At 38.5% G+C, this 278691-nt stretch overlaps 35 protein-coding genes, 1 long non-coding RNA gene and 2 pseudogenes across 58 annotated transcripts in view; 26 read left to right on the top strand and 12 right to left on the bottom strand.

The window, feature by feature from the left end:
* The window catches only part of LOC103997326 (probable calcium-binding protein CML14), an 853-nt gene extending 749 nt beyond the window's left edge, over positions 1 to 104 (top strand). Inside the window, exon 1 of the mRNA XM_009418505.3 lies at positions 1 to 104. This exon is cut by the window's left edge and continues 749 nt beyond it. The gene's annotated coding sequence lies outside the window, so the exon portion shown is untranslated.
* Positions 105 to 518: 414 nt separating this feature from the next.
* On the bottom strand, positions 519 to 6741 carry LOC135674755 (uncharacterized). The gene is made up of 9 exons (XM_065184895.1): positions 6447 to 6741; positions 4556 to 4709; positions 4315 to 4415; positions 2970 to 3095; positions 2723 to 2843; positions 2519 to 2603; positions 1476 to 1589; positions 1351 to 1390; positions 519 to 892 (listed from the first exon to the last, which is right to left on the bottom strand). Exons 1-9 carry the CDS (start codon positions 6621 to 6623, stop codon positions 740 to 742), a joined length of 1071 nt encoding a protein of 356 aa, XP_065040967.1. The 5' UTR covers positions 6624 to 6741; the 3' UTR covers positions 519 to 739.
* Positions 6742 to 7268: 527 nt separating this feature from the next.
* LOC103997345 (proline-rich receptor-like protein kinase PERK8) lies at positions 7269 to 13094 on the bottom strand. 3 transcript variants are annotated; one of them, XM_065184841.1, is made up of 10 exons: positions 12794 to 13094; positions 12213 to 12680; positions 10970 to 12135; positions 10378 to 10788; positions 10163 to 10249; positions 9995 to 10065; positions 9823 to 9899; positions 9581 to 9728; positions 7987 to 8148; positions 7269 to 7736 (listed from the first exon to the last, which is right to left on the bottom strand). In XM_065184841.1, exons 3-10 carry the CDS (start codon positions 11766 to 11768, stop codon positions 7569 to 7571), a joined length of 1923 nt encoding a protein of 640 aa, XP_065040913.1. In that variant the 5' UTR covers positions 11769 to 12135; positions 12213 to 12680; positions 12794 to 13094; the 3' UTR covers positions 7269 to 7568. The 3 variants fall into 3 exon arrangements, with proteins under 3 accessions (XP_065040913.1, XP_065040923.1, XP_065040933.1); XM_065184851.1 differs by having other exon boundaries at positions 12218 to 12680; XM_065184861.1 differs by having other exon boundaries at positions 10970 to 11095; positions 11668 to 12680; positions 12794 to 13071.
* A 1005-nt stretch (positions 13095 to 14099) lies between these two features.
* LOC135674741 (LRR receptor kinase BAK1-like) lies at positions 14100 to 17193 on the top strand. 3 transcript variants are annotated; one of them, XM_065184882.1, is made up of 7 exons: positions 14102 to 14440; positions 14642 to 14774; positions 14861 to 14932; positions 15319 to 15462; positions 16565 to 16618; positions 16715 to 16786; positions 16881 to 17191. In XM_065184882.1, exons 1-7 carry the CDS (start codon positions 14233 to 14235, stop codon positions 16993 to 16995), a joined length of 798 nt encoding a protein of 265 aa, XP_065040954.1. In that variant the 5' UTR covers positions 14102 to 14232; the 3' UTR covers positions 16996 to 17191. The 3 variants fall into 3 exon arrangements, with proteins under 3 accessions (XP_065040958.1, XP_065040954.1, XP_065040946.1); XM_065184874.1 differs by having other exon boundaries at positions 14110 to 14440; positions 16547 to 16618; positions 16881 to 17187; XM_065184886.1 differs by lacking the exon at positions 15319 to 15462 and having other exon boundaries at positions 14100 to 14440; positions 16547 to 16618; positions 16881 to 17193.
* Positions 17194 to 29810: 12617 nt separating this feature from the next.
* LOC135674725 (uncharacterized) lies at positions 29811 to 34526 on the bottom strand. Its single transcript, XM_065184829.1, has 3 exons — positions 34114 to 34526; positions 31672 to 32973; positions 29811 to 30695 (listed from the first exon to the last, which is right to left on the bottom strand). Exons 1-3 carry the CDS (start codon positions 34294 to 34296, stop codon positions 30468 to 30470), a joined length of 1713 nt encoding a protein of 570 aa, XP_065040901.1. The 5' UTR covers positions 34297 to 34526; the 3' UTR covers positions 29811 to 30467.
* A 2571-nt stretch (positions 34527 to 37097) lies between these two features.
* LOC135674716 (uncharacterized) lies at positions 37098 to 40466 on the bottom strand. Its single transcript, XM_065184817.1, has 5 exons — positions 40260 to 40466; positions 39199 to 39341; positions 38898 to 39027; positions 38093 to 38284; positions 37098 to 37571 (listed from the first exon to the last, which is right to left on the bottom strand). The coding sequence occupies exons 1-5, from the start codon at positions 40440 to 40442 to the stop codon at positions 37359 to 37361; spliced, it is 861 nt and encodes a 286-aa protein (XP_065040889.1). The 5' UTR covers positions 40443 to 40466; the 3' UTR covers positions 37098 to 37358.
* A 3790-nt stretch (positions 40467 to 44256) lies between these two features.
* Positions 44257 to 48416, top strand: LOC135674706 (bidirectional sugar transporter SWEET2a-like). The gene is made up of 7 exons (XM_065184805.1): positions 44257 to 44476; positions 45079 to 45115; positions 45208 to 45424; positions 45507 to 45665; positions 45768 to 45887; positions 46014 to 46138; positions 48031 to 48416. The coding sequence occupies exons 1-6, from the start codon at positions 44395 to 44397 to the stop codon at positions 46119 to 46121; spliced, it is 723 nt and encodes a 240-aa protein (XP_065040877.1). The 5' UTR covers positions 44257 to 44394; the 3' UTR covers positions 46122 to 46138; positions 48031 to 48416.
* Positions 48417 to 52164: 3748 nt separating this feature from the next.
* On the top strand, positions 52165 to 53999 carry LOC135585502 (S-type anion channel SLAH1-like). 2 transcript variants are annotated; one of them, XM_065184785.1, is made up of 2 exons: positions 52165 to 53188; positions 53611 to 53999. In XM_065184785.1, the coding sequence occupies exons 1-2, from the start codon at positions 52363 to 52365 to the stop codon at positions 53844 to 53846; spliced, it is 1062 nt and encodes a 353-aa protein (XP_065040857.1). In that variant the 5' UTR covers positions 52165 to 52362; the 3' UTR covers positions 53847 to 53999. The 2 variants fall into 2 exon arrangements, with proteins under 2 accessions (XP_065040857.1, XP_065040864.1); XM_065184792.1 differs by having other exon boundaries at positions 52181 to 53241.
* Positions 54000 to 58646: 4647 nt separating this feature from the next.
* On the top strand, positions 58647 to 62059 carry LOC135674674 (probable methyltransferase TCM_000336). Of its 3 annotated transcripts, XM_065184753.1 has the most exons (7): positions 58647 to 58733; positions 59475 to 59600; positions 59694 to 59853; positions 60145 to 60386; positions 60468 to 60881; positions 61016 to 61288; positions 61620 to 62059. In XM_065184753.1, the coding sequence occupies exons 4-7, from the start codon at positions 60267 to 60269 to the stop codon at positions 61953 to 61955; spliced, it is 1143 nt and encodes a 380-aa protein (XP_065040825.1). In that variant the 5' UTR covers positions 58647 to 58733; positions 59475 to 59600; positions 59694 to 59853; positions 60145 to 60266; the 3' UTR covers positions 61956 to 62059. The 3 variants fall into 3 exon arrangements, with proteins under 3 accessions (XP_065040825.1, XP_065040839.1, XP_065040831.1); XM_065184767.1 differs by lacking the exon at positions 59475 to 59600 and having other exon boundaries at positions 59694 to 60386; XM_065184759.1 differs by lacking the exon at positions 58647 to 58733 and having other exon boundaries at positions 58762 to 59600; positions 59694 to 60386.
* Positions 62060 to 62757: 698 nt separating this feature from the next.
* On the bottom strand, positions 62758 to 86510 carry LOC103997457 (phosphatidylinositol/phosphatidylcholine transfer protein SFH6). Of its 3 annotated transcripts, none has more exons than XM_018828983.2 (15): positions 86249 to 86508; positions 86079 to 86165; positions 84860 to 85133; positions 83937 to 84036; positions 82131 to 82397; positions 81941 to 82018; positions 81702 to 81803; positions 81536 to 81585; positions 81333 to 81432; positions 81028 to 81126; positions 80831 to 80941; positions 79703 to 79826; positions 72098 to 72483; positions 64525 to 64599; positions 62758 to 63071 (listed from the first exon to the last, which is right to left on the bottom strand). In XM_018828983.2, the coding sequence occupies exons 2-15, from the start codon at positions 86110 to 86112 to the stop codon at positions 63051 to 63053; spliced, it is 1821 nt and encodes a 606-aa protein (XP_018684528.2). In that variant the 5' UTR covers positions 86113 to 86165; positions 86249 to 86508; the 3' UTR covers positions 62758 to 63050. The 3 variants fall into 3 exon arrangements, with proteins under 3 accessions (XP_018684528.2, XP_009416977.2, XP_065040815.1); XM_009418702.3 differs by having other exon boundaries at positions 86079 to 86114; XM_065184743.1 differs by lacking the exon at positions 82131 to 82397 and having other exon boundaries at positions 86079 to 86510.
* On the bottom strand, positions 73700 to 79688 carry LOC135674689 (uncharacterized). Its single transcript, XR_010513674.1, has 2 exons — positions 76625 to 79688; positions 73700 to 74002 (listed from the first exon to the last, which is right to left on the bottom strand). It is a non-coding gene; the product is annotated as an uncharacterized LOC135674689 (long non-coding RNA).
* A 998-nt stretch (positions 86511 to 87508) lies between the features above and the next one.
* On the bottom strand, positions 87509 to 95241 carry LOC103997477 (bifunctional nuclease 2). Of its 3 annotated transcripts, XM_065184714.1 has the most exons (11): positions 95083 to 95238; positions 92916 to 93234; positions 91275 to 91445; positions 91139 to 91188; positions 91000 to 91056; positions 90605 to 90670; positions 90447 to 90521; positions 89150 to 89268; positions 88248 to 88339; positions 87749 to 87805; positions 87509 to 87660 (listed from the first exon to the last, which is right to left on the bottom strand). In XM_065184714.1, exons 2-10 carry the CDS (start codon positions 93220 to 93222, stop codon positions 87750 to 87752), a joined length of 993 nt encoding a protein of 330 aa, XP_065040786.1. In that variant the 5' UTR covers positions 93223 to 93234; positions 95083 to 95238; the 3' UTR covers positions 87509 to 87660; position 87749. The 3 variants fall into 3 exon arrangements, with proteins under 3 accessions (XP_065040786.1, XP_065040777.1, XP_009416989.2); XM_065184705.1 differs by having other exon boundaries at positions 87509 to 87805; positions 92916 to 93230; positions 95083 to 95241; XM_009418714.3 differs by having other exon boundaries at positions 87509 to 87805; positions 95083 to 95237.
* Positions 95242 to 102664: 7423 nt separating this feature from the next.
* LOC135674638 (bZIP transcription factor 11-like) lies at positions 102665 to 103946 on the top strand. The gene has a single exon (XM_065184685.1). It carries the CDS (start codon positions 103348 to 103350, stop codon positions 103789 to 103791), a length of 444 nt encoding a protein of 147 aa, XP_065040757.1. The 5' UTR covers positions 102665 to 103347; the 3' UTR covers positions 103792 to 103946.
* A 1997-nt stretch (positions 103947 to 105943) lies between these two features.
* LOC103997516 (nucleolar GTP-binding protein 1) lies at positions 105944 to 109737 on the top strand. 3 transcript variants are annotated; one of them, XM_009418764.3, is made up of 3 exons: positions 105944 to 106023; positions 107265 to 109357; positions 109493 to 109737. In XM_009418764.3, exon 2 carries the CDS (start codon positions 107325 to 107327, stop codon positions 109353 to 109355), a length of 2031 nt encoding a protein of 676 aa, XP_009417039.2. In that variant the 5' UTR covers positions 105944 to 106023; positions 107265 to 107324; the 3' UTR covers positions 109356 to 109357; positions 109493 to 109737. The 3 variants fall into 3 exon arrangements, with proteins under 3 accessions (XP_009417039.2, XP_065040727.1, XP_065040734.1); XM_065184662.1 differs by adding an exon at positions 106433 to 106573 and having other exon boundaries at positions 105965 to 106023; positions 107265 to 109737; XM_065184655.1 differs by having other exon boundaries at positions 107265 to 109737.
* An 898-nt stretch (positions 109738 to 110635) lies between these two features.
* On the bottom strand, positions 110636 to 130621 carry LOC135580747 (uncharacterized). Of its 2 annotated transcripts, XM_065184634.1 has the most exons (15): positions 129912 to 130621; positions 129437 to 129551; positions 129287 to 129324; positions 126947 to 127040; positions 119931 to 121618; positions 119703 to 119834; positions 117906 to 117978; positions 117723 to 117762; positions 117204 to 117276; positions 115709 to 115774; positions 114224 to 114301; positions 112607 to 112779; positions 111771 to 111817; positions 111414 to 111654; positions 110636 to 111325 (listed from the first exon to the last, which is right to left on the bottom strand). In XM_065184634.1, the coding sequence occupies exons 1-15, from the start codon at positions 130178 to 130180 to the stop codon at positions 111006 to 111008; spliced, it is 3447 nt and encodes a 1148-aa protein (XP_065040706.1). In that variant the 5' UTR covers positions 130181 to 130621; the 3' UTR covers positions 110636 to 111005. The 2 variants fall into 2 exon arrangements, with proteins under 2 accessions (XP_065040706.1, XP_018686674.2); XM_018831129.2 differs by lacking the exons at positions 129287 to 129324; positions 129437 to 129551; positions 129912 to 130621 and having other exon boundaries at positions 126952 to 127040.
* Positions 130622 to 134197: 3576 nt separating this feature from the next.
* On the top strand, positions 134198 to 135656 carry LOC135674608 (peroxidase 72-like). The gene is made up of 4 exons (XM_065184621.1): positions 134198 to 134494; positions 134573 to 134764; positions 134870 to 135035; positions 135118 to 135656. The coding sequence occupies exons 1-4, from the start codon at positions 134273 to 134275 to the stop codon at positions 135531 to 135533; spliced, it is 996 nt and encodes a 331-aa protein (XP_065040693.1). The 5' UTR covers positions 134198 to 134272; the 3' UTR covers positions 135534 to 135656.
* A 963-nt stretch (positions 135657 to 136619) lies between these two features.
* LOC103997545 (DNA replication licensing factor MCM4) lies at positions 136620 to 143779 on the top strand. Its single transcript, XM_009418803.3, has 18 exons — positions 136620 to 136732; positions 136887 to 137609; positions 137713 to 137841; positions 139567 to 139648; positions 139743 to 139875; positions 139986 to 140057; positions 140199 to 140327; positions 140433 to 140546; positions 140650 to 140862; positions 140934 to 141032; positions 141437 to 141597; positions 141682 to 141778; positions 142103 to 142264; positions 142343 to 142423; positions 142523 to 142601; positions 142711 to 142847; positions 142925 to 142975; positions 143224 to 143779. The coding sequence occupies exons 1-18, from the start codon at positions 136702 to 136704 to the stop codon at positions 143296 to 143298; spliced, it is 2568 nt and encodes an 855-aa protein (XP_009417078.2). The 5' UTR covers positions 136620 to 136701; the 3' UTR covers positions 143299 to 143779.
* Positions 143780 to 144301: 522 nt separating this feature from the next.
* Positions 144302 to 145899, bottom strand: LOC135587136 (myb-related protein Hv33-like). Its single transcript, XM_065078174.1, has 2 exons — positions 145242 to 145899; positions 144302 to 145169 (listed from the first exon to the last, which is right to left on the bottom strand). The coding sequence occupies exons 1-2, from the start codon at positions 145400 to 145402 to the stop codon at positions 144551 to 144553; spliced, it is 780 nt and encodes a 259-aa protein (XP_064934246.1). The 5' UTR covers positions 145403 to 145899; the 3' UTR covers positions 144302 to 144550.
* A 3252-nt stretch (positions 145900 to 149151) lies between these two features.
* LOC103997563 (AP-1 complex subunit mu-2) lies at positions 149152 to 154103 on the top strand. 2 transcript variants are annotated; one of them, XM_009418835.3, is made up of 12 exons: positions 149152 to 149306; positions 149390 to 149644; positions 149764 to 149910; positions 150115 to 150177; positions 150329 to 150505; positions 150604 to 150707; positions 152632 to 152739; positions 152854 to 152950; positions 153068 to 153165; positions 153274 to 153415; positions 153533 to 153655; positions 153734 to 154103. In XM_009418835.3, the coding sequence occupies exons 2-12, from the start codon at positions 149516 to 149518 to the stop codon at positions 153830 to 153832; spliced, it is 1287 nt and encodes a 428-aa protein (XP_009417110.2). In that variant the 5' UTR covers positions 149152 to 149306; positions 149390 to 149515; the 3' UTR covers positions 153833 to 154103. The 2 variants fall into 2 exon arrangements, with proteins under 2 accessions (XP_009417110.2, XP_065040662.1); XM_065184590.1 differs by having other exon boundaries at positions 149154 to 149644.
* A 5817-nt stretch (positions 154104 to 159920) lies between these two features.
* Positions 159921 to 161867, top strand: LOC103997934 (short-chain dehydrogenase TIC 32 B, chloroplastic). The gene is made up of 8 exons (XM_065192822.1): positions 159921 to 160072; positions 160385 to 160616; positions 160696 to 160775; positions 160989 to 161142; positions 161234 to 161312; positions 161391 to 161478; positions 161552 to 161598; positions 161676 to 161867. Exons 1-8 carry the CDS (start codon positions 159943 to 159945, stop codon positions 161865 to 161867), a joined length of 1002 nt encoding a protein of 333 aa, XP_065048894.1. The 5' UTR covers positions 159921 to 159942.
* Positions 161868 to 161957: 90 nt separating this feature from the next.
* Positions 161958 to 164169, bottom strand: LOC103997578 (high affinity nitrate transporter 2.5). Its single transcript, XM_009418848.3, has 2 exons — positions 162500 to 164169; positions 161958 to 162401 (listed from the first exon to the last, which is right to left on the bottom strand). Exons 1-2 carry the CDS (start codon positions 163648 to 163650, stop codon positions 162155 to 162157), a joined length of 1398 nt encoding a protein of 465 aa, XP_009417123.2. The 5' UTR covers positions 163651 to 164169; the 3' UTR covers positions 161958 to 162154.
* Positions 164170 to 165272: 1103 nt separating this feature from the next.
* On the top strand, positions 165273 to 171005 carry LOC135585918 (pentatricopeptide repeat-containing protein At2g13600-like). Of its 2 annotated transcripts, XM_065184556.1 has the most exons (2): positions 165273 to 167635; positions 170363 to 171005. In XM_065184556.1, exons 1-2 carry the CDS (start codon positions 165395 to 165397, stop codon positions 170438 to 170440), a joined length of 2319 nt encoding a protein of 772 aa, XP_065040628.1. In that variant the 5' UTR covers positions 165273 to 165394; the 3' UTR covers positions 170441 to 171005. The 2 variants fall into 2 exon arrangements, with proteins under 2 accessions (XP_065040628.1, XP_065040637.1); XM_065184565.1 differs by lacking the exon at positions 170363 to 171005 and having other exon boundaries at positions 165274 to 167819.
* Positions 171006 to 171823: 818 nt separating this feature from the next.
* Positions 171824 to 183634, top strand: LOC135580761 (uncharacterized). Of its 5 annotated transcripts, none has more exons than XM_065184518.1 (13): positions 171824 to 172524; positions 174457 to 174475; positions 175208 to 175341; positions 175764 to 175965; positions 176607 to 176845; positions 176932 to 177043; positions 178312 to 178453; positions 178572 to 178714; positions 179328 to 179497; positions 180945 to 181250; positions 181341 to 181396; positions 181591 to 181808; positions 182042 to 183634. In XM_065184518.1, the coding sequence occupies exons 1-13, from the start codon at positions 172297 to 172299 to the stop codon at positions 183229 to 183231; spliced, it is 3159 nt and encodes a 1052-aa protein (XP_065040590.1). In that variant the 5' UTR covers positions 171824 to 172296; the 3' UTR covers positions 183232 to 183634. The 5 variants fall into 5 exon arrangements, with proteins under 5 accessions (XP_065040590.1, XP_065040583.1, XP_065040600.1 ...); XM_065184511.1 differs by lacking the exon at positions 174457 to 174475 and adding an exon at positions 174041 to 174176 and having other exon boundaries at positions 171846 to 172524; XM_065184536.1 differs by lacking the exon at positions 174457 to 174475 and adding an exon at positions 174041 to 174121 and having other exon boundaries at positions 172466 to 172524.
* A 1251-nt stretch (positions 183635 to 184885) lies between these two features.
* LOC135674549 (M phase phosphoprotein 10-like) lies at positions 184886 to 194237 on the bottom strand. The gene is made up of 13 exons (XM_065184498.1): positions 193469 to 194237; positions 192804 to 192859; positions 192170 to 192314; positions 191951 to 192061; positions 191646 to 191783; positions 191180 to 191248; positions 191049 to 191090; positions 190885 to 190953; positions 187666 to 187737; positions 187530 to 187583; positions 187303 to 187444; positions 185428 to 185490; positions 184886 to 185334 (listed from the first exon to the last, which is right to left on the bottom strand). Exons 1-13 carry the CDS (start codon positions 194189 to 194191, stop codon positions 185315 to 185317), a joined length of 1704 nt encoding a protein of 567 aa, XP_065040570.1. The 5' UTR covers positions 194192 to 194237; the 3' UTR covers positions 184886 to 185314.
* A 1422-nt stretch (positions 194238 to 195659) lies between these two features.
* On the top strand, positions 195660 to 203289 carry LOC135674534 (uncharacterized). The gene is made up of 5 exons (XM_065184475.1): positions 195660 to 197227; positions 199281 to 200303; positions 200548 to 200773; positions 202184 to 202326; positions 202785 to 203289. The coding sequence occupies exons 1-5, from the start codon at positions 195830 to 195832 to the stop codon at positions 203070 to 203072; spliced, it is 3078 nt and encodes a 1025-aa protein (XP_065040547.1). The 5' UTR covers positions 195660 to 195829; the 3' UTR covers positions 203073 to 203289.
* Positions 203290 to 204685: 1396 nt separating this feature from the next.
* Positions 204686 to 211008, top strand: LOC135674541 (phosphoenolpyruvate/phosphate translocator 1, chloroplastic-like). Its single transcript, XM_065184486.1, has 9 exons — positions 204686 to 205201; positions 207097 to 207219; positions 207296 to 207448; positions 207787 to 207872; positions 208040 to 208124; positions 208279 to 208398; positions 208564 to 208632; positions 210450 to 210579; positions 210690 to 211008. Exons 1-9 carry the CDS (start codon positions 204821 to 204823, stop codon positions 210758 to 210760), a joined length of 1218 nt encoding a protein of 405 aa, XP_065040558.1. The 5' UTR covers positions 204686 to 204820; the 3' UTR covers positions 210761 to 211008.
* Positions 211009 to 211970: 962 nt separating this feature from the next.
* LOC103997631 (probable pyridoxal 5'-phosphate synthase subunit PDX1.1) lies at positions 211971 to 213244 on the top strand. Its single transcript, XM_009418921.3, has one exon. It carries the CDS (start codon positions 212069 to 212071, stop codon positions 213002 to 213004), a length of 936 nt encoding a protein of 311 aa, XP_009417196.1. The 5' UTR covers positions 211971 to 212068; the 3' UTR covers positions 213005 to 213244.
* A 4889-nt stretch (positions 213245 to 218133) lies between these two features.
* Positions 218134 to 222533, bottom strand: LOC135674516 (pentatricopeptide repeat-containing protein At1g77405-like). 3 transcript variants are annotated; one of them, XM_065184447.1, is made up of 3 exons: positions 220890 to 222533; positions 220391 to 220475; positions 218134 to 218363 (listed from the first exon to the last, which is right to left on the bottom strand). In XM_065184447.1, exon 1 carries the CDS (start codon positions 222345 to 222347, stop codon positions 220971 to 220973), a length of 1377 nt encoding a protein of 458 aa, XP_065040519.1. In that variant the 5' UTR covers positions 222348 to 222533; the 3' UTR covers positions 218134 to 218363; positions 220391 to 220475; positions 220890 to 220970. The 3 variants fall into 3 exon arrangements, with proteins under 3 accessions (XP_065040519.1, XP_065040526.1, XP_065040534.1); XM_065184454.1 differs by having other exon boundaries at positions 220903 to 222533; XM_065184462.1 differs by lacking the exon at positions 218134 to 218363 and adding an exon at positions 218372 to 220249.
* Positions 222534 to 223329: 796 nt separating this feature from the next.
* On the top strand, positions 223330 to 227548 carry LOC135674512 (uncharacterized). Its single transcript, XM_065184440.1, has 8 exons — positions 223330 to 223632; positions 224296 to 224376; positions 224461 to 224549; positions 224639 to 224713; positions 224837 to 224955; positions 225026 to 225205; positions 225287 to 225355; positions 227125 to 227548. The coding sequence occupies exons 1-8, from the start codon at positions 223510 to 223512 to the stop codon at positions 227226 to 227228; spliced, it is 840 nt and encodes a 279-aa protein (XP_065040512.1). The 5' UTR covers positions 223330 to 223509; the 3' UTR covers positions 227229 to 227548.
* An 827-nt stretch (positions 227549 to 228375) lies between these two features.
* LOC103997651 (glutathione S-transferase U17-like) lies at positions 228376 to 230552 on the top strand (annotated as a pseudogene).
* A 1928-nt stretch (positions 230553 to 232480) lies between these two features.
* LOC135587128 (glutathione S-transferase U17-like) lies at positions 232481 to 233528 on the top strand. The gene is made up of 2 exons (XM_065078164.1): positions 232481 to 232906; positions 232991 to 233528. Exons 1-2 carry the CDS (start codon positions 232577 to 232579, stop codon positions 233363 to 233365), a joined length of 705 nt encoding a protein of 234 aa, XP_064934236.1. The 5' UTR covers positions 232481 to 232576; the 3' UTR covers positions 233366 to 233528.
* Positions 233529 to 242027: 8499 nt separating this feature from the next.
* Positions 242028 to 243038, top strand: LOC135674501 (glutathione S-transferase U17-like). The gene is made up of 2 exons (XM_065184423.1): positions 242028 to 242394; positions 242495 to 243038. The coding sequence occupies exons 1-2, from the start codon at positions 242068 to 242070 to the stop codon at positions 242846 to 242848; spliced, it is 681 nt and encodes a 226-aa protein (XP_065040495.1). The 5' UTR covers positions 242028 to 242067; the 3' UTR covers positions 242849 to 243038.
* A 4641-nt stretch (positions 243039 to 247679) lies between these two features.
* On the top strand, positions 247680 to 251022 carry LOC135679278 (glutathione S-transferase U17-like; annotated as a pseudogene).
* Positions 251023 to 253595: 2573 nt separating this feature from the next.
* Positions 253596 to 254654, top strand: LOC135674493 (glutathione S-transferase U17-like). The gene is made up of 2 exons (XM_065184414.1): positions 253596 to 254051; positions 254152 to 254654. Exons 1-2 carry the CDS (start codon positions 253685 to 253687, stop codon positions 254463 to 254465), a joined length of 681 nt encoding a protein of 226 aa, XP_065040486.1. The 5' UTR covers positions 253596 to 253684; the 3' UTR covers positions 254466 to 254654.
* A 729-nt stretch (positions 254655 to 255383) lies between these two features.
* On the top strand, positions 255384 to 256298 carry LOC135587124 (glutathione S-transferase U18-like). Its single transcript, XM_065078154.1, has 2 exons — positions 255384 to 255809; positions 255894 to 256298. The coding sequence occupies exons 1-2, from the start codon at positions 255480 to 255482 to the stop codon at positions 256266 to 256268; spliced, it is 705 nt and encodes a 234-aa protein (XP_064934226.1). The 5' UTR covers positions 255384 to 255479; the 3' UTR covers positions 256269 to 256298.
* A 5220-nt stretch (positions 256299 to 261518) lies between these two features.
* On the top strand, positions 261519 to 262556 carry LOC135674469 (glutathione S-transferase U17-like). Its single transcript, XM_065184366.1, has 2 exons — positions 261519 to 261911; positions 262013 to 262556. Exons 1-2 carry the CDS (start codon positions 261534 to 261536, stop codon positions 262364 to 262366), a joined length of 732 nt encoding a protein of 243 aa, XP_065040438.1. The 5' UTR covers positions 261519 to 261533; the 3' UTR covers positions 262367 to 262556.
* Positions 262557 to 269600: 7044 nt separating this feature from the next.
* LOC135674489 (glutathione S-transferase U17-like) lies at positions 269601 to 270626 on the top strand. The gene is made up of 2 exons (XM_065184408.1): positions 269601 to 269979; positions 270080 to 270626. Exons 1-2 carry the CDS (start codon positions 269653 to 269655, stop codon positions 270431 to 270433), a joined length of 681 nt encoding a protein of 226 aa, XP_065040480.1. The 5' UTR covers positions 269601 to 269652; the 3' UTR covers positions 270434 to 270626.
* Positions 270627 to 272590: 1964 nt separating this feature from the next.
* Positions 272591 to 273498, top strand: LOC135674483 (glutathione S-transferase U17-like). Its single transcript, XM_065184398.1, has 2 exons — positions 272591 to 272959; positions 273061 to 273498. The coding sequence occupies exons 1-2, from the start codon at positions 272633 to 272635 to the stop codon at positions 273412 to 273414; spliced, it is 681 nt and encodes a 226-aa protein (XP_065040470.1). The 5' UTR covers positions 272591 to 272632; the 3' UTR covers positions 273415 to 273498.
* The last annotated feature ends 5193 nt before the right edge of the window (positions 273499 to 278691 follow it).

The following is a 278691-nucleotide window of genomic DNA, read 5'->3' as shown; positions in this document are numbered from 1 at the left end:
TGAATCCAATAAATGTACAGAAGATGATGTTGGAACGGAGTTCAGCATTCTTCAAGCTAAATTTGTGCCACTGCACCATCTGATCAAGAGAGTGTTTGCGTTCATGTCCCTGTCCTCTGTTCATCTTCTTCATGGTTCTCTTCCGATCTCCTTCAACCGTTGGCATTTCTTCATGTCCATCATCTGCTTGTCGGTGTGTTCATGCTTGGTTGGACGCGGTGGGGGAAGAGCTCAGGACGCATGTGCTCCTGTGACATGATAAGGTCAGAAGAAATTTCTTGGTGTGCTAATTTACGACTCGTGGTGGTGTAAAGACAGCTGCATGGCAACTGGCCACATGCCATGGCCACCTCTTATGACCTTCATGTCAGATTCCAACTAAAATAATACTGTTTCTTCCTTCTTCCTCTGGAACAGAAAGAGCAAGAGTCTTTAAAGTGAGATGAGCCCAATTTGATCTGGGAACAGAGCTCAGCATTCTACAATGGCATCACTGGGAACAGAAAAAGGAAAGAAAAGAAAAAACAAACAGCATTATATATAATAAATTCAAGTGGAAAGTTGAAAGGATCCATACTTTGATAAAAGTTGATTGATTATAACACAGAGATCAGATGGTAGAAGATCACAAAATGGGTTCTTGAAAGTTTTTACTATTTGTCCACTGAAAGCAACATTTTGAGATTGACTGACAACAAAATCCTTCCCGTTCATGGCCATTTCATGTTCCTCTTCCTTCTTACCTAAACCACCATCTCTGGACAGCGGAGATCGGGCTGTTTAGGAAAGGAGCATAGCGGTAGATATACGGATTCACAGTACGACCGATCCTGGCCCATGCGCTCTGGTGATAACCAGCAGTTACTGGAACATGGTACATCACCTTCAGCAGCTGCATCAACCATCAAGGAGGAGCAGAGAATTAGTCAACAACAATGACAATAATCTACAAAATTTAAATGACTTATACTCGGAAGACAGATGTCAAGGAGAACAGGGATGTAAAGTTTCTTATTTAATTCTCTGCAAGAGTTGGTTGAAGGTGAAAATGGATTAAGTAAATATCTATTTCCTTCCCTAGTATCAGTAGAGACTCCTCTTTTTCTGGATGCTTGAATACAACCCACATTGGAAAGATGTACCAATGAAACAAACAATCACAGCAATTGATACTAAGATATGGCAGTTGCTCACCTGTCCATAGCATTTTCCTTAGGAAAATTGATCACAGTTCTAAAAGAGGTCTCGCTTGTTTAACGTGTAAAGGTGTTAGCATTTGAGCTACCTCCAGGTAATGACTAAATATAAATGTGATATTGGTCGTGTGTGTTCATAGCCAACAGAACTAACCTGCCAGTATATGAATGTCTGTATTATGTTGCGCTGCCACCTGCATCAGCAAAATTAGAAATTCTAAAGATCAGAATTTGAGAAGATGAAAAACGGAAACAACAGAATGATGTAGATTGACTGACGAGAATAGAGATATGATTAGAAGAAAGCCCATTCCAATCTCGGCATTCGAACTGAGAATATTCAATGTCGTTCCTTTTGCCTCTACCCACAAACAAGGTTCCTCCATGTATTTCCTGTGCATCAAATGTGTAACCATTACTTTAGTTGATTACTCTTTATCATTCGTTCTCAAGAAGCAAGTAAAGCACCTCACAAATCTTAATCAAACAATAAAAGATGCACATTATTTTGTATCTGATATAAAGATCATAACGACGAATCAAATTACCAGACTTGTGATCAATAATGACGAATTTTGAAACAAATTTTAAGTAAATATGGCATGTCAGAATCAGAATGACGCACAAGAATAACAAAAATTTGCACCACCACATTATAAACTTTGATAAAACTACAAGCTCATTCAATAGACACCCACTACATACCAAGAAAATAGCTCCGGACAAAGCTTAAAAATAACCAAGCCACTGGAGATGTCACAGCCAAAACACCTTCGGTATTGCTCTACAACAGGAGAATCCCTTAAGATACTTATCCTTTGGACTGACATCATTAATAATGCCCAGACATACCAAAATATGCTTGGCATATATATTATCTAATTGAAAACTAAGTTTATACTAGAGCTTTGCATAGAGCAGATACTTAACCACACAATAAGGAAGATTGTCCCTAATACTATCTGATGGAAGTATACTGATGAGCTTGTGAGCCCCCTATATCAACTAATATACATCTCTTATGAACAGGATACAGACATGACATGAGCTTCCATCCAGTACAAATATAATCCATGTTCAGTGATGCCCTTAATACCCGGCATTGAATGTTCAGTCTCACACTAAATTATACAACTAAATGACAAAATAAAAAACCAATGGTGAACATGACAAAGTTACTCTCAGCAATCATGAAGTAGTGATGGATCATTTACAGAACATATAATTCTATATTGGATAGTTATATTAACTTTGTTTCTGTACAAAATTTGTTAAGATTGTCGCCTGTAAGTAATTGTTACATGAAAGTTAAGCTCAATTACCTGTATAAAGATGAGCGTGCAAAATTACACCTTAGGAATCTGGCCACATGGTCAAGAGCCCAACAAAACACAGGAATGAGAGCAACTGCAGCACAAATTGGCATCACAGGATACTAATCAACAACACAATATAACAAGGCCTCAAATATTAGTGGTTTGAGGTTAGGAAGTTCCAAAACAACAACATATTAAAAAATAACTCACACTTAAAACGTAGCTGCAGTGTAACAAGTATGATACAATATATCAAATGGATAAAATCCTTCCCTCCAACCACGGTCTGAACCCATGTTTGAATAGCAGGGAGGTTCCATGCCCTTGGTTTCTGTGAAGAGAAAAAAAATACAGGATAAATCTGCAATTATAAAGTATAAATTACCATGCTTAACCAATACAACTAACTTAAAACTCTGTAAGTCTTTATTTGCAATGACTATTATCTAGAACTCACCCCATAGAGACTGTACACCGAATAAACTGAGGAACATGCAGTACCCAGCAAGGACAAACGATATGCCTTGTTTGAAAGATTTCTTGAAGCAACTGGAAGCATCCCAAGCACAGCAACCACTAGTACCTAATATAAGATACATCAGTTTATAAAAGATGGGCAGAAAAATGCAGCAAGCAACTTCAAGGGAAAAAATATAAATACAAATAAGCACAAGCACTAAGTCATACACACTAAGACATTTGTGATACATGTGTGCACCCACCATGGTGGCAACAGCATTTCCACAGATAAGCACAAATTTGCGTTTATATAAACCAAGTGACTGCAAGGACAATTTGACAAACAAATGTACAGGACAAAGATTAAGATAGTTGTTTTAAGAGCCCCAAGAATTTCTACAGAATTAGATGGCTGTTACCAGCTTCTGTGATAAACATGAAATCTGTAAAAGAACTCAAGGTTTTCATCCTATATGGAAGATACCTTCAGTGTCCATGGCATAGTCTCAAAAGCATTTTTACAGACATGCAAGTCAATGTACATATTTTCTATATAATATCTCTCAAATTATACAGTTGAGCCCCACGGACTGAAATACACGCTGGGACATTGGTGCATCCCTAAGTGTCCAAACATCATAAAACATAGGAAAGTCAGACCAATACCGCCTAAAGAACATATGAGCAGCAAAAGCAGAAATATAATATTAAGGGAAAAAAAGGAACAAAATTTGCAGTAGTTGAAAGCAAGAAAATAGAAACCGGTCGGACCGGTAAACGTTGATCCAACCAAATATGCGACCTGAATAGGGCAAGTTTGCCAAATCCAGCCTGAATCAGGGTTACCACCTTGTAACACTACCAAATTGGCATACCATCCAGTTTTGATGATTGAAACTGGAGATCATAGGCAGTATGCCTATCATCTGGTACCCCTAATGTGCGTTTCTTTTTTTTTACATAGGACAAATTTTGCCATCCTAATATCAGAGAAACTCTGATCAACTGAATTTTAGATTCAATGATCAATTCCATAGTCTGGTTCTTTCAACTTGTTTTTTTTAATTTATTTGAGGTGATATCATCAATAACAAGCTTTGTTAGGTTATTAAACAGCAATGATATATTCGACTACAAAAATCAAAGATATAAATAACAAAGTAATAAATATCAGATTCCCTCAAGATATTTGCTCCAAGGGCCCAACCTATCAGTTCTAGACATACAGACATACAATCAAGCATAAAAAACTGGAAACAAACCTACCTATTCCTGGCAATTGAACAGTACTAGGACACTATATTTTATGTATAAAGAAACATGAGAGGAAATGTTTTACATACCCAAGCATTGACAGCAAAATGTATAGATCGTTGATCCAGCCTCAAAGGATTAGCATTCCCACCCACTGACGCAGCTGTTCCCGTACTACCACTACCAGACCCTGCAAAAAATGTCAAGTTCAAAGGTATAGTTCTTCTTTTCCAAAAGGAATCTTAAAGTACTTTTGTAAAAACTTTGAACTTCTATGGCAGCATATTAGTTATAATATAAGCAATGGAAAGGTTTTAAGTTTCAATCCACCTGAATTCTGTGGCCTCACATTTCGAGCAGTTGACTGTGATGGTCTCTCTGATGCTCTTGAAGACTGTGTTGGTTGCGATGAAGGTCTGTCTGATGCTCTTGATGACTGAGAAGAACTAGTTGAAGACATGGTCTCCACAACAAGATCAGGATCCTAGAAGTTAATTATAATATCAGAACATGTAAAAGCAAAATGTAGAAGGACCTTTTTGGCAACATCTAGAAACATCAGCCGCTTTTGGAAGAAACTACAAGCCGTCAAAACCAGGGTACTTGAAAAGTAGCTTTAGTTAAGCCAAGATTACCAAATATAGATTTGATATATCAGATTATAGAATACCATCAATTAATACAAGTAGTGTTCCATTGTGGAAAACTCAATCATTTGACTAAAATTAGTTTTTCTAATCCCCAATAACACCAGTATGCACTATCTCTGTAAATATACCAGATTCAGAATGGATGTGTCAATTCATATCCAATCTAACTTTAGAAAAAGTAAAAAAACTATGTTAATAACCAGCAGACAACCAAGATGCCAACCAGTTTTGGAATCCATTAAAAAGTGGTCATAAATCCGATCCAAACCACCGATTTCTTATAGTTAGAACTTGAAACATCACATTTCAGAATGAAGGATGAGGCATAGAACAGGTATAAGTGCAACAAGCAGTGAACACTGAAGGATCACCTGAATAGGCACACAACGAGACATATGCATGCTTCTAGCGTTAGTCCCAAGAGGGCAGGTTGCTTGGAAATGGAAGGGTAAGAGTTGTCAAGGCCGGATGCCAATTATGCAGGTTGGTACATTGGAAGCGGCATGAATGTGGAACATTATTCTTGGCATCTAGATCTGGCTGGCTCTCCCCAGTGCTGACTGTGCATGCATGAAGTGTTATGAGAGTGATCCATCGTTCTTGGTTTCTAGATCTCTATCTGGCTCTCCCCATTGTTGACTGTGCATGTATGCATGTGTAAGTGTGGTGTGAGTTTATGCTAGCTGTCAAGAAAGAAAAGGATAGGGCAGAGAAAGGGAAGAGTTTTAACTATCAAATGAATGAGGAAGAAAGGACGAGGCAGAGCATATATCCGCACCTCAATCAATCAAAGAAATGAATTGTAAACCACATCAACAAAATCACATCCTTCCTTCCATATGGAGACCAAAAGACTGAGCATAAACTGCCGAAATAGCTATCAGGAACTTGATCTCTATCAAAAACCCCACGAAGGCAGCATTGAAATCGAAAAGCCAACAGATCCATATGATCATGAGAATGAAATGATCCATTATTAATGACAATAGCCAAAATTGAGCAACATCAAATCTGAGTAAAATCAATAAATTCACAGAAAGCTCGAGGTAGAATAACAAGTACTGAACGTCTTAGAAGACGACAAAAAAAAAAAAAGAAGGTAAACCCTAAATAGGAACTTGCTGGGTTCGAGCAAGAAAAGAAGCTAATGATCGACTTTCAAAAGCACAAATTCCTAAGAAAATTAGCAGAGTACCAATTCAGTTCCCCAGGAAAAGAACCAGGAAGAAATAGCTGCACAAAGAACTAAGCTGCACTTCAGAAAAAGCGAATGCTAATGATCAAAAGAAAACTACTACAAGTTGTAAAACGAAATGTTTCATAAGATAACAAATAATTAACCAGAATCCGTCCATATTAAAAATAAAAATGCAACTCTTTGCATACATAGTTCAGGAGAAAAAAAAGAAGATGATCGAAACCCTAATTTGTCACACTAATATATTTCTGACACAACCGAGACCAAGAACGCGGATCGCGCGATCTTTGTCTCATCTTAGGCATTAATAGACCACACCAGAAGACAGAGGCGGGTCACCAAATCGAACGACTAGACTAGGAAAGAAACCTACGATGAAGCGCTGGTAGAACTTGCGCTTGAAGTGGTCAACGACGTCGGATCGGGCGGCCATGTGAGGCGGGATCAGGATGTTGGAGTAGTACTCCGCCCATCGGGGATCGTTGTCGTAGTCGTACGCCGCCGCCGCGATCCTCTTCAGCCGCTGTGGATCCCTCTCCTCCTCTCCCATAGTCGGCCAGCCACAGACCGAAATCCTCCCTCTCTCCCTCTCTCTCCCTTCTCGATAAGGTAGGAATGCGCGTGACGCGATCGACGGAAGGCGAGGACGGCTTCGATGAGGACAGAAGATGAATGATTCGATGCTTCTCTTTGGTCTTGTCGTCGCAGTCGCGGATCTTATTCGGGGGTACGGATCAGATCCGATTAGAACTGGTAATGGATCGAATTTGTGACTCAGTGGATCGGATCCAACCCGATTGGATCAAAATTTTGACCCAAAACATGGAAGTCGCAGCAATTAATCGGATCGGGCGTGAACGGATTCGATTCGAAAAAGAGGCACCCGAGTTGAGTTCATATTCAAATTCAAGTACCTAAACACTTGAAATCCTTTACATGTTTGCTGCAGCTTGCCAACAAGTTATATATGAGATTGAAAGATGAACATGGGGATAAGGTCCTACACAACCCTCCTCAGATCCAGCATCATTTTTCTTGAATGGAGATTTACAGATGATAACAGAAAACCATGCAACTTATGGAGTTCTTAATGCCATTTCAGTTAGACATGTCTGCAATACAACCACCAATGGAAGAAATGTTGCTACTACAGATTAATAGAGTATCCAGTGATCATTTCAGAAAAAGTCAAATGTAGAACAGGGCAGCTAACAAGTAGAGAATTTAATGGCTCAATGAAGCAAAAAATCTTTTAAACCATCTGACACCAAACATTGGTGTCAGTGTAGCATACAGCAAATTTGCTGCTAAGAAGACTTTACAAAGACAGTCTCAACAGATGCAAAGAACCACCTGCAGTTTAGGAGGACAAAGATGTAGGATTTATTCAATGAAACAAAAAAAATGGGTTGAGACTATATATACTTTTACAATTATGTTTTGGATCTAATTACAACAAAATTGATACAGAAAATGATTGAAAGGGAACAATCGTTTAGCTAGTTCGACTGCAATCACCACTGTAATCCTTGCTGGCGAATCCCATCCTCTGAAATATTCTGATTTCTTCAGACTGTGGAGATGAATTAAAGGTTTCACTATGGCCTGGCTGGATGCCATTGTTTATATCTAAATCGGATAGACCATCGAGAGCTCTGGCCACCTAAAATCATTCACAATTTACAGAAAATATCAGTATGCAGTTTTTCTTCTAGCGCAGAGATAAGTATTTTTCGTATTTCATATGTTCGCTGTACGACAATCTTCACTGACCGGAAAACCACATATAGTGGCACAACCTGTCAGTGGCAGGATGTCAAATTAGGTTGTCTGGAGAATAGGTGTATCAATTATTTATCTTGGCGACAATCTCTGCAATCTCAGTTTATTTGTCTATACTAATCAGACCTTACCTGACCCATTCGAGGCCTCATATCTGATGAATGACGAGTGCATGCAGCTGCGACTTCGATCATACGAAACATCTCATCTTTGTTATAGTTTCCATCGAGCCTAGGATCTGGCAGATCTCCAAGATCTTCGTTTTCAAGTGCTTGAATAAGCAATGGTCGAGCCTGAGATAAGATAGCAGTTGAATTGAGAATCTTGAAAATGTTTTAAAGATCATTTCAATGCAAAATCTCAGGCTGCACAACAGCAAAACATAGAATTCTAAAAGAAGATTGGAAAAGATTGGTTTAACACGGTAATAGTTTCTACAACGATGTGCAGCTGCCCTTGATGTAGGCAGAAAGATCACATGTTAGTAGCATAAGATCCATATGTTATAGATATGATAAACAGAATTCAGACTGTTGATATATAGATATGAACCACATGAATGCAAAATCTCTATATGAATAAAACATCACAAAACTTCACCTTATGGTTCCTTATAGCCCACATGAGCAGTTTAGGCCAATACTGCAATGATCATTACAAATAGAAAAAACATAGAAGGGAACTCTCACAAAATAACATCACAATCTCCTAAAATTCTTAGTGAAACATGTAGACAAGATTTGATATCTATCCTTCTAGTCTGAAACGTAGGCTCTCAACATGTTTTCAATGTGCTGATGAGGAAGCAAATTGAACAGAAGAAGCTCTCAACCACTTCATACCTGCTCATAGTCACTATCGAATCCTACTTTATTCCTACATCTCCTGAAATGTAGTGTGCCAAATGTAATTTGTATCTTTTTCCACTGTCATTACAACACCTGAGGTTGACAGTCTACCGTATTATACTCCTAAGTGTCATCCTCTCGTGGTCATCCACAACCAAACAGTACGTGGATCATGGCTCAGCCTGCAGACAAAAGTTCTTTCCATTTTCATTTTGACTTGGACCCACTAGGAAAACTCACATGTTCTTCCTCTTCATTCCATATAAATGTGAGAAACAGCTCCAACCACAACACCAAAAGCAGGTGACACTTCTCAAAAAATGAATGTGAACCACTTTAGTATGCAACATTTTTTATATCCCTGTAACTTAGGCAAGGATACATTAAGACAAAACATTAATAATTATGTCTCGCCTATGAATGAACGAAAGCTGAGAAAACTAATAACACTGCAAGAGCTGCATGTTCCAATATGCAAAGGAACATGATCAGCCGAAGTGGAACAGAGGTGGATAACAAGATGTGGAGATTCTGTAGAAGACTGCTAATAAGGAAATGCTATACTTCAGGATTAGAAGAAGATAAAAAACAAGACGACAAAGAGAAAACCATCGATTACAATTATCCTGCACTAGTATAACATGAGGAGAAATCTCGTCCTATTAAGCAGCAAAGATACCAAGACAACTTCTTGCAAATGTAAAAACAAATTTGTGCAAGAAATATATTAGGTAGTATTACATACAAAGAGAAAAGAGAGCCCTGGCTTTAGAAATAATGAATGTTTCTTTCCCAAACTGAATGCCGCAGTATTCTAACTGCTAATGTGCACTTGATACTACAAAAAATTGTGAAATGTTGCAGATATAGAGTTTACCCATTCAACAAGACTCTCATCTCCCAAAGGTTGAGATGTATCAACAGGCTTCCGTCCTGTAACAAGTTCTAAAAGAACCACACCAAAAGAATACACATCAGATTTAGCAGTTAACTTTCCACTTCTCACATACTCTGGAGCTAGGTATCTGCAAGAACAACACATCATCAATTCTGCAAGTGTTAGTGGAGCTTCTAGTCTATAGGTTAACAAGGTATCCAAGTTTCATAATGTTCACCTACCCAAATGTTCCCATTACACGTGTGGTCACGTGTGTGTTAGTATCCATAGCTGACTTTGCAAGACCAAAATCAGAAACCTAATACACCAGAACAAATCAGTTACAAGCTTGACAAAAACATTTAAGCAACATTAGCAACACTATATGTTCAGAGCAAGCAAGTCATGGATAACCTGAGCTTCAAAGTTGTAATCTAAAAGAATATTTGAGGACTTTATATCTCTGTGGATTATCCGAGGGTGACCTGACAGAAAAAATTAAATTGACCCAAATTGCTATGTTAGTGCATATTCTTCAAGGAGAAATTGTACTATGCAACAAGAAAGGGGATGAGAAATTACAATCTTCATGAAGGTATGCTATTCCACGAGCTGCACCAGCAGCAACCTTAACCCTTATTGTCCATTCCATTACTGGCCTTCCTTTCCCTGCAAAAGCAACTCCATCTAAGAATGCTCACTGCATATGCAATTTGATGGGGAGATTCTAGATGTTTGTGCAACTTATTGTAAGGCTGTAAAAATGAGTAGCTGATAGGAGAGAGATTATTTCTTACCATGAAGATGATGATAAAGAGTTCTATTGGGCACATAGTCATAGACAAGCAATCTCTGGTTCTCTGATATACAGTATCCTACAAGTGAAACCAGGTGGCGATGGTGTACACGACTAATAATTTCAACTTCTGCTTTGAATTCACGCTCTCCTTGTGCACCATCAACTTTGAGCTGCTTCACGGCCACTTCCCTTCCGTCCAGTAAGAGTCCTTTATATACACAACAAGATCCACCTCTACCTAACAGATTCTGAGTTGAAAAGTCGTTTGTAATGAGTGATAGCTCCTCCAATGTAAACCACAATTTTGCGTGACCTAACCCTGGTTCCAGTGCTGAGTAAGGGAAGCCATAACTCACTCCAGACCCATGTCTTACAAGAGGATTTAATGAAGATCTTGAACGGGATAACTCTAACAAGGAAAGACAAAACCTGATTAGTCTAACAGCTGATCCCAGGATGGAATTGGACATTTTCTTGTAGTTACATAAGATTTGTAACTTGTGATTATCTAATGTTGAAGTCGCAAATAACATGTTTTCCCTTACACATGCTCATATTTGAGTCAATAAAATGGAAACTTCAGGCCTTACCTGACATATGTGAAGATACTGTTGAAGCCATAGCAAGATTTCCACCATGTCGAAGAGGTTCAACTGGCTTCTTTCGCTTCTTCACAAGCCACACAGCTGCTCCAACAAAAGTAAGCATCACAAGACCTGCTACAACAGCAAATGTTGCAACAGATTCAGCAGTACTTATGGTGCCTCTCGGGAAGTGGCTGCTACGTTTTATGGAACCTGCATTTTTTGTGGGATTGGATGACTTTGTGGTGTTGGGCTTAACTGGAGTAGCTGAAGGTAGTGATGGCAGGTTTCCATGAGGCACAGGAGAAGATAAAGGTGGAGTATAATTGCTAATAGATGGAAAAGGAGAAGGTGGGAGCACTTTAGGTGGAGGTGCCAATGAAGTCAAAGGTGGTACATGCGATGGTGGTGGTGGTGGCGATTGATAGTAGATCGGTAATATTGGAGGCATAACAGCTGGTGAAGGTGACAATGGCAGCACTGGCGGTGGAGGTGATGACAACGGAGGAGGAGGAGGAGGATGGGATTCCGGTGGTGGCGGCGACAAGGCTTTTGGTGGTGGAGAAAAGGCATCAAGTGGAGCACTTGGTGGCTCGGAAGCTGGCGGTGGTGCAGTTGGAAGAGGTGGCGGCAGGGGAGGGGATGAAGGGGGATCGGCAATGGAAGAAGGCGACGGGGTCCAAGTCGGCGATGGGCTGCAATACCTACTGGGCTGAGTTTGTGGTGGTGGAATGACATCCGGTGGCGGCGGCGGCGGCGACGCATAGTGGAAAGACGCCATCTCTTTCTTCCAATGCACCATCATGACAACAAACCAACTCCGGTCTCTACCAAGAATGCTCAGAAGAGCATCAGCAACGCCATTTCCATCAGGAGTCTTTCTCGAAGGCTGGCGAACTCAACAGAGCTTCATATCTCCATGAATGCAACAGCATTTCTTCGCACACCCACAACCAGAATCAGCGAAGCTCTAAACCAATTCACCCCATCAGAGATCATCATCCCAAATCTTATGGTGCTGCAATGGAAATGCTCTGCTCCAACGTGAGACCAAGTGACTACACCAGTCTGAATGCTCAAGATCTATGTCCGCTTAAAGGTCACCACGTTCCAAAAAGATTTCAACACCTACTTGTAGCAGCAACAGCGAATCGCCCAAAACCTACAACTAACTTTAGCCAGAAAATAAAAACTCGTCAAAAATCGATCTCTTACGTAGAAAATCGTCACGAAAAGATCAAGTCCACACCGTACGGTTTGATTTCAGTTCCAGCAAGAAAATGAGGGAGATTCCCCCAAAATTTCTAGTTTCTGCCCCCCCGGAACTCATCAAGATCCAACCTTTCTAAAAGGTCCTCTCTCCAAAGACCAGTCGGTGCATATTCCGGATCTAAAAAAAGCCAAATCTCACAATGTAAAAACCACGCCGCCGCAAGAACAAGCCACTCCGAGGAAGAGGAGGAAGAAAAAGAAAGAACCCGCCTTTGCAGATCCTTCGGCTCCTCCTCGCCCTGGATTGGAAGGAGGGCTTCAACAGCGCCCCAGTGTACTAGTTTTGGAGAGCGCGAGATGCAGGTAGCAGTTCCGGAAGCCGCGTTTGGAGGTATTACCAGCTGGAAGCCAAGACGAGGAAGCTTTTTATATTACGGCGATAAAATTATTGTATCCTCTTTCTCCCCGCCAATGCCAGCTTTCTTTAACGAGCGTGAAGACGAACCTGATAAGATCATATAGTGGAAATTTTATCTCCGTTTTGGATACCAAAACACCAGTTTAAATTATATGTATTTGAAACAAATACAATTATATATGTGAACAATAGCATGATACCAAAACACCCTTTACTGTTGATTCATTGAGAAGGCAAAGACTGGATTTCTTGGCTACTTCAGTGGAAGAATACAAAGAATCCCCACAGGTTTCTGTTGTGTCTGATCTGTTCTGACATTGATGGATGGAGAGACCCCACTCTTCTTCATTATTTCCTGCAAAAGCTGCTGATAAGCAATTTGAAAGAGTCATATATCACATAGCAGAAGAAAAAAGAGGAGTTGATTGCAAATCAATCGAGCACAGCATTAGTTTTTTTTTTTTTTTTTGTGAATTAATCAGTCTATATACTAAAATTTAGGCATCAAATAGAATTAATTCCAAAGCTTGTTCCTGATCCGATGTGTTCTTAACTCTCAGAACTGATGATCCACTCCATGGCTTCCTTCCACAGAAACCTGCAAGCTAAAAGTATGTTCCTTTCTGTGTGCTTGGATTCTCTTATCATCTTTATTGCTTCAACTCATCATCTCCATGGTGATTGAATACACCGAATCTGTACTTTGTTTCACATGGCCATGTCATTCTTGTCTGGTCCCTTCACAGTCTTCTAAGATACGTATTCTCCCCTCATCCTCAACTAGTAATATTCTGAAACTCTATGAACTATCCATCTTGGATGCCTTGCAGAAGTCCATCTTGGAGCAGCAGGGAGAGCATCCGAAGGTGCTTGCTGGCTTCAACAAAGCCCACTGCCTCACTGTCTCGATTCACTGCCAGTTCATATGCAATCATTGCTGAACCTCACACATAAGCAATCATTGTTGTACAAGTCTTACATATCATCCGGAAAAGAAAGCTTAATACCTCTGAAGACATCTCGGGATCTCAATATCGTATTGGACTGATGTTGCCAATGAGATTACCGAAACCGATATGTAAAATCTTGATCTAAGGCAACACTATCAGAGGCTGAATGGCTGCTTAGACTGCCTCATGAAATTGGAGGATCGGATTGCCAAATGCTCGTTAATTTTCTTCTCATTTTCTATGATTAGGTTTGACCAGAGCTTTAGAATTGATTCAAATGCCTACTGGCTGGATCGACAATGATATGAACCACATGTCAAGAAGAACAAAGTAGTAATCTGCCTGCCAGGCCCTTACAGCCCTGGTCATCAAGGAAGACGAGAAGTCAACTCCGTGGCAAAATCTTCCTCCATTTCTTTAGATCTGACCAAGTATTCAGTTCTAAAATAACTTTTCTACGGAGAAAGTCTCAAAAAATCGGCGAATTCTTCTCCCATGTGCCATAGTTTATGCGTAATTTGGACAAGTCGAATAAGGATCAGGAATTCATTTAGTCAACCATGCAGATACAGAAATAGTTTGGATTGAGAGTTCGAGAAGGAAGAAGAAGAAAAGCAAACTGTTTGACTAACACGATTCCGTTGTCGTAGTCAAATACTTGTGATATCATCTTGTGGATTGAATTCACGATGTATTCCATTCAACTGTCATCAGCTACTCTGTTCCTATTTATTGGAAACGGCAAAGCCGAAGTAGAAGACCAAGCGAGAGAGAGAGAGAGAGAGAGTTGCGCAGTTGCAGCAATGGCGAAGGCGGAGCAGCAGGTGGTGCTCTCTCGGATTCTACTATTGCTGCTGGTGTTCCACTCCCAGGTCAACGTTCTCTCCAACACGGAAGGTATACGATCTCTCTCTCTCTCTCTCTCTCTCTCTCTCTCTCTCTCTCTCTCTCTCTCTCTCTCTCTCTCCCGTTCCATGTTCTTAATATCGCCACACTGTTGACTGTAGTCTTCAGCGTCTTATTGGGATTCTTTGACGCTTCTCTACTACAGTTTTTATGTTTTTGTTCGTAATGATTGTGGCGTTTCCCACTCAACAGTTGATGCATTGTATAGTCTGAAGACCAACCTCATTGATCCTGACAATGTTCTGCAAACTTGGGAGCCCGATAATGTCAATCCATGCAAATGGTTTCATGTTACATGTAACAATGAGAACAGTGTTATAAGAATGTAAGCACACAATTTGTTGGACCATTCCATTTCTTCTGTTCATCCTTTTTCTTCAGAAAACATAATGCAAGCACAACTCGTTTCAGCGATCTTGGACATGCCTCATTGTCTGGTCATCTTGTCCCACAGCTTGGTCAACTTAGTAATCTGCAATACCTGTAAGTCAATGCCTCTTGTTGATTTCTATGATATAAGTAACATTTAATGTAGTTGTTACATTGTTGTATTTAGTTTTATGTACTTGATATGTAGATTTTATTTTTATGAGAACTGTCTTTTATTGATTGAAATTTCAATATGAAGAACACATAATAAAAACATCCCACATGTATAGAAAAACCTATTGATCTTCACAGAGTTTCACACCTTGGATCTCTGAATCCTACAGAATGAGATGTTGTTTCACGGAATTACGGTTCTGAAACTTTGGTTCATGTAAATTGATTGCTTTCTCTGATTACTGAGTGAGAACATATCATTGACTAAATCTATTGCTTATTATATTCTTTGGAATGATTCAATTTCATCTACAGTTTCTTGACAGGGAACTCTTCGGCAATAACTTTAGTGGTGTAATACCTGGTGTGCTTGGAAATCTAACCAACCTTGTGAGCTTGGATCTTTACTCGAACAATTTCATTGGTGTAATACCTGACTCTCTGGGGAATCTCTCAAAGCTCCGATTTCTGTATTTTCTCATTCTCTGACTCGTTCATCTGATAAATTTTCTTCGTTCCTGCTTATTCATTCTCCATAAATTTTATTTCTTCACATGCTTGATTAAGGAAAAAATCATTTGAATTTTCTTTTCAGTTCCCAATAATTAATTAGGACAATCAAACAAGTATCTCCTGTATATATTTAAATTCTGCTTATATTATCAGTAGATGTGGTACTACTGCCAATATTATTGAAGTTCTTTACTTTGTCAGTGTAGACTAATTTATCTGAAAGTTAACTATCAATTAATGAAAGGCATAGTGTTAATGCAATGCTGCAGCATATTCTTTTCTTACAAAGGAATTTTGCAACTACTTTTACTTATTTCTAATAATCGGAGTGTTTTACTCCATGATTACCCTTTACCGTGGGAATTCAAATGTTCCCAATGCTAATGTTTCTGGTGATATGCTGGATTAGTGTAGTAAATTAACTTGGTATCGTCGATATGCCATGTATCAGTATTGTATCCTTAGTATCAACCATCAAGGTCAACAATTGTCAATATGAGAGAGATTAGCTGAATCTAGTCCTGATATGTACAGCGAAGGCCATGATCAATCAAGGTCAAATTACCGGGCTTATTTTACCTGCTAACATCTGTTTCAGCAAATTTTGAGATGTGTTTTAGCTATTTATTAAACATCAATAAACCATGTATCAGTATCAGAGTAGGTAAATACTGTTCGGATTTGGTTGGTCCAGTTCGATATTTGAATCATTGGTATCAGCAGTCAAGGTTAGAAATTGCCAAGATAAGATGGATTGGTTGAATCAAATTATGATCAGTACAGCCAAGGCCAAGATCGATCAGGATCAAATTAGTATGAATAGTTCACCTGGTATCATTCTGTTTCGGCACACTCTAAGGTGTTTTTCATGCATCCCATAAAGATCAATATATTCTGGTCATAATTAAAACTAATTATGATCTTTAGTTATTGGCATATTGAATGTGAAGAATGCATGCTTTTTATTATTTTTCTCGCTTTCCTCTGACATTATGAATGTATAATTCCTAATTTTCTTTTTTTTTTTGTGCGCAAGGATAGTCGGCTAAACAACAATAGCCTCTCTGGTTCTATTCCATACTCTTTAACCAATATCACCTCCCTCCAAGTCCTGTAAGTTCATCGATGCATTTTGCGTTTGGACTACACCATAATTCTTTTGTGAATTCTGTTATCTTCTGGACAATACAACCTATCATATATATGCAGAGATTTATCAAACAACAACCTATCAGGAGAAGTTCCATCAAGTGGCTCCTTTGCTCAATTCACCCCTAACAGGTTCTTTGCTGATAAACAATACAAAGATCCAAGACTTTCTTTAGAAATTTGTGAAGATAAAACAAGTACTTACCATCTATATATAATTTTGCAGCTTTGCTAACAATCCTCTACTATGTGGTACTCTTGCTGCAAAGCCTTGCCCGGGTGCTCCTGCATTTTCTCCACTTCCACCATATGCTGTTGCTCCTACACCAATGTCATCATAAGTATGCAATGAAGAGCTTGACCAGATTGTGCTCTTATAGAATCATTTAATAAAGCATGCATCTGGTTATATATGTAACTGCTTATTCTTGAATAAGCTGAAGGGTTCTACTATTAGAATGATTTAAATTTATGTGCCATGTAACTGGAAATTATCCTGAAATAAGAAAAGCACCGTTGCATTATGAACTCGAATATTATTTGAAGGAGATGCATGTATTGTTGGTTCAGCCCGGGCTTGGACAATAGAAATTAAAATGAGGAGAAAGAAGGTCAGGAAAAATAGATCAGATTGCAGCGAGCAGAAAAAAGAGGAGAGAGAAACAAAGAGAGAAAGTAAGGTTTCTTAGTTTTCTGCTTGACGATCGGTAGCCAAACGTTATCAGTTTCGGCCCAAATTTTATGTGGAGAATCGTTGTAGCAAACTCTACAATCCTAACGGTGTTGATCTACAGTTTACCCTCTCTAAGATACTTTCCTGCGATATCAATTTTGTGAGACCTAGAATTCTCTTTGGAGGAGATGCACATATGTGACGAAGATATGCTATTCTTGAGCCAAGATCTATGTTCTTGATGTTATTCTGATCCTCTAGTTATTCTAGAGAAGACCTACTGTAAACCTGTTATCAGTATTATTGATAGTGGAAGTTTGAGGTAGACTACGGTCCCGTGATTTTTTCACATTGGGTTTTCCACGTTAAAAGATTTGGTCTCACTGTGTGATTGATTTTTTGCTCTATTGTTTATGCTATGCTGGTTGATATTTTTATTTGGATATCAAGTTGGTATTTTGATGAGAAACCCATTTTGATACACAAAGAGGGAAAAGAATATTCCGCTTTAACAAGTTTCTTCCCAACAAGTGGTATCAGAGCGTCAGGTTGTTTGGTGCTAGTTTTTCTCGTGTGATTGAAATGGAGCAGTCAGATGGTATGATTAAATTGAACTCATCAAATTATTTCACTTGGAGGCGTTTGATTGAAGATTTGTTATATTGCAAAGATTTATATAAGCCTATCAAGGTTAAAGATAAACCTTCTACTATGGATGATGAAGAATGAGAAGTTCAACATAGAAAAGCTATTGCCTATATTAGAAGATGGATGGATATAAACTTGCATGAGCATATTTCAGATGAAACCAAAGCTGATGTTGTTTGGCAAAGGTTAGAAAATGTCTTTGCGAAAAAGACAGTAGGAAATAGAATTTCTCTCCTTATAAGACTTGTAAATTTGAAGTATAAAGATGGTGGTAACATTGTTGAGCACATAAGCCTATTTCAGAGTCTTGCAAACAAGTTGGTTGCTATGAAAATGAATATAGATGATGAGATGCAAGGATTATTACTTCTCAGCTCTTTACCAGAAAGTTGGGAAACGTATGTAGTGACTATTTGTAACTCCACGCCAGAGGGGACTCTAACCATAGATATGGTTAAAGACAGTTTGCTAAATGAAGATGCTAGAAAGAAAGAACATGGTGAATCTTCTTCTGGTGCATTTGTTACTGAAAAACAAGAAAGACGTGGAAGAAGTCATAGCAGAAACCCATATGGTTATAGAGGAAGATCCAAGTCTAGAAGAGATATCAAATGTTTTCACTGTAACAGGCCAGGTCACATGAAGAAAGAGTGTAGGTTTTGGAAGCGAGAACATGATGAAATGAAGAAAAATGAGAAAGAAACCAATACAATTACTATTGAAGGTAATATCACTATTGTCTGTGATGAAGGTTGTGTTAGCCTTGTAGCTCAGGACAGTAATTGGGTAATTGACTCTGGTGCTTCATTTCATGTCACTTCTCATGGTGATTTCTTTAGATCTTACACTACTGGTAATTTTGGTAATGTCAGAATGGGAAACAATGATACATCTAAGATTGTGGGTATTGGAGATATTTGCTTGGAGACCAGTATTGAGAGCAAATTGATACTCAAAGATGTAAGGCATGTTCCAGATATTCGTCTTAACTTGATATCTACAAGCAGACTTGATGATGAGGGTTTTGCACATTATTTTGGTGAAAGCAAATGGAAACTCACTAAAGGTTCTATGATTGTGGCAAAAAGAAAGAAGATTAACTCTTTTTATGTCATGGAAGCTAAGCTACACAAAGGAGAGATTAATGCAATTCGAAAAAGTGAAAGTATAGATCTTTGGCATAAGAGGCTTGGACATATCAACGAGAAGGGACTTCAAACTCTTGCTAGAAAGCAGTTCTTACCAGAGTTGCAAGGTACATCTCTTAAATCTTGTGATCATTGCTTAGCTGGAAAAACACATAGAGTTACATTTCAGACATATCCATCATCTAGAAGATCATATGTTATTGATTTAGTTCATACTGATGTCTGTACTATGCAAACTAGAACTCTTGGAGGTGCTCTTTATTTTGTTACTTTTATTGATGACCATTCTAGAAAAGTTTGGGCTTTTGCTTTGAAATCTAAAGACCAGGTACTCGATCCTTTCAAGGAGTTTCATGTCATTGTTGAAAGAGAAACTAGCAGAAAACTAAAGTGTATTCGATCAGATAATGGTGGCGAGTACAGGGGTCCTTTTGAGAATTATTGTAGGTTCCATAGTATCAGGCTTGAGAAAACAGTTCCTAAAACTCCTCAACAGAACGGTGTGGCAGAAAGGATGAACAGAACCATTGAAGAAAGGATTAGGTGTATGCTTTCCCACGCCAAGTTACCAAAGTCATTTTGGAGGGAGGCTATGAGAACTACAGTTGACCTGATAAATCTTTCTCCATCAGTTCCTCTGCAAGGTGATGTTCCAGAGAGAGTATGGAGAGGAAAAGATATATCTTATAATCATTTGAGAGTCTTTGGGTGTAAAGCATTTGTTCATATTCCTAAAGATGAGAGGTCCAAGCTTGATAATAAGGCAAAAGCATGTATCTTCTTGGGATATGGTCATGAAGAGTTTAGGTACAGATTATGGGATCTAGTGAACAAGAAGATTATTAGAAGTAGAGATGTTGTGTTTCTTGAAGACCAATTGTTTGATGATGGTGATAATGTTGAGAAGCCAGAAACCTTTGTTTATATTCCTTGGAGTTTGGGTCCAGTTCCTTCACTTGTAGTTTATGATGATCATGGGAGAGATGAACAAGAAGATTGTGATGAGAATACCAGTGATGATACACCTATAGTTGATGATGCTGAACCAACTAAACAGGCACCTCCACCACCAGTTGAGATTCCATTGAGAAGATCCACTAGAGAGCGACAACCCTCTACCAGATATCCTCCACATGAGTATGTTATGCTTACTGACGGGGAAGAGCCAGAAACTTACCAAGAAGCTATTCTACATGAGAATAAGAATGAGTGAGTTAAAGTCATGCAAGAAGAGATGAGATCTTTGCTTGAGAACCACACCTATGACTTGGTAAAAAGCCATGCAAGAAGAGATGAGATCTTTGCTTAAGAATCACACCTATGACTTGGTAAAGTTGCCTAAAGAGAAGAAAGCTCTCAAGAATAAGTGGATTTACAAATTGAAGACCGAAAGCAATAGCTCACAACAGAGATACAAGGCACGACTAGTTGTGAAAGGATTCAGTCAGAAGAAAGGTATTGACTTTGAAGAAATATTTTCTCCGGTTGTGAAAATGTCCTCTATCCGAGTTGTTCTTGGTTTGGCTGCCCGCTTGAATTTAGAAGTTGAACAACTTGATGTGAAAACAACATTTCTTCATGGTGACTTAGAAGAAGAAATTTACATGGAGCAACCAGAAGGATTCAAAGTCAAGGGAAAAGAAAATCTGGTATGTAAGCTTAGGAAAAGCTTATATGGACTCAAACAGGCACCTAGACAGTGATACAAGAAGTTTGATTCCTTTATGATGAGCCAAGGGTATGATAGAACCACATCTGATCATTGTGTGTTTATGAAGAAATTTTCAGATGATGATTTTATTATTTTACTGCTATATGTTGATGATATGTTGATTGTTGGCCATGATGTTGAAAAAATTGAAAAGCTTAAAAGAGAGCTAAGTAAGTCTTTTGCCATGAAAGACTTGGGATCGGTGAGACAAATACTTGGCATGAAGATTCTTCGTGATAGGAAGAAAAGGAAGATTTGGCTATCTCAAGAGACTTACATTGAAAAGGTTCTTGAAAGATTCAACATGAGTAAAGCCAAAGCAGTTTGTTCTCCACTTGCAGGTCATTTCAAGCTTAGTTCGAAACAATGTCCTACAAGTGAGAAAGAAAAAGAAGAAATATCCAGAGTGCCTTACTTATCTGCAGTAGGTAGTTTGATGTATGCTATGGTTTGTACTAGGCCAGATATAGCTCATGCAGTTGGAGTTGTCAGTCGATTTCTCTCTAATCCTGGAAAGCAGTGAAATGGATATTAAGATATCTAAGAGGTACTTCCAGGTTGTGTTTATGTTTTGGCAGTGATGAACCTGTGTTAGAAGGCTACACAGATGTAGACATGGCAGGTGATACTGATTCCAGGAAGTCCACTTCGGGATTCTTGATGACATTTGCAGGAGGAGCAGTCTCTTGGCAGTCTAAGTTACAGAAGTGTGTTGCTCTATCAACCACAAAAGCAGAATACATAGTAGTTACTGAAGCTTGCAAGGAAGCTTTATTGATGAAAAAGTTTCTACAGGAATTGGGCTTGAAACAGGAAGTATATACTGTTTACTGTGACAGTCAAAGCGCTATTCACCTTTCCAAGAATTCAACATATCATTCTAGATCCAAGCATATTGATGTGAGATATCACTGGATTCGTGATGTGCTTGAGTTGAAAGAATTACAGTTGGAAAAGGTACATACCAATGATAATGGTTCAGATATGTTGACAAAGTCTTTGCCTAAGGAGAAGCTTGAAGCATGTAGGCGAAGAGCGGGCTTGGTACAGCCCACCATATGAGCTGGAGGGGAAGAATTGTTGGGTCCAACCCATATGTAAGCTTGGACAATTGGGCCCATTGAGCCTAAATCAGCAAATAAAAGAAATTAAAAAGATGAGAGAGAAGATGAGAAAAAATAGATCAATTGCAGCGTGCAACGTGGCGGCGTACAGAGAAAAGAGGAGAGAGAAAGAGAGAGAGAAAGTAAGGTTTCTGAGTTTTCTGTTTGACGATCGGTGGCCAAACGTTATCAGTTTTGGCCCAAATTTTATGTGGAGAATCGTTGCAGCAAACTCTACAATCCTAACGGTGTTGATCTACAGTTTACCCTCTCTAAGATATTTTCCTGTGATATCAATTTTGTGAGGCCTAGAATTCTCTTTGGAGAAGATCCAGATATGCTATTCTTGAGCCAAGATCTATGTTCTTGATGTTATTCTGATCCTCTAGTTATTCTAAAGAAGACCTACTGTAAACCTGTTATCAGTATTATTGATAATGGAAGTTTGAGGTGGACTATGGTCCCGTGGTTTTTTCACATTGGGTTTTTCACGTTAAAAGATTTGGTCTCATTGTGTGATTGATTTTTTGCTCTGTTGTTTATGTTGTGCTGGTTGATATTTTCATTTAGATATCAAGTTGGTATTTTGACGAGGAACCCATTTTAATAGGAAAAGAATATTCCGCTTTAATTCTTCACTTGTAATGATTTTTTTTTTTTTTTGTATATTTCCTATTAATCTCTTTTCAATTGCTATTTTCCATGATGTCTCCTAACATTTGGTTTTTTTTTTCACCTCTTTGCTTTAAATTATTTCTAGGAGTGTAAGAACGGAACTTCTTGATTGCAGGAGTTGAAATTGGCAAATTTTAAGACCTTTCTACCTGTCAGACATTTTTGTTTTCTGAAAATAGAAAAAACTGCTCAAAGCAGGATGCTCAAACCAATGTAAGATCCGAGAAGGATTGGCCTATGCAGTTGTTTTCCGTGACTCAAACCTTGATGATCCAAGTAAAAATTGAACAACCTTATCATCACATGAAGACTTGTTCTTTTTTAAAAGGATAAGTACAAGAGCAGCTTTGATTAAGATGAAGAAAAATTCAAATCCACTTATTGCAATTTTTCTCTTTAAAAAGATGCACCTCAAATTACTCAAATCAAGGAACCAACTCATGTGCCGGGCAATCATTACCACTTGAGATCTTGCTTCATGTTTATGAATACTCTTTAAGCAGTTGAGATGCACCTATTTCCATTCTGTAAGCTGTAAAGCCCATCATCAAGCTTCCAACATTTCAGCCTCCACCTATCTGATCTTAGGTTTTAAGTCAAGATTCTCTCTCTTTTTTTTTTTTTGGTCTAAACAAGTTAATAGGATCCCATGCTTATTCATGTGAATCCTAGAAGAAATTGCTCATGCTTATTGATGATGACTAAAACCATATGAAATTATCTTTTGATAGCCCCACAATTGGGTCCCACTTGATCCAATTAGAAAATGATTTTTGTATCTACATCCTTGCAAAGCTAAAAAATCTACATATTTAATATCCATATTATTCCTACAATTTTAAAATCTTATTGTGGTAACAAAAAGGTAATTAAGGTATTTAAATTATCTTTGTTTCAGGTTAGCTAAGAGTTTTGCCAAGTGACTTCACTCACAAACAAACCCATCGTTCAGACTTTGCATCTGAAGATTAATATTAATCTTAGGGTGAAACAAAATCAAGAATAGTAATGATGGTTGGCATCACGAAGAGTAATATCAATCTTCCAAAAAATGGAATCATTTAGTATCTTGACGTCAAGATTATGCGTTAAGAGGATAACTGATCTGAGACAAAATAAATAAGTAAATAAATGAATAATAAAATAAAAAATAGTATTATCTACTTAAATGTACAAGAAATGACAATTTATCAGTTTAAGTCCCTGCACAATGTTCTCATCAAAATCTTTCTATGGACTTGCTTTAAAGTGCAAATTTGCATTTAGTAATAATCTACATTGCTTAATTTGTCATTTCTCAAGTAGGGACATGAGCTGAACTTTTCTAACAATAACAGTAGGCTTTTGTGGCTTCATTTGGTTCAAATAATGAAAATATCATATATTCCAAAGAAAAAAAACAGCCAATCATAATTTTTAGAGTTAACACAACAGGTCAGATAGCTAAAATCATAATCAAATCCCTTTAACTCTCTCAAAATTTACTACTAATCATTTGTGAAGCTGCTATTGCATCCCTCAAAACCTATGAAATCTGTAGCTATCCACTAGCACACAGCACTCGACATTTTCTTTCATGAAAAACACTTATTCTGAAATATCTTGATGCTCTTGAACTTAAAATCATACTAGGAGTTTCCTCCTTTTTCTTTCACTTTCTTATTTCTATATCAAAACTTGGAGTTTGGCCAACCCAGGGCCAGAATGACAACTTGACAAAAGCAAAGATGCTAAAGTTCCAACTCTGGAGTATTATATATATGACAAATAATGAAGCAAAACCTTGTTAAATTAACAGTGAGGGACATCAAGCAGACAACTCTTCCATGACATACTTATTTCTTGTAGACAAACCCTGACATTTTTCATGAAGGTTTAATTAGAGCTCCATACTGCCTAAATTGCTTACTCCAAAGGAAAAAAGCATACTTTTCTGCAACAAAATTGATATAAAGCAAGTGGAAGAACTGTGGGGTTTGACTGCATTTAAGATCCACTTCTCTGAGAGCTCAAATCTGTTTTGAAATGTACAAAAAAGAGCAATTTGGTGGAATCTTGTTGCTGCAGCTGAACAGGAATAATTGGAATTGAAGTTTGCCAGCTGTTCTCACTTCTCAGTATAAAATAGTTTCTGATCTGAACTTGAAGAATAACAACATTATACTTGTTGCTGTATGTACAGATCTTCATGCATTTGTTTCAAGAATGCTGTTAATAATTCCATCAATCATTAGTATGTACTTGATATGACGTACATGAATGTGCACATGGAATTTGAATTCAAGAATCTTATTTACATGCAGGAGATACTTTAGTAGGTTTTGGCCCAATAATTGTAGTAGATATGTTTATACAATTTCTGATATGAAATATAGGAATCCACTTTTCACTGTTTGTACTACATAAGTTTGTAACAACCAATTCGTGATCACCTAGTGCTTTTGTTACATGTTATCTTTGATTTGTTCAGAAGAAAGTTGTCTAATCCGTTGAAGAAGATTGATCGTCAATGAGCTCTGCTCATCGTTGTAGTTTGTACACTTTGGCAATGATTGATGAATCATGTGGACCCACTAACCATTGCAAAGTTTCCTAGTGAAATTTCCAAGGATCACTTTAGCCTACTTATAGAATAATTGTCTATCAATGTGCTAAGCAAAGGAGAAAAAGAAAAAAATGTCCTAAGAAAAGTGATCTATGGCAAAAGATGGTGGTAATGATTTTTTTACATGGGAGCTTGTTTTGATTTGTTGTATGTAAAAGAATGCTTTCGAACCCATCAAGTATCAAGAAATCAAGATTGCAATCACGCAAGAGCATACCTAAGCAACTCAAAATATACCTTCTACCTGTTTATAAGGTGTTATTTTTTTTGTTGTGGCCAAGACAAAATTTGCTATAATTTCCAGAAAACTATTGTGGGTTCAGAGAAACTAAGGTCAAATTCTGACGACACATCAATGAGATTGCTCCTGAAAATTGCAGACCAAAAGCATGCTCTGAAAGAAGTCAAATTGCTATAAGCAACATACACATTAGGCCTCGGTATCACTAGAGTTGAAGTAGAATAAAGCGCAAATGTTAAAGACTACAATTATCGATGTGGCTAAATTGAAGCAGAGAATAATGGCTTATCTCTTCATGTTAAACTAAATATTCGAAAGTATCAACAAGTTGATGAATTCTCTCCTAATCTGGCACTGATTAAGAAATCCACATTATCAAGAACAATTTAGTTTTGCCGTATACTTTGAGTGCCAGTAGCAACAAGAAATTTTATGCATCTCCCTAAAGATGCAATGAAGTGGTTCTTTGTGTCTTGTGTCATCTCTGGGTAGCCTGATAGAATAAGAATTCTTTGTTCCCAGTGTCTGCAGACTCTGCTTCATGTAGCCCTCTCTGATGCTTCATGCCGCAAACTGCTATCATATTTCCATAATTGTCTCATGTCAGACAAGTACTTGTTATAAATACTTTTGAGAGTATCAATGAACCAGCAAGTTGATGATTCAGCTCACCATGTCTCAAGTCTATGACAAATTGTATCATGTTCATGACAAGTAGCTTATTTCTCCTATAACCATGAACATCACTATTAACGAAAGTAGTTTCAATCTCTGTGCATTTAATTAGACTCAATGTGCAATCTTTTCTGACTTGGTTCCGACAGTGCATTGTGGGGATAGACAGACCTGATATCATATTAGAGGAACCAAGGTAAAAGTTAGCACTCTAAACTAGGTTGCTAACTTTTTCGCGACAACATATCGAAGAGGCAATTCGATTGATGAATTGGTTGACACATCCCTCAAAGAAAGTTGTGTTCTTTAATCCAAGAAGGAGGCACTGCTAGTTTAGTAACCATGGACGCGCAGACAAAAACCATACTAGTGTTCTCGAAAGACCTTAACAAGGTCCCTAAACAGCCTCTGGATAAGGGAGAACTCAAATACCATGTTTCACATGATGAATTTAGAATGATTAACATTGTCCTTACACGGTCGGAGAAGGTTATCAAGTTGATATTTGTAATAGTACTGATCAAGTTGTTTGATCCAAGTGCTAAGTGTTCTCCAGCTGTTGTTGCTGGGGGTTGTGAGCTCTCTCCTTTCTGGGAGTTAGTAAACAAAAGCTTGTTCTAAATGGAATCTCAATGGCTGTTCTTAACAGTGACCACTGGCTCTGGAGTTTGCTTGCTTTAGCTTATCAATCAAAACAGCTGATGGGATTTCTTCAAGGAACTATTAACATATTCTTAGCGTTGCTCAGATCTCAACATGAGCAGTCATCTGGTGGTGCAAGTTGTCAATAGTTTGGAGCTATATGCATGTTCTTAACTTGCAATATAATCTAAGCAAGAGAAACTGAGTGAAATGCAATTAAATAAAAAGCATGCACATCATCAGTAAGATCATCTCATTATTTCTTGAGTTCTTAGGTCACTATTTCTTTCTTTCTCTCTTTCCAGTTTCCAGTATCAATAGGTAATGAGATACTCTCAAATCAATATTGCAGATGAGGTACCAGGTGGGTGAATTAACAGCAGGAGTGATTGTGTTCATCGTATTATTGCAGTGGTTCCTCATATGCTTATCAAGATCAGACAGATGCTTGGTGTTACTGTTGAGATGTATTGTGTCTGGTTCCGACCCAACAAGATCAGATTATCCAAACAAAAGAATTCCTCCAACATAAATCAATCAAGCCATCCTTGGCCACCTGTTCCTACAAAGATTTGTGGCTCCTCTCTTTCCCAAATGGCCATGATTCAGCTTGTTGGCTGTTCATGGAATCATTGAGCAACTCTCTCATGGTCAAAGAGTTCAGAGACAGATTAAACTACACAAGAACTCAGAGCTCTGTCCCCTGGGAGCTCATCAAGCAGCGTGTAGTGGGGGGAGGAGTGCACATGCTTCATGGTGGCTCCTCGACAATGGCTTGGGATGTTGGACCAGCTCACTTCTCACCTTCCCCCTGCTATAAAGAAAGCCTCAAGCCTTCATCGCTGCACAGCAAACCAATTCAACAGCAATCTTTGAGCATTGCAGAAGGCAGTTCAAGTCTTGCATTAGCTTCTTATCGGAGTCATGGCCAGCATGAAGATGAGCAGCCAAGGAAGAGCATCTCAGAGAGGAGGAGGAGGAGGGCTCAGCAGGATGGTGAGGGAGCAGAAGGCGAGGATGTACATCATAAGGCGCTGCGTTGTCATGCTCCTTTGCTGGCATGACTAACCTTCTCCCTTTTCTTGACTGTTCTTCACTTTCCCCTGCCAAGAAGATGGTGGTGGAGTTTTGGTGAATCCCTCAATGTGTGCGTGTGTGTATATATATAGAGATCACAAGTCCATAGAGTAGGAGGATCTCGTTCTGGTAGGATCAAAAAATCCTGAGATTTTTGGGAGTGCAATTACCATTAACATGTCAAAGGATTTCAGGAAGGAACTAATGCAACTCTTGTTCAGTTCATCTCTCTCTCTCTCTCTCTCTCTCTCTCTCTCATCATGTTTTTTATCCTGCAACTGAGATGATGAGTGAAACAATCAACTCTTAGATAAATGTGGTGACAGGATTCACAAGGATTTGGGATGGTTATCTACACAATCCATATTCCATGGAGGTGAAGAAAATGGTGCCATTTGATCCTATCCAAAATCTTTGTAAGCATACAACTTCCATCTCATCTTGAACTGAAATCTACAATTGATGGAATTGGGATCTCAGGAGTGGCTTGGTTTCAACTGCCATCTGATGATAGTTTCTGGGGTGATTCAATCAACCTAAAAGAAATAGATATTTGTTTTAGTTTAATGACTGTCTTTGTTTTATTCTGCCATTGTGAAGCTTTCTAATTGGAGCATAACAAAACAGCTCAGATTACTTGTTTCTCTGACACATCGCATGGTTGGATTGAAGGCTCGAGTTGGATATCAGACCTCATTACTGAGGCCGTTCTTATCATTATATAAATCAGGAAGTAGAATATCTTCTTTAAACAAAGTTTTAATGGTCACAAAAAGGGAGTTCAGTCATTGGGGAAGATCAGTATATTATCATCCTAACATATGTGGTTTAAGAACATCTCCAGAATCATTGGAAACTCAAGAAGAACATGTACAGAATTTGTTCAGTACTTTTGGCAAAAATACAAGCTGAAAAAGATAACATAAGGATATCAAAGTCCTTTCCCAAGCTGAACCTGCACAAGTGGTCAAATATTAATACTTCTTCGTTTTAATCTGATGTTGAACTGTTGGGGTAAATTACACTTTTCAAAGCATCTTCAGAGTGTTCTTTTACTTTTTTTCTATTGCAATGGTTAGTCCCAATGACTTTTAAGTATTTCGATCTTTATATTTTTAAAAATTATATTGATATCCCAAAGTAAAATATATAGATCCATTAAGTTGGTTTTTCTAATACAAATACGAAAATGAAGGATAAAAATAATAATTTTAATATTCACCATGGTTGATAGCCGACGATATCGATGATAACATACAACAACATCATTCGAGATCGTGGGTGATTATTGTGAATGAAGAGAGCGACGATAAAAAGTGAGAGTCGCTCTACATCTACGTCGATGTTGATATAGTTGTTGAGTGGCTCTCATCTCTCATCATCACTCTTCTCATCCACAATAATTACTCGTGCCCCCCAATAATATCGTCATTCATCATCACCAACTGAAACATTATTTTTTTTTTTTTTTCATATTTTCGTTAGTAAAAATAACGCCATTAGAATGAATGGACTTAGATGTTTAAGTTTAGAAATATCAACCTAAATAAAATTTTTAAAATATAAGTATCAAAATACTAATTAATGACAGCTAATATGCAATTAGCCGTGAACGATCACACCGATGGGGACGCACAATATTGGCTGTAGGTGGTCAGAAGTTTTTATAGAAGCTGGAGACCAAATCTCGACAGCCTTCTTTCTTCATGTGGTGGAACTCAAAATAACTTGGCATCCAACAACATGCCATTTGGTTACTCAATTTCATGCAGTTCATTTAGAGTAAGCTTCCATGTGTTTGCATACAAAAGGAGAGATCTCGCAGCACTCCCTTATTCTACTTGCCTTGAATAGTAGAAAATTAATCTACTTGACTCGAATATGTTGTTAGTTGTTGAATAGTAGAAAAATAACATGAGCAGTTTAGGGCCAAACAAAACATGAAGTTGAAATGAGAATACAATGCACAGTATAGCTTTTGTGGAGAATCAATGTATCACAAAGAACAAAAAAATTTTATAATATGAGAACATGAACAATTAGTTACTAAGCATTTTGAGTTGATAAACAATTTTAAATATACACTCCCAAATTGAGGGATAAAATATTTTGATCCATCAAGGTTTTGCAACCCTCATGAGAAATGGCAACCAATGTATGTCCTGACAGTTCCATGCTGCCTAAACATTGGAGGGCAAGAGCTTGAATTAAATCTTTGTAGGAGACTACTTTGCTGAGAGTGCTGCTGAAATAATTGAGCTGAAACTTTGCTTCTCTGCAAATAAATGATCTGCACCTTCAGCCAACATGTTTGGAATTCATAGTTCATGAACTCTTTACATACCAACAACAACTGGACATCTCATTTGCACTAACAGCATGCATTCCTTTATACTTGATCAGGTTCTTATTAGTGATTACTGCAACAAATCAGGGATACCAAGTATTTTGCAGCACATATCAGGCAGAGAGAATATAATTCAAGCCTGTTGGACACAAATACATCAACATAGCTTAAAAGAAGCATCACAGGCACCCAGAATATTTTTCAAGAGGCAAATTCCTTGAGAGTGTCCAAGGTGAATCGAGCAGAAAAAGGAGAATTCAATGAGCAGTTAGCTCTTCTGATGCACAGCAATCACATGGATGTCCATTTCCTTCAGCATGATAGCACGGCCGCACGAATCACATGGTGCGGTTCTAGACCCACAAATACTCTCATGTTCAACAAGTCCTCTGAGACGATCCCGAGCATCTGCTGGTGTACTGCCAGCTTGCACCATATCCCCACAGAACCGGCACATAATCAAACAAAGTGGGCAGGTCGACGATTGGTGTTCGATCTGGAAAAAAGAACCTATTAGCACTCTTCTGAGCAATATGCACCTTAAGATCCTGGTGCAGATTATGCATCTAAGAACTGAACTTAAAGATCCAAGACTAGAAAACATTGCACAATATCAAATCATTCAGTCTTGTTGCTTTCATTGATATAGGGGAAAAGAGAAGCATTCGTGCCGCTGGCCTCATACACAAGTACCAATACCAAAAGTGGGATTGAAGAACCAAGGCAGCCAATCAACAACTGCCAAAATTCTAGATTCTTTTTTTAAGTATAAATCATGAAAGAACGTACATTGCGGAGGTAACAAGAAAGAAGCAATCAAGTTAGAGGAGGGAAAACTTGGTGCAAGGAACAAAACAATTCTAGATTTAGTTCCATATCAGTTATTGAACCATGATAAAAAGAGATGCACTGAAGAGATCAACAAATCAGATATGTTTACACTTGACGACATTCCAGATATCCATTAACGTGTGATACATTAGGCAAACAATAAAACTACAACTACTAGGAAAACAATATAACTACAACTACTGTGTTAGAGAAGAAATTAAAATTGCATGATTCAGAAATCTATTGGTCATAGATTGAGTTCACAGAAAAGGAAAGCAATAGAATTTCAGGGTGCTTTTATATTTCAAATTGGAACCTAACAGTTTCCCCACAAACACAATAAAAGAAAACCCGAAAAGATGCAAGGGTAGCATGACTGTGCATCTTGAGCCTTCACAAACTTTAATATCATGAATACTCACTAAAGGAATGTCTATATCATTAAAGAATGATATCATAAAAGGTAAATCATTTACTAGTTAAAAGAGAAGAAAATGTGAATAAACGAAGATATGTCCTGAAAGGAAATTATGCTGACTAAGATGCAGAAATACTATTGAAGTAGCTGTAGAAATAGTTTGACAAAATCTTATACAGAGGTTAACAGCAATCCAAAAAGAGTCACCAAATAATTCACCCACCATTTGTTCCTTCTCTAGTATCACTCCACATGGGCAATGAACTGGTTCATGAAACACCTTCATGTGCTTCTCAATCTGCCCCTGTTGGAAAGCTTGTCCACATTTGTTGCAATGCACATGACTTGCTGCTTCCTCCTTCCTAAGGACAACTCCACAGCCATTGTGTTGGCAAAGAACATTGTGCCGAAAGCAATATGCCTCATGGAGTAAAATGGTCCGGCTGGATATAAAATGTTTACAGTTTTCGCATTCCACAGATTCCATATCAATTGGTGACGAAGCAGTAGCATGTCCCCCAATCTGTTGCTTGACATTGTCTTTGAAAGCCACAGAGATACGATACTTTGTCACACCTTTGAAACCAAAGACACCAATGCTATATGTACCAGCAACCAGGTTTGGATCCTTCGGTCTGACAGTCAAAACCTTTGAACCCATCTCATGAGATGACCATTCGTGACGATGTTGAGTTGGGAATATCAATGGATGTCTAGATATATAAACATTGGTATCAGCATCACCTGCATCTGCCTCAATCTTTACTTCAATATTCATACGACCAGATGCAACCTCATCAATAATGGCCGCCTCAACAGAAAACTTGTAATAGTTGAATGTTCCTTCTTCAACAATTCCTTCTTCAACCTTTCCAATAACAAGTGGTGCAAGTACAGGCTGATTCCTACTACTCTCCTGAGCAGAATCATGTCCTTCTATATCAACTTCGATATCTGTTTCTAGGACAGAAACACATGAAGCAGGTTTTGTCTCAAGAACCCTCAACTTGTAGTTCAGTTCTCCATAACTGACAGTGATGATGTCACCTTGAGAAAGAGTTGCATGTCTGCGGAGAGTTGTCTCAAGGACAGCCTTGTGGTTAGGAATGTCAGAGAAGCCCATCCCCTCTGGTTGTAATTTTGCATATGTACCTTTGGGCAAGCTAACATAGTGCACCTCAACAAGAGGAACATCGAGACTGACACCAGAGAGTAAATTGCTCCATACATGTGAAGGTAATTCTACTGAACCCTCTCTAGCTGTAAATTCCAAAACTCCTGAATGAGTTGCTCGATGTTCCACTTCGTCAGTAGCATCTGAAACTGATGGAACCAATTCATCAATCACTGACAGCCTGAAATACATGGGGCCTTTATCGAGGGCCCCTTGATCAGACAATTCCTGGAAACAAGAAGACGGCAGTTTGATCTTGTCTCCGAACCCATTAAAAGGTATAGCTTCAAGAGTTCGACAAAATATGACCCCTTTTCCAAGCAGCATGCTTTCCTCCATTCGTTGCTCTGCCTGCAAGATAAATATTAGGTTTTCATCTTAAGAAAAATCAACAAAAGAAGTTCCCAAGGATCAACCAAAAAGCAAATATGTCGAAACAAGAAAAAGGTGCAGATTAGCATTCTTTGATAGAAAGCAGATGAATTTAGGCATTCTCAGCATAGTTCCTATATTACTCCTCAAAATTTATTAATAAACTTGATGAGTTCTACATGCACATAAAGACTGATACAACAGGCAGGCATCAATGCAAGCCACCACATGGTGACCTTGGGAAGCAATATTGTTAATCAGGTAAACAAACATCTCTAAAGAGTAATAATGATGCCAAGCAATAGAGTCACAGATTGAAAGTAGATGAATAATTTTTCAATGATAAGCATTTTACTGTTGAAGATGGCAAACGACCATGTCAAGGGAACAAAAATTAGTTATAAACATTGTATGAAGCTTCAAGTGAATATGGCCTTACAACACCCATCACTATCAAAACACACACAAAAATAGAAACTCTTCATCCTAAGCAGTTGATGACCCAGAATTTTGAACAGTATCATCTGATACAAAAGCATAAAGATTGTCCAATCCAAATAACCAAAGCCAGATTTACCTGGGGCCAAATCTCAAGGCCCAAAAGTCTATGCATGGCCCTTTGAATTTTAGAGCATCTTAAAAGTGAACAAATAACCTTATTATGATAAGACTCTGCAAATTGAACAAATTAAAGGAAAGATTATGACCAAACATGTTCAGGAACCCTAGAGACATTTATCGACTGAATCGATGATCAACGAACAAACCAGATTAACGACATTATTATCCATAAAGATTAGCATCTCTTATTTCTTTTACAAAAAAACTGCACTTTCGATTAATTGGGTCACCATATCATCCCTTGTTCGCTCAGGAAGAAGGACAACTCAGCCAATCTACCCCTAAAAGACCAATTTTTTCAAAAGCAGACCACAAGATTTGCTCCCAAAATGGAAAACAGATTCTTCTCCGGGAGACAATCATACCTAACTTACATTGAGCAAATGCTACGGACATTACATGAAAAGAAGTTAAACTTTTTGCCTAATTCACAGATTATAGACCCAACACAACCAAAAGAATTCAACAGTAAAAGAAACAGAAGGAGAGATATGAGACCTCGATTTGTGCGCGCGCGGCATCGAGGCGCTTGGAGCGCTGGGCGGCCTCGATGGCGTCGCGTTGGCGGGCAGCCTCGGCTTTGGCTCGCCTCTCCCGCTCGAGCTTGGCCTTGGCCCGCTCCTTGCGCGCCCTCTGCTCCCTCTCCAACTTCTCCCTCGCCACCCGAAGCTCGAAATCCATGTCGATCGGATCGAATCAAGCCACTCCCCTGTGCGATTCGCCCTTTCCCTCCCAATAAAGAATCGGATCGACGGAACGCGAAGAAATCGACGCAGATGTGGATGATGAGGAGGAGGAGTTGCTGCAGCTGCTATGAGACCGCAAAGGTGGGATTAAATCGGCGAACCACCGAAGTCCGACTCCTTGCAGGAGAAGGCAAGCCAAGCGGCGCGCTTACGTGTGCACGTGCGTGCGTTCGAATCGCGAACCATCGAGAGACTCGTGGACGTTAAATAGCACCTGAGTGGCCCGTGCGGACACGTCCGATTTCTCCACGCGTGTGGATGGATGGTCCATGATCGATCCTATGGACGGTCCCGATCGATCGTTGGTCTTCATCCTATCAATCATACGCACGAATCCTAACGATCCGAACTCCTATCTTGTTATCATTACATCTCAATCAAGGTAGATAAATGGTTTATTTACGTAATGAGAAATAAATTAAATGGACAATAAGGTATAACCAACAACTCAGGCTTCTTTTTCTCTATCATTTGTGACATATGATCAACATAGAACATCAAGAATGCATCAACCGTATGCACAATTTATCTCTATCGTACATAGAACACACACAAACATATATATATATATATATATATATATTACAAGGTGAAAGCCAAAGCTTGCACGGCCAACGAAGGGTGTGGCAGTTCAACGTCAGAAGGCTCTGATGTCATGAATCTTCCTCCACGACTGCTCCCTTTGCGTCCTCAGCTGCTTGTAGAAGTTGCCAATGAATGCCTCACACTTTGTGAACAGCTCCTGCGTGCTGAGCTCTCCAATGTCCTCCCACTTCTCCTCTTCTTCTTCTTCGTCTCCGTCCTCTCCATCGGAGTCCTTCAACGGATGCAGTGTCCCTTCATGGAAGGCACAATCAAGCATATCTGCTATGGTCAGAGGAGTAGCAATGGACGTCGTTATGTTCTTCTCGTCGTGAGGCTCAGAAATCATTTGAAGGAAGCCGGCCTCGACGCCCAGAGCAAGGATAAGGATGTTGAGGAGAAAGAAGAGGTAGCAAGGCCTTATGGATGCAGGCACAAGAGGAATGAAGAGGAGTACGAGGAGGAGGAGCACTATCTTTGCTATTTGAGACTTCAAGTGATTCTCCATACATATAATTATTTGAAGATGAAGAGTTGTGGTAAGTTGAAGCTCTCGGTGGTGTATTTATATATATATAGTCATTTGAAGGTGATTAGCTGTACTTACATGAAGGACAAGAAGAAGATCTGAGAATGGTGGCCACATCAAACAGCTGAAATCCTGTTCTTGCCTTCCTTATCTTCCACTTGGTTAGTGGACCGGTCCTTTCAAGACACAGAGTGCCACTACAAAGAAAAGGTCCAATAGCTAGGTCATGCTTAATTGAAGCCAGCCCCCACTTCTATCACTGGTTTTTGCTGCAAATGGATCATCGGAGGACTCTTCACCTTCACCATTTTCTCTGTTTGGTAGCCATGGAGTGCATGAAAGAATCACTCCTTTGATCATCTTGTGCCACGCTTTGGTCTTTGTCCAGAGAACCAGCGGAGCACCAATCACACAAACCATTTGCGCTCAATCTTGCGGACTCGAAACTTCTAATGCTGTCAGCTCTTGTTTGTCCGAGGAATTAGTTTGGTAGCAGCTACATGGTGCTCCAGCACAGCATGATTGACTTCCTTGAGAAGAAGCTGATGCTGAATGAAATGATAACTCAAAACACAACATTTGTATGAGTTTAATGCACTCATCACACTCGTCAAACCCTCTTTCGTTTTCGCTATGTTCCCCATGGTAGCGGCACTTTCTTGAAGCATGCATGAAGCTTGAATATTTTCCGCTTCACAGTAGCTGATGCAATCATATCATTCTCTTGAGACCGACTGTGGATGCATCATGTTGCCTCAATCTCTCTTTTCCTTTTCTTCCATGAACCGCATAGGGCATACCGGACCTTCTTGCATTCATGAAACTGGCTGTTGATGATTATATGGCATTTGTAGGTCATTGTTCTGAAGCTAGAAACGTATACACAGCCAAGGTTGGTGAAGCATGGATATTGAATATCTTTTTTCTCGTGATTAAATGAAACCATCATTCTCTCCGTACTGACTGTTGATGAACAGCAGAGTCCATCTCTCTCTTTATTTTTGTCTCCGGACTTCATAATTCGTAGGTCATTGTCCGTAAGAATTTTGTGAAGAATGGATAGACAGTTGGCCATCTAGCTTTGAACTTTAGCTTATGGAACAAAGCAGCAGAAGGGCATCTCCAAGTCACCGAGTGGAACTAAAGGACATGAAGATGGAGAGAGCAAAGAGAGCCATGTCATATGTGGTTCCTTCCATCGTTTTCCTATGTCTCGTGTCCAGGTAAGATGCCTCACCTTGTTCTCATTGTTACAAGTGTAAAAGTAATATTGAATCAGATTACTACAGTTAAAATTGAATATGATTTAGAGTTTAAGTTTGATTAATGTGTGTGTGTGTGTGTGTGTGTAAGTTTTGCAGGAAGATATACAGGTCTATGGATTGTGGAGCAGAAATCAGAAGACTTAGGGAAGAAATCTGGAAAGCCTTATCCATGCTTGCATCATACCAGGAAAGATGAAGCCTGAATCCAACAAAATGGTTCTACAAGAATGTTAATGTACATTATCATCATAAAAAAAATGTTACATGCAGTGCTTGATGAACAAAGCATGTGAAATGCCTATCAATCTATACCACGGAAGATGCAGCAAGAAACTGGTGACACAGTTACTGAGTCACATCTATGATAAGGTAGTCAAAGATATATTGAGATCATAATGAAGTAGCAACTCACAACTCAAACACATACTTGTTTGTAAGAATTATCCATTACTGTCAAACTGCACAAGAAATATGTCTCACACAACCCCACATACTGGATGTGGGGTCTCTTTCATAAAAAGGTCTCCCATATGGGTATTATGATCTCACACCAAGTACCACAAAACTAGCCCTCGTAATTAAACACCCCGATAGATCAGATGATGGAATAGCAGGAGAGACTTACGGAGACAGCAAGTACTGCCCCATCCAGGAACTGAAGCGAGACCAAGCCAATTCAACAGCTGCAGGGTCGTCATCAGTCATTCCCATTTCCTTCCTCCTTTTGATGCCATCTGGAGAAGCGTTCATGAACGCATGAGCACAGCCTGGATAAATATACACTTCATACGGAACTCCAGAGGATTTTAGCTTCTCTTCCAATGCTTTTGCTGCCTGGTGAAAGAATAAAAGAAAAGGGAAGTGGATTACCTTTTGTTTCATGAGCACTAGAAACACTATGGGTAGAGTACAACCACGTTATACTTGGGAAAGTAACTGGAATCAGGCAACATTAGATGCTTTAGACAATGAAACAAAGTTCTTGTATATATGGTTTTTTGTGACTGCATATTTGACAAAAGTGTTGCGTGACCAGAAGCTGAAAGAATGACATGCTTCAAATCCCTAAACTTTCGCTATGTATTTATCACATACTGTGAGTAAAAGATTCTAATCATATTCTAAGAACTCTAATAGAAAAATAGTCTCATGATTAAAACAAAGTGAATTAATGAGAAAAAAATGCAAAAGATGATCGATGATACATTCCACGATTATCAGAAAAATGCATGTGATAAGATTCTTCCAAAATAACAAGACTAAAGAAAACGTTAATGGTCATATGAAAAACTTTCTTATCAGTTTACAAAGGAGACAATAAGAAGAAAATTAAGACATGTGAAAGAGAATCATACACTGATATCAGAGAATCCAACAATGTTATCCATCTCCCCAAAATGAGCTTGAATAGGTGCCTTAGCCAATGATGGATCAGCAAGTTGAGGTGGAGGAACTCCATAAAAGGCTACTACAGCATCAGCTTCAGGAACCAGAACTCCGCTTGCAATAGACAGGGCACCTCCCATGCAATATCCAGTCACACCAACCTATGAACAGACAGCTTAGCTAATAAAATATAATGCTTAGGCTTAGGTGCAATTCAGAATGCTTGATGCTTTTCTCACATAAAAAGGGAAAAAACTAAGATGTCATTTTACCTGAAACTCAATAACAAGGAAGAGGGCCATTCGTATGTAACATGCACAATTCATAACTTAAATATGATATTCAGTAAAAGTCATAGCCACCTAACCTAACATATGAGATAAAAGAAGAGCAAATGGTACAGGATATTCATCAAAACTTGAGTGTTCCCTCATGGACAGAAAAGTACCATTACCAGATAGATAGCATGGTTGCCAGAAAAATTCTGGAAAGAGTGAAAGAAGTATTCAGAGCCTTCATTAATGGTGCATTCGACGAGGAATGCAACCCGAAGTGCAGACAGGTCAACATAAAATTACAAATATGTCAATCATAATTAAGATATATCGTGACTAGCTTTTATTTGTAAAGATCCATGCTTGTGGTAGGTGGAGTGGCAAGCAAGAAGTAAACAAACTCCTAGGTCCCAAATGCACTAATGATATTTAATTTGTAACTTTCATTAACCAGTTGTCAGCATCATCAATTCATTAAACACAAGTTGTCAACCAGCACCTTTGATGAACCAGTTGATTTAAGCCAATTAACTGAAGCACGTATGTCCTTAACAGCACCCTGCCAGTCCAAGCCTTCCATCAAGTGTTGTGCCTCAGCAGCATCCAGACCAAGCTTTCCGCGATACAAACTGAAAAATGGAAGCAAGATAAGTCAAAGCAGAAACAATGCCCAGAACTAAAATACAACAGAGATGGAAATTCAGCTACTGAAGATCATACTATGGTTATGAAACATGAAGGACTGGCCAAGGAATGAAAAATCCATCACCAGAAAAGGGAAAGGGCATCAGATTTCTTACTCTGGAATAAGAGTTCTATAACCTGGATTCATTTGTGCAATGTGTAAAGCATGGTTCTTGATCTCAAAATCAACTCCCCACCACTCTTGCAGCACTACTATCCCTGGAGCATTATCTTTGCCAGCTACATATGCATCAAATGTCTGGAGATGAAGAAACAAGAACCAAACTATCAACGTTATAGCCAACCACAAAAACTCTACACAAATGTGAATTATTTTCAGGAAGCATGTATCTCAACTACGTAAGGCATTCTGTTTACAGACAAGGTCTGGCTAGATTCAGGAGTTTCTCGCGCGAGGGTAGGTTTCATTAATCATAACATCATAACCCAAATCTGGTATTTAACTTCGATAAACACTTTCTGAAATAGCTCCGTTTTTGACATAAAATAGAGAAGCCACTACAAGCACAATAAAGCTAAAAAAAGATAGAATCAAGTTTCTATGCAATTCCTCAAGATATTTGTTTTCAATATCATATAATTTTTTTTCCAGTAGCATAATTAAGCAAATGAAGACCAAGGTTCGATTCATGGAGACGGCCTTTGGTAAGGTTGAGTACATTGACCTCCCCATACACCACATTGGTGGGAGCCGGGTACGCCCTTTAGTATAATTAAGCAAATAATATAGCATGCACTCTATGGTTTTAATTGTCTTTCAGCTAATTCTCACTCCAAAATTTCATCTGACCGTGGATAATTATCATATTTCAGATGAGAAGGGAACATCAACCGATCAACCGCATACTTAACCCTCTCCAAAGCGGTCAGGAATTTCATCAAACATGCACCGTGCTGAGAAATACCAAACTAAATGCATCAGACAACAACTAGATCCCCAAGTTCGTGCAATCTATCTAGACAAAATTACAGGAAGAATAACCTATCAAGATTCGATAACCTCGGAAAACCCTGCGTAAAAAAGAACAAAACAATTTTGGAAAAGACCTAGACGTTTCCCATTCTACACGCCTCGATCGCCCTCCATGGCGGGCTCCGGCGAACGCAATCAGCAAAGGGAAAGAAAAAGGTAACGAGAAAGAAGGAGAGCACTCACGGTGTCGTCTCTTTGGATCTGAACCTTCCGGAAGGGGCCGGAAGCAGTGGCGGAGTCGGCGGCCATGGATCGAGCGAAGAATCTGCAAGTAGCGGCCCCAAAGAGATGCGGTAGGAAGCGTCGGGTTCCGAAGGCGACGGAGCAAGAGGAAGTGAGCGACCTCAGCACCAAAGACGACGCCATTTTTGCTCCTCCAAGCTTCGCACTTTATAGTGTAAGGTCTCCACGGGGGTTAGTTGGAGTGGGTAGCTCGACAATGATAGGTTACTAACTCACACGCATCACAAAGCATATCGGACGGTATATCAGATGTCTCCTTTCCTCCATAATCCATTTGACACACACATATATATATATATATCTACCTTTCCTCCATAATCCATTTGACACACACACACACACATATATATATATATATATATATATATATATATATATATATATATATATATATATATATATATATATATATATATATATATATATATATATATATATCAAATGAAGAAGGAAAAGGAGAAGAGTAATTAGAAATTAGAAGTCTTTGTTAGATTAGAATCCTTTCATCCAAGACATTAGGCTTTGAACAATTCCAACAGAAGCAATTGAGAGTGATCACCAAAAGAGTGATTGAGACTAATCACCTTCACTGACAGACACCTTATGCTTTTCTAAGCTAGAAGACCATTTTCTTAGTGTGATGTGATGTCCTCATTGCAACTAATTTTGGTAATCAATCCATGTTGGCCTCATTCATTAAAGCATCAGAACAAAAGTCTTACCCACTGAAGAGAGCAGCTCACCTGCAGATCTGTGCATGTCTTCTCCTGAGTTGCTCACTTCTTCAATGTATGCACTCATTCATTGCAGGCAAAAATGGTTTTGATACTCCTTTCTGCACAATTACAGACTCCAAATATATATATATATATTAATTGATGATAGTATATTATATATATATGCATGGATATATTTTTATTCTAAATATTAAAATAGTAATTATTTCGAAAATCTAAATTAATCACCTTCAAAAATGATATAAAAAAATAATTTTGATATTTTTAATATCATAATGAGCTTTTAATGAGTTAATACAAACCAGAATTCTATTCTTTTTGGATCATAATCTCTTTTTGACCAACTATTCAAACACTGAAATTATTATTTATCCTTCTAAGTTTAATTTTAACATGTATACATGCACATATAAACACAAAAAGTCATAAATTCTGGCAATAATGTGCTTTGACTGTTATCCAACTTTTATCAATAATAACACCCATAAAGCCTCTCTATCTTATGATGATAAGAATTAATTAAGCATATTTTACATATTTTAATAAATATATACAATGTTAGTAGTAGTGTTTTCATGTGGAAAGATCATAGAACTGCACAACATTTACATACATAAAATTAGATTTACATTTTATGTAAGTAATCAATAGAATTGTTCTTCCAATTGTTGTTGTTTTCTTGAGTTTAAATTTTTAAATGACCTCTTAATGGGCTTTAATCAGTGTACAAATTGTTTATTCTAAGATTACAAGCCTCGAATTGACCCAACTTAGAGACCCTTCTAAGTTTATCAACCAACCATACTATCCTTCTTGAATGGAATTTTCTAAAATATATAACATATTCGAAGACATGAATGTAAATTTTTTTAGGGTATTCAACTAGAAAGGGAATTTTGCGTATAAAATATATTTTTTTTCTCTTTTAAATTAAAAGACCATAGCTAGAACTAATAATAATAATAATAAAGTAATCCACCAATATTTTTCTCAATGCTTGAAGAAGTCATATAATCCAATTGGAGGAAGTTTTGGGTTGTACTATGCTTTCTTTTATTACATGTTAATAATGCATACCATATTCTAATTCATTAAATTTTCTAAATGATTAATTTAGATTAATGTATCCTGCATTCCACCAATTCATAAAACATCTACACTGCATCAATTCAAAAGCCTCTCGATGTGCTGAGAACATTAGGAGATAAATGACACAAGGATTTCCAACCAAGGACAAATCATTGGCCACATACTGTTTGGGTAGAACACATCTCTTTCCAATGCCCATCCCTTTGTGTGGGGGTCACATCCATGAAACAAAAATGTTGCATGTGTTTCATTATGCACATTGGTTAGATAGGGTGGACCACTCACCATGCATTTACTCTAAGGGAATAATATGAGAAATTGAATCTTGTGGAGTATAACAAAGTTAGATTTGCTTGTACATCTCAATGACATGCTTTGATTATTCTTATCTTTGATGGTTGAAGTCAATTCAATAAGGATGAGTGCATGTGATAGGTGCCAAATAGGGCACACCCTCTTTTCTGCAAAAGTTTTTGTTCAGAGTTGAATTATATTAGTCAAACTATTATAATTCATAATAGTTTCAAACTATCCCTAAGTAATATTTTAATTATTGATTAAGAGTTAGAATTAGTTAAACTTATTGAATCTCAAATTTTGATGATACGATCAATTTATAATGTTATGACCTAATCTATATTTTGAATAATATAGGATTAGCTTCGATCAGCAGAGACAAATTGACCCATCGAAGATACTAATTCATCCTCTCCCTCCCAATGTCGACTTGATTCTAATAAAATTATTATAATTCATAGGTGATTTAACCATAAGAGTATATTTTTATAATGCTCGAATCTCATCTTCATCACTTATTTTTTAATTTAAAAAATATATTATTATTTTTAAATAATATATGATATTATCATCATAAATAAATATCATAATGTTATATACTTTTGGTAATGATATTTGTATGCATTTCACATGAATAAAATTAAAACCATTAAACAAAATATTTATAAAAATAAAACTTCTTACATGACTTTTTTTTTGTTTTTTTTCATCTTCAAAATCTTCCATGCCTATTTTCCAAGCATGCATGCATGTGAAATTGCATACTTGGAAATTGATTTCATGGTTTCTTGGTCAATCGTCCAACCACTGGAGTACACGATTTCCGTCATCGTTCCCATCTAAATCCAGCACATGATTCAAATGCATTTGTTGCGTGTTGCTGTATTCCTCCATCTCACCTTCACATATCATTGTCTTCCACGTCAGTATGCCACGCGATGACTCATCGTCAACCTCTCCAAACTTCTTCTGTTACACGTCACCAGCCACGTCGTCGGTGCCAACCAAAACCCACATATATAATTTTTATTTTTTATTAGTATTCTTTTTTTTATTTATTCTCATAAAAATTTTTAGGATGAGAACGACAACGAGGATAACTACAAAGATGAGCAATCAAAGAGACGTGATCGAAAGTCAAAAGTAATTTTAATTTAAAAAAAATAAAATATCAGCATTAATTATGAAAAAGGAGTAATAATTAAAAATAATAATTTTCATATTTATCCCTTTAAATTTAAGGTTAGCAGTTATATTTATTACAAAATTTGATGATTTAGTATCATTTACTGCCCCTTGAAACTTTAAGCGCTTATTATGATTATAATAGTATTCTTTTTTTTAAGGTATTTAATTATGATGAGTTCCTCTCGATATGATTTTATATATATATATATATATATATATATATATATATATGTTGATTAATGCGTTGGTATATCCATCAATCATCCTATTATTCGCCGTTGTTGATGACTATTATGATGTGGAAACAACATGCGGATTTGTGGTTGTGATGAAGCGGATCTGTTAGTGGATCGACGTTGGATATACTCGTGGTTGACCGACACAGACAAGTCCATCGACAGCCTCCACACGAACCAAACCGACCACGTGGAAAGAGTCGCGGACCCAAAGATCACGCACCCGAGGCTGCCCGCACCGTCACCTCTCTCTCTCTCTCTCTCTCTCTCTCTCTATTTCCACCAACGTGCGCTTATTATGGTGGCAAGCAACCTGTAGGGGACATTGACAGGTGGAGTTGTTCTGGAATCCATGCCGTTCCCCTTAAAATATGATCAAATTAGTCGTGTTTGGAAACACACTCCAAGATTTATGTATTTTTGTGCTCAACGGGAGAAGGGAGAAGAGAGACGAGGGATACTGTTCTTGGTTTGGTGATAAGAACAATACAGCTGTACAGGGAGAGGAGGGAGAAAAAGGAGGGCTTGATGATTTCTTCAGACTTCGCAGCGGCATCGTCTTCCACTTCCTCCTTCTATGGCTTCTGCACTTATGCGGCTGGAATTGCTGGTGAGGTTTTGGTAGCTCGTAGTGATGCTTCTTGAATCAATGAACCTGTTTCTGAATCTTAGCAGATGAGATTGAAGAGGACAAGCGTAGAATTGTTTGTTCCGATAAAGAAAATATGCAGAATTAATTGGGAAAAGAGGAACTATGGGTTCAGATTTCTGAAAGGGTTTCGTCTTTTAGCAGGCTAAAGATTACTCCGAAGAGTATATACTTGGAATGTTTCTTGGCACCTCTTTTTGCTCACCCTGTACCCTGCACCCTGCCCCCAGTAACTCTTAGCAGCTTTCCTTTTTTGGATTGTATACGAGATTAACAATTATCTGCTAACAAGCTAGAGTTGTTGATTTCATAAAAGAATACACGTAGTTAGTCGGTGCCAGCAGCTTTCAGAGAGGATTTTGATCTTTTCGCAGGCTAAAGAGCATGCGATTCTTGTGTGCTTAGAAGGTTTCTAAAAGTCCTGTTTTTTTCTTTACACTGCCTCATAAATAAACGGAAATAGTACATATAGAGGTATTTAAGACATTTTTGCCTATCTTGTATTGAAGAACAAATTTACCTCTGTATATAGTTATTTACTGGTATTTTTGTTCTGTTTGCAGGCAATGTTTTTGCCTTCGTATTGTTTGTCTCACCAATGTGAGTATACTTCAACAATTTTCCTGTTTTCATCTCCGAGAACAGTTGTATATGTGAGCTCACATGCATGAGAATATTCTTGATTTCTTCAGGCCAACATTCAAAAGAATTGTGCGAAACAAGTCCACCGAGCAGTTCTCAGGCTTGCCCTATATATACTCTCTCTTGAACTGCTTGATCTGTATGTGGTATGGGCTTCCTTGGGTGTCTTATGGGGTGATCTTGGTGGCTACCGTCAATTCTATCGGTGCTGCTTTTCAATTAGCCTATGTCAGTCTCTTCATCAGATTTGCAGATTCTGCAAAAAGGGTATGAATAGTTTCCTAGGGTTCTCTTGACCAGTTGTTCGTAGTCATTTCACTGATGTGCTTTGTTCTGGTTTTTCATGCAGTTGAGGATGTCCGGACTGCTGATAGGAGTTTTCTCTGTTTTTGCTCTGATCATATATGCGAGCCTTGAGTTGTGCGACCACCCGACACGACAAATATTTGTTGGGTATTTAAGTGTTGCTTCACTCATTTCCATGTTTGCATCTCCATTATTTATCATCGTAGGTTTCTTTCTCGTCATTCACAGAAGATCTCATTTGCTATATTTTTAATTGTTGTCCTGCTCTATGATTTAAATTGTTGCCTATGTTTTTACTTGCCAGAATTTGGTGATCAGGACTAGGAGTGTGGAGTTCATGCCCTTCTATCTATCCCTTGCAACCTTCTTGATGAGCATCTCTTTCTTTGCGTATGGGATGCTATTGCACGACTTCTTCATATATGTAAGAACGCTGAAAATTTTGGATGTACTGATTCGATTCTGGTACACTAGAAGTCTTGATTTCAGGTTCACAGAATGATATCATTTTCAGCAATTGATTATTATTCGTGTTGAATGTGCTTCTCAGATCCCAAATGGGATTGGAACAGTTCTGGGGGTAGTACAACTGTTGCTGTATGCCTATTACAGTAAATCTGTAGAAGAGTCTCGCTTGCCATTGGTGGCTTCACACTGATGTTCTGCCTTGACAAGGTTAAATATGTTAGTTATTTCCACACAGTTCTTTCATAATTTTGTTATGTGTGAATTGTGTAAAAACAGAAAGATATATTATATCATATTTTTGTCATTTTCTCATATTTTAAAGCCTCGTAGACTTTTAGTATGTGCTTGTAAGTTAGCATAACACATATCATGCATACCTAGATGGCTACAACATAACATTGATCTGGATACATAGGTCCAAATTATGACATATCATGTTGAATCACTCGAGTCAGATTATTAAAATAAATTTCAATATACATGCAAACTTATGTTGTTTCCTTTTTGTCAAACCTCATTAATGGTTTCATATACTCATTGATTTGTTTAATTATATGTATCTAGATTTGTAGATCTTTGGTAATTTTTCTATTCTAGGTTTGTTAAGGTGTCATAGTGGATATTGGTGTCTTTACCATTACTCTTCAAAGGAAATCTTAGGCCTGTTGGGTTTGACATCTTTCCCCATGATTATCTCTAATTCTCAACATCGATACCAACTAGGGTGCCTTTTTTGGGCTTCTTTATATAGTTCCAAAGACTGCTTTTTTTTTTATAATAATTAGAAAAGGAAAGGATTTCAAGCTAGGATTGAGGAGATTTCATTACACTGAGTTTTAAGACGCAATCAAGCAATCTTATTATTATTCATTTCCTTGTTTCTCTATTCTTTTTGTCTTTGATTGATTTAAAAAATATAGTTGGCTGTCTTGAGCATATAGTTAAATTAAGGCAATCTTCTAAGCTGGTTTCAATATGCAGAGCACCACGATTACATTGAGAAGAGGCACTTAAGTATATCTTACTTCCTCGTCTGCAGTATTCACTAGTTGCACAACTCGTACTTTTAACAAGTACAGCAGCACCTATTCTACCAACAACCCTGAGGCAAAAAAGTTCAATTTTCTCGCACTAAATCCACCTTGTCGACCTCAAATTGTGAACCTATTGCACAGTCTACATACCACATAATAGCTTTTGGATGAACAATGTGTTTGGTGACAAAAGAAAGGTCAGATTCTATAGAGATGCCTACCAGAATAACATTTACTACCATGGTAACAAAAAACTGAGCCCCCTTGGTTTGGCATCTAAGCACCCATCTTAATCTGACCCATGACCTGCTCATCTTGATCTAGATCTACAATCGAGTATACATTATCTTAAAATCAACGTTGCTAATTTGTCAATGTAGTCTTGTGAAGAAGTTGCATGTAAAGATGTGGGCAAGCCAAGTATCAGTAGGCCAAGAAGTTTACATAATTGGATATCTGCAAGCACTATATAGAAATCAAAATAATTGAAATTGTATTTGATCCCTCCAATGTCTAGATAAAGAACCGCAAAAATTATGTTGTGCTGAGATTGATGTGTAACAAAATAAAGACAATAACTGAATAAAGAAGAATCCAACATATAAAATTTGATATAGCATAGAAGAAAACTGCATGTTATTGAAAAGAATAAATTTTTTCAGCCATCTCAATATTTATGAAGTCCTGAAAGATTGTGGAATTAGAGTTATTTAATTATTATACTAAAATATTTAAAAATATCCTGATATTTGAGTCAATTAAAGGCATTTAATTTATTTTACTATTGTTGGAATTAGTGTCTGGAAGCAAAACTGCAGAGGCAAGGAAATAACCTGATCACATTGATCCATTGCATTTGACCTGCCTTATTTAGCACTTTGGATAAAGCCATAATGTGGTATAAATTGCACACTTGCGATGATAACCATACATACATCTTTTATGTAAATTTAACATATCTCAAAGCTGAACAAAAATAAGAACCAAATCAAAATAAACAATGTAACACTAGTAGCATAAATTTTAATGCTTTCTCAAATTGAACAATGAGCTATTGATTTGCAGCTACTTCTGGATAAAAAAGATAAATCAAGCCTTTTGTCGAGGGACAAGTTCTGCCGTCATGTGCAAAGTCTGAATGTGATTGTTGTTTATTTTGTGTTGTATTCCATAAGGGTTTTGATGTCTGGAAGTTTTGTGTGTGTATGGTGGGGATTTTTTTTTAAAAAAGAAGGAATGTACTTGATGTAATATTATTCTTTTAACTATACCAGCTTGGCTGGTCTTCTAATAAGGTGGAAGTGTCTCTTCATGGAGACCTCCTTGTGGTCAGTGCATTATCTACATAGATAAGTGGTCAAGGGTTTGAATCTCATTGTAAGATTCTAGTGCACAGCGGTTATGTAATGCTGGTATTTAGTAAAATAAAAAGAGGCAGATGTTCCTCCCAATTTTGTTCTTTGTTAATTAATTATCATTTATAAATTTGGTATCTGTTCAGATTTTCTCTATGCTTCGGTTTAGGTTGCTTTCAGTTGTCTGAGAATTTAATAGCTCAGATTGATTTTGGAGTTGTTTTTGGACCTGTGCACAGTAGTTGGATTTCTCTTCAATCTTGCAAATTAAGGTTTGTAAGGCACATTATTTTGATAACCTTCCAGGTGGGATCTGCATGTATTCTTCCACCTCTCTTTCACTTAATTTTGTCTTCTTTACCTGTTACTAGACATCAATGTCTGCTTTGTGCAAAACTTATATCCCATGCCAATGAACAATAAGATATCATATTTATAAGTGCCAGTTTATAATCGGATGATGCCATTATAATAATTAGAGTAAGTTCATTAATAACTGGCATATGGTGCATTACAGAGTTAAGTATTTATTACATCTAAAGACATGGAATCTGGATCCATAATTGCAGACCCAGTTCATCATGCATATCTGTTCTGCAATATTATCCAATTCTTGTTCTTCATTTTTCACTATTGGTTGCATCATATATTTTGAAAGTTTATTGTCCAGAATTTGGACAAGATAAAGCCCTAATTTCTAGACAAGATAATTATCTTTTGCTCTAGTGTGAATAGTACCATTGAATGAGAAATGCTTGCAATCTTTAGAGTTGGCCATATCATGTAGAAAGCAGTGTGCATAACATAAAGTAAATCCTATGTAGTGTATAGAATTTGGCTAATGCCCTATTGAACATCAGGCAACATGTACACACAAAAATGTCAAGCTGGTTCTTGACTGAGTCCGTTTACTTAGGGAGCAACAATTAGGTTGATTTGGTTATTCGTTAACTTATAATGTTTATTCATGTAAAATGTTATATTAATATATTAAATAAGTCTGACAAGTAGACATATTTGGGTGACAGATCCCTTTTTAGTCGCTTTTGTGTCATCAATAGATCATGAATCATGTTTCGTCTGGGGTGTGGATGAGACAAGAGATAGGAATTACCTTTAGAAGATGCTGTTAGAGCTAGCCCGAGGAAATTTACCACAAGGTAATTTTGGCAACACAACAAGACAATAAAGCGGAAGAATAAAAGAAGCGACAAGAACACCAGAACACCAGATATACGTGGTTCGGTCAATTGACCTACATCCACAAACGAAAGAGGAGTAAATTACTACTGCAAAAGAGGGACAATTACAAATGCCTTAGGAAGATGTTCCTAGGCCATAAAACACCCGAAACTACTAAACAAGAAAAACCAAACTATAAGTCCAAACTATTTACCGAGTATGGATTTAAACCAAAGCAAACACTTAGGTTTTTCTTGTGGTGCATCTGACTTCAAAGCCCAGGCCCTTATTTATAGTTCTAAGACGAGACAACAAGTCTGATTTTCCCAATGTGGGACTATGGGACTTGCCAAACTAACAGATGCTTTATTGTTGACTCACTAGATCATCTTTGCACTAAACTTTTCTACACATTTGGTTGGAGGCAGCACTTCTAAAGGCATTGCTTGGAAGGCACTATTGGAGAACTAGGTTGCAGGGGATTAGATAGCAAATCAACTTGGTGGACCATCTCATAGGTCAACTTAAACTATTGGAGAAGTTGGTAAGAATTAGGTCAAGGGGAGCATGCGCCATATTCAATGTTTGAAGGCGATTTTGATTACAGGAGCAGCAAATTACATTTTTGATAGCTAATCAGCTCAGTGAAAAATGAGTCATCATCCTAGCTTGATTCAAAGTGGTCTTTCTGTCCTGAACATTTGTTAGAAATATATGCTTCTTAGATCTAATGATTTCGGAAACATGCCTTGAATAGCTTCTGTTTTATTATGCAAAAGTTGGTGATTCTATAGCTGCTGATGAAGCACTATGCAACTTGCTCTTTTCTAAAATTCCTTTCTACCATGAGTTGTTGGTTGTTCTTTTCTTGATGTGAGTAGAGATATTTTGTTAACCAGGCTAAATGGATTTGAAGACTTTGGATCTTTGTGTATCTTCAATGGATTTCCTTTTTGTCTTGCACTTATGATTATAGCTAAAACTTTTCGTAGAAAAAGAAGAAAAGATTGGACTATGCATTTAAGAGACTAATATATGTTCAAGTATTCTTTTTAGTGATTAATGAACTTGGCACATATCAGGTATTACTTAGTTGTCAGAAAGGATTAGACGATATACACCACACTTGAGATTCTAATGTTTGTTCAAGTAATTTTCTTGCAAAAGACAAGTGTGATCAATGAATTTGGCACATATTAGATACAGTATTAGTATTGGATTACTTGGTAAGTGATAAAGATTTAGAAGAACAAAATAACCAGAATTCTTGTCAACTTACAAACTGCTGCATAGAAGTTTATTTGCCAGGCTTGAGTAGCAATTTGTTTTTGTCGCAAAAATAGATTAGGCCAAAGCCTACTATAACAGAAGAAATTTAGCTGAATCAAAGGATTTGTATTCTGTACTTTAAACATGTGTTGTTATTTCTAGTTGGATTTATAGGGCTAATCTTTTTCTCTCCAAGTATATACACTTGTGTGTAGCTGAAGTTGAATCTCATGAATGTTACCTATCAGAAACAAAAAAAAAAATCTTACATTACTTTTCTTCAGTTGTGGGGACAATGGATGTAGGTTTGTGTTCATAAAAAGAGATGTTGGTGCTGGTATTTTAAAGGTTGATGTGTGATCCTCAGCCAATACTAACCAGTCACAGTCCATGGCTGCTGCCATTGGATACTGACCTCAGGTTGTGCTGTCCACTTCACTTCATCCCTCCATGCCTCAATGGACAGAGCACTGACCCCCCATGGCTTCACTGCTGTTATTTTATATGGTTTTGTGCATCACATATACTTCACTTTTAGGTCATTTCTATTTTTCAAGGACAATCACCATCAACATATCCTAAATGACCTGTCCTAACCTAAGGTTACTTTCTGCTTTTTCTTTTTACCATAAAAGTAACATAAATAAATAAACAAATTTTTTTGTTGGACAGTGTGGATAGCTGAAAACACTATTGTTATGCTCATGTAGGTCTCTTTTTTTCTTTCTTTTTCTAAGGAAAAAAATGCAAAGTACTTAATGTTTAGTTGAACTAATATTGTTTGTGCATGAACAACTATTGCTTTGGTTCAGTATCTCCTGCTATATGAAAAGTAGAACCAAGATATGAAACAATATTATATACTTTCAAATGATGCATATAAATGTTATGTATTGCAGCATGATGTTAGACAGCAAACATCCTGTTAATAAAATCATAGAAAGATAAGATTTTGGTAGGTATCAATTAGGACAGATTGCTATCTTTTCCTTTAAAGGTCATTGATCCAGTTGATCTTCCAAGTTACAGTCTTATAGCTAAATATTTAAGTTTCATCTGAGTATAATATATATAATTTGGATGTATATTATCATCTGCTCTTGTTTTCCTAATCTTTCATTCAACTTTAAGAAATCCAACTGCAGAAGCTACACTTTTGGTTCCCAACCCTCAATATATATGCAAAATTTCACATTATATGTGAGCCCCACACTCTCCTCTCCAATCATCAAGCAGATTGGGGAGTTGGGTACTGTGGCAATGGGTAGCCAAACCAATGCTGATGATAACAGCATCACATCCAAAACTAGAATGCTACGTTGACCAATGATTTGACCGACCCAATATCCATATAATCTAACCAAAGTCCTCATTATATTGTTTCCATAAGCCTTTTCTTTCCTTTCTAGTCCAACTTGGAGGTGTAGTGCTTCATATCAACTCTCAAAAGTCCAACAAGGCAGAGACATGGATCACTTCAATCTGTATATATAGCTCCATTACCTACCTACCTTCTTCTAGTGAAACGCAAGCTCGAGCCACAAAGATCTTGAAACATCATCATCATCATCATCATCTTCTTCTTCTTCTTATGTTGTCTTCGTTGATGGAGGGAAGAGAGCACCAACTTCCTATTGCCACTACTACTACTACTGCTACGAGCGCTAAAGCTCAGACCAAAGTGCTCGACTCAGTAGTAGCCATGAAAGCTATGTCCAAGCTTGGGGGCTTCCATGCCGGCTACTTCCGCATCAGCCTGTCGCTCTGCGGCCAGGCACTACTGTGGAAGACCCTCAGCGAGCCAAGCACCGACTCCCGGGCCCTCCGCCTCGTCGTCCGCTTGCTACCCTCCGCCACGTACGTCCTCGTCTGGTCCGTGGCCCTCGCCGTCCTCGTCGCACTCTGCTTCCTCTACGCCCTCCGCTGCTTCCTCCGGTTCCGCTGCGTCAAGGCCGAGTTCTCCCACCATGTCGGCGTGAACTACCTCTTTGCGCCGTGGATCTCGTGGCTCCTCCTCCTCCAGTCCACCCCCGCCTTCCTCCACCCCGGCGCTGCTCTGTACCGCGTGCTTTGGTGGGTCTTCTCCGTTCCCATCCTCATGTTCGATGTCAAGATCTACGGCCAGTGGTTCACCGAGGGGAAGAAGTTCCTGTCGATGGTGGCGAACCCCACGAGCCAGATCACGGTGATCGGGAACCTGGTCTGCGCGAGGGCGGCGGCAAGGATGGGGTGGGAGGAGATCGCCACCTGTATGTTCTCCCTCGGCATGGCGCACTACCTCGTCCTCTTCGTGACGCTGTACCAGCGGTTCGTCGGGTGCAACAGCCTTCCCGCCATGCTCCGCCCCGTCTTCTTCCTCTTCATCGCCGCCCCCAGCATGGCCAGCTTGGCCTGGGATTCCATCTCCGGATCCTTCGGTACGGGGTCCAAGATGCTCTTCTTCCTCTCCCTCTTCCTATTTGCCTCCCTGGTAATTACCTTCTACTTCGCCAATTTCTTCCCACCACGCATCGCCATCATGTAGTCTGGATTGAGAAAGAATCTAGGGAGCTAAACACTGTCGCTGTCTCTCAATCTATCTTCCACCTATTCATCAAACATAGGATCTAAAGATCTTATTTGACGCATCGGACATCATCATCATCATCATCTTTAGCATTCGCGACTACTTTAGCCCGCGGCTAAATTTGACGTACGTAGAGTTGCGTCGCACACACGTTACAGTTCATAGAGTCCATGTAAGAAGGTCAAGAACGCAAGTTCTGCGATCCCTTTCCATGCTCATACGTCTTCACATCGGGTTGAATGCCTTGATGCAATCGATCGCCTGCCTGTGCAGGTCTCGCGGCCTGCTCTGTTCAAGAGGTCGATGAGGCGGTTCAACGTTGCATGGTGGGCGTACTCCTTCCCGCTGACGGTGCTGGCGCTGGCGGCCACCGAGTACGCACAGGAGGTGGAGGGAGGCGTCTCCAACGCCCTCATGCTCGTCCTCGCCGTCCTCTCCGTGCTGGTCACCGTCGCCCTCATCGTCTTCACCGCGATCAAGGCCGGCGACCTCCTTCCCCACGGCAATGACCCCTTCGCGCCGCCGTGTTCGCCCTGATGCTCATGCAACATGTTGGTTTTGTTTGGCATTTGCTATGTCGATCTAAAGCCAGAGAGGAATAGTTCTCTGTATTTCTTGGACATGTTCTTGTGTCCACTGTGGAATCCATCTCCATCCACGAACATGATGTGCAGAGTCACTGAAAACGTGCTTATTGGACTCTCTAATGGCTTCGTACAGAATGCAGTACTCCATGTGAAGGTGACTTTTCTAAGTGAAGCAAGAACCGCACTTGAATGCAGAACAAAGTCAAAAAGTTGTACAAGGATAAGATCTCCACCATAAACTATCCTGATTTTGTCAACATCCATGTGAGACTGTTGTCATCCAGATTTCAAGGATTCATGCATCATATGCAGGTCAATGAGAGGCGCAATATATCTAGAGTACCTAAATGCCAGCTGAAAGCCACAGAAGGACACAAAAAAGAAGAAGATGGACAATACCATAGATTAACAAGGATGCCCTGATTATAAATTTCTACTAGAAGTGATGAAATGCCAAATGGCTGGGAGGATTTATCCCAGCTTTGCAGCAGCTTCATTTTGGGAGTGAATGGTTACTGTTATACATCACAAGCCTTGTGGTATTTTGCAAGAACAGATGATGCCAAATAATATTACTCAAAGGAAATTTATTGTGGCTAAGAAAACCTCCACCACCAAACAAGAACAGATGATCTCCATGTGATGAGTTTTGCAAAATAGGCAGCTCAACCTCATCCTTCAGCTTGCAAATTTTATCCCCAGTTCATGAGGCAAGATAAAACCAGTAGTATGAGAGATACCTTTCCACAACAAAAGAGAAAAAGAAAGCTCTACCAACTTAGTCTCGTTTAGGTAACTATTTAGGTATCTTGTATGTGTTCAAGTGATGCATGAACATATATATTCTGCATGCAGAGTATATTTCCAAGTATACAGATGTTTATCTTTCAGTTTGAGAATGGTTTTTGTAAATGTAGCTTGTAAGTTGCATAAACTGCATGTGTGATAGAATTAACTGTGTTGATGGATCTAACTCTCAAGCTTCATTTATTAATGAGATGATTAAAGGATATAATTGTGTGTCAGGAGAGTCTGAAGTCTGCTCCATCATCTATGACCTTTGTCATCCTTAATGAAGAATGGGTCCTGCGGAATCCACTCTGTTAAATGACCTTCAAAATCTGAATATCTTGCAAAAGAAATAGTACAGAAAAAATGATTGAACAAATTTAGCAAAAATAATAAAGATGTGAAAATTGACAAACTTTTTCTTCATTTAAAATTAGCTTCTGAATTAAACTGTTTAGACATTAATCAGGGACCAAACCATGAACTTTGATACTCTTCTTTCAAGGATCTTTTCCAAGTAAGTCCAACTCGAAAACTTAATTTAATCGATCGGAATCTAACTCCTAAAAGATGTAGCCTAATATTTTTAGTCGAGTATAATGTCGGATGCATTGAATATAAAATCTAGATAGAAAAGGGCTTATTTAGTTTCTTTCTCAAGCTCATTTACAGGAATGAGAGTTATAAGAGATTAAGTATTGAGACAGCAAGTCAAGATCAAAAATCACTTGTTTAAGAGAATAAATCTGACTTTTTAATTTTGGTAATGTATTACTGTAAGGTAGCATAATTCAGATTTTAAAGAACAAAAACTAATGAAATAAAAATGATGAAGCAAATTACCCAAAAATAGTTGATGAATCACATATATCCTCTTATTTAAAAGATTGACTTGCTACATTAGTTGACTGGTTCTCTACATTTCTTTATTTTCTTCACATTCAACTGGCACAAATAGTAAATTTGAATGTATCATTCAGTACAGCATTATCAGCATTTTCATAGTATTTATTTGTGCTCCAAAAAGTAAAATCTAGTGTAGCTTCTCTACATTTCTTTGTGAGCACAACAAACAGAATCAACAGAAGTGCCACAGGCCCACAACTACATATCTGTATAAGTTCTTTAAGAAGAACAACTGGGAACCATTTTTGACTTGTTTCATGGACAAAGAATATCACATACATACCTTTGAAAACTTTTGCTTTTATTGGATATATAATTTTTCCAAGCTCCCCAAATCATACTATGACCAAGACAATTCATCATAGTCATCTTCCATCCAACCTGAATGAGTCATACTGTGTAGCCATTCTACTGGAGGAAGCACAACAAAGTACAACAAGAAAATTATTATATATATATGTATAAATAGGTTATAATAGGCTCATACCGTCCAATATGCCTTATACTGGGCTTGAACAGTCCGATTTATTCTGATCGGCTTACTGTTAGGTTGTCGAACCGGTAAATATCACCTATATCATATTATACCGATGGTTCTAAAAAGTATCATGTGCATGGTAAGTTGAAGATCAGAGGAACAGAAAAAGATTGCAGATTGCAGACATTGCATTTCTTGGTAGCTTAGGGTGACAAAAGAGGAGAGGAGAAACAAAAGCTTCCTAGCACTGAAAAGAATGCAGGAGGCATATTCTTCTCTGCAAGGCTTTTTCCCAGTTGACTTGGCCACTGGCTACAATGCTCACAAGAAGTCAAGACTCGCTGCTATGGGAGATGTATCAGTGAATTCTACAACAGTATTTGATGTCAATTTGCATTTAGTTTTTGACTTTGACTTTTTTGCTTGCGCACTGCTGATAAATTGTTGGTACCATTCACACAATGCATGCTTCCTATTAGATTAGTAATCCTATGGATACATATAGAGAGAGAAGAACAACAGTATTTATTCTGATGATATGGAAGTGTGTGGCTTGGCCTAAAAATGAGTTTGACCCAAAACATAAATAAATTGAGAACTATAATTAAGCCTAAAAATTAAATCTCATGTATATATATTATTAAATTTTTTAGTACTTATTTTCTTCCTGGAACCCATCCGAAACCAGATTAAGAGATACTTAAATCCAGTTTAAGCAGGTCAGATAAATGCCGATACTAAAAAATCCAACCCATACCATCAAACCTCATGCAAAGTATGTAGAAGGACTTGAAAATAAATAAATAAATATATATATATATATATATATATATATATAAAACTGAGAAATTCCAAATTTATCTATGGCACAATTGAAAAAAGATCAAGAATTCTATTTTTTTTTTAATATTATTAGCCCCTCGAAACCCAGCCGAAACATGATTAAGATACTAAATTCCAATTTAAGTGGTTTAGATAAAGCAAGTAACAAAAATACCCTGACATGCTATCATTAAATAAAGGAATGTTACTAAGCAGTGCCTGCAAACTTCATCATGAACCAATTATGTATGTACTCAAAATTGACTCTGAACTTAACTCAGTTACCAACTTTCTTATTCAAATCTATCCCAAATCTGATTAAAAGATATTGGACCCAAAATCTACCTATTTCATACATGCTTCTATCGCAAAAAATTGCCTGCCTTGAATTAGTCTTAGAATCAAATCACTAAAACTGATAATAATAATATCTACCAAGGCATTAATTTAGCCTTTTCATCTTCTTTTTCCTTTATGAAGAGAAGAACAAGTCAGCTCTACGTAGTAGTAGAATATGGCATACAGCAGTGGAGAAGGCTGGCCATCAGTTGTGGAGGGTGTGTATCGATGGGTACCAGACGCAGGCCACCACTACAAGATTCTCAACGCTGTCAGCCTCAACAACAAAAACAATGGCTTCCACTCTCTGATTTGTCTCCCGGAGTTAACTAAACCCACAATTAGATTCTTCAATCAATGATCTTAAAGCTAATTATATTATATATATATCATGTCTTGTCTGAACATTTTAATCTTCATATGTTGAACTTGGATCAACTGCATAATCCAGCACTCAAAGATGAGAATTAAGAATATAAATTGAAAGAAATTATTTTTATCTACAAATTTAAGATTTTAGATGAACATGCATGAACTCTTTATTTATGATAAATGATATATAATCATTGTGGTGGATATAAAGTTGCTGTAGAACATATGAAGTAACTATTTGCAAATTTTAAGAGAACAGAGGTGTAATCCATAATTTTTACCTTACTTTCAAAGAAAGAAAAAGATAAGTATGATTAAGATGAGAATATTGAGGTGACTGTATGAAGTTATAAAGAAAGATTAATTAAATACATCTGTGGATGATTAGGTTTAAACCTAATAAGGGATAACAAGAGAAGAAAACATGTAAAATAATCGAATAGTGTTAATGGTGTGTAGAAAAATAGAAAGAGATGAAAGAAGATTTTACTATAAAATATTTTTGATTAACTAGAATTTTATATATTACTTAATAATGAAAAAAGATTTATATAGTTGATCTTGTTGTTGGTTTGGTGGTTGTTGAAAGCATCTCCAAAACATTCACTTACACAAAAGAGATTGTCCAGTCAAGGAAATTAAAAAGTAGAAGCCTACTGGTCAGCTGACCTCAAAGCAGTAACACTATTGATGCATTGTCATGATGTTATTTTCCTCCTGTGGAAGTTGAGCAAGTGAAACTCCAGCCAACCAATGGTCAGCTTTGACTTCTGCCTTTTACATTCTTTGGTTTGACTAATTAGATTCTCATTGCAGATGAACAGTGAAGCACTAAATCTGCAGCATCATTGCTGCCATGAGGAGCACAGCAAACAAATCAAGAAAACTCACAGTAAGCACACAACAGAAGTATATTTTATTGCCATCTGCTCCCAAAATGAAATGATTCTGAACCCATTCAACTCTATATAAATGGCAGACATCCCTTCTGCTCTTCCTCCAAAGCTTGGTGCATCATTTCTTCCACTCCTTATGAATCTTGTGGAGCACTCAAGGGATGGGATGCTTATAAATCTCTGCCATTACCTCAAATCTAATCAAAGGTATATGTGTCCTGGATCATAAGTTTGGCTTCCATTGGTATCATTTCAGCTCTTAAGATTTTGTTTCTGCAAAGGAGGTGAATGGTAGAGACAATATCTTTCTGTTTGTTGTATTTTCTCTTGTGAGTTTCTGAAATAGAAATGTTTTTGCCTTTTTTTTTTTTTACATGCTTGAAGAAAAATTAAGATTGTTATGGCAGCAGATAATCTACATGGTGTGATGCTGATTTTACTGTAAATGATGTATAGACAGAGACATGAAACAAAAAATGTTGGGTGCTCCTTGATATGTATGAAGAGCATCAGCTGCTTCTAAGTGGGAAAATTAGAAGGAAAGAAAATGGTGGAATCAGGATCAAATCAAATCTGAAAAATGCATGTCATGATATTTCGAGGATCATTTTTACTGTACAGAAAAAGTTCTATCTCAATGATGTTCAACTCTTCCAAATACCAGGGTGTATCATCTACTGATCATGGTTTGAATCTAATTGCTATTATGATCCTTGCAATGATTTCCAGAACAATTAAGAAGGGTAACTAGTGATTAACTTTTTGACCATTAACACCTACTATAACCTGTTCAAGCTTGTTCTACCTTTGTCACTGTTCATAATTCCTTCAAGATTTGAATTGCTATAATATCTGAGTTGATTAATGGTCGATGTTTTGCTACTTGGATATTATTTTGGTCAATGGTTCTTGTTACTTACTATCATGCTCCATTGTAATCCATCATAGGATCCATTACAGGGATGAATGTTTTAAGCTAGGAAGTGCTCAAATAAAGGAAACAGGGCCCTGATAACAATAACTTGGCTTCAAAAGTGCACAATTGGTAAAGTTACATGGAAAGATCAAACCATGGTAGATGATGTCTTTGCTGCACAAATTGAGCTTTTGAATTCCATGTTAATGCATATTTCTGCAAACATCTAATCAAGTATATTGTGATTGCAGGGGTGCAGGTGATTATGAGATATCTTTTTCATTATGAAATATTGTGAGTACAATTGATATGACATCCCTACAACTGATGATATGAGTCATGATTCACATGATCAGATGCCGACTCCACTTGGGAGGTCTAATGTGATTCACATGGTTTCTTTTCTAGTAGGTGGACTCCCAGAATGCCCATCCCCTTGCATTTCAATCATACCCTCGATCTCATCTCATATTTCAACTGTTCCTTCATATAAGCCCCACATATTACACTGAAAAATAGTAGATGTGATAGATAGGACTGACAAGAATAACAGTTAAGAAAGTCTTAGGTAACTTGCAGATGAAAGATGGGAGATGTGAGCTGTAATTGTTAGGACTGACACAGATAGTATGGTCAAGCATGTCAATTTGACATGAGAGAAATGGCTCTCAGACCCTTCACAAGTTGCTTTTTCTTTGACAGATTAATTTTAAGAATGTTTCAGCATGTGATCCAACATCTAATCCTTCGGTAGTCAGATATAGGAGAAGTAGACGACAAAAGATGGAGGGAAATCTAAAGCTGAATTGACATCTAAAGAAGCAATGGTATCCTGTGAGCCTCCTCCAAGGACCTCCAAACTTGTCACCATGGATGTGGAGAGTGTTCTTCACATGAAAGAAGGGCTGGATGAGGCCAGTTATGCTCAAAATTGTTCCCTACAGGTAAAAATCTTACCTCAGAAAGCCACCAATGTCCCTAAATTTTCATGATTTCTTAATGCCAGTTGTTATCTCTTCCTTCAGAAGAAGAGTATGGATGCCATGAAGCATATCATAGTGGAGTCAGCGGTAGATGCTTACGCTTCAGAGATGCCAGAAAGCTTCACTTTTGTTGATCTTGGATGCTCGTCGGGGAGTAATGCCCTGCCTCTAATCGGAGATATCATCGAAGCCATTCATGTGATGGCACGACGGTCAGCGAAGCCAGCACCAGAATTCATGGTGTTCCTCAATGATCTTCCATCCAATGACTTCAATTCTATGTTTCTGAGCCTTCCATTGTTCATTAAGAAGCTCAAAGAAGGCATCGAGTTGCATGGAGGCATGGCTCCATCTGTATACTTTTCAGCAACTCCTGGTTCATTCTATGGCAGGCTGTTTCCAAGAGACAGTCTCAGTTTCATCTACTCATGCTATAGCTTGCACTGGCTTTCCCAGGTTAGCTCTCAGTGTGCATTCTCACAACTATATCTTTTCTGATATGTTGTAGAAATCCATAGTTAGTGAAGTAATTAAAGTGGAGTTTTCTCCTGCATTCCCTCTTAATTGTAGAACAAGAATGATTCTTGCAGGTTCCTCCAGGGCTTGTTGACATCAATGGCAGGCCAATTAACAAGGGGAAGATGTACATATCTAACACAAGCCCCCCTGTTGTTGCATTAGCTTACTTTGAGCAGTTTCAGAAAGAATTCAGCCTCTTTCTCAGATCAAGATCCGAAGAGTTACATCTCGGTGGGCGAATGGTTGTCGCGATGTTAGGAAGAACAACTGATGATCACAGTGATAAGAGCACAAGAGTCTTGTGGGAAGTGTTAGACCAGTCTTTTGCCATTATGATCTCACAAGTGAGTGCAATTCTTAGCCTTCTTTTCCTCTATGTTCATTCAATCCTTACCTATTTATCCTCTATTCACTCGATTGGTTTATTTGAAATGCATTGATACCAACTCATCATACTCCTCCGAATGAGGTTGTAAAGTTCTTTTTTTTCATTTTAGATTCTTTGAGATGAATTTTATGTCAATTTCAATGTTACTACATCATCTAAATACATTTTCATCAAGGATCATGGCAGGAGAATGTAGCAATGGAACTAAAGCAATATCTCTATTCCTAGAAGACTGCATCTTAGATCATTTCTATGATACCACCTCTCACAAATTATGTTGTTCTCAGGAAATGATTGATGAAGAGAAGGTTGATACATACAATGTGCCATTTTATGCTCCGTCGGCGAGGGAGATTGAAGATGAAGTGCACAGAGAAGGGTCTTTTACGATCGATTACATACAAACTCATGAGCTGAGCACAAGCACTGGAGATCCTCTAAAGGATGCCAGAATCACATCAATGGCCATTAGAGCCATACAAGAATCAATGATCAGCCACCACTTTGGCGAAGCAATTATCGATACCTTGTTCCATGTTTATGGAGGACTGCTCAGTCAACTAATGCTTAAAGAAGAAATAAAAAGTTCTCACCTACTAATTGTTCTAAGAAAGACACAATGAGTGAAGAAAAATCAATCATCAGCACATAAAGTTACTATAAAGTCAACTTTTTATCTACAGGTCTTCATTGTATTCAGATTGTAGATGTACGATTTACCAGTACATTTTATTTACTCAAAGATGCATTATCTTCTCTAAGACAATGCCAAATTTCTTTTCCAAAATGTTCTTTTTACAAGCTGATTCAGTTTCGACTAAACTTAGTATGGCAAATAGGCAAAAATGATGCATGATTCATCGCAAATAATACGCACATAATTTCTCATCACTAATTGTGGTTATCCTCCGATCCGAGAGTTTAACAAGCTTATGTCGGAATACCGCAAAGCTACCACACGACCTGGAATGGCATCACTTCTGTATTTGTTCCTGCAACAGAATCAGAATGCTGCCTATTTATATACATTTAACTCACTATGTAATAAATCATTAAATGTTCATATATACTTAGTGAAGATAAGCTATGGATATTTTCTTCCCATCTTAAACCTTGTTCTATTATTCACCAGCAACATGCAATGGAAAAGGCTTTAGGCACAAGGTTTCATTGTTAATTCTCCTGTTATGCTTTGTTTGTCAATGCATAATTAATTGATCTCTATATATAAATGTATTTGATATTCACATGCTCTCTTGCACCTTCAGAACACACCGGTGCATATATGAAGTGTAGCAATTGGCAGAGTTGCATACAGTTGGGATTTAGTCAACTCAAGTATAGAGGAACAATTCATGAAAACAATATCCAACCTCTGTATATATGTAAACAGCTATCAGAAGTACACACAGCAAAAAGAGAGCATGCAGGAATTTATAGTTGATCCATTTAGGAAAATTCGATAGACTACAAAAATTTTTGAGTTTAGTGCTGTCCAAACTTGATGCTTTATATATAGTCAACACAATGCTGATTTTAGAATAGACTAGAAATTGATAAGATTTGCATCTCTTCCAAATTTGTTCTGCACACAATAGAACCGAAACTCATAAAAAATGGTTCAGATCCAAACATATACACATGTTTACACGTATCATATATGCACTTTGCAAACTGCGGAATGGAAATACTGCATCGTTTTGCATTGTTGAGATGATTCAGAAGCAAAATTTCTTTTTCTGCAAAAAGATGGAAAAGAACAGAGAATTAGGGATCCATGACTCATTCATCAGAAAGAGCTCAATGCAACTACCCAACTACATCAGAATATTGCTAAGGTGTACTCTATTGTCAGTTTTTCTTAAAACAAAAAACTGCAAGTGATTGTACGTAATATGAAAGAAACATGACTCATCTTCAAAACAGTCCCCAGAAAGAGTTCTGGTTTATGAATTAAAGAAGTACTCGACAAAAACGAAAAAGAAAAAGATATGAGTTAATAAGCTTTGTGAGGAACAAAGACCACCAGCTATCTTTGCCTTTAATGTTGTTGACGTCCTCTTTAGCACTAGTGACATTAACAAATGCCAGAAAATTCTGCTTCTACTATTTTCTCTTTCTTTACTTAAGTTGTATATTTAATAGGCTAAAAATCATGTTTCCTCATTGTCTACCAAAACCGCGACTAATCATATTGCTGCTCTGATGCCATCCAAACGCAATGACATATTAATGAAAAGCTTATTTCTAAAAATGATTCTTGGTTTTTTCCCAATGCTTTTCTCCTTTTATGAGATGACACTCACTAGTAACGTACAAAACTTTTATATCATCTTTACCAATTAGTGCAAGTACAATACAATAACAACACAATCATAAGTCTCAATTATTTGGAGTTAACTATATGGATCTTTTGCCATCATTAAGATATATAAAAAAATTATATATTTAGTTAAGTTTAGAATACTTAAATCTTTATTTATAGTTTCTATTAAAGTCTTTTTAAGTCTTCCTTTGTCTTTCCTCGAATTACTAATATTAATCATTTCATCTCTTCTAACTACTACATCCGTAGGTCCCCTAAGCACTTGTTCTAGTGCATGAACAATCATCAGAGTGAAATATAATATGAGGTAGCCACATGTTCCCCCTCGTCTAATCTCTAGTCCACACATGGTGCTATATGTTAAAAATATTATCTTAACTTTTGTCAAATTTCGTTTAATTCAAGATGGTTTTTCTATGGTTTATCTATAAATAAATAATTTCTTCCAATTATAAATTTTTAAGTTTTTTCTTCATGAATCTCTTGGGGCACAAACCCTCTGAATTAGCTCTAGAAATCTATGCGCTAACGACCTGTCAAGTGTCCAATATATTTTTTAGTGTCATGAAGAAGCACACAGTGATAGCAAAACATGAGATCATTATGATTTGCCCCAGTAGAAAAGCACTTCATTATTCTATGATGTCTCAAAATTTTCCTTCATAAAAGTATGTTAGAGAAAATGTATCAATTGAAATTAAGAATTCATTTTATAACATACACAAATATAAATATTTAAAAATATGATCTTGCCCCATGCAATTGAGAATTCATGAAACATAGTGATTCATGCATTGTCTTCCAGTGACAAAAACTTGTATCTATATGAACATCTTTGCTAGTCACTACTGATAAATAACAGTTACCCGGAATTTAGCCTCCTTCTGCTGGTCAAGGAATGCAAGCAACTCCTCCTGTCGAATTAGAGCTTCATGTAAAGCCTGCATTAACAACTTATGATGATGAGTACTAACCATATATTTCCACCCTTTCCCAGAAGAAAATCAAAATTTTATTGATTTCAATAGAAACAATAGATTAACCCCCCAAAAAAATTGATTATAAAATTTAAACAGACATTTATGCAAGTATATGAGATGCATGCATTTTTTTTTTCATGTTGTCAGCAAGTTGGAAATTTATCAACTCTTTAGTTACAACTACCCCAATGTCAAACAGTATAACAATATAGGAAGTGAATTTTTTATAATTACCAAGCTCCATATGAACTTAGGTTCCTGTATTTCACATTTCATAATATTACAACACTAATATCAAATTATCTTTTTAATTATTATTCTTATGTGTGCCCCCAAGTCTCTATTTTTTATTCTTGCTGTGTTGGACATTTGAATGTGCATCCATATATTAATGTCTATGTAACACTAGATGCATGTGTCATGGCACTGGCACAGGTTACTTCCAACTTGAAGCCATGAAAACACTGCAATGCAGGTACCATACACCTTTTGGTTTGCATGTTCAATTAATAACTTGCAAGTTCCAACATGAAGACATGTAAATAGTGCCAGGTTGAAACACTACAAAGGTCTTAATGCGAGTTTAGCTATATGATGCGAGTTTAGCTATCAGGATTTCATGGGCAAGGTACATATTGCTTTGCTGTCTGCAAGATCTTTCTTTCAACCATGGTATGCAATTTCGAATGGTACCGCCCGGTACGGACGGTAGGTACCGGTTCAACGGCATACCGGTACGCTGTCACAGCCTTAGCTGGAAATGCCTAAGGCATGAGGCACCCTTGCGGCAAAGACGTAAACTTAGCTTGCGTTGCCTAAGTCACGAGGCACCCTTGCGGCAAAGACGCGAACTTAGCTTGTGTTGCCTAAGTCGCGCTTCGCCCTTGCGATTTGCGTCCGCAAAGATCAGCCCACTTGCAACCTCTCACAGGTCCCGAAAGACCTATAAAAAGAGAAAGTTGATTAGTTCAAAGAACGAGCGACGGATAAGTCCCAACGTCTCGCGAAAAGGGGAAGCTTTACAAGCAATTCAGCGAGCACCTTGCGTGCATAAGAGAAAAGAGGGAGAGGGGGAAAACAAGGATTAGAAGGTTGAACGAACAGTTGCAAGTCCACAAACAGCTGCTCACCGGATGCTGGGCGCGACAACAAGTTCCCGTCAAGGTAACGTGCGAACTTGCGAAAGATTGTTCAACACCCGACACTATATCGAAGCCTCATCCAGCCTTGTGCCACCCTGTCACGGACAAACTTCTAAACAGGATGTTGGATGTAATGCTTATGTATGTCCGTGTCTTTTGGTACGTTCATGCTTTGTACAGCATGTAGAGGGACGGTCGAAGGCTTAATAGTCTCATTTCAGTTAGGTTGGTGGCCGCTTTAGGCTTGTAAATAAAGGTTGTGTCATGTGGACACGTGCGAGTGATTTTCGGTCTATAATGGATCATTTTACCCTTTGTTGTGCAACTGTTCAGAGCTTATAAAGTATATTTGTAATTTGCATTGTTTATGAAATGTTTTCGGAGATGTTTGCTTGTGGATCCCGAATGAGACGTTTTCTCTAACCCGTTTCTCTCTTTTGTGGGTCCTAAGGGACATGGGAGGCTTCGGGGAGGTTGACCTTTACAGACGGACACGCAAGGGTGCCGCACGACTTAGGCAAAACCAGCTAAGTCCGTGACAGATGGTATCAGAGCGGGACAAGCACTCATAAAAACACTTAGCATGCAAGCGTGGGGGACCTAGCGGGGATGCGTTGAGGGCAGTCAGCACACGCGCGACCGTTGGGGGGAAAACGAGCATGGAGATGTAGGGAAAAGAGTCGCTCAGAGGAGCGGGCATCTGAGATTGGCATTCAGAGGAATGGCCAACCCTTCGCGCAAGAGGCACCACGAGAACAGGCAAGCTTGAAAGAATATAGAGCGCACAAAGGGTGGGATGGCTGAGTTCGAGCTACGGCTCGACGTTGACAACCATACTTGATGGTGCTCAAGACAAGCGAGGTGCTTGGTAAAGGATGAGACCATGCAAAGTGGAATGAGTTGCTCAGCGACCGAAAGAGTTGTGCAAAGCTCACAGAGATGAGGGGAATTGCTAACTCAAAGAACTCGGTACTCATGCATGGGCTTGTATGTGGACGATGGAATGTTCGTGGTCATCCCAAGGCGACCGAAACTCGGCGCCATAGAGCATTGAAACTTTCTCTTCGGCATGCGAAGGATACGTCCGTATGAGGCTGAAGTGTGTAGTGAGTTCAGCATGTTGCTAGGCCTTGAGTGGTGCAGCAGGAGCCGTATTAACGTGGAGTCACAATCTAGCAAGTGCGTTTGCAGGAGGCAGAACAATGCACAGTTTGTTCAGCAAATCGGAGTAGTCCAAGGGGATGGTGGTCTCCAAAACGAAGAGAGATATTGCTCCAACGGGACAGTTATCTTGGAGGGATAAGTCCCGGCTCTTCAGAGGGAGAATCATGTGCAACAAATCGCACATGTTGAGGAGGAGTACCTCAACAAACAACAACTCCACAAAGCTCAATGGACCGAGCAAGCGGCGAGGAGTCGTCGCTTGATCTCGCTTGAGTGAATGCATTGGTGAATGCATTGCGAGATCAAGTGGAGGAGCAACCCAAAGCAACACGAATGAAGGCACACTTGGAGTCGACATGGAGATCGGACTCAAGGGAGGGCTGACCCGTGGAATGGTGGGCATGAGGGCCATCATCAACTCAATGCAAAAACAAGGAGCGGAGCAACTTGGGTGTAACTTGGTGAAGTACCTAAGCCATATGAAGTGAGCCGGCATAGAAGATGGAACATGGAGCGAAGGCACAAAGCTTTCCTTGGACAGAGGTTAAGGACATGAACTCTTGCAGAGGCAAGAGCAGGATCATGTTGTTCCATGGGTCTTTCATTTTGATTGAGCGGACTCATCTTGCATGGTGCCAAAGACGAAGTGAGCTTCTGGGCACATGCACCTTTTCTCGGAGAAGCATTTTACGGAGGAACTAAGGCGACTCAACTTGCTGAGGCGAAGTTGGGTTCAGAAGGCCTTGGCATGGGGCAAGAGGATGCAGAGGCAGGTACTCTTGAAGAATATGTCACAGTGTTGTCATTCAAGTTGCTTGAAGGAAGCGGTGCGCAGCGGAAATTGTGTTGGTAGGGGCGGAGGCCCAGGATCCAGACAATGGTGCACTAATTGCAACGAAGTCGGTAGACTTTGGGAGCTACTAGGCGACGAACTGTCCTAGAGTGGTGCTTCATCTAGGTGTGACCCAAAAGTGGGTGGATGAAGGTCAATTGCTAAAGGAGCAAACAAAATCGAAGGTGGAAAAGACCTTGCGATGTATCGGCGGAGGCCACACATGGAGGGATCACAATTCGAGTTCATCCCACGAGGATCAGAATGCAATGAAGATGTCACCAGGAGGCGACATGTTGCAGCGGATCATGGTGGAATAGTTCATGGCAATGGGATACACACGACACAGTCCCGTGAGGGACTAGATCATATGGAGGTATGATCGGGAGCTACTGGAAGCTCCACTTCGGTGAACAACACGACAGTAAGAAGGGCTATGGATTCAAGGAGTGAAGGTCATGGTACCGCAGAGGCGGGTCTTCCGTGTGTGCATCGAATTTTGTATCGGATGAAAGCCTTGGTCATCAGCATATGGGGGCTGTGTTCCACCAAGGGAAAAGTTCGAATGCAAGTACCAGTGAGTCCCATGGGAGGGACTTGATCATACAGAGGTATGATTGAAGCAGCTGGAGAGTTGGACTGCTCCAGAGCGCATATTCGCTTAAGGGAGCTCGGCAAGTCAGAGGACAAGGTCGAGTAAGCGAACGTTGCTACCAAGGAAGCTAAGAAGAACAGAATCGGTGCAAACCCTACAACGTGATAGAAGAGGCCATGCATGGGAGTTGCAGTCTGTCTTTCCATCGACCAAACGGACTGCTTGGAGAACACAGAGGTGTTGAAGCAGGGGGTCGAAAGGGGCGAGGAAGCGACGACGAGTCCAGAGGGACTTAGCTACCCAAAATCAAGCATCAGTTAGAATGGAGGTGGACTCAGAGGAGTGCCACGGAGACATATCTACTGATCGTGAAGAAAAGGGATGCAGATGCGAGGCGACGGATAGTAGGGCCATGGGCATGGCAGCGCCATGGTACCGCAGAGGCGGGACTTCCGTGAAAGTCATTGATCCCTTGCTCTCATGGAGAGAGAGCGCTTGGTCATGAAAGGGGCCGAGGAGTTGGAGCATGCAGAGGAAATCTCCAAGTACCGAGACAAGGCTGAAGGGCAGAGGCCAAGGAACTTCGTAAGACCGGTGTCAATGAGTTTCTCATCAAGATAGCCGAAAGTGAAGGACTTCGGGTCAGGCAAGAGTGCACGACCAAGGAACGAAGCAGGCAGTACGCGGTGTTGTACCTTCGCTACTCAAGGGAGTAGGATGCAGGGTAGATGGAGAAGACGGTACAATCCCAGAGACGACCAAATCTATTAGAGAATTACTCCAAGTTGGGGTGAAAACTTCCTGCGTTCCAGAAGTTCGATGGCATTGAGAAGGTGAATCACAATAGCTAACTCAATGCAAGGAGTGCAAACACTTCAAGTGCTTCAGAAGTGTGAGCAAAGAGCAGGCGAAGGCCAGTAACCAGCTCAATGCATGGAGTACGACCTCGAGGAGGCGGGCGAAGTCAAGCAACCTTTGCCTTCTCAACTCTTAAGAGAATGGGCGAAACCGAGTACCCCAATTCTCTTATCTATCCAACAGAGGAGCTCTGCATATGTTCAAAGACCCTTCGAAGATAATGGAAGACAATAGTTGTCAAATCCTCACCAACGGTGATCAGTGTTACTGAGAGTAGATTGTCCGCTTCATTTCCCAACGAAATGCCAATCGAAAGCGAAAGTGATGCGAACCTACTTAGATGTGACAACTAAGTGAAAGAAGAGTCAATGAGCAAATTTTGTGGAGGAAGGACCCAAAACTTCAGAAGTTTGCGAGACGATGCTCGTTAAAAGCTCCAACAAGCATCCACCCAGTTCAAACAGCATGAGGCATTTGAGAGACTAGCGTAGTAAGGATGGTCTTTTCCTTCATTTGGAGGATCCGCAGGAATCAACAAGGATCAACACAACTCAGCCAACCCCACACTAGAGTCAGAGTCATTGGTGAGTTGAAGCAGCATGGCGGATCAAAGGTTCGACTACTCAAAAACAGTAGCGGAGAGCAGCTGGGAGCCAAGAGACGCATTGTCGCTGGAGCAGAAGATTGAAGACTCAGCAAAGGCGAGGAGTTGTAGTGTCGACAAAGGCTTCGACGAGGACGTCGAAGGAATAAGTGGGGGAGAATGTCACGGACAAACTTCTAAACAGGATGTTGGATGTAATGCTTATGTATGTCCATGTCTTTTGGTATGTTCATGCTTTGTACAACATGTAGAGGGACAACCGAAGGCTTAATAGTCTTATTTCAGTTAGGTTGGTGGCCGCTTTAGGCTTGTAAATAAAGGTTGTGTCATGTGGACATGTGCGAGTGATTTTCGGTTTGTAATGGACCATTTTACCCTTTGTTGTGCAATTGTTCAGAGCTTGTAAAGTATGTTTGTAATTTGCATTTTTTATGAAGTGTTTTCGGATATGTTTGCTTGTGGATCTCGAATGAGGCGTTTTTTCTAACCCGTTTCTCTCTTTTGTGGGTCCTAAGGGACATGGGAGGCTTCGGGGAGGCTGACCTTTGCGGACGGACACGCAAGGGTGCCGCACGACTTAGGAAAAACCAACTAAGTCCGTGACAACCCGGGGGGTTCCAAGGTGCTGAGATGGCTGAAGTTTCGCGTGCAACAGCGGGCTGCAGAAATCAGCCCGTGGCACTGTAGCGCTGTAACTTGTTCGAACTTACATTTTTACAAGCAAAATGACTTAAAACCAAGCCAAAACATGCTACCAAGTAGTTGTACATATAGACGAGAGCGACGAACGGTTCGTTGAACGGAGTTGTTGCGGGTGTGCGACGATCGTTCGTGACAACACGGACCGCCAGCTACCGGACGGACAGTGCTACAGTGCTATAGTAAGAGGAAGAAATATTTAAAATCGCTCGGTAAGCCCTGATGTACCGCTCGGTATGCTGATACCGTACCGTACCAAGCCAGCCTCGAAACATCGATACGGTACGGTATTGCATACCTTGCTTTCAACCAATTATCCTTCTGAAAGCTAGTTCTAAAATTTAGTAATTTGACCTGCACAAAGGTCTTATCAACAGAAATAAATACAAATCCATGGCCAATAATACACATTGGAGAATTAGTTGTGGTATTTTACATATTCACCTCAGATTTTCAGGAAAGAAAAGGAAAATTAAGGAAATGAGCGCCATAAGCTATATGGTGCATGCAGCAGCATTTGAATCAAGTAACAATTAGGCCAAAGTTCTTACAATTGTCACCATGAGGATAAAGTTAGTCCAAAAGTTCATTCTCAATTAGGAACTTGATACAAATTGAAAAAATGATTTGAAAGGTATTGGCAATCTTAAGAAGGGAAATCAACATATTTGTAGAGAGAACAATTAGGTAGGAGAAAGTTACAGAATAATTAAAATATTTGATATATAGTTTACAGTAATTAAATTCATATTTTACAGGAAGTAATTATTATGATAATGGATCTACATATGCATATTGAAGTAAAACAGACTTCCTCATTGATTTAAAATACAGCAGTATGTTATAAAATGAACAAAACATTTTTGTTTCATTCACGCAAAATAATTTTATATAAAGAAAACAGAAAAGATAACAATTAGTAGCATAAAGATGCTGTTTATAAGCCAGGGTAATAGAATGCAAGATTTATCTGATTTGATTTTCCATATTAATATTGTTTGCATGAATCTATCATTTCAAGTTCATATAATGTATTTAATATGAGGCATTCTCTCATAGAGGACAATCTAAAACAGCTATAAACAGACTTAGTGTAGAAACAGAAACTTTTATCTGCAGTCTGCATGAGTCATTTTGGTTTTTCTAGAATAGACCTAAGAGTCTAAGACTACAAAAATATAATATAAGCACAAAAATTTTATAGCAGATTATGAACATGTATGTGGTAACTTTTGAATTATTGCGGGATTACAGCAATAAACAGGGACCACAAAATTGGAAGTAATGTAGAAGAAAGTGACAGAAGTTTACTGGCGCATTAGCAATATATAGGTGGTCCTACCAAATAGAAGTTTAATTCAGATTGACACACAGGTCTTCAATATGTAGGACATATGGATATAGCACATAAAAATTGACATTGTAAATGCTTTTCCTTAATGAATTATTTCAAAAATGGTAACACTGTGAACTGACAAATGCTTACGATCTATGCATCTATACCAGTTAGGATATGTTGAAATTAGAATGATTATAGTCCATAAAAGATGATATAAAGAGCATACCTTTTTGGTGGCAATAAGCTCTGCTTCTAATGCATCAACACGGTTGATTGCAGCATTTAGCAACTCTTGTCTCTGATACTCAATTTCAGAAGGTTTTGCTTGAAGTATCACAACTTTTTCTTCCAGCTCATGTAACCTTTTCAACACAGAAGAAAGGTCATCTGCCTCTCTGAATTTAAGGGGCGATAGAGGATGAAATTCTTTAGGCATAGTATCTACTAGGAATTCAGCATTGCAAGCATTGAACTCCTTATTTCTTCTGAACCCATATCTGGTGACAGGTAAAAGTAATGTACAAAAAGCCATGACGAAGGCAGTAAGCCATGTGACAGTTTGGCCTTGTCTCATTTTTGGAGCATCACTTGTGTCAAACAATGACAAAGCACCTGAAGTGGAATAAAAATAATTTATTAAGCTAAGTCTACATACAAATCTAACAAGCATCTAGAGAAGAATGTTAGATTACCAAAAGTTGAAACAAGAAGCATTAAGAATATAGCTTGATAATACAATAAACAGCATCAGTTATTTGAGAAGCTGTGGTAAAACATAACCATGTAGATACATAGCACATAACTAAGCAGCGTATGCCTCTTGTCCTCAGCGTTCAGATAATTTTGGAAAAACTGGTTACTTAATACGGTATTTGCAACTCAGTTTACAGTTATTAACTTTCAGCAGTGGTTTTGGACACAACTTTGTGGAGGGCCCTCTTAGAGGACAGTAGGAAGGCATTTGTTGTCTTATTTAAATCTGGAAATCCAATTGAACAGTTTCACCTTCAAAGAATGTACTGTCTAGAATGCACCACATGTTCCAACCTATCACTATATTCAGGCAGCACCTGACCCTTTGGAGAGAACTAGGATAAGAGACCTGGGATTCAGGTGAAATCATAAAGCAAAAGTACCTAATTCCATTGTTAGGTTCAAGTTGTTCAAAAACAATTCCTGGAATTGATTGCCGACAATACAACCAGAGAATGATGTAATTTCTTTTCCTTATGTTCTTCACAGTGAGAATTCTACATTGGAATGCCATCAACAAAAACATAGTCATTTCAAAGGAGCAGCAGTCATACAGTCACTTGGCATAAGGTGAGTGCGTATGCACACCATCCAAAAGGTACTAGGATCTCATTGTAAACACCCCATTTGGAATCCATGTCAATTTCACCTCATCCACCCCTCTGGAGGATCAAGTAGTGGAGTCATCTTTGTGATTTCTATAGTTTATAACTGGAAAGCAGACCGGCAAATGAAATATTTTATGAGAGACTGTCACTGGAGTCCCAAATGTTTTTCGATGTTAGCATGCACATTAAAGAACTGGTATGAAGTGCCAAAATCAGGAAACGGTTACAAAAGTGTGCAGGCGCTGTTTATCCACATATCCACCAAAAGATACTCAGCTTTCTTTGTCACGCCCCTCAAAATATCCATGATTTTTAAAATTTTTCATCACAGACCAATCCAGGATCCAAACTAACGTTTGAGGACACTGAAAAACATTCTATTCATATTCACATCCATAAAACCTGTGCAGTTTATAATCATATATCACATCACTCAATAATTCACATTTATGGCAACCTAAGCCAACTTGACAAACATGAACAATATTTATAAATCCACAAGCTAAATAATTTATACAATCAGAACTCCAACTATTCACCACAAGTTCATATCATTATAAATTAGGCTTAACATTCAGAAATTCCAAATAAGAGAGATCTCCTAACACTTTGACACAGTATATCCATTTCGATTCATCGACAACATTTCATTACATACAAAACATACTTATACAACAATATCGTAATAACCAACCAGACTTGCCCATCATTCTGAATAGCTATCCACTACCTCAGCCCAAATCAAACATCTCGAAGAGTAACAAGCTGACCTGAAAGATTTATATAACAACGGAGTGAGCCAAAAACGGCTCAGCAAGTGACAAAGCATATTCAGAACAAAAGGAACGGATTCAAACGAGTAAGGTATCATAATGTAAGGCAGAATACAAGAATTCTCAAGGATACCATCTCAATAGATACCAAATCATACGTATCATGTCATTCATAACATATTTGATCCATAACGAATGGAGCATAGAGTAATTGAAGCATATCAATGGCAGATAGGACATTTCGGAACATATCAGTTCATAGCAAATGGAGCACAGAGTAATTGGAGCATATCAATGGCAAATATGACATATAAGAACATATCAGTTCATAGCAAATGGAGCACAGCGTAATTGGAGCATATCAGAAGCAAAGGAAACATATCAAGCTTATCAATGGCATATAAAATGTTCCGAAGCATATCAACGGCATATGGAACATTTCGAAACAAAATCATCAGGGAATGAAGCCTTTCAGAGCATATCGGTACACATATCGTACAAGAGCTCAAACGTCGTCCTTGACGTTGCAATCATATCAATCTTATCCAGAGTATGAACAGAAACAAACTCACCAAAACTCTGGATGTCATATCAAACACATAGAGGGTGTAGTGGGATCTCAGTCAGAATGTGATTCATCCATTTCTGAATGACCACCTGACAAAAGTCTCCCACGTTTGGGAGCTCCATCCACCCACGTCTAGGTGAAGTCAAAGGGGGCCGGCAGAGCATCGCAGGCTCTAAGCAATATCCCACAAAGCGGGACCCCACAAAGCGGGCAAATAAGCGTATACCAGAATATCCCACAAAGCGGGACCCCACAAAGCGGGCAAATCAGCGCATACCCTTTACCATTTCTGGCAAAGGTCCAGACAATCCCACACACCAGAGTACAAAAGGGCAGTTTCAACAACAAGTAGCATATGTCGGAAGCACACGCGGAACAACGAAGCGTACATGTGCCTTTACGAGTCAATCCGAAGTAAGCAATAATATTTCACAAGCATATTCAGATTTGAAAGGAATTGAAAGCAAGGGCACATATGGAATCCAAGCAATCACATATAACTCAATTCAATAAGAAGATTTGATGAATTCAATGTCCAAAGGAATGAAACTGGAATAGGCACATATCGAAAGCAAATGCGGAACAATAGGATATACATGTGCCTATATGAGTCAATACGATATAGCATAAACGTTACACAACAGTTTTCAAAAATGCAATAACTTTAAGGACAAGAACATACAAGAATTCAAAGCAGTAATATAAAGCTCAATTGAATAAGAAAGCTAAAGGATATCAATTTCCAAAGGAATGAAACCAGAATATGAGAAATCGACCAAAGCTCGATTTCTGGCAGAATACAGAAGGCACATTGAACAAATGATTCAAACTATCAAACGTGCTCCAATTTACTCAGAAATAATTATTGGATAATACTTTCAGATAAGACATGCTTCATATGAATCGAACTGTCCAACAGAGAGAGTTACAAATAATTTGGTAAGCAAGTGTCGTAGAACAAAATCTCTGTTGGCAGAATTCCTAATGTCAGATTCAACAGATAGCTGGACAGGTGTTTGGATTCCAAATCTTTCAATCCAAATATCAAAGAAAGGTCTACGAGTCTATTTTCCAATGAAATCAGTTTTGAACAAATCAGAGTTTCCAACAAAGACTTATAGGCAGCTCGGTATCAAAAGGTCAGAATATCAGAAGTTGCACAGATTCGAATCGTTACGTCTAAACAGGAGATATATCAAATGCAAGGCTAGAACAATTCAAAGTTCCTCATATTCAAAGCAAATGTAGAGATAAAATTGCAGTGAGGAACGATCAGGATACTTGCAATAGGAAAGATTAGAACAATTACAGGCGGAACGATCGGGAAACTTGCAATAAGAAAAGTTAGAGCAATTATAGGAGAAACGATCAGGGAACTTGCAATAAGACATATCAGAGCAATTATAGGAGAAACGATCAGGGAACTTGCAATAAGACATATCAGAGCAATTATAGGAGAAACGATCAGGGAACTTACGATAAGACATATCAGAGCAATTATAGGAGAAACGATCAGGGAACTTGCAATAAGACATATCAGAGCAATTATAGGAGAAACGATCAGGGAACTTGCAATAAGACATATCAGAGCAATTATAGGAGAAACGATCAGGGAACTTGCAATAAGACATATCAGAGCAATTATAGGAGAACGATCAGGGAACTTACGATAAGACATATCAGAGCAATTATAGGAGAAACGATCAGGGAACTTGCAATAAGACATATCAGAGCAATTATAGGAGAAACGATCAGGGAACTTGCAATAAGACATATCAGAGCAATTATAGGAGAAACGATCAGGGAACTTGCAATAAGACATATCAGAGCAATTATAGGAGAACGATCAGGGAACTTACGATAAGACATATCAGAGCAATTATAGGAGAAACGATCAGGGAACTTGCAATAAGACATATCAGAGCAATTATAGGAGAAACGATCAGGGAACTTGCAATAAGACATATCAGAGCAATTATAGGAGAAACGATCAGGGAACTTGCAATAAGACATATCAGAGCAATTATAGGAGAAACGATCAGGGAACTTGCCTTTCAAATATTTTGATCTGAATATCCAAGGAAGGTGCCAGTCCAATCTTTCTACTTTTCCTCCGTGTCCTCTCTCTGTTTCGTTTTGTGCTCCCGTTTTCTTCCTTTCTTCGTAACTACATCACGTGTCGAACATCGAGGCACAGTCACCTGCTCTCTCTTACTCTCATTCCTTCTTTTTCTTTCCCAAACGCAGCTGCCACAGCTGCCGCCGCTGCCGCTGCCACAATCGCAGCCCCTTCCACCGCACTACCTTCCTTCCTCCCTTCTCTCGCAGACATAATTGCTGCATACGCAGTCGCTGCCGCTGCGACCGCAATCCCGTCCGCAGCCCCTTTTTCCCCCTTTCCTTTCCTTTTTTTCCCAGCTGCAACTGCCGCAGTCGCAGTCGCAGCCATGGCCGCAGCGACCACAACCGCAGCCTCTTCTTCCTCTGCTACTCTATTTCCTCTCCTACTTCTCTTCCAACTGCAGCTGCCACTGCCGCAGCTGCCACCCCTTCTCCTCTTCCTCTCTTCTTCCTCTCCTTCCCTTTCTCTTCTTCTTCCTTTCCTTCTCTTCTTTCCCAGCCACAGCTGCAGCTGCCATCGCCGCAGCCGCAGCCCCTTCTCCTCTTCCTCTCTTCTTCCTCTCCTTCCCTTTCTCTTCTTCTTCCTTTCCTTTTTCTCTTCCTCTTTCCCTGCCATAGCTGCAGCTGCCACAACCGCAGCCGCAGCTACTTCTTTCCCTTCTCCTCTTCCTTCTCCTTCCTTTCTTCTTCTTCTCTCCCCGCTGCAACTGCTGCAGTCGCGGCCGCAGCCACGGCCGCAACCTCTCCCTCCTCCCCTGCTCATCTTCCTCTTCTTCTTCTCTTCCAGCTGCAGCTGCCATCGCCGCAGCTGCAGCCCCTTCTTCCCCGGCGTCACACACACCCTCTCCTCTGTTTACTCTGCAGGAAACAGAGGTATCACACCTCTTTCTCTTCCTCTTCTTCTTCTTCTCCTCTTCCCCTCTTCCCTTTTCCTCCCCAAGGCCACACATCTCCTCGCTGCAGCCTTGCCGCAGCTATCTTCTTCTTCTTCTTCTTCTTCTTCTTCTTCTTCTTCTTCCCTTTTCATCCTCAACGCCCCACACATCCTCTCCTCTGTTTCCACCTGCGGGAAACAGAGGTGCTGCAGCCCTGGCTGCTGCAGCTGCCTCTCTTTTCCCTCTTCTTCTCCTTCTCTTCTTCTCCTCTTCCCTTTTCCTCCCCAAAGCCACACACCTCCTCGCTGCAGCCTTGCCGCAGCTATCCTCCTCTCTTCTTCTTCTTCTTCTTCTTCTTCTTCTTCTCTTCTCCCTCTTCTTCCTCTCTTCTTCTCCCCACGCCTCACAGCTCCTCGCTGCAGCCCTCGCTGCAGCCACCTCCTCTTCTTCTTCTTCTTCTCTTCTCCCTCTTCTTCCTCTCTTCTTCTCCCCACGCCTCACAGCTCCTCGCTGCAGCCCTCGCTGCAGCCACCTCCTCTTCTTCTTCTTCTTCTCTTCTCCCTCTTCTTCCTCTCTTCTTCTCCCCACGCCTCACAGCTCCTCGCTGCAGCCCTCGCTGCAGCCACCTCCTCTTCTTCTTCTTCTTCTCTTCTCCCTCTTCTTCCTCTCTCCTTCCTCCTCTCTTCTTTTCCCTCTTCTTCTTCTTTTCTTCACTCCTCATGCCCCACCGCTCCTCTCTGTTTCTTTATTTACTTCTTTTTACAACTTAACAGTTTAGTCTTTGAAATTTCTATATTTACATATAGGTCCCCCAATTTACATATAAATCCTTATTAATACATTTTTAAAAGTGGGGGATATTACATTCTTCCCCATGCTTATAGAGGTCACCAGAGTGAAAGATTTTTTAGAGAGGAAATAAATTCTACCAGAATGAATAACACGGAAGGCAAAGCCAAATATGGGATTCATTCTTCTATATTGCAGATCCACAAATATGGGAGTCATCTACCTATGAAGGTTTGCGGCATCTGATCCATGCATCAGGCATTGGCCTGATTTTACATCCTAACTTCCCGTAGGAACATTTTTGAGGAAAACCCTCCATAAGAATGAATACCAAATAGATCATAATCCTAGCAGTGACCATTTTGCTTCTAGTACTAGACCCCATATCTGAAAAATCAAAAAAGAAAGAAGGTTTTGGTGCATTGTTAAAGTTTCTGTATTCCAAGCTCTCTCCATATGCAGGGGCGATATATAATAGTCCATGTGTGGGCCAATAAAAATAATTAAAAAAATCCCCATTTCTAGTGGTCCGATCCACTTCAGTAAAAATAATTTAAAAAAATAGCAGTGGGGCCCATCCAACTTGGTATTAAAAAAGAAAAAAATCCTAAAATAGTGATTAGGGCTCACAAATGCGAGCCCTCTTCTCACGTTCAATGCTTCCGTCGTCGCCACCGCATTCCTTCTTCTTCCCAAGTATACTCCCACCTCTTATCCTCCTCCTCCTCCTCTTCCTTCTTCCTTTCTTCTTCTTCTTTTTCCTCCACCATTTCCTCTTCTTCCTTCTTTCGTCCTCCTTCATCCTCTGTTCCTCCACTACTCCTTTCTCTTCTTCCTCTTTTCCTTTCTCCTAAAAATACTGTTACATACCGGTGTACCGACATATTATACACTAGTATTGACCGATAAGTACCGGTCCAACAAATCAGCAAAACAGGTGCAGTACCTAAAACAATGATCCTTGGCAGAAAGGCAAGTAAAAGATTATGAAATAAATTCTGACATCAGTCTTTAAAATGTAATTCAGATCACCACTTTAATGGACGAAAATAACATAATTATGTAGGTCTACCATGATCATTCCTCCGCTGCAGAAATGAGCTTCCAATCAATGATTGCAGACGTAAAGAAATGGAAGATACAATTACTCATACCACAAAGGATCATTTTAAATAATTAGAGAGAAGAAAACAACAGTACCCATGCACTAGGTTCTTGTCCAGCTTTTCACTAGATATTTCCATGTGGATGCAGTGAGATATACTATTTACTGATCAGATTGACTAAAACCAGCAAATCAAGCTTTACTTCCAAGAAAATTGTAAGGGATTTAAAATAATAGACCTTTTAAGGGAGAGCAGATTGGACCAGAAATTTGACCCTTCCAACCTGAATCTACATCCTTAACAACTGGTGCAGATTCTTCATGGTTTGGAGAACCAACAGAAGTACTGTACTGCATTCTGGTCTGCATAATTATTGAATCATTTAAGCAATCTACTATAATAAAGGCAATAATAAAATCATAATACTTATAATAACCTTGAAATTACACAATAATTTCCATTTACTTATGATCAGTGCAAGCGTATCATTTAACTTCAAATATGATGAAATGAACAATCATGTCTGCTTGAATATGTAATATTACTCCACAATCCAGTAAATGATCAAACATCACTAAATAGTAGATATAGTTAAATCTCTGATTACTAGGTATAGAAAAATAATTATGGCAACTAAAATGAATGGTGTCACATCCCAAAGCAATTTCACATATTCATCTTGAGGAATACCAGCAAAGGAGAATCAATTAATCAGCCAGACATTCTTTTTCATGCTAAAATCTCACGGGCACAGTTCCTTTGGAAATTTCACAATCACATCCAGGCAACACTACGTGGTGGTTAAGACCCTTGTTCCGAGCTGTGGAAGAGTCTGACAAAGCAGAGGATCCTTGGTGGCAAGGGCAAATTAGAAGTTGCAGATGGGTGGAGGTTCTAGGAGATAGTTGTTTGGGCATGGATGTGGAATGATGGGAAGCATGGTTAATGATTCAAGAGGATGGTCTAGACTCTAGAGTTAATGTGGTCAGGGTACACTGGTGAAATTGTTTGACGGTACACTAGACAATCTAGAGTTAATACAGGAACATAATTTCTAGAGTTAATGATTCAAGACAATCTAACCTACCATGTTTGATGGTTTTCATCTTTTGAAAGCTCAAGACACTCACACCCCAACTTCTTATCCACAAATGAAAAAACATGTGATTAAAGATGAAGAATGAAAAACAAACCAGAAAAGAAAAGCTTTGAAGAACATCTTCAGGTTTCCATGTTACAGCCATGGAAAGGTACAAAGCAGAATCTTTCAGGAACTAAGGTCATTTTTTAATGGTCTAGGAAACAAACCAGCATATGACTCTAAAAGAGAAGGTGCGGTCAATATATCTCCTTAAGAAATTCATACCTCTTTCCCAGATGTCCTCTGAGGAACAGGAACATGGTTGTTTTTGGCTTTAGAAGAAGAGCCATCAGCTACTAAGTTAGATTTGGCAATATATGCATCACTTTCTTTTACCTAAATCAAAAGAACTAAAAGATTTATATAAATGAAATAATTTCAGTAAATATGAATATATATATATACATTTACATATAACTTACAACTGGGTAATGCAGCTCATCAGATGCAACAATCTTCCCCTCATAGTTTGGAAGTGTAACAATTTGCCTAGCACATTGTGCTTCACCATCAAGCACCATCTGCTTAACAGTATAATTCCAGTAAACAGTGTATGAGATCTTAACATTTATCATAGTGAGAATGAACTCACTGGAAATGCATATTTGATCTCAATATGAACACAAGATATATATATATATATATATATATATATATATATATATATATATATATATATATATATAGAGAGAGAGAGAGAGAGAGAGAGAGAGAGAGAGAGAGGGACCTTCAATATTTTAGGGTCTTTCCATGGACCACGATCAGATCCAAGGCATCCACCAAACTCAGTACAGGTACAGCTACCACCAAGAAATTCTGGCAACTCACTGGAGAATCAAAAACAAACAATCAGGAAGAAAGTTGAAGTTAGGAGTAGAGCATACAAGAAAACAAGTAGATTCACATTAGAATACAAGCAGAAGACAAAACCTGGAGTCGATAAATTCCAGAAGCTGTCTTTGGTACTTGGTTCCAAGTACCTAACAAACAGTTGCAAGAATATATTAGAAGTTTCTCAGTTCAAAGGAAGAAGTCAACTACCTGTTTATTTAAAGAAAATAGGTATATTATCTGTATCAGTACTCGACATGCTTACATGGATCTTGGAAGTAGTTTTTGGATCAAGAAAAGTTTTCACAGTATTCCACAGAAGCCTAAAACCTGAACCAGCATTAATGATGAACATCCTGAACAATGTCTGCAAAAACATATATAGGAAATTATCATAGATTAATCAAAAGATGACATAAAATTATCACAAACATGAGTTAGCATAGAAACAAGAAGAGCATCATAGATGATGAATTTTCAGGATGCTAGAAAAAGAACAGCTACCTCTGGGTAGTTGTCATTATCAATCTTTTGCAACCTCATAATCAGTTCCCATGCAGCCTTGGTGAAGTTTTTTAGACCCTTCAGAATAACAGCATTGTTACACGTTACATAATTACACTTTTAATACTATAAGGAAACAACTTTCACAAGCAAATGGTCAGAATGATGTAATTGACAACTGAAAAAATACCACTCCTTCAACATCTAAGATTGTTGTGCTTGAATCAATATGTTTTTTTGCAGCAATTGAGCAAGCCGGAAACTTAGTCATGAAGCACCTTTCAAATTCCTTCACATGATATCTTACATATCGATCTATGGTAGTTACTTGCATTAGCTTGTTTGGGTTGACTTTTCCAAGCCTTTCAATGTAAACTGGTCTTCCATCCCTATCTACACCATGATAACCATGCGGATAATACTTAAGAACTTCATCTAACTCTGTGTAATCAAATTCCTGATGAAGAAAACAATATTAGTTCATTCAGTTCATTCCAAATAGAACAAAGTAAAAGGAATACATAATTGTACATATTTGATTATGGATCTTTCAAAAGACCATATTGGCAATCATATTTTCTTATAATGATCTTTCAAAAGACCATATTGGCAATCATATTTTCTTATAATTGCATATATATGCCATATTTCCCTAGTGACAGTAACCTTCATCAAAACCTGCATTGGCAGGAGAATGTGCACTAGCCAGATCTTCTCAGTATATGTGACATTAACATGTTCGTATTCAATCATACACACCATGCAACATACCTTTTTACAACTTTAAATTAAACAAAGCATTAGCAAAGGTCATAAAAGGGATGATCTTCATCTTCTAACATCTATACAAAGGGTAAACTTGTAAAGTGGACTCGACGGCATCTTTGACCAATATACACTTTCTACATAAATTGTTAGAATTTGATAAAAATATGGAATTATCGAAATTGTTATTGTAAAAGAAGTTTTATCATTTGATAAGGAGTAAACAGAAAGGAGATTGTATTCACCAAACAAAAGGAGAAGTTGAGATTCATGAGGCATCAATGCAGAAATGTGACCAGAGGAAGACCTAAATGCATTCTCATTCCTCTATATTGCACATCTTGTTATGTTTGAATGATGATATTAACAGAGCATAAATTCCTTCGTCGACCATCATTTCTTTACTTTTTTCTTTTGTCTCTGTGTTGTGATCTAGGGTCTGGTCAAATTTCAAGCTACATCAGTGTTCAGTTTTGCTCCTAACACTCTTGACATTGCCCTCCAAGCTTCCCTTCTATAGATGTATTAGCCGAATAAATTGTTGCAGTTTTACTTTTGATATAGGGTAGCAAAAGTAGGCTCTTTCAAACTTCTGCCTACTAGTGAAGAGAACTAATAAAATAAAGCAGAAAATCATGTTAAAGATACCAACATAAAAGGATTTTGGTGCTAAAGAACTGAGACCTGAATCCATCATTTGTTAGTTGGTCCCGGAGTCGAGTATGGTTTATGCAAGCATAAATGGTTAGTTGTATTCTTCATGAAAGCATATTAAGCTCTTAGTCCTTCCAACTATTCAAAATAAGATATCATGTCCGAATCAATATTGGTCTACATTATAATGGAAACAATAAATTCTAATAATATACATAAGTAGCCAAGGCAGTAAGTTGTTACTAAAGAAAGAAGACAAGGGATATGTTGTATGGTGAAATTTGGTGATGAAAATGAATTAACTTACATCCAAGTGAGAATGATGATATGCAACCCTAAATTGTTTCTAATCCTCATAAATGTTAGTGGGCTTCTAAATTTTTTTGTTCAAAATATATTGCCCATAATTTTATTGATAAAATAGAAGTGGTTATTCATAAATTATTGATGTTCCCATTAAACCCAAAACTTATATAGGTTATATGCAGATGTTAAATAATTAGCATACAATGAGAACAAGTAAGATATTTATTCACCTCTAGAGACTGGGTTGAAAAGAAGGAAAAATATTTATTACCTTAGTGATTGTATCAGTGCCAAATTCCTTCCTCCATTGAAGCATTTCAGTCCACATTTGTTTTGCTTTCTCAATATCAAATTTTCGTGCTTTTAGGAATCTAAACATAAACAAGTCATCAGTACAGCAAGCATCAAAAAGGCTAGAAAGTCATCATGGATATTACAACAGTTTACACAAAGCATAATAGCCTATATATTAGCATAAAGAAAAGCTTGATCATTTTTAGACTACTAACAGTCAAGGTAGTAAAACAGATGGAATAAATCTTCTAAAGCTTCTCTATCAGTATTATGAAAAAGATATGATTTATTTTATCCATGTCCACATAACAATCACAGAAGTGATATATATGGTGCAGATTGCAATCACATATTTTGCCAAAGTGATGCAAAAAAGACCACTTTGATTTCAGCTTTATGCGAGTAGGAGATGTATATAATTATATAAGCATGTAAGAAAATAGTAAAAAGAAAAAAAAAGGTATACATAGGGCGTACCAAGTGCACGAGGCTCCCACCAAAGGTATACATACAACAAAGAAAAAAAAAACAAATGTAGTTCTGCCGACTGGGATTTAGTGAAACTGAGTTTGGATTGCAGTTGCCTATTCTTTGTCTAAAAATAAAATATTGAATTTTAACACAAAAATAAATAAGATCAACAAACTCAGATCTCATAGATAATTATAATAACACTTAAAAGTTCTGAGGATATAATAGACATTAAAATTCTCGTATGTCATTGTTGACATGCAAGAAATTTAGTGATAGCTCATAATAGATTTAAATTGTTCTTCAGTTCAAATTATAAATGTGAGAGTTCATTGTGGTAGGAGAACATCTAGCATAAATTTCTGAAGGTTATATTTGAAAGCAAAAGCAGAGACATGTCTATATAAAAATAAAGAAACAATAAACTACCTCAACATCATATGAGGATCATCATAATTTGCTGGTAGCAGTTCCTCCAAAATTAATGACTGGCGAAAAGCATCAATAGCTTGTAGCTCCTCAATGTTACTAACAGTATCAAACTTCTTTCTACTTTTCCTCCTGAAAGATTGTCTCAATTTTATTGATGCACTTGATGCCATTTTCTTCAAAGATCCGATTCTCTTCCACTTTTCATGTTCTAAGTGCTCAAGATCTGATTTATGCACTTTTTTATCATCATGACTAGGAACCCCTTCGAAGCCTGAAACTCGTGAACAAAGTTAATCTCACTATTTGGTAACTTCAAGAAGCTTCTACTAATATTAAAATGAAAATGGTAAATATAAATGAATAATATTATATAGGTATATTTCTCATATGTCCTATCTTTCAAAATCCCAGTGCATCGAAAATTTTTATATCGTTGCCAGCTGGGTCCCATATGATGATCGCTGTGAATTCATTTCTATTAGAGAGGTATTCAAGGATAATATCAGTTAATCTAGGTCCAGAAACTGTCAAGTGAAATATTTTTGGGCCAACTATTACATAACTAGAATTAAACAAAATGTTCTAAAAGATGAAGGTCATCAATCAAACAGAGTTGTTTTCCTATGGGCACAAATTAATACTATTTCTTCTCCAGATAAGTAGTTTTCAGTAGCTTTGGTTTGTTCGATATATGCAAAGCACATCACACAGTGAAGAAATCATTTTACATGTCAGTGTCACTAACGTTACATCATTACATCTTACATTATTTTTGAATAGACAATTTTATTTTAATTGGTAAATGATACCTATTTATGCAGCAGAAACAGTAAGAACGTCTACAATGATTGTTTCTGTTGTTTTATCCAAATCAGACGGGAGTTTAAGGTTCAATAAAATCACATAAAGCCTATGCTGGAGACGTAGAGCACCGATGGATATAGACACCTTGAGTTTTGCTATTCTAGCTAGCCTAACAAGACTGAGAGTTTGATTTGACGAATAACAGATGGGCACCACGCAGAGCTCTCCTAAAAAGCCAATCTGATTCATAGGCACTTCGCAGAGCTTAACATCTAACAGCAGAGAAACCTCAAACCCTACCAAACTATTAGTCGCCAGATCTACCTGAAATTGAACAAGGCTCACACGCAGGATGTAAGACATGATCAGAAACGAGAAACCCTACAGATAGAAGATTGGAGAAACAACTTACGGGGTCTGGAAGGTCGGTCCATCAGTTCAGTCATATCTGCCAGAAAATCACACTTCAATCTTTAGAGAAAAGAAACGGCTTTTTCCCCTTTGTGCATCAGAAACAGCCAAAACTATCGTCAAGGGTGGATGAAAGAAAGAAAGAAACTGCAGAATAGTCGCCTAATTAACCTTGGGTGGAACCCACGAAGAGCCCTAGTAGAAACGTCAGAAGCTCTGCAAGCGAGTAATTCCGATACCCACGGAGAACAGCTCAACTCGCTCACAGCGAGCTGGACAGGAGAGGAAGAGGAGGAGGGCGAGCTGCTTTAAGGTTCGGGGCGGCGCTCATCGGGCGCAATCGGACGGTCGGCGAAGCGCATCACCGTGGCCTTCAGAAAGAGCGCGCTCAACTCTCTCTCTCTGTCTCTCTCTCTCTCTGGCGACTGCTTGAAGAAACTGATGTTAGAAAGAGTCGGTTGGCAGTTGTAACGCAAAGGACAGATCAACAAATGGTATCCTGCCACGTGGACTTTAATTTAATTCTCTCCTCCGTCAACATCCCTACATATAAAAATAGAATTATTCTTTTTTTACTTGCAAATCACTCTTTTTATTAAAAAAAATAGCAATTTACTTCTGATGAGCAAAATTAGTGATTAAAATTAAGTCAATTCATTCAAAAATAATAAAAAAGTTTTTTGCCAATTCATTCAAAATAATATACATTTTGAGATGAATGAACCAATTAATCAGTTTTATATTAAAATAATTTTAATTTTAATATTTTTCCTTCAAAAAAGATTTATCTAAATTTCTTTTAGAAACAAAATCAAGATGATGATACTTGATCAATTGTGTTCAATATTGAAATGGTCCTTTTCCATTAGTCAATTTCAAAGTTCCACCTGTAGCACAGTTGCATTTTGTTGACTTCAAGCCTCAAGTAGATAGATCATAACCTAATTAAATAAAGCTCAACTTGCATGATCTCAATCTTGACATTTGATTAGATATCATGATCACACATCAAATTTTCCAGGTTTATGGCTCAGTCAAGAAGAAGTATGTATGGAAATGTGTGATGACCAAGTCTATCTAGAACATGTATGCATTATTCAAAATGTTTGGACCAGATCAAAGAGAGAACATCACAATCTAAATGGTCAGACAAATTAAATACTGTCCACATAGCCATCATTATCAATGCAAGCTTGATATCCCATTGCATGTTGTGGACTTAACATGACTAGTTCAGCATCTGCTGTCACCTTTGAACGAGTGTTGATAAGATACAGTTGGCATTGGAGGTCACAAAGAATCGATCCATGATGACACCAAGTTGTCTTAATGCTATATCATGTTTACTGCAGTCTCAAACTCGAGATGCCTCAGTGATTACAATATTAATTGATTTAAAGGAAAAGAAAACCAAAACAAGATAGACAGAAATTCAAGTATCGACACCGAGATGTTTGATTGAGTAGCTTTAAGTAACTTTGCTGAAAAGTACATGTATTTACTGCTACAAAGCATTTGGCAACCGAAATTATCGACAAGTTCATGTATTTACAGTCGGCGAGGTTGGTCACGCACTTGAGTATCTGAACAAAGGAAGCAAATCTTCATTACAACACTGGAGGTGTTGGTATCAGCAGGACAATGTACAATAGGTGATTTTTGAGTACACACATCAAGTCCAGTTCTTCCTCTTTGCTCGGAACATGAATAGCTTGTCCCTCCACCGGGCTGTAACAAAAGTTAGTCTATTAGTTGCACAAATCAATTGAATATGATTATAAAAACAGGTGATAAAATACCAATGCAGTTCAGATTAGGATTCAAATATAGTTTAACAACTTCTTTCAGCATTTTGTGCTTTGGGAAAGGACAAAGGTGTCGATATGCTTATTAACGGTGTAAGGTAAATGACACATTTGCTTCTATCACAAAGGAGAGACATCGAGACAGTTAAGGAAATTCTTGGGACCCAAAGCATTTTCCTCACAAGGGTTTGCAATAGAAAACTCATAGATCATTTATAACTATAGTTACAAATTTATTTCACCAAAGTGCACAAACAAGTTTCAATATGTTGCTAGAAAAAAAATAGGTCGAAATTTCCCCAAAAAAATGATTGGGATCTGAATGCAAAACCATGGATAAAGAGATGAAGATCATTTGATCATACCAGCGTCTCTGTATCTTTCCTCAACCGAAGCAATCATCATATTACGGAGCATATCAAATTCTTCAGCTTCGTAGCACGGCTGATCGTCAGGCCTGTCAGAAACAAATGTTTTAATGTTGGATGGCATGAGATCAACATAGGCCTAAACCACAACCTTGGACAAGTAGGACAATTAGAAACAACTTGAATATCTCTGCTACTGTACCATGCCTGGATCCAAGTGAAAGCTTATACATATGTGCCTTCAGCCTATCTCATCCTAAAATAACATCCTGATGGTTGATATTGACAAATTGAATTAGAATATGAATCAAGTGCACTGAGCATGCCAATGTCCAGCTTCGATGATACAAACTACAGAGTCCATGTTATAGAAAACCACACTCAGAGAAGTAGTAGTGGAACTCCAGCGTACCGGTGTGGTCATGACAAACCAAACGACCTATCACATATGTTAGTGGTCCAACTCATGAGGAATAGGTGAAACAAGCAATGCTCTCTATGCTACAATGTGATATGATGGATGGATAATCTATACAAGCCACGCCACCCAAGCAGTCAGCATGTAACCCATTGGAGGAGTATCAGCAGTGGGCACAGGTGTGTGCCATACTGCACATGGTATTTTAATTGGGCACACACTGTGCCAGTCCACCAGTCCATAAACCTGAGGTTTGCCAATCCACAGGATCTCCTCCTGATAACTTTCTCATCTTGTGATGTGCACCCTATACGGAAGGTTTTATGAGAGACCAGGCAGAAGGTTTTTTTTGTTTTTCCGAGATGCAAAACACTGTTTCAAGAAAATGCATCATCGAAGCAGAAACAAGCAAGGACCTCTTCGAATTTATTTGTTAGACATATCTCCATAGTCTATTACAAAAACATTTAAAAGAAGTTACCTATCAAGTTCTGTGAATAGAACAATGTCTGATTGAACAGTTGATGCTGCTGACTTGGTCGGCTCAACTATTCTCATTCCGTTGCTGTATACAAGATGTCTGTTCACTTGTATGGGCACCTGAATGATTTTTAAAGTAAACAAATTCAATTCTAAGATGCATAATGAAAGATAAACTTTGACAGAGTAAATAACACAAATATGCTGCATTAGAAACCTGCATTTTGATTCAGATAATAACTACTTCATCATTCAGTTATAAATGCATATATATACTAGTGAGACAAATGCATATATGTCCTGTGTTCAAATTATATCATTTCATGAATACATGGAAAAACATGTAAACAACCATTGATGGATCTAATCAGATTTAATACACTGACAAGATAAATGTATGTGCAACTACATCAATAAGTAGGCCTGTTGTTGGCACAGGCCTGACCTTCAAAATCTAGAGCTAAGGTCAACATCAGCATGAGTATGAACTACTGCAACAAAAAAATAAGGATACCCAAGAACCATTTTTGATGCAGGAACTCTGATGTTAAGGATTTATCCTAAGCAGATTTTTCAACTGAAAAATGAAAAACCAAGAAGGAATTTTTCAGAGGAACGAAGACTCGAATACATTGTGAAGTGGGCATTCAGTGACTCTTATTTTGACTATCATGAATCCCATGACTGCAGTATATTCCTTAATTTCACCTATAAATCTATCACACAACCCTTAGGTCTCTGTCTTCCGTGAACTGTGCTTGTTTCCCAACCATCATCTCCAAGGCATGAATGAAAATATTCTAGACTTGTAGTTGCTCATATTTCCTAAATCTATTCTTGAAGTTCTATTATTTGAAATTACGTAGCAGATTTTTGCTTCCCTTCTATATCCTCCTCAGCAATTTGTAGCATGGAAATTGTTGTTATGTCTTCCATATTTCATCTTGACTATACTTGAATGATTATATGCAAATTTCTCAGGAAAAGTACCTAGGATGGATAAAATAGGAAGAATGCTAGCCAAGATCATGATAAATAGAACACCATTAGCCAATATTGCTAATCTACTTTTGGGATCATACCATCGTCTACCAATTACCTACAAAAGAAAATGATCTCCGAAAAATCCATGAAGTATGGAAGATTAAGCCTCTCTTAATGCTTTAACAGATCAAAATAAAAGGCGGGAAAACATGGTTGAAGAAAGAAAAATGGCAATTCAAAGTACATTCTGCACAATTAACCAAAGCATAAAAAGACCATATAGCTTCAAGTTGCAATGAAAAAAAAAATCTTACTTTGCATCGAGCAGCTATATTAATGGCATCTGAAGGCCGGAGATCAAAGCTAATAGTATCTTTTCCATTTCCAATCTGCACGCGAGCACATGTTTAGTTTCGAATTAATTTAATTTTACAGAGACATTAGTATGTAATATGGAGAAGACGATATTTGCCTTTGTCAGGTATAGTTGAGAGAAGTAAGCTTCATTCACTCGCTTAGTGACTCTAACAAGTTGTACCTGAAAGAAGATGCCTCTTCTCATAATTACATAATTCTACAAGAATAGAAGCCTGAAACTACAATACAAGAGTAGCCAAAGTGATACGACTAACAGCATACATTGACAGTAGATTATCTAATTGGTAAGAAAGAAAGGCTCCCTCGATTAGTTACATTCAATAATCGATAAAGTGTGAGCACATATTAAACCTTTGAACAGGCAAATAAGAGCAAGAAAGCATGACCAGTTAACTTTGGAGAACCCAGGAAACAATTATGGGGATGTCAAAATTGGATGCATATAGAAGAAAAAGATGATTCAAACAACTTTATTCTGCTCCAACTTACAGCATATCCCATCTTCTCAATCATCTCTTTGACTACTTCATAAACAGTTGGTCTAACCTGAGAAACACAATATCCCTTATTTTAGAAGGAAAAGGGTGTAAAGTTAGCTTCATAATTCACAAATGCTAACAGATCTTACAAGCTGAACATTGTTGATAGCAGCCATTAGCATAGTACATGGCATCTCCACTAGAAAAGGAAAAACATGTTACACATAACTTTTTGAAATTAGACATGTATATAGAAAATACTCAATTCAGAGGAAGAACACATACAGACAAGGATAGGAAGCAAAATATCACTTCCATCTTCCATTTTTAATACGATAACAGGGCGAGGAGCATAGTACAGTAAGTTTCCAGCTTGAGGGTCATTATGCACACATCTTAAATGTCGGCCATCACGCATCTTTATCATGAGACCATCTGATCTGCTTCTCACCTCCACTACATGAAACAGAAATATATCAACTGATAAGAAACTTCATATTCCCTCAAGAAAATCTTAATGCCACACATAACAATAATTAATTTGTTGTTGAACATCATATGATACTAAAAACCAAGGATCACTGTACCGCCCGAAATGGTATGATTTGGGTAGCATGCACCGGTCTAGGCATGGACCGATATGTGGGCCACCTTGTTTCGGCCGGTCTGAATTAAAATAAAAAAATCAAAAAGTGGTGAGCCCAGTCCATTTTAGCATTAGAAAAATTAAAGAAAAAAAGGAGATTAGGGCTCTTCTAGCGAAGTCATGGTGTTGCCTCTTTGCTACTACGATGCTGCAGTGGCACTACCTCTTCCTCTTCACCGCTGCAGTGGCACTCTTCGCCATTGTGATGCTGCTGCATCCCTCCAACGTTGTCGCTGTTTCTCAAGTATTGCTACACTTTTCCTCCTTTTCTTTCTTCTTCTTCCTTCTTCCTTTCTCCTTCTTCCTCCTCCATTCCTCCATTGGACCTTCCTCTTCAACCTCTTTTTCTTCCTCGTCAAAACACTGATATGCGACGTACCATGTGTTGGTGCATTGGTACGAGGCGGCATGTGTCGTGCCGCCAATCGGCCAACACACCGGCTTTGACTGATAAACATTACCAAAAACGAACCACATAAAACAATAAGTGCATTGTGGATGTGCATGTCTTGATTCCTGTATTTTGTTAGTGCCAAAATTACCTATACAGTATACTATGTCAAGGCACTAGTAACCCTATGTACACATATGATGGTGAGTATTGGACACTGAGAACTAGATGTTTGCAACGTAACTCAAACCCTCAACCACTTAATTGGTCAACCAATGCACTAACCATTAAGATGCCTCTGCAGAGACTACAGTATAATGTCCTTTTACTTCCCTCCTTAACCCTTTATTCTTTCCAGAGAGGTTAATTCTCCTCAAAACCTACAAAGTATCTACATTATCATGAGAACAGATGGATAACAAGAATATAGCAAAGCTGATATTGTGGTTTTGAGCCTCAACCTAAACTCACATACAATGCAAAGGACAAATTGATGTGACTAGTTTTGTGGATTAATTTATTGCAGAACTATATTCATCTGTAGCTTAATGAAAGAATTTTTTATTGTGATTGATCATCATAAAAATAATCTAGAAGATCATTTGATTGAAACTGTAAATCAATTTGCTCATTGTATGAATTATTTCATATGTTTCAACCAGTAGCAGAAGTTCATAACAAAAAGCTTGAAACAAGACAACGAAAAAGTAATTTCAACAAAAACTCCATTGCAAAGTTGACCTCAGACCAAACATTATTTTTCCATCAATTATTTTGCTAAAAAATAACTTAAACAATTAAAAATATTAATAACAAGAGTTAAAAAAACCAAAGCATCTATATACAACAACTGAATATGGAAACAGAAGGTGGTGGTTCAAGAGATTACCAGCTTCAATTACACTGGAGTTAATATATTCCTCATCGTTCTCGCTGAAGTTTCCAGCTATGCTGCCATTTCCGTCCGAAGAGGAGCTGAAACTACTTTGAATTGACCTCAATTTATTTTTGCATGGTTGGAGGAAACGACCATATGTTCTAGTTATGGTTCTGAGTCTACAAGAGGACCCCCAAAACCCACTTTGCAAATTTCTAGCCTTTGCAAAATGAATGTTAATAAGTGGAGCAGAACTTCCAACATAGTTTGCACAGACAGCATCAGTGTGGCAAACAACTGATCCCTTCAGAATTCCCATCTTGCTCTCTACCTTAGGAGACAATTATAAAAAAATAAGCAGTTTAAACAAGTCGATGGTATAAAAAGTCAGCTAGAAATTATAAAATATAGATTGGTATAAGGGTGCACTTCAACTAAAGAAAAAATTACAAACTAAACTACAATATACAACTCACTGATGGTTAAGTTTTGACTTCCCAGAGATGGACAAAATATGCTAGAGATAGGAGATGCAACTAGATAGTTCAACAGAACATCTGCATCATTCCAATTAATTACCTAAATCAAACTTTAGATTATATAAAAAAATTTCCATTTGTTATTAAGCCTAAGCTCAAGAGAACTCATGGACTTGATTTCAGTTGTTCATGGGTTCATGCTATTCCCTCAAGACAAAAACAAGATTGCTTTTTTAACAATCCTTGAAGAAATAAACAAAGAAAGGGTTGATCAGACTCATGTTAGAATAATTGCCCATATGTGATAGGTTAATCTTGCACATGATATGTGATGCATGACCCATGGTTCTATGTTTCACTTGGACCGATACATATTGGGTCCTATGTACTGATCCAATGGCTTGTCAGGCAGGAGGCATGGACCATAGCCCATGTAGCATGTGTATGGTATGTGTAAGCATACCATGTGTCAATACACTGTGTTGGTACGCCAACAAGTATTGGTTTGGCCAGGACCAGCGTGGATCCAGTACCCGAAACATAAAACCATGGCAAGAATCCTTGCATCACCAACTAAGAAGTGACACTAGGCAGCAGGAACCTCATTTGGAAAATCTTTTGATCTAATAATTTCCAACAATACCAAGGGAATGAGAATCATCTGCCAATTTCACCTTCGGTCAAGTAAAATTGATATAAAATTGTCATCTACATATTCGTTTAGACTAATAAAAGAAGTATATGCATCTCTCAGTAAAAGAATATGATGCCTACATGAGTTCAGAAATAAGAATAACTATTCATAAAAGTTATATGTGTCATTTGCAACTTGTCTAGGTTCATAAATTGATAATTTCATGTTCATGGATTCCCAAAGAGAAAGGGAAGAAATCAAATGAAAGGGGAGGCCATGACTTTTTGAAGCTAGGATTAGCATCACCATTTCTTGTCCTATCGTTTTGTTGATCTTTCTCGGATTATTTCATTTTCTCTCATTTTCTTTTGGCATGTACATAGGATCAATCGTCCCATATTCTCAAGTTAAACATTACCTATGAATGAATCAGGGGAGGGGTCCCTCCTACTTTCTTGCTCCAAAAAAGAGTCAACAGACATGTCTCACAATGAGAAGCAATTATGTCTCTCGATATATTGCAGATTTTCTCCAATAAAAAAGATTCTGAATCAAAGATTTTGCTTTACTAAATCACCTTCAGTCCCTCATGCCACTTTACCAAACGCCTTCTCAGGTGTTTTTCATCTTTGTTAAGATTAGAACTTCTTAACAATAAAGTTCTGATATTTCTGAAAAATCTATGATTACACAAACGTCAAATGAAAACCACAAAACTTGAAGGCATTAATGGGGTTAGTATGCAGCAAGTGCTCATCCTGTTTCTTTCCCTTTTCCTCATCATATCTTCCTCAGAAGCAAAGTTCACTCCTGTTCATATTCCTTTTGAATTCATCAAATCCATAAATCATCGAGTAAAAGCAATCATTCGAAACCACAGCAAGAAGGCCTGAGCCTTCCATGATCAACACAGGAACATAAGGAACTATACTACAAAGATCAAGCAGAACCGCAACCCTCAATGGAACATCTCATCCATCAAACTGCAGCAGATGATCAAAGAACCACAGAACAACAATAAAAGCATAATACACCAACTGGTGTCTCGGTAATCAAACCGCTTTACCTGCAGCCAAAATACACACGGTCCCAGACTGTGAAGCTCCAACTCCAAACGATCACGAACGACTCAAAGATCTGTAAACGATACTTGGGATCATCTATCAACGAAAAGACCAAGAGAACCCCACAAGAGGATGAATCCCAATCGCCAGTGTCTCGGATACTTTGTTTTATTGAGATCTCGTTCCTTATCTTCTTCCATGAAAAGTCGATACCATCCCCGGACAGTGAACGCTAAATTCTGAGATCCCAGGGAGGGTATTATAGTCATTTCGGATAGAGAAAACCGGGGGCGATCGTTAGATTCGCGCGAATATAGTGGCGAAAAGATTTCAACTACCAAATAAAAATAAAGAAATAGTAAGCCACTTGATATAATAAATTATTGGATAAGGATTCAATTAAAGCATTTATTCTGTTGAGACAATCGAATTAGGTATATTAATACAAATGATTTGGGTTTTTTCCCTATATTTTTCGAGAGTGAGTGAGAGAGAGAAAAAAAATCTCTTTTAATTCTATGGTTTAAATTTATTTGGTGGAGCAAATATCTTTGGTCCTTTTCATGTTTGTGCTTTAGTGTGACCTGTTATGTACCTTAAAGAATTAAGAATTCATATATATATCCCACCCATTGACTTCTACCCAAAAAAAAAAATCTAGATTAGACACTATCCACCATCGTTATCTGTCACTAATTTGAATCTCTAAAATTTTTAATCTGAAATATTTTAAAATATTTTATCATCGTATTAAAGCTTTTGAAGGGAATTAATATTTATTAGAACTAAAATACCTCTCCTTTATTAGTTAATCAATTGATATGAATACGTGGGAACATGGTATATAATTTCGAATGATACTGTCCGATACGAGCGGTACATATTGGTCCAACGGCATATCAGTACGTGGATCATCCGCTACCGGATGAACCATGCTACAGTGCTGCAATAAGAGGAAATCGCTCGGTAAACCCTGGTGTACCGTTCGATATGTCTTGATGTACCGCTCGATATGCTGGTACCGTACCGTATCGAGCCAACCTCGAAACATCGATACGGTACGGTATTACATACCTTGCATGGGAACCACCTTATCAATTATGTTGACCCCACCTATCTTTCAATATTTTTTTTCTTTTTCACACGAGCTAATTATAAATTATTCCTTACAATTAGTTATCTTTAGATCTAAATTCCTACGCTTTAAAAAGAGTTATATTGAAATTTCAATCCTTATAAAAGTAAAATATTGATATTCGATTAAAAATATAATTTTATAAGATTAAAATTCAAGAAAGAGAGAGATTTTGTTGAAGTAATAAAGTTAAATATTTTATTTTTGTAAGTATAGAAATCTCAATATAACTTTTAAAAATATAAGGATCGAGATGTTAAAGATAACTATATATAACTATATATATATATATATATATATATATATATATATATATATATATATATATATATATATAAAGGAAATACTATGAAATTAATTTTATAAATAGTAAATAAACAATATTGTATTGACAATAAGTTTAGAAATCACAGATCTGTTTCTAAGATTAAAATAAATAAGAAAAAAAAGAAGACTTTAAAGAGGAAGAAATCGAAGTTATATATTGAGGACAAATGGAGAAAAAAATAATATAAAATGACATGAACATATTCAAAGGAGAAGTATAGATATAAAATGAGACAATATGAAGAATAATTTACGAGAAGATTTTAGTGATCTTGTTTTTATGCATTACATAGATTCAGATGATGGGAAAATATACACATAGCCACCCTTAAATAGTTAGTATAGTCGATGACTTTAATTGTTCTCTCTCTAAATTGAACTAGAGCACCTTGTTGTCTGTGTTGACTTTAATTGTTCTTCCTCTCTCTCTCTCTCTCTCTCTCTCTCTCTCTCTCTCTCTCTCTCTCTTTCTTTCTGTGTTTTATATGTTAGAATAGTAATGTAATAAATGGACTAAGACCTCAATGATTTACTCAAGAAATGAACGTTGGATAAGGCTCAAAGACTTTAATTGTTCTTCCTCTCTCTCTCTCTCTCTCTCTGTGTGTTCTATATGTTAGAATAGTAATGTAATAAATGGACTAAGACCCCAATGATTTGCTCAAGAAATGAAAGTTGGATAAGGCTCAATCCAGAAGAGTTCCGTGGTCTTGGGCCTACTGTTTTGGTCTGAGATGGCCTAAGATGGTCTTGGATATAAACTCATATATACAGTTTCTCTACCTTTGGAGGCACAATATTTTGCTGCAACATCGATCACATGGTTTGTCAATTGGGTGTTGATCGGATTACACAAGTTCAAACTAATATATATTGATGGGTATTTATTGGTCTGATAAAATACCAATATCGAAATCTATAACTTGATTAATGATATATCATCATTTATTTTAATTTTTTTTGTGTTATTCAATGGTATTATGTTGGTATAAGATGGCATACCATCCGGTATTGGAGCAAAATTGGATATTATAAAAGGTCTGTTTCAGGGGGAAATCAAGAAAAGGGAAGGATCATGAAGAGAGGAGTAATAAAAATCAATACAATGTCAATGGAGGTTTTAAGCTCATCTTTCATACTTATATTATCTGATTCTTCCACAACTGGCCACTGCATATACTCAACCTGTTGGGGTTTGGAAAAGGTTTATGCAGCTCAAATGGTGAGTGTGTATATCATCAAACTGGTATGATTGTGATGTCTTTATGTATACCATTGCACTTTGTGGTTTAATATCAGATGTCACCTAAATGGAAGTGTATCCTCTATTTTGGATGGATTTTTGCTTGTAGATAATAGGACATTAATGATTCCTTCATAAAGGATTAAGGCATTGGATTTTCTTCTCAACTCAGTCATAGGCTTTCAGCTATAACTAAGCCAGTTTGTGCCTTTTACTAAGTAATTGGTCTAAATTTGGGTCCTATTGTTCTGATTTATTAGACTTAGGTTTGCTGTTGATGCACTTTTTCTATATTTGATTAGTTTAGTTTGTAGCTTCTTCAATTTTAGTTGTTTGTAGGAGTTCTGAGAAGTCCAACAACATCGAGTACAGTTGCCCATGTCTTCTATTTAGTAGTGTTAGGCCTCCCTCATTCTATTTCTTGAGAGAGAGAGAGAGGCTAATGGCAGAAACTTCATGCAATTGATAGTGTGGTCTTCCTTCTTTGTTGGTTATCATGAGTACATCTCTTGTTGTGTAACAGAGATTATATGTAGAGTATCAGTAGAACCACTCAGGTTTGGCTGATATGTTTCTTCCATTGCTGAATATTTTTTAGATACATCAGAAACATAGAGCATATATATGATCTTTGGTGGAAGGTCATAGCTGGCCATAGCTTTACTCCCATGAAACAGATGGTGAGATGTTGATCTACCATGGAAAAGATGGAAGAGGACCTCAGCTGCTTTTAGGAGATGCTCCATGTGGGGGTGTGCAGGAGGAACGAAGGTGTGGCTCTCATGGCACTGTGGCTTCTTCCACTGTGGAGCACATGCTCACCACTGCATGCTCGTGCAGACTGCAGATGAAAAGGAGATTGTGGATCTGATCTTGGCTGCTAAAGGTGGTGAAAGATACAAAGGCAATGCAGTAGTGCAGTAACTGTTTCGACCTTGGAGTACATCAAAACCTGAGACAAAGAATCAAACTTCACAGACAACCCTTGAAAGCTTGGCCACCCTTTTCTCCATGGATTTCTCTCTCATGGTGCGACTCCTGACCCCACAAACCGCCCAAACCTTGTCTTCTTTGGTTACCTTACATCATTTCACTGTGCCAAGGAATCACTACAACCCATGGCTTCTGTGTCGATCAGAGAATCCATGAAGAAAGCTTGAAGAAACTACAGGCAGCAGGAAGTGGTCGACATACAACACATTTCAAAGTGCAATTAGAGCTGGCATCTCCCGACAAGCATAGTCCTCGGAAGATGGAACTCATGAGCACTGCTCCTCTCCAAATCCCATCCATCAACACACACACACACACACACACTCCTTTTATTCAGTCTCATTCTTGTCATCTTCTTTTTAGCCTCACATGCTTGGAATTTTTCTTGGAGATTATTGATCTCAAGTATTGGATCTGGTGCAGTACCTACTGAATCCGTAGTACATTTGCTATTTGATGTTTCATTTGTCATCTTCTTTGGCTTACATTCATTTATTTTTTTCCTCAGTGACCCACATGATACCCTCCCACCTCCTACCATTCTTCCAATCATTCTCACAAATTTACTACATTACAATGGGTAATAATCATGTCATATGTCTGAGCTCAGTGCATTATGGTTTACTACATTACAGTGGGTAATAATCATATCATATGTCTGATCTCAGTGCCAGAAATGCTTGTCTCACTCAAGGATCTTAAAATGAGATTCCACTTAGGTGCACTTGCCTTTTCATGATATGTTCCTTAATAGATTTGTCCAAGATATTCCCCTTTATTTTTTTTTTTATCTTAGGCATTAAGTGCTTGGTTATGTCTTTTTCATTATTCTGTAGTATGTATTTGTAATCCATGGTTCTAACAATATTATTTTGCTCTGATATTTCATATGTGAGAGCATTTCTACTGTAACTTTGAACTATTTTTCTTATGACAAATAATAATACATTGTTCTACCTTTTGTGAATTTATATCATGTGGATTATGGTATTTGGACCATACTTCTCTTTGTTCTCATTTTATTATAGCTTTATAATCTTTATTATTCATCACTGAGTGTTTATTATATTTGGGTCACAATCAAGTATGAAAAAGCAAGAAAGAGAAAACCCACAGTCCAACTCTTAATTTGATCCCTTTGCTAAATAAAACAAATGAACAAAAGAAATCTCTTTCTTTGGAGGACCACCAGTGTGGAGTTCACAGCCCCATGATGAACACATAGACAAGTATTGTCAACAAACTCATATGCCACTCTTAACCAATGCTGTTCATACTTCACATCTTGGTTGGTGCTGTCAGCTTGATTGAGGATGGATAGATTAATTAATAATGAAAGGTGGAATCAGTAGTACAGTGCCTTAAATCAAAAGCTGGAAGCCTGAGTTCTTTGGCATGCAAATTTCCATGTTACTACAAGAAGCAGAAGCCACCATTACAGTGGTAATGGCCCATTTGCAGTGCATCATCTTTGGTGGAACCAATTGCAGTACATAATGTGCAGTTACAAGCTTTTGTGTTGTGCCTCCAGTTGGGATCCAACTAAGAGGATACTTCTCAGAATCCACTTGCAAGTTGCAAAGTTGCAACTCACTGACGATGTCCTTGTGTTTGTGCTCCCATGGACCTGTCAGCTAGATGAAATCTGCTTGGGTTTTGTTCTTCATTTCCACCTCCACCATTCTGCATGTTTTGAAAGCTGGGAAGAACCTACAGGAGCGTAATGTTGTGGTGGTTGGAGGAAGGAACCTTTACATCCTCCATCAGTGTGAGGGGTTATTAGTTTAGCTTCTGTGGTGGGAGTCAAGTGCTCCACCTCTTAATCATAAAATACTAGGAGCTAAATAATGAGCTATGCATGGCTGTTGTCTGCAACGACTGCTTCCTTCAAAGCTCAACAGCAGCAGCAGCAGCCCTTCTAGAAATGTCAGCAGCTGTCATGATATCATGTTTACTTCTTGCAACTTCTCAACACTCTGGTTGTCTTCATGCTTCACATCACTATCATCTGCTTCTTAAAGCCATCTTGAAGTTGACAAAGTCTTCATACAACAGCATCTCGGAATGCATGTGGCAGTGCTACACTATTCATTCCAATGCTGGAGAAGTACTCAGGATGAACTCCAATGATGCATGCAGTATGATGATGAGAAGAGTTGAGGAACGATGATCATTTCTTTCCCTTATCAAAACACAAAAGGCAGAACAAAGAGTGTGATCAAACAAGAATCCTTGACTGACAAAAGTCACCAGACATATCTGCCAGGTGATTGAAGGAAAAGCATGGCTTCTGCTATGTGCTCCCACCCAAACTGATGCTGGTGGCCATGGATGCCCATTGATATATGCCTTAAGGTCCAGAACCATGTTCTCAATTACTGGCACAGTTTTGTCTCACTAGGCTGACCTCAAAGTTTCAGTCTAGTATAACAATGAGCATAGCTCATGACTTCCATAAAATCCTTTACTTACCCTTGAAGTACTTGGCCTCAAAGAGTAGTAGTTCTGGTGGCATCTTGCTCCTTTCACCATCTTCTTTTCCACTCACTAAGATTGCTTTTAAAAAATAGCTTATAAAATGTCACCATCTCCTTTTCAAGTTTTGGACCCAATTGCAGTACAAGACAAAAGCACTGCTTCTCATTGGTTCCTCCTCTTCACAATTTTCCAAGATGGTGAGCTGAGATACAATCCATCATGCTATTTTTTGGCTGCTCATTGCAATACCTACCGAGATGTGATTCTCAAATGTGATCAAATTGAACTTGCCTGGATGTTTCCTGCTCAAGATTAGGGCAAGTGTCCAAGTGAGTTGTATGGTCATCACTGGGTGGTCAACAATGTAGGGTACCAAGAAAACCTTTTCATCTCCCTTATCAATCTTCCAGTGCCCTTCTTACCATCAAGTTGCATATCCAACTTGGAATTCTTCATGTTGGAACTGATCAATCTTGATAGTTGAGCACAAATCAATTAGGATCTATCCAATGTTCAAAAAGTGGAAACCTCTTAAAACTTATCAGAGTTGAGCTAACTCAAAGACTCAATCCAATTCAAGATTTGACAAAAAATTTAAATCTTAAAAGTTTCAAGTTTTCATAAATAGAAGAAGTGAAAAAAGAAAAAAAAAAATACATGAGAAATCTCTAGCTTGAAGCCTCATTGTGGTTCAAATCTTTAATGGAAGAAGGAACACAAATTTGGTGTCCAAACTTTTTCTGTCTTTGGCAATCTTAGCAATGAGACTATGCAAACCACAAAAATCTATGCTTCTAATAATTTGTGCTTAGAACCCACAGTATCCAACCATACTCAAAAGAGTGCCAGACTGCTGAGAAATGTAATAGGCACTGTTGCATTGAATAAGATCCTGAAAGCAAATTAAAATTCCTGAACAAATGTTGATGGCAAGAGAGAGCATTTTATCTAATGGTGTGAAGTGGGACACAACCTAAGCCATTATTACAAACCATCTCATTGCTTTTATGGGTGCTCTTACATTATGTGATTTGCTTTCATATCTCTACAAGGGAATCATGGACAAATCTATGGCAATCTTGCAGCATTTGTCTACCATCATCCTTAGCTTGTCTAGTTTCTTACCCAAGCGTAGCATTCATCTCAATCTTCTTTCATGCAAGAACAAGAAAAGTACTCGTTCTTTAATGCCTTGAGGTTGCCTGAATCATCCTTATTGATGTTGCTGAATAATTGGGCTGATATAATGGAATTAAGTGGCAGTGTCAAATGTCATCGATGACCTCTTGCAAGGAATCACTCACTCCAGACAGACACTCATAAAAGATACTAAAGTTCTTTCTTTCTCTCAATTTTATATTTATTTCTCTCTCCTCCTTTTCCTCGTTTTCATTCTATAAATTCCACCCCTCCCCAAGGCTCCAATTCCCTTTTCCCCCTTCTCCTCTTCTCCCTTGCTTAGCTCTATCGAGATTCTGCTGCTCTGTTCTGCAGCCTTCTTTCCCTGTTGCTCTGGTGCCTTTCTATTCTAAGGGTCCTCTGGCTTTGCCTGGATTTGTGCTCCAGCAATCCACAGGGGAAACGCTGTCCAATTTCCTCTCAGGAACTACTGTTTCTGTCGCAAAATCCAAGAAACCATCATCAAAATCTGACCTTCGCTTGATCCTTGGTGAAAAAATCCCTCCTTGCAGCTTGAACAAGGGAGGCGTAGTGTTTTCTCTTTGTTCGAAGATCCGAACTTCTCTGAGCTAAAAATTCTTCTTTTGTTTGTGCTCATGCATCGTCTTTTTCTTTTGACGTTTCTGATTGATGTCGCCTATCCTAAGTGAAATCCTTCTCTCTGGGTTTATGATCAATTCCACTCTCCGGCGCAGATCCCATCTCGTTCAATCCTTCTCCGTGGTCTTCCTTTACTGGTTCTATGTGTTCTCATGAACTTGTGAGATCTAAGAGCCTCAGAAACTACATATATATCAGCTAAAATTCCACCCAAGATATTGTCTTTCCTAAAGATCACTAGCTTCGGAACTTCTAACACCACTAAGAACACTTGGCTTGTTGTTCTTGTACTGCAAAAGACACAAATCTTCCATGGCCTCTCCCGATGGGACATCTTCTGGATCCAGTCATCCGCTAAATTCTGGTTCAGGAGAGGATCTACAGGCCATAATGCACCAGAAGAAGCTGAAGAGGATGATATCGAACCGCGAATCCGCGAGGCGGTCGCGGATGCGCAAGCAGCAGCATGTGGATGAGCTGATGGCGCAGGCGAACCAGCTGAGGAAGGAGAATAGGCAGCTGCTGACGAACTTGAGCCTCACCAAGCAGCATTATGCTGCGGTGGAGTATGAGAACTCGGTGTTGTGGGCTCAGGTGATGGAGCTCAGCAGCAGGCTGCAGTCTCTTGATGAGATCCTTGACTACCTCAACGTGAGCAACATGAGTGTCGCTGACACCTCCCCCAGTGGTGCATGGAACTGCAGCTACATGAACAAGCCCATCATGGCCTCAGCTGACAGCATGTTCTACTACTGACCGATGAGAAAAGAGATTGTTGCTTGTGGTGTTTGTTTATGGTCATGACTTTTGCCTTTGTGCCTGCTATTTGTTTTATGTTTGGGGTGGAAGACGATGAAGACATCATCTTTCAGTGCTCTGTATTATGTGAAATCTATTGTTATTTCTGCAAATCTCTCTCTCTCTCTCTCTCTCTCTCTCTCTCTCTCTCATAGACCATGCACTTATACACATTATACACATACAAGTGCAGTGCACAATAAAACAAATCTGAAATGAAGGAGATATATTCAGGAGATATGCTTGCCTTTAGAACTGCTGATTTGGTTTGATCAAACTGAAGGAAATTAACTTCAGCATTCATTTGGTTGCAATGGAAATTTGATGGAAAAGAGTCACTCTTTATAATTTTTTCAGTATTTTTTTTAATTTTATGTTCTTTAATTCTTTTACATTTTGTTGATGAAAAGAAGTACTCGTCCAGAATCTTCTTTCTGTATATGCCTTCTCAAGATATATCTTCCTAAAGAACAGAATTCTTCAGTCTGCAGATTAAATAGAAAGAATAGTTCATATAAACAGTGATATTGCTTCATTCTTTAACTTCATAATTAGATCCATGAAAGTAAACTATGAAGGCTGTTTCTGAGAGCATGAATATAAAATCTTATTAGCAAACATTGCCTTTTTGTTTTCCAATGGGCCATGAGATGTACCTAAAAAACAGAAACAAAAAAACAAAAACACATGAGTTGCTTCTTCATTACTTTTCTTTGTTTGCTTATGCAATGAATTATACTTCTTCTTCTTCCTTCTTGTTCTAAGAAAAAGGTTGCTCAAAGGGATAGCATTAAGAAGTAAAGGCAGAGAAGTGCAAGGATTTAGGTGATGGGTTTGCAATAGAATACTATATATCCCACCATCAGTACAAAAGGGTGGTGGGATGGCGAGATCTCCTGTCGTGCATGTTGAGAAAAGCTTAAGAAACCTAATCGGAGTTAGAAGGTGATGACAGCATGACGGAGGCCATTTGTGAGAAGGATTTGGACAAAGGTGAGGGAAGATCGTGTAAGCTTGTTTGATTGACACCAAGGAGTTGTGCATGTCTTTAATTCTGGTCGTCTTTGGTGTCAATTCCGGTACCAGATTGACTTTAGACCTCGGTGGCACTAAAAGTTTGATCACGAGCAAAGGTTGAAGATGACAGTCCAAGTAGTTATCCTCTCATTGGGCATTCGGTAGGTGGAGAACAACTTGATGAAACAAATGGCAGGAGCACTCTGCTTCATGTTTCTTCACCCACAGAAGTGCAGATGACAGGAATAAAAGATTCCAAAGAATGACCGGCTTCTGTGGTCGTCATTTGGGTTTTCGAGGAAGAACTGCACAGCTACAACAGTTTGCATGAACGAGCAGAAGCAGAATAGTGCATGCTAACAGTGCTACAGTATGGAGTTCCCGGAAACGTAGCACAGGTCATAATGCCCATTAGATCAGCATCATCATCATCATCATCTTAATTCTTGCATTATGAGTTAGCTCTACACTTGTTAGTGAATTGTTGAACCTCTTGATGTCGCAAAGCTTCAATCGATCATCCGAAATCTTCCTTGCCGCAAAGCTTTCCTCTATCCTCTGTTTTTGCCCCCATGTATTAATGCTCGCAGCAAATTGCCAGGGTTTGGACCGGAGGATTCGGCACTAGCGAATTGAACCGGGCCGAAGCCTTGCTTAAAGTCGAGCCGAACTTCTTCCGTTAACGACGTTAGCGATGGAGTCCGGATCCGCTGGAATTCCGGGTTCAATCCAACAGCGTCGTGAAATCCGAATCCGAATCGGGATTATTTACATGTGTTTGGGTATGGCAACGTGCTTCCCTCATATCAGTTCATTTAATTCATTTAATTAATTGATTTTTAATTCCTTTGCATATAATTAACATTCCTAATATAATTAACATCTATTTTCTCATCGTCATATCCATATCCTATTGGGGGCGAATCTTCGTGAGGATAATTAACGATTCCTTAATATGTTTCGTCATATCAGTTCCAAGAGCTTATTGGATTCTGATACGGTGTCCCTGTTTACAATGCAGGTCTGGACCCGATACCCGCTTATCTAATGGGTTCGGATCGTAGACACACGGTATAAAGCTCTTAGCCAACCCGCTTCTTGCTCACCCTCTTCGCGCGGAGTGGTGGTTTGCGGCAAAACCCTAACCGTCTCCCTACCGGCGGCCGTTGTGTGGTATTCTTCACTCCTTTCGATCTTTATTTACTAATTCTCCATCACCTGATTTCTGTTTCGTTTAATGCGATCTTGAGTTGGTACCCAAAAAAGACGGGATTTTTCAGCTTGGTACTGCCTAAAATTTACTCTCTTTATTAGTTCAATTAGGTCCACATGATTTCTGCTTAGGTTGATGCGATCTTGAAAGTTGATGTCGAAAAAAGATGGGATTTTTCAGCTTGGTATTGCATAAAATTTACTCTCATGATTAGTTCCCTTGGGTATACATGATTTTTCGCTTATATTGATGCGATCTTGTGAGATGATATCGAGAAAAAGACTGAATTTTGTTTCTTGGTACTGCTTAAAATTTGCTCTCATGATTATTTCTCTTCGATAATCTCTCTGAAACGAGCTCCTCATGTAGATTTTCAGAAGAGAATATAAATTGGTGTTTTTGGGTGCTGTTATTCATGAGATATAAACCATTTGATGCCACAAATTGGTCTCTTTGCGTCTCATATTTCGGATCAGCGCCAAAGTGAAGTTAAGAATTAATACAAAAGAGGTCTGTTTATAAAATGCATTACCAACTAAAATTTGCTCGTGGTTATTTTCTTTATTTATCCTTTTGAAGCGAACCCCTCAAGTAATTTGCTAGAATAGGTTTAAATTTGTGTTTTTCCGTGCTGTGTTCATGAGATATGAAACAATTGATCTCATTAAACTGATCTTGTCTTATTTTTTGGATTACTACACATTGGATGATGGTGACCCTTTTGTGCGTCCTGGATATGCCTTTGATACCAGCAGTACTGGAAAAGGTGTAAAATGCCTTCTTCTGTCATGTTTTCTGCCAATTCATTCCAGAAGACAATTGGGATGCAGAATTTCATTTGTTCTTGTATACTTATCATTCAGGTTTATGTTGTTTAGCAAGGTTAAAACATATCTGATGAAGTTCAGCTTCATGAATTAATTGTTTACTACCTAATCCAAATATACTTGTTATCAATGGAAAGAAATGCCAAAGCAGCTTCCTTTTTTTAAAAGGTTTTAAGAGGGGATGACCTCATTCTGATCTAAGTGTGGCTACTGGTTACGTTTTTGTTTGGATAATGTTTATTTCAGTTAGTATGGTTCATGTCTTTATAATTAGCAAGAAAAGTTAAGATATCGTTTGAATCTATCTTACCTGGTTATAGAGAATTATCACTTTCTATTTTTTATTGCCATTCTTACAAAATGCATGTCTTCAGGAAAGGCAACGGCTAAAACACTAAAACAAAATAGTTTGGTCTTGTTCACATACTGGAAAGATGGTGCAGTATAACTTTAAGAAGATCACAGTTGTCCCTTCTGGGAAGGACTTCATTGACATCATCCTCTCTCGCACCCAGCGCCAGACTCCAACTGTTGTCCACAAAGGGTATCCCATTTCCCGTCTCCGTGAATTCTACATGCGCAAGGTGAAGTTCACCCAGCAGAACTTTCATGAGAAACTGTCTGCCATCATTGATGAGTTTCCTCGGCTGGATGACATTCACCCCTTTTATGGGGATCTGCTCCATGTGCTGTATAACAAAGATCACTACAAGCTTGCTCTTGGTCAGGTTAACACAGCTAGGAACATTGTTGGGAAGATTGCGAAAGATTATGTGAGGTTGCTTAAGTATGGAGACTCATTGTACCGGTGCAAGAGCTTGAAGGTTGCTGCTCTTGGTCGTATGTGCACGGTTTTAAAGCGCATCAGCCCTAGCTTGGCGTATTTGGAGCAGATAAGGCAGCACATGGCTAGGCTTCCTTCAATTGACCCCAATACACGTACCATCTTAATCTGTGGGTATCCAAATGTCGGAAAGAGTTCTTTCATGAACAAAATCACTAGGGCTGATGTCGATGTGCAGCCTTATGCTTTCACTACAAAGTCTTTGTTTGTTGGCCACACAGATTACAAATATCTCCGTTACCAGGTGATTGATACTCCTGGGATCCTAGATCGACCTTTCGAGGACAGGAACATCATAGAAATGTGCAGTATCACAGCCCTGGCGCACTTAAAAGCTGCAGTCTTGTTCTTCCTGGACGTATCTGGATCCTGTGGCTACAGCATAGAACAGCAGACAGCTCTCTTCCACAGCATCAAGTCATTGTTCATGAACAAGCCTTTGATTGTCGTTTGTAACAAGATCGATCTGCAGCCATTGGAGGGGCTTTCTGAGGAGGACATGAAATTCGTAATGGAGATGAAGACCGAGGCCATCAAAACTGTTTTGGCCCAAGGTGGCGACTCTAATGATGAGGAAGTCTTGTTGACTATGAGTACCATGACGGATGAGGGAGTAATAGCTGTCAAGAATGCTGCTTGTGAGAGGCTTTTGAATCAGCGGGTGGAGATAAAGATGAAGTCTAAAAAGATCAATGATTGTCTGAACAGGTTTCATGTTGCGATTCCAAAGCCTCGTGATACAAAAGAGCGCCCTCCTTGTATTCCTCCGGCTGTTTTGGAAGCTAGAGCAAAGGCTAATGAGGAAAAGGGAAAGAGGAAACTTGAGAAGGATCTTGAAGAGGAGAATGGTGGAGCTGGTGTTTATTCTGCTAACTTAAGGAAGCATTATATATTGGCTGATGAAGAGTGGAAGGAGGACATTATGCCAGAGATTCTTGATGGGCACAATGTGTATGATTTTGTTGATCCCGACATCTTGCTGAGGTTGGAAGAGTTGGAACGAGAAGAGGGTCTTCATCTTGAAGCAAACGTGGATGAAGAAGATTTTGAGATGGATGGAAAAGAATTGACTGAGGAAGAGCGACAGCTTCTTGCTGAGATCAGACGGAAGAAGAACTTGCTCATCCAAGAGCATAGGATGAAGAAGAGCACCGCTGAGAGCCGTCCTATTGTGCCGAGGAAGTTTGATAAAGACAAGAAATACACATCTGAGAGGATGGGAAGGGAGCTCTCTGCTCTGGGAATAGACCCCAGTAAAGCAATCGATCGTGCACGGAGTAGGTCTGTCACTAGGAGAGGTCGTAAGCGTGAGCGATCACTGGGAAGAGAAGGTGAAGAAGGAGAAGCTATGGATATTGATGATGAACTGTCTAACAAGAAGCTGCGTACCAGGTCAAGATCGAGGTCTAGGTCAAAATCACGCCCACCTGGTGAAGTCACTCCTGGAGAAGGGTTCAAAGACTCAGCTCAAAAACTCAAGGCAATTAAGATAGCAAAGAAGTCCGTGAAGGTGAGGAACAAGGCTGCTCGCAAGGGAGAAGCCGATAGAGTAATTCCAAACCTGAAGCCAAAGCATTTGTTCTCTGGGAAGCGCTCGATTGGAAAGACTACCCGGCGTTAATGGTATGCAAACTTTTGATGGTATCTTTTGTTTTCCGATGCTTTTGTTTATCCAAGCAGTCGATCAGTGGTATCAGCAGAGTTCAGAGAAAAACAATACTAACATATTGTGTTATTTCCATTTTGTTCCTGTGATAGATGGCAGTATGAGGCTATGAGCACAGTTCGATTGAGAGTGAGGACTGTTAATGTTTAACTAAGCACATTATGGTGCCAGATCCAGATATTTTTGTTAACAATTTTCTTTAAATGTACTGGAGCAGTTTTGGGTTTCTTGTTATTATGAGCATGAGAATTCATGTTTGTAGGAAAAGATTTTTGTACCTTGGTAACAGAATATCTTAGTTATTTGCATTTTTGGAAGCCAGACTGTGCTTGATGTATCTTCCTGGTGGATTTGATAGAAGTGTATAATGTTTTGGAATTTTGCTGTTATAATTGACAAATGTTCATTGAATTTTCTGGAAACAAAATAGCACCTATTTTGCCCATAGTGGTGCTCTCTCTTTATGTATAAATCTTGATCTACTGCTTTGGATTCTGCTGCGAACAACAAGATCCTCAGAAAATAAACTGTCCTTGCTAACGTTGTCGCTATCTACAATGGGCATTAGAAAACGATGTGGATTATCTTTCGTCTGTTGTCGGTCTTATACTTAGTAGTTTTGTACGATATACATTAGGTTTGACAGATTCATTTTGTTTAGTTTTCAGCTTATTCGATCTTAGTTTTCAGGTGGAGTGAAAATTGGTCGAAATAGTCTCGTTTTTTCGATGCCATTGATATTATTTTGGTTGCCAACCTAACGGCGTGAAACATCAGCCCTAAGTCAACAACCCTTCTCGGCATCAGACAGATGAGATTTTGATTATATATTGGGGGTGGCACTTTGCTTTCCTTTCTGCACGACGAAAATGTTGGGAGGATATTTATTGCTTCAAGAAATCGGAAGGTACAATAATTTAGTGCGCACGTTCATATGGAAACTAAAACAGGCTCAATATGTTGCATCCAAGGCTATGATCTTAACATGACAAAGTTTGTGCATTCATTCACTTGACAGGCTCAGCTCACCCACATCTTAATATGGCAAACTCTGACATATAAAATGTAACACAAATCGTAAATTAGTTGTAACCAATAAGCTATGGGTGATAAACTCCTCGACAACAATGGCAACACTTGCCAAAACATACACAAAGAAATATTCCAAACATTACATTTTGTTTCACTGATACCAGATTGTGCTGGGCAGTATAGCACATACTTTTCGTTCTTGATGTCCTCACAATTCTCATCCATTAAACCGTGATTAGAAGATTTCTCAGGAATTCAGTCTACATGATCAGAAACCTGGCCAACTCATTCGGGCCGAGACACTTGGATCTTCAATATACAGACTACATGACTAGTGAATACTTGTTCAAGAAGCATCTAATAATATAAAGATCATATGCTACAGCTAAAGCAAAAAAAAAAAAAAGGGAAAAAGCTGCATTAGAAGCAGGTTAATTTTGCATGGCCTTTTAACACCATAAACAGACCTTTAAAACAGGACGCACGAAATTTGCATTTGCACAGCTAGACGCCATGGTTAGACTTTTGAATGAGAAAGTAGCTGACCTACTAGTTCTCATCGGTGAGCACTCATCAAAACATCTGCTGGCACCTGATGATTCCAGCAGCTCCTCCATAACACAACCATCTTTCGCTCCCTTTGTTCATGTTCCACCTCACTCTATGAATTGCCGAAACTTTCGGAGGAAATACTTCATATTCTTCTTTATCATCTTGAGTTTTGCATTTTTCTGATACCTTTTGCCCCTCTTTGCTGATCCCAAATGATTGGTCAGTCATTTGGCTGGGATCATGTCTCTTTGTGCCATTTCTCGATTTTGCTGTCGTCTTCGAAGGAACCTGAGAACCACCAGCTCCAGACAGCATGGCCCGATCACCTCCAGAAGATGATGCTGGTAGTGGAAGGAAAAAAAAAGGGGTAAATATAAATAGTAAACACTATGCGGCAAGAAGGGTCATCTTTTTTTTCTTTTTATTCACCTGGAAATGGAGAATCTTCTCCTTTCGTCTGCTCTGTATCCAAGAAGTTTGACTGTATGGTTCTATTTGCATTCCGGCACTCATTAGAAGGCTTCTTCTGTATGAAAGGAACATGTGCTAGTGGCGTATTTGGCAATGGCGTGTAGATCTTAAAAGTCCCACCTTCTGATGAAAGTGAACCACAAAGAAAATGTGGTGTGCGTCCTCGTCTTGGGTCTTTGTCCACAAATCTAGTTGTAAGCTAATGAAAATAACATGCAACAATGCAATTACTTTGCACATTTTTCATTGTATACAGCAAAGATAGTTGGAAGTAAATCAAGGCTGCGACTTATGTTCCTACAAAAAGAAAGTCACCTGGAAGCGAACTGTGGAGCCATCGGCACAACCATAAGCAGCGAAACCTAAAACAAATAAGCAACACAAGTCACCATCAACACAGAATTCAAGTAAGAAACCATGGAAGCTTTTGGAGGAGAGGTTTACTAGAGACTTATAAGATACTAACAACATAGAATCACAAGGTTTTACAGAGACTAATTGGTCATACATATGATAACAACATTCCAGATAAGTGTGCATGTATGTCCCTTCTTTGATAACCAGTCTGGAAGATAGATATAACAACAACAATCTGTAATGTACCAACAAGATAATTAAAGTAAATAGGTAGATGATTCGACTTTGGTACACCTCAGGGAAGATGATACTGTGTATATATAAACTCTGATATCTACCAAATAAAAAGAAGCCTTCTGCATAATTTGACAACGAGCACTGATTTATAACAATTTATGAAATTCAAAAATTATAAGTGAGATAAGATCAAGTCACAATCTGGGACAAGCCAATAAGAAACTATGCATGGAAAGTATGCCACTGAGAAATCAACAGTGTCCATATTGAAACTTCATAAATTCTTCCCATCAATACTTAATAAAGTTGACATGAATAGAATGCCATTTCAAAAATGTTCTGTTCATAAATGGACTAGATTCTCAGTCTTCACAAGACACAAATGCAGGCAAACATCATCTACCAATCTTGACAAAGTGAAGCATTAACCTAAAGGTATTTTATATGGGATTCATGTGAATCATCCAAACATTCAACAAATCAATTAGCTGTGCCCAAATAAAATGCTGCAAGCATTTGCCAGACCTTGATAAAACAAAATTAAATGGATGTGATACCAGTAGTTTGTGAGACATGAATGCTCCAAATTGCAAAGGATGTGCACGAGAAGCTATGCAGTCCCTGATACTTTGATCTAACAAATGGTGTCCCTGTAACAGGGACATCATATGCAGCATGGTACAAGCTGAGGAATCTCACGGTGCCATCATCAAGTGTTATGACTATACATCTGCAGAAACAGACATGAACATAAGAATGACATGTTGACAATAGTCACATTTATCTAATGAATTGTTTGTTCATTGTATCATGTGTTTCATGTGCCCCCACTATATGCATTTTTCAGTAGTAGATAGTTATGACTTGGTGTGGTCATGGTTAAGCACAGTCTTTGGGCATACCATCTAAAGGCCAATGAAGTCCTCGTAATGTAATTTGGCTACACAGTAAGCGCCTAGGAAACATGAGGCATCAACATGTCTGATTCTCCTTCTTTCGATGGTTATAATAACATATAAAGGCATAGTATTATATAACTTCATCTTAGCTCTTTAAAACAAACTCAAATGTGTATGTATCAACCCATACTAATGTATGTTATTGTCATAATAAACTTAATATTAGTATATATCACTATCTTATATTTAATGATTTTCCATTTATGTGTATTTTAAGAACTGTTCATGCACCAATTTATCTGGATACATGCAGTAAGTATCAGGGTGACTGACAACTTTTTAGAACCTTATATGCCTTGAGATGCAGAAATAGATATCTATGGTGCATGCACAACACAGATTTTAAATTACTAGACCACAACCCAGACCTGTTATTTTCCTAGAAATTACATTAGCTTCTAAAACTTTAATGCATTTATTATATTATACTGACATTTTAAATTACTAAAAAACCTACTTACACATCTCATTTTCCTGAAAATTACATTAGCTTTCAAAACTTCAAATCATCTAATGACTTGTATATGTGCACTAAAGTAACATTTTAGACTACTAGAAACGCAACCCAGATCTATATCGTTTTCCTAAAATTTACTTTAGCTTTCCGAACTGTAAAGCATCTAATATATATAATGCAAAAACTAATACATAGTATTAGGCTACAACATACCTCAAGTTTGGGACAATAAACATCATATCACTTGTACATTCCGTTGTTGGCAAAAATTATTTAGTTATCATAGCTTTTAATCAGAGAACCAAAATAAAAAATGAAACTAGGTGCATACTTTTACTTTGAAGAAAAGCTGATGCATTGACTTTCTCAGATGATTTGAGGGACACATAAAGATGACTATTAGCATAGGTTAACCCACTCTCCCCAAAGACCAACATGAATATATGTGTTATTTTCACGTGTTCACAATCAAGGTAAACGGACACTTGCATGGTTGCACAAATATAGTTTCTTAATCAGCAATCTAAATTAGCAGCATTCACAAGATGCGTGAAATTGCCACAGGTCTTGCAAGTTTATGATAGTTTATGTTCAGTTACTTGAAAAAATATTTACCACTAACAACAGGGAATTGAAATAATAAGCAAAAAGGAATGAAGAGAGAAATCACAGACATTAATATCATCTACAAAATGGACATAAAGCATTACAAATTCAGTGAAATTAATATCTGCCATAAAATGGAGACTTTACATCACCTAGGATCTTTCAGCCAATCAACACTCAGTACAGTTCTTTGTATAGAATTAATTTCCCATAGAGGACGGTATGGATCACTGCAGGAGAGAAAAGTGCTTACTTGTATCTGACAAACAGTGAAAGAATAAATAAATTTCAGCTAGAGATCCTATTATCTTGTAAAAAATAGACATAAAAAACATTAACATAATTATTAATTTCAATTACAGGATTGTGGCCAGATAATTAATATTCATTAGTAATCAAAATTTCTCACACGCACACATATATGTAATATGCATTTGTGTGTGAATATATATTAAAATATTATGACAATAATTGAGAATTTTGCAACTTAATACAAACCTGAGATAAAGATTACATTTTTGGGCACAAGGAACCAATGAAGCATCTAACATCTTCCATATCATATTCCGCTGGCATTCGTCACAATTTACACATTAATTTTAACCACAAAAGTAAAGAGTTCCTAAGGTCTCAATTTACCAAAGAAATATTTACTTTTTAATTATAAAAAACAGGTATTAAAATATCCAAAGTCCAAAATGATTTAATGCACCAAATCCATAATATATTATGGTTTGTAAAATGATAATCAGAATGGAAAATGGACCTGTTACATTCAATTACCAAAAAGTAAAATAGACCATACAACAGCAATCTAGTAATTAGCCTACATAGTAATTAGCATGTCTCGATCTTTCATGCAACTATATGACAACATTCAGAGAAGGAATTAAATCACTAGATTGCTAACCATAATCAGCTTACTACGCTTTTTCACTACAAACTTGGTTCATAATTCCAACATTCCTATACTGTAAAGATAAAGCATTCAACATTTTTGTTGACACCAGAAGTTTAATATGAAAAGAAAAAGATGTTTAATCAGATCTGACTCACCAGACAACTTGAAAATCAGCCAAACAAAGATGTTAAGATTTACTCCATGAACCATAATATATAAATAAAAATATTAATTTATTGGTGGCAGTAAAATTAAATAGGACAACTTTTGTCCTCAAAGTTCAATTTGTCTAATTATATGCTAATAAAGTTATTCGACTATTTGATCTTCAAACTTTTTGAGTATGTTTTTTGTTAAACAAGTCTAATCAACTAATCAAACTAATTTAGAATCAAAAGTAGCCAAAATATCAAAAGTATCAATTTTCAGTTTTAGTAATGTCCAAAAGATATATTAAGATAAAACATTTGTTGTGCTCACAACCAGACATTCTACTGGATATTCAGCAAAGAAAAGAAATTGTCATACATATTGAACAATATGCATCGTCTTAAGTGAAAGAAGAAACAATTTTATTGAAGATTACTCAGCAGCAAACATTCACAGGGCTTATGAAAGAACAAAAGTTTGCTTTCAGTAAGCATTAGAACCTGTGTCACTAACCATGGAATGGACACAGAAGAAACCATTTCTTCTCTTTACTGAGTCGTATGTAAAAATCAGAACACATACATACCGTAGATCCCAAAATTTTAAACCATCATGCCCAGCAGTCACAAATACATTGCTGCTCTCCACTTCGCTGCATAAAAGTAGACTGCATTAGTGACTTCCATCAGTTGAGAATTAAAAGAAGAAGAATGTTAAATTATTGTGCATACAGTGATCCAGTCAGCTAGTATGTGCAACTGCACAAAGTCAATGGCTACCTCAGTAGAAACATCATTACACAATTTGACATCACCAAACACGTCCCAAATATTCTTCTTATTTTTCTAGGATTTGGTGAAGTCCTATTATTACTACCTGTACACTATATGCTAGTTAAACAATTGAAACAATGTTTCTATTCCTTCATAAATTCTTTATGATGATTTAGTCCATAGTAAATGTAGATAATCGCCATTACTTTTATTTCCATAACCCTTAAATCCATTGAGTAAACATAGGTGCAATCAAAATATTTTCTTGCCAATTGTCTAAAATATGAGTATCAAGTTTTTCTGATTTAAGAACATCTAGGTCCAAGGCAGTCCACCCAAGAATCAGTCTGGCCAAAAATAAAAAATAAAAGCTTCTTAAATCACATTCTTGATTACAATACTAATAGGTAGTTCCAGATTGTAATCTCTATGGACAAATCTAGCTCCATGACTAAAAGGGCACAGCTTGAACACTAAAATCTGGTGCAACAAATACTAATCCGTAATTCACTTCCCCTGTCATCATGAAATGTAGACACTGAGGGAGTCCAAATACTTTAGGAATAGAAAACAGACTCATTACCTTTTTCATTTAAAATATTGAACTAACCATCTATAGTTATATCAGATGCCTCGATATTGGTCTCGGTTGGTTGAACTGTAAGACTCGGTTAAACTTGTCTGATTCTTAAGTTCATCGTGATTTGAACTGAAAGAACGCTGAAAAAATTAGAAAAGCTCTAACAAATTTGAAATGTTGACCAATATATTTACTAGACAAGCCACCAAGAACGAGAGCCCTATGTTTGAGATGAAGTAATCGTTCTAACATCCACCAAGATTTGTCCATTCATAGCAGCAAAATGTTTACTTCATAGCCTATGCATCATCTTAATTTAGACATTAGCCAGCAAATAAGAGGCAGCAAGAGAGTTTGATTATGTAACAAATCAATGAGCAATTGCAAACAAGTATTTGACCTCAATGATTGAGTCAATTGTATTAGTGACATGTCTACTTCCGTGTTCATTTTTTTCTACAAAAGTAGATATTTTCTCTACGACGACTCTGCAAATCTAAAATGTTCTCATAAAGAATATCCATTTTTGCAATACCTTCTAATAAATGCAGCTACCAACTTGCCACCTGACCTAACACTTGAAAACTTCTAAAATCATAATTTTATTACAAGTACACACTCTATTGTGAAAGACCCATAAGCAATCAACACTCATAAACTTTAAGAGGTCAAGGTTGTGCTTTCAGAAGATTTAAACTCTAAAAAGAACTTGCAAAAATATTAAGTACCTTGCATCTGGAGCCCAGGCAAGAGCTCTTAAAGGAGCAGAATCAGCAGTGAAACAAAGCAAGGGCCTGGTATCTGTCAATACAGATGCAAAATGAGAGTGGCATTTAAGCATTCTAGTTTCTTCTAGACAATCATCCTGTTTTAATCTTTTTGAAGCTTATTTTACCAAAAGATAACATAGGAATTATCAACCTTCCCTTTTTTTCTGTTTTCTTGACAGGGGAACATTCTTCATGTTCATCCTAAAATTTCCAAGATAATGTATCTTAGGGACTATTTTTCTTGTCAGCTACAGTGGATAAATAGGAAATCTAATCACCAAATTTTTTTCATAATCAAGGGAATGCAAATGCTCAAACAATTCATTTTTAAGTTTTATAGCTAGTTATTAGTTCTAGTAAAAATGAGTTACAGTATTAAGAGAATAGAAGTCTACACAATTTGTATCTTCCAAAGTTGTCCAAGTCTGTTTTAACAAATCCTTAAAGTAGCTTGAAATACATAATCATCTTCAGTACCTTGTGATGAACATTGAGTAGAGAACTTCCATAAGGCAACCTGGAAGTATAAGATATTCATTAAATCCCAATCTACCAGATAAGCATAGACATATTTATTGTAGAAACTAGAAAGGTCTAATGTCACAAGAATGGAAGTGTAAGGAAATGGGAAAATGCATGAGGTATCTGCTACTGTTTTACCGTCCCATCATGGCATCCAGCTAGAATTAGATCATGAGGCATTGACGGCGACCACTCAACTGTCAAAGGAATGCTGTAAAACAAAATAGAAGGCAACATTAGGAAATTTAAAGGCATTTTAAATGATTCAAAAAGTTAAAGTAGACTGTTCTATCCAGTTAAGTCACCGAGTGCCCAAGAGCTCGCCTAGGTGCCCAGGCAAGGTGAGGCCCGAGCACTTGATAGGTGGGCTAGGCAAGCGACTTCAACCAGGCAATGGGAGGGCCAAGTGCCCGCCTGATTTAACTCGAGCTAAGTTGAGCCTTAGTTGAGTCAATTTGGAGTAATTTGGATCTCTGGTTCGATTGAACCAGATGATCACCCTAACCAAACCCCAACCCAACCCCCACCCACCCCATGCGTCTGCCAGTGCCCTAGATATAGTGACGGCCCAGCGACTACAATGTTTCCTCAGTGATTGACAACAATTTTCTTCTCCATCTGCAAATGGTGGCACCAGTGACAATGGCATCTTCCTCTCCATCAGAGAACAGAGAAAACACTGGCAGTGTCATCAACCCCCCCCCCCCCCCCCCTATCTCTCTCTTCCTCGTCTCCCTCCTTCGCACACTCCCTTCTCCTCCCTCTTTCGCCCGTTCATTGCAGCCCCCCAGCCTCATCACAGTCCTCCCTTCCCCGATCCCTCCTCCCTCTTCCCTTCCATCTTCCCCCTTTCGTCGCAGCTCCCCCGTTTCCCGATACTATCCTCCCCCTCCCTCCTCCTCCCTCCTCCCTCTCCCCTGAGTTCATCGCAGCCCCCTTTCTCCGATCTCTCCTCCCTCCCCCCTCTTCCCCCTGCAACGTTTCCCTGACCTCATCGCAGCCCTCACCCCTCACCCCCCGCACCACCACCCCCACCCCCCCCCCCCCCCCCCAACCCCCCAAAAAACCAATCTCTCCTCCCTCTTTCCCCCTTCTTCACAGCTTCCCCCTTTCCCCAACACCATCCTCCCCCTCCCTTCCCCTCCCACCTCCCTCTTCCCCCCTTCATCGCAGCCTCCCGCTCACACCAACAGCCACCCTCCCCATCATTCAACTCCTACTCCAACCCCGATAGCCCTACTCTTCCTCTTCCCTAATAGCTACATCCCTCTTTGCCTTCTCTCTTCTCCTTCTGTTTGCTTCTTCATCCTCTCCTTCCGAACGTTTCTTTCTCTTCTCCTTCTGTTTGCTTCTTCCTCCTCTCCTTCCGAACTTTTGGCGTTTTTCTTCCTCTTTGACTTTCTTGAGGGAAATTGTTAGATTTTTGGCATTTATCTTCTTTTGTTTTGTCATTTTTATTACTAGATTTGCACAATATAGTGCTTTGGTACTTTGCACAATATAGTACTTTGGTACTTTAGATAAATATCACCATCGAACCAATGTTTCGATGGTGATATTTGAAATATAAAGTGACACAAAACTCATGTAATTCCTTAATTTTATTTTAGTGCTCATATTTCTCCTTAATTATATATTTTTTAAATCTTAATATTTGTTAGTGTCTTACTTTGCTCGGACGAACGCCTAATACCTTGGACATTTTGACACCTTTGTGCCTTTTAGCACCTAGCGCCCTTGACTATATTGGTTTTCTCAGATAAAAAAAGAGTTAACTAGATTGTACATATCAAATCAATCTCTCAAAAAGTGAAAGGAACATTTATTTTGGAAATACAGTGTCATTGAGAAAATTAAAATTCACAAACATAAAATTTTAAAAGCTAGCACAGAATTGAATTCAACAGATATATAATTTCTTGGATATCCAACTACCTTAGCCTGTCCCCATATTTCAACTTTGAGCATCTGAACACAGGTGTCAACTTGAGAAAACGAGGATCGCTAACTTCATCACGACTAGAAGTATATAAGGCTTTGACCAGGCCAGGAAGTGGAACTTCCCACCTGCATTTGCCAAAAAAATATTTGAAAAATATATACACATTAGATTATACAACCAAAATGTGAGATAAAAATGACTAGGATAAGATATTCACATACACTTCCAAAGAACCATTTCCCAGCAATACAGCAAGATATCCCATGCGATGTTTGCAAGCTGCATTCGTAGTTGGTGGCTTCCATTTCACATCCCATGCAACTTTTCCATTGTGTGCTAAGCAAAATACAACTCTGGGCAAAGCAAGGATATGTGGTATCAAAGGATGAACAGTTTCGACTTCAGGTGACCTTTTATCAACAGTTTCATGATTTAAGAGCACCGAATCTTCATAATGATGGTCATGAGTTGGCACACATTCAGCTGATAACTTACAATCTCTGCTTAACTCAGACAAAATGGTGCTCTCACAATTGTGATCTTCTTTGTTATTTCCTTTTTCTTCTCTTCTCACTGTGACATCAGATGGAACAGATTCCACCCTTGTCTGACCTTTACCGATGTTTTCATCCTTATCATTTGTATCCTTCCTTGGTAAGGCATTTGATACACGAACAGACAAAGGCAAATTCAGAACTTCCTTTCTTGGTCTTCCTCTACTTCTTGGTTGAATCAATTCTTCTTTGCACTTAACATCTGCTAAATTGTTTTGTAACTCAACAGACAAAGACAGAACATTGTCGCCTGTCTTCAAATTTTCATTGTTACTGCATAGTAATTTCTCCTTACCATCTGAAATCCCAAGTCTGCCTGAATTAGGCAATACATTGGTATCATTTCCCAATACATCAAGAGATGATGAAATAAAATTATTCAAACTTTGAACTTGTTTCTTTCTAGGTCTTCCTCTACGCTTTGGTTGAATTGGTTCCTCTTTACAATTTAAAGCAGGTAAAACAGGCAAAGACAGTGAATTGTTTTGTGACTCAGATAAAGATGGAACATTGTCCCGTGTCTTCAGAATTTCATTCTCAGCAAATAGATGCAATGTGTCCCCATTTGTCCCATGTTCACTTGGATTGGGCAATGTAGTGGCATCATTTCCTGATTCATTGGCTGATGAAACAGAATTGTTCAAACTCAAAATCGGTTTCTTCCTAGGTCTTCCTCTACGTTTTGGTTGAATCAGATCCTCCTTACACTCAGCTGATAGAACTGGCAAGTCCACTGAATTCTTACCCGAATCAACACATGACGGAACAACAAAGTTAACCGTGTTCTTGATCTCATTATTACCAAGAGGAGGTGCTGCCTCTTTCTCATTCACATTAATAATGCCTGGAATAGAATGTTTTCTAGGTCTCCCTCTGGACTTTCTAAGAGATGATATTCTATCATCATTTGAACATGTCCTTGTACTCTTTACTGGAGACCTTGTAAGATTTTGTAGAGATACATCATTCAGACCATTAAGATCAACTGCACTCTGCATCAACTTCTCAGATCTTCCTTGAGGCCTTGTTGGACTAAACTCTTCATCGCTTGAAGAAGCTGGTCTTTTCCTTGGTCTCCCTCTAGGTCTTGGAGTGGTTGATTTTTCAATTTCTGGTTTCTTTCGAGGTCTCCCCCTAGGCCTGCGTGTGGCTGAAACATTTATGCCATCTAAATCATGTTTTTGTATGATATTTTCCTTTCTAGGTCTTCCCCTGCCTCGGGAACTTGCTATGGGGATCTCAATTTCCTCATCCAAATTTAAGAGGCACCAAATTTGAATCATACCCCTTCCAATCACAGGGACACCTATCTTGTGATACGCAGAACTCGGAGGATGAGCAGAAACCGCAAGATACTGCTTAACAAATAAGTAAAAAAGGATCAGAAACAAATCACACATTTTTAGACATAATATCTTATAGAAATACCTGCACAGCTAACAATGTCAGACATACAATCTACCCACCATAATTTGGAGAGGCCAAGAAAAGTTTTAAGATGATGACAACAACTGCCGTAATTTCAATGTATGTTCTCTTTTATGTCCAGATGGTGATAAACAAGGAAACCATGCCTTTTTACCAAAAAACTATTTGGATAGAAATCAAAGACAATAAATGAAGAAAAAGATAAATGAACATGGATCATTAGAACAGTTATAGAGAAATAAATTGAGCAAAATGAGTAACCATAAGTGATAAAGGGTTTATGACAGTCAAACATGTACAGCAGTTTGATTTGTGCTACTATCTGTCAACCATGCACACAACTGTAAAAAGTTTTCGTTTTTGGAATAGTTAATCTATATGACTTCCTCTACACCACATTGTCACAAACGGTCGTCGCGCACCCGCAACAACTTCGTTCAACAAACCGTTTGTCGCTTTTGCATGCTTGTACAGATACATGGCAGCATGTTCTACTACTATATCTGTCAACTATGCACACAACTGTAAAAAGCTTTCGTTTTTGGAATAGTTAATCTATATGACTTCCTCTATACCACATTGTCACGAACGATCGTCGCACACCCACAACAACTTCGTTCAATGAACCGTTTGTCGCTTTTGCATGCTTGTACATATACATGGCCAGTGATTTAAAAAGCGCTAGGCGCCAAGGTCCAAAAACGCCCGAGGCGCTAGGTGCTCGCCCAGGCGCTCGCCCGAGCGAAACGAGACGCTAAAATATAAAAATATATAATATAATTAATAAATATAATTATTTAAAATTTTAAATAAAAATATGCTATTAAATTAAGAAAATCTAATATACAAAATCACAATGTCACATTAACAAAAAGTTTCAAAATTCAAAACAATAAAATTTTACATCAAAGTTATTCATCATAATCATAATCAACATTAAAATCAAAATAATATATTCTTAATCTATTAATAGTATTGAAAATTAATCATTTCAAAATTCAAATAAACTTAATATTAACAGTATAAGCCTGATGATGGAGAAATGAGGAAGCAGCGGCGAGCGGCGACAGCGGCAGCGGGAAAGGGAGCGGCAGCGGCGAGCAGCGGGAGGTGTGAGCGGCGACAGAGGCAACGTTTGCGAGCAGCGACAGCGGCAAGCGGCGACAACGACAGCGTTTGCGAGCAGCGAGATCGGGATCGGGATCGGGAGCGGCAGCGGGTTAGGGTTGGGTAAGGGTTATATCGATTTAATTGGTTCGATTGAACCAACTAACAACCGAACCAGGACCGAACCAGACCTAAAATCCTGGTTCGGTCGCCTTGGTTTACCCAGGCGCTCGCCCGAAGCGCCCAGCGCCTGGGCTCGGGCGAGCGCCCAGGCGGTGCCTGTTTGAAGCGCGCCGCCTGGGAGATTAGCGAGGTGCTCGGGCCTCGTCTCGCCTCGCCCGAGCGCCTTTTTCAATCACTGTACATGGCGGCATGTTTTGCCTTGGTTTTGTGTGTTTTTGCTTGAAAAATGTAAGCAACGACAGTTCGCAGCGTTGCAGTGCGATCTCTCGCTATGTCGGGCCAAACTACCCTAAAATGGCTCAGTTTTCGCTTGCCACGGCTTGTTTTCTGCATACCGCCTCACACAAAACGTCAGCCATCTCAGTACCCTGGAAACCCCCGGGTGGCACCAGGGGGGATGAGGCTTTGGGGTAGTGTCGAGACGCTCGGTTCCTGGGACGATTATGAACCGAACTATTCAAATTGTTTGGGTCTAAGTTATACTTCTCCACAAGCCTCCACCCCCAGACGGATGACCAAACTGAAAGGATAAACTCGCTCCTCGAGCAATATCTTCGGCCCTACGTGAGTGCCAACCAACGAGATTGGGTGAAGCTGTTGGACATAGCTCAACTCTCCAACAGAGCCCCTTCGAGATCATTACAGGACAACAACCGTCGACTCCTCACACCTCACCTTGGCTATCGGTTATACAGGGAGTAGTCCGTAAAAGAATGGCACCGCAATGTAGATATTGCGCGGGCTTATTAGGAGAAGGCGGCCAAAAAGATGAAGAAGTGAGCGGACTTGGGAAGGTGACCGTAGGAGTTCAAAGTCGGTGACTTGGTGTTGGTGTTGGTGAAACTCTAACCAACATCACTTTAGTTCTTTAGGCACAAAGTGCGTAAAGGATTGGTGTGCAAGTATGAAGGTCCCTTCCCAATTATCAGTAGAGTGGGCAATGTCTCCTACAAGTTATAACTGTCGGCGTGGCTCAAAATTCATAATGTTTTTCATGCCAACAACTTGAAAGCCTACAGCTCAGATCCACAAGATGCTTCTCGAAGTGTTCCAACCCGGCTACCTCCCACTAGAGCCTCCTTCGAGAAGCGAGTTGAAACCATTTTAGCGGATTGCAAGACGAAGCTACCCAACGGAGCTGAGCAGATCGAGTACTTGGTGAAGTGGCGAAAGCTTCCCTAGTCTGAAGCCAGTTGGGAGCCTGAAGATGCCCTACGACATGAAGAAGCAGCCATCAAAGCCCTCTAGCATGCGTCGACGAGGGCATCGACAGTTTACGTAAGGGAGAATGTCATAAACGGTCGTCGCGCACCCGTAACAACTTCGTTCAACGAACCGTTCGTCGCTTTTGCAAGCTTGTACAGATACATTGCAGCATGTTTTGCCTTGGTTTTGTGTGTTTTGGCTTGAAAAATGTAAGCAACGACACTTCGCAGCGCTGCAGTGCGACCGCTCGCTGCGTCAGGCCAAACTGCCCCAAAATGGCTCCATTTTCGCGTGTCATGGCCTGTTTTCTGCAGAGCGCAGCCTCACACAAAACTTCAGCCATCTCAACACCTTGGAACCCCCCGAGTGGCACCAGGGGGGATGGGACTTCGGGGTAGTTTCGGGCGTTGAACAATCTTCACAAGTTCGCACGTTAACTTGACGGGAACTTGCCTTCGTGCCCAACACCCGATGAGCAGTTTGCGAACTTGCAACTGTTCGTTCAACCTTCTAAAGTCCTTGTTTTCTCCTTCCTCTCTTTTCTATCTTGCACTCAAGGTGCTCGCTGAATTGTTTGTAAAGCTTCCCTCTTCGCGAGACATCGGGACTTGTTTGTCGTTCAAACTAATCAACTTTCTATTTTTCAGGTCCTTCGGGACCTGTACGATGTTGCGACTAAGCTAATCCTTTACAGACGCATATGTCGCAAGGGCACCTCATTACTTAAGCAATCCCAGCTAAGTCCGAGGAGTTGGCGCAAGGGTGCTTCACGACTTAGGCAACTCCAGCTAAGTCCGTGACTTTGCCGCAAGGATGCCTCACGATTTAGGTAATTCCAGCTAAGTCTGTGATAACATGGCATAACGTCATAAGGCACAGCAGCACAAGGTTGCAAAATTTGGCTAATTCAACTCAAAACTTGTCACTTATAGTAGTTACGCACAAAGGAACTAATAAAGAAACAAACAGACCCGTAGCAAATAAGAGACATAACCCTATGACTCAGTCCTAGTCTTCTAAGTTGCTTGTCTCTTAGACAACCGTCTAAGTCACTGAACAATAGGATACTTCATGCTTCTTTTCCAGAGCCATATCATTACCAAATATTACCAAGTGCTTTCAGATTTGAGCAGATTCACTAGTATTTACCTTTTATTGTGACCATGCAATTAACCTCAATTATTCTAGTCATCTTGTTTAGAAAATTAGTACCAGAATCAGTGGTAAATTAATATACTAGAGCATGTGAGTGTACATGTACGGATTTTTGGACGTACCAGTACAAACTAAGGTATGCAATTTCAAATAATACCGCCTGGTATAGGCGGTACGTACCGGTCCATCAGTTGACCGGTACACAGACCGCCCATTACCAAACGGAATTATATATATATATATATATATATATATATATATATATATAAACGAGGCGACGTCGCCCCACGTGGGAGAAGGAAAATGCGACGTCACTGAGGCGATGCAACGTCGCCTTTTATAAAAAATATATATATAAATATATATATAATCTTTTATATATAAATATATATTTATTAATTTATAGATATATATATATATATATATATATAAACAAGGCGACGTCGCCGAATTATATATATACATATATAGATACACACACACACACACACACACACACACACATATATATATATATACACCGAGGGCTATATCGCTCGGTATACAGTATCGTACCGTACCGAGAGAACGTCGAAACTCCGGTATGGTACAATATTTCAATCCTTAGTACAAACTGTTTCATACTTTATGAGTCTGTTCAAAAGAAATTCTGGACATTTCCAGCTTATTGAGGTGACAGCCAAGTAATGTTCAAAGCTACCAGCACAAATTTCAACGTGCTAGATCAGTGATCTATTTCGCACACTTTCCCTAGTAATTTTACTTTCTATGTTATGTTATACTTCTCCAGCTCATTAAAGACCTGGCATATACTATTTGATTGCCTGAAACATAAAATAATGAGATCTCAGGTATCAAATGTACAAAAATTAAGATCCTATTTTCCTACCACTGTGGCTAATTACCTTCTTTGTTCAGTGCTTCTCAACTATTTCTAACCATACAAAACAGAGGAAAGGAAAATTGGAAAAAAAGGATTCCTATACCAAAATACCAACCTATTAAACAACTAGAAAAACAGTCAACAGTCCATTTGCATGTGAAGCACAAGACAAAACCAAAGGGGATGAGTTCAGAAAATTTGCTGAAGTGATATGAAAATTATGCAAACAAACAGGGACATACTGACAAGTGAACCTGAGATTTCCACTCTTCAACAGTTCGTGCACTAGCTCCTATGTTATGTTACCCAAAAAATCAGCAAATTAGTAAACCTTTCAGGAACACATTTACAAATCAAGTTAAATTCTAAATAGTGTTAACTGCATCAATGTCATGGAGAGAAAAACATAAGGTCATACAATATGTGCAAGAAATCCATGCGATATTAGAACTTTTAGTGGCAACTGTTCTTTCTTCCAACTTCCTTCAGAAACGGATCTTCATTCCAATGTGAGGCAACAAAAGGAAAGCATGATACACAAAATGTTGCCTATCAGTACTTGTATCATTTAATACTAAATCCTACATGATGTTTTCATTTAAATGATTGTCAAGAATGTAGAATCAGAAAGATGGAGTAACTCATTAGATTAATTGTATAAGGTACTAAGAATAACATATTGCAAGTGATAACAAAAAGGAAAAGTGAGCATAAAAGGTACCTCACATTTTATTTTGGAGTCTCTTTTTTCATGACTGCCGGGACACCAGTCAAGTGCCCAAACAAGCCCGCCAGCATGCAAAATGAAATCATTGCTGCAAAGTTATATCAAGTGTTTTATCATATAATATAATAGGCTAATAAAAAGAACACATTAGAAAATAATAAAGTTGAAAATGGAATTCATGTTAACTAGCTAATGTCGGTATCCTGATACGAACCAATTGAAGGTTTATAGATAATGCATCATTGATTATTAAAACACCAGAAATTAACACGAAAACTGGCATTGCACAATACCATGGAAATTAGATCTATCAAGGACACTCGATTGGTTTCTCATTGTCATCCATTTTTCTTATCAAAAGAAGCAATTTAACAAGTTGATGACAAAGAAACAAAAATATGGTACAACCTACAAAAAATCAACATGTAAAACTAACATAAAAAGGCTAAACTGTTTAGGAATTGGTCAAATTAGCTGCAGAAAAGAACAACCACCACAGTTCAATATAGAAGTGATCCAAGGAAAAGCATGTTTCAGTCTCGATTGGACTTATCTTTACTGGTTCAAGCATTGGATAGATCAACCACTGACCAAGTTATATCAGTTTCAAAATGCAATAGAACTTGAACAATTTGAATATCAAGTTACAATTTGTTGTGGTCAATTGCAACAATCTCTTGGTCAAAGTGAATATTATCTAGCATTCATTTTTTCCCTCAGTTAAGATTTAATTATACTCTAAATTTAACTAAAAATATGACTTTTTACGGGACTCAATGGGGCAAAAGATTCATGTAGTCAACCCCAAATAATTGGAACATTACGCCTTTGTTGTTGTCATAGTTATTGTATTTTACCATGATGCGGTTTTTCATATACCTTTATGCAGCATTTCCTGGTCCTTCTAGCAACCAAGATGCAGAAAACACATCATTGGTCAGATCTAAGAGTTCCAACTATTACCTATATGAGCAAAACACGAATGGACATGCAAATTTTAAAGGTCTCTAACAAGCCCATTAGCGGTGAGAACAACCAATTTTTCAGAGAAAACATGAATAGATATGTATTTGTAAATTAAGAAAAAGGCTTCCAATGTATTCAATAAAAGTTTAAAATAACGACTAAAATAACAAAGTTTATAATTTTTAATTAAGTTATGTGAGAATTTTAAATCAATCAATTCAATCTACTAGTTGATTTTGCCTAAGTCACACAGCAAGCCAAGCTCAACCTGCTAAAGGAATCAGCCTACTAAGGCACGGGCAAACAACCATCATCGCCTCGCAATGGACTTTTGCAAGCATGAAGGAAAATGACAAAGCCTCAAAGGTAAGTGCAGGCACAATAAAAACCAAGCACTTGCAATAAACGAGCCAGAGGGCTCACTGAAAATGACACACCACCACTCAGGTATAATCCCAAAACTTCACCCAGCCTTGTGCCACTCTAGGGGTTCAAGAGCTCTGAGATGGCTAACCATTTTTATGTTTCATGTGTCATAAAGGAAAATTTTGCTATCAATTTAACTCAGAATTAAAAAATGCTTCATCCAGTGAGGGGCAGAAAAATGAACTTCAACCTAAGTTCTCAAAGCACCAACCAGATGCCAAGTACACTCTGAACTCCCACACCTTCCAACACGTACATTTAATGTCCTAGTCGTACTCTACTAAACTTCCGTACTTATGACATAGAAGAGAATCCTACTAGCTCAAACATTAGGGTATATAATTACTCACAGAAGTTCATTCTATGGTTGAACATGCATGAATACCAGCAAGTTTATGAATACAATAAAATTCAAAAAGGTGGATACAGCATGTGGGAAACCAAAAGGAGCAGAACAGAGAGTCTAATTCTTTACTAAAACGAAAATGACTACTAAATTAAGAAAATCATATAAATAAATAATAAACTGTGAAACAAAGTGAATCAGGGAGATATTCTCATATTAATAATCATTGCTGTAATATAATATTGAAAATAAAATTTGACAAGAATGTTTGTCAGGTCAGCTGAACAAATCTAATAGAAAACTAGACTAGAAAAATTCAGAAGTAACCCACATAGATTAAAGGAATCTCGTGGTAAAATGCAAAAAACTGCAGGGAAAATGAAGTAGCATCATAACTTTCTGTGATTATAGAAGAACTTTTCCACACCCTATTGGTCCAAATTACAACATTAATTACACTCAAATTAAATTAATAGACTTACAAATATACAGATAAAATGCTCAGTAAATAAATAAATAATCAGATGCCAACATAGATATACATGAAGATGTCGTATGATAATCAAATAACAAAAGAAAAAGGGCATAAAGGATACCTCTCAGATTGTTTTCTTTCATCTGGTAATTGAGAAATCTGCACAGCATATCAAGCAATGAGTCAAAATGAATTGTCTGAGGTCAAAAAGCTACATCTGCAACAAAACCATTTGGAAAAAGAATAGAAAAATAAGGCTGGTTTCACAAACCTTGGGAACAGCAGCAGACGAAAATTGAGGTAGGCTTATATCTTCTGCTGCATCTTTAACTTCTTCACATGTAAAGTTGATGACTTTTGGCTCATAGCAGAAGAACTTCCACTCTCTGCCACAAACTAATACAATGATATCGATTCTCCAAAAATCAATTTGAATATAATACTGAAGAAAATAAAATTGTCAAATTTATGCAATTGGATACAGATCATAACGACAAAGGTTTACGTCAATTCAAACAAGACCGAAGTTGTTAGTTATTCAAAAGAGCAAATAATAACATCATGAAAAACTCCATCTGTTATCCATCAAAACAATGATGTTAATGAAAAATCATACAACAGCAATACTTGGGTAACACAAATCAAGCCTTTCGTACTATTCTAGATCGACGAGGACCAAAGAAACCGACCATCTACAAGGTGCAAAAGAACAAAGACAAAAGCTCTATAATCCAGAGTGGGCTCACTTCAAGAAGGTGATCGTCGAGGAGAACCGCTGGATCTCACTCGTGTCAACGCTCTCCCCGCCGGACGTTCTACAGAGATCACCAATTGCATCCATCGCCGCGAAGAAGTTCTCGACCGAGTAATCAAACTCCGCAATCCTCACCTGACTCGTCGCATTGGCATCCCGGGACCGGCCGGCATCTGCCCTCCCCGATTCCTCACGATCCTCTTCGCTTTTGCCATCTTTCGACCCGGCACCTGCGTCCATCTTCTCGACGCTCTCCGGCATCGAATTGAACGAGCGAGACGCGCAAGATTCGAATCCAAAGAAGAACGGAAGGGTTATAGAGAGAGAGACACAGAGAGAGAAAGAAACCCTACAAGGAGGTGCGCATGAGAGCGAGAAAGGGGTCTTAAAGGATGGATTTTAGACAACGACTCGGAATTCGGTAGAAAAGAAATGTACTTTTTTTTCGTTTTTGTCTATTTGTTTCTCCTCTCTCTCTCTCTTTCTTATTTTATTACTCGGTCTACTTTTCTTCTTCCTCTCCTCTACTATTCCCCCCTTCCTCTTCTACTTCTCTTTCTCCTTCTTCTTCCTCCTCTTCCGTCTTCCCTTTCTCCTCTGCTCCTTCTCCTTTCCTACTCACCTCCCTCCTCTCCTCTTCCCCTCCTTGACGAACGGAGAGCAGCGGCCGTAGCGCGACGGGGGCGATGGCGGCGGTGGGCAACAAAGAGATCGCCTGGATAATTGGCTTTTCTTAACTTCTCTATATAGGATTTCGAAGTTACATAAATACCCTTCAAAATATCGTTTAAATTATTTTTAGAATTAGAATAATAATGTCTTTTGATTATACAGCAAAACCTCCCGGTTTGGCTTCGTAGGTCTTTCCATGAAACCGGACCAGACTAAGCCGTTTCCGGTTCGACCGATCGATCCGGTCTGATCAGGATGTTTGGTGGTTCGGCAACGATTCATACATTGCTAATTACCACAATTTTTTTCGATAATTTTCAGTACTTAACAAGAGTTATTTTATAATTTTAAAAAGTTGAGTTCGATCGATACAATGATCAAAACACTACTAAATAATTAAAAATAAAAATACTTTGCTCGTTCGAAATAGTTACATAATAAAAAGTCCGAGGTTGAATTATCCAATAGACTCTTATAATTCTAATATTATTCGTTTTACGATTTGATTAACATATTTATTATATAAGTGATATATCTCATGTTTAAGTTTATGTGTAAATGTCATGTATCCCATTTAATATAATAAAAATATTTTTTTAAAAAATATTATTCTATTTTTTAATTATCAATTATTCTGTGATAAAAAGGTATTAACCTTGATATTTTAGATATATTTTAAGCATATTGTCATGAATATAGTTGATTTTATCGCTCCGTAAAAGCCAACCTCCTTGAAACCTCCCGTGACCTATAAAAAAAAAAATGGGTTAGAGAAAATACCTCACGTGGATCCACGTGCAATCATTTCAAAAAATACTTCTGTAAATTATAAATAGACTTTACAACAAATGGTTCAAAATAATCCACTACAGATCAAACATTTCTCGTAAGTGTCCACGTGACATAATCTTTATTTACAAGTCTAAAGCGGTTATCAAACCAAACTAAAATGAAGTCATTAAGCCTTCGATCGTTCTTCTATATTCTGTATAAAACATGAATAAATCAAAAGACATAGAATTATATTAAACATCATGTTTACAATTTCATCGACAGAATGTCAGTACGTCACATATGGTATATTGTTATGCAATAATAATATAATAAGCACATCTAAATATACAGTAATAACAACTATTACTTTATCTTTATTTTATTGCGTCAATATGATGATCCAACATCGAAAGGTTGATGGTAATCATAGACAAGCACATGAAGATTCATGGCATCTAAAGTCCCTGATTAGTGTTGAAGCAATGAGGCCACATTTGCCTCTTTGCATCATGCAATTTAAACATATATTTTACATTTAATATCGACATTGGTTCTACGTGAGATGTGATTTAGAACATTGATAATAAAAGACGCTGAAAACATATAAATGATTTTATATTAACCGTATTATAGATTTTTGCCAATATGCAATCGATGCATGATTACTATACATAATTTTACCCCCCTAAACAAGTCGAACATTAATAACTTGCATTATAAAGTAGCAACTTAATCGAGTGGTTAAGTCTCGTGTTTTACATTGATTATGTTATATACGAGTGTAATTAATTGTTAAAACAAAAAAAGAAAGAAAAACCACAGTACATACTATGCTTGAGATAGATGGAATTTGTATATGTTTTAAAAAGCAGTTGTTCTTAAAAATATTACTCGAATAAAATATTATAAAATTTATATCATGTTAAATACATACATCATCACTCTATCAGTATATTTAATAACCCAATTAATTATCATATCATCTTCTTCCACAATTATATTATTACTAGACGCATGCTCCATATTTCTATGACTATTTTTATATTATATATATGAAATATATCTGATGAGAGAAAATATCATCGATGATGTCTTTGTCAATTTAATATGATTTAAACTCGTAGATTGTTCGAGGTGCCTATAGGTAGAAATGTCAAGCTCACATATGTCGCCACATAAAAACTAAGATTACGAGAAGTTTCTTGACTTGATTTCTCTGATACTCAAATTAGTAACCCATCAATCTCTCGTTACAAATGTTAATGGTAAAAAAAGGTAAGTCCTCTCCTCATTTATGTTAAAAAGGTATTCTTATACCTTATTACAAGAGATCAAATATTTTATGAAATATTCCATGAGGAAAGAATACTCTATGAAATATTTTTTCAACTCTTGTCCATGCAAACAATTGGATGGAAGGTGATATGGACTTAGATAATGATTGATCGATAATATATTTTTTACTATGTCTTTTGTGTAATATACCAATTATACCCATTTTTAATATAGTTAGTGTAGAATACTTGTTGCTTGAGTTGGCAATATAAAAGGAGAATTTGTATATGATTAACACTAATCAAGTGACTAATCTTTCTTTAGTTATTCCATTCTTTTCTTCACCAACATCCCATCATTTTTTAATAAAAAGAGGAAGAGCTTGAGAAAAAAGAATGAAAGGTAGATACCACTTGAAATAAACATAAATTAGGGAAATTTTTGGGGCAATTGCCTAATGCCAAGTTACAACTTGGGAGGCAAAGTTTGATATTGAAAAATACCAAGACATCTTAAAAGGTGTAGGCAAAATATTAAGGAAAGGAATCTTAAAAGTATGTACTTGTGGGCAATTATTGATGGTTGGAGGTGACCATGGACATCATCATCTTGCCTATGCTAAGGTAGCATTTAATAACCCCATTGCTTTCCTTTCCAAAAACAAAACAAAGTAAAAGAGTCACAAGATTGGAAAATGCACAAAGAAAAAGTACAAGGCATGGTTCAAGCAAGGTTGAAGCAAGCTTGGTCTCTAAGCAAAAAAGAAGCTCCACAACATTCCATTGGCCCCATTGAGACTTGTGCAAGCAGGTAGTCACACAAAGCAAAAAGCTAAGATGAGAAGGGAATACAATAGCAAAAAGTCATGCTAGATAATGCAATAGGATGGATCGCTTGCATCTTCCAATAAGCTTTTGTGGCTTTTAATGGAGCTCTCCTCCACCATTGTTGAGTTCAATCATCACCTAAAACAAATGCTTCTAATCAAATCTTTTATTCTTATCCTTCTCTTTCCTCGACCACAATGCTAACTCATTCCACCTGAGATGAACTCAGCCATGCAACCCACACTATTGCCTTGTAAAATGCATGCCAAGTTAAGAGTGAGCATTTCCACATGTACATTGATGCATTGCAAGTTGAGATTTTTGGTTTTGTCTTTGAGAGATACAAGGCTAGCAAATATAGTATAGTTGTTGTGTTTGGTGCATGCGTAGCTGCCAATCTGTAGGTTTTACTCACAGACAGCAAACTTAATTCATCTTCTCCCAAATGATGGTATTTGGATCACCATATTGCCCAAGTATTCTTTGTATAGTAAGCTGAAATGATGGTTGAACATCCAAGATGCTTCTGTCTATTCGAGATTTAGGGTTTAGGATGCAAGAAGAAGAAGTGCTTCAATTACACTTGCTCTTTCAATGGCCTATCATGGAGTACCAGCTGCTAAATTCGATCCCACCAAGTCTCTCTTTGCTTTGTTGATTCCCTCTCCAAATCTACCTACATCTTCCTCCAGCCATCATTCTCTCGGCTCTATAAATACCCCCCCAAAGCCGACATCCACTGTCACACCACCAAGAAATTAACCTCTTTGAGTACTGTAGCTCGAGGGAGAGAGAGAGAGAGAAGATGAAGTGCATGGATCTTCCTGTCAGCTTCCTCATCATATTCTCCTCTCTTCTGTCTGTCGCGCAGTGCAGCGGCAGCGGATACCTCTACCCGCAGTTCTACCAGCATTCATGCCCGAGTGCTCAAGCCATCGTGCGGTCGGTCGTCGCCAAGGCCGTCGCCAGAGAAGCCCGCATGGCTGCTTCCTTGCTTCGCCTCCACTTCCATGACTGCTTTGTGAAGGTTTGGTCATCCCCTGTTCGAACTAGCCGAGCGTTAAGAGTGTCTTAATGCTACTGCTGCTGCTGCTCGGTTTGTCAGGGCTGTGACGCGTCGCTTCTGCTGGACAGTAGCGGGACGATAACGAGCGAGAAGAGGTCGAACCCCAACCGGAACTCCGCGAGGGGGTTCGAGGTCGTCGACGAGATCAAGGCTGCACTGGAGAAGGAATGTCCGCGCACCGTGTCCTGCGCCGACATCCTTGCCCTCGCTGCAAGAGACTCCACTGTCCTGGTACGGTCTTCGTCTTCGAGAACTGTTGGAAAGCTTCCATGTCTTGGATTTTACGAGCATTTAGATTCTGTTTTGCTCTGTTCCTTCTGTTTTGGGAGAGAGTAGACTGGTGGGCCGAGCTGGGAGGTTCCGCTGGGGAGGAGGGACTCCATAGGAGCGAGCATTCAAGGCTCCAACAACAACATCCCTGCTCCCAACAACACCCTTCGGACCATCATCACTAAGTTCAACCTCAAAGGCCTCGACCCCGTCGACCTCGTCGCTCTCTCAGGTACGACACTGATCATGATCACGGCGACCGAGCTTTACGTGCCGAATCCGTGACGCGTCGCTGCATGAACCGATGGGTGCAGGCAGCCACACGATCGGGGACTCGCGGTGCACCAGCTTCCGGCAACGGTTGTACAACCAGACGGGCGACGGGCGACCGGACTCCACTCTGGATACGACGTACGCCGCGCAGCTGCGCCGCCGCTGCCCGCGCTCCGGCGGCGACCAGAACCTGTTCCCCCTCGACGCACTGAGCCCCGGCAGGTTCGACAACCAGTACTTCAAGAACCTGGTTGCCAGGAAGGGCCTCCTCGCCTCCGACGAGGTCCTCTTCTCCGGCGGCAGCGCGACCACCATGCGGCTGGTGAAGTGGTACGCGGAGAGCGAAGAGGCATTCTTCGCGCAGTTCGCCAAGTCCATGGTGAAGATGGGCAACATCACACCTTTGACAGGGAACAAGGGAGAGATCAGGAAGAATTGCAGGAGGATTAACCATTGAAATGGGTGTCGGTGTGGCCTTCTATTGTCCCAGTCTTCTTCTTCTTCTGCGTGCTCGATGGGTTGACTTCTTTGTGGCATTTCCTCTCCATATATATATAATCCAATAAATCTGGATTGAGAATGTTTGAGCGGACAAGTGGGGCTCACATGGGCCCCATTTGATCCAAATACATCATGCCTCCCTTCTTCGACAAACCACTAAGGGGTAAACCAAACAACACCCATAAGGCTCCTCTTTACCACCACACTTCTTCTTCGTCACTTACTATAAACATAATATAAATATATACAATTTATTTTATTTATAACATCTGACTGATTCGAAAGAAAAACTTCGACGCACCCCAAAAATATTTCCTTTATATGCGATGTGTTAAATCGGAATTGTATGCATTGAGGAGCAAAGAACATATAAAGCATCCGATTATGTATCCCAAAATATTTCTTTTATATGCAATACATTAAATCGTGACATGAAATCATTAGAAGTATTCAAATAAGTCTTCTTTACATATTTATTAAACATTTATGAGGCCTTAAAATATATATATATATATATATATATTATATTATATTTTTGAAATTGACAAGTCTTTATACTGAAGCATGATGAGGACAAATAATATGATTATTATTTTTTGGTACATTAAATTAGCAAAAAATAGGTATGTAAAAGCGCTAAATTGATGGTAAAATTTGATTTATATCTTGGTGGAATATATATAATATATTAAATTATGGCAACACAAAAATTATACTTCCAACTTTGAAACGACATGTAAAAGCCCTAAATTGATAATCATGGAATTACACAGTGAGACTTCTTCCAACATATATGACTGTTGGAATGATGTTAGATCCACTATGGTCAAAATCCGTATCCTCTATCGAATGTTGTACTCACTGTCGCGTATAATTCATGTATTTATACCTTTATACATAAACAAAACGGATTTAGTTTTAGGGTTTAGCGTCGGCATTATCACGTCCGATCCATATTGGATTAGCGGGCTATCGGATCCACCGAACCGGCATATTGCGCCTCGCCTCTTTTTGGCGGGAACGCATCCGGTCTTTCCCGCCATATTCCTTGTGCTTTCTACTTTCTCCCTCCCACCCTATCTATCCCTTTACTGCTGCTCTTCTCCCATTACGATCCACCACGAATGGCTTCCTCCGATCTCTCACCCTCCTATGGTTGGTCTCTCTTTCTCTTTCTCTTCCTCTTCCTCTCTGTTGTTTAATTTTCTTTCTCCACTCAAAGATCGAGCTTTTCGGCGAGTCGATGGCAATCTCGTCGTCCCGATCTGGTCTTTCCTCTAAAGATTCAATTTCATTTGCTTCTTGGCAGGTGCATCGTCCCCGGATGGACGATCGAGCCCGATCGCCAACAGCAACTCTTCCCCGGCCAATGGAACCGCCGGGCGTGGTACCAAGCGGCGCCGACGGGCCCCCTCCACCAGCCCATACCCCTCGCCCGGCCCCTATCTGGCCCCTCCTTTGCCTCGCACCGCCGCCGCAATGCCGTCCGCCGACGTCCCTCCCTCCTTTACCCCCTCTAGCTCCCGCCGCCGGTTGAGGCGCCATGAGACGGTGACCCCCTCCACTCCCATGTCCGCCGACGAGAGCTTCCCCCCGTCCTCCGAGGCTGGGGACGATTTTGACCCGGTGGACCCTGAGTACGCGGACTCCACTCCCGTGTTCGTCTGGGGGACCAATATCAGCGTGCAGGACGTGAACGCGGCCATCCTCCGTTTCCTCCGCCACTTCCGTGACCCGAGGGAGACCGGTCGGGGGAACGGCCTAATGGAGGAGGGGAAGTACATGCGGGCCGTGCACCGCATCATGGAGTTGGAGGGCGGGGAGTCTTTGGACGTCGATGCCCACGACGTGTTCGATTACGATCCCGACCTCTATGGCAAGATGGTTAGGTATCCGCTCGAGGTGCTCGCCATCTTCGACATCGTCCTCATGGACTTGGTCGCTCGGATCGATCCGTTGTTTGAGAAGCACATACAAACTCGGATTTTTAATCTCAAGTCCTCGGTGTGCATGAGAAATCTCAATCCCTCTGGTATTACCACATTCTTCATCTTGTTTTCCTTGTTGCTAAACTTCATGTCAACGCTCTTATAGTTCGGTGTTTGAATGAATGTGTTGTTTCTTGGTTTCGTTAGACATCGAGAAGATGGTGTCTGTGAAGGGGATGATAATTCGGTGCAGCTCCATAATACCTGAGGTTAAGGAGGCTATATTTCGTTGCCTAGTCTGTGGTCATCACTCAGAACCCATCCTTGTCGACAGAGGTATATGTTTGGCATGCTATTGGTGCACTTATATTCTTTGCAAGGTCTCTTTTTGATTGACCAAAATCATATCCCCTGTTACCGGTAAACTTTGATCATATTCGTGTGTGCATAATGGGAAGAACTAAATCCTGTGCCTTCAACGTGCTTTTTTTTTTTTTGATGCGACTAACACTAATTGAAATGCTAGTTCCTCGAATAAAAAGTTTACCTATCTTTACTTTCAAATGGAACTTCTCTTGTAGCTTTTCTGTGCAATACTTGGAACTCAAATTTGTGACATCTCATTCAAGGATGACTAGATTTGGCTGTTAAGATGTGATATGTGCTCTTTCAAGAGCTCAATTACGAGCTTCATTGAGAGCCTAGACAAGCTTGAGGAGCTCTTTGATTTTGCAAACTGCACGCTGATTTCCTTCTGCCAGTATTAGTGTTAATATATATTTTTGATGTGTTTGACTAACATTAATGATCTTTCGTCTTATTCACGTACGAGTAGATTTAATTGCTTCTGTCTACTTATGGGGTCCGCTAGAACCTAATGGAAAATGTGGGCCTGTACACTCGATTAGATATTGTATTTTCATATAAGAAAATGATTCATGACTCTCAATCATCTACAGTGTGGGCTTTTAGAGAGTCTAGAAGTCTTCCTCTGCATTTGATTGTTTGCCATAGTACTATTCACTATTCAGATTAACTTCTTTGACAATAGTTAATTGGACGAATACTATTTGGATTGCCTTTCTCTGACTATATCTTATTGCATGAAAGCTCTGTCAAGTTTTGACCGCTACCAATCATTTAAAAGCATAGAATGACAAATATGACAGGGTTTCATTATTTTGTCTACAACCCCCTAAACTGGAATTATTGAAATATATATACCAGCTTAAGCTTTTAGAAAATGTAGCATAGTTGAAGATTAATCAATTGTTTGAAATAATTATTGGTTTAAGCTTTTAGATAAGTTACCATTGGTTGAAATTTCAACAAGCAGCAGAGACAGAGGTCCTATGTTCCAGGCCTCCTCATACGTCTCTCTATCAGGTCGTTCAACCAGCAAAAGACATTAGTTTTGTGTCAAAAAGTTATTAAACCCATTACGTATACAGTTTGTGGCCATAACATAACTGACCAAAACTAATCCTTTTGGAAAGACCTTGTGATATATATATTTTAAAAACAGAAACCTGCAGTACAACCTACAGAAGCAGCAGTAGTCATAAACTGCTTGTTAAATTTATTTCTCAACTCTGAATACAGAAACCACAATAATTGTCTATACTTGATTAACTATACAAAGCTAGGGAACAAGGTGCTAGGATGGTGAACAAATTGTTGCACTCATGTCTGTGTTTTTGTAAAACTGAGTCATTCCAATAAATGCCACTTCATGGAACAAATATCTTGTTGCTGGCACAGGCAAGTTCTCAAGTTTTCCCTGGTTCACATTGGAGTTTTGATCCCTTATAATCAGTTTGAAATGGAACTAATGTGGTAAAGTTGCCTATCTATATGCGGATTATATGTTATCCAATGACCTATAAAGCTTCTTAGTTCCTAAAACTTGCTACCTCTCTAAGATCTCTAGATCAGGATTATGGTTTGTAAATACCATAACATAATAGATTTCCTTTGAATCTCCATTGTGTAGTTTTGTCAATATTGTAACTTCATTCTTTCATTTGTTCATGATTCTTCCTTTTTTAAAAAAAAAAATAGGACGAATAAATGAACCTACTAGGTGTGGAAGGCAGGAATGTCTGGCCATGAACTCAATGACTCTGGTTCACAATCGATGCAGGTGCTTCTTTAACAAGTGGTGTTTTTAGTTGAATTTGCTTATGGAATGAGACATTAAACATACGGCCTCTCATGGCTTCTATTGTGAAAACCAGATTTGCAGATAAACAGATTGTGAAGTTGCAGGAGACACCAGATGAGATACCAGAAGGAGGGACTCCACACACTGTCAGTATTTTGATGCATGACAAACTTGTGGACTCTGGAAAACCTGGAGACAGAGTTGAGGTCAGTAGGGAATTTATATCTTCAAGTTCTCTATATACACCTCATTTCATGTCATCTCTCCTCTTTCGTTGAAAATGTTAATTTTCCTAATTATTTTTTCATGATGGTAGATTACAGGTATATATAGAGCAATGAGTGTCAGAGTAGGGCCAACTCAGAGGATGGTAAAGTCTATATTTAAGGTAATTCTATAGGTCATCATACATATTTATCTTAGTACTCACTCTCTTTTTTCTGTTATCCATTTAACCTAGTCTTATGAACCTGAACCTAATACAGAATGTAATACTTGGAACATCATATTTTGAAATATTTGACTGCAGACGTACATTGATTGCCTTCATTTAAAGAAGACAGATAAGTCTAGGCTTCACATAGATGATCTGATGGATGTTGATAATAGTTCCAATAGCAGGACAATCGAAAACGATACTCCTGATTATCAAGATAAGGTGTTTATTTATGCAATTGTTCCTTTCTAAATCTCACATCTCCTTGATGCCTTTTGTGCCTTGAAATATTTAACAGAACTGATATATGCTTGTTGGAGCTTTCAGGTAGATAAACTAAAGGAGCTATCGAAATTGCCTGATATATATGACAGGCTAACCAGGTCCCTGGCGCCAAACATATGGGAATTGGATGATGTGAAAAGAGGTCTTCTCTGCCAGGTTTCTTTATTTTCAGATGGTATTTTAGTTTCATACTAAGAATGATTGAACAGAAATTTATATTACAATGTCTGCAGCTGACAATTACTTAATGCCATTCTAGCTTTTTGGGGGCAATGCTCTTAAGCTTGTATCTGGGGCTAGCTTCCGAGGTGACATCAATATCTTGTTAGTTGGAGATCCTGGGACCAGTAAATCTCAGCTGCTTCAGTACATCCACAAACTTTCTCCACGAGGCATTTACACAAGTGGGAGAGGGAGCTCTGCAGTCGGTTTGACTGCTTATGTTTCTAAGGACCCAGAGACTGGTGAAACTGTAAGCAAGTCTATCTACTCCTTGGTGCTCTTTTTGTGAACCTCAAATTTGACCTCTGGATTTTTCTGCAGGTTCTTGAAAGTGGTGCATTGGTTTTGAGTGACAGAGGTGTTTGCTGTATTGATGAGTTTGATAAAATGTCTGAAAATGCACGCAGCATGTTGCACGAGGTACTAAAATTTTTTAACCATGCACAGTTGAACTTGTCTTAAGCTCTCCAGGAAACTTTATTGATGACTTTGAGTTTATCCTAACATAGAAACTGTATGCACCTTCTTCAGTTTCCTGCATGTTGATTATTTTACCACAATTATGTTGATGACAACACCAAATTGGTTTTCTTGGTCTTGTTTCAAATCTGGTATCTTTATGAAAGTTTGGTTAATCAATCTTATTTAGTAATTATATGCTATTTATCTTTGGAATCTTGATTAGTCCAAAGCCTTTTTCTAACTAACTATATTCAATTAAATTTTAATGACACTGATACTTGAAGTTTATTCAAGTTATTGTGAAACTCATATATGTACTTTTCTTCTGGAAATTATTGCACTATATATCTGAATGCATGCAGGTAATGGAACAGCAAACTGTATCAATTGCAAAGGCTGGAATAATTGCTTCTTTAAATGCCAGGACTTCAGTCTTGGCTTGTGCAAATCCTAGTGAATCTCGTTATAATCCTCGGCTCTCAGTGATTGATAACATCCACCTTCCTCCGACATTGCTTTCCAGGTGAGAAGACTGTTGCAAAAAGATGAAGAACCAGACATCTTGCACTGTATCATTATTTTACTGATACTAAATTATGTTTGCTAGGTTTGATTTGATTTATCTGATTTTGGACAAAGCGGATGAACAAACAGACAGACGTCTGGCTAAGCATATTGTCTCTTTGCATTTTAAAAATCCTGAGGTTGGTTGATTTTCTTTTATATGTTAATTATCTGCTGCTTTAAAATTTGACTTTATTTGGTGCAACAAGAATTCAAAAAATATGTGGTGAATGGTTTTCTGACTGGTAAAAATCTGAATAGATTATACATTTACTGGAAAGTCTTTGGAAGATATTCACAAAAAGAGAGTGGACAAGAAAACTACTTTCAAAAATTGATAATCCAAAAAAATAAAGGAAAATAAGGGAGCCTATTTGCTAACTCTTAACAGCTTTCTAATTGCATTATTCCATTTATTATGTCATCTTTTGATGGGGTTTCTATTCTCCCTGTTGAATCTGCAGACAGTAGTGCAGGATGTTCTTGACCTTCCTACCTTAGTTGCATACATCAGCTATGCAAGGAAGCACATTCATCCACAGATATCTGATGAAGCTGCTGAAGAATTGACACGCCAGTATGTTGAAATGAGGAAAAGAGGAAATGCACCAGGAAGCAGGAAGAAGGTAACAACTTGCTACTTCTACACTGAGAATTATTCTGCTGCACTGACTTGCCTGACCATCTTTGACTTCCGTGGATAGGTTATTACTGCAACAGCTAGGCAAATTGAGAGCTTAATTCGCCTTAGTGAAGCATTAGCTCGCATGCGATTTTCAGAATGGGTATGCAGAATCTTTGGAATAGACCTTATTTTGTACTATTAGCAACGGATATAGTTGTGGGTTGTATGATGGAATGGTTGAATTTGACAATATTCATAGGTTGAAGTTCGAGACGTGGCAGAAGCATTTAGATTGTTGGAAGTTGCATTGCAGCAATCAGCAACAGATCATTCCACTGGTAGGGAAACACTTCCGATCATTTTATTTCTTTTCTGTTCTTTTTCTTTTTCAAGTGTCTAGTTGATTTTTCTGGGATGTCAACCTCTGACACTGACTTCTCGCTAAAGGGACTATTGATATGGATCTTATCATGACTGGAATCTCTGCAAGTGAAAGGACTAGACGTGAGAATCTAGTTGCCGCAACGCGCAACCTTGTAATGGAGAAGCTGCAACTTGGAGGACCCTCAACTCGATTAACAGAGGTATATAAGCTTATCCTTTTAGTTGGGATAATCACAGTAGTATTTTGTTCCTTAAGCTGAAAGTGTCAAATATGCAGTTGCTGGAAGAGCTCAGGAAGCAAAGTTCTATTGAAGTTCACCTCAATGATGTAAGTTGCAGCTCGATGTCCTCCTAATACATCTACAAAGAAAAGCTTGAGGATATAAAGATCACTTTTGAAGTTTTGTGGAATCAAGCATGAGAAAAGAATTAATGCATTTTCATTTGTAGTTCAACCTGATAACATGTTGAATTCCATCAAATAGTTTCAACTAGGAATAATGACACACAGACACCAACCACTTGGTATATTTGGCTGCCCCTGATGCTAACAGTTACTATTTTGTAATTTGGCAGTTGCGTAATGCACTTGCTACTCTCATGAGCGAGGGAGTGGTCGTTCTTCATGGAGACTGTGTCAAGAGGATATGATGAATCTGCTACAAATATAGCCTCCTATTGCCTCAACTGGTTTGAAGCTTTAATACATAACCCAGTAGCTTATCGGAAACTGGAGATGCTGCTACTGCATTTCTGGCTGTGAAGCTGGGAGATTTAACTGGCCTGTATGAAGAAAATTCCAGTTGTTTCTATTGATTTGTCAGCAGCATAGATAATTATAGCTATATCTTGATCATTGAAGTGTTACTAATGAGTAGTCAGTTGTAGGACCTGTAATGATCTTTTTTTTTTATTAGGGAGTCACGCTAGTTTCTTGGTCCATATTGTCTGGTTTGCAGTATTGATAGGTCCTTTCAACATGCTAACTGCCTCACCAGTTCATCTTTTGTTGTGTTAATTTTGTTGACTAAAAGTCTTAACTCCTGTAATAGTTTCATGTACCTGGAATTGAATGCTTATTGATGTCTAATCCCATGAATGTTTCAGGTGTAAAACCAAGCAATTCTATGTAGTACATGTATGGCAACCTAGTTTATGATGAATGCATTCAGATCTGCACTAGTATTCAAAGAAATGAATTCCGGGTTGGTTACTTGGTCCCTCTTGAATTATTTGACTTTCTTACACTCTCCAATTTTGGTCTAATTCAGATTGGATTCTCTTAGCTGTTGGTTTCAGCAAATGTCTTGCATCTACCTGGTTCAATCAAAATTGGTATTCTAACTATTTGACAGGGAGACAAACTGACAATTCCTTTTTGAGTTTTGATACTACAGCATGTGTAGGGCAGGTAAATATGACCACCAACCACCTTTACAGCCTCATGGGCCATATTCAGCATTTCTATCTGAAGAACATAAACTCTGTTCATCTGTTTGATGAATTAAACATTTGCTGAAACCAATTAAAGTTTCCAACAAAACTAAAACTAACCCAATTGTTTACCATGGAATAGAGGGTAGTTCTGCTCTGCTGTTGAATCTCTTATATCTCTGTTGGATCACTACATCAAAGGTGAAAACAGCTACTGCAGACAGAGGCAGATTGTGTTGCATTTGGGAGCAATAGAGCAAAAAGGAGTTCAGTAACACCTACTAACAATGATGATGACAAAGATAACCACAGCCTACAAAGACATCAGAAACTACAAAGCATCACATCTTATCCAGCATAACTAGTTTCTGTAGAAGGACAAAGATCCAACAAGTGGAAATTGCAACGCACTGTAGACCAACAGGGTGGCGTGAGCAACTCATGACGTCCCTGCAAACTCTTCGTCAGATCATTCCAAACTCCGAAAGAGATCCGCGTTGAGTATACTCTTCAAAGCCTCATGAGTGACACCGCAGTCATCGTTCGTGAAATCGCGGTCCAGCGATCTCATTGGAAGGCTGCCGCCATCATCTGTGCTTGCCACATGATGCTGCTTCTTCTCTTGCCATGCGCTCGACTCACCCTCACAAGTCTCCACTCCATTGATCTGCATGTGAGTCGCTGGTTCCCACCCACCTTCACAAGTCCAACTCAGGACTTCTTCTCGTAGCACATGGCAGTCGCAGTTGCTGCTGTTACTCGAGCTCTCTCCATGGCCATATGTCTCTGGCACATCCAACACCCTGCTGCATTCGGCTAGTCCAGCATTGGCTAGCAAGTCATTCTGATCGAGTGACCGGTCGAGGCATTCCTGGGTTTGAATCCATGGGAAGTGTTCAAAGGAGGTGGCAAGGACTGGATTGCTCGAGCAGATCTCCTGTTCTTGCACCGCTGCTGCCTCACTCAGTGGCCTATGGGTGATCGGATCGATCCCCATTTGCCGAAGCTTCTTCTTGATGCGCGAATGCCACAAGTTCTTGATCTCATTGTCTGTTCTTCCCGGCAATCGAGACGCAATTTGTGACCACCTGGAACCACAAGTTGGATTCAGATCGGTTCGATGCTCATGCTTCGAGTTCTGAACATGCAAGTGTGGCTACCTGTTGCCCAGAACTTGATGCAGTGCAATGATCAAACCTTCTTCTTCCTGGGAAAAGCTTCCCCTCTTGAGGTCTGGCCTCAAATAGTTGATCCACCTCAGTCTGCAACTCTTTCCACATCGTTGTAGTCCTACAAGAAGAAAGAAGAACACACTGAACATGGTGCCATTGAAGAGGAAGCAAATGGTAACCGGAAATTGCCTGCAAGCTTAGGCACACTGCTCCAACAGCCTACTCCACTTCTAGCGATGTGATTGCAGAGCTTCTCATCTTCCTCAGGAGACCAAAAGCCTTTCCTCAGCTTCTGCGTGACGCTGCATGATTGCAGTCCCATTCCCCCAAGTTGGGAGAATCAGCTTAATGGGTTTGATGTGCCTGAGAGGGAAGGTAAGGGAATTGGCACCTGAAATATATAAGGTAACAACTCTATGCCTTAAGATTCAAGTTAGATGGGCAGGGGAGAGGAGCAAGAAGTGAGTGGAAGACAGGAAAAGGAAAGCACCAAGAGAAAGAGAGAGAGAGAGAGAAGCTGTGGGAGTTGAATCAGTCCAGTGGTTTCCAAGCAAGGCTTTGATGTTGTTGTTGTTGCAGTGCAGTGGATTGAGGTTTAAGTTATCCTCAACCATGGGAAGAGGGCAAATGAATTACCACAAACAGGTTATCATTGTCAGACAGGATTTGAGTTAGGAGAATTGGAGAGAGAATGATGAGAACTTTTTGGTGTTAGTTGGGAAATGACAATGGATTGAAGCTCTTCTCAGTGACAAGGAAACATCACCCAACTGTATTCCTTTCTTCTACAAAGTACTTGAGGTATTACTGCATGCACCTAAAAAGAGCATCAAATCAATGCATAGCAAATAGCATTTGAACTTTGTTATCAATATCAAGCTGTTCTTAGTGACACTCTGATTGGTACATTACTGATCATCTACCAGAGACAACATCAACCATTTAGGTTAATTGATAATGCTTCTCGATGCTACAGAAGAAATCAACACTTGGGTTAGTTAAAAGGAACATAAAATGAGAGTTTAAATGAGACACAACTCAGCCTCAGCACCAATGCAACTCCATGCTACAGTGAGATTCTGACTTCAAGCTCATGCTTTTTTCCTACATGAATACTAAGCTTTTACAGCTATAAGATTTGATCCACTAAAATCCAACAGAAAGGGAGCTTAGGCATCTTATATTACTCATCAGATCTGCATGTAAATTGATTTAGTTCATCATCTGACCTCTCACCAGGCAGATTCAGGTTCTGAAGAAAAAGGAGAGTATTTTTGAAGGTGGAGTTCAGATCATCTCTTCATAATTTCAGTAACTTGATGTGCTTGTGGACTGTAGTCTCTAATTCAATGAGGATCATGATTGTTCCCATCTTGTTATTGTGATTGTGGTGGGAGACATGATTGCAAATCAACATTAGACTCTTTTGGCCTTCAGTGCAACTACTAGCCTTTTTTTTATGAAATGAGAAAACATTAGTAGTGAATTATATACTTTTGATGAAATGAAAAAAAAGAAGATACTTTTGAAGCTTAAAACTAAAAGATTAAAATTCCTTTACTTTCTACATCCTTGTTTACTGCCACCACACCTCCTTCACCATCTTTACTGGACTTCATCTCCAGTACATTAGAGAGTTCACTTCATGATCAAAGAATAGAAATATAGGAATGAGACATTATTTTGTTAAATTAGGTAATCATGTTAAAGAATTATGTCTTATTTAGTTCAACTGTCCCAAAAAAATTACATGTGAACTTTGTGAAGATAAATAATTAGCTGCAAAACATTGTTAAGTTATCATTTTCATATAGTGAAAAATAATAATACTATTTTATAAGAAGAATAAATCCAGAAGAGGAAATGTATATTTTATAACTCTTATAAGTAGAGAGACACATTAAGATGTCTTGAATCATACAAAAGTAGTGATAGATCTTAAAAGAAAGAACAAAATGATCTTTTACTTATATTTAACCAGTCAAGATTACATCATGTTATCCTAAAAAATAAGCTCATCAAATTAACAGCAGGATGCTTCTTTCACTTATTTGTCTTTAATTTAATTGCATGAATGTTTCTTGCTATGAATGGGTGACTATTTCATATCCAAATCAATTATTACCTGTGGAAACTTAAGCCATTCATTCACCCAAAAGTTGAAGTCATCTAATTAGTCCATAGTGGCACATAATTAACTTTGTTGGGCTAAAATCTAAGCATGCAATTAAAGAACAACAAAGTAGAGCTCACGCCACCTCTAAAGTCCAAACAAACTCCTTCACCTTGTTATTCTCATGCCATCTTACATTTCTTGGTTTTTAATTAGCACTAGATTTGGAATAACTTGAAAGAGGAGTCACCATGATGCTTCCTTATCAAACTGGTCATCTCAAAGTCAAGCTCTTCTTCTTCTTCATCTAACTAAAATCCTCTTCCACTGGTTTCCAATGATGTAGAGTGATGAATGAACATTGTGACTTGTGGCAACTAAACCACCAATAAAAGAAGGGAGAGATTATGAAATCTTGTGATATCACTCATCAAGGACTACTTACTCCATTAATTATTTTCGAAATTAAGCTTTTATCTTTCATCTTTATCGTCTAATTGGTGACCGATTAAGTTTATAGAAACCGATTCGATCTTACATTAGAGTGTTAGTTTTGGATTCAGTTGATTGTTTCTTCTAAGAAAAGAATGAAGATAAAAAATAGCAAAAAGACTATGTTATACATGTTCAAAGTGACACCAAGTTTTAAATGATGACATTGTTGTCACTTGTTGAAATCTTTTCCACAATGCATACTATGGATGAGTTGAAACTTATGACATAATTATAATGGCTGTCATATTGGTCATGACATTGTTGGCCTCATTAAAGGGTGAACTACCATGTTAGCTTAGAACAGATGTGGAGTTCTACTGTGTTAACAGCATCTTTTTGTCTTGCCTTTATGGATTTCATACATTGGAGAAGTATTTATGTGATCATGCAGTCTCTAGAAGCTTCAAGGTGTAGGAAAATTGGGCACATCAAATAGATCTATACATTACAATATGATAATATATTGTTCTCATTTCTTCATTGATACTAAGTGGTAGGTCTTTTTTTTTTAATCTGATTGGTTGGTTCGTGATGAAAAAAAAAAATCATTGACGTAGTCCGACATGGTTCGAAATCATATACGTAGGGTTATCCGAGATGCTTCCGAGGTTAAAACATTGAGTTCCCAATGTATCACCTGCATAAAGACTAAGGCCGAGAAAGGTTTTTCGATTCGACCTATTCGACGTCCAAGTTAGTAACCCGAGGTATTCAAGCGTGGATGTGAGTAGTTAAAAGAAGTAAGCCCATCTCTTATCGTAGCGAAGATAAGCTTTTATACATAGTCACAAAGAAATAATATATTTCATGAAATATTTTATGGGGACACAATCTCTAACTGCTCCCAATGATCCTCTCTTGACCTCTTATCCACGTGGGTGATAAGGAGAGAGCAACATTAAATTGTTTGGATCTGGACTATTGTCCACATGCGTAGACAGATAAATAGTGATCTAAATCTTTTTATTTTATCGTGGACTCTACACGACGATTATGTATCCGACCATGATTAACTGATAACCAATAATGTATTCCTTATGAGTTGGACTACTCATAATTTCATCTATTCGGGTCTAATTTAGGTTCAAAATCGCAATCAAATTGTGGTTGGGCGAGCCGGATCGGAGACGGCGGCCTCGACCGAACCGCCTCCACGCGCGCATTTGATTACGTTGCCAACCCGCCTTTGACATCACCCGAGAAATCCAATTCGGTCAACCAAAACACACGATTTCATCGAGTCCGGTCTAATTTGGGTTCAGAAGCACATTCAAATTAACGTTGGGCGAGTCGGCTCGGTGACCGCCGCCTCGCCCCAACGCCTTCTTCCTCCCGTGACTCGTCTGTTCCACGCGCACACACGCGAAGCAAATACTAATCAGCGAAAGAAGAATTGCTTCGTTTCGGACATCCTCCCGAGATCTCGAACACCACCGTCGGCCATCGTAATCGATATCCTTCACTCTCTCTCTCTCTCTCCTTATATCTCGATCTCTTCTTGTTTGATCGTTCTATCGTCGTGCGATAGGGCAATTTGAGTTATAGGGATCATGGAAATGGGACTTGAAGCCAGATCTCGGTCCCCGCCTCCGTCTCCGATCTGATTCTGATCCGGGAGTCCCTTGCCCCGCCGCCGCCTCCGTTGCCCCGATTCATGGCGGGCGCCGTCTCGGCGCTGTTCCTTCTCGATATCAAGGGCCGAATTCTCATCTGGCGGGACTACCGCGGCGACGTCTCCGCCGTCCAGGCAGAACGCTTCTTCACCAAGCTCATCGAGAAGGAGGTGGCTCCCTTCCCCCAGACCCTAGATTCTCTCTTCCCTTCCTGCTCGATGTGGTGGCTTGCCGCTTTCGTTTTTTTCGAGAAAAGATGGAATCTTGAGCATTGGTTTTGTGGTGGTAGGGGGATATTGAGTCTCGATCGCCCGTGGTGTTCGATGATGGGATCAGTTATATGTTCATTCAGCACAATAACGTCTTCTTGATGACGGCTGCGAGGCAGAATTGCAATGTCGCCAGCATCCTTCTCTTCCTACATCGCGTCGTTAACGTGAGTATTCTTTTTATTCTCAAACGACTGCTGCATTTTATGTTTCTGTAATTATATGCCTTGCTGGCCTTAAACATTATTTCCAAGAGCTACTGGTTGCTTCATTCTGTTTTTACTTGATTATATGCCTTGCAGGTCTTTAAGCATTATTTTGAAGAGCTAATGATCGCTTCCCCCTTTTTTTAAACTTAATCATGTTTGCAGGTCTTTAAACATTATTTTGAAGAGTTAGAGGAGGAATCATTAAGAGATAATTTTGTTGTTGTGGTAAGCGGAAAATGCTTTTTGTTTTCTGTTTCTTGGTGTTGGTGATGTGTTATAGACATTACGGTCCAGATGAAATCTTGAGTTTGCTTTTCTACTCTATGATTGTTTATTTTGTGGTCTTGAAATAGAATTCTCTATGTAATGTGGACAGTACGAGTTACTTGATGAAATAATGGACTTTGGGTACCCGCAATACACTGAAGCTAAGATTCTTAGCGAGTTTATTAAGACGGATGCATACAGGATGGAAGTCGTACAGAGGCCTCCAATGGCTGTCACAAATGCAGTGTCATGGCGCAGTGAAGGGATATGGTACAAGAAAAATGAAGTAGGTCACTTGTTCCTGCTTTGTAGATACATGTTGGTTACTGTTTACCATATCATGTCATGTGAAGAAATGGTCTCTCTTTCTTCTTTCTTTTATAGGTGTTCTTGGACGTGGTTGAAAGCGTTAATATTCTTGTCAACAGCAATGGACAAATTATCCGTTCAGAAGTTGTTGGGGCATTGAAAATGAGAACATACTTGAGGTGCACCATTCTTTCATATCTTTTTCTTCATCTCCTTTAAAGCAGTTTGTGTAGGTTTTTCAAACATTTTTGATGAGATCTATAAGTTTGTCCATTTTGAAGTTAGAAATATAATATTGTGAGGAAGGAAATGGAACATACACACTCCACAAACCTGGAAGGTTTTCTAAAGGAGCCACTCACATGCAAAATTGTGATTGGCCTGCATATAGAGAGAGTTTATGGTTCATTAATCTAGAAGGCTCTTTTAGATGTCTATTTTCCTTTTTTTCTCCCTTTCTTGACCAGTGAAATGTTACCTCTCCACTTTCTCTTGCTCTATTACCTAAGTAGTCTTCTTATGTTTCTAGTTCTGTCTTCTTTTATTTTGTCTTCTTTTTATAGTTAGCATCACAGCATTTCCTACCAGCTATTGTGTCATTGATAGCAGACTTGCCCTTGTTGAATTAAGTGCCACGGCATTTGGCTCTTAATTATCACATGAGCTATTCCTCATTACATAACAGTATTAACAAGCAGCTTGTTTTGTGAAATGGCATAGCTTATTATATAAAACATATTCCTAGTTCTTTTTTTTAAATATATTTGCTTTAGGTCTTTGTCAGATGTTCATGATGCACATTTCAGTTTAATTTTTCTGTATCTGCTTAGACGCCAACTTCCTAAGCTCTATGCGATTAAATAGCTTCACTAGAAATTTTTTTATAAAATTGACTAGTTATATTATTGTGATACAAATTGTTCATAGATTTATGGATGGTTGGCCATTCTGGCAATTGAAGTTTTTCAAGATCCATGTCAACTAGTCTTTCTAGTCAGTTGAATTTATATATTCTGTTTTCGTGTTATTCACCTTAGTCTATCTTCTTATAAGTTATCGCTTGCTCTTTCTGTAAAATTGTGATTCCCATGTCAACGACTGAAAGGAGGAGAATATAGTACAGTTGATAATTCTGCATTGACTACACATTTGATATTGCAGAACCTTTATTAGATAAACAAAGGTCTACTTTATTTGAGATGCTTTTTTCTTAATATTGAGAAACACTTTGTTTCTTGGTTCTTAATCTGTTTTACTTTTGATGTTTGTATTACATGCTACAGAAATCATTAAGAATTAGGGACGGATTTGAAAAAGGATTTCATGGATCTATACACAGGGGAGTTATAGCTTGTTGTCATTGTTGTTGTAGTTGTTGAATTATGAGTGTTTAGAAGCATTAGGTTCTACTATAGCTTTATTTATTATCCTCATAACATATACTTTAGCATGGGAATTGCTCACTAGGAAAGCTATTCATGCAAATTATGCTACTTGTTGGAGATGAAACTTTATCAAATATAGGGAAAACCATTAGTATCCGCTTTTGGTTGAAGGATACAAATAAGAATAGAGATACTTTTAAATTATGAAGCAATAACACTTCATAATGCTTGTGGCATCTATGTCAGACACTAGAACTTGTCAGTTACCAAGATGTTTTAGATGCTTCAAAACCTTATGGGGGACATGTATTACTTGCACTTCCTTATCTTATGTTATATGTAATCTTTTTAATGTCTTGTACATGGCTTCGAAGCTTATGGGTGGTTGTTGTGAATTATGTATATGACGAAAACAAACATCTATATTGCACTTCCTTATCCTATGATATATGGGCAATACATTTGCACTAGGAGTGTTCAATGTAAAATAATTTGTATTGCTCTCTCTTCTTAAACTCAAGCATGAGACATGATTGTGCTCTCAATGTTCTCTAAAAGACCATACATGAGAGTATAAATGCATCTGATATCTTCTTTCTTTTCTAATCTATCTAAATACTATAGAAGTAGTTTCCATGGTGATTGGTAATGTAGATCATGTAATTAACCTCATATATATTGGAAACTGGACTTACGATATTATGCACAATTTATGCAGTGGAATGCCTGAATGTAAACTTGGATTGAATGACCGGTTACTTTTGGAAACTCAAGGTCGGACAACAAAGGGGAAAGCCATAGATTTAGATGATATTAAGTTTCACCAGTAAGTGTTCATCACCTTTTCTGCAGAGGTTTTCTTTTTCTCTTAACACTTCTCAGCTGTATATGATCACAGTTTTACATTGAATATTGACTATTTACTCTTTATCTGTTTTAGGTGTGTGCGTTTGTCACGGTTTGAGAATGACAGGACAATATCCTTCATACCACCTGATGGGTCTTTTGACCTAATGACATACAGACTCAGCACTCAGGTTAATCTGGGTTTACAACTTCGTCCAAAACAGAGTTTTGAAAGTTTAGAACTTGTATTAGATTTGTAGTTTCGAGGCATTTATTTTACTGGCACACCTGTTATTTCATCCATCCAGGTGAAGCCTCCAGTCTGGGTGGAGGCTCAAGTTGAGAAGCATTCGAGAAGTCGCATAGAGATCTTGGTGAAAGCACGAAGTCAGTTTAAGGAAAGGAGGTGCTAGCTTACATTCATTTTGTTATAGATGATCCTGTATTTTGTATTTGTTACAGCCCATGCCATCCATTTGTAATAACCTTCTGTAATTATTTCAATTACGTACAGCACTGCAACAAATGTGGAAATTGAGCTGCCTGTACCTTCAGATGCTATCAATCCCAACGTCCGGACGTCCATGGGTTCTGCTAAATATGCACCTGAAAATGACGCGTTGGTCTGGAAAATAAAATCATTTCCTGGTGGCAAGGTATGAAATCATAACTCCTTTTTCCCGATAACCAGATGGATGCATACAATTTTTCTAATCAAATTTACATGCAAGAATCTTCTTCATGATGTTAGCATGGTCTTTTGCTGCATTTAGGAGTACATGTGTAGGGCAGAATTTAGTCTTCCCAGTATAACTGCAGAAGAAGCAACTCCAGAGAAGAAGGCTCCTATACGTGTGAAGTTTGAGATCCCATATTTCACTGTGTCTGGAATACAGGTATGTTGATTCTTCATGACTCAGTGTCCTGGACTATATGAATCAGTGGTTTATGGATCCATTGCATGGGTTGCTTAGGTTCGATACCTGAAAATAATTGAAAAGAGTGGATACCAAGCCCTTCCATGGGTGAGATACATCACAATGGCTGGCGAATATGAACTGAGACTCATCTAGTCACTTTGATCTGCTGTTTGAACTTTGGAGAACTCTTCTGTATTCAAGACTCGAGGATGTCAAGACTGCACCTTCTGGGTTTGAGGGGAGCCTGCAGGGATTTATCGGTCGGCATGTGCATTAGAAAGAGCCCCCAAACAGCATAGTTTCTGATTCCTTTTTGCTTCTTGTAATGTTTTGTAAGGATGAAATGCTTATCCAGAAATATCATTATTTTCCAGAGAATATGTATTGATTCTGTTTGATAACATGATTACGGCCTCGTTCCTCATATTTCTCTTTTTTTTCTTTTAATGATGCATCGTTAACATAATGCATTCTTGGAAATGAATGTCTGATGTTTCGTGGTTGAATATGTATACTCCCTTCTGCTTTACAAGTAGCATTTTCAGGTCTCTTGAAATCATAAAGCTTGAAGTTATTTACAGGGCCGGCCAAGATTGAGCTTCCTATCAGAGCGTCTATCGGCTATCGGTATAATAACAACAAATCTTGATATCTTAAATTTTTTTAGGATCGATTGCATGAATCTTTCTTCTCGCGCAACGCCAATCTTCATAATGGATCAGACCTGTTTTCAACTGAAACCCTATAAAATCAAATTTATCAGAATCCAAAATTTTCCCTTCGAAGGCACACAGCAGTGCTCGCAGGTGGATCATAACTCGATCTTATCCTAGGATAATTTTGGTATCACATACTTTATGTAACCTTTGGCATGTGTGCTTGAGGTTTCTCTTATTTGTTTGGTATCTTGGATTTTGCATGTTCCTTTACAGCTTTCTCTTTTATCTGTCTTGCAAATCTGATGACATGACATGATTCATGTCGCATTTAGTATGTAACCTTTGGCATGTGTGCTTGAGGTTTTTCTTTTTTGTTTGATATCTTGGATTTTGCATGTTCAATTAGAGCTTTCTCTTTTGTTTATCCTACAAATCTGATGATGAAACTTTGATGACATGACATGATTCATGTGGCATCTAAAATTTTCATGTCGATATATATATATATATATATATATATGTGCACGTTAGGAAAATTCTAATTGTTGTGTTTCACAAGAAAAATCCAGTTTAAGCACTTAGGACATATGTTTCCATCTAAAAAAAATGAAGATTTAATCTTCAGCAAAGAGTTACTCGATCTTAGTTTTGTAACCTTAAAGCAGTAGTAAAGAGATGAGAAGAAAGAATTATGCACTGCTATAGCCAACTTCTTTCGGTCACAACCTTTCTCTTCACGTTTTAGAAAGCTTCATTTAGCTATTGCGAAAAGTCCTCAATACCTATTACCTATTGTCCAAATCTCATAAGGAGATTTTAGTAGAAAAGAGAGGAGGAGATTGAAGATCAACAACGATCGCAACCTATCGAGAGTATCGACGTGCTATCCAAAAATAACATATGTTTTCATGTATTTATAAGATTTCTTTCATGCTTCTATTTTCATTCTTTCAAATTTTATAGGACTTTAACTTTACAAACAATACAAGTTATTTTTATTTGATTTTATGCTTGATTTTTCTATGATAATTTATTTCTTCATCAAATCTTTTATTTGAAAGATGGTATCGAGTCGACGGATCATCAAACCCGAATCCCACGTTAATCATGTGTTAGCATTGCATTTGTTAGAGGTAGCTGATTCCAAATCGATTGTGAACTATAAATCAAAAGAACTTAAGGTAAATAACTCAAACATATCCTGATCGGTGATTTGTATCCTCAAACATATCTTGATCGGTAAATAACTCAAACATATGCATTGCGTAATTGAAAGAATATTGAAGATGTGATAGACTTTTGTCCCATGCCATCACGTGTCGAGAGTTGTATCCTCAAAGGAAATGAACCATGATATGGTTTGCTACTAGTTTGACCATTGGTTTATTGATAAAAAGTTATGCTCTTCTTCAATTTGGTGTCCATTATGGTCTAGAATGAACTTCAAAATTTTCTCAAGAAATACTTGTTATAATTAGATATAATTATTCTTCCATTATGTTGGAAGAATAATCGGGCTGCTCCTTCTCTAATGATTGTTTTGCATGATCACTATCATCTTTAAAAATTTATTGACTATCTCAAATAGATAGTTGTGTCTCCATCTTATTGTCAGTAGACTTTTCTCCCATGGCGACGATGGAATAAGCAACAAAGTATAACCCCAATTTTCGATTAGTTGGTTTTGAAAAGCTATAAAAGATGCATCCTCACATAAATTGAGCCACATTTTGCTGCATTTGGGGCCAGTAAACATGTTAGTCGTAGAATTATCATAGTTTTGTTTATGCCAAAGTGTACGATGACTTTTAATGGGTGTGCTTCTTATATCCAATTCATATGATCTATTTTCTTTGATATTCAAAGCTGAGCACCTTTGTAGAATAGTCCTCCTTAAGAGTATGAATTTTATATTAGTTCTTACCTTGATTTTCTCTGTGGTATTTTTAAATTCTGGTCTTCCTATACATGTTCGCATAATCCTCATGAACACTATGTATGACTTGCATATATATATATATATATATATATATATATATATATATATAAGCAAAGACTTATGATCAGGAGTCATAATAATATGTCAAGTAGCTTATTTTGCACTCCCTTTTTATACTTGAATTGTTGTAAATATAACATCCTTCATGTGTCATGCTTGCTGCAATTTAGATTATGTTTAAAGATATTGAAGTGGTTGATGGTCAGTGTAGATGATCATCTCTTTCCCTAGGAGATACGTATGCCAATATTTGATTATTTGATGTAGCATGAATAATTCTATGTCATAAGTGGGATAGTTCTTTTGAGATTCTTAGAATATCTTAGTATCTCACAAGTTAATTATCTTGCATCAAAACAGCCTATATCGTATTTGCCTCCAACTCAAACTGCCACTACAGATTCGACAAGACTAGCACGAGCGTTTTATTGATTTTTTTCTTTAGCAAGTGGAACGTAGCATCATGTTTTTTCATCCACTCGAAACTTTGACCTATTTTAGTAAAGGAATGTAAATGAGTCATAAGAATTTTAAAAAAAATCAGATAAACTTATGAAGTTATTGACATGTGCCTAGAAAACTTTGAACTTCTGTGAGCGCCTATGTAAACAACTATGATGAACCAATTATGAGAGTGGGTGATAATTGTTGTTGTTGTATCTTGTGACTATTTGAGGAACACAGCAAGGACTCGATCCTTTGGTGTCTGAGTCTCACATTGACACACCCTTTTACGATGACTCAATCAATAATGATATATTAAACTAATGGATTAATAAACTTGATACTTATTTTAATCTATATGACTACAATAATATGAATAGGATGATGCTTGAGTGACTCAATTTGATTGGACATGCTCTTACATGATAGAAAACTCATCTTCGAACTAATAACGATGAAGATATATTATGGACATGATTCAAGAGACTTATACGAGAAGAATTATATCATATGGGATATCTCAAAGAAAGATGAAGAAAGTAGCACTACATATGTCAAGGAAGGAACCAATCTATGTAAAAATGTACCTTTGAGTTCTAATAACAAGCGATGACACTTATAATTTTCCTCGATGATTATGAAATATACTACTAGCCTCCATGCCTAGATAAACACAGAACAGTGCATCTTTAAAACTAATGACATCACAACAACAAGTTTGATGATCTAGAAAAGAATTGAACCCATACCGAGAAGAATATAGAGAAGGCAAAAGGAAAGCATCCGAAAGCCGAGAAGAACCTCGGGAGTAATAAAACTACATCTTCTTCTAAAAGAAATGATTTGTTTTGCAATCATTCTAAAATTATAAGTCATACATGAAAAGAAAAAAAATGTTGAAAGATTCACCCTAAACTCTTCCTAAAGAAGTGGAAGAATAATCAGAATTGACTTACAATGATCGTTACTATAAGAGATGATCAAATTGAATTAGTATTGGTTTTACACCTGGATAGTAGTCTATGGTTAGATTGAAGGTTATAGAATTAAATCTGACCCTTAGTCTATAAATTTTAAAAAGTTATTCACTCTCGAGATGCAAGTGAAACAATAAGTCATCAATACAATAGTCAACATCAAAAGCCAAAAAAAATTTCTCGACAAATTTAGTACTGAGAATTAGATTCAAGATCAATTCTTGTCGAGAGTTATATCCCCCGGAATAGATGCACAAAGTAATCTCGAGGATATATATATATATATATATATATTATCAAGATGATGAAAATTACAATTAAGTGTCTTTACGATTGTGCTGGCAGCATGAGTCAGACATATCTTGAGGTGCCAATCTCGACTGTCATTCACACGTAAGATTGATGTCATGCCTTGGACAATAATCTAATATACCACCTTAATCTTCATTTCGTTGGTATTGTTACACCTCAGGCTTCCATTTCCTAATCTCTCTTCTTTAGATTTCTATTTCATATAAAATAATTTTATTAGTTTCCTTAATCTGTCTGCTCCACCTATTTTCACCAATTTTCTAGGAGGAAGTAAATGCTATGTCCAACTAAACCTTCTCAATTACTGAGTCAGATCAAAGGACCAGTTCTGGTTTGTTCTTTAACATTGCCCATCACCATGCTGCCTCAAGCAGAACCTGCTGCTATGAGACATTAGCAACACATTAACTGGAAGAATGTACTCGGAAGTTTCAGTGCGGGTGATCATAATTTCTCTAAGCTATCAGTAGCAAACATATGCTGCCACAAGCAACTCCCTGTTGTTGTTTTCTGCTCGATGCTCAGTGCTTTTAGTGGTGGCCTACTTAAAAAGGCACTTCAGCAATCACTTGCCACTGTGAATCTTTTCTTGGCACTTTGTGCACTCCAGTAGATGTGAGCACAACACCCAAGTCATGGCATTTGATACTCTTTTGAGCTGCCCCAAGTGAGAAGCACACATACAGCAGCTGTCCTAATTAATTGATGATTTGCAAGAGTCTCTCAAGATTATTGCCTGGTTATGGGATGATTGCCATGTTAATTAATACTCATCATAACCATAGCCTTCTCAAGTAAAGGTGATTAATATATATATATGTAATCTTAGTTACTTAGGTTTCTTGTTCCTCAGCATAACGATTAGCTTGTGATTCCCTTAAATCTTGCTTCACATGTAGACAAAGTTAGACTGACTAGTCCTCGGATCCTAGATTCATATTGTGTGCATCTGAATGAGAGATTAGCCTAAAGATGAAGAGATAAGCGAAAAAGAACGCTGAGAAACAAGATGGTGCTTAATGATTCAACTCTATAAAGAAGATGAAGTAGATTTCTGAGCTTTTGGGGGACATGATTGTTGTCTTAGGAGGCTAGCCAGGGTTGCAAGGTTTCAGCTGGAGAAACTTTAGCAGTTCTCTTGCTTTCCTCTTTTTGTTGGATTGTTGGCAGATGGAGACAAATCAAGATGGTATGAACATGAAAAACAATGGATTAATCTCTTGACTCAGCACGTTATAAGCAAATCAGGGATGCAGTGTTCCTTGGAAGAACATGAAAACCTTGATGCAACCGACACCAGTCTGCAGACTCGGGGATGAATCAAGTGCATGGTGACAGTGGGACACGTTTGGTTTGTGATCTAGCATGCAATCTAAAGCCTGCTCTTGTTCCACCTTTACTCGCCATGAGGAAAGCATTCTACTGCAAGTGTGCTGGCTGTGGAACAGGCAGGAATCATAAGGTTTGCCCCCCCGGTGTCCTCAAGCTGTTTGTCCTGGTGCCCGAGGAGTCCCTGTCAATGCTTCCTTCCTCCCCAATCCATCCAACACCTAGCCATCATCATGCTTGGACTCACACATGCAGTAGCCATTCCCAATCCTATCACTAGATAGCCAGTACTAAAAGGACTCCATCGGACTCGCAGTGAGCATGTTCCAGCGATCGAGGGCTGCACCAGTGAACTGATCCATCTTTTCACAGCAGTCACCGGTGTGCAACGGGATGGATGGCAGATGACATTAAACGTCATGTTGGTGTCTGCATGTTCGTGACACTCTTCCCTTTTTTCGTGTATAAAAAGGGCGAGAGGTGGCGAAGGTGTTCATGCGAAGCCTGTGATCCCCATTACAGACGCTGAAGCTGTGCTCCACCATGAGAGAAACACTGAGGTACCTGTTGGGTGTTGCTGGCCCAAGTGGGTTTGGATCCAGCTGCACTGGTGAGCAAGTCACACAGGATACCTACTGCTCCAACCCTTCTAATCTTACTGCAATCATCACTGGTTAGTCTCTCTCTCTCTCTCTTTCTCTCTCTCTAATGTTCCTAATTCAGTAACATGGAGTAGTGCCAACGCATATTTTTCTTGATCGAATCTTCACTAAGGATACTAAAGTATGGTAGGTTTAAGGATAGAAGGGAATAATTAATCATTGCATGGCTGGTGGTAGGTTTCATGGGACAAGCTTGCATTGTCCTAAAAGCGTCATACAGTTTGATCAAGTATTCGACCAAATGCCTTGGTTCGTATGCAGTAATTAGCATCAAGAATTGGTAATCATCTGCATGAACATTACTTTGGTTTCCGTGATCGAAGGAGCGACATCGGGCATCGGCGCGGAAACGGCGAGAGTGTTGGCCAAACGAGGGCTGAGACTGGTGATCCCGGCGAGGGATCTGAAGAGAGCTGCTGAAGTCAAAGACTGGATTCAAGGAGAGAGTCCAGAGGCAGAGATCATTCTGATGGAGATGGATCTGAGCTCGTTTGCTTCCATCAATAGATTCTGCTCCATGTTCTTGTCTCTTGGATTACCACTGAACATTCTCGTGTGAGTCAGAAGTAGACAGTGCTGCATGCTCACGATTCTTTGAGCATTCAGATTCAAAAGCTGACACTGATCTTTGCAGAAACAATGCCGGGAAATACTGCAAGAAGTTGCAGCTCACAGAAGACAAATTTGAGATGACCTTCGCCACCAACTACTTGGGCAAGTCCTCTTTCTCCTCATCCATGCATGCATGCTTGAATTGCTCTGCTATTACGTTGATAACGCAGGAAGGACATGCATGCATGTCGTGTAGATCTGCTTGAGAAGAAGAAAGTGGGACTATTTCTTGATCTGTCACTCATCATCTCGAGTCGAGTCCTGCTGCCTTCAGAAGAGAGAAACCATCATTCTTGTTTCTTTGATCCACTGTAGGTCACTATTTACTTACAGAGAACTTGTTGGAGAAGATGATTGAGACATCAGCAAGAACAGGAATCGAAGGACGGATTGTTAACGTGTCATCAGTGATACATACATGGGTGAAACGAGGAAGATTCAAGCTCTCCCACATGCTCAATCCCAAGGAGTATGTTTCCTTTGCTTATGGTTTCCTCATCAACATGAGAAAGAATACTTCTCAGACTTCATGTACCTTGGAAATGATTACTCTGTTTCAGCTTCAATGGCACGCAAGCTTATGCGCAGTCCAAGCTGGCCAACATAATGCATGCCAAGGAGCTGGCAAGAAGACTGCGAGTGTGCACAACAAAACATGTAGTGTCATTTGGAACTTGCACGAGATCCAAGCTTAATTGCAAATACATCTTCTTGCAGGGAAGAAATGCAATGGTGACTATCAATGCAGTGCATCCAGGAGTAGTGAAGACTGGAATCATCAGGGATCATAAGGGCTTGATCACAGGTATATATGAACGTTCTGTCACCATAACATGAATTGAATCGAATGAAAATTATTGATTATATATATCATACAGATTCGGTGTTCTTCCTGGCATCAAGGCTACTGAAATCGACATCACAGGTCTCGATGATTGATTCCTCCTGTTTCGAATGCGACACGAGTATTCGCATGCCTCATACTGTTATTCCTGGTTGCAGGGAGCATCCACCACTTGCTATGTGGCTTTGAGCCCACAGCTGATCGGCGTCTCCGGGAAGTACTTCGTGGACTGCAACGAGACTTCTTGCTCGAGTCTGGCGGGCAATGAGTTCGAAGCTCGAACTCTGTGGCAGAAGACGCATGCGTTAGTTCGTGATCATGTCAGGCAAACGAGAAGAGCCAAAACTTAATGTGTTATATCCGGAGATCAGCAGTGACTTCTGTCATGCTGTGTTCATCTTTGTACGAGTAAATAAACTCATGTCAACTTGGCGAATATATGTAGAATCCATGAACGTTTTCATAGAACGTAGAAACATTGACAATTCAAACCCCATAATGGTCTGAACTTAATTAACAGAGGGAATCTGTACAAGGACTGACCACCATAAACATGGACATCACAGCAAACCACAGCCTTGGATTTTACAGGGGAAGAATGGAGTACAACAGTTGGGAGCAGAGGTGGGTTGAGATGTCACTTTAGCAAGTGGTAATCTTCCTCTGGATCATCGTCTTCCGAGGTGGATGAGCCACAGAACATGCCTCCCCACTGTGGGAAGTATATCAAGCTTACTGGCAGAGTGCACACGAGGACCATGACTCCCATGAGGGAGATGCCGGTCTCTTTGGAGTACTTGGTGCCTGAGAAGAACAGCAGCTGGATTACCACTCCGCCTAATGCTCCACCGCTTCCTGTCAGCCCCGAGATCACTCCCAGCGACCTTTGATCAATTTGGATTGTCCCATTAGAATCAAGGATTTCAACCGAGTAAAAGCTTGGAACGAGAAGACGGGAGTGAAACAGGGGAAGAGAGCATACCTCTTGGAGACGAAGGGCACCACCCCGTAGGTGAGCCCCGAGGCAGCCTGCGCGAAGAAAGCGAAGCAGCACATGACGGTCATGGACGCCCCCAGCGAGCTCATCCTCCCCAGCAGCACGCAGAGCACCCCTCCCACGGTCTGCACCACCCACAGACTCCACAGCCTCCCACGCATGCCGAACCTCCTTCCCATGGCGTCCGAGATCATCCCGCCCGCCGGCCGCGACACCACGTTGGCCATTCCGAAACAGGCCGCCACCAGTCCCGCCGCCTCCACCCCTAGCCCGAACCGCCCATAGAAGTACTCCGCCACCACGTTCTCCATAGCCAGCTCGACCCCGTAGCAGTAGCCATAGGTCAGGCACAGTATCCAGCCCCTGTAGTTGCCCAGGCCGTCGGCGATGACTACCCAGAAGCCTTCTTTCGACGTTGGCTTCCTCAACGATCTCTTCTCCTGTGATCTGGAAAATGACACGAAGTTGCCGTCCGGCAAGTCTTGTCCGAAGGCGAGCACCGCGAGAGCGCCTACGACCTGCAGCGTCGCCGGGATCAAGAAGGCAGCGCGCCAAGAGAAGGAGGGGCTGCCGCTGAGTCGGAGGATGAAAGAGTAAGCAAGCGGCATGAGGAACTGGGCGGCGCCGCTGCCCGCGTTGGCCCAGCCGGCGGACACTCCGTTGGCCCGACCGACGACGCCGGGGGCGAACATGGAGCTCATCCAGTACTGGTTGGCGACGAAGTTGGCGAGCGAGAGGCCGGCGACGAAGCGGAGGACGATGAAGCCAGTAGGGGAGGACACGGCGGAGGCGGCGTAGACGGCGGGGGCGGTGAGCAGGGCGAGGGCCGCGGACGCGACACGGGGGCCGAGGAGGTCGCAGGCGGGGCCCATGGCGAGGCGGGCGACGATGATGCCGGAGACGGAGGCGACCCCGGCGTGGGCGACGTCCACGGGGGAAAGGTGGAGGTGGCGGCGGAGCACGGGGAGGAGGGGCGGGGTGGCGAAGGTGGAGAAGTAGCAGGTGAAGAGGGAGAGCCAGGCGAGGTGGAAGGCCCGCATGTGAGGGCCGGCGGCCGAGAGGAGGCGCAGCTCGGTGGCCTTGTGCTCCTCGTCCACCGGCAGAGCAAACTTGGAGACCTCCTCCTTCTCCTGCATGCTGCTGGCCTTCGGCAATCAACAGCTACGTCGTCGGTCACTTGCTACTACAACAGCTCCGATATCTGATGGTGGTGCAGGAATGCACACATATAGCGTATCCGAAGAAGCTCCAGGCAGACCGCAAATGATTCCCAAGGCACAGCTACGTCATTCTTAGGAATAATCAAGAGAAGTAGGGCCACGCAAGAAGAAGCAGGAGCCACAAACCACGCTGTGGGGCATGCGAAGTTTGTGGTTGTGGTGCTGGTGCTGGTGGTGGCGATGGCGGTGGGGAAGGGTGTGAGATTTGATGCGCAGCGTCGCAGCCCCTAACTTGGCTCCTGCTCTTCTAAGATTCCTAATGGCCGCTGTGGTGAACTGGGTGAAACGGAAAAGGAAAGGCACAGACCCCTGTCGCCAGTGATCCAACCTCGACATATCAACAACGCTAAGAAACCCACCGTTGATGTCATCACGCTCAAGCAAGGACTGGTAAACGTGACGGTTGTTGCCGAGGAAGGACGAAGACAACAGGTGAGGCCGGCAACACGCACCAGCGTTCGACACCTCATGCTGGAGACGCGGTCGAGGTGGCGGCCATGCCTTTCGTCGGGCGTTGGAGGGTCCCATCGGTTTCAATTGGAGAGGAGAGCGGTATCCTTTCGCGTGGGAGAAGAGACACCGACGCCGGTGGGCGAACCGCCGCGTTACATGGGTAACACGTCCATGTTATCATGGTAAAAATTGCATGGGGAGTTCTATGTACCCATACGTCCACAGCTGTAATGAAGAGCCAATCGAAGTGTGCACGTTAGAAGATACTAGAATTTGCCCACATACAAACAAAACAATAGGTCACACTGATGTTACCATGTTTGCATTCAAAAAAGTAAAATTATAGGATGAATTAACCTCATAAAAAATCTTTTTTTTTATATTTTTCGCCTTAATATATTTTTTTAATAAAAAATGTATTGTTGAAAAAATTGGTAATATAATTAATTATATATGAGGGAAACAGGAGCCATCAAATACAATTATGGGTACATTTAAAGAAATTAAGTTTTCGAGCTTTTTTTTTAATTCTTAAATAAATACTTTTTATTTTTTAAAAGATGAAAGTGTCCTGTCTCCACCCTATCGATTCCATTATGCAGTATGTGTAGTATGTATGCTCTTTGTTATCGTCCATCTTTGTTTTATCATCCTTCGACTTGTTCATCGATTATCGCTAAGGTCTTGTCTTTGCCTTGTTGATTCCATCATCATCGACCTCAATGAAACTTCCTTATCCTCCTTCTTATATATCCTACCATGTTATCAAAATATTATCATACAATCTCTCAAGTTACTATGCTCTCTTGATTGTGTCAAGACAAAAGCAGGGGGGTGCTTAATGGCGTAGAGGTAAGAGTAATATAATTTTTTAGATAAAAAATTAACGTTCGATAAACAAAAGAGATTCTCATTTGGGAAAAATAAAAATAAGTGTTTTTTTAAATTTTATCGTATAATTATTATATAATTATTGAGGTAGAAAAAGTGGACCATAATTTTCCAAGCTGTAAAATAGAAAATAATTTCATTCTCAGAAAATAAATTAAAATCTCCACGTTTGATGTCCTCAATGACTAAGTCCATAAGAGTTGACACGCATTTTAACTCGAAGAGGTCTCGAGTCGAACACATTGGCTACAGACTTCCGTTTTGGATAAGACCGGTGGCTGCGCTGATTCAAACTATGAGGCAATAAAGGGAGGGAATGAACCGGAGCCAGCGGAAGCTGAGGCTAAACCCGTTGCTCCCACTCCTTCAAACCCGTCTCTGCCACCACCTCCATCTCCTCTCCCATCTCCGCACCCTCAAGCGGAGACTCGCCGTCGGCGGCTCCCTCAGGTCCCCCAAGTCCTTCAAATCCTATGCCGAGACCTGCGCCTCCCTCCTCCGCCTATGCTCCGCCGACGGCCACCTCTCCGCCCTCGGCCTCGCCCTCCACGGCCACGCCCTCCGCGCTGGCGTCTCCTCCGACCGATCCGTCTCTTCCAAGCTCCTCGCCATGTACGCCCTCGCCGGCCACCCAGCAGACCGCGACCTCTTCCTCGCCGAGCGCTGCCGGCCCCCAGACCTCTTCTCCCGCAACCTCATGGTCGCCTACAGCGCTCGCTCAGGTGACCTGGCTACCGCTCGCCTCTTGTTCGACGGAATGCCCGATAGGAACGCCGTCACCTGGACTCTCATGGTCGACGGCCACATGAAGCGCGGCAGCGTCGGTGAGGCGGCCGGCTACTTCGAGAGGTGCCCTTACAAGACCGTCATCTGCTTCACTGCGTACATAAGCGGGTTCGTCCTGAATGGGCTGCACCTCGACGCCCTGGTGCACTTCCGCCGTATGCTTGCGTCCGGTCTCATGCCGAACGAGGTGACGTTTACCTGCGTCCTCAAGGCTTGCGTGGGAGCGGGCGAGTTCGAGCTGGGGAAGAGCGTCGTGGGGCTAATCGTCAAGACCAACTTCGATGGGCATGTGTCGGTGCAGAACTCGTTGATCACTCTGTATCTGAGGATGGGTGATGTGGATGTGGCGAGGACTGTGTTCGACCAGATGGAGGAACGGGACGTCGTCTCGTGGACGGCCATTCTTGATGTCTACGCGCAGATGGGGGACTTGAAGGAAGCGCGACGAATCTTTGAAGAGATGCCAGAGAGAAACGAGGTCTCTTGGAGCACGATGATCGCAAGGTATGGTCAGAGCGGGGAAGCATTGGAAGCCATAAATCTTTTTCGCTTCATGCTTCACGATGGTCAGAGGCCGAACGTCTCCTGTTTAGCCAGTGCCATCAGCGCTTCATCTGGCTGTGAGAATTTGCTCTTTGGGAGTGGCGTCCATTGCCACGCATTGAAGGTTGGGTTTGAAACCGATGTTTTTGTCGGTAGCTCTCTGATTGATATGTATTGCAAGTGCAAAGACGTGGCAGATGGACGCCGGGTTTTTGACTTGATCCCGGAGAAGAACATAGTATGCTGGAACTCGATGGTAGCAGGTTACAGCTGTAATGATCGGATAGAAGAAGCTGAAGAGCTTTTCGAAGCAATGACCAACAGGAATATTGCATCTTGGAATGCGATGATCTCAGGTTATGCAGAGAACGGACGATTCATGCGGGCGCTGGAAACATTTGATAACCTGCTGGTTTCAGAACTACCACCAAGCCAGATGACTTTTTCCAGTGTGCTTCTTGCTTGTGCAACCCTGTGTTCATTAGATAAAGGAAAGAACCTCCATGGTAGGATTGTGAAGATTGGCATTCAGCATGAGGTTTTCATTGGAACAGCACTTGTAGATATGTATGCAAAATGTGGAGACATCGAGAGTACCAAGAGAGTGTTTCATGGGATGCCTGAGAAGAACGAGGTCTCCTGGTCTGCAATGATCCAGGGGCTTGCGGACAATGGTTTCGCAGAGGAGTCCATAACCATGTTTGAAGAAATGAAAAGAGCAGCAATAGCTCCAACAGATCCTACATTTTTGTCTGTTCTATTTGCTTGCTCACATTGCGGTTTGGTTGATAAGGGTTTGCAGTATTTTGACTCAATGGAAGAGATCTACGGCATCTCACCTAACACGAGACACTATAGCTGCGTTATTGATTTACTTGCTCGAGCTGGTCATTTGAGAGAAGCCGAAGAAATAATCAGTACAATGCCCATTAAGCCAGAAGCTAATTCATGGGCCGCTCTGTTGAGTGCTTGTTCCACTTTTAGGGATGAAGAGATTGGGGAGAGGGTTGCCAAGAGGTTGTGGGAATTGGAGAAAGAGAATACAGCTGGTTATGTCTTGCTTTCAAACATATATGCTTCGTGCGGGAGATGGAAAGATGTAGCAAAGGTGAGAACTCAGATGAGACGATTAGGAAAGAAGAAGGTGGGAGGGTGCAGTTCAATTCAGATAAGAGATCAGTTCCATACATTCTTTAGTTGGGATGTAATGCATCCAAAATCATCAAAGGTATACGATGTTTTGGAGTTAGTGATGTCAGAAATGACATATTATAAATGACAACATACCTGATTCTACTAGTTTGATGTATCAATCGTGTGTCAGGAGGCCACAATAAGCAAAAGGCTGCCTGTTCTCATGAAAGGAATGATTGATGAGTTCAATGGAGTAATTATAAGCTGATTTACTAGAATCAATAACCTTCTGAATTTACAACATTAGTAGAGAATAATTGTCGGTGATTATTCTTGTAAGTGATGATATGCGATAAGGTTATTCCAATTCATGTTGATTAGTAACATGCTGTTAAGACAAACTTTCAAGTACATGGTGAAGTTTAAGGCTCTAGGGTTATTGATGCTGAAAATCTAGTGATAGTTTTCACTGATTACAGAATAGGACCTAAAATTTTAGTCAGCATGCCTTGTGTTCTTCACCACATCTCTAGAAAGGTTATAATGAGGTCAGAAATGCGATGAAAGAGGTGGGTATGATGATGCTGATTCTTTTGAATTCTAAAGAATGGATCTTTTGCACATGGAGGGCCTTAAAAGAAAATTTCAGAGGATGGTATTCAAAATCACTGGCATGATAGATTTCAGATCATAAGCCTTCTGAGCAAAGGACTGAATCTTTCGATTTTGGGAAGTCCAGAGAGGAAAATAAGGATAGCAACCAGTGCACCAAAGCCTCATTGGTGTTGTTAAGTTGTTGAGGCTCAAGTTTCTAGGGTTCAATCATAAACATTCTATTTCCTGGTTGGACTCTTAGAAAACAATTTTTTTGGAACAGATGGCAACTCCTCCTATGTGCTCAGCAAGTCACATGCTTGCCTCTAGTGGAACTAAGATTATTTCTCTATTTATGTCTTCTATTTTTTTTAGTGGATACATCATAGTTTTGGATTGTCCTGATCTTAATATGAATTGATGTCTTTACAAGCTGGTTGTTCAAAAAATAAGACCTAGATTTAGTACATCAATTTATTTTCAGATTTCAGTTTACCTCTGATGGAATGTGCAGAAGCATGAAACTCATGGTTGTTACCACATCACAAGTAACTTGATATCTAGTGAATCTTGTTCCACAAATCTGGATCCAAATAGTAGATGACAACTTATTTTTGGTGTCATTGGTGTCAGTTCTCTATGGCACAAAATTTGGTTTGGAGAATGATCATCCATGGATACTTGCCCAGGATTCTGAATCCAAACTTTGAAGGAATGGTTAAATGATCTGGTATACTGTACAACACCTGTACTGGCTTAACAGACACCATTTGACATCATACTTGTCTTCCCTGTAATAACACTATATCCTATGAATGGCACCTAGTGATGTAGGTGTTGGCTTTCTTGTCAAATGTCATATCACCCATTCAAGTGTTCTTTTCTCTTCTTTTATAAAATGGCACCTAGTGATGTAAGTGTTCTTTTCTCTTCTTTTATAAGATTGTTAGTTGTCAGTTTTCTGAAATTTCATGGTGATGAAATGTGTTGAAAGCAAATTATAATCTGTCTCAACTAGTATCTAGATTTAGGAATTTGATTAGCATGGGGGCCATATGATTAGGGTATTACCTCTCTATTTACAACAGTAAGATTATATGCATGTATTCTCTTCTAAAACCTATATTGATTGGAGTTTCGTGCATTGTACCAAACTTTTTGAGCTAGTAAGGACTGATTGAAACTAAACATGTACTGATCCCCATCTTTGTTAGTCCCAATGACAATCATTTAGGTGGGTTCACATGCTGTACTATTTGGCACTGCATTGCATTCATTTTGGCCTAGATGAGGATGCTAAAGTGTGTGAGTGATCATAGATCTATGGAATCTTTGTGTTCTTTTTGTCAGTAATTTTCTTTGCAGCTTTTCTGATGAACTTTAAAGCCTGTCTCTGCTGTTTGATCTTTACAATGACAAAAATGACTCCCCAGGAAACTGGTTTTATCACAACCAGGTAATGTCATAATATATAAATCCAAAAACTTAAAAGGTAGCATGAAAAATAACCAAGAAATTTGCAGATATGTTGTAGAAACCAGATACATTCAGGTTAACAAGAGAAAATGAGCATACAGGAATAGAATTATAAAAAATATGAAATAAAAAATTATTAAAAGAATTATAAATGGGTATTAAGAAATGACACACCATTGAGAAGTTGTCTGCAACACAATCCTGCATGCTTCTTGTGATAGCTGATTAGATTCTCTGGTTAATGTCTTATGCTAAACATGTACCTGCATTTGCATGTGATCAAGTGCTAGCAGATATAACTCACCCGATTGTAAATGTGTTTGGTGTAGCATCTCTTGCCAGCTATGTGGGACTTCACTTGTTTCAGCTGTTGTATTAACTTCTGGTTGAGGTTGCTTTGTCTTTCTGCCAACAACATAAACTTTGTGGAATTCTGTTTTGTGAAGAATCATGTATGACTGGCCACAATTCACTCATAGGCCAAGGCATGTCATTTTCTCTCAGCCCATGTAATAATTTGTGACTTGACTCCTATTTGCTGCATTTATATGCCTTTTTCCCTCTCTCTCTCTCTCTCTCTGTTCTTTCCAGAGGAGGTTTAGCAGATAACATCCAGAACAGCTTTTTGTGCTTCTGCTGCTTATATTTTACTGTAAATTATCCTACAATTAGAATTCTGGATGTAGTTGTTTGCAGTAGTTATGTATTACAAGAATATGCAATTTACTGATCATGTAAAGCTTTTTTTCAGTTGAGATGCATGAGGAGGAAACTAAGATTCACAAGTGATGCCAAAAGCCAAACGCATAGAGATGGGTGGCCAAAATAGCTTTTTCTTATTCTAGTGTTGGCTATAACTAAATGGAGCAGGGACAAATCCAAAAGGAGTGAGCAGTATTGGTTTCCAAATCTACTGACTGTATCCCTTGTCAATCCAGGATAAACTTACCTCTCTCACCATAAGTTGGAGGGGGTCAATCCCTTGCCGTTGCTTATCCTGTGTGGAGCTCATGGAAGCTGGAGACTGACAGTAAAGTATGCGACTCTCTTGACAGTAAAGTATGTGACTCTCTCTCTCTCTCTCTCTCTCTCTCTCCTTCCCACAAACCCTCAAATGAAGAAGTAGGTGACCTACTCATGGATGCATGTGGCTCACATCAACCCTATCTCAAGGACACCTAGCTGTCACTGCGTACTAAGTCCATATATATATATATATATATATATAAAAGAGACCTTGTAATTTAAGTCTCAAATAACTTGCATGAGTTGGGACATAAATTATTTATAGACTATCTAATTGGACAAGTCCTACAAATGTAGACTTGACTTGGAATATGTGGAACCCATCTGTGAGAGAATGAATTGGTGCTATCAACCTCATCCTTTTATCTGCAAACAGTACAGTTCTTTATCACATGCATATCACTGACAAAAACATACATGGCATATGTGTTTCATGTCATTTTTCTATTTAAGAAGAATATCACTATATATATATATATATATTTGTATGTGTGGTGATATTCTTCTCCGTTTAGATAGAAAAATGACATAATACACATATATCATATATGTTTTGTCAGTGACATACATGTAATAAAGAACTGACATACATGTAATAAAGAACTGTACTGTTTACAGACGCAAGGATGAGGTTGATAGCACCAATTCCTTTTATATATATATATATATATATATATATATATATATATATATTCGAGGTTTGCAATCCAGAATCTTTTAAGATGTGGATCATGATATATTCTTTTTTTCTTCGTCTTCCTATCCAATAAATGGAATGGATGTGTCTGAATTAATTTCTTTATTGTTTTAGATTCATATAATATTCACATCTTTATCCATTGTAACATACACAAATGTGTATGTTAATATATATGTATATAATCATATTTGAATTACATTAACATAATATTTCCTTCTGTTTGTTGAAGTGGTTCTCAATCTTTTTGTTCAATTATGATAATTATTTTTTCGTGAAAAATTGGAATAGTTTCCAACCCATTATTTTTTTCACCTTATTCATGCATGAAACTTTTTTGCATATCTGTATTTTTGCTAATCTCATAAAATTGCGAATTTTTCGTGCCAAAAAATTGCAGTAGTAGTAAAAGAGTTTGATTACACTTCTGTAGGTGTGTATTGTATTGTGGAATCTTAACTTAGATTTGCTATATCGTCTCACAAAAATTAAAGAAACAAATAGGAAAGAAAAATAAAAATAAAAAGGCCTGAGTCTGCCTCGTGTACAGTATCCAGCAACAGATGCTCCTCATCCAACCATCCTCATCTCTCTACCACAAGATCTTGTTACTCCTTCCGAACCCCTTCCCCTCTCTTTCTTCCTCCTACTTCCTTCTCTGTCCGAGAGAGAGAGAGAGAGAGAGAGACAAGCAGACAAAGGACAGACATTCATTGCAGTAAGGGGGCCTCCCCACAGGCACAGAGAGAGACAAGACTCACCAGCGCAGCTCTGTCCTTTCTTACCTCCTTCGAGCTCTCACCAAGCACTCCTCACTCCCGGAACTGCATATCCCAAGCAAATCAAGAATCTCCAGATTCAAGTTTTCTTCGGCTCAGAGGAGGAGCCTCTCGTGGAGTCCTCGGCCAGGTTCACCATCTCGCATTGCCACCAATTCCGTCACGACTCTGAGTGCTACTGAAATGGGTTGGAGCAGGGGAGCCCAGTGTCTCCCTCCGCTCGTCTCCTGGATTGTCACCGCTATACTTCTAGTTTCTCCGGCAGCCCATGCAGGTGCTGGTTCAGATGCTGCGGTGAAGTTCCTGAAGGTCCCTTCGGCATTCTCGTCATCTTCGTCGGCTACGTTTCAGTTTGAGGTCACAGAGGGGGGGAATGGCGGCTCATGCCGCAACTGCAGTGTCAGCTGCAAGGTTTGTGGGCTCAAACCCTTCTTCTCTTCCATACACAGCATATCGCATTAAAGCTTCTTGCTCCTTTTAGTCTTTGTTGATTGATCCGAAAATTAGAGTGTAGCTTTGGCTGCACCTTGATACTTGAGGAGTACATATATCAGAGTATGAGGCTCCTTTTGGAGGACCCCATGACTTATGCAATAGTTATACCAGCAAATATAAAGCTTCAAAGATGATTAGATTATATGAAGCAACCAACAGTTGTGATGCCAGTAATTGTAACAGAAATATAAAAATGCTAAGACATCAATTTCATTTCTCTTACTATGGCCTAGTAATTATTGTAAATGTTTTCTCCTGTGCGTACTTTAGGAATAAAGAATATGCTTTGCGAGTTGACAGAGTTTTTTTGCCCTTCAAGTATTATACATGTCCACTGCTGCAATTGAGCTCTAAAGTTGCACTAGCATTTATTGGACACTAGGTTGAATGCTACAAAGTTTGGAAAGAAGCACTTTGTTATCTTGAAAGAACTTTTCTGGTTCTTTTAATACAACTCTTAAGTTTAGGAAAAATTGGCTGATTAACATGTACAAGTAGAAAAGTAACAAGTCAAAAAAGCTTCAAGAAAACGGTAAAAAAGAGGGGGGAATTGTATATGTGATCAACTTTTTTTAAAGTATGTTTGAACTTCGAACCATTTGGATAGAAATGCACAATATAGTTTCTATGCTCAATCAAAGTTAACTAGAAAAGATAGTTAAATTTTTGGTATCTTTAGCCTCTCGTCACTTTCGATCCCAATGGACAAAGCTTTTAGGTTTGGCATACTCTCTAAGGACAAAACTTTTAAGTTTGACGGCAAAAGATCCATGTAGCTGACCCTAAATAGTTAGGACCTACGACTTTGTTATTGTTATTATTGTTGTATATCCCTGGATGGCTTAAATTATCTATTGTCGTTATATTTTAGAAATTATGTCTTACTGATTGTTGCTATCGATTTACAGGCTTAAGATATGTCCCACTGGTCCATGGAGATATAAACAACATAGGATCAGACGACTAGAGAATGAGATGATTTTGTCTTGAACCTTGTTACCTAGGTTGCAAAGGAGCAATCTTATCTTAATGCCAAGGCTGTCCCTCTTTCGAGTTAAACAAGATTTCCTCAATAGATACATGTATTGGCAGTTGCTATGTTTCGTAGATATCTTGGAATGCAGCGTCATGACCAACTTGCTAGATATAGATATTCTTAGTGAGCTTGGTTTCTACCTCTATTATATAAATTGTGTAAGTTCTACTATCAGACATGTGCATCATGATACAACATGCTGGAAAAGCTCACTGCATGAGATGTTTTCCATATCCTAATCCAGAATTAATAGCTCAGATGCTGTTTTCGAATAGCTGTATTGAACTCCTTTCCTGAAACATGTGCTATGACAACTAGTAGAAGTGTAGAACAAAGAATTTATATATTTGGAAATGTTTTAATCTCTCTAATTATGACCTTTTGAACATAATGCAGTTAGATAACTACAGTTCCTCCACATGTGAACTGAAAGAAGTTACATACTCAGGCTTGCTTGATGGAAAACATATGTTTGAGGTCTGCGTCAGTGGTTTTCGAAGAGTTCGCTGTGCTAGCTATAACTGGACTGTTGGTTAAGAAACTGCCCTGTTATTTGAATCTCTTTGATACATTCAGTTAAATTTCGACAAGAAGTTGCCATGTTCCTTGCATGATTGCTTCTTTAGCTATATGTTGACATTTAACAATCTGAAATTTAGAGCTTTTAATTCTTTTAATAATTACTGCATTTGATCAAAATTACAATTAACACGTTATAAAAGGTAAAAGAAACATTATATTATTTCATGTGAAATTTTAAGCTCCTTGTGTACGTCAACCTACTCAAATTTCTTAAATATCTTTTGATGCAGGATCACTATGGACACTCAGGTCTTAATTTTTGAACGGACATAGTTCATCATGGTTTCAGTGATGTTGGAAACTCTTTCTGCTTTTTTAGTACTTCTGAATTAATTTTTTCTCATTGTTTTTAGTTAGTTTAGGTAATCTGGCAATCTTATGTGAGTGATTTCAAAACTTACAACTTAAGCATAGATTGGATCAGGAGGGTTCCCTACATTAGGTTATCTGTGTTTTTCTTTCATCTTCATTTTGCTGCTATGACAGCCGTCCTGCTGATGCTGTTTTCAACAATATAAAAGCCCTTTAATTGCTGTCATTCTTGGTAGAACAGCCCATAATCTGCAGACTTTGAATCTAACAATACCAAAGCCACTTCAGTTTCTAGATACTCATTCTTAATTTGCCTCCATGATCTTTGTTAAAAAATTAGGAGTGGTATATGTTTCTAGTTATTTGTCGGTTTCTGACAACTGGGTTATAAGATATATATATATATATATATTAGTATCAGCTTAATGAAACTTTCGCCTGCATAACTAGTCCTTTACTATATGATAAATTTATAGCTCTATTTGAATAAAATTATCTTTGAAAATATCTGCATATCACATCATGCCATTCACTTCCATGCCTTTACAAGGTACTTCTTTCTAGAATGGATAGAATTACATCTCCAACTTGCTAAGTCCTGATAGTGTTTATTATTGTTGGTATTATTCTATGACTATAAACACTGACTTTGCTGTCATTTCACTGCAGATACAGTTTCCCCTACTGCACACATATCTGTTCTATCACCTTTCACAAATGCTTTAAATGTATCAGTAAATGTTACTTTCAGTGAACCTTGCACTGGTGGAGGTGGATTTAGGTGTTCCTCCAGTAATTGCAATGTAAGGATGCAGAACACTTCAAATTTGTTGTTTAAAGCCTACATATCCCTTTCAGGTTCACTAAATAACAACTTTTGTTCTTTTTTTCCTCACATGGATGAGAATCTATTGCTTTTGTATTCCCCTGTTGTCCTTTTATACATAATCTTAGTATCACCTATCCAGCATCATGTTTATCTGAATTATTTGTGTCCAAATTCCTATAGTTGATACTTTCATTCTGTAGCTTAAATTAAAATCTTGTTTACCATATATTCCCAAGTATTAGGCTTTGAGCTTTGTGATTCTACATTCATCTCTTGTTTTCTCCTTTTTCTTCCATTTTGCTTAAATGTGTACATTTTACTTTCATCTCTTGGTTTTCCTTATTTCTTTATTTTTTTCATAAGTATCAATTTCCTAACTGCCACTCTTTTCCATAGCTTCTTGTTTATGGAGCTGGTCATGTTTTACCATCTACTCTCAAGGTTCTTCTTCCTGACCGAGAGTTTTCCCTTATGGTCGGTATATCGGCTGATGTTCAGTTTGGTCGACTGGTGCTGGTAATGGATAAGGGCTTTTGTACAGACAAAGCTGGAAACACTTTCAAACGAACATCAAATTCAAGTTTCATATTGCATTTTGGTATGCTATCTGCTTTATGTATTTGTTTTTTTTAATCAGGGCTCCAACTAGTTGCATTAAGCAAGGTTGTTTGGCTTCATTTTTAATGGATCACAAATCACACTAGGTTCTGTACTATGGCCTAAAATAAAATCCCACTTGTGACTTTTGCATTCACTTTGATTTCTTGTATGCTATGAGGTGCAAATGTAAAATTCTTTTACATAACTAACTCCACTAAGTATTAAGCCAAATAAAGAATTATTAGCCTTATAGAAATAGGATGTTTTTCTTTTTTTTTCTTGCAAAGGTAAGTGAAGAAAGCGGGATTCGAGCCCGGGACCTTATGATAAACTGTCAAAATCTTTACTAGCCAAACTAGCTAACACATTTAAATAGGATGTGATGTATAGTTGTTCTACATGTTTAGTTCCTGAATAATTAAAGTGTCAAGCTGTATCAAAATTCTTTTTAACATTTCAAGCTTTTTAAGACTAAATGAGTGGTGTTAATATGTCCATTGGTGCTAATGTTCAAGCTGTAGTTTACATGATTAGCTTTTAATCAATGTTTAGTAAATGCAATCTTTTTGAAGCATAAACCTAAACACATTTTGTATATGGCACTGCTTTTTCACCTATCTTGCCATATATAACTTGCAGATAGGAGAAGTGTCTTCATGAACATGACAACTCACATCCCACAAAGGTTACTTCAACTTAATGGCGAGATCAGAACAGCAGAGGCTACTAACACTGCGAAGGACTTGAGAATTTATTTATCTTTCTCAGAACCAGTTCTAAATTCATCCGAAGAAATTCTAGGTCTTCTTCATGCAAGTAGTGGTTTACTTGTTCCGACAAATAGAAATAACCTTGGAAACCGCCGCTTTGGCTATATAGTAAGTTCTTAATATTCACACCACTTTCTAATATCAAGTACCTGAATTTCTTCAAAATTAATGCCACAGCTAATTGTTTCTTTTAGGTGCATAATATTTCAAGCATGACTGTTGTTGCTATAACTTGTGATGCTAACAAAATAATCAGCAGACAAGGGACTCCAATTTCTGTATCAGATCCAATCACATTCCTCTATGGTATTTTCTTCTCTTACACAACTATTAAATATTATTTCCAAAATTTGGGACTTTGGCAATTTCAGCATGAAAGCTAGGAAAAAAAAAAGTATATCGTATAATATCTTTGAATCAAAATTCAACACTAGAAGGCAAAAGGATGGGAGAAACTCCTAGAAGTTGTGATTAACATTTTTGCTTGAAGTGTAATCTATGCAGATCCTATGACAGAAAAGACAGTCTGTTGATACTTCAATAGCTTATTATAAGTGACACAAAATAGTACATGAAACTAAATCTCCTAGATGTACTTATGCACCCAAACAGATATTTTGCAATATTGCATCCACCTTTTAACTCAATGGATTTGTTTTTCATGATGATGAAATGTAGGTGTAAAACATTGGGAAACTGAAGTTATTGATGTAAATTTTCATGGAAATATCACTAAGTTATGCAAAACCGGAGATGATCACAGAGATAGAGGAGGAAGAAAACCATGAAAACACAAACTTACATCATTGGGCATATAACATAAGTCTAGAGCAAGAGAGAATTTCCACTGTATATGCATAAATGTTACAGCCGACATCACCCTCTGTTAACCAAAAACCCAAGAACCGAGCAATTTATGTGAAACCACACAATTCTGATACAAGAAGAACAACCTTGATTTGTAGAAAGTTAACCTGGCCTGAATCCACCTACTTGCAGGAATGTGAAAACCATCGGATGTGATTTTCCTTTATGAGTCCAAAGCCATATGGAACTTGACAATGTTCAGCCATGGTAAAACCGTAGAAGTCCAACATCTTTTCATGTATAGAATCCACGAGCTCATATTTAGTTGCATCACACATTCAACTTCCACTGACTGCCATTTACTCCGACACAGTTTCCAGCATTTCTTCTTAATGTGACCAGATTCCACAATTTATAAAGTCTCAATCATATAGAATAGGTTCGCTGCCACTCGCCAAACCAATTATCCAAGTTCATGGAAATTGGATCCACTGAAATGACTGATCATGTATGGATTTCAACTCAACAAACACCAAACAGTAAGACAACTTTAATTGTCCAAATGCCAACCTTAATAAAATATAAGCTTGATTTGGAATAGGAGAAAGTCAAAACGTCTAATATCAGTATGGCTATCACAACATTTTCAAAAAGTTTTGTAAACATATTTTACTCAAATGAATTTGAATGTTTCTGAGTTTCTATGCAGCAATGAGTTATTTTGGCCATCATTATCTAATAAATGATATTTGGTACTGAAAAAATAGATAATCAAAGGCCTTCTGTACGTCTGAGTACAACTTTTCACATGAGGACGAAACATAAAATACCGGTGCTGATAAAGTTTATGAAGCCTGTTTTTGACTTCAATTCTTCTGCTATACTTATTTCTGGAGGATCTATGCAGAGGTAAATGTCCAGTTCTAATTAGTTTACATACTTTGAAAAAATCATCATTCTATGCTTTATCACATAATTTGGTTTATTAGTCCAAAGTGCTGATACCTTCCTTTTGGCTTTGTGATAGCTTTCATGAAGTAGCAAAGAGCACATATGTGATTGAAGTGAATGCCAATAGTAGCCTCATATCTGTGGAAGTTCCTGAAAATAAGACGACAGACATTGCTGGAAACAAGAACCTACCATCGAATATTCTACTAGTGAAGAACTGTGAGGCTTTCTGTTTTCCTACATCTAAAATTTCTCTCATCTATCACACTAAATCGTTTACTATCTCATATCTATTGATGATTTTTCCCAATTTGACTTCAATGTATTATAGATCTTCGACAGGTTTTGGCTGTTTAGCTGACATTTTTAATCAGTATTAGCACCAAAGCTTAGTGCTAACTTATCAGATTCTATGAAATATAAGGAAGGCCTAGAAATACATATTGGGACATTAGTGCTTGTTATTGCTATTTCTCAGTTACCTTGACTATGCTTTACATGTTGCACTACAATCTTTCCTAGCAATGAGAGCAACTATATTTTAGGGGAACTAATTCTCTCTTCTTGGTTATTCTTAATATGTATAGACGTATGTATATATAATTATATAAAAAAATTTGACTGGTGAAAGAATTGGTCCTAAGCAACTTCCTTGGAGATCCTGTATGCCTTTCACAATGTGATATTCTGCCTCTGCGCTAATTTGACATTTCTTTTCAATTTGGACATCCAAATATGATCATCTGAATAGCTAATAAATGTCTTTCTTTCTATTTAAACTTTATTCTCTTGGTATAGCCCACATCTAAAATCTTTTTATTATTTGCTACAGATTCCAGACCTACAATATCGTCGTTAGTTTCCATAGTTGCTACTGTTGCACTTGCAATGACGTCAGTGGTTGCAGCACTGCTAACTGTTTCAACCTCAAGCCTTCTATCCTCTGGAGCAATTTCTAGACAGAAATCACATCTTGTTTCTGAACCATCAAGGAATCTTGTGGTATAGTATTGAAGCTATATTGTAACTCAGAATTTACTAGATTTTTAAGTTGCGTGTTTGTTTTGATGTCATTTCCAGTCACATAAGAAGCTAGACAATTTCTGATCTCCTAAGCAGATCTTTTATGTTCATATTAGTTCCTTTTTCTATCCTGTAAAAACAATAAGAAAAATGCTATTAATGGTCAAACAAGTAGTTATAAGTATCATGCCTATATGGTGAGGGATGTTGAATAGATTCTAACCTGTTCTATGTACATAACGTAAGCATTTTGCTCATTTTAAATTGGAGACGCTTTAGACCATCATGGAGTTCCGCATGGTCATAGTTTCTATAGTTGTGCCTGAAATCATGAATGACAATGCTCATGATCCTTATGATGTTATCTAAAACATGTCTTTTTCTTGATTACTAGTCAGCCATAGATTTGTGTAATAGCATGACAGGTAGCACTTGGTGAACATCGCACATTGATGGGCCACCTATTCTTTTAACTTAAGGGCCATGCATGTTAAAGAATTCAAGGTTAATGGATGCCTTATCTGGAGACACCTGAAAATGTTAGCAGTGCTTTGCCTCAAATGTCACTCTCAAAAATAAAATTGAATTACACTGGCTTGATAAATTCTAATAACATAATATATTACACTACGGAGTTAGTCTTCGCATATCATCCAAGACTGCTGTAATAAGAAGTCATACCTAAATAGTAAATCTTATACCTGAAAATAGGAGTCAAATAAGAATCTGACTCAGAATATGACTCTTGAAAGTTTTAAGTCCTAAAATAATAACATAAAGATGAAAATACATTTGAAAGTGCCAAAAAAAGTGAAAAATGTGCAATCCATTTCTGCTTAAAGTACACTTGACTCCAGTACAATCAGTTCACTGTGCTTATTTATTGATGGAATTTGATCACCTGCAAAACATTAGTGATTAAACCTGGTGGTTTAATGATCCCAAGATTAGTAGACACTCTGTTACATATTTCAACTGGCTTGATACAAATTTTGCTTTATGAAGCCAGAACACCATTTCCAATCTCGATTGTGACTATCATGATATGGGGCTACAATACTATTCAGATCCACCATTGTTTAGTTATGAAAATGATATTAACATTCTTTTAATAAATAATAGTTAATCATTGGTCGTATATAAACTATCAAGTTTTTATATAAGGCATTTACAACCTTGGTGCTTGCATGAGTTGATAAATTAGAAAACTGCAACTTTTATCTGACTGATATATTGTTCTAATATTATCTTGAAAAATGTTGATGTTTATCTTTCGACTATGAAATAACAGAAACATCGACCGATTGAATAAAAAAAAGATGCCTTTGCAGTTCCCTTTTCTTGGAGGGAACACCCACTTCCTTTATGCTTGCATTGATTTTATCTTCATGAATGATATTGACTGTTTGTCTTCCATTTTCTACAGAGAATTTTGTGCCACATCCAGGTCTTTGCACTCTGTAGATGGTTGGTGGTCACCATGCCCATTGAATATTATGAATTTTCTAGGGGTATTGAATGGACTATTCCATACATTCGTCTTCCATGGGAAACAGGCTCCAATTCAACTTTTGACGATTCAACATTGACATTTGAGACTTATTCTGAATTATGGGACACGAGCAAGCTGACAGCTTTTAAGTCCTCGTTAGTGACAAACCAAATACCAGAACTGAACCCTTTTGAACATGGAAAGCCACTTACCCCAGGGGAATACATGTTATTTCTTGAGGTAAGAATTTCCTGTCTTCACATATCTTCTTTGATGTCCTTCATAACCATTGTGTTCTCATTAGACAGATGTTGACTTGTATACTTGCAGAATCAGAACATGAAACCTGAAGCTGAATTTATTATGGTTTCACGGAATTCAGATAGGTAGGTCAAATTGAGGTAACGAACATTTTATACTTCCATTTTCCTGCTCGAGTCAAGACAACATTAAACAAATCACCTAAACCTTCACAAAATCACTTTAAAGTTATAAGAATATGTCATAGATTATATTTTACTAAATATGTAACCATACAAAACTCGATCCTTATTGACACCTCAAGCTGATTCCATTACAGTAGGTGGAAGTATTTTGGTAGAAACATGTTCTGGTTAGCAGTACTTGGTGGTGGATTGATCTTTCTCCATGTGGCAATTCTTTGCATTTTGAAATTGAGGAAGAAGAATCCGGAAAAGCAAAAAGAGTTTGGAGCCCTTGTATTCCCAAGGTTCGAGATATTTTTGTTATTGCTTGCATTGCCATGTATATGCCAGGCATCTGCGGCAATAATTAAAGGTAACAACAGCCTAACATAATATTTTTCCTCTTAATCATGCATAGTTAGATTGGTACTGAGATGTTCTTGTTTGCGATAAAGAAGCCAGTGAAAATTACCCAAAGATTGATTACATTTCTTGTCACATTCTAATGAAGTTCCACAATAACACTAGCCTTCAGCTGAAAATTTTAAGTGATTTTTTTTTTCATTAAAATTACTAAGTGACTTTCTTCTTCTCTTGTTGAAACAGGGAGAACATCTGCAGGTGTAGTTATTGGAATTATACCCCTGGGTATCGCCACATCTTTCCTTATTTCTTTGTTATTGTTCCTCTCACTTGGCATCACAATGGGCAAGCTTCTGCAGTACAAAGAAGTTCATCAAGAAGGACAGGAGTTCCATTGGTACCAAGAGTTAGTTCGTGTAACTCTAGGTCCTGGTAAAAGAGGCCAATGGACATGGAAAGATAAACAAAACTCAGTTAATCTAACAAAACTAGGTCCACTATTCGAGGACCTCCGAGGGCCACCAAAGTACATGCTGACACAAATCGCTGGTGGCAGTAATCAAGCAAAACATGAAGACCAAATCATTGCTTCTGATGATGAAACTGAGGATGCAGAAGCTCCATTCATCCAGAAGCTCTTTGGCATCCTCAGAATTTACTACACACTTCTGGAATCGGTTAAACGGGTCTCTCTTGGAATTTTGGCTGGTGCTTACTCATCAAATAAGCTTTCTAGAATTCCTGTTCTGATTGTTTTGTCCATCACCTCTTTCCAAATCTTCTTCCTTGTCTTGAAAAAGCCCTTTATCAAAAAGAAGGTGCAGCTTGTGGAAATTATCTCAGTAGCTAGTGAAGTCGGTTTGTTCGGGGCTTGCCTTGCTCTACTGGAGAATCACTTTTCTGATGCAAATGAGAGGAAAATAGGGCTGTTTATGCTGGCAATGTTTATCATCATGTTTACTGCACAACTGGTCAATGAATGGTATGCATTATACCGACAAGTTATTCGACTAAGCCTAACTAGGGTTTCATTCTCTTCGGGCTTAAAGAGAGCTCTTGGTGGACTTGTCTTAATTGTGCGACCGACGTGTCTGTCGACTGAACTGAGCGAGCAATTATCCTCCAGCCATGGAGAAGGAGATTCTGGATCTACAGTTTCTCCTGTCAGTCGAATCCAAAGAGCTTCCGGCACGAGTGAAAGATCATGGCTGAGACAATTAAGAGAACTTGCAAAGGCTAGCTTCAGTAGAGAAGATGCAGGACCCCCTGTTGATCCTTCAAGCAGCACACATCAGAGAAGTGGGTTATGGAGTGGAAAGAGAAGTGGAAGCTCTTCTGTCACATCATCCGCTGACTTCAAGTCAAAGGGTGACTTCAAGGCAAAGTCAAGAGGGTTGTATAAGGATTTGGAGGCCATTTTCTCGGCCAAGTGATGTTACCAACAACGAGCATTCATGGTGACATGAGATTCAACCAGGTATTCTTGAGGGAGTGAGTTTAGAGCTCAAACAAATTCCTGCTGATAAAGAAGTACCGTGATCCTGATCTGATGATCTTCAGAAGGCCAAAAGAAAACTAACTGAAGGGATCTTCAGAAACCTATAAAACCAAATGCAGTACTTTTTAGCTGATTCTTGTGTTCTAGTTATGCTTATCTGATCTGGGATCTTTTTTTTTTTTGCAGCAGTGTAATCCATCATTTCGCTGCAGTTGTTTAAGATGTATAGAAAATGTTATTTCACTACGGGATCTGAGACATAATCTTGAATTCTTTGTTGAAACTTGTACTCATACCCTACAAAGTAGATAATATATAGTGCTAACCTCCCAACATTAGCTTGTGTTTCATGCTTGAGAATGATGGTAACTTGTAATCACAGAACAATTCAGTTTTGGGTCATGTACAAGTGCTATTCTCCAACATTAGCTTGTGATTTTGCTTGGGCATGATGATGGTTGATTGTAACCACAGACATCTTTGACAGTATTAATTCAATGTTGTGTCTCTGATGATGACAAAATGGATCCCCTAAAAGGTAGATTCTGTACTACATTTAGCTCATGATGTTCCTGAAGGCCCTGCAACAAGAAGCAACTGGTTGATTTTGGGAGATTCGACTCTTTTAATTTTAGTACGAGTCTTGCTAATGGGAAGACACAGTGTTCAATAAAATACTAATAGAAGCAGTAAGGAAGGCCTACAGCTTTTTCCCTCTACTAGAGTTTCTGGTTTCAAGCAGAAACTGTTTGTGATCATCTTTACTGGTTTCAAACAGTAAACAGTAATCATCTTTACTGTTTGTGATCGTTTTCACCATCTTTCAAGAATCACCTCCTACGTTGATGCTGTCACTGCACCGGCCTCCACTTTGTCATCATGATGATAATCTCCGAGAACCTCCCTCTCCGACCCCTCAACTGAGGCATATGATCACCTTCGTCCTGCTGCAAGGCGAGGTTTCTCACATAGTTGTAAGGGAAGAAATTAGAGCTAAAAAAACTTATGACTACTAAGGATGTCGGAGTAGACGACAAGGGAGGGGTGATTGAGACGAGACCAACCGAGGAACAAGCTATAAACGCTAAAAATGGCAACCGACAAACAAAGAAAGGAGGAGGAGGAACAAGCTATAAACGCTAAAAATGACAACCGACAAACAAAGAAAGGAGGAGGAGGGCTTCTCACCGATAGATCTAGCGACAACAGGCACACGATAAAAAAGGCCATAAAAAATAGAGGGGCTTCCGCCACCTCCATGAGCCCCGCCGTTACAAGTAAACAATTCAACACCTTCAAATTTACAACATGAGATTTCCACTTATAGTATGCAGGATGAATTTGCCACCATCAAATAAGCGGATCAGGTAGGTGAAGAACACACATGCTGAAGGAAGAACCAGATTCGGACATCAGAATACTGGTGGCCTGCATCTGTCTTAGCGGAGCATTGAGATTAGATAGCTGAAAAGAATTGCATTAATTGGAATCCTTCTGCAACACTCGATCATACGTTGTAGAGAATTGAGTTGAACTGTATGTAGGCAGACATGGAGGTATACAGACCCACTTTCGAGTGCATACAGAAATTGATAATAACATCATTATGTTCATATAACAAAAATTGAAAAGAATGGACATCATCTCAGCATATCTGAATGGACATTATCTAAACAACAGTCAGAGGTTCAAGTCAAACAAAACTGTAACAGAAGTAAAATTGCCCCAGAACTTGTGTCGCCAGAGCTCGCATTTAATTCTTTCGTTTTCCATTCAAGAAAAGGGATTCGACATGCTAAAGAATAATGCCTTCCGCTACTGATATTCTAGATGCAGACTACACAGTGTCATCCCATTCATGTGGATCAGAATTTTGAATGCGAAGAACTGTTCAATCCTTGAGTCTATTTGATAGGCACCATTTCTGTTGTAGCTCGAAGGTCCGGACTCCATAGAGACCAAAAGCACTGGATATAGCATTGCTTAAATCAGCAACAATTCTATTCCACAGTTTTGCTTCATGAACCTGGTGGCTTCTCTGCATTTTGTTTCGAAGCAGATCACAGAAAAATAAATTTCAGGGTAAAGGAAAGCTTTTAGGATTTTATTATAAATGGTGAGCAACAATTACCATTGGTGGAACCAGGGGTCACATTTTGTCCAGCTTTTTTAGGTGTCCTTTTTGCCATTTCAGCTGTCAAAATGCAGATGAATAGAACAGAAAGTCATCAACTCCAAAACTTAATAAAATTTAAAAAGAATAGAACAAAGAATTGGCTGTAGTGTTATAGAGGTAGTGTAGCACAAACCGAAGATAAATAATTTCTAATTGTTACTTTTTCTTCAGTATCAATAGACAAAGGATTCTAGATATCATTCTTCAGATACTGGCTAAAATAAATGACCAGAAGCAATGCCCTATTGCATGGGAACTACATGTGTATATACCACATACAAATAGCATATAGGTATCCCTTTTGAATATACTTCTACTCTTGCATAACCATAGATGAGAAGATGCAAAAATTACATAGTGAAATAAAGGAGTGATTGCCTGGGATATCCACAAGCTTCTCAACAATGTAAAATCGCTGATGCTGATCAAGTTAGGGTCTGAACCAACTCAGAACTCATTGTTTCAAGTAGCCAAAACAACAGCACCTGAATGTAGTTCCTATGCTTACTCCAGTTTGCTTCACCTTTCGAATCCACTCTGAAAGCCTTCAAAGGATTCAAGCAAAAAGGAATGATTGAATACCAAAGACGACTCTTCTACAACCTAGTCTGGTTGGCCATCAGGGATACCTAAGGTGACAAACTTTTCTGTTCTGTTCATAATCGATTCTTTTTTTTGTCACTCCTTCCTAATGAGTTGACCACTCAGATAATGTTCCACAATCTGACCCTTGAGCCAAAAGCGAATGATTGCAATAATGGGATTCTAGAAATAATATAGTCTTGAATATAACAGGAAAGCAAGAAATACGATTTAAACGGAAGAGAGCACATAATTTGTCAAAAACCAGAAAAGTTTAAGGGAGGTGCTAGGAGTTTAGCAAAGAAATTCAAGGATAAGGCATATGTAAAGCAAAATTTGAAAGGTAAAACATAGCTTCACCATGGTCTTTCAAATAAAATTGAAGAAATATGTAAAGCTAAACATATAGTGATCTACATAATTAGACCAAATCATACAATTCTCGAACTTCTATATCAAAAACATCAAGTAAATAGGCTCTTGTATATCTTCTATGATAATAAGCATGGTATGCGGTACCATTCGGGCGGTACATACCGGTCCGACGGCATACTGATACGCAGACTGCCCGGTATGGGCGGTACATACCGGTCCGATGGCATACCGATACACGGACCGCCTGGTACCGCTACAATGCTACAGTATTACACTGTACCAATACTACAATGCTACAGTAATAAAGAAAATATATAAAATTGTTCGGTACACCAGGGTGTACCGCTCGGTATGCTGGTACCGTACCGTACCGAGCCAACCTCGAAACACCGGTACGGTACGGTATTGCATACATTGATAATAAGCATCTAATTCACCTAAATTCACCGATGCTACCAACCTAAGTCCATAAATATGGAAGAAAAGTTTATGATGGCTTGGCTAGAGATAGCATTCAGGTGAAGAACAAAAAATATGTGAGATAACTTTAGCAGTGATTTTGATTTGGTAAGCAAGAAAAATTATGAAGAAAGAACATGAGTTGTAGGAGAAGGCAGAAAATCCTATTTCATATGAGAGATCCTACAACCCAGCCCAAGTTAGTAACTGCACAGGATTGCTTCAGCAAACTAGGTCAAACAATGTCTGCTTCTGTGTTAACTCCACCCGATCAATCTTAAACTAACAAGACCAATTTACTATCCCATATTATCATATTTGTGTGATGGTAAAAATAAATAGCAGATGCTTTTGGAATGATATAATTCTATGTGAAACATAAAATATACCAAAAAGAATATAAGTAAATAGCACCTTTGAATTTTCTTTTCTTGTTAGCCCTCCTCCTTTTCCTCTCTGCTTTTGTTAACTCAGCCTCTTCTTTGATATCACCTTTCCCTTGAAATATTTCCTCAGGAGCAAGCATGGCTGCATCCGAGACAGCCACAGGTGCAATCTGCCAAAGAGACAAATTTTCCCTCATTCAAACTCATATAAGTCTAAGCTAATTAGAACCTCGAAAAGATGTTCATAGTTTATACCTCTTCCATCGCTAAAGCAGGTACATTTACTTGTATAGACATGTCTTCAATAACCTGCACAAGAGTCACCGATAAAAAACAAAAAATAGAAATAAATACAAAAAATGCACAAGTATGAGCTTTAAAAATTACTAACCGGTTTAGGAGCAAAATGGAAGTGAGACAATGCATCCAACTTTGAACAAAGCTTCTTAAATAGTAGACTTGCCTGCAGAAAAATCAAGTGAAGCACTTGGCATGTGTGAAAAAGAAAGATATAAATCCACGAGTTTAAACATCATTAATGTAGTAGTGTTCAATAGATCAAGCAGAGATCAAGCCGGAGTCAATATTTGTTGTTTTTGTTGTCTGAATTTTAGTTTGTTTTCTGTCACAGTCGATTGGATGTTTTGCTCAGTTTTAGGGTTGACATGGTGCCCAAATGAGAGGCTCATCAGGGTTTTGTTCAATCCAGGAGAAAGTTCTCCAAGAAAAACCAAGATAGAAAAGGAACAGATTAAACATACTCTGGATTAATCTTATATTATGAACATAATGGTAACCAAGGTCCAAGCATGTCTTGAAGGCCCACTACCAATCATATTCATAATGGGGAAGAAAAGCTAATCTGGTTTATCCATAAAATCCTACCAAAGAGACAACTAAAACTCCTAAAATACTTCTCCTAATTGGTAAACAACTTATCCAACTAAAATATAACAGTATTATAACTCCTAGATACAGTATGAACAACAAATGACTAAAGATCCCCTAAAATATTCATTAAAATTTATTATAAAATTCACTCCTAAAATAGTAACAAATAATCCATCAAGTCCTCGTTAATCTTTAAAACCATCTTCAAAGCTTTACAAAATAGCCTAGCTGCTGATGAAAGGATTGGAAGTACCAACCAAATCCCATATTCTGAAGTCAGTTGGAGCTTGATTGACTCGTACTGGAGTTCATATCAGATCAAATCTGTTCCACAAGGATCCAGCTTTTAAGGAATGGAAAAAGTGCATTCTGGAGGAATTTTGGGTGCCTAATATTCAGCTATTTTATATGCCTAAGGGCTAAGAGAACCTTTGAACTCAAAACACTTTAAGAATGATGTCCAATGGAACTTTCTGGGAAGAAGATAGGCAAAAGGTGCTGGACACTTAGATTAACTGCAATCAGAACTCAGCATACATGATAGAAATCTCATAGTCTGTATGAGGTATTAACAGAAAAAAGAAGACAGACAAAAGCTAAATATCACAAAGAGTTCATAAATGAGCAAAGAGAGTCCAGCAATGGGAAGGGGAAGTAAAGATAGAAACAACTAGAAAGTTCCATTTGTTCATTACCAGAAAATTTAAAAATAATTAAGGCTGCAGGATTACATATACAACAACAAACCATAACCACATCACATCCTGATTATTTAGTGTTGGCTACATGGATATTTTTCCCACCATCAAGCCCAACATAAAGCAACATCTCTAGTTAAATCAAGAGCATATAATACTCTTTATACTGTTTCCCGCAAATTATATATAAAGATAACATTTTGAACAAAAAAGAAAACATGATGAAAGACACAAACAAGTAGCAGACATACTTCTCAACATTTTCTTGCCAAAAAAGTTATGTACAGACCAGACAACAAATGCCTAGACCTATTTATTTAACCCACTGGTTTCCTAATTCACACCTCAAATCATAAAATTTCCATCCAAAAACATAAATGACCAATATGTGCCTCATCCTCATCCAACCCCTCTAATCCAAGGAAATTGAATTTACAGATCAACCATCACAAAAAGAAAGTAAAACAACTACACCAGATGCCAATATCAGTCAGACCTAGGGCAGTCAACAAACAACCAGCAACTAGCTATTGGATCGTACTTGAGTATAACAAAAGTTTTAATTCTTATCTGTTCATCTTCTTATGTGATAACATATAAGGAATGAAGAATTATACACTGATAGATCTTTTCCTTGCTGACCTCATCTAGGTCTTATCCACATTCTATTTTAACTTCAGCATCAGTATTTTTGCTTTTCTTATAGACCTTTATCTTCACAGGATAACATCTTGTTTGAGCACTGGGTTTAAAGTAACCTAATCCTTTAGAGGATCATCTTCTCATGTGATAACATAATTGAATGTTGCTCCCAACTCCATAATAAGAAGTTATTCCACTAGAGCACCCTAAGAAGTAATACATCTGGTAGGCACTTAGAACAGATTTGAACTGTGATTCACTCAACTTATATCCAACAAAAGGTTTACCACAATAGAATAAACAGCTAGAGAATGTCATTATATTTTCTTCTTCTACTTTACCTGATATGCTACTTAAACTGAAACCATTAGCAGATAGAGTTGACTATGAGCCCATTGCTTGGAAAGATTACAGAACCTAGAAGCATACTCTAATTCCAATGTTCATTGTAAGTAAGCTCCCGAAGTGAGCAATGTTTTCACAGCTTCTTATAATTTACCATATAGTTACAGGTCCCTTCAGTAGAGCCTAAACAAAGTACATATTTTAACTAATCCTTCAACTGGTACTCCCTAAATGTTCTTAACACCATGTAGCAAATCAAGAAACAGATCTGGGTTCAAAGATCCTAAAAAATTGGAAACATTATGTTTTGCTACTTGATCGATATCTAAATGACATTGTACTTCTGGCACCTGGATAAGAACTTGAGGAGGTGGGATTGGTTGTCACGCCCATAAATGTAGTGAATCAAAGGGATGAGCACACTTCTAGAGAATCATTCATTGAGTTCTCGGAGTTATATCATCTATTTAGATGTTAAAACAAACATTAGATTTGTTGCTGCAGCTTGAACAATCACAATTTTTCCATGCAATTAAAGTTTCAGCTGGTGAATTCACAATCAACATGTAAGAATCAAGTTTGTCATTTGTCAGCATAGAGAGAGTAAACAAGAAACTTGAAGAAAGGGAACAGGGGTTGTGGCAGAAGAAGTAAAGAGAAGAAAAATAAAGAACCAAAGTGAGATATTTGTTTAATCAAATGAAGATCAGAAATTGATCTGCAGGGCATGGATGTAGAAAATTTTAAAAAGAAAACGAGATTAACTTGTATGCTCAGTATCCAACCACTAAAAAAAAAAAATGATGTAACCATTCAGAAATTGGCAATTAAAATTAACTTCAATCATCTCAGCATAAATAGGCACAAGAGCACCAAATCAAAGGCAATCAGCAAAATAAATGCACATAAAGTGCTTCAATGACAACAAAAATAGCAGTTCTAGCAATTAGATCATTCTGGATGAGCAAAAAAGATAAGCACCAGGTGAAACACATAATCAACAAATTACTATGTTGTCTAAGAATTAAAAATACCTCATTCTTAAGTGTATCTGAAACAGTCAGAATAGCAGGAGCCAGACCCGACTTCTGTGCATACTCTTCCTGTGCCAAATAAGAAAAATGAAGTTAACAAACTTCATACATCAGAGAGTAACCAATCTAATGAACCTATTTGCAATGTACCAGAAGATACAAACCTCATATATTTCAGCAAGGCTCTTCTTACTCTTGTTTTCGTCCTGTTTAATGGTGATAAATTCATCAGTACAATGAGATATGAAATATTTCTTAAATGTCACTGAATTTAGTGCCCAATGAAGCAACCCACCAGCTCTTTGCGCTCCTTTGGTGCTTTAGATGGCAAAGTAGGTGCTCTTTGAACATCATCAAAATGCCCCTACAAAACAATCATAAACTCAAATTGGACTATCTGATGCTTATACAAAAAGATGTGTAATAGTTGGCTTTGGCAAGAAAAAAACCATAAAATATTGGTTAGATATTGTTTTAGATGGTGTTCTGAAAGAAAATGCTGTGTAACTCGCATAACAAACAGAAATTTGAGTAGATCAAACAGAAAGTAATGTAGATTCCTTTGACAGTTGCTAATGTTTTTTCTTTCACGCCTTTGTCCTAAATTCCGGTTCTGATTCTTGTAAAGTTAGGAAACACAATTCCAAGGCTCAAGAAATAGATTACCTCTATTCCATTCTATCCCTGCTTATGAAAGCTTAAGAAAATACATGGCAAAATAACTGTCTACCAAGATGAATAGTGAACCAGAATGAAAGTACCTCGATAATCCTTTTTCTAATTATATCTTCAAGGGAAGCTGTGACTTCCTCCGTGATTACTGGAGCAGGCCTTACATTATGCTCAAAATCAAGGTCCACTTCCAGAGCACTGTTCTTAGGCCTTTTGGCAGCAGTAACCTATTGCAAGCAAGAAAATTGTTAACTCTAATGTCAACGAAATTTATTTCCAATATCCAACTTATTCTTATTTTTTGTCACTGAAAATTAATTTATCAAAACCAACAACATAGTCCTGATTGATTCAAGTAGTTTAGTAATGCATATAAAGTAGTGAGACTGAATACCTCTCCCTGCATGGTCCAGGATTTAGGTTCCAAGTTTGCTTTCTCCATTTGTTCTATTTTTGAATGCAGCTTCTTAAGTTCTTTCTCATGAGTTGAAAGAATTTTTTGTCCCTATATCAAAATAATAAGTTCCATAAGGAATAATAACATGATTGTTCCCTCAAAGCCATAATATTAATGATCTCTGAGAAGAAAAGCATAACATCTATACTTAGTAACCTTGTCATCATTCTCCTCAATGTCCATATCTGTGCTCTCCAACCCATCAACAAAGTCAATTGCATTTGAAGAACGTTTTCTCTTTCCAACAATACCATTCTTGTTTAGTCCTTTTTTCTTGATGCCTCTAAAAAAATCTTCATATCTGAAGAAAATGGCAACCATAAAAAAATCCAACTGACAAGCATGGTAAAAGGCTTATATCATCCGAAAGAAAGCTTAAACCGATGAGAGACTAAAGGAAAATAACACAATTTGATAAACTTGGAAAGGATAAAATTCATATGGATAGAAGTGAAGTGCTGCTTCACAAGCATGCCTGTTATCAAATTCAATATGATCAAATGCTTGACCTAAATCTTCAATCTCCGATATGCACAAGATTAATTCGGACAACATACAAATCAAGACAGAGTATAACAATATCTCAAGAACACACACGATTTCTTACAGTCATGGTTACTTTGGTCTATCTCCAGTTTTTCTGTAACCATAATTGGTGAGGAACCATATTCTTAAGGTCAACTACTGCAGGATCATTACAGATGCAGACAGTCAACTTTCGAACACAAAATATTCAAATTAAAGAACATCCATAAATTCTTAAAAAATGAGATCATGTCAGTAGACTGACCTTGCATTTTCAGCTATTCCTGTTTCTTCATCGCCATCACCATCAAAATCTCCCAACTGAAAGTTTAGACAACATTGAAACATTTGAAAGAGGAAAAAAGTATTTAGTTTTTTTTTTTTTTGTCTTAACGAGTATATATGAAAGCAAGCAGAATGCCATGTTTCAATTTGAACTAATAGGATTTAGTTATGCTCTCATTCCCATGTTGACCGGAGAAGGGTCAAATGGTGGTAAATTTTATATTGTTAAAGACCATGGTAAGATCAATGCATCACAATTTTTTTCAATGGAACAGCAAGGAACATGTGGAGGCAAAGAGGAATAAGAAGACTGCATTATCTTCAGATATACTAAGAATAGCCACCAACTGAAACATCTAGCAGTATTCTCAATTACTCTAAGAGCTTATGGAAATTCACCTAAAGACAATCTAGTGCAAATAACATAACAAAACAAACTAAAGTCTTTTAATATCCTTAACATATGAATCAAACTGTTTAGGCAAAAAAATACAGTGTCTGCTGATTAAACAAAACTAGAAATTATATTTATTTTTCCATGTAACTCTTACCTGGATCAAGAGCAAAATGTAGACCCAAATGCAGAAGATAAAAATAGAAAGAGATAATTAAAAAGAACCCAAAATCAAGAAACAGAATTCTTACATCCAAATCATCTTCCTCCTCATCATCATCTGCATCCTCCTCCTCATCGTCATCTTCATCCTCCTTGTCCGAGACCTTCTGCTTGTGTTTGTTCCATTTCCTCTCCAGAACGCCATACTCCTCTTCTTCCTTCGTCAAAAACTCCTCGAACTCGTCGATCTTCAAAAACTTATCTTCAATCGGGTTCCCTTTTGCTTCACCCTCTTCATCTTCCTTTTCCTCTTCGTCTCCCTCATCCTCATCCTCCTCCGCTTCTTCTTCGTCTTCCTCTTCTTCCTCATCTCCCTCACTTTCATCTCCATCCTCTTCATCACCTTCGCCGTCCTCCATGGCCCTTTCCTTCTCAGCCTCCGCCGCTTCTCCAGCTACGCCAACGTCGAGAGCGCTTCCTGGCACGCGCGCAGGGGGGTCCCGCTCGAGGCGGTTCAACTCGCGGCGGAGGACGGACAGAAGGGGGCGGGAAAGGAGGTCGATCTGGCACCAAATCTGTTCCACGTCGAAGCCGTCGTCCGCGAGGAGGCTATCTAGGGGAGGCTTAGAGCAAAAAGGAACGAGGGAGGAGAAAAGGTAGCGGGAGGCGGTGCGGGCGTCCTTGGCGAGCTCCGGCGATGGAGAGAGGTAAAGCGGAGCGTCGGTCGACCTCAGGCGCTCGAGAGCCTCCTCTCCCTGCCTCGCCGCCTCCTCTTGCGTCGGCGCTGCCGTGGTGACGGGGGTCGCCGCCATCGTCTCTACTCGCGTACGTTAACCACTCGATTCGCAATTCCTCTTTTGCCCGACTGCAATAAGTAAAACCCCAAGGATCAGTAATAAGGACTTGTTTTTCGTACTCAACACGCTAACACAAATGTCTACCTCCTTATAATACGGAAAGATATTGACCATTTAGGTGGGTCTAGGTGGGCTCCATAGCTTCCTTCAATAAAAGGGCCGGTAACTCTTGCAACAACTAGTGAACGAATACAAATCCGTTCATGAAAAGGAGCAAGTCATTGGGTTCGGATTAGCCCAAACTAAACCCGAAATCCAAAAACTATCTCCCCCGAGATTAGCTAACCCTTTTTAGGGTTTATCACCTGTCCTCTTTATCCAAATAATTTGAAGGATAATTATATATTCTCATTAATTTTTTTAATATTTTAATATTTATATTTTTAAAAATTATATTATAGTTTTTATACTTAGAAACATTTAGTCATATTTATTTTTATATTATCATTTTTTAACAAAAATACATTAAAAATATTATATTTAAAAATTCACAATCTTCACAATTCTAATTTTTTTCATTGCCTTGAAACTTTGTATATATATATATATATATATATATAAATTGGGACAATTAGCATCAAAGCTTTTATGATATATAATAGGGCATAATGATGCATGAAGTATTGATACTGTTGTTTATCATATTGGCCCTTCAATTGGGTTTAAGATACATTTATTGTTCTATGTCTCATGCTACAAACAAGAACATCAACCTCAAGCAATCTAATTTAAAGACTTGTCAAAACAAACAGTCAAATGATATTTGGATCTACAAGTCAATCTCTACCCGTTGAGGATGCTTTTTTCGGAAGATTGCTATTTATTGTATTGAAAATAGATTTCTTAATTAAGTGCCCTCAGACTTGAGGAGAATAATCTTCTTTCAACGTAAGTGAATCTCATTATCTCTCTCATTAAGGATAATATAATGTTACAAGAATTTAATATTATATATATATATTAAATTTATCGTATTATAAAATCAAAAATATTTAGATAAATTAAATATATTTTTAATTCAAGCTTAACTAGAGTTAGACGTGGATGGCTCGAGTAGCATCCACATGAATAATCTTAATATTTGGAAGGATATATATATAATATATTGGAAGGGCGAATGTGTTATTCGGAACTTTAAGAGGACAATAATTAAAAGTGATTGTGAAGATGTTGGAGGCTAAATGTGTTATTGTTAACTTGAAAGAGGATAAATATGTAAAAGTAATCGCAGAGTTTTGCGAGGGCAAATGTGTTATTCTGGACTTGAGTAGGACAGAAATGTAAAAGTGATTGCCAAGATTTGCGAGGGTACATGTGTCATTTTGTACTTCATATGGACTGATTTGTAAAAGTGATCGGAGTGGCAATTCCTCCCCTTCCTTCCTCGAATACCTTCTTTTCCAATTCGGCCCGCTTACTAATCGAACCATTTCTCTTTCATCTAGGCTCGAATGAACCAACCCAACCCAGCCTGCATCATTCCCCATCTCTCACCCTTCCTCTCCCGGTGGTACGTCGCTCGATCCCATTTCCTGCCCCAGGTGCAATCGAATCCCTCAAGAAAGCCACGATCCTGCGCGATCCCCATGATCGATGGAGGCCGGATCTCCGCCTGCCGCGCCTCCCGACCCATTCGATGAGTTCTTCCCCCAGCAACAGAGCCAGGGCTCCGACGACGACGACGCCGACTCCAACTACTCGTCCTGCGACGGCGAGGTCTCCGAACTCGAGCGGTATTGCAGCGCCAACTCGGTGCTCGGCAGCGCCAGCCTCTGCAGCTCCGTCGGGAACTACGGTGACCTGCTCGATTTCTCCGACCTCAGCGGCGGGATCGAGAATTCCCTGAGGGCTCGGCCCAACGGAGGCGCCGCTGCCCCTTGGGATCGATTCGACCCACCCTCGGATGAGGGCGGGGTCGCGTCGCCGAGGGACGTTGGTCCCTCCTGGTCCCGACGTCTTATGGCGTTTTCGGATCGAACGGGTTCGTTGCATCCTGCATCTGTTGATCCTCCAGGTGACGGCACGCCGGTTAGGGAAGTTGAGGGCCGGCAGGAAATAGTGTCGAGTAACCGGAAAGTGGTAGACTTTTTGGCTCGAGATGAGATCTCTGCAGGACATAATGATGGATGTTCTTGTGCGGTAGAGGTTTATTCTTCGGGGAACTTTGACTCTTACCCTGATGCTGAAAGCAGGATGATGATTGATGCAGATGAGGATACATACTCCAGAGATGAACATTCCGACGGTGAGGACTCAATGCTTGAATACAGTTCAGATTGCCATAATTCAAGTGGTCGGTATGAGAAAAGGAAATCACTGTGCATTGATGAGATTAAACGTGACAACCCAAATCCACTTCTTATGAACTCATCCATAGCTTTCGGTTCTGATGATTTGGATGAGCTAATGCGAGAGTGTGACGGACTTGGTTTACAATGTCCATCGCTTTACCAAGACCAACCTACTTTCCAGTCAGTTGTGCCATCAAAAGGTTCCATTCATGATGTGAATAAAGAAGAGGATGTCATAGATTTATCAGCACCGAGTTGTCAACTCCATGGCACTGATCAACCTAACCAGAATGTAAGACTTTCTCCCGTCAAGAACCCTCTGGATGATCATGAAATTTCAAAGAAGGGTAAGTCTCTTCCAGGAGAAGATACCGTAGAAGATCAAATCAAATCTATGCACAAAGGTCTCAGAGGAGATATCTGTTCCATATATAATGGGATAATTTCAGATATTGATGTGGATGAAGCTCCAGAAAAACAGGTGTTTAGTGAATCAACTCCTGCTGACCATGATACTATGGCATATTCTTCTGTTTCAGCTGGTGCATTTCAGAGAGAAGAATTCTTGTGTCAAGAACATGATAAGCCAAGTTTGTCCCCGCCAGTGGTCCTCAATGGCCAGGGCTCAAGTTTCCAAATAGAGTTGAACAGGACTGCAAATCTTACAGACTTAGCAGAAGAGGATATTTTTACTGATCAGGTCAGCAAATGCAAATTGTATTTAACATACCATACAAGAAAATCAGAGATTATCTTCCATTTTCATACTTTGTTGATATTTGAAATGTCTATTTATAATACTCTGAGTTAAGTTTGTTAATTTCTTGGTTGACCCAGGAAATGTTTTAAGTTTTAAAAAATACATCGTGATGCTTTTTAGAATGGGTTGAATATCGTTGAATATAGCTAGAAATATGGAAATGAGATTGGGAAACCTGAAAGCTGTTGGCTTTCTCATATAATCACAAAAAACTTGCAGAAATTTCAAGACTCACCATCGCTCTTTAAGTGTAGCTTGACAGTTGCGATATGAAATGACGATGCATCTGCCAAACTCTTACATTAACATTTCTCATAAAACTCATTGAATTAGTCTATGGAAAATTTATCTTTAAATAATTAAGTGAATAATATCTAATACATATTACTTTTCAGATACATTTGTCTATTACTTAGGTTGCGAACTTTTCTTCCTAGACTAGTTGTGACATATTCTTAATAGCCTTAGGTGTTATACCTGACTTTTTGATTATGCTTTTTATTTCTTTCTATCAATTTGGCTAATAGCTTGTGACATGCTAGAGAATCTTTTTTATGATCCTGCAACTGAGACCTCCATTTTGGTTTTGATCTAAGTTACCTTTTTGTTGATTTCATGGACTGGCATCGTCTTGGAAAAAGGACAGTGAATTGAACTCATTGAGTTGAGGAACATACTCAAGGAACTGATGGAATTCATATAATAAAAAATGAATTCAAGTTGACTTTAACATCTATGGAGCAACAATGTTCTATTCCTATCCTTCACCCTCTAAAGGAAGTTATATCAACATCTCGTAAGAAAAGAAGCTTATGATCATGTCATGTTTCCCACTTCTAATAAAAATTTAGGAGTAAAGAAAAGAAAGAAGAAAAGTTGGCTTTACAACCTGCAAACAAAGTCAAGTTGATTTTACCACCTGTGAACAAGTTTGTTGTTCATATTCATTTTTTAGTCTTAACAATAGATTAAGTTTCCAATGTACCTACATATCATCCAGTACATACTATATGATAGGGGAACCATCACAAGAGGAGCATACTTACATGTACTGTTTTTTCACCTTGGGCTAGTACTTCGGTGGGACGTGGAAGCCTCATTAAGGTACATTTCTGTGTTCTCCCACCGTGTATTGGAACCATGTCAAAATGTTGCATGCCTTTCAACATGACCAATTCAGACAGTGAGATCTCTTTACCACAAATAAACTCCTGGCATATGCAAAAATGTACAAGAAAATATAATGAAAACTGTAAAGTATGGTAGGTGAGATTATTCCTTAGTTCTTCCCACCATGTACAAGTTCCATGTCAAAATACTTGCAACTCTGAGCATGGCCCATATAGACATTGAGATCCTTGAACTAGAAACCCCAAATAAATTCATCAATTATATATGATGCTTCATGAATTATCTATCATATATTGACTAATAGAATTTGCTAAAGCAATTTGAGTATATTTAGCCCATTTTAGGCTCAAGGTTCACATTTTGAGGTGGTGTTTTGCCGAAACAAACAAATGGAAGTAGGCTTTGATATGGTTCAAACTTCAGCCTTCAACCTACCAAAAATCTTGCTCCCTCCTTTCCTTCTCTTTCTCTCCCATTTATGCTTGTTCCTGATAATTGGCCTAATTTATCTGGAGATGAATTAATCCTGAAAACTCTTTTCTTATGTTTGGTTGCCTACCTGATTGGTTTTTGTTGACATGGTGGACTTGAGGGCTTTCTAACCCTCCACTCTTGGTGGGTTATTTTATCATGTTGTCTTTGTTGAAATAATTTTGACTCGGTCAGTATAACTTTCATTAATCTATGATGTTTGGTTGGTTAAGCCCGATGGCCACTGTTTAAACCTTATTAACTCCAAAGCCAACAATAAAAGTTTTGCTTAATTAGATCTGTCGTAGTTTTAGATTATTGTGATACATGGTAATTATATTCACAGATTCTTCATCTTCTCAAACAGTAAGATGTGTTGTTTCTTATGTAGAACAAGAAACAAGATGCTGGTGATACATATGATGAAATGGTTCTGGAGATGGAGGAAATTTTACTAGATACAGGAGAGTCCATCGGAATCAGGTCCGTGGCCAACCAAGGGTACTTAAATCATCAGTCTCATCATTTTAGAGATGGTAGCTCAACCGCTTCTACTTCAGGCACAGATGATGTTTATCCACCTGCTCAATATCCCTCCAGAATTGATTGGGTTGAGGTCATTGGAGCAAAACAGAAAATAGGAGATGTTTCTTTTGGGGAACGATTGGTTGGTGTCAAGGAGTATACTGTATATGTATTAAAAGTGTGGAGTGCTAATGATCAATGGGAAGTTGAACGACGGTACCGCGATTTCTTTGCACTTTATCAGCATCTAAGAACTCTTTTTTCTAACCACGATTTAAGTCTTCCATCCCAATGGTCCTTCGTTGAGAGAGAATCAATGAAAATTTTTGGAAATGCATCACCAGATGTTGTCAGCAAGAGGAGTGTTCTTATTCAAGATTGTTTGCACTCAGTTCTTAACTCAAGATACCCTTTTGGATTTCCAAGCCCTCTGCTCTGTTTTTTGTCCCTAGGCAAGATGGCTTATAATTCTAGCTTGTTAAAAACTCTAGTTCCCCAATCCCTTCAAAAGCTTGGGAAGGGTTGGAATTCAAAGTTTTCAACTTATAAGGATTCTCCAGAAGATCATTCTGAATTGGGGAAGACAATACCTCTTGTGGTTGACATAAAGCCTCGAAAGTCTATGCAACAGTTGTTGGAATTACAGCATTATACTTGTGCAGGATGCCACAAACAGTTGGATGTTACAAAGACATTGTTGGGGGAGCTTGTTCAGACATTAGGATGGAGAAGGCCACGATTTTGTGAGTATACTGGTCAGTTATTTTGTGCGTCATGTCATACAAATGATACTTCAGTTCTGCCAGCAAAAGTCTTGCATCACTGGGATTTTTCTCTTTATCCGGTTTCTCAGTTAGCAAAAGCATATTTGGAATCCATTTATGACCAGGTAATCTGTGAATTAGCATTTTTTGATCATGCTTATCGTCCTTGAAAATGATTAATGTTTGCAAGATATGATCTATTGTTTTTCTTATTAAAGGTTAGGCATAGACTTGTCTTCCTAAACTTATAACATGAGAGTTTAAGTTTTTTGTGGTCAGTTGATATAATTTTTGTGACATGGAGAACTCTGGATGAAGAATCTTCTTGCTTATTTTAAATGCTAATACATGCTACATCTTTTTTTCCAGCCAATGCTCTGTGTGAGTGCAATGAATCCCTTTCTGCTTTCCAAAGTACCAGCTTTGCTTCATGTTATGGGTATCAGGAAGAAAATAAGTGCCATGTTCCCTTATATTCGCTGTCCTTTCCGAACCTCCATTCAGAGAGGCCTTGGATTTCGCCGACATCTTCTTGAAAGTAATGACTTTTTTGCACTACGAGATCTTGTCGATCTATCAAAAGGGGCATTTGCAGGTATCTAGTAATTTTATGATTTTTCATTAATTGAGTAATAGTTTCATAGCAGGCACATCTAGGGAGCAATACATGTAGACAAGCTCTTAGCACAATGCCTCATGCTGCAAAAGTAAAAGAGGGTGGACTGTTTGAGCACATGTATCAAGATAGAATGTCATCAGCAATATTGGACTCTAAGCATGCATATATATATATATTTATATTTATGTACTTATATATATATATATATATATATATATATATATATATAATTTTGAAACACTGAACTTGTGTTTTAACAATAAGAAAAGAACTTATATATATATATATATATACATATATATATATATATACATATATATATATATACATATATATATACATATACATATATATATACATATACATATATATATACATATACATATATATATATATATATGTATATTTATGTATGCATGTATGTATAGAGAGCCATAAAGGTCCAATTGTGAGATAATGAATCACCTAGCAAGAACATTTGCACATAATTCCCGACTAATATGTATTAATACACATTCCAAATGTATGAATTTGTCAAAATCCATTTCACTTGCTATTCACATTGTTATCATATAAAATTTTGAAACACTGAACTTGTGTTTTAATAATAAAAAGAAATGAAAGGAGTTTGTGTAATTGTTTTTTATAATTCTCATCATGTTTCACTCTTCAAGTCTGATATCCTTCCGCTTCTCTCTTTATATGACTTTCTTGATGTCAAACAAAAAAAAGAACATTAAGGGAAAAAGTAAGGTGTCTGACCATTTTATTAGTTAAGCCATATTTTCTTGGTATGTAGTCTCTAACTATTAACTCCTCTTCTGCTAAGTTACTTGTTTATTCGTTTTCCCCACCTATCTTCAATTCTTTTTCTTTTTGAACATTCTGTTGAGTTTTACACTGCAAAAAATCCAACGTATGGAGACTAAACAATCTAGGATTTTATTTCATAATCTGTAAGAAGTTCTTAATCTATTTCTGATGACCTTGTGCATAATCGAGAACAGAAATCTTTAAAAGTTCCTCGTAAGTCAGTCACATAATAATTCTCTTTGTTGAATACATAGGAGGTAGACCTTAAGTTTGGACCACAAACCAGTATGGAGACTTCAAGAACCATGTAAACCTGAAGTTTTCGAGCAAAAACGAACCATTGCTTGTACTCTTTTACCTTTTTTTTGTTATGGTAATATGTAGTGTATGTATGCTACTGAACATGTACATACATATGATGAAGTGTTTGTATATTCAGTCCTGTGCAAATAACTAACTACAAGCATAACTGTATACTTAGCAACAGTTTGATGCTTGCTTGCTTGTGTTTATCAATATACTCTTGAGAGTGCCTTTATCTGTATCTGATTCCTCTCTTCTTTACATTGGCAGCGCTTCCCATCATGTTAGAAACTGTTTCAAATAAGATCCTCGAGCACATCACACAACAGTGCCTTGTGTGCTATGACACTGGTGTTCCTTGTGCCGCCCGGCAAGTCTGTGATGACCCGATGTCTCTCATATTTCCCTTTCAGGTTAGTCTCTCTAATTCATTAGTTACAAGTGATAATCTTGGAATAACCTAGTTGGATCATCCCAATCATGAAGCTCACGAGCCACCTACTGAATCGATGCTAATCATGGTCAACTTGCTTGCTGGCATTTTTGGATTGATTTTGGGTTTGATCATAATGTTTTTTAATTTTAAATCTTGACCTGATCACAAACTATTCTAAGTTCCAACGTCTTTTTTTTCAAGTCTGGCTTACATCCAAGCTCTATCAGACCTTGTGATGACCCATTGATAATACAAACATGTGAGGTTCATGTTAGGTAACCTTGATAGGCAAGTGGATTTGGTACTATTTGGATCTATGCTTGTCAGTTGTACTACTAAGCTTGACTGGCCTGGAATCAGCCCATTGCAATTTGATGTACCTTATAAACTAATATATCAGGATAGGTGATGGTGGAATTTTACTTTTCATTACAGGAAGCTGAAGCTGCTAGGTGTGGTTCCTGTGGGTCCATCTTCCACAAGCCTTGCCTTGCAAAGGTGATCATCTGCCCTTGTCGCAAGCCAACTGGTGCAACCAAAAATCTAAGTATCCAAGGTCATGTTGAGAGTGAGGAACCATTGGATGAACTGATTTTACCTTCAAATTCCAATTCAGCTTCAAATTTATTCTCTAATGCTTTACTTAAGGCAAAGCCAGACAGAATATGGAGGCCTAAAAACCGAAGCCCTGTGATTCTCATGGGTTCTTTACCAAGCAGTTGATTGTAATTACAATAGTATCTTTTTTTTCCACTGGACTATGTTGAGGTGGCTGATTTTGCTGAACGTGGGGCTTCAGGATGTGCCAGTATTATGACATTGCACCAGATGACAAGCGGGATCAATGTATTCTTTGTTGGATATCTGCCAAGTAATAACAGGAAGCCATGTAAAATTTCTTGCTGTATCTATTGGATTCTTCTGAAAGAACCTTTTTACATGCCATTGTTCCTGCAGTTTGTCCTTGCGTTGCTTGGATGAAGTCAATAATTTTGTGTAGTTGCTTTTCACCTGTGGTGTAACCTGATGCATTTGCCTTCAAATTTGTCCAAATTGAGTCCATCAAATCTTTGCATTTCTGATTACAGGTATAATTGAACTATGGGTTTGTAATGGCAGGCTTGTACATCTGTTGATCAGTGTCATAGGCAAGAGTTATCATGCTGCCATAGGGATCAACTCCAGATGCTGAATCATTCTGTGCTAAAAAGGTATTCTTGCTGACCCATACCATAAAATGATAATGCATCTATTTATTTATTTATGACCAGTGATTTAATTTGGTTCAAGGAGAATAAACAGTTATGCGGTCGGGTGGCCGATTGCTTATGATTGTTGCCAAATAGTATCTCAAGAGTTATAACCAACATGATAACAATAGATATATGAGAATTGAACTGCTAGAAAATCACATAGCAAAAAATTCCATGGTTTTCCTTAACTTATTTGTGCTAATTACTCTAGTGTTTCATATGCTCTTTTGAAGCCAATTTTGTCTTTTTCCTTAATTATGATGTGGTTATAGGTATTTTTGTAGTTGCAACAATTTTATATTCTTCTCCTTGAAGGTTCCTATCAATCATTTACCATGGTTTTTTCTTCATAAAATGATATTTTTATTTTAAACTACCATATGGTTTTGGGTTTTGAGTTTTGACTTAAGGATTGGTCTTATATTGATGCTCTTATATTCCTAAATCCTGGAAGAGTCTTGGTTGTAGTTTCATGCTCTGTATGGATCTGTAAGCTTCTTGTGGATCAATCCTCATGAAAAATAGTAAGTATCCAATTAGCAGTGATAAAAAAATATATCTCATAGTGTATCTTTCAGTTAAAGAATAAAATAATAATTTCGTGATATAATAGTTCACTGAATATAATCTTAAAGAACTAAAAACTTAGGGATTTATGATAATAATATGTGAAATATTTCTATAAAAGGTTTACTGACAATTGAACCCTAACCAATCTAATCTGAGACCCAGCAAGTATTTTTTTTTTATTTTTAAATATAAAATAAAAATTAACATCATATTCTAAGAATGTGATTTGCTTCAACACATCCTTGCATTATTATTTAGTAAAATTATATCCATAATAAGAATAACAATAATATAATTGGATGATGATAAAAATTTAAAGACAGATTCATACTTAGTCAATAAGATCGAGATTTGAAACCTTCGGACAATCAAATTAAACATAGGATATTAGTTAATAAAATATAATAATTGTGTTTTTGTTTTTTTTTTGTCTCTGACGAACATTACAGGAAACATTTTATTGTTATTATTAATGTCATGTCTTTGTTTTCAACTACAAAACCGTGTGTTTGTGTTCTCCTCGATACGCTCGAAGCACTGCCACCAACGACGATAAGCAGCGGAAGAAGGCCAACATAAGTAGTCGGTTTGCTCTGTGGAAGAAAGAAGAAAGGAGGAAGAAAGAATAAAAGAAGTAAGAAAGAAGCGATGCAGAGCGCCGCTATCTCGCCCTCTGCCGCCCCTCCCCTCCTCCGAAGCTCTACCAAGCCGCCGGCTCCTCGGTGGTCGCCGCTGCTCCTCCCTCTCCACCGCGGTGGGCCTCGCCTGCGGCCCCTCGCCGCCGTCCCCTCATTCTCCGTCGTTGCCTCCTCCCATGGTCCCTCGGTCCCCCTCCCCTGGGTCTCCCTCCCGTCTCTCTCGGATCGGAGGCCCGAGGATGGCCTCGCGGTCCGTGCGACCTCCGTCCCCGACGGCGACGCTGTGTCCAAGGATGCCGGCGGAGGAGGGCTGCTGCAGACGCTGCAGCTCGGGTCGTTGTTTGGTCTCTGGTACCTCTTCAACATCTACTTCAACATCTACAATAAGCAGGCACGTGTTCTCTCCTCTTCCTTCGTTTCGTCTTTGCGATGTTAATCTGGTACTGGCGGCTCTGAATCCCTCGATTACAATTGCTTTCCCTTTTGCTTCGGATCTGGAGATCACTTGTTTGGGTACTCCACCCTAAATGATCCGAGTTTCTATTTTGAATGAAAGATTTAATGGTTTTCTCTTGCCGTACGAGTTACAAATGACTACACTTTGCCGGGATTCTCCTCTAAATTATTTTCATTACAAACTCTGATGGGTTTGTTGAGAAAATTTCTGCAGCATATCGTTGAAGTGGTTGCTAAGATAAAAAAACAGGTTTGTTAGATTTCAGGGGTATTAGTGTCAGATTTGATTATTGATTCACATAGTGGAGCCGACTCGTCATGCATCAGAACCAGATCTCCGAGGAGGTTGGATGCTTTCTCTTGGTGATTTCCTCGTAGGAATGTCCAGGGAAATCACTCCAATCCCATACTCAAGTCAAGTCAGTGAGAGGTTCAATGTATGAGATAAAAGTAAAATATCATATTTGAACTCCTGTTTATAGAGTGGTGAGAACAATATTCTTAGACTAAGGAATATTCTGAAAAAAATCCTCCCCTTTAGCTTGTACTGACGTGATAGTTCTAGCTTGATTACGCTGTGTGTGTCAAGTCCTCATAGACCTGATATATTGGCTGGGAGGATAAAACAAGTTCAAAATCAATTCATGTAGCATGAAATGTGGTGGTCTTTGCACACTGATATGGTTTTTTTATTGAATTATTTCTCTTTGTACTATGGAGAGCTTGTTTTCTATAGCAAACCTGGCACAGGTTACTCAAACAGCTCATGGCCAGATACTGTGACCCTCTTAAAAGCTGAGCCAGGAAGAATATTTGCTAATACCAGAGTAAGCAATATTAAGTATGTTTTTGTATTTGCATATGTAAAAAGGCATATATGGTCTAGTGACCACGTTAATAGAGCCACAAAGCTCATAGACAAGAGACACATAAGATATTGTGAACTTGCATCAAAGTATGTCCTAGGTATTCATGTGAGTAGAAATTCGACAATGGATGAAAGCTGATGACCTTGGTTGTCAAATCTTTTGAACCCTTTAGACTTCCTATAGTCCAAACAACACTTCTTTTTTGACCTCCTTTGAGGTTGGTAATGCTCATATTTAGAAGTGTTTTTTTTTTTTTTATAATTTCAACTTTATTTGACCCCATACTATACAGAGGATTTTAAAATTTGATTATAGTGACCTGGTCACTAGTTTCATGGTCATCAATATTACTTTTGATCTGGTTTAGGTTCTAACATGATGGATGTAGTTTGTCCTTGGTTGACCCCTATGTAATTTTATATGCTTATTGTAACAAAAAGAGAACAGTAAAATCTGGAGGATGTCAACAAACATAATTGTTTCTAAATTAGGTTCAGCTGCTTAGGTAAATATTTTGTACTGTTGACTTCTTCTTAACGCATGGAAACACATAAATCTGATGAGATGAAGAAAACTTTTGTGGTTTGTTTCATCTTAAATTGCTGTTAAAGGTGATGGCTGAAGATTTTTAGGGTGTATTCACAATTAATAGGTAATGCAGAGATGGGTGGATGTGACATTTATTATTTTCAGATTTAATAAATATATTTCCATTTAATACTGAGATGTTATTGAAGTGATCATGTGATGAGTTACTTTCTAGCTGAATTTGGGGCAAATATATATTAGTTTCTTTGGCTTTTGTATCATATTGTTTTAGAAGGAAAATGTTTTTGTTGATAAACTGTCAGTAGATACCTTCTGTGATGTGAAATTGTGAAGCACATGACATTAGGTGTTTCCTTTTCGTTGTCATCTGATGTGGCATATGTAACATATATGTTTCCTTTACATGTCACAGGTTCTGAAGGGTTTTACATTTCCACTTACAATCACAACAGTTCAATTTGCAGTTGGAACTTTTCTTGTCTTGTTTATGTGGACCACCAATCTATACAAGCGACCAAAGATTTCTGCTTCACAGGTATGTGATGCTTAGTTGAGAATTACAAGAAGTGATCAGTTAGAAAGCTTTTTTCTAATTAGGACATCTTCTTCAGCTTGCTGTCATCTTACCATTAGCTATGGTCCATACAATGGGCAACCTTTTTACGAATATGAGTCTGGGAAAGGTTGCTGTTTCGTTCACACACACAATCAAAGCTATGGAGCCTTTTTTCTCTGTACTTCTTTCTGCCTTATTTTTGGGAGAGGTAATTCCTTTTTTAACTTTTCACATTTTTGCATAAAAGTTAAAACAAGACCTTATGTCTGGATGAGTCAATTGTTTTTTTATGTTTACTTTGTATTCTCAATGCCTTAAAAAACTGTGCAGTTTGAAGATTGTAATCTTTCTAAAACTTAGGCCATCAGCCATCTGTTTATGTGCTTCTTACAAAGAATTAGTAGAACTGCAGATATTTATTCTTTGACTATTGGACCATTAACCTGCAGAACCATAAATAAATTTCTCTTTAAACTGTAATTTATAGCTTCAACATTTCATGAGTTTGCTCCATAAAAAAATAGTTTCTTACTTGATGTGAAGCAGATGCCTACCATATGGGTTCTATTATCTCTTGTGCCAATTGTTGGTGGCGTGGGATTGGCCTCTCTCACTGAAGCTTCTTTTAATTGGTAAAAGATCATGACTTTTCAAATTTAGAGCTTATTAAAAAGGTTTGGAAAATATTGACGATTGATTGCATGAAGCACTCAAGGGCTTTTCTGTCCCTCTCTCAAATGAAAACAGTTCTGGTTCAGAAGTTTAGAATCTTTATCGGTTGATTTTTTGCTGTAATTAGGGCTGGATTTTGGAGTGCGATGGCTTCCAATCTGACCTTCCAATCCCGGAATGTGCTTAGCAAGAAAGCCATGGTTAAGAAAGAGGTGATATAGATATCTAGAAGAATGTATATGCTACGTGTATAATGTAATCTTTTATAACATTATTATGGTTGTTCCTTGTAGGGAAATGTATCACTTAGTTATAATGAAGCAACTTTATGAAGAAAATATGACAACTTTTTTTCTGTTGTTACAGGAATCATTGGACAATATAAATCTCTTCTCTATAATAACTATCATGTCATTTTGCCTTCTAGCTCCTGCAACTTTTTTTGTGGAGGGCATCAAGGTCACCCCTTCATATCTGCAGTCCGCTGTAAGTACAAGTCTCAAAAATGCAAATTCTTGCTTAATTGTACATATAGATATATAAAGTTTTTACTAAATGTCTATATCTACATATACAAATTGTTGTACATATAAGTGGTTCTTCAGAAATATGTAATTCTAATGTTATTTTCAATTTGGCTTGGTGTTCTAGGGTTTGAATTTTAAAGAGATATATCTGAGATCTCTTCTTGCTGCACTCTGCTTTCATGCTTATCAGCAGGTGAGATATTCTAAATTATTTTTCATATTTTGTGCATAGACATCTGTGCTTCCTGAGATCATATACTTTTCCACTTAAACTTGTATTCAGCAATTTGGTCAATGTGTTTATGTTTCTAAAATATTTTGATTGATAGACAAATTAAAAGGATGCTCGCTCTCATGTTTTAAATATAGGAGTAGCTTGTTTATGTTTTTGTGTCACTGGTAATTTGCTTGCTTTTTGTATACTGGAGTTGATTTATTGAGAATCACATACATTCACAGATACAATTGCAAATATTTTCTGCTTCATTTGCAATTCTTTCTCTTTCCGTCTTAGTGCTGTGTCTAGATTGGGCTAGAATCTTGTAAATAACATAATTGGAACTATATCATTATATTGTTGGCCACTATGCTTCAAAGTTGATGGTGTTTAGAAGCTTAGATACCACTATTTGGGGTTTCTTTTAGTGTGCAAGTGATCAAAAACAATGGCAGCATAACAACGATCACTTCACTTCCATCTATTTAAGTTTACATGGATCTTTCCCTTCCACTGACGTGCATCAAAGCTGATCTTCTCATTTAGACAATTATCTCATTCTGCCTCCACTTTTACCCATTCCTTTGGCCTTCTCTCCCTCATGAAACTTCACATCTGCATCTGCTTTTCCCTCATTTGTGCTGATTTTTTTTTTGGATGTTAGAAGCTGAAGTTATGTACCTGCTTATCCTTGTTTGGTCATGCTCCCAGCCTAGTGTCTAGGGAAAAAGAGATAACAAAGTGTTAAAGAAGTAGAAATGGAAAGTCTTTGCTGGCAAGATGAAATGAACATACCAGATTGTAAGTGACAAAAGATGCACTATTGGTGGTGAATATCTGCTCAGAGTGCCTGATAAGATTGGAGTACATATATGTTAAGAATATCAATAGAGTTGTGCAGTTTCTTGCCACTTTGATCTAGGATAATAGGCCATTTCTAAATCCAAGCAAGGGCTAAGATGCACAATGAATCATTTGGATGGGTCTTGATATGTATTGGTGGACTTGGAAAACTTAAAAGCCTCTAAAACACTGACCAGTTTTCAGACTAGCTCTGAAGACATCTTTTGAAAAGAGACTATACCTCTTAATGCTCTGTAGTCTAAAACTGCAGAAATGCTGGTACTGAAGTTTCACACATTATAACTCATACTACTATGGTTTAGAGCTTATGAAGTTTTGAGACGTAGATAGTAGAAGATAACATTAATAATCATTTTACTTTCTGATTACTTAAAGTTGGTAACATGTCATCTCTTGCAATTTATTTTTATCAAGGACAGGTTCTCTTCTAGTTCATGGATCTTCATCTGCTGTCTCCTCTATTTCTAACAAATTTTTTTGACCTTCTTTCCCTTCACAAGCACTTCATTTCTTAATATACTTGTCGCTCCATATTGGTGGTGAATTGTTTTTCTTTTTTCAATATAGAACCACCTGAATTTGTCCTCATGATAGGCTTATTTGATTGTAATCCCAGCCATTGTTTACCAGATCCAGACTGTCCTTTGACCTCATTGGGAGACCCTTATAATTCAAATATATGGAGCATGGTTTTAGGTGTTTCTATTTTAAAATTTGTGTGGCTTGCAAGTCATTTACTTGGAATCTTGATGTCTCTGTGCTATTGCAAAAAACATAGTGAATCACCTATTGTCCCTTTATTGAACAAGAGGATACTCACTGTTCATGTATTACTTCTCTATTTACTCTGGTAAGCACAAGATATCTTTCTCTTCATCTGTTTGCCAATATGTCTTAATTACAAATATTATCTCACTTTTCTTCATCAGGTTTCATACATGATACTGGCAAGGGTATCACCTGTCACCCACTCTGTCGGCAACTGTGTGAAGCGGGTCGTGGTCATTGTGACTTCCGTCCTTTTCTTCAGGACACCGGTTTCACCCATCAACTCACTCGGTAAAACTTTATCTCCCTCCTAACCCTTCTGGTCCCATATCAGAATCAGTCACCCTGCAAGTATCACTTGTGTCCTCCGTGCCTTTTATCAGGAAATGTTTTTGCTGCAGGTACTGGTGTTGCACTTGCTGGAGTTTTCCTCTATTCCAGGGTAAAGAAGATAAAGCCCAAGTCTGCATAACTAACCATTTTTGTTTTGTTCTGTGATGCGCTCCGAAGAGTTTTAATTCATCTTACTAATAAAGCGATATGTTGTCTTGCTGGTTCGTCTTCTCCAATTTTCCATGGCATGTCTAACTGAGCCTGAGTTGGAACAACAACTCCTGTTTGCTTCTCAACGTCTAGGTCTTTTTCCCAATGTAATTGAAATGGCGACTTGTGCTGCATGTGGAAGAACCATGACGGATTTCTTTGGTTTTGTGAGTGAAACATGGATTGTTGTAGCTCACTTCACCATTCCATGTGCAACAGCAAGATCCACATCAGAGCACAAAGGTGAATGCTTTCTTCTGGTGTTAAGGTTCTTCGATGGTAAGAGTAAAACATATTTGAATAATTTTTTTATTGAATTAGAGATATTATATTATACATATTTCGATGGGAAAAGATCCATAGTAGTTATATTTTCGTGAATTTATTGAACGATTATTATTTATGGTGGTTCTTTTTTGTGCATTTCTTTCCAATTGATATAGGAGAACAAATTTTGATTTGAATGCTATTACATTTTAAATACTATGGAATGGAATAAAGTGTGAAACCCGAACGACAAGATTGAAAACAGCATTGTTGCATGTCAGTTTTCTTCCAGGGGGGATTAGCAACAACCGCAAGCAAAGAAGGTTCCTTGGAATTACTTCCTCGTTGGGCCAGAATTGCTTTTTTGTGATAACACCAACTTTTTATCTTCTCGTTTGGTGTCGGTTTGACGGTTCGTGGTGGCTCCCTTTTCTTTCTCTTCTCGACGTGTTCTGCAATGGTCATCCTTTCTTTTTTTTCTTTACTTTGTCAAGTAAGATATTAATAATTTAATTACATAAATAATGTTTTTCGAGATTCATAAGATGATTAACACGCCTAATGATTAGAAATCTTTTTTTCACTAAGATAATATCTTAATTTTATTAAAAATAGAGAATCAACAAAAAAATTGTAGGAAATAAATTCCCCGTATATATATATATATATATCTCTTTAAAATGGATAAAATAACACGTAGTCCAAGTTGGAGAGGAATTGCGAGCCGCAGCCGTCACCCGTGACTTAGCATGTATCCTTTCGAGACAACAGTTCAGAAGATGGAAATCGAAGGGCTGCGGAGAGGCCACGTGGTGATCATTTATTGCCGACCACTCTTTCCCCTCCCCAACATATACCCAACCTTTCTCCTCCCTTCTCCGTCAAGAAGTGATCGGGTCGAAGAAAGAACCCCCATCTTTTCTTCCTCTTCGTCTCTCGCAAAGAAGAAGGCGACGTCATTTCATCGAACATGTCGGACAGCGGCGTGGTTACGGTTTACGGCAACGGCGCCGCCCTCTTGGAGCCGAAGAAGTCGTCCACCTTCTCGGTGAAGGTGGGGCTGGCGCAGATGCTGCGGGGCGGCGTCATCATGGACGTGGTCACCCCCGAGCAAGCGCGCGTCGCGGAGGAGGCCGGCGCCTGTGCCGTAATGGCGCTCGAGCGCGTCCCCGCCGACATCCGCGCCCAGGGCGGCGTCGCCCGCATGTCCGACCCCGGCCTCATCAAAGAGATCAAGCGCGCCGTCACCATCCCCGTCATGGCCAAGGCCCGGATCGGCCACTTCGTCGAGGCCCAGATCCTCGAGGCCATCGGGGTCGACTACGTGGACGAGAGCGAGGTCCTCACCCCCGCCGACGACCAGCACCACATCAACAAGCACAACTTCCGCGTGCCCTTCGTCTGCGGCTGCCGCGACCTCGGTGAGGCCCTCCGCCGCATCCGCGAGGGCGCCGCCATGATCCGCACCAAGGGCGAGGCCGGCACCGGCAACATCATCGAGGCCGTCCGTCACGTCCGCTCCGTCATGGGCGACATCCGCGCCCTCCGCAACATGGACGACGACGAGGTCTTCACCTTCGCCAAGCGCATCGCTGCGCCCTATGACCTCGTCATGCAGACCAAGCAGCTCGGCAGGCTGCCCGTCGTCCACTTCGCGGCCGGTGGGGTGGCCACCCCGGCCGATGCAGCCCTCATGATGCAGCTCGGCTGCGACGGCGTGTTCGTCGGTTCCGGAATCTTCAAGAGCGGCGACCCTGCGCGCAGGGCCAGGGCCATCGTGCAGGCTGTCACCCATTACAGCGATCCAGAGATCCTGGCGGAGGTGAGCTGCGGCCTGGGGGAGGCCATGGTGGGGATCAATCTCAACGATGCCAAGGTCGAGAGGTTTGCCACACGCTCGGAGTAGAAGGCAAGCACAGAAACAATCGGCCGTTTTCTCTTCGTTTCACAATTGGATCGTTTCTTTACTGAATCAAAATAGCTTCTCATGAATTGCTTGCTTTATTATAAGCAGTTTAAACATTCTGCACTTAAATCTATAGGTTTTGTCTGCTCTTATTTCCACGTAGGTTTGTTTGCTTCTATTTGAATGATTTCTGTGGCTTAATAATGCATTTTAAGGCCATTAAGGGGCCTAATTTCCTAACATGTTATGTTCTTTACATCCATCCATGATATGCTTAACATTATTTGGATTTGCTGGCATGTGGTTTATCTAGAATGATTGTTTATGTGTTTTGTCTATCTGAAATATATGTATTAGCTGCGAGACAGACATGTGTTTGATCTATAATGACTGCTTATGTGTTTTGTTTATCTGAAATATGTGTATCAGCTTCAAGACATTAGTATTGTATGGCTACAGAGAATGTATTGTTGCTTGGCAGATTTCATTATGCTGAATTTTGATGATCTTTGATGGCAAACCGAATCCCTCTTTCAGGTACAATTGTTTGTATATCTCCTTCCATCTTCCTAGCTGAGAATCTCAGTATTAATTTTCTTTTCTTTTTGTCTGGTTTTCTAAATGAATGCTTGATTGAGGTCACCATAGTTTCTTACATATTACACTAATCATGTATGTTAAAATAAGTGTCGCACTCAGTTGTGATATGGATGTTTAGGTTTATATCGTTTCAAGGAGGCACATTTAACCCTGTACTCTTGTTTGAGGCATTGGTTAGATCACTCTGAACTTGCACTGATTGAAATCCTAGCACTCTGTTATGTTTTATGCTGAAGAATTTGTGATTTATGATTGATTCAGAATGAATGATACTTTAGCTAATGAATGATTGTTATGTAATTTACTTATCGACGGAAAGGGGTATCTGATCCTGTCAAATGACATAAGTCTTTTTCTATGGGAGGCATGCTTGTTTATTTGAAGAAGGGTTAGAAGCATGGATAAGGACATGACACGGACACAACGATACGTCATTTTTAAAAAAAATTATAGAGGTGGCTGGCAAGTGGTGGTGGTCCGAGGGGCCAAAGATTTCACCGGTGAGGAAGAAGGGACGCTAGTGAGGAAGAAGGGTTCCTCCGCCCACGAGCACTGAGTCCATCACGTGAATGTCGCATCCAATGAATTAAAAAATAAATAATAAAAAAGGACACGTGTTGGACATGTGTCCTATCGAGTCGGTGATAAATCTGTGTTTGACACGTGTCGGACACGGTACATGGCCCAAACTAGCGTGTTCGTGCTTCCCAAGCAGGGTTCGCCATTTTGGGTATCGGACCCATCTTGGAGATTTGTTGGGTTGGTACGTATGGGTTTGTATCGATGTACCAACATACGGTATGCTGGGGCATGTCAATCAGGACACGGATGATCTGCGTCTTAGTCGCTGATCGGACAGGTCCATACCACCCGTTCTATACCGACTCGGGCGGTATAACAAACGTTGATTTGAAGAGCTTTGATTAGAGATCTATTGTTTTATAGTAAGGGTAGCTTCAACCAAGTAATAGCAGATTTGATTTAATGATCATGTTTCATTACTGATAAACTTTGACATGCATGTAGTTGAGTGAAGTGACTACTTTAGGGTCAACTTCGATCCAATCTGGTACAGCTGATTGCATTGATGAGTATATAGTGGATGATTGTGATCGTAGGAACTGTCAAAATTATATTGTTGTTGGAACTGAAAAACTATAAACACATTTGCAATCTAAGGATCTAATTTGAGTAGAGGTAAAATATCAAAGATTATTATCAGTAGGGTTTGCCATTTCGAGTGCCAGGTCCATCTCAAAGATTTGTTGGTTTATATGTATCGGTATATATTGGTGTATCAACACATGACGTTGGGATGTGCCGATGGAGACTCGAGCGATTCACATCTCATAGTCATATCGGTCTGTACCACACATACCATACCGACTTAGGCGATACAACAAACGTTGATTATTAGTGTGGGAACTGAGTTAGAATTTGGAACTAGTGTCGCAGATGATTATTCCAACAGTCGAAAAATTAGATGATTATGGTGAGAGAAGTTGATTATGTATATGATGAATTAAAGAGGAAATTACGTTGAATAAGCAATTATCAAATACAGATGTCCTTTGGCTTTGATTACTATAGGAGACTGCATAAGCAGTATGGAAGACTCTTATTTATCTTTAAGATTAACATTATATAGTCATATAGGCATTCTTATTTCTGGGGAAGCAGTTTAAATTAGTATGTCTGATTAACAAAAATACATTTTCAGGTGTGTTTGCAGTATGTCTAAGGTAAACAATGAAGTAGGTATAAGTTGCTTGATAGCTTGTTTTCTTTTAATATTCCCATTCATCCCTTTCTTAAACGCAGTACCATATCCCTGTTGTCCTGTTATGTGTGTCTTGAAGCCTGAGCATTCATCCTCTGGCTACAGATGCGATCTTTGAAGGTATCATGATTATTTTCCTCGTGACAATAATATAAGGTTGCCTGGAGATTATTTGCTAGGAAAGAAACACAGTGTGTTGCATGATGTGTAAAAAAAAAAAAAGATAGGAATGATAACAAAAGGTGTTGAGATACATTATAAGTTGAATCCAGATGTTATTTGATTAGATTTTGATGTGAGTCAAATTCTAATTAGTCCATTAGAAGTAGTTGCAAAGTTGATTTCATCTGTATTTTATGTTATAAAGCAGTCCAATCGGATGAGTCTTGTTCCTCTTTCTTATACCCCCTCTCCTCTGTCTTCTCTCTTCCTCCCTAAACTTTTCCTACAATTTCCTCACTTAAAATCTGTCAGCCTATATTTCCTGTTCATTTGCTATAAAATATTCAGTTTGAGCAGCTAACAAAGATCAAATTATTGCTGAAAACTTCTACAGTGGTCAAAGATATGCAAACCAAGGAACATCTACCTGCTGTCTGGAATTGCTATCCTCCTATTGGAGGTTAAATTACTGTCCCGTAGTCCTAAAGTGGATTGTGATTGATCCAGAATCCTCCATGTCAATGTGAAGAACCCTGCAAATAACGGCTAAATACCAGTTAATTAGCCTCTAGAGGTGTCTCTGAAGCATCATAAACAATTAAGGTGCCTCAATTTCAACCGAGTGTTAATAGCCTTATTAACAGTCTATTTGGTTTTGTCGTTGCTATTTAGGTATTTAGGTTTGACTGCATCGGCCTGGAAACTCTCCAGGGGTGAGGTTCTGGGGGCAATTTGATGTGTTCTCTCGAACCCTAGTGAGATATGGTGTTCCCGGGAGTCGTATTTTGATTTATACTATGTAATACGCTTCGTACAGGGTTTGTGCTGTCCAGTACAGGATGGTACAGATACTGTATTGGATCTTTTTGATTTTTTAGGATTTTTTTTTTCAAAACTCGGTATGTTCAACCTGCTACAGACCGGGAATCCTAATTGGTACACCATTGATATATGAAATTACCAAACTTGGTTTTGGGTGAATTCATTCTACCTTCCATTTAATTGTTTATATGTTATATATAGCGGAATTTGGTTGGTGCTAATTATAGATTATATCTTGTAGTTAGATCTTTTTGACGTACCTGATTCGTAGATTTAAAAATTTTATATTAGAATCTCTATAGTTATGAAAGTGAAAGATCTAGGTCCATTTATCCTATTATCGTTGGTTTCACTAATGGAAACACCAAAACAATAGATTAAAAAGTTATTTCAATGTTCCAATTAGTGGTGGCGAACGAGAACACCGTTGGGGGTTATGGATGGTTACTGTAGATGAGAGCAGAGGTAAGAGATTAGGGTTGTTTTACATCTACGTTGACATCGATACATTTGTTGAGCGTCCATACATCGGTGTTAACGCAGTTGTTGAGCGACAAAATGATTGCTCACTTCATCGATGTTGATATAGTTACCAAGCGACAAAAGGGTTACTCACTACGTCGATGTCAACATAATTGTCGAGTGACGAAACGACCACTCGACATTTGCGTTGGCACCGACGAAGTTGCCGAGCAGCGTTGCTCTACATCTATGTTGGTGCCAATGCAGATGTCGAGCCACCCTTTCGTGCTTGACAATTGCGTTAATGCCGACACAGATATAGAATGTTGAAAAGACTGCTCGATAATTGCATTGACATCGGCGCAGTTGTCGAGCGACATCGTTCTGCATTTGCGTCAGCACTGACACAGTTGTCGGTGTCACATAGATATAGAATGACTCTCACCTCTTGTGGTCACTCTTTTTATTCACAACAGTCAATCATGGCTTTTAATAGCATCGTCGTTCGTCACTATCAATCAGAATGATTGAAATTATTTTTTTCTCATTATTTTTATGTTTTCGTCGATAAAATCAACGATATTATAATATATAGACTTAGATGTTTCATAAGTGTTCTGGTTCTAACATATATGTTGTGGATGCAACGAAGTAAAGACAAAGGTGTGCAGATTTAGGCACGAGCGTCTGGTATTGTTCTGTAACTCGCTATGGAACAACGCCACTACAGCCTTGTACCAGACTCGAGATTTTAAACACCGATCAGATCGATACGTAACAAGCAGTATCTATCGCCTTGATCAAGTACCCAAGTCCATAATATCAGTGCATATATAACAAAATTTTATTTTTATTATTTTATTCAATTATACACTCGGGACACCTCGGTGGTAAAGTATCTGACCTAACTGTATATTGAAATTATAAGATCTTAAAATATGATATAATTTTATGTTAGCTGTCAGTAATCTAATGCAATCCTCAATATATTTTTTATTTGAGACCAGCATTGATAATAAATACAGTCTACCCACCTAAGTATGGGAATTGATAGGTTATAGAAACCCTGATTGGACTAACCATAACTGTAGAGAACCAAGGTAACAAGCAAAACAGCATGTTTGGAAGATCACATGTGATCATGGTTCGATAATTACCAATGCTTGCAGGGAATACACGTTTTGTATGTTAATAATTCAATAACAGTGTGCAATAAAATAAACAGTTCTATTTGAAAAACTACTACTGGTTCTTCCAAAAGCTAAGTCGACAAACACTAACAAAAAATTAAGAAGAATAATAATTGAGCATAAAATGTTTTATGATCAATCTTAGATTAGAATATGCATTAGAAAGTATCTCTAATAACATTTAGAGAAGGTTGCAAACCACGTTCATTTCTGGCTCCTAGCAATTGATTCCACGTTCATTCATCCAGTATGGTCCAGCAACGTCTCCACCCTTCCCCATCTGCTTTTCGTGTTGAGCGTTTGCCTGGCGCGGAGGGCAAATTTTGGCATGAGAAATGGCCTCCTGGGTCATGCAACCAAAAAGAATTTGATTAGGGGATGACGAGATAGAGTTATGAAATCAAATTTTTATGTTCTTAGTGTTATTTGCACTGATAGCGTATGATCCTGGAACTACAAACAAAATAAGGGAAATCGAGTGAGGCATGGGCTGCCATGACTATCAACCCCTCTTTAACATCACCAATCAATTTCCAAGAAAAGAACACATGCCAGTCTAGTGCAAGAAAATAATATTATCCTATATTCTATTTTAATTTGCATATGCATCGATTTTCTTAAAATGCGTGAAATATTTTTACTAAATATAGATATTTGAACAGATTTGAAACTTTTTTTCTAGGAATATCTCACTTGAGAAAGATAAAAGAACTTCATTCCTTAAGACAATGTATTGCTAATTACCAGAAGACATGCTTTCATTCAGCTCAAATAGATATTCCATGATGGTAGAGCTAATTATATACTACCCCTCAATGGTTAGTTACTTTTAGTATCTCGGTCTCTATATTTTAAAAAGTTACATTGGTCCCTATAGTTACGAAAATGAAACATCTATATCCATTTATCATAACGTTATTGGTTTTATCAACAAAAACACAAAAATAAAAGATAAAAATATAATTTTAATGTTTCAATTGGTGATGGCGGACAATGTCGATGGTGGCAGATGGTGGTGTATCGTTGAGGGCTACGGGTGGCTATTGTGGATGAGGAGAGTGATGATAAGATGTGAGGACTATTCTGCATCTATGTCGACATCGACACAATTGTCGAGTGTCCCTTTCGTCACTCTACATCTACGTCGATGTCAATGTAATTGCTAAGTGATGAAATGGCCACTCGACATATGCATCAATGACCCTTTCACTGCTTGGCAACTGCATTAGCGTCGACGTAGTTGCTGAGTGACGAAAGAGCCATCGACATAGATGCAGAACGACCTTCACCTCTCGTCAGCACTCTCCTCATCCACAATAGCAACCTGCGGCCCCCGACGACATCGTCGTCTACCACCACCAACTATAATATTAAAATTATTTTTTTTCCTTTTGTTTTCGTGTTTCCATTGGTAAAACCGATGACATTACGATAAATGGATCTAGATGTTTCACTTTTGTAACTATATGAATGCTAATGTAACCTTTAAAGTATATGAATTAGGATATTAAAGATAGCTAACTATAAGGGATAATATATAATTAATCCCACGTTATTTAAAAACGACTAAGCTCCATGCAGCCCTTGTTATTTCACTTCTCAGACTATTCAGTTGTCAACAATGCAATAATGTCAACAATGCAATAATACGATGAATCAATAACTGAATAAAATTGGTGCTACGCTGAATAGGTGCTTGAAACATTAACATGCCAAGCATAAACGACTTATTTTGAAACAAAGGTGGAAAAACTCTTATCTTATTTCAGGTTACAAGATAACTTAATCCCAATTATTCGAGTAATTCTACGTTGAATCCATTGTATGATTTGCACCATAAACTTCATTCAACAATATGTTCTTAAAGCTATGCAATGCTAGAGAATTATTAAACAGAACCACATGGCCAAATCATATACTATGGTAGTCTCATATTCCATAATTGCAGTCTAGCTGCATTGATTGATTAATAAAAGGTCAAACATTTCAAAAAGCATAAGTTTATCATGTCATCAGTAAAGATTCTCGACCCTTTACATCCTTCCTGTAGCAGAAAAAACAAACAAAATACAAGAAACTGCTATAGATACTAGTTGGCCAGTTAATTGAAGCTACTTCTTACAATGACATGATAACATTACTTCAGTCCTCTTTTGCCAGGTGTACTTGTGATGAAATTTGAGACTTATGTATGACTTCATTGTTGACTATTTGAAGCTGAAGGATCTTCTGTAATGTTCATTTATACATGCTAACAAGATATATTAAAGCAACAACAATTTGTACCATTAAACGTATCAGAAGGTAAAAATATAGCTAGCTAGGCAAATTAAAATTGCATTAATTTCAATAAGAAGACAATATCATTACCTTCCTTTGATGAAGAAACCAAGATCTTGTAGAGTGATTTTGAGCCATAGAAATCATATCCTGGATTTCTCCAAATTGTTTCAACCTAGGAAACAGATAACTTTAAATTGAGAAGAGCACTTCAAATTTTGCTTAAAATTAAAAAGAGCAGTTTACAATGTCGAGCAGAGCTCACATCCGAAGATGTTATAAACAATTCTATGTAGATTTAGAACCAAAATGATGTTTATCGACTATGTCAAAAGCATCCATCATGTATAAGAAGGGATACATATATGCACTATCAAAGGAGCATATATAACAATTTCCTCCCAGTTCATTAAATAGAAGAAAACATGACTTTGAGAGACCATATCCTTTGGTCTTATTATTTTGATTTGCAAAATTAATCTTAAGATTTACTGTGGCGAACAATATAAATTCATAAGTAGTTACTTGCCATAGTAACATGGAAAACATTGTTATTATGACATCATGGGCGAAAGTAAACATGTCATACCAGAAGGTCTCACCCAAGAACAGGAGGTGTATCAATGCATAATGCCCTTCGCTTTGAGCACCATCACAGGATACACATTCCTCATACTTGCTCTTGAATAAACATGCTTTTGCCCCCCATCATGGGTTTCAACTGCAACACCTGCCTAAATCTAGTATGCATTCCATCTTCTATCCTTGTGCAAAGATCCTTCGGCAGAGTTTCCTCTCCTGCATCATTCAGCGCACTGCAAACCAGGTTATATGTGAACTCCCGCGGCATAGATCCACTAGCTGCCATCTCCACCAAAAAATCTCTTGCCTCCCTAACTCTCCCAGTTTCACACAATGCGTGAATAATAGGTGTATATGAACTTGAGGTGGGCTTCCCGTGGTTCCGTGATACCATGGCCCTCATCATCTCGACGGCCTTGTCGACTTGGTTAACGACGCTGTAGTACCTAATAAAAGAATTGTATGTAACCCGATTCGGGGAACAGCCCTTCACCGGCATATCATCAAGCAGCTCATGTGCCCTCTCGATCCTATACGTCTTGCAGAGGCCATCGATCAAGCAATTGTATGTGACAACATCAGGTACGAATCCGTTGAACAGCATCCTCCGGAACATGTGATTGGCTTCCCAGATCCTCCTCCTGATGGCCTTCCGGCAGCCAGTCTGCAAGCTGTGCTTGCAGTAGGAGCTAATCAAGATCGTGTATGTGAAGGTATCGGGTGGGCACCGGGCGCCCGGCAGTTCCATCCGATCCAATAGAAATCTCGCCTTCTTGAAGTGGCCGACGCGGCACAGGGCCGAGATGACGGTGTTGTAAGAACGGACGTCGGGCTTGCAGTGCAGCTGCTTCATGCGGTAGAAGGCAGCCAAGGCTTCCTTGGTGAGGCCCTCCTCGCCGAGGACCTTGATGACCTCGGTGACTGTGGCGGTGCCGACGAGGGTCTCGTTTGCGCGGAGGAAGCGCCAGAGGATGGGAAGGCAGTTGGCCCGGGCGAGGAGGCGGGACATATCTAGGCAAGTGAGCTCGTCGTGGGGGAAGCCACAGCGGGACTCCGCCCAGGAGTAGAACTCAAGGGCGCCGGCGACGCCAAGGGCAACGGTGTCGGGGTCGCGGCGGGCGGCGGGGCCACGGGCGGATGAGGACTCGCAGCGGAGGGAGCGCTGGCGAAGTGGGGAGCGGTGGCGACCGGAGGGGCGCTGCCGGCCGACGGAGCGGGGGGAGAGGAAAAAGTAGGTGGAGATGGAGGAAAGGACGTCGCGGACGGTATCGGAGGTCCAGCCGGGGAAGCGTGGGGAGGGGGGAGGGAGGGGCCGGCGCTGGAGAACGGCGGCGATCACCTGCCGCACGAGGAGGTGGCGGCGGCGGGGAGAACAGGACGCGGTGGTCGGAGGAAGGATTGCGAGGGAACCCATCTTTTGCCGATCGTAGAAAATGGACGAAGGTGATGAGAAAACCGAACGCATCAACGGTTCAGATCTCACAAAGAGCGTATAAACGGTCTGGATCTCGTTCCCAGACAACAGAACAACGCTCCGCTCCGCTCCTCCTACGGTCCTACCCGTTCTTTAACAACCCCGTCAACTACCTGCCCAGTAATTTATCAAGACATGGTGGGTCACAGTCCGTCCAGTTACAGTTCAGGTATGTTAAGAGGCAACGTATGAACGAGTTGAAATAGGTATTCTCGGTCTTAGCCTTTTATTACAATAGTGTTCTATATGAAGTTGAAGAACTTTATCTAAAATTTACTCTATTAAATTCAATAATGAAGGAAGATGTGGAGTTTTATTTCATTATTTTTCCTCGACTCTCTTCAACTACATACATCATGGAATTTATTAAAAGAATATGATAATTAATCTGTATACATATACAACTGTCAACTACATTGATTGATCAATCATAATGTGCATTATACATTTATGTGGTCAATTAAAATATGGATATACTTCTTTGTATTTAAGTAATTGTAATATGCTCATGTGAATTAGGAATAATATGAGTACAACCTTTCTTCTTTTTTCTTTTGCAGAATAAAAAAATGATAAGTGAGTTATATATTTTCTCAAATCTTCACAGCATAATTTATTTTCCACTTTGGGAATTGAGAAGGAGAAAGTTGTCTTATAAAAATAACCCAACCCAAAAGCTAGTGTTAAATTTACAAGACGCAGAGGGCTTTCATCAGAGGCATATGTTAATTTCTTCTATATTATTTTTCTATAGGATTGAAATGCAAATAGTCACAGATGAGAGGCATTTATTAGTAAAAGAAGTAAAACACGACCAACATCTTTCAATATATTTTTTATTTATTATTATAATATATGCATATATTTCTGTAGGATTGAAATAAAATAATCGCATATGGGATTTTTTTTATAGTAAAGAAAACGAAAAAACATGTGATAAGTGCCCTAATTTTCTACGCTCGATAAATTGGTCTGCGTGCCGACCACTTCTGCGAGACCAACTGTTAGATCATTTCTTCTATGTATATAGAGATATGCTAGATGCCTGTCTTCTGGGATAGTTCGGACCCCTGAAGAGACTCTTCCAAAAACCCTAACCCCCTTCGATCCGTTCGGCTCCGCCTCCCTTCGTCGTCGGAGCGGCCCGTGAGCCATGGATAGGTACCAGAGGGTGGAGAAGCCGCGCCCAGAATCGGCCATCGACGAGAACGAGATCCGAATCACCAGCCAGGGTCTCATCCGGAACTATGTGAGCTACGCGACGAGCCTCCTTGAGGTCTGGATCCGTCTTCTTTCGGTGATTCCTTGTCGTTCGACCTTGTTGTTTAATCTATCACAGTGTGCTCCATCGGTTGTATGTCGCATGTCCCTGTTCTTCCTTAGGGTTTAAGCTAAGTTTCTATTGTTTACTGAAGAAACCTTAGATCTTTAGAACCATGAGATAATATTTTATGTTTTGTGATGGTATGTTTGACAAGTGATGGCGATTTTGAGATTTTCATGGCATATGAAAACTGTTAAACCATTTACTGTGTTGCAGCATCAACTATTTGTCAAAAGATATGGCTTTGACATATGAAGTATGGTACAGTCTACAGTCTCTCTCTCTCTCTCTCTCTCTCTCTCTCTCTCTCTCTCTCATCCGCTAAATTGTAATTGGTATGCAAATGTCATTAGGAACATTGTTATTTTTAGACATCTAAGGTTTATTCTAATATGCTACGCTGTCCAGCCATGACTTCAGGAGAATGTATGGGCCTATTCTAATACAGGACATGAATTATTTCATTAAGAATAAATATGTACTGTAAATTATGTACATATGTTGTCTGATGCTTGTTTTTCTATCAGTCACTGAACTTGCTGATTCTTGTTGCTTATTGTTGGTTAAAAATGTTTTCTTCTCTTTGATGATCAAATGTCATGGTGCTTGATGCAGGAGAAACGTGTTAGAGAGATTGTTATAAAGGCAATGGGACAGGCAATCAGCAAAGCAGTGACAATTGCTGAGATTATAAAGGTCAATTTAGTAACTTCTTTTCTTTTTTTTTTTAATTTTGCTAAAAGTGGTTTTAGTCTTCAGCTCCATGTATATTGTGTGCAGAAAAGGATACCTGGGTTATATCAAGACACTGCAATCAGTTCAGTCAGTATCACTGATGTTTGGGAACCTATTGAAGAGGGTCTTGTACCGTTAAGTCTGCATCACATTTGGTGTTCATACATAATCATTTCCTAAAGAGCTTGAACCAAAGGTCTTCAATTTTTAAATTGTTGTGCAGCCTGGAGATGACACGTCTTGTCTCAATGATTTCAATATCTTTGTCAACCAAAGAGCTAAACGAAAACTCCCCCGGGTAAACCATTTGTCACATGTTGTAGTGTTGCATCTCAAACTTAATCTATTTGGCAGTCTCCTTTGGAAGGCTTTGCATGTTGAACTGTCTACCTTATCCTCATAGATTCCTTCTCTTTGGTAGGTATCAAGTTCCTTCACGTATAGAGCAGCCAAAGCATCAGCAAAGATATCAACAATCACAGCAGTATCAACAGCAACCACAACTTCAACCAAGACAAGCGCAAGGCCAATTTTACGAAGGTACACATCTTAGTTATTGATCTTTTTAAGATTGTCTGTATTAATTGATTGGTTTTAATGCTTGTTAAAGATTCATATGTACGAGGACGTGGTAGAGGTAGAAGTAGAGGAAGAGGAAGGGGATGGGGAAGAGGATATGGTGGATATGCTGGCTATGACAATAATCAGGGTGGATATGGCAACTATCAAGGTGGATATGGTGACTATGGCTATAATCAAGGTGGATATGGTGGATATGAACACAATCAAGGTACTTTAGTTTTACAGAACATTGCACCCAGAAAAATTGTCTTTTCCGTCTTTAAATTAGCTGACGGTTCTTTTATGGTAGAAAATGGTGGATGGAACTCAAACTGGGGTCGGGGTGGTGGACGTAGTAGAGGTGGTTGGAATTATCGTGGTAAGCTTGTGTAGCCATATCTTTTGTGTTATCTTGCTGCTTTATAGTGTTTTTATTTGTTTATGTATGGAAAGTGGATTTGACAAATTGTAGCTTCATTAGTTGTTTCTAATTCTTGAGTGTGTATAAGATCTATGAGGCGCTTGTAAGTATTGTATTTGTATCAAAGTTATGTTATGAGATCAAGTTGCAAACATTATATTATAGGGTTAAAAATGGGTCGGCTGGATTCTGTTTTGTGAGACATCGAAATCTGATTTCAGCAATCAGATGAGGATAAATTTGTCTGCACATGTTTTTATTTTTTTTCTGAAATTTGTATTTGGAATCTTTCAGATACGAACATGATCACAGGTTCATGTCTATTGTTATCTGGATATTTAATTATCTAACTAATTTACATTAACCTAATTGGAGGTGTTATTGAATTGCTTTTGTAAAAGTGATTTTATTTTTCCATTATTCCTTTTCTTCTCACACTTGCTTCATAAACGTTTTTCCCTATATGAAATATGATTGGTATGTTTGAGTTAGTGCTTTAATTATTTCTTGGGAGCATATCATATGCATATAATATTTACATGTGTTTCTTCTTTAAATACAATTTGGGTCTGTCATAGATCTGATTTATGTACATATGTGCTTATATATATGACTGCAAAATAGGTATTGTCCAATTTGTATCTGATTTTTCTAATATTTGATTGGTTTCTGATCCATTTTCATCCTTGTTAATATCTCCTCTGGGGAAAAATGTATCTAGATACTTGTAGTTGATAACAATTTGTTTCTCAAATATTGCATTGAGACTTGTTTTGGTGTTGTGTTCCTATGACAGCATATATATGGTATATTCCTGGATGATGAGGGTAATGGATGAGGGTTACAGCATTTCCTAAGTTGAACTTGAGTCATAGAGGGCTAGGCATCATCTAACATATGTTTTGACCTTTTTTTTAAGAATCACGGGCATCTAACATGTACTCTTGTATCTAAAGTACAAAGATACTTCCAAAGAGGTGTTATCAAGGATATTTGATTAGAACATTACTTCTGAGCTAAGCTTCTTGTCAGTTTACGATTGCGGAGGAACAAATAGTAGACAATAAATTTATTTTGGTCACTAGTTTATTATATCTCTTGCAAATTTTAACAGGTCAAACCATATTTAGCAATACCAATGAATAGTTTGTTATGAGATCTTCTTTGTTATTCTTGCTTGTTCAGTCATGATGCATGCAATTGTATTTTAGTTGCTTTAACATGCTTTTTTTAGTTTCTTTATTCTACTTGGGGTACTGTTTTAAGTCGTGTCTTATCTAGTCTTAGGTTTCTGATAGAATGTTCAATATTAAACAGTGGATGTTAAGAATTCAAATGATTTCCATTAAAAAATGAAAGTAGGCATGCATACTCATTGTATATAGAACTTATGAGTTACTAAATTGCTTACATTTAATCTCTAAATAAAAAAAATTTATATTTTCTACAGTATTTTTTTCTAGGCACTCGCCTTTGTGCCTAGGTCTTTGCCCATCCAAGTTGGTTGTTCAGTGCTTAAAAACTTAATTATCTCTGTCAAAAAATTGAATCTTTATGCTGCAGTCAGAGAAAGTTAACCTACATCTTGCTAAAATAAGACTTGAAATTTGCTCATACTCAAACATCTTTTCTTGAATTGGAAATTTCAGAGTAATTTCTGTTTCTATAGTATGTGCCGAGTTACTTGCAAATTCATGTTCTTCAACTAAATCAATTTTTAAATACAGGTGGAGGATATGGAGGAGGAAGAGGTAATGGAAGGGTTGGTGGGAGAAATTATGGTGGCGGACGAGGAAGGATGGGTGGCCGTGCGCGAGCAAACCAGGTCTAGCATCTTGTCTTTGGGCTTGGGGTACTTTCTGATGCATGCTTGGTTAGCTCAAGGAAAAACTGTTGGACTTATCTGGGATATCACCTGTGGATTGTGGTTGTGCAAGAGTAAGCTTTGATGGTTAGAAAAATGGTTGTGTTTTCCCATTCATATGTTTATGTTGGCTGCCCAAGTTAGATTTTGTTTCCCTATAATTGTGGAGTTACTAGAGAATGCTGTAGTCTTCTCCATCTCTCTTTGTTCATATACTTCCATCAATTCATACTAGTGCATCAGAAAATTCTATTTATGTGAAAAATGAGCATCAGTTTTAATCTCTACTCCGATCTAATGTAATCAGATGATGTTCCTGTTGAAGCTGCAGATGCATTGTGGATTGTGGAACCCATGCCGATGGTTGACAAGTTGTTTAAATGGTCGAGTCCTTTTACATGTTAGTTTTGTGAATCTTGAAATTATATAACATACATCGTTATTTGAAAATGTTTCTATTTTTTTCTATGCTATATATATATATATATATATATATATATATATATATATATATATATATATATATATATATATATATATATATATATATATATATATATAGTATTATTACTATTTTCCTGTATTTATTTTCTATTTGTAGTTATTAATGATTGAGGTGAACACTATCAATATTGTCAAATCTAAATCTCAAAGTACTACACAATTAATAGGCATCTTAACACAGCAAAAATTGTATTCATTATCATATGAATCATATCAAAGTTTGATAATAGCATATTTGAGGCTCTAAAATTAAATATTATTGAACCCGTATTCCTGCAAAAAAAAAAAGTGCATATATATATATATATATATATATATATATATATCCTTAAATTTAAGTTTGAAATAAACATCTCTCCAAAATCGAAAAGCATGTATATATAACCATTGTGTTTAATTTATCAGTTAATTATCAATTGAAATTGTAAATTATATTAATATTTTTAAATAATTATGATGATTATAAGAATATTAAAAGAATTTTAGGTGTTTAATATTTTTTAACTCAAGTGAGCTGACGTGTCTGAAGGGCAAATGTGAAACTTAGAAAGGATGGATGTGTAAAAATGCCATATATAAAATATATAATATTATTACTCAATTGCTTCGTCTTCTCCGAGAAGAAATGCCACGACTTGATATCACCAGGCGTTGCTTCCTCTCATCGGAGAAGACCAGAGATCAAGCGGCCGCAGAGGGAGGCGAAGTGAAGCTCATCGGGTCGTGGCCGAGCCCGTTCGTGCTGCGCGCACGGGTAGCCCGGGCCGAAGAGTGAGCTGCTCCTGAGATCCAACCCTGTGTACAAGAAGATCCCGGTCCTCCTCCACCACGGCAAGCCGGTCTGCGAGTCGATGATCATCGTCGAGTACATCGACGAGGTCTGGGCCGCGGCCGGCCTCGCCATCTTGCCGGCCGATCCCTACGAGCGCGCTCTCCACCGGTTCTGGGCTGCGTACATCGATGGCAAGGTATGCGTTGAGGAATAATGACAAACAGGTTACCTGCCAATTCCATCTTATCCAAACTTAGGCTCGAACCCTAAACCACATCGATGAAAATTGCATATCTATTTTTCTACTCGAACGATAAGTCTTAATACACTAAAGATATACTGTCCTTTATCTCATGTGGCTTAGCCGAAATATTCCTATTCTAAAATAGGATTCCTGGAATCAGCACCTTTCTTGTATATGAAATTTATGTTTTTACTGGTTGCATATAGATTATTTGCTTATTTGTGATTTATCGTCATTTGATTTAAATTAACCAATCTTGAAGCTACTCTACTTTCAGAAGATCAATTGTGGTCAGTTAGTTTTTAACGTCAATTTAGAAAACCTAAATTAACCATTGCATATAAATATAGTTCTTAACTTTATTTAGAAATATAAAATTATAAAATATAGATTCAAGAGAGACAATCGTGGTCAGTTTAGTTTTTAATGTCACGAAAACCTAAAGCTGATTGATGATAAGATGCATAAAGTTTAAATTATACTGATCTATGAACTCAATTATTGATACAAATTCTAATTAACACCCAAAAGTTATTGTATTACATATTTTTCTTCTAATCAGATATCGCAGTCGGTAGATATTCATGAATTGGACCCCGGATCCAACCTTAATTAGCCATTGAGGTTTCTGAATTCGAGTCTGGTACTGATACCCACGTTCCTATCTGAATTCATTTCAAGCGTAATTAAAGGTTATCCAATCCCGATCTCACTGTCATGTCAGACTCAATACTAAAGGAACATGACTTGTGCTATTCTTATCTCATATTAGGAATAATACTGTGTAGGGTACCATCCAAGTCTGATTTGGGTATATACTTCTCTATCTAAAGGATGCCCAATTTTGATTTAGAAGCACATGCAGATCACTGTTATGGATCCTATTTCTCATGTTCCAAATTGCTCCTATGACAATTAACCTTGATTGGTGCCAAGAAGGATAGAATTGCGGCTATGAGAATGGCAATGACTTGGTTTCTCTCTTCACTCTCTGTTATACTGCAGTTATTCCCATCAGTACTTGCAATTGCAAAGGATGAGCCCAAGATGATCAAGGTGGAAGCAGTGGAGCAGCTACACACAGGGATAAAGCTAATGGAGGAGGCCTTTGAGAGGCTGAGCAAAGGGAAGGGCTTCTTCGGAGGCGACGCCATTGGATACCTTGACATTGCTCTTGGCTGCTTCTTGGGGTGGTTCAAGGTATGTGAAGAGGTGACTGGGTTCAAGTTCTTGGACGATGAGAAGGCACCGCTCATTGTGGGCTGGGCGGACAGGTTCTGCTCTGATGAGGCTGTGAAGGATGTGATGCCGGAGAATGAGAGGTTGGAGGAATACGCTAAATTGTGCCGGGCCAGGCTGAGGGCCACTGCAGCAGATTGAAACCATCATGGAGGTCAGTATATTTAATAGCAAAGCAAGTGGATTCTGGTCTTTTACTATGGAGCGGGGAGCAGTTGAATAGTGCTTGCTCAGGGATAATAACCAGTACAGCATACTACATGTGTACTACATGTATACGCTAAATTGTGCCGGGCCAGGCTGAAGGCCTCTGCAGCATATTGAAACCATCATGGAGATTAGCATAGTTCATAGCAAAACAAGTGGATTCTGGTCTTTTACTATGGAGTAGGGAGCAGTTGAATGATGCTTGCTCAGGGATAATAACCAGTACAGTATACTAGGAGTAATATTCAAGTGAATTATGGTTGTAATGGAATTCATATGTATAAATTCATGGACAATAGTTCTAAGATATGAGGTTTCTGGGTTACACCTTGGTCTCGAACATTTGGGAGCCTCTGGTTGCCCAAATTTAAGGTAGATTAGATCGGTACCTATGCACGGTGTGCTGTCAGTGATACCTGAATATAAAACATATTATTCCAAAATTTATCTGTAGAAAGGTATCGAAAATTAGGATGCTCTGAGTTTTCACAGTTCATAAGAAATATGTAGCCCTTGTTGAAAGGAGATAAACTTCCAAAATCTTTTACTGTGAGGAAGTTGGTAGTGTTGTATTGCATGAAACACTGACATTGTTGATGTGCTTGGAATGATCAATCAAACTCGTCATCTTAGTCTTGGATTCGGGATGGCATTGAGGATTCTTTCATGACCTCCAAAACTTTGAGACCAGCAATGGTGGATCAGTAAGAGTTTGGAAGGATAACTGGATAGAATATGAAGCTTTATCCTCTATGTTCTCCCATCAAAGTTCTTTCACTGCTCATCCTAATGCCTGCCTTTGGGTAAAGCACACATCACTTGCATTTGCTGCCGTTGGATTAATTGGGCAAACAAGTTGAATGTGGACTGGTTGAACTCTGCCTCTACTTCGATGTGGTTTATGTGGAATGAATGAACGCAACAAATGCATGTTTCATCAGAGCCACTGTATCGCAAGTGAGGGCTAATTTTTATATTTAAAAAATTTTATATTAAAATCTTTATAATTATAAAAGTAAAATAATTAATTTTATTTATCCTAATATCATTGGTTTTAGCAATAAAAAATACTAACACGTGCATAAATAATATAAAAATGATAGATAAAAAAGTAATCTCAATTGTGGTGGCAGATTAATTGCATATTATCTTTCTACAATTAGATTTCTTTAACATTGAAGATTTAAAAATTTATATTGAAATTCATAGTATGTAAGTGAAATATTTAATTTTATTTATCCTAATGTTATCAACTTTATTGAAGAAATATTTAACCTCATTTATCTTAATGATATCAATTTTACTGATTAAAGATATAGCATGAAACAAAAATGATAAGTAAAAAGATAATTTTAATGATGATAACGTATATAGCTGTTGTTGTGGTGGTGGTCGACAATAATAACGTGATGGTCGATCTTGTCAGTATCGATTTGAATAATGATAAGAGAAGAAAGATGAGACAAACGGTAAGACATTTGTGTTAATGTCAAAGGATGAAAGTGACATCTACCTTCTTTTTCTCCTCCTACATCGCTCCTCATCTAATCGTCGGTAAGACAATTGTGGTAATGTCAAAGGATGAAAGTGACATCTATCTTCTTTTTCTCCTCCTACATCGCTCCTTATCTAATCGTCCTCATCTACGTCAGTGTCAAAAGAGACAAGTGAGCCAAACTGGTATGGCACTATTTATACATGTGATGTTAGAATATATATATTATAAAATTTTAAATTCAATAATTTTTTTGTCTATTATTTTTTATCATTTATATATATTTTTTTGTTAGTAAAATCGATAGTATTATGATAAATGAGTTTAAATAATTTATTTTTATAATTATAAAAAAAATTTAATATAAAATTTGAAAAATCTAAAATCGAGATATTAAAAAGATATAATTGGCGTCACAAGCCACTCAGTTATCCCTTTTGCCTACTCTTTCTCCTGTTCAAGCTGTTCATTCAGCCTATTTCGACAAAGTAGGAGCCTAATCTCCCTTTTTTTTCTAGTAAAAATGAACAGCACGCTGCAGAAGACCCAAAATATTGCAAGTTGAAGAATATTTTTCTGAGAAGTAGAGGCAGATTGCTGTCAGCCTTTCAAGATTTCATCGCAGAGTTTCTTCTCATTGGTGCGTTGACGTAGCGATGTGAAGGGTCGATGCATTGGAGGTGACGCCAAACTCGATTCGGTCAGAGAGTTCGTGTAAAAACACATTCTCAACTGTTCGGGGAGGACTTTACTCTTCCATTAGCCATTAGTCTACGCCTTGCCTTGTCTTGCTCCGCAAGAAACTCTCCTACAAGAGCGAACCCGAGCGTGGCTGCCTCTCAACTCGGAGATCCATGGCGGCGGCAGGGGGAATAGAGGTGAAGCTGATCGGGGCATGGCCGAGCCCGTTCGTGCTGCGTGCGAGGATCGCGCTGAACCTGAAGGGGGTGGAGTACGAGTTCCTGCAGGAGAAGTTTGGGGAGAAGAGCGAGCTGCTTCTGAGATCCAACCCGGTATACAAGAAAATCCCCGTCCTCCTCCACCACGGCAAGCCCATCTGCGAGTCGATGATCATCGTGGAGTACGTCGACGAGGCCTGGCCCGCCGCCGGCCGTGCCATCTTGCCGGCCGACCCCTACGAGCGCGCTCTCCACCGGTTCTGGGCCTCGTACGTCGATGACAAGGTACGCACGCTGATCACAGAAGGGAGCTTCAAGGTGGCGACGACGGACTAAACTGCTCTCTCCGTTATCCTTGCTGCATCGCAGTTGAACCCATCGGGGGCTGCGTTATCCAAGGCGCAGACGGAGGAAGCCAAGGTGGAAGCAGCGGGGCAGGTGATCGCGGGGCTGAAGCTACTAGAGGAGGCATTCGGGAGACTGAGCAAAGGAGAAGGATTCTTCGGAGGGGACGACATCGGATACGTCGACATCGCCTTGGGGTGCTTCCTGGGGTGGCTGAAGGTGATGGAGAAGACTAGTGGTGTGAAGTTCATCGACGAGGAGAAGATGCCTCTGCTTGCGAGGTGGGCGGAGAGGTTCTGCGCCCACGAAGCAGTGAAGGCGGTGATGCCGGAGCCAGAGAGGTTAGCGGAGTTCGCTAGGAAGCGTGCCGCCAGTGCCAAAACTCCTCCGGCAAACTAAAAATCCTTTAAGATGGCCATATATATATATATATATATATATATATATATTGGTGTGTTGAATAATATATTACGCGTTTCAGTAAAGGATTTCTTTGCCAGTAAACATGTGTTTGAAATAAATTTGATGTTTTATAAAAAAAGTTATTACTATTAAACTTTTATATGATGATGTATCCTTTTTTTTTTTTTTTTGGCTTTGATAGAAGTATTCCTTCACCACCATATCCACCTCCCATCATTCGCATATCATCGGTGCCTCTTATACGATCTTCCACTCCTTCATGACTCAATATTATCGCCGCCACCTCACCCTTACTAATTGTCTACTCCGTTTTTACTATAACCTTCGTTATATTCTTTTGCGCTACTATTATCTTATCGTCACTACCACCTTTGCGCCACTATTATCTTATCGTCACTACCACCTTGCTCTCCATTGGCGGCCAAAAGCAAAAGGGGCGATAATGGTGAAGAGGAAGAGCTCTCTACGCTAATGAGACGAGATGTGACAATAATGATGAAGGCGGAGGAGGCAGCTACTTGAGACCATGGTGGCGATGGTGTTGGCAATAATTTGTTTGTAGCTAAGAGCAAGATGGTGCAGAAAGATATTTTTATTAAAGTGATAAAAAAGAGGTGTCATAAAAACTAATTAGAGAGACATCGTCGCATACAAGCCCAACAATAAATATTATTTTAGGTAAAATATAAAAAAAATCTCTGAAAGAAAAAGACGAAAGTTGTGTTAGACAATAAATTTATTTTATCTTAATAAACAAATTCAATCATCATTTCAAAAATTTAAATTAAATATTAGATTTATTATAATGTCATAAGAGAGATTAGTAGAAAGAAAAGAAAGAAAAGCGTAGCAGGTAGCAGAGGAACATAGGAATACTATGTCTAGATAAAGCCAAGCTCGTGCACATTGGATTGCACAACTTATGCGAGATGACAAACTTAACAATGTGATAAGATAATATTAGATAAGCTTAATTATTTTTTATTCAAAGTAGGCCTACTATAGGTATAATTATAAATTATTCTATATAGTTCGATTTTTTTAGTATTACTTTAAAAATTTATATTAAAATTTTTATAATTATGATAGTGAAATATTTAATCTTATTTATTCTAATGGCTTTACTGATAGAAGATACAATATGTGACATATACATGAATGACATAAAAATGATAGGTAAAAAGGTAATTTCAATTATGGTGGTTGGCTAATTATATATTACCCCTTATAGATAAACCTCTTTATCTCTAGACTTAAAAAATTTATATTGAAATCTCTATATTGGAAGTGACACATTGAACCCCATTTATCTTAATATAATCAGTTTTAGTAACGGAAGATACACGATACATGTCTGAATAACAAGAAAACGATGAGCAAAAAGATAATTTTAATAGTGGTGGTAGGCTAATTGTAAATTATCCCCTATAATTAGATCTCTTTAGTATCCCGATCCCTGTTGTTCAAAATTTTATATTAAAATCCTTATAGTTATGAAAGTAAAATATTTAACCTCATTTACCTTAATGCCATCAATTTTACCGATGGAAGATACAACATGCGATAGCATATGCATGAATAGCGCAAAAATAATAGGCAAAAAAGTAATTTCAATAGTAATGGTGGATGGTGGCATTGTGGGTGGCTATTGTGATGGTGGTTAGTGACAACGACATGTTGATTAGCTTTGTCGATGTTGATTCAAACATCGACGATAAGGAAAAAGAGAAGGGAGGTAAGGCATTTGCGTTGGTGCTGCACCACTCTATCTCATCTTCCTCCTCCAAAGTTGCTCTACATTTGCATCAACGTCAAAGAATAAAGATGAGGCAAGTGAGGCATATACATTAGCGTCATACTCAAATCCTCGGATGGTGGCTTCGTCTAGTGGCATGGTTGATTCGAGGTAGGGGTCATAGGCAACGAGAAGGAGGGAGAGGTTGCAAACGAGCTTGGTGAAGAGGCATGCCTACTTTAAGCTCTCGAGTTTTAGTCAACATGCAAATGGCACATATGCCCCATCCACAATGGTGTGGTTGCCAATCGACTTCCAAATCAACTCCGCCCACAACTGGAGGGGATTCGATCAAACGATGAGGACTAATCATCGCACAAAATAGAGGCCTAAATAGTACAGATCTAATGATGGGAGAGATTGATAGCAGATAAAATTTCCTTAACTATATGAGGAAATTTCTCTATTTTGTTGAGGGAAATCCTCCCTCCTAATCTGTATAAATAGAAGAGGGACATGTTAATGTATTCAAGCTAAAGCTACTTCAATAAAGCTTCTTCAATAATTATTCTTATCTTTTATTCTTTTCAATATGGTATTAGAGCCACTTACTTAGAGCAAGCTCTCTTTTCGCTATCGACTCATCTCTGTTGCTTCTCCACTTCCGGCAGCAAAAGAAAAGGCTTTATACTACTGCTTTTCCATCGTCAGGCCGTTGGTGCGACAAATCTTTCCTCCTCGGTGAACAACAACTGTCTTCTCCACTGCCACTCTGCACCAACATCCATTCCCTTCTGTTGTGGCGTCTCTAGTGCTGCGCTCACCAGCACTGCCCCACCTTTCCTCCTCTGCTGTAACCTTCTTCTCTATTGTAGCATCGTTGCAGCTTCCTCCTCTGCTGCACTTCTATTGCAGCTTTCTCCTCTGCTACACTTCTATTGCAGCTTTCTCCTCTGCTGCACTTCTGTTGTAGCTTCCTCCTCTGCTATAGCATCGCTGTAACTTCCTCCTCTGCTGTAACTTCCTCCTCTGCTGCAACTTCATCCTCTGCTGCAACTTCCTCCTCTACTGCAGCTTATTCCTATGCTACAGCATTGCTATAGTTTTTTCCATTGCTACAGGTTTCTCCTCTATTGCAGTTGTCGTCGTCGCAGTCGCAACAACAGCAACAACAACAACAGTAGTAGCGATCTGCTCTTGCCTTACTCACGAAGCCTCTAGCTCGTAAACTGTTTGCTTTGCATCAATCCAAGATTGGTATCTTTGACAGGAGCATCATCTTGCGGGGGCAAGATAGCAGATAAGATTTCATTAACTATATGAGGAAATCTCTCTACTCTGTTGAGGGAAATTCTCTATTCTGTTGAGAGAAATCCTTCCTCCTAATATGTATAAATAGAAGAGGGATATGTTTGTATTCAAGCTCAAGCTACTTCAATAAAGCTTCTTCAATAATTATTCTTATCTTTTATTCTTTTCAATAGAGACAACAAACTCTTATTCTCCTTCCCGCTCACCTCTAATGTCATGATGGTGGGGTAAAGTATCAGAAAGATAGTAGCGATGGATATGATGAGCAAGACGATGAAGAAACGATAGATCGCTGCATTGCAATTAGCCTTCGGATTGGGAATCACCATTTTGGCTAGTGTTTCAAGATTGATCAATCGTATCCGCTCTACCTCACCTTCCTCCTCCCACCTCGTTGTTGGTGACACAGGTGCCTCACCTGCCTTTTCTTCCTCTTCTAGTGTCGACGTAGATGTAAAGCAATACTAGAAGAGGCAGAGTGGTGTACTGCCAATGCAGATGCCTCACCTCCCTCCTCTTCCTCCAGTGAACTACCAACACAGATGCTTCATCACTCTACCTCCTCTTCCTCCTCGTCATTGATGTTAGAATCGATATCGGCTAGGCCGACCATCGCGTCGTTATCATCGACCACCATCATAATAACCACCCACGATGCCACCATTCACCACCATAATTAAAATTATATTTTTATCCATTATTTTCGTGTCATTCATACATGAGCTATCACATGATGTATCTTCTATTGGTAAAGTTAATGACATTAGGGTAAATGGGGTTATATATTTTACCTTTATAAATATAGAGATTTCAATATAAATTTTTTATGTCTAGGAATTGAAATGCTAAAGATATCTAACTACAAAGGGTACTCTATAATTAGCCTGCCTACTATGGTACCACTCTCTTATGGAGGATCGATAGGCATTACCCCTAATATATTGTCATATTGATATGGAAGAGTTTCATATATTAATTAATATAAATTATTTATGATAAAATTTTAAAATTATATGGATCTGTTAGTTCTAATTATTTTAAAATTTATTATTTATTTGATGCAAAAAATAATTTTTTTGAATGAACAATAATTTCACTAAAAAGAACCTTTAATATAGTTAAACATCTTTTATTTCATTCTAAATATTTCTACAAAGTATGCATTTTTCAGAGTGATATTAAAAAATATTTTTTTTAATAAAAATATTAATATGTGTGAGATGAAAAAAGATAAATTAAGATATTCTTAAAATTGATAGAGTTATATAAGGTTGTTTTGGTATCTGATCTTCAAATTTTGACATATTATTATACGGAGGTGGACAAATTTTTATCTGAGTGAGTCAAAATAAAAAAAAGAATGAACCAGTCAAACTATAATTTGATTAAATGAAGATGAATTTTCCCACGATAGATAGACACAGGTGGGTAAACGATCTTGTAATAAAAAAGATGAACTTGCAATACTAATATATTGCATGTTTGAAGCCCTAAAAGTAAAGATTATATATTAACTACAACAAAGTTCATGAAAACCAATTGTACGTGCAATATGAATATAGTAACGAGGGCACAATTAGAAGGAGGCATATTTCATACCAAGAACGATGAACAAAATCCTTATACCTGCAAAATTCTCAACAATTTTTTTATTCTAATCTTGAAATATTATCACATTCACGAAGGATGATAAGGAACATATTGACGATCAATTATCATTTGATACCTATTGTGGAGACGATGTGGAAAGAAAAGATCTTAGTCACCCTCCACTTGTTTACCTCTATAGACAACAATCTAACGGAGACAAAGATCTTAGTCAAGCCAGTCTTCTCCTTCATCCACATGGACAAAACATTAAAGAATAATATTGGGGTAGATGCGAACTATCCTCTCTATAGACCAGGTATAAAAGCTAACCCTTAGTATTATGCTAAGGGACTCTTTTTTTTTTTTTTGAGTAAAATCAATACCCTAAAAAGAACCTTGGACTAACATGAATATTGGAGGGATCGAGTTAGAAAACTTCTCTCAACATTGATCTCAGTGTAGGCGATGCTTTGGAGGATTGACTTTCCACCTCATAACCACTCCAAAATCACCTTAGAGCCACTTAGGATATTCTTATGCTTTCGGATTTGAATAATGTTGGGTTGACTCGGACGTTAACGAGGATATCCCCTAACAAAGGATATACAAATTTAACAAGTTTAATTATAAGAAAAAAATAATTTTACAATAATCATGTATTGCACGCGCAAATGATCCATGCACATGCATAATAATAATGTCATTTAGAAAGAAGCGAACTAATCCTAATCATCTATACATGCATCTTATCATTCATTATATTACAGTTAGTTCACTCACATACGATTGAAATGTAATAGAGCAACTTCTCGCATAACCTCAGTTGAGAAGATCTTCTAGACAACGTCAACCTTCCAGAAGATACTCTATAGATGAGTATGTAATGCTTACTGATGTAGGTAAACCATAGAGTTACTAGGAAGCAGTTGAAAGTGAGCAAAAAGAGAAGTGGTTAGTTGCTATGCAGGAAGAGATGGATACTCCTTAGAAGAACCATACTTATGATTTGGTACTACTACCAAATGGAATGAAAATCTTACCAAAAGAAATAGATGAGATATGCTGACAGCTAATTGGCATGGTTTCACATTGAGAAGTCATGGGACAACCTCCCTTATGGGCTGAAGGGGGAGGTTGTTGGGCTGGTAGCTCATAGATTCAGCCCATAGTGGACTTGAACAACCCACAGCCCACCTCCTCACTTAACCTAATCTTAATTCATATTAGGGGGGTGTGGATGGCTACATTTTAAAGGCAGAAAGAGACATAAATAGGGTAGCAATGAGGGCAGTAGTGGAGATCTTTGTAGCATCATAGAGGAGGAAAAAAAGATAGAAATCTAAGGAGAAAGAAAGGGAAGAAAACAAGGATAACGTAGAGAGACTATTCTCAATCATTCAGCAGTGTTCTTATCTCAAGTTAGATCGAATCTATGGTAGATTCTTATTGTAATTACTTAGGGAAAATTAGAGAAGATTTAGATATTGAGCACAGTGACATGATTCTTGCATCCCAGTTATTCTCTTATGATTGTTGTTTAGGTTTTGAACAAGAGATTGAGATTTGTATATTCATTATTATTATAGTGGATTATCTCTAATTTGTCCCGTGATTTTTATCCTTCCATATATATCTTGGTATTCTATTTTATTATGATTTTATTTATTTCCACTATATGTTATGACCTGCTAATATTTGTTCATAAACAAAAATTATTATTTTTTTTATATTCCATCAGTTTTATGGTTAATGTAAATAAAAAAGAAACAACTTCATAAAGTAAGGAATATATAGTATGATACTCATAACTTTCTCACAATCACAAAGTAGAAAACGGTGTCGAATAGTGCTACTAAATAAAAGAAATATAAATTATCATACGAGAATAAAGGGTCGAAACTTATATATATATTATATCCTTAATTTTCTTTATAAATCAAGATATCTTAGGCAGATATTTGAATTGTTTATTAAAAAATTCCTTGTAATGATTTTTCAGTTACCTCTTTCAAATTGAACTTTGCGTCATTTATTTCTTGAATTGGTTTAAGAAATTTTAATTAGAGCGTAAAAGATGTATGGTGGAGACCAATCCATTAAGAAAAAGTGGGTGAAGGTCATTTATAGCGATGTGCTTGGTGTAAAAGTATTTGGTGATAGTATTGATTATTGACTACGATGGTGTTGGTGTAAACAATCTTAAGCCGTGGCCTCGAGATCGATGCGGTTAGGTTCGGATCCAAATGATGGGGATCTTCCCGAGACGGCCTTCAAGTCCGTCGAGGTGATCGGGTGTGGTGGTCGGGATAGTGTCGTTGTCTCATCCGAGCAGGAACTTCTCGCCTTCGCGTCTCACGGGGGCCATCGGCTTCGTCCCTACATAAAGGTCGGGTCGAGGTGCTCGGCTCGACCCCTCCGACGATTAAGTTAGTTGATAAGAAAGGGGATTCGGATTAAGAAATCTTTTTGTGTGTCTGTTTCTCTCCCCCCCTCCTAACGAACGAGGGGGTATTTATAGGGAAGCTTACTGCTTCTTGAGCTGCCCGCTTGTAGGGGGCAGGCTGGTAGCGTTAGACAATGGTGTTGGCATGGCGTGAAGAACCGAGCCTGAGTAGGCGTTAATGCGCCTCGGCCGGCGTTATGGTCCGTTTGACCTGGTGCTGTCACGTCAATCGAGGCGGGAGGCGTAATCTGACGTCAACCGAGTCTTATCATAATTACTATCCTCATCAGATGGTTAATCGATTTTAAATCAAATCAGAATTAATCATGAGTGATTAGATTTTAATTTTTTATTTTAAAAATAGGAACCGATCATTTTGGTTTTAAATCGTTTAAATATTTAAACGATTTCCTCATGATTTATATGTAATTAATTATTCAAAACAACCTCAACAGAAGTAGACTTAACAAATCTTAATTGATTTTTATTTTATAAACAAATAAAAAATTATAGTTAACATATAAAAATATATATATATTAAAAATATTCACATGCATTATTAGAAAAAAGATGAATTATGAAGATAATTCCATGTGCTTAAGGATTGAAAGATTAAGTCACACATATTCTGTTTGACCTATAATTCAAAATTTAAATAAAGGACTTACACGACAATGCAAAAGTCAGTCATTTTTTACATGATAAAAAAAATAATGAAAATAAGAACCCATACAATAACAATAGCAAGATATGTGTATCAGACAAGTGATATCCTGCTACTAATTATAAATTATTCTCTGTAATTAGTTATCTTTAGTATCTCGATTCATACATTTTCAAAAGTTATGTTAGGTTTCTTATGCTTACAAAAATAAAATATTTTATTTTATTTTATTTAACGTCATCAATTTTGTTGATAGAAGTATCGTATATACTCAGTAATAAATCAAAGTGAAAATTAGTATGTAATCAATGATAAACTCTACGATATTTTTGTCAACAAAATTAACTAAAAATAAGGTTAAATATTTTACTTATATATATATATATATATCTTAATATAATATTTTAAAAAATAAAGATCAAAATGTTAATAATAACTAATTATAATTAATTTCATATCGTGCTCGAAGGTATCAAACCCAAGTCTCACTTTCTGTGAACGGTGAATACAAGACGAGGTAGCATGGGAAGCTCCGCATCCTAATCTCTTGTTGGCCGTGAGCTGCAGCTGTTCTCCGATATGAAATCATTGTATTCGTCAATATTTCAATGGACTTAATATATGGTTGATTATAAAGAAATTTGATTCTGTTCTCGTCGGGCGATATATATAGGTGTCGTTTGGTCAAACATGGAGTCAAAAGTTCTACTTTGTCCATGGAAACAAAATTAGATGTGGAATCTGATGAAAACGGGAACTCCCTGCGTCGTCACTGCAGACGCACGCTTTATTTCTATAGCAATTCATCGCTGCCTTGTTGCCCAAGAAGCAGGACAGCAGCTTCCAAGAAGCATCAACCTTTATTATATATACGAACGAAGCCCAGGCGTTGCTGCCTCTCATACCGAAGAAGGGAGAAGAAGAAGAAGAAGACAATGGCAGCGGCGGCAGGAGAAGTGAGGTTGATCGGGGCGTGGCCGAGCCCGTTCGTGCTGCGCCCGAGGGTCGCCCTCAACCTGAAGGGGGTGGAGTACGAGTTCCTGGAGGAGAAGTTCGGGGAGAAGAGCGAGCTGCTTCTGAGATCCAACCCTGTGTACAAGAAGGTCCCCGTCCTCCTCCACCACGACAAGCCCGTCTGCGAGTCGATGATCATCGTGGAGTACGTCGACGGGGCCTGGGCTAATTCCGGCCACGCCATCTTGCCGGCCGACCCCTACGAGCGCGCCCTCCACCGCTTCTGGGCCGTCTACATTGACGACAAGGTTCGCATGCCTCCATCAATTTCTGACCTCTTTTTTCTTGGTCTATAATTTTTCTACGATCATCGACATGAATGATGATGACTGAATCCTCTGCACGCAGTGGTTCCCGTCAATGTTCGGCATCGCAAAGGCTGAAACAGAGGAGGCCAAGGCTGAATCCGCAGAGCAAGCGTGGGCCGGGCTGAAGCTGCTCGAGGAGGCGTTTGAGAAGCTGAGCAAGGGCAAAGCCTTCTTCGGCGGGGACACCATCGGCTACGTCGACATCGCCCTCGGCGCCCACCTGGGGTGGGCGAAGGTGATCGAGCAGATGATCGGCCTCAAGTTGTTCGACGAGGAGAAGACGCCTCTGCTCGCGGTTTGGGCGGAGAGGTTCTGCAACCACGAGGCCGTGAAGGAGGTGATGCCGGAGACGGAGAAGCTGATGGAGTACGCCAAGATGCGTCTGGGGAAATAGGAGGAGTCTCCTGCAAATTAAAGACGAGGAATCGTGGTTGTCACTTGGTGTGGCTTCAGGATCTCGCTGTTGTGGTGAAATCCGTGGAGAATAATGTCACCGACAGTAGTTTTCCGTGAGGTGGCCTTTTTGTGTTTGCTCATAATGTTGTGTCGGTGATCAATAAAGGATACCATTGATTTGGATTCGATGGGCGATCTCCAAAGGTTGGTTTGACTTTTTTTTGTTCTCATATTTTATCGTTATAATGATGGGGATATAAACCAGAAATAATCTTTGTATATGAATAAATATTAGCAAACAATCAAATAGAACATCAAGATATACGTAAAAAACTCATCCAATGTGAAGGTAAAAATCATGGGGCAAACTAGAGATAATCTACTATGAGAATAATTGATGTACAAATCTCAATCTCTTTACTTGAACCCTAACAACAATCACAAGAGAATAACTGGGATACAAGGATCACGTCACGTCACTGTCCATGATATCTAAAACCTCCGCAAGTAATCACAGCAAGATTCTATTGTAGATTTGATCTAACATGAGATAAGAACACTGCTAGATGATTGAGAACAACCTCTCTGCATTGTCCTTGTCTTCTTCCTTTTCTATCTTATTTTCTTCATTTTCTTTGGAATCTCGTGGCTATATGCTTCTCCTACGTTGTTGCCCTATTTATGTCTTTTTCTGCCTCCAAAACGTAGCCACCATACCCCTCCTAATGTGAATTAGGGTTAGGTTAAGAGGGGGTGTGGGCAGCTCAGGGGGTGTGGGTTGTGAGCTGCCCAAGCCCACTATGGGCTGAATCTGTGGGCTGCTAGCCCAACAACCTCGCCTTTCAGCCCATAAGGGAGGTTGTCCCATGACTCCTCAATGTGAAGCCATGCCGATCAGTTGTCGGCATATCTTCTGCCTTTCTTTTGGTAAGGTCTTCATTCCATTTGGTAGCAGTACCAAATCATAAGTGTGGTTCTTCTGAAGAGCAATCTCTTCCTGCATAGCAACTAACCACTTCTCTTTCTGCTCACTTTCAACTGCTTCCTAGTAACTCTCTGGTTCACCTGCATCAGTAAACATCACGTACTTATCTGTAGAGTATCTTCTAGAAGGTTGACTTTGTTTCGAAGATCTTCTCAACTGAGGTTTTGCTTGGACTTGCTCTCATATTTCTTCTTGCTCAACATGTCCTGTAGGTAGATCAACATCAGGCTTTATACTATCTTCCTGAACATCTCTCCCATCACCCTGATATACTGGAGGAGTAATTGGGTCACAATCTGCTAATCCTTCTGCAGAAGTATTGGCTAGTGCCTTCTTCTTCAAATCTTTAAAAGTTTAATCCTCAAAGAAGACTACATCTCTACTTCTAAACACCTTCTGTTTTTCTGGATCCCAAAGCCTGTAACCAAAATGATCACGTGAGTAACCAAGAAAAATACATTCTTTAGTCTTACCATCCAGCTTGGACCTCTCATTATTTGGAACATATACAAATTCAGGACAACCAAACACTCTCAAATGCTTGTAGGAAACATCTTTCCCTGACCATACATGCTCTGCAACATCACCATCTAGGGCTGTACATGGTGATAAGTTGATCACATCAACTGGAGTCCTCAAAGCCTCATCCCAAAACCTTTTGGGTAGCTTGGCCTGTGAAAGCATACATATGATGTTTTCCATGATGGTACGGTTCATCCTCTCTGCAATTGCATTATGCTGAGGTGTCACAGGAACTGTCATCTCATGTTGGATCCCATGTGATCTGCAATAGTCATTAAACAATCCTGTATACTCACCACCATTATCTAATCTTATGCATTTCAATTTCCTTTTTGTCTCCCTTTCAACCCTGGCATGAAACTTTTTAAAGACATTAATCACCTGATCTTTAGTCTTCAAAGCATAGGCCCAAACTTTCCTGAAAAAATCATCTATAAAAGTGACAAAATAAAGTACACCACTTATACCAAGAACATCAACAGATCCACTAGGAGTTTTTGTCCTCAAAAGACCATATATATCTGTATAAACACGGTCTAAGGCATGCATTTTTCTAGACAAAGCAGGACTAGCAAATGAAACTCTATGTTGTTTACCTGTCAAACAATCAATATAAGGGTTCAGATATATACCTCTGGGGTATGGTAATACCTCTCTCTTGGAAAGAGCTTGCAGCCCCTTCTCGCTCATGTGTTCCAGTAGCCTATACCACAACTCCATGCTGAAGTCTTTTTCTGTAGCATTTAACTGCTCACCATAAGCTTTAGCTTATAATCTGTACAAAGTATGACATTTCTTTCCATTAGCTATAACAAGAGAACCCTTACTTAGCTTCCATTGCCCTTTGTGAAATCTGCTTTCATAGTCTTCATCATCTAGCCTTCCAACTGAAATTAAATTCAGCCTTAAGTTAACCACATGCCTCACATCCTTAAGCACCAACTTGTAGCCTAGGTTGGTCTTTAAATGGATATCACTCATGCCTATGATGTCTGTTGTGCCATAGTTGCCCATCTTGACAACACCAAAATTTTCAGACCTGTATGTAGCAAAAAACTCCCTCCGTGGTGTAGCATGATAAGAAGTACTTGTGTCAATCACCCACTCAAGATCCTGACACACACAAGAAAAAATATCATCAGAATAAGATAAAATCAAATAATCACCACCTTGCATTGTAGTTGTGATATTATCTTTTGACTCTTTAGACTCCATTTCTTTTCCCTTTTTCTTGCTCTTCTTAGGTTGCTTATATTGGTTCTTGTAATATCCTTTCTCACCATAGTTATAGCAAACAATATCTTTTCTTGATCTTGACTTGCTTCTACCCATGCGTGAACTGCTTCTAAACTTTGACCTTCCTCTGTTCTATGAGATAAGTGCCTGTGAATCATTCTTTGATGTTGTCGAACTCTTTCTTCTCAACTCCTCATTCAACAAACTGCTTATTAGTTGACTCATAGTGACAACACCATTTGGCGCAGAATTACTGAGGGAGACCATCAGTGTCTCCCAACTTTCTGGTAATGAACTAAGAAGTAATAATGCATGCAACTGATCATCAAGAGACATTTTCATAGAGAATAACTGGTTAGTAATACTTTGCATTTCATTCAAATGTTCAGCAATAGAAGCACCCTCTCTATATTTTAGGTTCACAAGTTTTCTGATAAAAAAAGCTTTGTTGCCGGCTGTTTTTCTTTCATAGAAACTTTCCAACATTTTCCAAAGAGAATATGTAGAAATTTCAATAGAAACATGGTGAAAAAGACTATTATCAAGCCACTGTCGAATAAATCCAATTATTTTTCGATCTAACCTCTTCCACTCATCATCAATCATAGTTATAGGTTTTGCACTATCCTCCTACAAAGGTCCATACAAATCTTTGTAATACAAGAGATCTTCCATTATTGGTTTCCATATCATCCAATTGTTTCCATTTAAACTAATCATGCGAGAAACATTACTGGCCTCCATGTTTAAATACAAAATTTAAATTATCAAAACCCCTTGCTCTGATACCAGTTGATGGGGATATAAATCAGGAATAACCTTTGTATATGAACAAATACTAGCAGACCATGATATGCAGTGGAATTAAATGGAACCACAATCAAATAAAACACCAAGATATACGTGGAAAACCCCTCCAATGTGAAGGGTAAAAACCACAGGGCAAACTAGAAATAATCCACTATGAGAATAATGAATGTACAAATCTCAATCTCTTGCCCTAAACCCTAGCAACAATCACAAGAGAACAACTGAGATACAAGGAACACATCACTATCCACGATATCTAAAACCTCCTTAAGTAATCACAGCAAGAGTCTACTGTAGATTTGATCTAACTTGAGATTAGAACACTGTTAGATGATTGAGAACAACCTCTCTGGGTTGTCCTTGTCTTCTTCCCTTTCTTTCTCTTTCTTTTCTGCCTTGTTTTCCCTTTTTTTTTGGAATTCCGTGACTATATGCTTCTCCCACGTTGCTGTCCTATTTATGTCTTTTTCTGCCTCCAAAACGTAGCCACCACACCCCTCCTAATGTTAATTAGGGTTAGGTTAAGAGGGGGTGTGGGCTGTGAGCTGCCCAAGCCCACTATGGGCTGAATCTATGGGCTGCCAGCTCAACAGTCAGCACATAACTACCCATTTTCATGAATTGGGATGGCATTGAGGATGCTTTCATGACCTCCATAAGTTTTGAGATCAGCAATGGTGGATCAGTAAGAGTTTGGAAGGATAACCGGATAGAATAAGAAGCTTTATCCTCTATGTTCTCCCATCAAAGTTCTTTCACTATTCATCCTAATGCCTGCCTTTGGGTAAAAGCACACAGCACTTGCATTTGCTGCCTTTGGATTAATTGGGCAAACAAGTTGAATATGGATTGGTTGAACTCTGCTCGACTTGTGGTTTATGTGGAATGAATGAACGCAACAAATACATCTTTCAGCAGCCACACTGTGTCGCAGGCGACTCGGTAATCTTTTTGTCAACTCTTTCTCCTGTTCTATCTGTCCTTCAACTGATTTCGGCAAAGTAGGAGACTAATCTCCATCCTTTTTTCTAGTAAAAAAGGAACAGCACGCCGCAGAAGATCCAAAATATTTCAAGTGGAAAAAGATTTCTGTGAGAAGTAGAGGCAGATTGCTGTCAGTCTTCCAAGATTTCATCGCAGAGTTTCTTCTCATTGGTGCGTTGACGTAGCGATGTGAAGGGTCGATGCATGGAGGCGACGTCAAACTTGATTCGGTGAGACAGTTCGTCTAAAAGCTGTGGCTGAACCCGAGTGTGGCTGCCTCTCAACTCGGAGATCCATGGCAACGGCAGAGGGAGTAGAGGTGAAGCTGATCGGGATATGGCCGGGCCCGTTCGTGCTGCGTGCGAGGATCGCGCTGAACCTGAAGGGGGTGGAGTACGAGTTCCTGCAGGAGAAGTCTGGGGAGAAGAGTGAGCTGCTTCTGAGATCCAACCCCGTATACAAGAAAATCCCCGTCCTCCTCCACCACGGCAAGCCCATCTGCGAGTCAATGATCATCGTGGAGTACGTCGACTAGGCCTGGCCCGCCGCCGGCCGTGCCATCTTGCCGGCCGACCCCTACGAGCGCGCTCTCCACCGGTTCTGGGCCGCGTACATCGATGACAAGGTACGCATGCTGATCACAGACGGGAGCTTTAAGGTGGCGACGGCGGACTAAACTGCTCTCTCAGTTATCCTTACTGCATCGCAGTTGAACCCATCGGGGGCTGCGTTATCGAAGGCGCAGACGGAGGAGGCCAAGGGGGAAGCAGCGGGGCAGGTGATCGCGGGGCTGAAGCTACTGGATGAGGCATTCGGGAGACTGAGCAAAGGAAAAGGATTCTTCGGAGGGGACGACATCGGATACGTGGACATCGCCTTGGGGTGCTTCCTGGGGTGGCTGAAGGTGATGGAGAAGACTAGTGGTGTGAAGTTCATCAACGAGGAGAAGATGCCTCTGCTTGCGAGGTGGGCGGAGAGGTTCTGCGCCCACGAGGCAGTGAAGGCGGTGATGCCTGACCCAGAGAGGTTAGAGGAGTTCGCTAGGAAGCGTGCCGCCAGTGCCAAAACTCCTCCGGCAACTAAAAAACCTTTAAGATGGCCGTTATATATATATATATATATATATATATATATATATATATATATATATATATATATATATATATATATATATATATATATATATATATATATATATATATATATATATATATGTTGAATAATATATTACGCTTATTAATGAAGGATTTCTTTGACAGTAAACATGTGTTTGAAATAAATTCGATATTTTATAAAAAAATGTTATTACATTAAACTTTTATATGATGATGTAATTCTTTTTGTTATTTTATAAAAATACTTGTTTTGGCATATCATCCATGCCTCCTCTATGACCTTCCACTCTCCCATGACTCTCAACACTATTGCTATCATCTTTCCCTCGACTAATTATCTATTCTGTTTTTGCTACAACCTTCGTTATACTCTTTTGTGTCACTACTATCAAATCGTCACTACCACCTGGCTCTCCATTGGTTGCCAAAAGCAGAAGGGGCGACAGTGGTGAAGAGGAAGAGCTCCTTGTCACTAATGAGAAGACACGGGATAATAATGACGATGGCGGAGGAGGCGGCTACTTGAAAGCAAGGTGGCTATGGTGGTGGCAATAATTTGTTTGTAGCTAAGAGCAAGGGTGGTGCGGAAAGATATTTTCATTAAAGTGAAGATAAAGGGTTTCATAAAATCTAATTAGAGAGACAACGTCAGATACATGCCCAACAATAAATATTATTTTAGGTAAAATATAAAAAAAAATCACTGGAAGAGGAAGACGAAAAGAGTTGTGTTAGACAATAAATTTATTTTATCTTAATAAACAAACTCAATCAACGTATCAAAATTTTCAAATTAAATATTAGATTTATTATAATGTCATAAGAGAGATTAGAAGAAAGAAAAGAAAGAAAAAGGAAGCAGGTAGTCGAGGAATATAGGACGAAGTAATACTATGCCTCGATAAAGCCAAGCTCGTACACATTGGATTGCACAGCTTATGTGAGACGACAAACTTAACAATGTGGCAAGTTAATATTAAATAAGCTTAATTATTTCTTATTCAAAGTAGGCCCATTATAGGGCTAATTATAGATTACTCTATATAGTTAGACTTTTTTAGTGTTCATATCTAAACTTCAAAAATTTATACTAAAATCATTATAATTATGGTAGTGAAATATTTAATCTCATTTATCTTAACATTATCGGCTTTATCGATAGAAGATATAATGTGACTGCATATACATGAATGACACAAAAACGATAGGTAAAAAGGTAATTTCAATGATGGTGGTAGGCTAATTACATATTACCTCTTGTAGTTAGACCTCCTTAGCATCATTGTCTTTAGACTTCAAAAATTTATATTGAAATCCCGATAAAAGTGACACATTGAACCCCATTTACCCTAATGTCATCAGTGTTGCTAACAAAAGATACCGTACGTGATGACACGTGCATGAATGATAAAAAAACAATGAGTAAAAAGATAATTTCAATAGTGATGATAGGCTAATTATATATTACCCCCTATAGTTAGACCTATTTAGCATCCCGATCCTTATATTTTAAAATTTTATATTACAATCCCTATAGTTATGAAAATGAAACATTTAACCCAATTTACCTTAATGTCATCAGCTTTGTTGATGGAAGATACAACACGTGATACCACATGCATGAATAAAGCAAAAACGATGGGCAAAAAGGTAATTTCATTGGTAATGGCAGATGGTGGCACTGTGGGTGACTATTGTGGTAGTGATTAGAGACAACAACATAGTAGTTAACTTTGCTGATGTTGATTCGAACATCGACAACGAGGAGGAAGAGGAGGGAGGTAAGACATTTGTGTTGGTGTCGCACCACTCTGCCTCATCTTTCTCCTCCAACATTGCTCTACATTTACATCGATGTCAAAGAAGGAAGAGGAGGCAAGTGAGACATCTATGTTACCGACATACTTAAAATCCTCGGATCGCGACTTCATCCAGTGGCATGGTGGATTTAAGGAAGGAGTAATGTGGTAGCGAGAAGGAGGGAGAGGTTGTGAGCAAGCTCAGTGAAGAGGCGTGTCTACTTCAAGCTCTCGAGCTTTAATCGACATGCAAATGACACATGCCCTGATCACAATGTCGTGGTTGCCTTCTAAATCAACTCTGCCCACAACCGGAGGGGATTCCATCAAATGACAAGGATTGATCACCACACAAAATGAAGGCCCAAACAGTATAGATCTGATGACAAGAGAGAAAACAAAGTCTCATACTCCTTCCTGCTCACTTCTAGTGTCATGGTTGTGGGGGAAAGGATCAAAAAGATGGTAGTGATGGATATGATGAGTGAGACAATGAAGAAACAATGGATTGCTCCATTGCAATTAGCCTTCGGATTGGGAATCGCCAATTTAGCTAGTGTTTCAAGATCGATCAACCGTATCCACTCTACCTCACCTACCTCCTCTTTCTCCTCCCTCTTTGTCGTCGGTGATGTAGATGCCTCACCTGTCTCTTCTTATTCTTCCAGTGCCGACGCAAATGCAAACCAATGTTAGAAGAGGCAGAGTGGTGCACTACTAATGCAGATGCCTCACCTCCCTTCTCTTCCTTCGGTGCATTACCAACACATATGCTTCATCTCTCTACCTCCTCTTCCTCCTTATTATCGATATTTGAATCAATATCAACTATGCTAATCATCACGTCGTTGTCACCGACCACCACCACAATAGCCACCCATGGTGCCACCGTTCACCACCACCATTGAAATTATGATGCTACCGTTTGCCACCACCATTGAAATTACTTTTTGTCTATCGCTTCCGTGTCATTCATGCACGAGCTATCGCGTGCTGTATCTTCCATTGATAAAGTTGACGACATTAGGGTAAATGAGATTATATATTTTACTTTCATAACTCTAGAAATTTTAATATAAATTTTTTATGTCTGAAATGCTAAAAATGTCTCTTATGTAATTAGCACACCTACTGTGGTACCATTCTCTTATGGAGGATCGATAGACGTTACCCCTAACATATTGCTATATTGATATAGAGAAGTTTCATATATTAATTAATATAAATTATTTATAATAAAATTTTAAAATTATATAGATATGTCAATTATGATTATTTTAAAATTTAAAATTTATTTATTGTAAAAAACTAAAATTTTTGGATGAACAGTAATTTCACTAAAACGAACCTTTACTATAGCTAAATATCTTTTTATTCCCTTCTATATATTTCTACAAAGCATGCGTTTTTTAGATTGACATTAAAAAATATTTTTTAATAAAAATATTAATATGTGTGAGATGAACTAAGAGATTCTTAAAATTGATAGAGTTATAAAAGGTTGATTTGGTATCTGATCTTCAAATTCTGACATATTATTATACCGAGGTGGATAAATTTTTATATGACTGAGTCAAAATAAAAAAAGATTGAACCAGTCAAACTATAATTTGATTAAATGAAGATAGATAGACACAGGTAGGTAAGCTATCTTGTAACAAAAAAGATGAACTTGCAATACGAATATATTGCATGTTTGAAGCCTTAAAAGTAAATATTATATATTAACTACAACAAAGTTCATGAAAACCAACTGTACGTGCAATATGAATATAGTAACGAGGGCATATTTCATACCAAGAACGATGAATAAAATCCTTACATTACCTGCAAAATTCTCAAAAAAATTTGATTCTAATTTTGAAATCTTATCACATGCGTGAAGGATGATAAGAAATATGTTGACGGCTGATCACCATCCGACACATATTATCATGTGGTGAAAAGAAAAAATCTCAGTCACCCTCCATTTATTCACCCACGTGGACAACAATCGAATGGAGATGGTTTGGATCTATATTTTCCTTAACCCACATGGATAAAACATTAGAGAAGAATGTTGGGGTAGATGCTGACTATCCCTTTCATAGATCAGGTATAAAAGCTAAATCTCAGTATTATGTTAAGGGATTTTTTTTATAAAAACTAATATCCCAAAAAAAATTTCGAACTAACTTCAACGTTAAAAATATTGAATTAGGAAACTTCTCTCGATGTCGGTCTTAATATAGATGACACTTCGGAGGATTGACTTCCCACCTTGGAACCACTCCAGAATCATCTCATAGCCATTTAGGATACCCTTATGTCTTCGGGTTTGGATACTACCGGGTTGACTCGGACGTCAACGATACTACAATAACAAAGGATAAACAAATTTAACAAGTTTTAATTACAAGAAAAAAAATGATTTTACAATAATCATGTATTGCACGCACAAATGATCCATGTACATGCATAATAATAATGTCATTTAGAAAGAAGCTAACTGATCCTAATCATTTATACATGCATCTTATCATTCATTATGTTACAGTTGGTTCACTCACATACGATTGAAAGATAATGGACAATAACCATTCAGTCATGTAGTTTGATGGTTAATGCAAATAAAAAGGAGACTTTGGAAAGTAAGGAATATATAATTTGATACTCATAAGTTTCTCACCCTCACAAAGTAGAAAACGGTGTAGAATAGTCATAGATGATTGCTACTAAATAAACGAAATACAAATCACCATAAGCGAAGAGTGTACGAGAATACAGGGTTGTAACATATATATATATATATAATATCCTTAATTTTCTTTATAAATCAAGATATCTTGGGCAGATATTTGATTTGTTTATTATTTTCCTTGTAATGATTTTTCAGTTACCTCTTTCAAATTTCAACTTTGCGTCATTTATTTCTTGAATTGGTTTAAGAGATTTTAATTAGAGCATAAAATATATTTGGTGAAGACGAATGCATTAAGAAAAAGTAGGTGAAGGTCATTGATAGCTTAGCTATGTGCTTTGTGTACAAACATTTGGTGGTAGTCTTTGATTACCATTCGATTCGGGTTGCGGTAGTTCACCGATTTCAAATCAAATTAGAATTAGTCCTATGTTTCGATTTTTTATTTTGAAAACTAGGAAACGATCGTTTGGTCAAACATGGAGTCAAAAGTTCTACTTTGTTCATGGAAACAAAATTAGATGTGGAATCTGATGAATACGGGGACTCCCTGCGTCGTCACTGCAGACGCACGCTTTATTTCTATAGCAATTCATCGCTGCCTTTGTTGCCCAAGAAGCATCAACCTTTATTATATATACGAACGAAGCCCAGGCGTTGCTGCCTCTCATACCGAAGAAGGGAGAAGAAGAAGAAGAAGACAATGGCAGCGGCGGCAGGAGAAGTGAGGCTGATCGGGGCGTGGCCGAGCCCGTTCGTGCTGCGCCCGAGGGTCGCCCTGAACCTGAAGGGGGTGGAGTACGAGTTCCTGCAGGAGAAGTTCGGGGAGAAGAGCGAGCTGCTTCTGAGATCCAACCCTGTGTACAAGAAGATCCCCGTCCTCCTCCACCACGACAAGCCCGTCTGCGAGTCGATGATCATCGTGGAGTACGTCGACGGGGCCTGGGCTAATTCCGGCCACGCCATCTTGCCGGCCGACCCCTACGAGCGCGCCCTCCACCGCTTCTGGGCCGTCTACATCGACGACAAGGTTCGCATGCCTCCATCAATTTCTGACCTCTGTTTTCTTGGTCTATAAATTTTCTACGATCATCGACATGAATGATGATGACTGAATCCTCTGCACGCAGTGGTTCCCGTCAATGTTCGGCATCGCAAAGGCTGAAACAGAGGAGGCCAAGGCCGAATCCGCAGAGCAAGCGTGGGCCAGGCTGAAGCTGCTCGAGGAGGCGTTTGAGAAGCTGAGCAAGGGCAAAGCCTTCTTCGGCGGGGACATCATCGGTTACGTCGACATCGCTCTCGGTTCCTACCTGGGATGGGCGAAGGTGATCGAGCAGATGACCGGCCTCAAGTTGTTCGACGAGGAGAAGACGCCTCTGCTCGCGGTTTGGGCGGAGAGGTTCTGCACCCATGAGGCCGTGAAGGAGGTGATGCCGGAGACGGAGAAGCTGATGGAGTACGCCAAGATGCGTCTGGGGAAATAGAAGGAGTCTCCTGAAATTAAAGACAAGGAATCGTGGTTGTCACTTGGAGTGGCTTAAGGATCTCGCTGTTGTGGTGAAATCCGTGGAGAATAATGTCACCGACAGTAGTTTTCTGTGAGGTGGCCTTTGCGTGTTTGCTCATGATGTTGTGTCGGTGATCAATAAAGGATACCATTGTGTTGGATTCGATGGGCGATCTCCAAAGGTTGCTTTGACTTTTTTGTTCTCGTATATTATCGTCCGCACATAAATACCCATTTTCATGAATTGGGATGGCATTGAGGATGCTTTCGTGACCTCCATAAGTTTTGAGATCAGCAATGGTGGATCAGTGAGAGTTTGGAAGGATAACTGGATAGAATATGAAGCTTTATCCTCAATGTTCTCCCATCAAAGGTCTTTCACTACTCATCCTAATGCCTGCCTGCCTTTGGGTAAAAGCACACAGCACTTGCATTTGCTGCCTTTGGGTTAATTGTGCAAACAAGTTGAATATGGATTGGTTGAACTCTGCTCGGCTTGTGGTTTATGTGGAATGAATGAACGCAACAAATACGTCTTTCAGCAGCCACACTGTGTCGCAGGCGACTCGGTAATCTTTTTGTCAACTCTTTCTCCTGTTCTATCTGTCCTTCAACCGATTTCGACAAAGTAGGAGACTAATCTCCATCTTTCTTCTAGTAAAAAAGGAACAGCACGCCGCAGAAGATCCAAAATATTGCAAGTGGAAGAAGATTTCTGTGAGAAAGTAGAGGCAGATTGCTGTCGGTCTTCCAAGATTTCATCGCAGAGTTTCTTCTCATTGGTGCGTTGACGTAGCGATGTGAAGGGTCGATGCATGGAGGCGACGTCAAACTTGATTCGGTGAGACAGTTCGTCTAAAAAAACATTTTCAACAGTTCGGGGAGGTGTTGAGTCTTCCATTAGCCATTAGTCAACGCCTTGCCTTGCTCTGCAAGAAGCTCTCCCTACAAGGGCGAACCCGAGTGTGGCTGCCTCTCAACTCGGAGATCCATGGCAACGGCAGAGGGAGTAGAGGTGAAGCTGATCGGGACATGGCCGGGCCCGTTCGTGCTGCGTGCGAGGATCGCGCTGAACCTGAAGGGGGTGGAGTACGAGTTCCTGCAGGAGAAGTCTGGGGAGAAGAGTGAGCTGCTTCTGAGATCCAACCCCGTATACAAGAAAATTCCCGTCCTCCTCCACCACGGCAAGCCCATCTGCGAGTCAATGATCATCGTGGAGTACGTCGACGAGGCCTGGCCCGGCGCCGGCCGTGCCATCTTGCCGGCCGACCCCTACGAGCGCGCTCTCCACCGGTTCTGGGCCGCGTACATCGATGACAAGGTACGCATGCTGATCACAGACGGGAGCTTTAAGGTGGCGACGGTGGACTAAACTGCTCTCTCCGTTATCCTTACTGCATCGCAGTTGAACCCATCGGGGGCTGCGTTATCGAAGGCGCAGGCGGAGGAGGCCAAGGGGGAAGCAGCGGGGCAGGTGATCGCGGGGCTGAAGCTACTGGATGAGGCATTCGGGAGACTGAGCAAAGGAAAAGGATTCTTCGGAGGGGACGACATCGGATACGTCGACATCGCCTTGGGGTGCTTCCTGGGGTGGCTGAAGGTCATGGAGAAGAATAGTGATGTGAAGTTCATCGACGAGGAGAAGATGCCTCTGCTTGCGAGGTGGGCGGAGAGGTTCTGCGCCCACGAGGCAGTGAAGGCGGTGATGCCTGACCCAGAGAGGTTAGAGGAGTTCGCTAGGAAGCGTGCCGCCGGTGCCAAAACTCCTCCGGCAAACTAAAAAACCTTTAAGATGGCCATTATATATATATATATATATATATATATATATATATATATATATATATATATATATATATATATATATATATTTGTGTGTTGAATAATATATTACACGTATCAATAAAGGATTTCTTTGACAGTAAACATGTTTTTGAAATAAATTTGATATTTTATAAAAAATGTTATTACTATTAAACTTTCATATGATGATGTAATTTTGATAAAAATACTTGTTCACAACCATACTCACCTACGATCATTGGTATATCATCCGTGCCTCCTCTATGACCTTCCACTCCCCATGACTCTCAACACTATCGCTATCATCTCGCTCTCGACTAATTATCTATTCTGTTTTTGTTGCAACCTTCGTTATACTCTTTTGTGTCACTACTATCAAATCGTCACTACCACCTCGCTCTCCATTGGTTGCCAAAAGCAAAAGGGGCGACAGTGGTGAAGAGGAATAGCTCCTTGTCACTAATAAGAGACGGGATAATAATGACTAAGGCGGAGGAGGCGGCTACTTGAAAGCAAGGTGGCTATGGTGGTGGCAATAATTTGTTTTGTAGCTAAAAGCAAGGGTGGTGCGGAAAGATATTTTCATTAAAGTGAAAACAAAGGGTATCGTATAACCTAATTAGAGAGACAACGTCAGATACATGCCCAACAATAAATATTATTTTAGATAAAATATAAAAAAATCACTGGAAGAGGAAGACGAACAGAGTTGTGTTAGACAATAAATTTATTTTATCTTAATAAACAAACTCAATTATCAAAATTTTTAAATTAAATATTGGATTTATTATAAGGTCACAAGAGAGATTAGAAGAAAGAAAAGAAAGAAAAGGGAAGCAAGTAGTTAAGGAATATAGGACTAATTGTAGATTTTCTTATATAGTTGGACCTTTTTAGTGTTCATATCTATACTTAAAAAATTTATATTGAAATCCTTATAATTATGATAGTGAAATATTTAATCTCATTTATCTTAATGTCATCGGCTTTATCTATAGAAGATATAATATGTGACAGCATGTACATGAATGACACAAAAACGATAGGTAAAAAGATAATTTTAATGATGGTGGTGGGCTAATTATATATTACCTCTTATAGTTAGACCTCCTTAACATCCTTGTCTTTAGACTTCAAAATTTTATATTGAAATCCCTATGAAAGTGACATATTGAACCCTATTTACCCTAATGTCATCGGTGTTACTAACAGAAGATACAACACGTGATGACACGTGCATAAATGATAAGAAAACGATGGGCAAAAAGATAATTTCAATAGTGATAACAGGCTAATTATATATTACCCCATATAGTTAGACTTATTTAGCATCCCGATCCCTATATTTTAAAAAGTTATATTACAATCCCTATAGTTATGAAAGTGAAACATTTAACCCAATTTACCTTAATGTCATCAGCTTTGTCGATGGAAGATACAACACGTATACCACATGCATGAATAAATAAAAAACGATGGGCAAAAAGGTAATTTCATTAGTAATGACAGATGGTGGCACCATGGGTGACTATTGTGGTAGTGATTAGCGACAACGACATAGTAGTTAACTTTGTTGATGTTGATTCGAACATCGACAATGAGGAGGAAGAGGAGAGAGGTAAGACATTTGTGTTGGCATCGCATCACTCTACCTCATCTTCCTCCTCCAACGTTGATCTACATTTACATCGACGTCAAAGAAGGAAGAGGAGGCAAATGAGACATCTACGTTAGCGACATACTTAAATCCTCGGATGGCGACTTCATCCGGTGGCATGGTGGATTTAAGGAAGGGGTAATGGGTAGCGAGGAGGGAGAGGTTGCGAGCAAGCTCAGTGAAGAGGCATGTCTACTTCAAGCTCTCCAGCTTTAGTCGACGTGCGAATGACACATATGCCCTGATCATAATGGTGTGGTTGCCTTCTAAATCAACTCTGCCCATAACCGAAGGGGATTCGATCAAATGACAAGAATTGATCACCACACAAAATGAAGGCCCAAACAATATAGATATGATGACAGGAGAGACAACAAAGTCTCATCCTCCTTCCCGCTCACCTCTGGTGTCATGGTGGTGAGTGAGATGATGAAGAAACAATGGATTACTCCATTGCAATTAGCCTTCGGATTGGGAATCGCCAATTTAGCTAGTGTTTCAGGATCGATCAACCGTATCCACTCGACCTCAACTACCTCCTCTTCCTCCTCTCTCTTTGTCGTCGGTGACGCAGATGCCTCGCCTACCTCTTCTTATTCTTCCAGTGTCGATGCAAATGCAAACCGACGTTAGAAGAGGCAGAGTGGTGCACTACTAATGCAGATGCCTCACCTCCCTCCTCTTCCTCCGGTGCACTACCTACACCGATGCTTCATCACTCTACCTCCTCTTTCTCTTCATCATCGATGTTTGAATCAATATTAGCTAGGCTAATCATCACATCGTTGTCACTGACCACCACCATAATAGCCACCCATGGTGCCACTGTTCACCACCACCATTGAAATTATGACGCTACCATTCGCCACCACCAATGAAATTACTTTTTGTTTATCGCTTTCGTGTCATTCATGCATGAGCTATCACGTGCTGTATCTTCCGTTGGTAAAGTTGACGACATTAGGGTAAATAAGATTATATATTTTACTTTCATAAATATAAAAATTTTAATATAAATTTTTTATGTCTGGAATGCTAAAAATGTCTCTTATGTAATTAGCACATCTACTGTCGTACCATTCTCTTATGGAGGATAGATAAATGTTACCCCTAACATATTGCTATATTGATATAGAGGAGTTTCATACATTAATTAATATAAATTTTAAAATTATATAGATATGTCAATTCTGATTATTTTAAAATTTAAAATTTATTTATTGTAAAAAACTAAAATTTTTGGATGAACAGTAATTTCACTAAAAAGAACCTTTACTATAGCTAAATATCTTTTTATTCCCTTCTATATATTTCTACAAAGCATGCGTTTTTTAGATTGACATTAAAAAATATTTTTTAATAAAAATATTAATATGTGTGAGATGAAAAGAGATGAACTAAGAGATTCTTAAAATTGATAGAGTTTATAAAAGGTTGATTTGGTATCTGATCTTCAAATTTTGACATATTATTATACCGAGGTGGATAAATTTTTATATGACTGAGTCAAAATAAAAAAAGATTGAACCAGTCAAACTATAATTTGATTAAATGAAGATAGATAGACACAGGTAGGTAAGCTATCTTGTAACAAAAAAGATGAACTTGCAATACGAATATATTGCATGTTTGAAGTCCTAAAAGTAAAGATTATATATTAACTACAACAAAGTTCATGAAAACCAACTGTACGTGCAATATGAATATAGTAACGAGGGCACAATTAGGAGGCATATTTCATACCAAGAAGATGAACAAAACCCTTACATTACCTGCAAAATTCTCAAAAAATAATCTTGAAATCTCACATGCATGAAGGATGATAAGGAACATGTTGGTGACCAATCACCATCCAACACCTATAACCACATGGAGACAACGTAGAAAAAGATCTTAGTCACCCTCTTTGCTCTGTGGACAATAAACCAATAGAGGTAGTTTGGGCCTCTTTCTCCTTCATCGGACAAAACGTTAAAAAGTGACATTGGGATAGATAAGGAATAAAAGCTAACTCGATATAATCCCGATAGACTTTTTTTTTTGAGAAAAATTAATACCTAAAAAGAACCTCGGACTAACTTGAATATTGGAGGGAGAAACTTCTTTAGACATTGGTCTTAATACATATGACACTTTGAAGGATCGACTTCCCACTTCGGAACCACTCCAGAATCACCTACACTCTTATGCCTTCGGGTTTGGACAATATCAGGTTGACTCGGACGTCAACGATGAAATCCGCTAACAAAGGACAAGCAAATTTAACAAGTTTTAATTACAAGAAAAAAAAAAGATTTTACAATAATCATGTATTGCACGCGCAAATGATCCATGCACATGCATAATAACAATGTCATTTAGAAAGAAGCGAACTGATCCTAATCATTTATGCATGCATCTTATCATTCATTATGTTACAGTTGGTTCACTCGCATACTACTGAAACGTGATGGACAATAAGCATTCATTCATGGCGTTTGATGGTTAATGCAAATAAAAAAAGAAACAACTTTGGAAAGTAAGGAATTTATAGTATGATAGTCATAACTTTCTCACCCTCACAAAGTAGAAAACGGTGTAGAATAGTCATAGATGATTGCTACTAAATAAAATAAATACAAATTACCATAAGCGAAGAGTGTTCGAGAATAAAGGGTAGTAACTTATATATATAATATCCTTAATTTTCTTTCTAAATCAAGATATCTTGGGCAGATATTTGAATTGTTTATTATTTTACTTGTAATGATTTTTCAGTTACCTCTTTCAAATTTCAACTTTGCGTCATTTATTTCTTGAATTGGTTTAAGAGATTTTAATTAGAGCATAAAATATATTTGGTGAAGACGAATGCATTAAGAAAAAGTAGGTGAAGGTCATTGATAGCTTAGCTATGTGCTTTGTGTACAAACATTTGGTGGTAGTCTTTGATTACCATTCGATTCGGCTTGCGGTAGTTCACCGATTTCAAATCAAATTAGACTTAGTCCTCGGTGATTAGGTTTCGATTTTTTATTTTGAAAACTAGGAAACGATCATTTTGGTTTTAAATCATTTAAATATTTAAAAAATATATATAAATCACGTATACAACTATGGTACAGAGGCTAAACTATTAAATTGAAGTCAATTAATATGCATTCAAGTCAAAAGAGATATTTAGTTGGTTTAAACATTTTAAAAAAATATTTCTTTATGCCAGCTTTGCCCATTGCAATTATACATCTATTTTTAAAATTTAAAAATAAAATTATTTTTATATTTTAAATTATTTTTTTATATTGCCATCATTATATTTGTCAATATTTCAATGGACTTAATATAGGTTGATTATATATATATATATATATATATATATATATATATATATATATATATATATAGGTGGACTTGGTCATACTTGTCCATGGAAACAAAATTTGATGAAGACGACAATTATGACGGCATCGCTTGCGCCACAAATGAAAACGGCCGACTCCCTACATCGTCACTGCAGACGCTTTATTTCTATTGCAATTAATCGCCGCCTTGTTGCCCAAGGCAGAAGCTTCCAAGAAGCATCACCCCTTAACCTATAAACGAAGCATGGGCGTTGGTTGCCTCTCATACCGAAGAAGGGAGAAGAAGAACAAGGCAATGGCAGCGGCGGCAGGAGAAGTGAGGCTGATCGGGGCGTGGCCGAGCCCGTTCGTGCTGCGCCCGAGGGTCGCCCTCAACCTGAAGGGGGTGGAGTACGAGTTCCTGCAGGAGAAGTTCGGGGAGAAGAGCGAGCTGCTTCTCAGATCCAACCCTGTGTACAAGAAGATCCCCGTCCTCCTCCACCACGACAAGCCCGTCTGCGAGTCGATGATCATCGTGGAGTACGTCGACGGGGTCTGGGCTAATTCCGGCCAGGCCATCTTGCCTGCCGACCCCTACGAGCGCGCCCTCCACCGCTTCTGGTCCGTCTACATCGACGACAAGGTTCGCATGCCTCCATCAATTTATGACCTTTGTTTTCTTGGTCTATAAATTTTCTACGATTATCGGCATGAATGATGATGACTGGATCCTTCTGCACGCAGTGGTTCCCGTCAATATTCGGCATCGGAAAGGCTGAAACAGAGGAGGCCAAGGCCGAATCCGCAGAGCAAGCGTGGGCCGGGCTGAAGCTGCTCGAGGAGGCGTTTGAGAAGCTGAGCAAGGGCGAAGCCTTCTTCGGCGGGGACACCATCGGTTACGTCGACATCGCTCTCGGTTCCTACCTGGGATGGGCGAAGGTGATCGAGCAGATGACCGGCCTCAAGTTGTTCGACGAGGAGAAGACGCCTCTGCTCGCGGTTTGGGCGGAGAGGTTCTGCACCCATGAGGCCGTGAAGGAGGTGATGCCGGAGACGGAGAAGCTGATGGAGTTCGCCAAGATGCGTCTGGGGAAATAGAAGGAGTCTCCTGGAAATTAAAGACGAGGAATCGTGGTGGTCACTTGGAGTGGCTTCAGGATCTCGCTGTTGTGGTGAAATCCGTGGAGAATAATGTCACCGACGGTAGTTTTCTGTGAGGTGGCCTTTTTGCGTTTGCTCATGATGTTGTGTTGGTGATCAATAAAGGATACCATCTTGTTGGATTCGATGGGCGATCTCCGAACGTTGCTTTGACGTTTTTGTTCTCATAGGTTATCGTCAGCACACAACTACCGATCTTCCGAATGCCGATGGCGAGGCCAACAACTGCTTTTGACAGCCGCCATTAACGCCGCCATCCGAGCCATATATTTCGATCATTGTCTTGTTCTTATGTCTCACTTCCCACCGTTAAATACGAAGTCAGACTTTGTTGTGTCACGGTAGAGTTCGAAGAGAAGAGGCAACAGCTACAAGCGGAGAAGAGAGAGACATTAATGTAAGTATTCATTAAAAAATAAGCTAGATGGTTATTTGTGTGGGGATAAATAAGCTAGATGGTTATTTGTGTGGGGATATTACTGTAAGTGTTCATTAAAAAATAAGTTAGATGGTTAATGATACTTAATCATTAGATAATAATTCTATAGTCTTAATTGTATATTTGGTGCTTAGACTTAAGACATAAAAAGATGTCTTATTTGAATACTCTATTTTTTAATATCAGACTTATATGTATGAAAGTTTCGGATCTAGTACAAATGATATTGGGAATGACAATCAACTTTATAAAGGTAATTGAGTATCAATAAAGAATCATCCACTCTTAATATCATGAGAGAAATATCTTGTATGTTTTCACTCATACAAATCTCTAGCCAAGGTCAATCAGATTATGATGAATCCGATAAGCGTGAGATTTAAATTGAGAGATAAGTTCTCCGGAAGAATCCGATTAGAGTAAGACTTGGAAGGATTCTATATGGGCATGATAGCACTATACCCGGTATATGATCTTTAGAATAGTAGATGGATGATGGACTATTGATATACAATAAATTAGAGCAAACATGTCTAGTGGATTAGATCCCTTGTATTGTTTGAGGACTATGATGTAGTGACCTAGTATGTCAATAGTCACTAAGTTGAGTGAATTATTACAAAGATAATAATTCACTAAGTCAGAAGGAATTATGACATGTGCAACTCACAATCAGCTCGATATTGGGCCTAGAGGGACAGACACATATAATGGATCACACGACAAATAGAGTATTGAACATGAGATATATGATAAGCCCCTATTTTAATGGATCCTTGGAAGAGACCAAATAGAGCTTAGAATTATTATTGGATGATGATCTAATATCTCTTAAGCTAGGAGTAATTGGATAAAGATCTAATATCCAATAAGAAGGATCCATTAGGGTTAATTAAAAGTGACTATAAATAAGAGTTGGGACTTAAATGATTATAGGTTAAAGATTTGTATAAGCCCATCAAAGTTAAAGATAAACCTTCTACTATGAACGATAAAGAATGAGAAATTCAACATAAAAAAGCTATTGCCTATATTAGAATATGGATGTATATAAACTTACATGAGCATATTTCTGATAAAACTAGAGCTGATATTGTTTGGCAAAAGTTAGAAAACCTCTTTGTGAAAAAGACAATAGGAAATAGAATTTCTTCCTTAGAAGGCTTGTAAATTTGAAGTATAAAGATGGTGGTAACATTGTTGAGCACATAAACCTATTTCAGAGTCTTGCAAACAAGTTGGTTACTATGAAAATGAATATAGATGATAAGATGCAAGGATTATTACTTCTCAGCTATTTACCAAAAAGTTGGGAAACGTATGTGGTGACTATTTGCAACTCCACGCCAGAGGAAACTCTAACTATAGATATGGTTAAAGACAGTTTGCTAAATGAAGATACTAAAAGGAAAGAACGAGGTGAATCTTCTTCTGGGACATTTGTTACTGAAAAACAAGAAAGACATGGAAGAAGTCATAGCAGAAATCCACATAGTTATAGAGGAAGATCCAAGTCTAGAAGAGATATCAAATGTTTTCACTATAATAGGATAGGTCACATGAAGAAAGAGTGTAGGTTTTGGAAGCGAGAACAGAATGAAATGAAGAAAAATGAGAAAGAGACTAATACAGTTGTTGCTGAAGGTAATATCACTATTGTTTGTGATGAAGGTTGTGTTAGTCTTATAGCTCAGGATAGTAATTGGGTAATTGACTCTGGTGTTTCATTTCATGTTACTTCTTATGGTGATTTCTTTAGATCTTACACTATTGGTGATTTTGGTAATGTCAGAATGGGAAACAGTGGTACATTTAAGATTATGGGTATTAGAGATATTTGCTTAGAGACCAGTATTGGGAGCAAATTGATACTCAAAGATGTAAGACATATTCCAAATATTCGTCTTAACTTGATATCTACACGTAGACTTGATGATGAGGGCTTTACACACTATTTTGGTGAAAGCAAATGGAAACTCACTAAAGATTCTCTGATTATGGCAAGAGGAAAGAAATTTAACTCTTTTTATGTCATGGAAGCTAAGCTACATAAAGGAGAGATTAATGCAATTCAAAAAGGTGAAAGTATAGATCTTTGGCATAAGAAGCTTGGTCATATCAGCGAGAAGGGACTTCAAACTCTTACTAGAAAGCAGTTCTTCCCAGAGTTGCAAGGTACATTTCTTAAATCTTGTGATCATTGCTTAGTTGGAAAAACACATAGAGTTACATTTCAAACATATCCATCATCTAGAAGATCAGATGTTATTGATTTAGTTCATACTGATGTTTGTACTATGCAGACTAGAACTCTTGGAGGTGCTCTTTATTTTGTTACTTTTATTGATGACCATTATAGAAAAATGTGGGCTTTTGCTTTGAAATCTAAAGACCAGGTACTCGATGTTTTCAAGGAGTTTCATGTCAGTGTTGAAAGAGAAACTGATAGAAAACTAAAGTGTATTCGATCAGATAATGGTGGCGAGTACAGGGGTCATTTTGAGAATTATTGTAGGTTCCATGGTATTAGGCTTGAGAAAACAGTTCCTAAAACTCCTCAATAGAATGGTGTGGTAGAAAGGATGAACAGAACCATTGAAGAAAGGATTAGGTGTATGCTTTCCCACGCCAAGTTACCAAAGTCATTTTGGGGGGAGGCTATGAGAACTACAGTTGATCTGATAAATCTTTCTCCATCAGTTCCTCTAAAAGGTGATATTTCAGAGAGAGTATGGAGAGGAAAAGATATATCTTATAATCATTTAAGAGTCTTTGAGTGTAAAGTATTTGTTTATATTCCCAAATATGAGAGATCCAAGCTTGATAGTAAAGCAAAAGCATGTATTTTCTTGGGATATGGTCATGAAGAGTTTGGGTACAGATTATGGGATCCAGTGAACAAGAAGATTATTATAAGCAAAGATGTTGTGTTTCTTGAAGACCAATTATTTGATGATGGTGATCATATTGAGAAGCCAGAAACCTCTGTTTATATTCCTTGGAGTTTGGGTCCAGTTTCTTCACCTATAGTTCATGATGATCATGGGAGAGATGAACAAGAAGATTGTGGTGAGAATACCAGTGATGATACACCTATAGTTGATGATGCTAAACCAATTGAACAAGCACCTCCACCACCAGTTGAGATTCCATTGTGAAGATCCACTAGAGAGCGATAACCATCTACTAGATACCCTCAACATGAGTATGTTATGCTTACTGATGGGGGAGAGCTAGAAACTTACCAAGAAGATATTCTACATGAGAATAAGAGTGAGTGGGTTAAAGCCATACAAGAAGAGATGAGATCCTTGCTTGAGTACCGCACCTATGACTTGGTAAAGTTGCCTAAAGAGAAGAAAGCTCTCAAGAATAAGTGAGTTTACAAATTGAAGACTGAAAACAATAGCTCACAATAAAGATACAAGGTACGACTAGTTGTGAAAGGATTCAGTCAAAAGAAAGGTATTGACTTTGAAGAAATATTTTCTCCAATTGTGAAAATGTCTTCTATCCGAGTTGTTCTTGGTTTAGCTACCCGCTTGAATTTAGAAGTTGAGCAACTTGATGTAAAAACAGTATTTCTTCATGGTGACTTAGAAGAAGAAATTTACATGGAGCAACTAGAAGGTTTCAAAGTCAAGAGAAAAGAAAATATGGTGTGTAAGCTTAGGAAAAGCTTATGTGGACTCAAACAAGCACATAGACCACTATATAAGAAGTTTGATTCCTTTATGATGAGCCAAGGGTATGATAGAACAATATCTGATCATTGTGTGTTTATGAAGAAATTTTCAGATGATGATTTTATTATTTTACTGCTATATGTTGATGATATGCTGATTGTTGGCTATGATGTTGAAAAAATTGGAAAGCTTAAAAGAGAGCTAAGTAAGTCTTTTGCCATGAAAGATTTGGGATCGATGAAATAAATACTTGGCATGAAGATTCTTCGTGATAGGAAGAAAAGGAAGATTTGACTATCTTAGTAGACTTACATTGAAAAGGTTCTTGAAAGATTCAACATGAGTAAATGCAAAGCAGTTTGTTCTCCACTTGTAGATCATTTCAAGCTTAGTTCGAAACAATGTCGTACAAGTGAGAAAGAAAAAGAAGAAATGTCCAAAGTGTCTTACTTATCTGTAGTAGGCAATTTGATGTATGCTATGGTTTGTACTAAGTCAAATATAGCTCATGCAGTTGGAGTTGTCAGTCGATTTCTCTCTAATCCTGAAAAGAAACATTGGGCAGCAATGAAATAGATATTAAGATATCTAAGACGTACTTCCAGATTATGTTTATGTTTTGGTAATGATGAACTTGTGTTAGAAGGGTACACAGATGCAGATATGGCAGGTGATACTGATTCCAGGAAGTCTACTTCGGGATTCTTGATGACATTTGCAGGAGGAGCAGTCTCTTGGCAGTCTAAGTTACAGAAGTATGTTGCTCTATCAACCACAGAAGCAGAATACATAGCAATTACTGAAGCCTGCAAGGAAGCTTTATGGATGAAAATTTTCTACAGGAATTGAGCTTGAAACAGGAAGGATATACTATTTACTGTGATAGTCAGAGTGTCATTCACCTCTCCAAGAATTCAATATACCATTCTAGATCCAAGTATATTGATGTGAGATATCACTGGATTAGTGATGTGCTTGAGAGGAAAGAATTACAATTGGAAAAAGTGCATACCAATGAGAATGAATCAGATATATTGACAAAGTCTTTGCCTAAGGAGAAACTTGAAGCATGTAGGTAAAGAGCGAGCTTAGTATAGTCAACTATATGAGCTGGAGGGGGAGTAAGCGAAGAGCGGGCTTAGTACAGCCCACCATATAAGCTGGAGGGGGAGAATTGTTGGGTCCAGCTCATATATGGGCTTGGACAATTGGGCCTATTGAGCCCAAATCACTAATTGAAAGAAAGGGCAAAAGGTGAGGGTAGAGCGTGCAGCGTGCGTGTGTGCAAATGAGCGTGTAGCGAGCGACGACGTAGAGAGAGAAAAAGAGAGAGAAAGTAAGGTTTTTGAGCTTTTTGCTTGACGATCGGTGGCCAAACGTTGTCAGTTTTGGCCCAAATTTTATTTAGAGAATCCTTGCAGCAAACTCTACAATCCTAACAGTGTTGATCTACAGTTTATCCTCTCTAAGGTACTTTCCTGCTATATCCTTTTTTTGAGACCTAGAATTCTCTTATGAGGAGATCCACCCTATGTGATGAATATATACTATTCTTGAGCTAAGATCTATGATCTTGATATTATTGTGATCTTCTTATTATTCTAGAGAAGACCTATTGTAACCTGTTATCATTACTATTAATAATGGAAGTTTGAGGTGGACTACGGTCCCGTAGTTTTTTTCACTTTGGGTTTTCCACGTTAAAAGATTTGGTCTAACTGTGTGATTGATTTTTTGCTCTATTGTTTATGCTGTGCTAGTTGATATTTTCATTTGGATATCAAGTTGGTATTTTGATGAGGAACCCATTTTGATACACAAAGAGGAAATAAATATTCTGCTTTAACAGGTTTTTTCCCGACAGATGCAAACTATCCCCTCTATATATAAGGAATAAAAGCTAACTCTCAACATAATCCCGATTGACTTTCTTTTTTTTTAGAAAAATTAATACCCAAAAAGAACCTCGGATTAACTTGAATGTTAGAGGGACCAAGTCAGGAAACTTCTCTCGATATCGATCTTAGTACATATGATAATTTGGAGGATCGACTTCCCACCTCGGAGCCACTCCAGAATCACCTACACTCTTATGCCTTCGGGTTTGGATAATATCGGGTTGACTCGGACGTCGACGACGAAATGCCCTAACAAAGGACAAACAAATTTAACAAGTTTTAATTACAAGAAAATAAAAGATTTTACAATAATCATGTATTGCATGCGCAAATGATCCATGCACATGCATAATAATAATGTCATTTAGAAACAAGCGAACTGATCCTAATCATTTATACATGCATCTTATCATTCATTATGTTACAGTTGGTTCACTCACATACGATTGAAAGATAATGGATAATAACCATTCCAGTCATAACTTTCTCACCCTCACAAAGTAGAAAACGGTGTAGAATAGTCATAGATGATTGCTACTAAATAAACGAAATACAAATTATCATAAGCGAAGAGTGTACGAGAATAATGGGTCGTAAATTATATATATAAGATCATTAATTTTCTTTATAAATCAAGATATCTTGGGCAGATATTTGATTTATTTATTATTTTCCTTGTAATGATTTTTCAGTTACCTCTTTCAAATTTCAACTTTGCGTCATTTATTTCTTGAATTGGTTTAAGAGATTTTAATTAGAGCATAAAATATATTTGGTGAAGACGAATGCATTAAGAAAAAGTAGGTGAAGGTCATTGATAGCTTAGCTATGTGCTTTGTGTACAAACATTTGGTGGTAGTCTTTGATTACCATTCGATTCGGGTTGCGGTAGTTCACCGATTTCAAATCAAATTAGAATTAGTCCTATGTTTCGATTTTTTATTTTGAAAACTAGGAAACGATCGTTTGGTCAAACATGGAGTCAAAAGTTCTACTTTGTTCATGGAAACAAAATTAGATGTGGAATCTGATGAATACGGGGACTCCCTGCGTCGTCACTGCAGACGCACGCTTTATTTCTATAGCAATTCATCGCTGCCTTTGTTGCCCAAGAAGCATCAACCTTTATTATATATACGAACGAAGCCCAGGCGTTGCTGCCTCTCATACCGAAGAAGGGAGAAGAAGAAGAAGAAGACAATGGCAGCGGCGGCAGGAGAAGTGAGGCTGATCGGGGCGTGGCCGAGCCCGTTCGTGCTGCGCCCGAGGGTCGCCCTGAACCTGAAGGGGGTGGAGTACGAGTTCCTGCAGGAGAAGTTCGGGGAGAAGAGCGAGCTGCTTCTGAGATCCAACCCTGTGTACAAGAAGATCCCCGTCCTCCTCCACCACGACAAGCCCGTCTGCGAGTCGATGATCATCGTGGAGTACGTCGACGGGGCCTGGGCTAATTCCGGCCACGCCATCTTGCCGGCCGACCCCTACGAGCGCGCCCTCCACCGCTTCTGGGCCGTCTACATCGACGACAAGGTTCGCATGCCTCCATCAATTTCTGACCTCTGTTTTCTTGGTCTATAAATTTTCTACGATCATCGACATGAATGATGATGACTGAATCCTCTGCACGCAGTGGTTCCCGTCAATGTTCGGCATCGCAAAGGCTGAAACAGAGGAGGCCAAGGCCGAATCCGCAGAGCAAGCGTGGGCCAGGCTGAAGCTGCTCGAGGAGGCGTTTGAGAAGCTGAGCAAGGGCAAAGCCTTCTTCGGCGGGGACATCATCGGTTACGTCGACATCGCTCTCGGTTCCTACCTGGGATGGGCGAAGGTGATCGAGCAGATGACCGGCCTCAAGTTGTTCGACGAGGAGAAGACGCCTCTGCTCGCGGTTTGGGCGGAGAGGTTCTGCACCCATGAGGCCGTGAAGGAGGTGATGCCGGAGACGGAGAAGCTGATGGAGTTCGCCAAGATGCGTCTGGGGAAATAGAAGGAGTCTCCTGCAAATTAAAGACAAGGAATCGTGGTGGTCACTTGGAGTGGCTTCAGGATCTCGCTGTTGTGGTGAAATCTATAGAGAATAATGTCACCGACGGTAGTTTTCCGTGAGGTGGCCTTTGCGTGTTTGCTCATGATGTTGTGTTGGTGATCAATAAAGGATACCACCATCTTGTTGGATTCGATGGGCGATCTCCAAACGTTGCTTTGACGTTTTTGTTCTCATAGGTTATCATTGATAGCAGATAAGATTTCTCAAAATCCTCTATTCTGTTGAGGGAAATCTTTCCTCGTAATCTGTATAAATAGAAGAGAGACATGTTAATGCAACATAGTATCAGAGTAGTGAAAAATAGCGATGCTTCCCCTTTGCCTCCGGCCGCCACATTCCTAAGTGGCTGCGTGCACGATCTCAAGCCACCGCAGTCACTCACCTCTCACCTCCTTGATACTGTTGTAGCATCACTGCATAGCTTCTCCTTTGTTGCTTTGCATCGATCCAAGATTGATATCCTTGATAGGAGCACCATCTTACGGGGGCATGATAATCTGTATAAATAGGAGAGGGACATGTTAATGCATTTAAGCTTATTCACTTTTTCAATAAAGTTTCTTCAATAATTCTTCTTATCTTTTATTCTTTTCAACAATCATCACAACTACCGATCTTTCGAATGTTAATGACGAGGCCGACAACTGCTTTTGACAACCACCATTAACACCACAATCGATCCATATATTTCGATCATTGTCTTGTTATTTTATCTCACTTCCCACCATTAAATACGAAGTCAAACTTTGCTGTGTCATAGTAGAGTTCGAAGAGGAGAAGAGGTAACAGCTTGAAGTGGAGAAGAGATTCCGGAAGTGAAACTTATCATGGGGTGGGGATAGCGCTGGCCCACTAGGGAGTGGAGTATTAGTTTTTGCAGCACGAGTTTGAAGAGCGAGCTGCTTCTGCGATTCAACACCGTATACAAGAAAATCCTCATTCTCCTCGACCATGATAATATTATAAATTAATTTATAATGATTACCTAGATAGTTATTATGTCCTAAGTAGTTATAGGTATATTCTAAGTAGTAACCAATGATCTAGAAGTTATAGGATAGTTCGTATACCTAATTCAATAATGGGTGACATGATGGAGTGAGATAGTTATCACTAGGTTCTATAGATAAGACTATAGTTCACGAAGCAAGATAGAGTATGTGCACTTGGGAATATTTTATAAGTATTATATGTCTTAGCTATTGTTTAAATACTACATCGATTTTCTTGATTGAAAGCATTCTTTTTAATTACATCATAGTATTATATTTTATTATTTCCTTGCTCTTCCATCCTCAACATTTGTGGTATTAGAGCAAAGTTTTAATCTGAATTAGATATTATGGCTTTCAATGATAATTCTATGTCTCAACCCTTTATTGTCATCTTCTTGGACAAATGCTATGAATTTTGAAATATTATGATGAAGACTCTATTCAAGTCTCGGGATCTTTGGAACTTAATAAAGAATGGATATGCAGATCCAAATAAAGAAGCCAAGCTGAGGGAGAATAGAAAAAAAACTAAAAGGCATTGTTCGTCATTTAACAAGTTGTACATGAGATAATCTTCTCAAGAATTATAGCAGTGACAATCTCAAAGCAAGCTTGGTTGATATTTCAAAATGAATTTCAAGACTCATCAAGGGTGATTATGGTAAAACTTTAAACCCTTCATCATGAGTTTGAAATGTTAGGTTTACTACACTTAAATAAGGGATTTATTCGATAATACAAAAGTCATCTTTAAAACAATAAAAATAATTACAAAAAAAAAAAGAACAATGATAACAATAGCAAATGTAAGGATATATATATATATATATATATATATATATATATATATATATATATATATATATATATATATATATATATCGCGAGTCAAAGGTTCTTCATTGTCCATGGAAACAAAATTTGATGAAGCCGACAATTATGATGACATCGCTTGCGCCAACAATGAATGCGGGGACTCCCTACGTCGTCACTGCAGACGCTTTATTTCTATCGCAATTCATCGCTGCCTTGTTGCCCAAGATGGACAGCAGCTTCCAAGAAGCATCACCCCTTATTATATATACGAACGAAGCCTAGGCGTTGCTGCCTCTCATACCGAAGAAGGGAGAAGAAGAAGAAGGCAATGGCAGCGGAGGCAGGAGAAGTGAGGCTGATCGGGGCGTGGCCGAGCCCGTTCGTGCTGCGCCCGAGGGTCGCCCTGAACCTGAAGGGGGTGGAGTACGAGTTCCTGCAGGAGAAGTTCGGGGAGAAGAGCGAGCTGCTTCTGAGATCCAACCCTGTGTACAAGAAGATCCCCGTCCTCCTCCACCACGACAAGTCCGTCTGCGAGTCGATGATCATCGTGGAGTACGTCGACGGGGCCTGGGCTAATTCCGGCCACGCCATCTTGCCGGCCGACCCCTACGAGCGCGCCCTCCACCGCTTCTGGGCCTTCTACATCGACGACAAGGTTCGCATGCCTCCATCAATTTCTGATCTCTGTTTTCTTGGTCTATAAATTTTCTACGATCATCGACATGAATGATGATGACTGAATCCTTCTGCACGCAGTGGTTCCCGTCAATGTTCGGCATCGCAAAGGCTGAAACAGAGGAGGCCAAGGCCGAATCCGCAGAACAAGCGTGGGCCGGGCTGAAGCTGCTCGAGGAGGCGTTCGAGAAGCTGAGCAAAGGCAAAGCCTTCTTCGGCGGGGACATCATCGGTTACGTCGACATCGCTCTCGGTGCCTACCTGGGATGGGCGAAGGTGATCGAGCAGATGACCGGCCTCAAGTTGCTCGACGAGGAGAAGACGCCTCTACTCGCGATTTGGGCGGAGAGGTTCTGCGCCCACGAGGCTGTGAAGGAGGTGACGCCGGAGACGGAGAAGTTGATGGAGTTCGCCAAGATGCATTTCGGGAAATAGGTTGTGAGAATTGATTCAGTTATCATAGGCTAAATAGTGACCAATGATTTAAAAATTATAAGATAGTTTTTACATTTAATTCAATCATGGCTAACGTGATGATGTAGTTACCACTAGATCCTATAAAAATCATAGTTCATGAAACAAGATGATATATGTACTTCAAAATATCTTATAAGCGTTTTTGTCTTATCTCTTATTTAAATACTATAATAATTTTTTTGATCGAAATAATTCTTTTTAATTACATCATAGTATTTTTTTTATCGTTTTCTTATTCTTCTATCCCTAATATTTATGGTATCAGAGCTAAGTTTTAATTTGAACAAGGCATTATGGGTTTCGATAACAATTCCATGACGCAATCCCTTATTCCCATATTCTCGAGTAAATACTATGAATTTTGGAGTATCAAGATAAAGACTCTATTCAAGTCTCAAGATCTTTGGGACTTAATAAAGCATGGATATGCAGATCTAGATGATGAAATCAGGTTGAGGGAGAATAGAAATGACTTAAAGGCATTGTTCTTAATTCAACAAGCTGTACATGAGATAATCTTCTCAAGAATTATAACAACGACAATCTCAAAGCAAGCTTGGTTGATATTTCAAAATGAATTTCAAGGCTCATCAAGAGTGATTATGATAAAATTTCAAACCCTTCGTTATGAGTTTGAAATGTCAGATCTAGGTCTATTGTACTATTTTCTTGGGTTGGAAGTAAAGCAAAGATCATATGAAATTTTTATTTCACAAAGAAAGCATGCAATGGATCTACTAAAAAATCTAGCATTATTAATTACAAAGCTATAGCAACACCCATGAATGTAAATGAGAAATTGAAACTTGAAGATGGTATATGTTTGACAAATGCAAGATACTATAGAAGTTTGGTTGGAGGTTTGATTTATCTAACTAATACTCAACTAGATATTGCCTTCTCTTTGGGTGTAATATTCAAGTTTATGATAACTGAGGACAGATAGGTCTAATATATATGATAATTGAGGGCAGATAGATGAGGGACTATAGTTATATGATAACTGAGGGCAGATAAGTCTAATGTATTAGATCTCCTGTACTATTTGGGGACTTTGGATAACGCAACTCACAACCAGCTTGATATTGAGCCTAAAGGATCACACACATACGGTGGATAATGTAACGAATAGAGATATCTGATAACCCCCTATTTTAATAGATCATTGGGAGAGACCCAATAGAGCTTAAAATTATTATTAAGATGGGGATCTAATATCTATTAAGCTAGGGGTAATTGGATAAATATTTAATACCCAATAAGAATGATCCATTAAGGTTAATTAAAAGAGAATATATAAATATGAGTAATGCTAGACCCCCTTTATCCACCACTGTTCTCATCTCTTCTTCACTTCTTCCTCCAATCGATTACCCCCTTTCTACCGTGAGAGGACTATAAGAGGGGTTGTTTCCTCCTTATCTACTACTATGTGGTGGTGTGTGATCACGAGGAAAGAATGTGCTGTGTGAGGAGGTGCGTCATTGCAACGTTCATCATGTGAATCACTATTATAAAAGGAGTTGATGAGAGCTCCTTCATTCACGCACTAGGATATATGATTTTAGGGGATACCCAAGTTCTCTTAGGTAAGAACGTCTTACACCTCTTATGTGGTTTTTGTCATTTTGAGTTTTACATTCCTGTTCATCGCACGATAATCCGATAAAATTATTTTGGAAAACTAGTTTTGTTTTTACTTTTCGCTATACATGTGATACTATCTAAAGTTTTTTAATAAAGTGCTCAAGCCGTATGAATGGAGTTGACATAGAAAATGAAATATGGAGCGGAGTCATGAAGCTTTCCTTGAACAAATGTCATGAACACAAACTGTTGTAGAGGAAAAAGCAAGATCATATTGTTCTATAGGTCCCTCATTATGATAGAGTATACTCATCCTACATAGTGCCAAAGACGAAGGGAGCTTCGAGGCACATGCACCTTATCTTGGTGAAGCTTTTGGTGGACGAACTAAGGTAACTCATCTTACGAAGGTGAAGTTGGGGTCAGAAGGCCTTAACAAGGGGTAAGAGGATGCAGAGGTAGGTACTCTTGAAGAATATATCATAGTGTTATCATTCGAGTTATCATGAAGGAAGTGATATATAATAGAGATTATGTTAATGGGGGCAAAGGCCCATGATCTAGACAATGATGCATAAATTTCAACAAAGATGATGGATTTCGGGAGCTACTATCTGATGGACTATCCTAGAGTTGTACTTCATTCAGGTGTGACTCAAGAGTGGGTGGACGAAGGTTTGCCAAGGGAGCGAATAGAATCGGAGGTGGTAGAGGCCTTATGATGTGTTGGTAGAAGCTACACATGGAGAGATCATGGTCCGAGTTCGTCCCACAATGATCATAATACAATAGAGATGTCACTAGGATGTGACATAGTGCAGCGGATCGTGGTGGAACAGTTTGAGGTAATGCAACACATATGAGATAGGTCTGACGAGGGACTATGTCATACAGAGGTATGATCAAGAGTTATTGAGAGCTCCACTTTGATGAACAACACGACGATAAGAACGACTATGAATTTAAGGAGCGAATGTCATAGTACCGCAGAGGCAGGTCTTTCGTGCATGTATCAAATTTTGCATCGAAAAGCATTGGTCATTAGCATATGAACGTTGTGTACTACTAATGAGGAATTTCAAATGCAAGTACTAATAAGTCTCATGGGATAAACTTAATCATATAAAAGTATAATCAAAGTGGTTGGAGAGTTAGACTACTCTAGAGCTCATATTCGCTTAAGGGAGCTCAACAAGTTAGAGGATAAGGTCGAGTAAACAAATGTTACTACCAATGAAGGTAAGAAGAACATAATCGGTATGAGCCCTGCAACATGATGGTAGAGGTGTAGTTTGTCTTTCCATTGATCAAGGGGAACTGCTTGGAGAATATAGAAGTATTGAAGCATGTGGTCAAAATGAGCGAGAAAACGACGACGAGTTCAAAAGGACTTAGCCACCCAAAAATAAACATCGATTAGAATGGAGATGGACTCTGAAGAGTGTCATAGTGTCATAGAGGTGGATCTACCGATCGTAAAGAAAGAGATATAGGTGCGAGGTGATAGATAATAGGGTCATGAGCATGACAGCACTATAATACTACAGAGGTGGGACTTCCGTGGAATCATTGATCCCTTGCTCTTATGGAGTGAGAGTGCTTGATCGTGAAAGGGGCCAAAGATGTAGAGAATGTAGAGACAAACTCCAAGTACTGAGATAAAACTGAAGGGCATAGGTCAAAAAACTTCATAAGACCAATGTCAGCGAGTTTCTCATTAAGATAGTTGAAAGTGGAGGACTTTGGGTCAATACAAGAGTACTCGACCAAGGAATGAAGTAGATAGTAAGTGATACTATACCTTTGCTACTTAGAGGAGTAAGCGAAAGATGTGTTGGAGAAGATGGTATAATCCCAAAGACGACCAAAACTATTAGAGACTTGCTCTAAGTTATGGTAAAATCTTCTTGCATTCCTGAAGTTCGATGGAAATGAGGAGGTGAATCATAATAGCTAACTCAACATAAGAAGTGTAAATACTTTGAATGCTTTGAAAATTGGAGCAAAGAGCAGGTAAAGACTAGTAACTAGCTCAAGAAATGGAGAACAATCCTTGAGGAGGCAAGCAAAGTCAAATAACCTTTGCCTTCTCAACTCTTAAGAGAATGGCCGAAATCGAGTACTCTAGTTCTCTTATTTATTCAATATAGGAGCTTTGCAAAGGTTCAAAAATCTTTCGAAGAAACCTAATGAAAGATAATAGTTGTCAAATCCTCACCAATGATGATCGGTGCTATTAATAGTACATTGTCCACTTCATTTCCCAACATAATGTCAATCGAAAATGAAAGTGATACAAACCTACTTTGAAGTGACAACTAAGTGAAAGAAGAATCAATGAACAAATTTTACCGAGGAAGGATCATAAAAGCTTCAAAGTTTGAAAAACAATGCTCATTAAAGCTCTAACAAGCATCCACCTAGTTCAAGTGATATAAGGCATTTGAGAGACTAGCACATAATAAAGAATGTCTTTTTCTTTATCTAAATATCTATAGGAACCAACAATGATTAACATAACTTAATTGACACCACACTAGAGTCATAATCATTAGCGAGTTGAAGTAGCATAGCTGATTAAAGTTTGACTACTCAACAATAATGGCAGAGTGCAGTTGGGAGCCAAGAGGCATACTGTAGTTGGAGCAAAAAATTAAAGACTCAACAAATGCGAGAAGATGCAGCATCTGCAAAAGCTTCAACCAGGATATTAAAGGAATAAGTGGGGGAGAATGTCACGGAAAAAATGTAAAGGAGGTATTTAATGTAATGCTCATATATATCTATATCTTTTAATTTTGTTCATGCTTTGCATAATATGTAGAGGATTGACAACAAGCTTAACAACCCATTTTAGTTAGCTTTGATGGTCATTTTGGACTTATAAATAAAGATTGTATCATGTGGGCACTTGTGGGCATTTTAATTTATAGTGGACCATCATTAATCATTTGTTGTGCAACCATTCAGAGCTTGTAAAGTCTATGGTTGTAATTGCATTAGCTATAAAGTGTTTGCTGAAATGGTTACTTGTGGATCCCGAGTGAAACACTTTCTCTAATCCGTTTTCTCTTTTGTAGATCCTAAGAGACTATAGAAAGTTTCAAGGAGGTTGACATTTGTGGACAGACACATAGAGGTAACACATGACTTAGGCAAAGCTAGCTAAGTCCGTGATAAAATGACACCCCTTTTATCGTCCTCTACTTACGACACGTCGCATGGGGTCATATGGATCAATTGTCATGGGCCACAAAATGATGTATGTGTTGAGAAATCTTGGGGGCGATATCACATGTGTAACAGAAGAATAAAAACAAAATCCTCTATTCTCAAAGAGATGTTCGTCGTCGTGCGAAGATTGGTACGTAAAAATCCGTGAAACTTAAAACTATGTATAGAGTATATTGTATTACCTAGGGAGATCGTATATCCCTGAATCCTTACAGATCTCTAGGAGAGGGTGAAGGAGGTCAAGCGTCCTCCTCTCTAGCAGTGATCCACACAGCAAGGTTGCAACGATGCTCCTCAAAACTCCAAACCTACTCTGAGGTGGAGATGGGGAGGAGAATAGGAGAGGCAAGCAAAAGCTCTAGCCTATGAACAACTGAATCCCTCCTATTTATAGAGGTCCCTTGTCAAACCCTA

This window comes from Musa acuminata, chromosome BXJ1-1 (assembly GCF_036884655.1).
Source record: "Musa acuminata AAA Group cultivar baxijiao chromosome BXJ1-1, Cavendish_Baxijiao_AAA, whole genome shotgun sequence".
NCBI classification, from domain to species: domain Eukaryota; kingdom Viridiplantae; phylum Streptophyta; class Magnoliopsida; order Zingiberales; family Musaceae; genus Musa; species Musa acuminata.
The sequence above is the reverse complement of the archived record's forward strand: the minus strand, read 5'-3'. Positions and strand labels throughout refer to the sequence as shown.

What these genes read in the sequence shown, in the direction of transcription:
- LOC103997563 (XM_009418835.3), top strand. Translation starts at nt 149,516, where the DNA reads ATGGCGGGCGCCGTCTCGGCGCTGTTCCTTCTCGATATCAAGGGCCGA. An exon ending in CCAAGCTCATCGAGAAGGAG is followed by an intron (nt 149,645 to 149,763) that starts GTGGCTCCCTTC and finishes TTGTGGTGGTAG; the next exon opens with GGGGATATTGAGTCTCGATC. An exon ending in AAAATGAGAACATACTTGAG is followed by an intron (nt 150,708 to 152,631) that starts GTGCACCATTCT and finishes CAATTTATGCAG; the next exon opens with TGGAATGCCTGAATGTAAAC.
- LOC135580761 (XM_065184511.1), top strand. Translation starts at nt 172,297, where the DNA reads ATGGGTTGGAGCAGGGGAGCCCAGTGTCTCCCTCCGCTCGTCTCCTGG. An exon ending in AAGTTTCATATTGCATTTTG is followed by an intron (nt 175,966 to 176,606) that starts GTATGCTATCTG and finishes TATAACTTGCAG; the next exon opens with ATAGGAGAAGTGTCTTCATG. An exon ending in TCTGGAGGATCTATGCAGAG is followed by an intron (nt 178,454 to 178,571) that starts GTAAATGTCCAG and finishes GCTTTGTGATAG; the next exon opens with CTTTCATGAAGTAGCAAAGA.
- LOC135674469 (XM_065184366.1), top strand. Translation starts at nt 261,534, where the DNA reads ATGGGCGTTGGTTGCCTCTCATACCGAAGAAGGGAGAAGAAGAACAAG. An exon ending in CCGTCTACATCGACGACAAG is followed by an intron (nt 261,912 to 262,012) that starts GTTCGCATGCCT and finishes TTCTGCACGCAG; the next exon opens with TGGTTCCCGTCAATATTCGG.
- LOC135674501 (XM_065184423.1), top strand. Translation starts at nt 242,068, where the DNA reads ATGGCAGCGGCGGCAGGAGAAGTGAGGTTGATCGGGGCGTGGCCGAGC. An exon ending in CCGTCTACATTGACGACAAG is followed by an intron (nt 242,395 to 242,494) that starts GTTCGCATGCCT and finishes CTCTGCACGCAG; the next exon opens with TGGTTCCCGTCAATGTTCGG.
- LOC135674512 (XM_065184440.1), top strand. Translation starts at nt 223,510, where the DNA reads ATGGATAGGTACCAGAGGGTGGAGAAGCCGCGCCCAGAATCGGCCATC. An exon ending in ATTGAAGAGGGTCTTGTACC is followed by an intron (nt 224,550 to 224,638) that starts GTTAAGTCTGCA and finishes ATTGTTGTGCAG; the next exon opens with CCTGGAGATGACACGTCTTG. An exon ending in GCAAGGCCAATTTTACGAAG is followed by an intron (nt 224,956 to 225,025) that starts GTACACATCTTA and finishes TGCTTGTTAAAG; the next exon opens with ATTCATATGTACGAGGACGT.
- LOC135674638 (XM_065184685.1), top strand. Translation starts at nt 103,348, where the DNA reads ATGGCCTCTCCCGATGGGACATCTTCTGGATCCAGTCATCCGCTAAAT.
- LOC135674516 (XM_065184447.1), bottom strand. Translation starts at nt 222,347, where the DNA reads ATGCGTTCGGTTTTCTCATCACCTTCGTCCATTTTCTACGATCGGCAA.
- LOC135674674 (XM_065184767.1), top strand. Translation starts at nt 60,267, where the DNA reads ATGGTATCCTGTGAGCCTCCTCCAAGGACCTCCAAACTTGTCACCATG. An exon ending in CTCAAAATTGTTCCCTACAG is followed by an intron (nt 60,387 to 60,467) that starts GTAAAAATCTTA and finishes CTCTTCCTTCAG; the next exon opens with AAGAAGAGTATGGATGCCAT. An exon ending in GCTTGCACTGGCTTTCCCAG is followed by an intron (nt 60,882 to 61,015) that starts GTTAGCTCTCAG and finishes TGATTCTTGCAG; the next exon opens with GTTCCTCCAGGGCTTGTTGA.
- LOC135674534 (XM_065184475.1), top strand. Translation starts at nt 195,830, where the DNA reads ATGGAGGCCGGATCTCCGCCTGCCGCGCCTCCCGACCCATTCGATGAG. An exon ending in AGGATATTTTTACTGATCAG is followed by an intron (nt 197,228 to 199,280) that starts GTCAGCAAATGC and finishes TTTCTTATGTAG; the next exon opens with AACAAGAAACAAGATGCTGG. An exon ending in TGGAATCCATTTATGACCAG is followed by an intron (nt 200,304 to 200,547) that starts GTAATCTGTGAA and finishes CTTTTTTTCCAG; the next exon opens with CCAATGCTCTGTGTGAGTGC.
- LOC135587136 (XM_065078174.1), bottom strand. Translation starts at nt 145,402, where the DNA reads ATGTTCAGTGTGTTCTTCTTTCTTCTTGTAGGACTACAACGATGTGGA. An exon ending in CATCAAGTTCTGGGCAACAG is followed by an intron (nt 145,170 to 145,241) that starts GTAGCCACACTT and finishes TTGTGGTTCCAG; the next exon opens with GTGGTCACAAATTGCGTCTC.
- LOC135587124 (XM_065078154.1), top strand. Translation starts at nt 255,480, where the DNA reads ATGGCAACGGCAGAGGGAGTAGAGGTGAAGCTGATCGGGACATGGCCG. An exon ending in CCGCGTACATCGATGACAAG is followed by an intron (nt 255,810 to 255,893) that starts GTACGCATGCTG and finishes ACTGCATCGCAG; the next exon opens with TTGAACCCATCGGGGGCTGC.
- LOC103997477 (XM_065184705.1), bottom strand. Translation starts at nt 93,222, where the DNA reads ATGGGAATTCTGAAGGGATCAGTTGTTTGCCACACTGATGCTGTCTGT. An exon ending in ATATAGCTGCTCGATGCAAA is followed by an intron (nt 89,269 to 90,446) that starts GTAAGATTTTTT and finishes AAAATCATTCAG; the next exon opens with GTGCCCATACAAGTGAACAG. An exon ending in GGAAAGATACAGAGACGCTG is followed by an intron (nt 87,806 to 88,247) that starts GTATGATCAAAT and finishes CTTTTGTTACAG; the next exon opens with CCCGGTGGAGGGACAAGCTA.
- LOC135587128 (XM_065078164.1), top strand. Translation starts at nt 232,577, where the DNA reads ATGGCGGCGGCAGGGGGAATAGAGGTGAAGCTGATCGGGGCATGGCCG. An exon ending in CCTCGTACGTCGATGACAAG is followed by an intron (nt 232,907 to 232,990) that starts GTACGCACGCTG and finishes GCTGCATCGCAG; the next exon opens with TTGAACCCATCGGGGGCTGC.
- LOC135674493 (XM_065184414.1), top strand. Translation starts at nt 253,685, where the DNA reads ATGGCAGCGGCGGCAGGAGAAGTGAGGCTGATCGGGGCGTGGCCGAGC. An exon ending in TTCTGACCTCTGTTTTCTTG is followed by an intron (nt 254,052 to 254,151) that starts GTCTATAAATTT and finishes AGGCTGAAACAG; the next exon opens with AGGAGGCCAAGGCCGAATCC.
- LOC103997516 (XM_009418764.3), top strand. Translation starts at nt 107,325, where the DNA reads ATGGTGCAGTATAACTTTAAGAAGATCACAGTTGTCCCTTCTGGGAAG.
- LOC103997578 (XM_009418848.3), bottom strand. Translation starts at nt 163,650, where the DNA reads ATGCAGGAGAAGGAGGAGGTCTCCAAGTTTGCTCTGCCGGTGGACGAG. An exon ending in GTGCCCTTCGTCTCCAAGAG is followed by an intron (nt 162,402 to 162,499) that starts GTATGCTCTCTT and finishes AATTGATCAAAG; the next exon opens with GTCGCTGGGAGTGATCTCGG.
- LOC135674489 (XM_065184408.1), top strand. Translation starts at nt 269,653, where the DNA reads ATGGCAGCGGCGGCAGGAGAAGTGAGGCTGATCGGGGCGTGGCCGAGC. An exon ending in CCGTCTACATCGACGACAAG is followed by an intron (nt 269,980 to 270,079) that starts GTTCGCATGCCT and finishes CTCTGCACGCAG; the next exon opens with TGGTTCCCGTCAATGTTCGG.
- LOC135674741 (XM_065184874.1), top strand. Translation starts at nt 14,233, where the DNA reads ATGTATTCCATTCAACTGTCATCAGCTACTCTGTTCCTATTTATTGGA. An exon ending in GAGAACAGTGTTATAAGAAT is followed by an intron (nt 14,775 to 14,860) that starts GTAAGCACACAA and finishes AACTCGTTTCAG; the next exon opens with CGATCTTGGACATGCCTCAT. An exon ending in GCTCAATTCACCCCTAACAG is followed by an intron (nt 16,787 to 16,880) that starts GTTCTTTGCTGA and finishes ATAATTTTGCAG; the next exon opens with CTTTGCTAACAATCCTCTAC.
- LOC103997457 (XM_018828983.2), bottom strand. Translation starts at nt 86,112, where the DNA reads ATGACTGAACTGATGGACCGACCTTCCAGACCCC. An exon ending in GATCCTCATATGATGTTGAG is followed by an intron (nt 84,037 to 84,859) that starts GTAGTTTATTGT and finishes GTTTATGTTTAG; the next exon opens with ATTCCTAAAAGCACGAAAAT. An exon ending in AATCTGCTCTCCCTTAAAAG is followed by an intron (nt 72,484 to 79,702) that starts GTCTATTATTTT and finishes ATTCCACTTCAG; the next exon opens with GTGCTTTGTCATTGTTTGAC.
- LOC103997934 (XM_065192822.1), top strand. Translation starts at nt 159,943, where the DNA reads ATGAGAGAAACACTGAGGTACCTGTTGGGTGTTGCTGGCCCAAGTGGG. An exon ending in CACATGCTCAATCCCAAGGA is followed by an intron (nt 161,143 to 161,233) that starts GTATGTTTCCTT and finishes ACTCTGTTTCAG; the next exon opens with CTTCAATGGCACGCAAGCTT. An exon ending in AGCTGGCAAGAAGACTGCGA is followed by an intron (nt 161,313 to 161,390) that starts GTGTGCACAACA and finishes ATCTTCTTGCAG; the next exon opens with GGAAGAAATGCAATGGTGAC.
- LOC135674549 (XM_065184498.1), bottom strand. Translation starts at nt 194,191, where the DNA reads ATGGCGGCGACCCCCGTCACCACGGCAGCGCCGACGCAAGAGGAGGCG. An exon ending in TTAGAAAAAGGATTATCGAG is followed by an intron (nt 191,249 to 191,645) that starts GTACTTTCATTC and finishes ATTGTTTTGTAG; the next exon opens with GGGCATTTTGATGATGTTCA. An exon ending in GACCCCTGGTTCCACCAATG is followed by an intron (nt 185,335 to 185,427) that starts GTAATTGTTGCT and finishes AACAAAATGCAG; the next exon opens with AGAAGCCACCAGGTTCATGA.
- LOC135674706 (XM_065184805.1), top strand. Translation starts at nt 44,395, where the DNA reads ATGATTTCTTCAGACTTCGCAGCGGCATCGTCTTCCACTTCCTCCTTC. An exon ending in CATCTCCATTATTTATCATC is followed by an intron (nt 45,666 to 45,767) that starts GTAGGTTTCTTT and finishes TTTACTTGCCAG; the next exon opens with AATTTGGTGATCAGGACTAG. An exon ending in TGCACGACTTCTTCATATAT is followed by an intron (nt 45,888 to 46,013) that starts GTAAGAACGCTG and finishes TGTGCTTCTCAG; the next exon opens with ATCCCAAATGGGATTGGAAC.
- LOC135674608 (XM_065184621.1), top strand. Translation starts at nt 134,273, where the DNA reads ATGAAGTGCATGGATCTTCCTGTCAGCTTCCTCATCATATTCTCCTCT. An exon ending in TCCATGACTGCTTTGTGAAG is followed by an intron (nt 134,495 to 134,572) that starts GTTTGGTCATCC and finishes TCGGTTTGTCAG; the next exon opens with GGCTGTGACGCGTCGCTTCT. An exon ending in CGACCTCGTCGCTCTCTCAG is followed by an intron (nt 135,036 to 135,117) that starts GTACGACACTGA and finishes CGATGGGTGCAG; the next exon opens with GCAGCCACACGATCGGGGAC.
- LOC135580747 (XM_065184634.1), bottom strand. Translation starts at nt 130,180, where the DNA reads ATGCCGGAGAGCGTCGAGAAGATGGACGCAGGTGCCGGGTCGAAAGAT. An exon ending in TCGACGATCACCTTCTTGAA is followed by an intron (nt 129,552 to 129,911) that starts GTGAGCCCACTC and finishes AGTTTGTGGCAG; the next exon opens with AGAGTGGAAGTTCTTCTGCT. An exon ending in GGAAATGGTTCTTTGGAAGT is followed by an intron (nt 119,835 to 119,930) that starts GTATGTGAATAT and finishes TGGCAAATGCAG; the next exon opens with GTGGGAAGTTCCACTTCCTG.
- LOC103997345 (XM_065184841.1), bottom strand. Translation starts at nt 11,768, where the DNA reads ATGATGGTGCATTGGAAGAAAGAGATGGCGTCTTTCCACTATGCGTCG. An exon ending in ATTACAACTTTGAAGCTCAG is followed by an intron (nt 9,900 to 9,994) that starts GTTATCCATGAC and finishes CTGGTGTATTAG; the next exon opens with GTTTCTGATTTTGGTCTTGC. An exon ending in CGTGTAATGGGAACATTTGG is followed by an intron (nt 9,729 to 9,822) that starts GTAGGTGAACAT and finishes TTGTTCTTGCAG; the next exon opens with ATACCTAGCTCCAGAGTATG.
- LOC135674755 (XM_065184895.1), bottom strand. Translation starts at nt 6,623, where the DNA reads ATGGGAGAGGAGGAGAGGGATCCACAGCGGCTGAAGAGGATCGCGGCG. An exon ending in ATTTTGCTGTCAATGCTTGG is followed by an intron (nt 3,096 to 4,314) that starts GTATGTAAAACA and finishes ATCTTATATTAG; the next exon opens with GTACTAGTGGTTGCTGTGCT. An exon ending in ACTGCAGCTACGTTTTAAGT is followed by an intron (nt 2,604 to 2,722) that starts GTGAGTTATTTT and finishes TTTGTGCTGCAG; the next exon opens with TTGCTCTCATTCCTGTGTTT.
- LOC135674483 (XM_065184398.1), top strand. Translation starts at nt 272,633, where the DNA reads ATGGCAGCGGAGGCAGGAGAAGTGAGGCTGATCGGGGCGTGGCCGAGC. An exon ending in CCTTCTACATCGACGACAAG is followed by an intron (nt 272,960 to 273,060) that starts GTTCGCATGCCT and finishes TTCTGCACGCAG; the next exon opens with TGGTTCCCGTCAATGTTCGG.
- LOC135674541 (XM_065184486.1), top strand. Translation starts at nt 204,821, where the DNA reads ATGCAGAGCGCCGCTATCTCGCCCTCTGCCGCCCCTCCCCTCCTCCGA. An exon ending in ACTGAAGCTTCTTTTAATTG is followed by an intron (nt 207,873 to 208,039) that starts GTAAAAGATCAT and finishes TGCTGTAATTAG; the next exon opens with GGCTGGATTTTGGAGTGCGA. An exon ending in TTCACCCATCAACTCACTCG is followed by an intron (nt 210,580 to 210,689) that starts GTAAAACTTTAT and finishes TTTTTGCTGCAG; the next exon opens with GTACTGGTGTTGCACTTGCT.
- LOC135585502 (XM_065184792.1), top strand. Translation starts at nt 52,363, where the DNA reads ATGTTGTCTTCGTTGATGGAGGGAAGAGAGCACCAACTTCCTATTGCC. An exon ending in TCTTCCTATTTGCCTCCCTG is followed by an intron (nt 53,242 to 53,610) that starts GTAATTACCTTC and finishes CTGCCTGTGCAG; the next exon opens with GTCTCGCGGCCTGCTCTGTT.
- LOC103997631 (XM_009418921.3), top strand. Translation starts at nt 212,069, where the DNA reads ATGTCGGACAGCGGCGTGGTTACGGTTTACGGCAACGGCGCCGCCCTC.
- LOC103997545 (XM_009418803.3), top strand. Translation starts at nt 136,702, where the DNA reads ATGGCTTCCTCCGATCTCTCACCCTCCTATG. An exon ending in CACGCAGCATGTTGCACGAG is followed by an intron (nt 141,033 to 141,436) that starts GTACTAAAATTT and finishes GAATGCATGCAG; the next exon opens with GTAATGGAACAGCAAACTGT. An exon ending in GCATGCGATTTTCAGAATGG is followed by an intron (nt 142,424 to 142,522) that starts GTATGCAGAATC and finishes CAATATTCATAG; the next exon opens with GTTGAAGTTCGAGACGTGGC.
- LOC135585918 (XM_065184556.1), top strand. Translation starts at nt 165,395, where the DNA reads ATGAACCGGAGCCAGCGGAAGCTGAGGCTAAACCCGTTGCTCCCACTC. An exon ending in TGCATCCAAAATCATCAAAG is followed by an intron (nt 167,636 to 170,362) that starts GTATACGATGTT and finishes GCTTTTTTTCAG; the next exon opens with TTGAGATGCATGAGGAGGAA.
- LOC135674725 (XM_065184829.1), bottom strand. Translation starts at nt 34,296, where the DNA reads ATGGATTTCGAGCTTCGGGTGGCGAGGGAGAAGTTGGAGAGGGAGCAG. An exon ending in CCGCGCGCGCACAAATCGAG is followed by an intron (nt 32,974 to 34,113) that starts GTCTCATATCTC and finishes TTTATCTTGCAG; the next exon opens with GCAGAGCAACGAATGGAGGA. An exon ending in TACTAGAGAAGGAACAAATG is followed by an intron (nt 30,696 to 31,671) that starts GTGGGTGAATTA and finishes TCTTTTTTCCAG; the next exon opens with ATCGAACACCAATCGTCGAC.
- LOC135674716 (XM_065184817.1), bottom strand. Translation starts at nt 40,442, where the DNA reads ATGGCGTCGTCTTTGGTGCTGAGGTCGCTCACTTCCTCTTGCTCCGTC. An exon ending in AGATCCAAAGAGACGACACC is followed by an intron (nt 39,342 to 40,259) that starts GTGAGTGCTCTC and finishes CTTCATCTCCAG; the next exon opens with ACATTTGATGCATATGTAGC. An exon ending in TTGGATTCTCTGATATCAGT is followed by an intron (nt 37,572 to 38,092) that starts GTATGATTCTCT and finishes TTCTTTCACCAG; the next exon opens with GCAGCAAAAGCATTGGAAGA.